This window comes from Actinia tenebrosa, unplaced genomic scaffold (genome assembly GCF_029948245.1).
Source record: "Actinia tenebrosa isolate PJP-AT-01 unplaced genomic scaffold, QUT_ActTen_1.0 PGA_scaffold12__29_contigs__length_12842862, whole genome shotgun sequence".
Lineage (NCBI taxonomy): Eukaryota > Metazoa > Cnidaria > Anthozoa > Actiniaria > Actiniidae > Actinia > Actinia tenebrosa.
In genome coordinates this window covers 11,715,699-11,965,439 of record NW_028292572.1, presented here as the reverse complement: position 1 = coordinate 11,965,439, position 249,741 = coordinate 11,715,699, and the positions used below count along the sequence as shown (strand labels likewise).

Sequence of the window (249,741 nt, the reverse complement as noted above, 5' to 3'; positions counted from 1 at the left end):
AATCTACTCCAGCTACGTAGGGGTTGTTCATCGCCATATATAATAACTCAGACCAACACCCGCGACTGCTAGGCCGGCTTTTAGCAGGTTATGGTCATATTCCTCAGGCGGCATAACCTTCTTTACTGGTTTCTTTGGCGGCACGTACACCTTTTTTAATGGTTTTTCTACCTCTTTTTTTGGTTTCTCTACGAAGTGAGTAATGCCCTTGGTAGTATCAGAGTTCACGTCATTCACCCCAAACTTCATATCCTTAGTAGCTCGCTGCAGCTTGTTGTTATAACCCACAACGGAATTGGTGTTAATAACCAAATTACTTGGCATTAACCAACAACCAGGCGACAAAGCGTAATCCAGCCGCACTTTAGATTGCTGCACCGCTAATTGATATCTTTGAACTGACTTGGATATGTCATTTTCTATTATTGCAGACTCAAATAAAGTTAGGAATTCTTGTTGCGTTTCCTGTGAAGCGCCTTGGGATCCAACAATGGGGTTGCGGGTATTTACCTGCGCTCCCAGGATGCAGTACACGAATGCTTCTATGCTACGGTTAATCCTGGCTAGGTTTCTTAGACCTTTTCCTTTCATTAACACAAACGGATCCCAAGTGCCGGGGTAGTTTGTTTGAATTCTAGTAATTAATGAATTATTACCCTTATCACCACCCATATCGCTAAACTCTAACTCATCACTTGGATATTCCTGATGCCCGTAGTCGGCCGGCTTCTCACCATTGGCACCCCAAACATAAACTATACCCAGCCCATGCGTCTTACCCTCCTTATAACGAAAATCTTTTTGCTGTGGTTTGAACTCATTAATTAACCTTTCCAGGGCTGCGGAGTCGTAGCGGTTATTCATTGGATCAAATGCCTTATCTCCCGGTAGGGGTACGTTAAGCTCCTTCAACACCCTCCTTACCGTAAAGGCAACGTGAAACCGCATAAATGAAATATGAAACATGTCCGCGGCAACACCACAACCTTTAGTGGCAGCCCAAATAGCAAAGTCTAACTGCTGTGGCCAATACCGCATGTTGGGCCCTGCTAACCATTCCCTGGCCTCTTTACCCGACGTATGCTTCAACATCGTATTCTTATAGATATTTCTTAGTATTACGTTAAATGATTGCTTACCCACTAAAATCTCTAAATGCGTTACCAATTTTTCAAAGTTGTTTACACCACCTTCAGCATCGTAAAATGGGTAATCTTCCTTGGCCATTAATAGATTCCTTGGGAAATTAGGTTTCTTTGGGGTAACTTCCTCATGTTTTTCCTTATCTGGGTGTAACTTTTTCAATCCCTCCTCCAAATCCTTATTGGTGTAAACTAAGTCATTAAACTCTTTAAAGTAAATCCCGTCAGGTCTGCTTTCAAACTTCGAGGTTACTGCTTTGGGATACAATTTCTTAAATGCTCTCCAATTCCAGCGGCTGTCGTGATGTGGCTGCTCCTCTATGTTATTTCCAAAAGCGTCGTACATTAGTATATAATGGATGTTATACCATCAGCACCTCCACTTTATCCTGATTTACCTAGGGAGGGACCTAACGAATTAAACGCGGAAAACTTTAGGCTCAATAAAGCAAATTTAATCCTGGCTTACTTGGAAGGGCAAACAAAACACTATGAAAAAGTCCGAAAAAAGTACGTTAGAGCCCGTAGCACGCTACATAAGATTGCGATAACTTCAGGATCCATATCTGTTGTGTTAACGGGCTCTGGCGTTGCTACTTCGCTTACTGGACCGGGAATAATCGTTGGAGTTCCTTTGGCCGGCGTTGGGGCAGCCTGTGGTATCATTTCGGCTGTTGCTACGGGCATTATGAAAAAGCTATCCACGAAAATATCCAAGCATGACACGACAATAGCTCTGTCTAGGGCTAAAGTAAATACTATTACCGACCTTGTCTCAAAGGCTTTGCGTGACAGAAAGATAGACGACGTAGAATTCTCGCTTATCTTAGCCGAAGAGGAAAAGTACGAGAAATTAAAGTCGGACATAAGAAACAAAAAAACGGTCGTAAAAGATCTTTCCGAGGAATCTCGCAAAAAGATCTACCAGGAGGCAAAAGAAGAGCTTCAAAGAAAGCTTGCTCAGTAAACATCTGCTTTGAAAAGAGCGAAACAGGATTCTATTTGCATATTGAACGCCGGCTGTCTGGTTCATATGCAAATTAATTCCTTACATTTCATTTCCCCTCGTCTACTTTTCAAATTTAAAAGTGAAAGTGCTGGTTGCTATGAGGAAGAGGAATGTTGGCGTTGCTATGTGATGTCATCGCCTGGGAATCCATCCCAAGAGGGGGTGGTTGGGGTCGATTTCATGAAATATTTCGTAAATTACGTCAGGGTAATAAGGAATATCCTTATCCAGCCGACAAAACATCCACTCGGCTCTTGCCATATCAGAAACCTCGGGAATAGACTTACCGGTAATTTCAGACAAAAGATAGGGAATAGCTTTGTAATATTTCCCTAGCTTTAATTTTTTCAACGTTTTCCGTAGACTTTGTGGTGTTGGCTCTTCTAAGTGGTCTATGATTTTCTTTCTTACTTCGTTGTCTAAATATACCGGTCGATAACCTTGGATGTGACTCCTCCAGTCCCTAAAGTATTTTATTTTCTTATAAAGTGTTTTCTTACGACCTCCATTAGCGTAATATTGCTCTCTGGTAGCATTTGGTACGGCATTGCGAATATTTTTACCACACTCGTAACACTGTGCTGACGTGTCGTCTTCTATTTGTATTTTCTTACCACAACAAATATACTTATTTGGCTTAGTAGGTACAAACTTGGGTTTCAAGCACTTTACACAGAAATCATAAACAAACTCTTTACAATCTTCGCACTCCATATATAGACTAACATATTTAACTACATAGACACGGGATGCGGGTAATCGCGGTACGAATCGAGGAATTCACTTTAGACGGGTAATCCTCCGGTGGTCGTTGCGCTGGAACCCCCATCCCCTATACTACTTACAGACCTGCAGAAACATTTCCTAGAAGTGCAGGATTCCTTTGCTATAGTCTTGGACGATCTCCAAAAAGCTAGAGAAGAACTCCAAGACGCAAAGGAGGAATTGCTAGCCAAAATGGAACAAAAAGAGGAACCCGAAGAGGATTCCTTCGAAGAAATAGAGGGCGAAGTGGAGGAAGTATCCACAAAAATAGACTGGCAAATAGCTAGCAATGTGCTATTTGCAGTCGTAGGAATAGCTGCCGTCGTTTGGGCACACAGCAAACCACCCAAAGTAGTCTACTACAGACATCCAGCGGAGGATACGAAACCGCAGAGAAATTCTAGGATTCCGGAGATGGAGTAGAGGCGAACACCCTTTGCAGGCCTAGGATTCCGGAGTAGAGACGTGCACCAGTCTGTCTTACTTCTTTGCCTTGGTAGTCTTTCTCTGCCTATCTTGCAGTATAGCGGTGGTGGAGACGTCCAGTCTATTTTCTGCTCCTCCAGAAAGTGTCCCCAAACCGGAGTAGTAGCGTGCTCCACCGTACAGCCCTCCAAAACGCACTCCGAGCATTTTTCGGAAAGGAATAGGATTGTCCTTTCTTTTTTTCTGTACGTGGTTTTGGCGTATTTCCAGCATTGGTATTCTCCTTCCCGCATATGTAGCGCCTGCACGCATTCTTTGTTTGGTGGCGCCGACACTTCCAGTAGCTTTCCTGGATTCCAAGGTATCGAATGGTCTATTTTCCTAGCCAATTCGTAGTACGTATCCAAACCAGGTCCTTCCGGCACGAAGACAGTTGCTACATTGTTTTTCCACTCCACCAATATTTCTTCTCCGGGTATGGCAGTGCGTATGTTGCCGTTGGCTTCGAACTTTCCAGCCGCGCACGCTTCCAATAGGGCTTCCGTGGCCCATGCTACAGAAGTTTCTCTATCCCTTCGCAATACTACGCGGTGCCCTCTTGCCAACCAGTTGGCATCCAAGTCTCTGGGGATCGCATATCCTAGTATCTTGTAGTCTCCTGCAGGTATTTGGTCCATCCTATGCACTTTGGCCCTAGGCGTCTCTGTGCCAAACGGGCTTTCCTCTCCAAAGAATAATCTACACAGATTGTTGGTTCTCCTGGAAATCCTATCCAATAGTTTCCTGTATTTCTCCAATTCTTTCTCTATGGCTTTCCTGTCCTCTTCCTTCTGCCGCAGGATGGACTGCCTTTGCTCCGACAGTTCTGCGTGGTATCTTTTCGTAGCTTCGACCCACTCGTCTCCTTCCAAATCGTCCCGTATGTCTTCCAATCTTTGCTGTCGTTTTCTTTTGGATAGGAAGGATATTCTGCGGGAGGAAGGCACTTCCAAAATGCCGAACGGACTCTTTTCTACTCCGATCCTTTGTGCCTTCTTTGTGCGCCAAACCCACTCCACGTGTTCCGTTGGGGGCAGCATCGTGGCAATGGTGGGGGCATTTGCATGCACTCGAGTGGGAAACTTGGACTCCGCTAGTATGGTTGGGGAGTCCTTCGTGTAGCAGCGCAGTGGAGCTATTTCCACCGGGTCTGTTCCTAGGATATCCACGCGGAATATAGGACATTTTCGGAACCCAAACTCTGCTATCGTTCAAAGTACGCATTGTTCCCACTTTTCGTTGCCTCGAACTCGCACACCGGCTATGCGCCGTGTTCCCAAATTGCAGTACCACGCTAGGAATATTTTTCCCGTCTCTTCGCAGCAAATGCAGCAGCATCTATCCAAGTATTCTGCGAGAGCCAACCACAAATTCTTTGGCGGCTGTACTACGAATATGTCCTGCAAAGGTTCTATGGTCTCCGCTATGGCATTGGTGTGGGATTTGGAGAAGTCTTTGCCGTAGATGGATATTTCCACTCTGCTGCATCCTCTTTTCTGCACGTCTGGGTGCAGGAATGTTCTACGCAGGTGGTCGTTCGGACAATCCACGTACTCTGCTAGCTTTGCTCCTACTGGGTTTTGCACTTCTCCGGCTTCGAAGTTGGATACTATTTTGTTGTATATTTTCGTACGTTTTCCGTCTTCCATCCAAGTGCAAACATGTTCTCCCACAGCATGCGTGTTCTCCAAAATCGTACCGTTGCGCCAACCGCTACTATGCTGCGGCACGTATCCCAACTCCCGCAAACGACGCACCAATGCAGCTCTATCCAAAGTTCCGGAGAAATCCTGTGTGTAGTCCACGGAGTATATTCCATATCCGTGTGCTTGTAGCAGCCTAGCAAACTTGGAAATGTTTTCGTCTACGGCTTCTATGGACAACTCCGAGGTGTCTACTTTGGCTACGAATACCGCGGCGGGTTCTCCATGCAAACTGGACCACTTGGCTGCCATATTGGAGACGCGGTCTACTATGTTTCCCTGCCTGCACGTGTGCACTACGCTGGTTGGTAGGAACACCCCAAATGTCTCCGTGGCTGCAATGGATATCTTGGAGACTATTGCCTTCGCATTCCTACAAAGCAGCTTCTTTCCATACAAATTCTCTTCGGAAACAAAACCATAGACAAACACATCGTCTACGAAAGGAGGCAATCCTTCCAGCGGCTGCAGACTGGTTGGTCCTTCGTTGCCCCGCAAGTAGTCGCACTTGGATATGTCTGGCAGCAGGTTTCCGTCGCAGGCATTGTCCAGCAGCAAATGTGCTAGTAGCCTACTCTTTGCTCGTATACCCATCTCTTGCAATGTAGCCGAAATACTCTTTTGCTCTTCCATCTTCTATATATAGGGGTCGAAGGTTTTGGGCTACTACTATGGATTTTCCAAAAGGTAGCGGTGTCTTGCCGCGCCCTTGCTACGAGGACTCGGTTTGGGGCCCTTGCTACCATGGAGAGGCATTTCGCCTCCACCTACTTCCCTACGGACATTTCTGGTGCTTGCTGCCAGCGCAGTGGACACAAAAAAATACTTTTCCTACGCAAAATGTGCCTACCAGGAATACCCGTGCGGGAGTAGAAAAGGTAGCCGAAAATGGTTGCCGAAACAATGGGTAAAAATATACTCTTCTAAAGTAAATACAATTACCGATCTTGTCTCAAAGGCTTTGCGTGACAGAAAGATAGACGACGTAGAATTCTCGCTTATTCTGGCCGAACAGGAAAAGTACGAGAAATTAAAGTCGGACATAAGGAACAAAAAAACAGTCGTAAAAGATCTTTCCGAGGAATCTCGCAAAAAGATCTACCAGGAGGCAAAAGAGGAGCTTCAAAGAAAGCTCGCTCAGTAAATATTTACTTTGAAAAAAGCGAGACAGGATTTTGTTTACATATTGAACGACAGTCTGGAAATTACGCGTAATATTTATGCTAATTTCTCATCTTATGCCATAAGATTCACTATCTTCTCGGAATCCATCCTAACAGTGGGTGGTTGGGGTCTATTTTGTAAAATATTTCATAGATTACGTCAGGGTAATAAGGAATATCCTTATCCAGCCGACAAAACATCCACTCGGCTTTTGTCATATCAGAAACCTCAGGAATAGACTTACCGGTAATTTCAGACAAAAGATAGGGAATAGCTTTGTAATATTTCCCTAGTCTTAATTTTTTTAGCGTTTTCCGCAGACTTTGCGGGGTTGGCTCTTCTAAGTGGTCTATGATTTTCTCCTTTACTTCGTTGTCTAAATATACCGGTCGTAAACCCTGGATATGACTCATCCAGTCCCTAAAGTATTTTATTCTCTTATAAGGTGTTTTCTTACGACCTCCATTGGCGTAATACTGCTCTCTGGTAGCATTTGGTACGGCATTACGAATATTCTTACCACACTCGTAACACTGCGCTGACGTGTCATCTTCTATTTGCATTTTTTTACCACAACACCAGAAACCCTTGGGCTTGGGTATATTAACTTTGGGTCTTAGACAAATTATACAGAAGTCATAAACAAACTCTTTACATTCATGTATATATAGAGCAAATATCTTCGCAAACACAGCAGCAGTAAGACGCTCCTCGACACGGTCGCCGGATCGCGCAAGGGGGTCCCAAGCCCGGGAAATACCCGTGAAATTCCAGGTGCATTGCCGACGCTCCGCGAGTCCGCCTTACTGCTGCTCTATCAACAATTAATTAATAAACAAAATACACAACATGATAAAGTTACTCGCAAATGATAGAAAGAAAGAATAAAAATAAAACAACAACAACAACAACAAAATAATAAAAAATAGAACGTGATATCTAGAAGCTTAAAATGATTAAAAAGTTCCTCCTCAAAGCTCTGCAACGATGTAATGTCGTGTATTTTCTTTAGAAGAAGATTCCAATCTGCTGCTGCTGAGTATTAATAGTCAGTCAGAGGAATTTTTTGAATTCAATTATTTCCAAATTAAACAGACATTAGTCCTATTGCATATTAATTATATCATTCCAAACTATACTAGACTGATTCCATAAGTCATAGTTTTCCCTCGAAAGAATGCGAATGGGAACGATGCAAATTAATTTTTAATTGAACAGAAAAGAGAATTTGAAAATAATACAATAGCTGCTTATATGCCATTATAGAGTGATGATACAAATTATGATTATAATGCCTGCACTATTTCATACTAAAGATTGACAATCTTATTCTACAAAACTCGTCCAAACGAGAAAAGAAAGAATTGACGCACTCGAGCTACCTGTGTATATTATTTTTGGCGGGAAAATTAAACAAGCACGTGACTAGGCTGAAGAGTTTCTTCAAAGCGAGGGTCTTGTGTCTATCAGTCGCCATGTTTGAAGATCTTAAAAAAAGTTTGGGTTAAAAATACTTGCTTTTTTGCCGTCAGATCGGGATAAGAAGTTAATTAAAAGAGCCAAAATGATGGAGGTAAGGACAAAGATTGTTTGTACTTCAGTTTTAGGTGAAAGTTTATCGAATTCGTCGTTCTAATGCGACACGTGACGAAGAGACTGTCATGATCGAATGTTGAAAATGTTTACAAAACATAATCTTACTCAAAATGTTTTCACTGTAAATTATTATTCTTGTTCATAGACTAGTATGTGGTTTTATTTCTTCTCAGAAGCGTCGTAAGATCAGAATTGCAGATCTTAATCCACATCTGATCTGTAAGCTGTGTAAAGGCTATTTAGTCAACCCTGTGACAATCACTGAATGCATTCACACATGTAAGTTAGACCTCTAGATTTACTCCAAAATCTACCAAATACTATTACGTTAGACCTTCTGTTATCCTACAGTTTATCATGTTAATATATATATAAATGTTGTTTAATGTCATTGGAGCTACTAATCCTGTTTATAAACCTTTTTTCTTGTTATTTACAGTCTGCAAAAGTTGTATTATTCGACATATAAGCTTAGTGAACAGATGTCCAACATGTAACACAGTAATTCACGAGACCCAACCATTATATAACATTAGGTATGTACTATAGTGTAGGTACTTTTTCAAAGGAATATACAGTAGTTGTTATATGACCCCCCCCCCCCCCCCCCTCATAAGCCCTCATTGGTCATCTCACTAGTCCACTAACACAAATATCCTTCCAGTTATAAGCAGGTTATAAGCCTACCTAAGGGTATCTCATGTTTATGCTGTTCAGACACTTGAAAAATAATGAAAAGAAGTAACTGTTTCCTCTTCATTGTTCGAGTTATAAACCACCCCACTCTTCCCAGAATATCAGCTTCCTCCCCCTGGAACTCTGCTTAATAGAGGTACCACTATAAAACCCTCTATTGAGTGACCACCCTCTATAGTACTACTATGAAGCAGACAACAGGCAAGGTCCTGAAGGTGTCTGCTTAATAGAGGTACCACCATACAAACCTCTATTGAGTAAACTCCCTCTATGAAGCAGACACTAGGCAAGGTCCTGAAGGTGTCTGCTTAATAGAGGTGCCTTATGTTAGAAAATTCATAAAAACTGTCATTTTAGGTTAGATAGGACAATGCAAGATATAATAAACAAGGTATTTCCAAGAATTGAGCAAGGTAAAGTATAAGGATTACAGATATTTAGAAGGTTTTCATTTACTCCAGCTAAGACATTATGTGCTAATCTTGCAGATGAACAGAAAAGAGAGAGAAAATTTTACAAATCAAAGGGACTTCCATTTCCACAACCCAGACTTAGAGGTAAAATAAATGTTTTCCCCCTTCATTAATTGGTTACAGTCAAACCAGGTCATGCATTTCTATCAAGAATCAAAGATTCATCTTATTATTGGAAGTTTGATTTCCATATTCGAAGCTTGCATTGATGAAATGAAAGTTGGAAATTTGAATAATGGGCTCGGAATGAAAGTTTATTTAGTTCTTTACAGATTCGTGCAAAGCTGAAATTATTTCTGTTAATTATTATAACATGCAAGTTTCAAAGCAGGATGAAAAACAAACTTCCAATAAACAACTGAATCTTTGAACCTTTATAGCAATGCATGAGCTGGTTTGACTGTAAACATATTCAATTATTTATTCATGTTGTTCCAAAACAAATTTGTACTTGCTTTTTTTCAAATTCCCAATGGGTGGGGAGGGTGTAAGGAAGGTTTACCCATGGATTGAAATTGGGAGGGCCCGTGTAGGGTATGTTGCATAGTTCCAAAAAAATATCTGTACATCCCCCACAGAGAGGATTTGAATTCCCAAGTAATGGGAAGAAGCTAAGGAAGATTTATTTCTCATTTGTAAATATTAATTCTTGTGTTTTCGATTAGTTTCTTCGCCGAGTATTATGAAAGAACGAAAGCCGAAGGTTAAGCGAGTTAAAACACCATCAGTACCAATAGTAAAGCATGCCAAACCCTCATGTAACAAGATGACAGTTGTCAGATGTATACATCATTCTCAGGATCAGATATCAATACGACTAGAGCATATCAGGTAAGAAGAGTATATAAAATACGGTAGAACCTGCCCAGTTGCTATAGTCCAGGCTTTAGTGCTAATTTATATCTCTATTATGAAGCCATCATCTATTGAGCAGCCATTTGTCATAGTCTCAAAGGTTTTTTTTTATTATATCATTCAAATTCATTTGATGTAGTATTGTAATATCTTTCAGCAAACCACAAGAACCAGAAGAACCATCCAATGGAGTTGAGGTAAGAATGAATTACATTATATGCATAAAACATTAATGAAAAGTTTCCAGTAAATTAAGGGAGTTTTGCTGAATAATTTCACTTATTCATTTTATCTTTTTCAATTTGCATCTTACAGCCCTTACCCAAGAAGTTTATTCGTTGTTCAACTCATGTCACAATAGGATTATTACAGAGATTTATTGCCACAAAATTAAACCTGGAATCAGAAAGTATGGTAAGAATGGCATTGTGAATGAACGATGTGTTAGTGCTACAGATCTGCTAATAAGACTGCTTTGTTATCCTCACATTTTTAGTTGGTTTGTAGAATCTACACTTCATACAAACCACTTCTCACAATAGTCCCCTTCACAGACTTGATGCCATCTTGAAAGTTAGCCATGCCTTTGCATCAAAGTGAGACGAAAAGTGAGATCGCAGTGATAGAGATGTGAATAATAGTCCAAGTTTTTAAAAATATGTCTCAATCATTGCATGCTCACCGTCCCTCTCATGTTGATGCAAAGGTACAGCTACCTTTCAAGATGGTGCAGGGCCGACCTGTGAAGGAGACTAACGTGAGCATCACCTTTGAGCATATATATAGAGGGCGTTATATAAAACATACAAGCCATTAATTGCCATAAGAATGGAATAAATCTTTTTATGTTTAATATCTCATTCATTAATCCTTCAGATAGGAATATCACACAATGAAACAGAGATGGACAAGGATTTCACCTTGAAATACATCAGCGATAACTTACTAGAGGAAAAGGTAAGCACACTGCTGATCTCACTAACTAACAGATTGAATTGGAATTTAGCTTGTTAGATTTTGAGGAAGAAATTGAGGAAGGGACTTAAAACAAACTCTATTCACATTTGATACCAAGTTGGGAAATCGAACCAAAGACCCTTGATTCCATATTATGGCAAGCTAATTGTAGCCAAATTCAATACCATCAAATTTATTCAATTCAATCCTAATTTATTCAATTTAGTATCTATGTACTTGCAAATTAAATCTCACAAATGGTGGCTGTCCCATACCCCTCACTCTATTCCGCTGCAATAGAATATATTTTAGGATTAAACTGAATTACGTTAACATTGAATTAAATTTACTTTCAGATTGATTTGAACAAAATGGAATGTATTTTGGATTGAATTGAATGTATGTTAGAGATTGAATTTGCATGTATATAAACATTGAATTTAAAAAATTACGATTGAATTGAATAAATAAGTGTATTTAATTAGGCTACAATCAACTTGCCATATTCCGTACATTAATACACGATTGTAAATGACAACTACAATTTGGATGCCACTTTAAAAACAAACTGTACAGACTAAAACAGGGTTAAGAGTAATAATCATTGGGATAATTAGTGTGCCTTTTGTATTGTTAGGATCGTCTGTTCCCGCTAATGCTTCAATACAAGGCAATGGACCTGAAATGAGCCAACTAGAAATGATTGCTGTTTGACGGTAGCGTTGTTTTAGTTTTACATTTCTTCGAGACACGGATAGACTGGCCTACTCGTTTCGCATCATTCAGTTGGAGTTATTTATTCTCTTTATTTGGCCAGCTGTGAACTGGTACGACAGGTTTGGGATAATAACAAAAGAGACACTATCAAATTCTGCTTTGTTATATTTTTTTTATTGTGTCATTTCACAGCAAACAATTGGTATACCCAATAATTAAAGGATAATTATTACTGATGAAATTATTATTTATTACTGATGAAATTATTATATGATAAATGATCTAGATAGCAGAGATTGAAAATAACAAAGCGTTGCTCATAGTATAACTCTTACTGTGACATTCCAAGCGGTCACACACAAACTGTACTCCGATCGACATCTTACATTAGTTATTCATGAGAATCATATTTAGCGTTCTGTATCTACAAGAAAGCGTTTTGAAGAAAGACACCTTACATTAGTTATTCATGAGAATCATATTTAGCGTTCTGTATCTACAAGAAAACGTTTTGAAGAAAGACAATATTCTTGAATATATTTTGGCAATATACGTATTACTAACAACTTCTCAGTGCTACTATTATCAGTGAAACGAAAGTGCTTGCATTCGATTAAGAATATTGGCTAAAATGAATAGAATATTGTTGTATATGTATATTAGAACGATTAATCGGGTCCTAACAAAGTTAAGTATTATGGTTCTAAATAACTAGAGTATTTCACAGGGGAAGTAGTCAAATCACCTTAGTATACTAAAACATTTTCGTCAACCGGCTGGATAGGCTACTACTGTACACTGACTAACAAAGATAGTATTTACGAGGGTTAGACGTCTGTCTTACATACAGTTTCAAGTTTTAGACACGTCCTAAAGTCCCTTGATTGTTTCCTTTCGTTTTTAGTCTCTCAATAGTTTATAATATACCATACTTTGGTCGTTAAAGAATAGTTTCTCAATACTGTTCGTAGACGATTAAAGGGTTTCCCGGTTTTTCTAGTAGTTTATAAAAGTTTTCCTCGGTCTTTTCCTTTTTCTTGAAAGCACCTTTCGAAAGATAGAGTGTTTTTACTCCAGCATCGCACAACATTGGCAAGCATTCGTTACATGGTATTTTGTTGACAAATGCAGTCGCGCCATCAAGATTTCTTTTATTTCTGCGCATCAAGGCATTCTGTTCAGCGTGAATTACGTGGGGGTACTTACTATCAGGCCTAGTGTTAGGGCTAGTGTCAGGCCTAGTGTTGTCTACAGACTTTCCTAGACGGGGATGGTTACCGTACAGTGCTTTGGAAGGGTAGCCATTCCAGCCGGTTGCGACAATCTCTTTGTCAATGGTGATGACACAGCCAACGCCTCTGTTTGGGTCGTCTGTTCGGTTGGACAGCATTTGAGCAAGGCGTGACAAATGGTTGGCAACTTCGCGATCAAACTCATCTTCGTTCTCGTCTGGGGCTTCTACTTTTTTCCAATACATCTTTTCTTTCTCTCCTGTTTCCAAGATTCCCTGAACATACCATTTGAAAAAAGATTTCATATCTTCGTGTACCTGTTTTTTGATTTCTTGATCGGAGTATTCATTCCAACCAACGATCTTATTGGCATTCTTCAATTCCTTCCATTCCTTCCATTCGTACGCGTCCTCTGGTGCGACGCTTTCGTCGGCCCATTCCACCTTTAATGCGATGCTTTCGCCTTTTTTTAATGTGCGTTTACCATATAGATTTTTCTTTCTCGCAGATTTGAGTTCTTCTAAATCACCCTCGGTGATGTTTGGAACATAGACTTCTCTGCTTACTGGGCTTACTTTAAATAATGCATCAACACTCTGGTTTTCTTTTTCCTCATCTTTCTCAGGCTTCAAAGGCAGGTAGAACACTTTCTTGACGGCTGCTTGAACAAGCATCTTTACGCAGTGAGCGCACGGCTGTCTTGACAAATAAACGTAGCAACCTTCAACTTGATCTGGGTACTTGAGTAGCGCTCTGATCGCACCATGTACAATACCACCATCATTTTCTCTGCTACAATCAACAGAGAGAACTCGATCGTTTGGTTGAACGAACACTGCGCCCACAACTCTTTCTTTATCCGTTGTCGTCATGGCCCATGGAGATTGTTCCATCCACAAGGCCATCAACATGTACAAATCTTCTTTCTTGATCTGGGGTTTGCGTCTTCCATGAGGTTGTTCGTTTGCCATTTTCAGTCTACAGCTTCGCTGAATCAATTCCAGACGGTCTTTGTCCTTACATATACTTGTTATTCGATCGAATATTACTCACTTTACCTTAGACCGACGTGGCATCAATGACTTGCTCATCCAACGTGGGGATTTTCTTTCGATTGCCACGTAATTTCCAAGAAATGTTTCAATGACTGATGTTGTCATGGTTCTGTTTGCACCTGTTATGAAATGCTTCCCAGGATCCTCAGCGGTCTCGTCTTTGTAGCTATCTATACTGATATATGTATGTAAACACAAACGACAACTGTTTCCGTCAATATTCTTGGAAAAGACGGAGAGTTTTTTCATTGTCAGTAGCTTTTTATTAAAGAACGCCATGCCAAGCGGCGAAGGTTTTAATATCTTTAATTCGTAAGTCGAGAGATTCTGTTCATTCTGGGAAAACGTTTGATTGAACAACAACTCGGAACGAATTCTGTGATATCAATCCAGTGAATCTTGCATAAAAACTCCGGAAAGACGACAGGGAATTCCACGTATGAGGATTATCCACAAAGACGAGACCGCTGAGGATCCTGGGAAGCATTTCATAACAGGTGCAAACAGAACCATGACAACATCAGTCATTAATATGCTGTTCAGACACTTAAAAAATAATGAAAATAAGTAACTGTTTTCTCTTCATGGTTCAAACCTCTATTGAGTGAACACCCTCTATGAAGCAGACACCAGGCAAGGTCCTGAAGGTGTCTGCTTAATAGAGGTGAATTCTGTTAGAAAAATTCATAAAAACTGTCATTTTAGGTTAGATAGAACAATGCAAGATATAATAAACAAGGTATTTCCAAGAATTGAGCAAGGTAAAGTATAAGGATTACAGATATTTAGAAGGCTTTCATTTACTCCATCTAAGACATTATGTGCTAATCTTGCAGATGAACAGAAAAGAGAGAGAAAATTTTACAAATCAAAGGGACTTCCGTTTCCACAACCCAGACTTAGAGGTAAAATAAATGCTTGCCCCTTTCATTCATTGGTTACAGTCAAACCAGCTCATGTGTTCCTATCAAGTTTCAAAGATTTATTTTATTATTGGAAGTTTGATTTCCATCTTTCTTTGAAGCTTGCATTAATGAAATGAAAGTTGGAAATTTGAATAATGGGCTCGGAATAAAAGTTTATTTAGTTCTTCACAGATTCGTGCAAAGTTAAAATTATTTCTGTTAATTATTATAACATGCAAGTTTCAAAGCAAGTGTGATCTGTGCGATACAGATTATATTGGCTACACAACACGGCATTTACATCAACGCATGGAAGAACATAAATCTGAGCTATCAGCAATTGGACGCCACATGATAATTGAACAAAGTCTTATAAACCGGACATAAAACAATCTTTTAAGATCCTCAAAAGATGTAAAGGAAAATTTGACTGTTTAATTTACAAGATGCTTTTCATCTGTGACCGCCCTCCAACACTTAACACACAATCTGACTCAATTAGAACAAAAGTCTTTGTTTGACTTTGTTAATTTGTGAATTCGTGACAATACCCATTGTTTGTTAAACATCTGTACATCCCCCACAGAGAGGATTTGAATTCCCAAGTAATGGGAAGAAGCTAAGGAAGATTTATTTCTCATTTGTAAATATTAATTCTTGTGTTTTCGATTAGTTTCTTCGCCGAGTATTATGAAAGAACGAAAGCCGAAGGTTAAGCGAGTTAAAACACCATCAGTACCAATAGTAAAGCATGCCAAACCCTCATGTAACAAGATGACAGTTGTCAGATGTATACATCATTCTCAGGATCAGATATCAATACGACTAGAGCATATCAGGTAAGAAGAGTATATAAAATACGGTAGAACCTGCCCAGTTGCTATAGTCCAGGCTTTAGTGCTAATTTATATCTCTATTATGAAGCCATCATCTATTGAGCAGCCATTTGTCATAGTCTCAAAGGTTTTTTTTTATTATATCATTCAAATTCATTTGATGTAGTATTGTAATATCTTTCAGCAAACCACAAGAACCAGAAGAACCATCCAATGGAGTTGAGGTAAGAATGAATTACATTATATGCATAAAACATTAATGAAAAGTTTCCAGTAAATTAAGGGAGTTTTGCTGAATAATTTCACTTATTCATTTTATCTTTTTCAATTTGCATCTTACAGCCCTTACCCAAGAAGTTTATTCGTTGTTCAACTCATGTCACAATAGGATTATTACAGAGATTTATTGCCACAAAATTAAACCTGGAATCAGAAAGTATGGTAAGAATGGCATTGTGAATGAACGATGTGTTAGTGCTACAGATCTGCTAATAAGACTGCTTTGTTTTCCTCACATTTTTAGTTGGTTTGTAGAATCTACACTTCATACAAACCACTTCTCACAATAGTCCCCTTCACAGACTTGATGCCATCTTGAAAGTTAGCCATGCCTTTGCATCAAAGTGAGACGAAAAGTGAGATCGCAGTGATAGAGATGTGAATAATAGTCCAAGTTTTTAAAAATATGTCTCAATCATTGCATGCTCACCGTCCCTCTCATGTTGATGCAAAGGTACAGCTACCTTTCAAGATGGTGCAGGGCCGACCTGTGAAGGAGACTAACGTGAGCATCACCTTTGAGCATATATATAGAGGGCGTTATATAAAACATACAAGCCATTAATTGCCATAAGAATGGAATAAATCTTTTTATGTTTAATATCTCATTCATTAATCCTTCAGATAGGAATATCACACAATGAAACAGAGATGGACAAGGATTTCACCTTGAAATACATCAGCGATAACTTACTAGAGGAAAAGGTAAGCACACTGCTGATCTCACTAACTAACAGATTGAATTGGAATTTAGCTTGTTAGATTTTGAGGAAGAAATTGAGGAAGGGACTTAAAACAAACTCTATTCACATTTGATACCAAGTTGGGAAATCGAACCAAAGACCCTTGATTCCATATTATGGCAAGCTAATTGTAGCCAAATTCAATACCATCAAATTTATTCAATTCAATCCTAATTTATTCAATTTAGTATCTATGTACTTGCAAATTAAATCTCACAAATGGTGGCTGTCCCATACCCCTCACTCTATTCCGCTGCAATAGAATATATTTTAGGATTAAACTGAATTACGTTAACATTGAATTAAATTTACTTTCAGATTGATTTGAACAAAATGGAATGTATTTTGGATTGAATTGAATGTATGTTAGAGATTGAATTTGCATGTATATAAACATTGAATTTAAAAAATTACGATTGAATTGAATAAATAAGTGTATTTAATTAGGCTACAATCAACTTGCCATATTCCGTACATTAATACACGATTGTAAATGACAACTACAATTTGGATGCCACTTTAAAAACAAACTGTACAGACTAAAACAGGGTTAAGAGTAATAATCATTGGGATAATTAGTGTGCCTTTTGTATTGTTAGGATCGTCTGTTCCCGCTAATGCTTCAATACAAGGCAATGGACCTGAAATGAGCCAACTAGAAATGATTGCTGTTTGACGGTAGCGTTGTTTTAGTTTTACATTTCTTCGAGACACGGATAGACTGGCCTACTCGTTTCGCATCATTCAGTTGGAGTTATTTATTCTCTTTATTTGGCCAGCTGTGAACTGGTACGACAGGTTTGGGATAATAACAAAAGAGACACTATCAAATTCTGCTTTGTTATATATTTTTTATTGTGTCATTTCACAGCAAACAATTGGTATACCCAATAATTAAAGGATAATTATTACTGATGAAATTATTATTTATTACTGATGAAATTATTATATGATAAATGATCTAGATAGCAGAGATTGAAAATAACAAAGCGTTGCTCATAGTATAACTCTTACTGTGACATTCCAAGCGGTCACACACAAACTGTACTCCGATCGACATCTTACATTAGTTATTCATGAGAATCATATTTAGCGTTCTGTATCTACAAGAAAGCGTTTTGAAGAAAGACACCTTACATTAGTTATTCATGAGAATCATATTTAGCGTTCTGTATCTACAAGAAAACGTTTTGAAGAAAGACAATATTCTTGAATATATTTTGGCAATATACGTATTACTAACAACTTCTCAGTGCTACTATTATCAGTGAAACGAAAGTGCTTGCATTCGATTAAGAATATTGGCTAAAATGAATAGAATATTGTTGTATATGTATATTAGAACGATTAATCGGGTCCTAACAAAGTTAAGTATTATGGTTCTAAATAACTAGAGTATTTCACAGGGGAAGTAGTCAAATCACCTTAGTATACTAAAACATTTTCGTCAACCGGCTGGATAGGCTACTACTGTACACTGACTAACAAAGATAGTATTTACGAGGGTTAGACGTCTGTCTTACATACAGTTTCAAGTTTTAGACACGTCCTAAAGTCCCTTGATTGTTTCCTTTCGTTTTTAGTCTCTCAATAGTTTATAATATACCATACTTTGGTCGTTAAAGAATAGTTTCTCAATACTGTTCGTAGACGATTAAAGGGTTTCCCGGTTTTTCTAGTAGTTTATAAAAGTTTTCCTCGGTCTTTTCCTTTTTCTTGAAAGCACCTTTCGAAAGATAGAGTGTTTTTACTCCAGCATCGCACAACATTGGCAAGCATTCGTTACATGGTATTTTGTTGACAAATGCAGTCGCGCCATCAAGATTTCTTTTATTTCTGCGCATCAAGGCATTCTGTTCAGCGTGAATTACGTGGGGGTACTTACTATCAGGCCTAGTGTTAGGGCTAGTGTCAGGCCTAGTGTTGTCTACAGACTTTCCTAGACGGGGATGGTTACCGTACAGTGCTTTGGAAGGGTAGCCATTCCAGCCGGTTGCGACAATCTCTTTGTCAATGGTGATGACACAGCCAACGCCTCTGTTTGGGTCGTCTGTTCGGTTGGACAGCATTTGAGCAAGGCGTGACAAATGGTTGGCAACTTCGCGATCAAACTCATCTTCGTTCTCGTCTGGGGCTTCTACTTTTTTCCAATACATCTTTTCTTTCTCTCCTGTTTCCAAGATTCCCTGAACATACCATTTGAAAAAAGATTTCATATCTTCGTGTACCTGTTTTTTGATTTCTTGATCGGAGTATTCATTCCAACCAACGATCTTATTGGCATTCTTCAATTCCTTCCATTCCTTCCATTCGTACGCGTCCTCTGGTGCGACGCTTTCGTCGGCCCATTCCACCTTTAATGCGATGCTTTCGCCTTTTTTTAATGTGCGTTTACCATATAGATTTTTCTTTCTCGCAGATTTGAGTTCTTCTAAATCACCCTCGGTGATGTTTGGAACATAGACTTCTCTGCTTACTGGGCTTACTTTAAATAATGCATCAACACTCTGGTTTTCTTTTTCCTCATCTTTCTCAGGCTTCAAAGGCAGGTAGAACACTTTCTTGACGGCTGCTTGAACAAGCATCTTTACGCAGTGAGCGCACGGCTGTCTTGACAAATAAACGTAGCAACCTTCAACTTGATCTGGGTACTTGAGTAGCGCTCTGATCGCACCATGTACAATACCACCATCATTTTCTCTGCTACAATCAACAGAGAGAACTCGATCGTTTGGTTGAACGAACACTGCGCCCACAACTCTTTCTTTATCCGTTGTCGTCATGGCCCATGGAGATTGTTCCATCCACAAGGCCATCAACATGTACAAATCTTCTTTCTTGATCTGGGGTTTGCGTCTTCCATGAGGTTGTTCGTTTGCCATTTTCAGTCTACAGCTTCGCTGAATCAATTCCAGACGGTCTTTGTCCTTACATATACTTGTTATTCGATCGAATATTACTCACTTTACCTTAGACCGACGTGGCATCAATGACTTGCTCATCCAACGTGGGGATTTTCTTTCGATTGCCACGTAATTTCCAAGAAATGTTTCAATGACTGATGTTGTCATGGTTCTGTTTGCACCTGTTATGAAATGCTTCCCAGGATCCTCAGCGGTCTCGTCTTTGTAGCTATCTATACTGATATATGTATGTAAACACAAACGACAACTGTTTCCGTCAATATTCTTGGAAAAGACGGAGAGTTTTTTCATTGTCAGTAGCTTTTTATTAAAGAACGCCATGCCAAGCGGCGAAGGTTTTAATATCTTTAATTCGTAAGTCGAGAGATTCTGTTCATTCTGGGAAAACGTTTGATTGAACAACAACTCGGAACGAATTCTGTGATATCAATCCAGTGAATCTTGCATAAAAACTCCGGAAAGACGACAGGGAATTCCACGTATGAGGATTATCCACAAAGACGAGACCGCTGAGGATCCTGGGAAGCATTTCATAACAGGTGCAAACAGAACCATGACAACATCAGTCATTGAAACATTTCTTGGAAATTACATGGCAATTGAAAGAAAATCCCCACGTTGGATGAGCAAGTCATTGATGCCACGTCGGTCTAAGGTAAAGTGAGTAATATTCGATCGAATAACAAGTATATGTAAGGACAAAGACCGTCTGGAATTGATTCAGCGAAGCTGTAGACTGAAAATGGCAAACGAACAACCTCATGGAAGACGCAAACCCCAGATCAAGAAAGAAGATTTGTACATGTTGATGGCCTTGTGGATGGAACAATCTCCATGGGCCATGACGACAACGGATAAAGAAAGAGTTGTGGGCGCAGTGTTCGTTCAACCAAACGATCGAGTTCTCTCTGTTGATTGTAGCAGAGAAAATGATGGTGGTATTGTACATGGTGCGATCAGAGCGCTACTCAAGTACCCAGATCAAGTTGAAGGTTGCTACGTTTATTTGTCAAGACAGCCGTGCGCTCACTGCGTAAAGATGCTTGTTCAAGCAGCCGTCAAGAAAGTGTTCTACCTGCCTTTGAAGCCTGAGAAAGATGAGGAAAAAGAAAACCAGAGTGTTGATGCATTATTTAAAGTAAGCCCAGTAAGCAGAGAAGTCTATGTTCCAAACATCACCGAGGGTGATTTAAGAGAACTCAAATTTGCGAGAGAAAAAAATCTATATGGCACAAGGAATTTAGGAAAAGACGAAAGCATCGCATTAAAGGTGGAATGGGCCGACGAAAGCGTCGCACCAGAGGACGCGTACGAATGGAAGGAATGGAAGGAATTGAAGAATGCCAATAAGATCGTTGGTTGGAATGAATACTCCGATCAAGAAATCAAAAAACAGGTACACGAAGACATGACATTTTTTTTCAAATGGTATGTTCAGGGAATCTTGGAAACAGGAGAGAAAGAAAAGATGTATTGGAAAAAAGTAGAAGCCCCAGACGAGAACGAAGATGAGTTTGATCGCGAAGTTGCCAACCATTTGTCACGCCTTGCTCAAATGCTGTCCAACCGAACAGACGACCCTAATACTGGAGTAGGTTGTGTCATCACCATTGACAAAGAGATTGTTGCTATCGGCTGGAATGGCTACCCTTCTAAAGCACTGTACGGTAACCATCCACGAGGTTCCAAAGAAGATAAAGCGAAAAAGAAGTACCCACATATCATCTACGCACTCGAAAACGCTTTGCTTTTCAGGAATCGTAGAGAGCTCGATGGATGTGTTGTATATCACACCATTGTACCATCAGACGAAGGTATCTCCATGCTGTACCAAGTAGGCGCCAAAGTACTTGTCCTGCCGTCATTTCTCCAAGATGAAGAACTAAAAAAGGAAAAGCCCCTATTTTATGACTGCTTGCAGGAAAAGAAGTTGGGTGTGTACAGTCATATAAGAGGCTAGAAACTTTTACCCAACTTTTACCCCAAAAAATCCAATATCTAATGGACTAGGAGTCCCATCCAGGGTGAGTAGTTGGCACAGAAACTGGACTGAATAAGCACAGTGTTCGATATATCATTGGTTCCCGTCATCTAGATTGGGACACTGAGAAGTTACCTTATTTATTGTAGATTAGACCAATATCTATTTCATTGATAAGATGATATATAGTGAAATGAAATGAGTAGTAAATAAGACAAACTTTTAAAAGTGCAGTGATTTTCTTTGCAATTTGTAGTCTGTAAGATAATAAGAATAACTTCATGAATTATTAATCCAAGCCAAGCGCTTTTATCGAATACCATATTATGATGACAGTATATATCAGTATGTAGAATTGCATGCTTAATTCTGATAGAAATATAGTAGCGACCTCTTGTTAACGTTAAGGATTAGCAATAATTACCGAGGTTTAACAGTCATATATCTTAATGAATTGTAACTGGTTGATTTGATTCATTGCACGATAACAACCATCACTTCCCCGTGCGGGGCTCTTGAGCGAGGTTCGCTCCACACGCACTACCACTACATTCATTATTCACTGTGTCATAGCTATTGAATAAAATAAACAGTAGAACTAAACCGTAGCCATATATACTCACTCTCTTCCTTTCAGAAATCAATGACTCTTGTACTATGTACAAATATTGTAACGATTTTTTCATAAATACAGAGGAACTAAAGACTCATTAATCCTCAAATATTTTAAGAAATATAAACTACAAGTAACTTAAAGTAACGTTCTTTTTCAATTCCCTTCCGTTCTCTTATTCATAATATTTTTCACTTTTCCTTTCGTGGATCTATATACATCGGTACATACATGTATTAAATCAGCATCTCTCTACATCTCTGAGGCTCTACATCTCACAGAGTAAAGGTTCTGCATAACTTAAGGAGCTCTCAGAATATCTTCGAAAACTTAAATCTACTATTATTTATTTAACAAATTAACTGAAATTACTCTCATTCGTTATATATATAACCAAAATCTATCCTGGTTGGAAAGATTTAATCTGGAATTATGATTTCAAAAGATATTTTAGCATTATACTGCATCGTAGGAAGGTAGTTATTAAGTAATTTGTGATGCATTTTCATTTTGTAAGCTTGTTTGTTTTGAACAAAATATGAAGAGAGGCAATAGTTAAAGTGCTTATAAGCCTTTACACAATATTTTCAGAATTGATTCTTTAGATAGTGAATAGTTGATTGTGCAAATAATTCGTCATTTGAATGTCGGGTCTTTAAGATACGAAGGTTTATATTCCCAATATGTTAATGACTATGACGTAACATAAGGGATTTGAGTTATTTTGTGGCAACTTTTAAAATTGAACGCTGGACATTTTTTGAAAGCAAGTTTGTAAGAACCTTTACGTGAGTCACGAGTAAAAGGGTGATGCTTTTAAAATACTGTAATCCAGAACGATTGCAGTGTTGTATATTAAATGATCCCTTATGTTACGTCATAGTCATTAACATTTTGGGAATATAAACCTTCGTATCTTAAAGACCCGACATTCAAATGACGAAATATTTTCACAATCAACTATCCACTATCTAAAGAATCAATTCTGAAAATATTGTGCAAAGGCTTATAAGCACTTTAAGTTAAAGTCTTACTAAAGTACAACATTAAAAGTGTGTATTTAGTAGTAAATAGTGCTAATTAACAATAGAAAACAATAGGATTAGCATAATTTAGCAGTATTTAGTGGTATTTATGTTACACACTTATAGTGTTTGTACTCTAATAACACAAGAAAATACTGTTAACTTTTGCAATTCATTTTCTTTTTATGAAATGATTATCAGAAACATTGAAAAAATTAACTCTTTTCAAAAATTTTATATTTTAGCAACACTTTATTATGAAGCTGGCATCACTAAACACCATAAACTGTGTATCTTTAGTACAACAAATGGATAACCAGACGTTAGGCAATAATGAAATAGAGGACGAATGAATTCTAAATTAAATTTTAGTTATCTGCAAGTATTTTAAAAGAAAGATTCAAGATTCTTTATCATTTTCCTGAGGTTTTTCACCTCTACTTTCAGAAATGGTCATAGGGATTTCCTTCATGACGTTGACGCATGACTGAAGTCTTTTTCGTAGTCTCTCGCACTCCTCGTCACATCGCTTTCTTTTCAATTTCAGGGATTGGACTTCCAGCTTCATTCTGTCTATCTCCTTGAGTTTGGTGTTGATTTGTGCATCGACTTCTATCCAACATATAATAAAAAAAAAGGTTATGATACCAAATGCAGCCAGATTTTAACTGAATAAACAAAATTCCCTAGGAGTGGAGATATTCATAGTTTTCAAAACTGTCCAGTTTCAACCCAGTCATCAAAGGATTGGAAACTCGGCAAAGTCTGACCAAAAACAGACAGATAGATAGAAGATCAAGTCTAAAATTCATGATTGTACCTTTTGCCTGAACTTGTACTTTACGCAGGTTCCCTTCATCTCTAAGCCGTGCCTTGCCAACTAGACTAGACACATCATGAAGTAAGCCTGCTTCACAAAGATGCTTGAGTAGACCAGAACCATCGACCATGTCCACTTAAAATAACCACAATGATATCATTAAACGCTTTATAACAGCTCTTCTCTCTCATTGTTATCTCTCTATATACCACTTATACCAGAATTCTCTTTGAATTCTTTTTTCTTATTTAATGTTTTAACTCGTTTGTGAGTAACGACATAATTAAGTTAATAAGACCAGCAGAAGGAATTAAGAAAAGAATACTAGTTTGTATGTTGATTATAAAATTCATATAAAATGATAATATAAATCTTTTTTTAAAAGAAAATCAATTTTATCAAACCCTGGAACAACCTCTGGGCTGATCTAAGTCAGGGCACGGCTAACTCACAGACTGAACTCTGAAACAACCTCTGGACTGATCTAAAAGATTTTGAAAATTGTTAAATGAATGCTATGCACACAGAATGATAATGCATTTATACTTACGGCCATTAATAAAGTGGCCATCACTACTGCTGCTTGACGCTTGCTCTTCCTGCATCTGCTTAATTTGCTGCAGGAAAAAACAAATATAATGTTCAACAAAATGTCTCCCTTTTCTTGCAATTTCTTTTTTAACCACGCTGGCATGAATGACTTGGGAATAGATATCTTTATTTTAGTATCATTGTTCATGTTTCTTTTCAAGTGTTAAAGAGTGTTGCTCAACAAAATGTCTCCATATCTTTGAAATTTCATTTTTTGGCAAAAATCTGAATGACGTGTTCGTAGACTCATTTGCATAAACCAAAGATGATTGATGGCTCAGAAAAGACCAAAATCAAATCAGGGTTTTGAGATGGCGGGTCGTGATACATCATTTATTGCTGTAACATCTATATTCATCCATCTTTTTAAGTGTTTAACGTTTTCCGCAAAAATCAACACTCCTAAATCCTAATTCAATCTTAGGAGATATTCTCTCATATCTCCTTTCACACTATAATAAATTGGTTATTTTCTTATAACAAGAAATAATACTTAAGGGAATGACAGCCTCTAAAATGGGAAAACAATGGATTAGGTCTATGAAGTTGTTTTTGAATACCTTTTCCACGTCTTGGTCATCCTCTAGTGGCTCTACCTTCACAGACTGTACATGTGCAATGTGAGGGTAGCCACCATCTTCCTCATCACTGATGCCTGGATGCATTGGGCTCTCTATGGACCTGGATATATTACTGAGAGGAGGGGAGGGGGTGGCGAGTGCACTATACGAGTATGAATCTGGGTCTTCAGAGTTGAGACCAGACAATAGCCCATTGTCGCCTGTATCAATTACCTGCAATCAAACCATATCTGATCTTTTAAAAATATGGAACTATAAAATCTTATATTTATATGCTGGTACAGTGAACTCCTTTGAAGGCAGACACTTAGTGTCCGTCTTACAGGGGTGTCTGCGGTGAGGGAGATCCCTGTACCTATATAATTATGCATGCCAATATACCTCTTTACCTTGGGTGTGATGTTTTGCCCATTTCAGGCCATGTGTCATTCCCTAGAGTATCATTTCTTTTTTAGATGCAAATTAAATAAAGAATCCTATTCTTAAAGGAATGACACTTGGTCTGAATAGAGAATACAAATGTCCTGGCTAAAGAGGTCTATTAGGTTTTTGCATAAAGATCAATCTAAGTATACTCAACTCTTGTATCATTGCTTACCACTGGGTTACAATGGACTTTTAGAAAAGAAAAAATTGTGATGCACCACACCAACTGGTTTACTTTGTTCGTTAAAAAAAGGAAATATATTACATAGTAGTGGACTCTAGTTCCATTGTTTTCTCTTGTTTTACTTTGACTGTTACTCACTATTTATATTACATAAAATATGCAAGTTGTTTACCTTGATTAGTTCTTCAACAATGGATTCTGTTCCTCGTGCCAATGCAATATCCAATGATGTCTTTCCCACGTTATTCCTGATACTTCTGTCAGCACCAGCCATTATAAGAGTCCTAATAGCCTGGCAGCAGAACTCAATCTTGTGTCTTTCACCACACGATAAAATGTGCAGTGCTGTATCACCATCATCATTAACAGCATTAAGTATACCTGGACATTGGTCTCCCATCTTCCTGGCTTGTTTAACAATAAGCTCAACACAAGTTTGAAAGAAGTTGGGTTTGTGATCACCGTTTACTAGCATTCCGGCAGCTGTGTGTAATGGTGTTTCGCCATGAGCTTCATCTTTGACATGCAGTGTTTCCTTCAACAGACTGACCATTTTATTGTATTTTGGGGTGAGTTCTTTGACTGTGAATTTTGCTCTTGATTTATACAACCATGCTGTTGCTCTGTGAAGTGCTGTCTCTCCCACACCAGATGATTTAGCAATGGGATTAAAGCCACTTGCCAACATCCACTCCAGTGCGTTGCATTTTCCCAAAGACGCTGCCCAGTGGATCAAAGGAAATCGATTCTCTATTACTGGATCTGGAACATCATCATCCTTATTCCAGCCCTTCTTTATATATTTATCAACACATTCTTTTAAGCTGTCAAGGTTCGATAAAGAACCTAGCATATCTGTACAGTTGACTATAGCTACTAAAAGTTCATGGTGCTCTGGGCAGTCCTTGTTCTTGTCACAAAAGGGAGTACACTTGCGAAGCACCGGTTCTGGTGTCATTGTGGTTCTTGGATATTCTCCATACATGGTTGCAGCAAGCTGTGAAGGCCTGACTGGTGTACAAGTGGCCATTTTCATTAGCTTGTGTTATTTTATACCACCTGAATAATTAAAGGAACATCATAGTTTGATCATTAACACAGGGTTAGCTTCAAACCAGAGATAATTGTATTCATTCTTATTAATCATTTAAATCATTTTTCATCCTTATTGAATCATAGGTGCAATGCAGATGGAGCAATTTTAGAATACCCCGCAAATAATATTCAGTTGTCGGAACTCTTTGTAGAACGACACATACGACAATAGAAGTCATGGTCATTAAGCATGTGCATATGATTTGCGGGGTATTCTTAAGTTGTACTATGCAGATTAAAGGACGCAGCCTTAAAGGATGTGGCACACCTGCCCCTCTGAGTTTTTTTTGGTTTGATTCCTGGATTCAGCATCGCATGTGAGTTTTTACACTAGACAAATTGGTAGAATTACCAGAATTATGCAGAGTAATTTTTACCTAGGGCCTTCTAGATCAAATTAGAATTTAGCTTGTTAGGTCTCTACCCTGTCTGATGGTTTTTCTTCACGTTTTTTGGTTTTCCTCCCTCTTCAGAATTAAGAACCTAACCAGCTAAATACAAATTCAATCTATGAGTTGGCCATGCCATGACAGAGGCATGTTTCTGGATTCTAGAAATGTTAAGCCATTTTCCTCTTCTTTGCTTTGCATTTGTGAGTAACTAAAATAAATCAATGCTAATCCTCAAATCAACTATTTTCAAACGTAACGTATTTTAGTTCCTCTGAGGATAACCATGTTGGTTGAAAGCTAAGGAAAATATGAAATTATTTAAAGGTTGATGAGTCAATTTTAGTTTCACAATATTTTCAAATTGTTACTATGGTTTATTCAAAGTCAAAAATGGTCTACTCCTGCATCAAACAAGAATTCATAATATTATTCTTACAGAGGAAGAAAAAAAACAGAAAGCGTTGTTGTTCATATTTTATTGAAAATCTCAAGTATATAAGAATGATTTGACTAAAAGAATTAAGCCTACACAAAAAAGCCAACCTGTCCTAAGGTCATTGATGCCACAAGTGATGCCATAAAGCACTTTATTCAAAAAGAATAGCTATTAAATGATACGCAAATAAGAATCTTAAAATAGATCATACATATTCCTTCATATTTCCACATATATTATCAATAAAAATATCAATCTTTCCTTTTCTAAATGCTATGATATACACCTACTTGCAATAACGTTGTCATATTAGAAAATTAGTAATTTAGTGAGAAAGGAATACATTAAAAGACAAAAGAAAAACTTCAGCGTCAGTGATCTTCTTTTGTTTTTTAAATAATTCCTATCCCACTAAATCACTAATGTTCTATTTTCGTATGACAACGTTCTTGCAAGTAGGTGTACATTATTAGCCAATATCAAAACCACATCTCTATCAGTTGAATTTACCTTTCATAAATTTTCCGAAGGGTAATTTCATTTTCTAATTACCATTATTCTTATGATTATTATTTTTAAAAAAACAAAAAACAATAGCTATTCATTTCTTGTTTTCATGATAGATATTTGCTTCCATTCGTCTAATGTTGAATTTATTCCACCTTCAAAAAAGTGAAACTGTTTTTCTATTGATCTATGCTAGCAGAATTGGATTGTTGATTCTTCCTCTTGGAAGATATATATATTTTTGGTAAAATATTCAATATTTTCTTATACTGCTAAAGATTAATTTTACTATGAAACGTTTTAAGTTATTTCTAATTGAATATAACTAGTACTGGAAGGACAGTTGCCTCTATATGTATGGCACAAGTTAACCTACTACATACAAGTATATACATGTTATCTGATGTTGAACTACAATGACTTGAAAACAATAGCATCAATCAATCACTTCATTAGAATAACAAAAATATTTAGATTACGAAAATATTACAGAAACAAAAGTTTTTTTGCTGGATGATCGTAATTCGCTTGGTCAAAATTATTAATTTGGTTTGTAAATGTTTACTATAAAATTTTTAAATAAACAAGAAAAAAAAGGAGATGGAGCGAAGCCGGTCTTTGGCTATGATAAAACTGATTTGAATTATCGCAAATAGATAGTAGGGTATTTGGTACGGAGGGATCAGCAAAGGCTATCGTGGGGAAATTATACAACAGGGCAATCAAGAGGCATCCATTACTCTAGAGCTGCTGCTACGCTACTACATGCAATGAATCTAGTGCCTAAAAATAGGAGCTAAAAATAAAAGAAAAATACGTCCACGGCTTCAATACGTTGTGACATTGAAGGATGGAGGGATGGGATACTGAGAAAAATCATGTTAAATCAGTTCACAGATGAGACCATACCACGTAGAACGACAAGCTGTTCAAAGGTCCGCTGCTCAATCCTCGAAGCTTCCTCCTACGGACGCTTCATTCTTTCGAACATATCACGGTAATTTAATTTCTATCCGTTCTTAAATAAAAATAAAAGTGTTTATGTGTATCTGGGGGAGTCATTCGGGTTTGTTTTATACGAATCACGAAGAGATGTAAAGCACGCTTGAACCTTGAAGTGTGTGAGAGAAACGAAGACACTGAAAGGCCTTTGCTGATCACAACAGTTGGCTGTGAGCGTTCGACGGTCTATTTTGTCTTTTAAAACTCGCGGCACTGTACTCATTACAGCAATAAATAATAGAATAATATATCCCTAGCTACTAATTGAGCGGCTACCTATAATGAAGCAAGCTAACGAAGCGAAATACTGTCTTGGATTCGTCTTCTTCGTCATTCTTAGGTAAGCGAAAGTACCAACAGAACGAGCTCCTTCTGTCGGTTCACCGATTCCTCTCTACCGCCGAACCCTTCTCTGGTTACAACTGTCAAACAGTCTAACCCAACAGAATGGTGTAGAACGTTTTATTCATTCTTACCTTGGTTCTTCTGTGTCGAATCCGAACAAATCTGTATCTTTGGATTGAGCGAGTAGGGAAATGTTTGGTTGATGTAGCACAGTGCGGTGGGTAAGGGCGGCTGAATCATTGCTGCGGCCTGTCACTGTAAGTAGCTCGTCACATGTCAGGAAACGCGCCAAACAAAGGCAAACTACTGGTGGCATCACACCAGCCCTGCAACCCGATAAAACCTCTATTGTGTTACTGCGCTTTCATAGGTTCGTCGGAGATTTGATATTGAATAGCCGATGATGAAGGATAGGTGCACTTTAAAGGTGGGCCTATCAGAGCAGCTTGTTTGACAGATGAGTGGTTATTATGAGTGCAGCCGTCTGGTGAGATATGGTCTTGCCGTCAGGCTTTCAATTATTCATCTAGAATAAATGAACCAAACTAGATGAGACCAGTTGGCAAGCGTCGCCGTGGTCACAGCAACTTCTATCTATATTCTTTTCTTTTCCGTTCGTTTCTCCTTGATATCTTTTTTTCCCCCACGCGCGATGGATGTAGTTAGTATTTGCTAAGGAATTGTGATTCGGAAGACTTTAAGAAGTACAGAAGGTTCAAGACATACATGCCAGTCTACCGACAGAAGTGAATATCAAGGCGATGTAGGGGATAAAACAGTCGCTATAGGAGACCGTAATTCCCTTGTGGGGGCAGTTTCTAGTAGAATATTCTTAATTAAAAGCGTTGAAATGAAAGCAGGAGAGTAAGGTGAAAAGTGCCACCTGACTTTGACAAGACGTGAGATTGCATAATCGCAGCTTTAGTCATAATCGGAAAGGAAAATGACTGGCAGGGTTCCGCCATACGGCGCTCTGCCCAAGTAGGAAATACATTACGACACAGGGATCCCACACCAGGAAATCACCACAGAATAGAGCGATGCTGAAAATGTCGTTCTTTTTTCTCTATATTACACCTTATGAAAGAATGACAAAAAATATGATATATGATAATTAATATTTTTACAGTTTTACCGGAAGACTTTCTCTTTTCTTCCTACTGTATATAGATCGATATTGGAGATATTCGAGACTGTAAAGATCTGAGTATAACATCGAGAAAAACAAGGACATTCCCGATTGTCGTTCTATTGTTTTATTTTGTACAAAATGCCTGCTTGTTTATATCGGATATCTTTTTAAAACGGTATTATTTTCGCGGTTTTGTGAAAAGAAAAACAATGCGATACTATTACCTCAGCATGCATCAGCATTTCAAAACGCAAGCTTTCTGACAATGGCAGATCTTAAGCGCTTTAGAGATAAGTTTCTCTTTCAGTTCCTGAACTGGTTCCCTCTAGACTCGTGCTTCCAGCCTTTTGGTACCCGAACGACCAGTACCATGTTTTAGCATTTGAAGTATCTGATGGGGTTGTTATCTAGAAAAGAGACGGGAAGCCGCGAATAAAGAACTACCATTCTTTAAGGTAGCGAATAGAGGGTAGCAAGAAAACTGAAGATTGGTTAGAGACGGTTGAACTGAGAGGAAGAGCTTAATGGTGTCCACTTGGAAGGGCTCTATTGAAATAAATCTTCTACTTGATTAAAATTCAAAAACTGTCTTGTTCGCTTTCTGTTACCAGCGCTACAGGTGCAAATGTTAAGTGATTACGAATGCTTCCGGGACAGGCGGGTAGTTCCCTCGTGTCTGCCGACAGGCGAAGAATAAATAATATCGATATGAAAACGAAAACTACATTCAAAAAATCATCGATATAAAAGCTATAGGGAAGTGCAAGGACATAGAGTAGGGCTTCGTGCTTCTATCTCCCCGAGTCTAGTCGGAGGCTCAAGATATATGAGAGTACACGTAGTTCTTTTATGATAAATTAGATTTTAATGAGATGATTTATGTACAAGACAGAAACAAGCTATAAAATCGAATTCAAACCAAAATAAAAAACACTGCAAAAAATTTCGGTCTTCAATATGGGAACTAAGTCAGACACTACCTATATTTACAGCTAAACTAGCTACTTAGTTGCCGTTAATGGAAGATTTATTTTTGTACGCGTCGCTTCCCTTATTATAAATCATTATCAGCGCTCGACTTGAACAAGAGCAGGGAAAGTGCGCATGCGTAGTCGCTCCACTTCCGCTCTTAGAACTGCTATCTCTGAGGCTTGCGCTTTGGCCAAGTCAACCAGCTTACGGCGCGCAACGATGTCTTGGTAGCGACGCTCTGCGCCGGTGTCGTTTCTTCTCTCAGCTGGGGTAAAAACAAAAAACAAAATAGATGAATGTTAGGTTCGTATGGACGACAAAAAGCGAAAAAGAAGACGAAATGGAGATGGGAAAGAAAGAAATGAAAGGGAAAAGATTGGTGGATGGATAGAATAGAGCTTACCATTCATCTCGTTGACGTTGCGTCGCTCGGCAACAGATAAAGCCAGCTCTTCTAAATCACCGTCTAGTTTAGTATTATCTTTTTCTTTCTTGTGAATGACTCGTTTGATTCCTTTTATCGTTTCTTTACGATCATTCACGTTTCTCTCGTGCATCTAGGATGATAAGAAGAATATAGAAATTGGTGATATATTTGGACGGTAGAAAGATAAGTATCTGCACTGTAAACGACGGAGATGTTTGAATACCTTTTGGAACAACGATAAAGTTTGCTCGAGCGTAGCGATTTCCTTCTGTTGACGGGCTTGATGATCACCCTCGGCCAAGAACTGGAAAGATAATTGATGATTATTATTCTTGCCAAGTGGAGTGAAGTAGATGAGTTGATGGATGGGAAGAAATGGATGGGATAGATAGAATGCATGTATGAGTGCACAGGATGAATGGTTAGATGAATGGGATGGATATCAAATGAGGTGGATTGAATGTATGTTTAATGGGATAGGATGGATGGATGAATAGAATGGATAGGTGGATGGGATGTAACGACAGATGCATAGGATATAGAATGAGATAAGATGAATAGGATAGATGGATGCATAGAATGGATAGGTGAATGGGATGTAACGACAGATGCATAGGATATAGAATGAGATAAGATGAATAGGATAAATGGATGCATAGAATGGATAGGTGGATGGGATGTAAGGACAGATGCATAGGATATAGAATGAGATAGATACCTGTTGGAGGTCCTTGGTTACTCTCAGTAGCTGGATATCTCTAGCTTTGGTCTGCAGATCTTCTGCTTGCATTTGCATCTTCCTATGTTCCCTGTTATCATTGTAACCAATAAGATTACTGTGAGATACTTGGTCTTGATCATCATGATAGCAAAAATCGTACGGGATTTGAACAATCGCAAACAAAAATTTGCGGGGAAGAAAAAATATCACTAAAGTTTAAATGTTAATTCATTACAGGTTTGAGAAGAAACTTGCTTGAAATTAGCCTAACTACCTTTATGAAGGTGTGATCTGGTGAGCATTAGGTGTGAGCATTTGTACTTAAATTTTAAACTCATTATTCGTCACTTTTCTTACCATTCCAGACCATGGATTCCCTTCCTAAATTCTTTACTGTCGTCCATAATGGATACTTTTGCTTTGCCAAGATTCTACATAAACATATCATACAATCAGATCCAAAATACTATTATGCTAATATCATTAATAGATCGGAAAGTAGAATTAAGTTTATCAATCATCAAAGATTCCGAGTTTATATTCTGTTTGTTGAGAGAATGTTCCGCGAGGGGTCGGTAATATGAGAAAACCACCCTTAGATCAGCTCAGTTATAAAACCTTTTGATAGAACAATCGTTTGCTTGCTTATACCCCAAATGCGATGGAAAAAAGAACCTTCATCAGTTTAAGAAAATGATATGAAAATATGTGGCTGTAATCAAACAATAAATAAACGACACGAAGAGATAACTAGCTTAAAACTAGTGTGAGCTGCGTCGGTGTTTCTAACGAAACAGTCATGATAAAAGGGTAAATTATACACCGTGAAAAGATGAAAAAACTTGCTGGCGTTTCGGACGCTAGTCCTTCGTCGGAGTAAAAGAGGAAGAAATAAACGACATGTATTAGTAACATGTCTGAGTAGTATGATAGTACATCTTGACTTACCGTGATCTGCGCATTCAGATCCTCGACTACAGATCGATGAACAAGAATACTGTCGGAATAGTCAGTGATAAACGGTCCAGGGGGGACTTCAACCTGCAGACATACAGACAAACACTTCAGTCATGAAAATATAATACTGATAAACCATGTCTTTATCATTCGGCGCTGTAGCATCATATTATCAAAAGACACCCGGATCTAAAAGAGACATTTAAGGAAGAAAGTTATCAGAATTCCTTTCAGAATTCCCAAGGGCACGGATGCCCTTTACAGAGCAGATGTTGAATGGATGGTTGGCACGGTTACGGTGCGCGAGATGAAATTTCATCCAATGTTAAGGAAATGACCAGATCTGCTCTGATCTCAGGTGATCTTGCTAAATGCTTTATTCACAGTTCTATCTATCTATCACATTACCTGGCCTTGCTTGAGTAAAAGCTGTACTTCCAGATTGATCAAAAACTTGATTTTTTCTTCACGCAGCCTGTTTAAAGTGCATATGACACGAAAAAATTTCAATGTTAAAAATGTGTATTTTATTGGCATTAATGAAAATATCATGGTTAAATTTGTTTCAAAAACGTATTTCTCTAGAAATTCAAGAAAATTTAGCACAAGTTGTGACGTCATTTTGTTTACAAGTCTCCAGATTTAGTTGCAAATACACGAAATATGTTTGAATGTAGAATCTTAATTTCAGGTTGTACACTTTTCAGTTTCCCAACATTTGAAGAGTACTACGTAAGCTATCAAATGAAGTTGAATAAAATATGCCTTTTGTTGTTATTTTATACGAATTACAATTTATATTTAGTACATTACTACTGAATCTAGAGTATGTGTCAACAAAATGACGTCACAAGTTGATATTAATTTTCTCACATATCTCAAGAAATAAGCTTTTGAAACAAATTTCATTACGATATATTTATTATTACTAACAAACTATACATTTTAGACGATGAAATGTTTTCGTGTCATATACACTTTAATAATGACAGTTTTTACATCAGAAAGGAATATAACTTCGAACATTTTAACCAAATATCGCCAAACATTCTTGAACAACAACAACGACGACAACAGCAATAGCAATTTAAAAATTTTATTTACAGCGGGCGGACGTCTCGCCTTCCATATTCTAAAGCGACAAATTAACCCAGGTAAGATACCCAAGTCATTATAGTTACGAGTGACTGTCCTACCTCTGCAGTTCCTGGTACGTGTGCTCCATGTCGTGTTGTACTCTCTCGTCCTCGTCTATTCGTTTTTGAAGATACGAGTTCATCTCTGCCAGCACTAGAGCCTTGGCTTTTACCTAGAAAGATAAGTAAATAAATGATTAGCAATGGGAGGTGTGATATTACTATGAAGCTAATCAAATCCTGGTAGAAACTAGTGGTTTCGTGCGCGTATCGAGAATTCTTGTTATTTTTTTTGCTCTTTTTCAGTTTGGGAAAGGTTTTTTAATAGAGAGTTTTAGATTTACGTTCACGGCAAACGTGAAACGTCAGTTGACCCGTAAAAAATTCTCTTAGGTTACTGAAAAAGAATCGCAAAAAAGTCCAAGTAGTAGAAAACCAAAAGAATATTTGCACTTGGTGAGAAGGTTTGTAAAAGGTAAAGTAAAATACAGGAAAACTATGAAAACGTGGTCACGTTTGCCGTTTGCGGAGAGAAAAAAATGTCAATCTAAAACTCTCTAATATTTCATTTTCTTTATTTCACTACCTGTTGTTCACTCTCAACTTTTTGTCGTCTCGTTTCTATAAACCTCTGCCATACTTCCAGCTCCAAGCCTTCAGGCATGTGTTCTATACTATCTAACTCTTCCATGGCCTTGGCTAAATGCTTGGCTGCAGCGGAATGAGCACGAGAGGAGGAAGGTCTTGGGGCGAAAGGAGAGTCGGTCTTAACGTCAGCTTGAGGATCCGTGACTGCGCGCAGTTGTTTCTGGCCTCTGTAAGAAAATTATTCAAAAATATCATGAGAAAAGTCGTACGTCCAAATTGAGTGGAGGCGACTCTGTTGGGTCAGTTTGCAGCAGGTCGACGGGTTAAGGAAAGGCATTAGTTTATTTTGTCTTGCGCAAGCCTCTAAATTCGTTACGATAATGAATTTTGATATGTTGATATGGCGACGATGATGATTAACATGATGAAGATGATAATAATCAACTTTATGTTAATATGATGATGATGAATGGTGATGATGATCATGATTATCAGGATGATAATATTGATGTTGATATCAATTATGATGATGATAATGATGATGACGATGGTGACTATCAGGATGATAATATTGATGATTCTAGATGATGATGATGATGATGTATAATGATAACGATGACATACCTTGGTCGTCTTTTGAACAACTTGTACAGTTGCTCCACAGTATGTAAGTCCTGATCACCAAACTCCCTCTTGAATGCCTTGTCTAAAGCCTTGTCCTCCATTACAAGGATCTCATACGCCTCACGAAAGTCATCCACTTCTCTCTTGGCTTCAGTCTGACTCGAAGACACTCGAGATTTCTTCTCCTTTTTCTCGTCCATTCGACGAAGGAGCTCTGCTTCTTGGGTGCTGAGTTCATCTTCCGTCAAGATAGAGACTAGAAGACGGAATATCTTCAGTTCTTCCTGTGTGTCGTAAATGATATGATATTAATATATAAAGCTTGTAGCATAAGTTTCTCTCTGACTTTGTGTTTTTCTCATGGGGGTGGGGGTGGGGGTGGGGGGTGGGGTGGGGGGGGGGGCGGAGGGGAGGAATCGTAACCCTATAACCCCCTTAACCCCAGTCACTGGAATACTGACAGCATGCTGCGTCTTACCTGATAGATGACCATTTCTGTTTTGACTTTCTTTTGGAAGAGTAACGATAGCTTTTCGTCAAAAGCAGTCGTCGCTTCAGCGATACTTGACTGGAGTTTTTTCAGTTCTGTTTCGAGGGATTTCTTCCACTTTTCTCGATCTTCTAAATGTTGTTTTTCCATCTTTTCGAAGTCTTTCGCCGCCTTCTGTTCTTCCTCCGTCCACTCTTCTTGTGGCTTACCCGTAACAAAGTCAGGTGGTACCAGATCTTTCTTCAGTTCATCCTCCAGGTTGGCTTCAAGACGACCCTGCATCATCATCATCAGTGCACGTTCACGTGCATTATCTGCTTGTTCAGCTAACCTCCTCTCTGGATCATGACAAGGAAACAAGCAAAATGGAATTTATCTTAAACTTTGGATAGTGACTCGGGAAAAATATGGTGAATTTGTTGCCCTACTGTGGTCGTACCGTAAAAATGAATACGCGATGTGATGGAATGATTCACAAACACAATAGGAAGCCATTTCATCAATGTCATGGCAAGTTGTACCGTGTACGTGCTGTACGACAGTACCGTACATTTCTCACTCATGTTACTGAACCATTGTTATGGAAAACTATTTCAATGTTACGGCATGTCGTACCGTGAACAGTGCTGTAAGTCAATACCGCGCGTTTCTCACTCATACGGTAACCATTCTTATGGGGAGCCTTTTCTATGTTATGGTACATTTGAAACCAAAACCGCAAGATCAGATATTTAATGAAAATAAAATAAAAGGGAAAGCCATTTCAATCCTTATGGTACGTCGTACAATTTCCCAAGGATATTGCTCTGCTAACAATGAATCAATACCTTCTTCCACCTTAGCTTGTTCATCTAATCTTTTCTGTTCTTCAGCAGTGATATACCTCTCGAATGGAACTTCTTGGTCTTTGACATGGAGGAGTCTTTCAGGTAACTCATCGTCTGTCATTGCTGGCTGGAATATCTTATTAAAAAAACAACAACAAGTTACGATACCGTGCCGTGCCGTGCCGGAGCAATCTTATTGAATAAAAAGTAATCTCGCCAGATGTGATTGGTTCAATAGCTTCACTTCAAAATCTTTTCACAAAGAGCACGGGATAAGATGATTGGCTCTTAGTCTACTGGATTAGCAAATCTCAACATGTTTTGTCTGCTATCAGCAAGTAAAGGAAGAAGTCTTACCTTTTCAACAATATCAAGGTCGTGAAGGATCTTCTTGATGCGATCATTCTTTTCCTGGATTTTCTTTATTTCGTTTTCTTTGAACTTGAAAGTCTCTTCGAATTCTTTGTTAAAGTTGATTTTGATGCGATGAATGGCGTCCTAAATGATGTAAAACAATGGGACATATAGATAGGAGTTTTAAAAGTATATTCAAGTAGAGTAGATGCCAAATGAGCGTTTTTAACTCTAAGATCTGACAAGTGATATAATACTATATATGTACCTGTAACATGATAATTTGGTTGTACTTCTGTTGCGCAGTGTGTAACTGGAATTGACTCTGTAGTTGCTCACTACCACCACCATAAGATGCTCCTCTACTGCCTGAGGTAGCTGGGTTAGTGCCTGTACTGTGCCCTTCGTCTTCTATGAAGTTGTCTTCGTCTTCGTAATCTAGGCGGTCCTCTGAAGAAAGAAAGCAAACATGAATGAAGAATCTTACAGCGAAAATCACATGCTGCGTAAGTATATTGAGCATACACTGAAATATTTCAATAAACGTTGCTATCGCCAAAGGCTAAAGGCGATAGGTCATTCCGACATGGAAATGGTTTCGTTGAATACAAAGAACATTAAATCAGTCTCAACACTAAGGTCCACGTTCAAGACGAGAATAAGAAGCAGAAACAAAAGTCATTCCGGCTATTCTTGGATCTAGGAATGACCTATCTCCTATCGCTTTTCTCCTAGTGCCTATCGCTCTACGCCTAGTGCTTATCGTCCTTATAGCCTATTGAGATGACATCGTTTTTTGAAATAGGTGTCTACTCTACATTGATTATATCCACGAATGTAATACGGTCAATATCTACCTGGTACAGGTGTGTTTCTAGATGATGTAGGGCCTGGCTCAAGGTCCTTACTCGCTTCATATTCTGCCTTCTCAATCTTCCTCTGTGTCAAGACGTATTGAAGCTCGTCCAATTCTTCTTTTGATCTTTCTCGCATTGGGTAGTTAGTGACCGATAAAGACATACGGAAAGAATTACATGATCGACCTTTGACAGCCATCGCATCCCAACACTCTCGTTTGATCATCTCCTTCAGGTAGATACGGGCGAGGTTTGCGATCTCGATCTCATCACGCACCTGAAAACACCATTAAAGGAAATGTAATGGAATAGAGGCTTTGCACCATCACGTGACGGCAGCCATGTTACATGAGAAAGAATTCAATTTCCGAAAGTAAAGGGATTTTATTGTTCCGCCATCTAACCACAGGCAGTCCATAGGCAGTGATGGTGTTATGACCCAATTTCTGACGACGAACGATGAATTTAAAAATTATTTTATTCCTTACCGCTGTTCTTATTGCTACGCGCTTATCGAGACAACAAGTAAATGGGCAAAACACTCCCGTTAATCATATAAATCCTTCTCATGTACTACTTTCCAAAGTTTTCAAATACAATATCTGTCGAAGGCTCTTGTCTCTATTAACGCGCAGCAATGAAAACAGTGGTTATTCAAGCGCACCCGTTGAGAGGCAAGCAACTCAGTCAAAGCAACAGGAATGAGAGAAGAGGAAGACAGCCATTAGAGGTTACGAGTAAGTTGATCAATGCTCCAAGTGAAAGTAATCAATTGACAAACCTCTTTTATCTTTTCTTCTCCTTCAGCGATCAGTTTCTGCCGTTCTTCTACATCCATATTAAACTCATGCCGCTCGAGTTTCTCGATGTCTGGTAACTGGCTGTTCACGTCAATCATTTGTAGCACTGTGTTGCGCAATTCGGAGATATCTTTGCGCAGCTTTCGCTTGATGTCTGCGAACTTCTTGTCTTCTTCTCGCTGGGCCTTCAGAGAGAGAAAAAATATAGGCACATGTTGTTAATGGCGCTACAAAGGATAGAGGTCAGGACCACTGGGGGGTTATGGTATCGATGATGATCGCACCCAAGCTATACCATCATGCATCACGGTTCCTTTCCCAGCAAATGTAAACTGCTTGCATTAGGCTTTGACATATCAACTTTTAGATAATCGGAAATTAGAACATGTTTGGCCACCTTTGAGGTACAGTGAACATAGGATAATTACACCCAAACGATACCATCATGCACCACGCTTCTTAGAAGTTTACCTCCTGCAATAGCTTTCTGCAGCCACGTGGAGTCTTCACTCAAAGTTGGCGTAGGTGTAGTGAATATCCCAGCCTTTTCCAGCTTTTTTTGGACTTTTTCAGATCCTTCAGTGTTTTCTTTCTATACTATGACGGAAGCAGACTTGTGGATGTAGTTGGGTCTTTCTGCGGCTGCTGCATCTTCATCTTGTCTTTGGGTTTTCAGAAGAGCTGTTCTTGCTCGTGATACCTGGATCGCTGTCGTGGACTTACTTCTCCTAAACCAAATCAAACCATTTAATTCCATATTGTCTCGTATTCATAACAAGAAGTGCGCTATTTGGCGAGCTATCTTTATAGTTGTGCATGTGATGGGTTTGCAGATTGTTGTAGTTTTATCTACTCTACTAATTTATAAGATTGTCAAATAATCTACTCACCTGTGGCACTAAAGCTCCATTCCCAGCATGATAAAACCCCGTCCCTTCCGGTACTAAGTAGTTTTTGTGAATCTCCTGTGAAACACAAGTGACTGACTCCACCCTTACGGTAATGATGTCCAGGAATCTTTAGCATTCGATCCTGGAAGTAAGAAAATTTGGTGTCACTTCCTTGAAGATGGGTAGGCTAGGGTAGGCAATCAGAAAGGGTACCAGGTTATGTTAAACGGTGACCGCTGCTTTCCACCCTCCCTGCCCACACCATCCATCCATTCATATATTCTCATCCCATCCATCCATTCATCCATCTATTCATTCATCCATCCATCCATCCATCCATCCATCCATCCATCCATCCATCCATCCATCCATCATTCATCCATCCATCCATCCATCCATCCATCCATCCATCCATCCATCCATCCATCCATCCATCCATATATTCTCATCCCATCCAATTACTCACCAAAGCCCCAACAGCTCTGACTAAAATCTGTCCATCTGTTCCCGCACTAGCAATCCAGCGAAGGTGGCAGGATAATGCCAGTTCCCCTCCATTAAGATCGTGTCCCACGTAAGATTCTAAAGGCTCCAGCATAGCGCTTGACTTGTCCTATTTACAAAATTGTAGTTCGAATGTTATTGAGTTACTAAAAAAAAAAGGTTCAAGGTACTTTGAAAGTCTAACGCTTTGAAGCAATGTTATGTAATCAGTAACCCAAGGGAGTATTTTATGCTTCTACTTTATTCTTCACGCCATCCCATGTTGCACTGCATTAAGGAATCATGGCCTTAGGTAATACTACATTTTTGGTCAATTGTTATACCTGCTCTTGAGTCAATGCTAACTTGACTAACTCTTTACGATTATGAGCAACAGCTATTGCCGTCTGTGGTGACGTGACAACAACACTATACACAGGTCCTGTTAGCTTATGCGAAGAGAGCTTCACTGCTTCAGGGCGATACAGAAGTGCTTTGTTGAAAAACGCATCTTTTGGACCTGATAAAGAAAAAATCTCTATCTATTAACAAAAATATAAAAGCAAACATCAGTCAAGGGCAGGGGGAAGCAAGTTAAAGAGGTACTTTACAGCCATTCTCAGTCACACGTGCCCTCTAGCGATTATTTTTGTCGCGACGAAGTAGATTTTGGTGGACGTCAATCAAGGCGTTTCCATGACATTCTATAGGCACGTGCCCTTATAGCTTTGTGTTTTCCAACAATGTTATGGAAACGCCTTGATTGACGTCCACCAAAACTTTTTCGTCGCGACAGAAAAAATCATAAGAGGGTGCGTGTGATTGAGAATGGCTGTAAACAATAAAGAGAACTCACTGCGATAAAGGATGTCCTTGTTAACCTCAAACTCGATCAAGTTATTCCCACATGAATGTGAATCATTGGGGCTGTGAACCACGACGATCTTCCATGGACCTTGACCATCATTTTCTCGTGCGTTGAGACAAGAAATAGATATAACAGTACCAGGGACGTCTGCAATAGGGAATGAAAAAAAACCACTTTAAGTTATAGTTAAATTTGGGTCATTATTTTTTTAGTTTCTTAGTGGTCAGGTGCAACGTTGTCTGCAATACCATGAAACTAGTGTACGTTGCAACCATGTGAAGTTGTATGTGATGTCGCATACGTTGTGTCCAAGCACCCTTAGTGTAGATAGTGATGGTCCTCCACTAACCTGTATGGCCAAGTACTTTAAAGTTGTTGGTAACTCTTGCATCACAAACAAATACATGACCATCATTAGATCCTGTGACAAAGATCTGCCCTTCCATGTCGTATCTATGGTAACCAACAAAAAAGACATCAATCTATTGATACATTTGGTCCTGATAAATATCAACTAAATGACTGAGCTTACTTTAACTGAAGCACAGGTCCTTGATGGAGGTACGAACAGAAAATAATGCGTGGTTGAGATACTGATGTCAGTTCTATAAAGTAAACAGAACCACTGGCTGTGCCGACAGCTACTGTACTGGAAGACGGACAGCATGCTATACAGGTTGCCTGTCCAATCAAGATCAAGGAAATTCAATTAATGATACATTCCTGTATTGTTTGTGGATGACGGAGAAAGTAAAAAGGGAACTTATTGTCTTACATGGCATTCTAGAGGTAACTGACCAGCAAACAGAGAGGTCTGTATATTCCATACTTGGAGAAGACCATTGGACCTGCATGTCTGGGGAAATACAAACAACTGCAATTATGAAAGGGATTCTTTTATAGAAAAATTGAAACAGAATAATCTTAGAGCATTTGACTGTGAAACTGTTTCTACACTTTCTTACTCACCACACAGTACTCCGAGTCACCAAGTAAGCAATCTACACCAACAAATTCCACATTACTGATATCGAACAGCTTGGTAAGAAGGTTGTCATTGGGCTCATACAATTGTATGCATCCCTGCAGAATATTGGAAATATGACATTTGAACAAAATTCATGAGAAATTCAAAATATAGAAATAACCCTTAGTTATTTGTCTAAAAGGTAAAAGTAAAGTTACTATAATTAACCTCATTAGTTCCTTCAGCTACATGGCTGGTAGCCAACAAATGCGCAAACTTACCTTTGTACTGCCGACAGCTAATTCATTGTAGTTAAAAGACCAGGCAAGACTAGTTATTGGCGCTTCTGTATTTGTCTTACTGAGGACTTTGACTTCAGGACCATTAATGTCCAAACATCTCAGAATACCATCCTACAAAAAAAAACAAAACAAAAACAGACAGTTATAATTTAGCCAAAAGATTATTCTAACTCCAGAATGGCAAACAAAGAATCACAGAGAGCAAACAAGTTACTAGTGTTTGTAAGAGGTGTTGTTTACCTGTCCACCAACATACAGCCCAGACTTGTGGAGTGCTAGACAACTGGTAGATCCATAGGTCAAACCATCACCAGATACATTGTTCTCATCCTCTATATAAAATAATTAAATACATTAGATCCCTCAAAAAAATCAACTTTAATAATATTGAATCTACTGCATATTTTGATATCAACATTTATGAGGCTTATTGGGCGCCAACTTTCAAGATATCTGTTATTTTTACCTTGTTGTTCTAAAAGTGTGATATTAATGATCTGCTTTTGAGATTGTGTAAGCGTTCCACATGACATATTTTCGTTCAAGCAACTGACTAAATCATCCTTCAATTCCGACCAAAAAATAAATGTAAAATTCCTTTGTTAAACCATCAATTTCTGGAGTTTTTGAGGCTCCCACTTGTTTTAATGCTTCGAAACATTCTTTGATAGTAATGACTTGGTCACAATTTTTTAAATCTGAATCAGATATTTTCGACACAGAGAAGTTTTTTTAAAATCCTAATAATTCTCATATTTCTCATTTAATATTCCAACCATCAAAACAAAAGATCTCTTTGGTTCCATAGTTACATACTAGTCAATTTGATACATGTACTGTATAGTAGCAACATTGGAGAGCAATCAAAATTGAATTATTTTTCTGAGTCTATAATTTCAAACTAGAGTTATTTTGAATTAATTTACCCTCTTCGGGAAGTGATTCCATAGTGTTTTTGTGCTGCATCAGATGTGATAGAGTATCTGTTCTGCTTCTGTGAGTACCCATCCTTGGTGTTGCAGCCACTTTGATTGTATATACATCAGGATCAACCCTCAGTAACTGTCCACCAGAACATCCACAATAGATCATTCCACTGGGTGTCCAGCAATGACTAACTGGCTCACAGCGTTCTATCTTATCACCTGTTGGGATTCCAGATCACAGGTTTAGTTTAACATGAATCAAGACCATCTTGATGGCCAATGGGGGAGAAGGCACAGGTAGTGTGCTGTGCACTCCTAAGCCTCCTCATCTCACAGCTATAGTCATGAATTCCGCCTCACTCCCTGATTAATCTTACCACCCTATCATGATAGAAAACTTAAGTGAAGAGAGGGCGACACTGATGACAATAATGGTATGGGATAAAAAAGGCATTCTATTGACCTGGTTCATAATCTTTAGCTTCATGACCAACAATGCCAGCAATGGCAGCTTTTGTCAGTCTGAACTCTTCTGTTGTAAAAGCTCTTCCCATTCTACTGATAGAATGCTTCAGGTTTTCAAATTCTCCATCGTCTGGGGTTCCATCTGCAGGAGGCAGCTTGAACTCACTAAAAATATATATGTATAAAAGAAACTAATAAGTGACAGCAAGCTAGAAGTAATTAACAAGCATGTATTGTAATCAATATGATTGTTTGCTTGTCCATCCATCCATCCACTATTATTTATACATTTTTTAACTTATGGAGACATCCCCTTTTTACTAGTCTATAAAAGATGTTTGGTAATTCATTCATTCATTTCCCACTTTATACTCATTAGCTCAATCATTCATTCATTTCATTAGATTATAAGACACCTAAAATTATTATACTTTACACTATGTGTTAAGACATTAAAAAATTTACCTAACCCCTCCTCCCCCCCAAAAAAGAAAGAGGAATTTGACATTCCAGAGGGGTGGGGACAGAGAAAGAACAAAATTGCAGAGTTTGTATAAAGGAAATTGGAATTTCTGGGGATGGGGGGAGGGGGGTGTCTTTATGAAACTTCCTCTGTGGAAGGCATATGAATAATTTCTGGTATTACACTTTCTAGCTTTGTTCTGGTACAAACTATGGACAGTTTACCTTGATGTAAGAGTGTATTTGTCATTCAGTTGCTCAACTTGCCAAATGATCAGCATCTCTTTACCAATTGTACACAATTGTCTCCAATTAACAGGATTAAATGATAGGTTATTGCATGACAGATGGTCTACATTGATTGAGCACAGCTTAAGCCCATTCACCCAATTCCTGTATGAAACACAGTTCAAATAATTAGTGGATAGAGTTAACTCGAGTACAAATATTAAGTCAAAATAAACCTTATTCAACAGCTTACCAGATTGTTAACTGGAAGTCTGGAAGACCAGAAAAACTGGCAAATATAGAACTGTTATTGGCAAAAGCTAATGCTGAGTAGCTAAGCTTTGCACCATCTGAAAAAGAATGCATAAAACAGTATAAACAATGATAGTTAATTTATTGTTATGAAATTATGGATTGATAGTGCAAGTTTTGTACAATAATGTTTAGAAACAAACATATCTATGCAACAAATACAAAGGTATTGGTATTTTAAAATCACAGTGTTTGCTTGTTCAACATGGAAATACCAGGCATTTGAGAGTTAATCCTTATTGTACTGTAAATACTTAAGTACGAAACAACAACAACAACAACAACAACAACAACAACAATTTATCGTACCTAGAATGACAACTACGATAAATATTTACAAAATACAAAACTTCTTTTCTAGATATTGAATTTATCTATACCTACCTTTAAGTATTGCCCGAGGCCTACTGAAATCAGGGAACGTATAAATAAAGATCCTTGGGTTGGCCTTCAATTCTGAGAAAGCATACAGGTTATATGCAGGGTTCGTAGTGAGGACTCCAATCCCATCACCAGGAGTGGGTAAAAATGATCGACTCTTGTCTTTGATGTTAATAAATTTGACATTATTTCCACACACAAAACATAATGTATCTTTATCAACAAAACTTGAGGCTCCACCATCATAACCTTGGGCCCAACTATGAATTATAATAAAAAGAAGATGAGTAAAATATAAAGAAGATGACGTTAAACGTCGTTGAAGTCAAAATTGTAAGATTCAAAACAACGAAGATTTTTTCTGTTTTTCTCCATTAATTCGACCGATTTTACAACATATTGCTAAAGGAGATATCTTTAATGCTAACCTGAGCTCCAAAGTCCCAAACTGATCCATTTAAAAGGAAAAACAAGGGAAAGTCCGAGAACAAATTTGATAAATTTTCACCATCGATGAAGTGATCGTTACTTTGTCGTTGCTATGGCGCCGAGAGACTGCTGATCATAAAAACCGCAGTCAGAATCAGTACTAGTCTCTCGCGGTAAAGAGGCACCACAGGCTTCAGCAGCTAATTAATGCTGATATTTTGCAGCATATCATATATGAATTATTTTATTCATAGTAAATTGTCGTGGGAAAGTGTTGATAAGCAATATATGGTTGTTATCTCTTGATTACTGTGACTGATGTATTTTCCATTTTTGGTTTTCCGGAGGTGATGAAAGTTGTAGTTAGAGTTTTTGTTGTGGTTTAAATCCATGAAAACACAGGAAATATAGCAAAACGTACCTATGATAAGATAAAAGTCATAAAAATGTACAAAACAAAGAAAAACTGGGATAAAGAACTTGAAGTTCATTTTTCTTTTCTTTTCTTTTTTTTAAAAAAAAATACATGTTTTCGATTTATTTTCCTTTTCTCTGGGCAGAAGAGAGAGGTCGCTTTTATATATTTCGTATGATATGAATATTCGAACAAATATATATACATATATATATACGTTGAGATCAGAGTTTTTTCCTTATTATTCAGGCCCGTAGACGGAAGCAGACACATCGACTACGGGACCGGAAGTAACGCAGAGGTGTGTCAGTCAAATCCCTTGGCGTGAGTTATTACAGGACATCACACGGATCATTGACTCCTGATAAACAGGGTCGTACAATGAACACTGGAAGTTAATTCAGGACTCTACCCGCCACTCCAATATCTTGTTACCCTCTAACTTTAAAAATAAGCCGTTTTTATCCCACTTTTGGTAGTACAGAAGGAGGTCGGCAAAAGGTAAAAACGAATTGAAGAAATAGTGATGGAGAAATCAGAAGAGAACTTGTTGAAGGACGCTAAACGACTGCTCGCGGTCAACGCAGGAGAACAGAAAAGATTGGAGAAATTCCACAAGTGCATTGATAAAAGAAAACGAGAAATGGAAAGAGTATTATCTAGAGCACAGAGGGAAGCTATTTTAAGGTTTTATGAGTCCTCTGGCGAAGGTTTACAGGGAATTTTACATGCGGAGAAGAATAAGAAAGTCAAAGGTCATAACCAATTGAGGGCTGTTGTTTCGAGTGATGCTGTTTTACGCAGCCCTGAAGGTCCTGAAGCAAAACTCAGCGAAGAAAAGGAGAAGAAAAAAACGAGAACAAACAAAAAACTATCATTACAAGAAACATCTTCCAAAAGTGTGCTGCCAGAACTGAACTTGTTTAACTTTTCAACGCATACAAACAAGCCCTTTAGACGAACAAGAAGCTGGTCAAGTCCAACACTTGTTTGGCGACCTGAAGATATTGGATTAAATGAAACCAGGAAAGAACAAAGAAAAGGCTTGCATTTTGACAAACAAAAAGGTCGAAGTCCATCTGTAAGTTGCGCAGAGAAGAATCCCATTCAGATCAAATGTGAAGAGGAGAAGGAAGGAGTAGAAACCAAGAAACCTTTATCTGCGATTTTGCCTCCACTCGTCTTGCCTCCTTTACATTTACACCGAAGACCAAGCTCCAAAGAACAAAATAAAGTCAAGAACGATGATTCAAGTGGCGATAAAAGCTTAAAAAAGCAATACGAAGAACTTTCTGACTGTCGGTATTTACGGGTTTATCATCCTTTTATTAAAAATTAAGGAGCAATTATTAATTGAACATTTTTGATAAGCTTTTGTTTTTTTGCGAGTTGCACAATTTCAAATCCTATTATTTCAGTTTGTTGACTTTTAAGTTTTTAGGTATTAGGCTAATCCTCTTCTTATTATGGTTGGCATCAGTTGCTGTTATATGTTAATATCATTGGAATTAAATTTCCGTTGTTGTTTACCTTTTTGGAACCTTGTTCATGTCAAATGTTGTGAATGAAACTAAAAATCTGATAGCTATAATCATGCTTTTTGTTACGTTGAGGTGGTAGAACATACTATGCGGAGATATTTGCATAATGGATAAATGAGGATAAATATACTTATGTTGAAAGATTTCTTTTAACAATTTCTTACGTTGGACATTTTGCCCGACATTTTGTACATTTTAACCTTGCTCTCTTCTGCGTCAAAGCATGGTTATAAATAGATATAAATAATCTATTAAGACGAACAATGAAAGGGAGATTAAGTTGATATCTGAGAATGGAAAAAATAAAGAGAAGAAAGAGAAGAAGAAGAGTAGGAAAAGGCGAGAACGAAGGAAAGGAACTGCCCGGCTACGGACTCTAAATAATTGTTGCGCACGATATACTCGATCGATCGAGGTCGCGTCGACTCAAAATCCCACATGAACAGTAACTGTAATTACAAGAGAGGCATGCAAACAGTTTTCAGTCACGCAAACTAACAGGATAATGAGCAGATTTCACACGACTTATGAAATTAACAGTTATATACTTTATTTTTATCTGGCAACAATGAGTTAAAAAACACTAAGCCAAAAAGAATGAAAGCATATATAGACTAATCATTCTTTACTATAAATACTATTCTAAAGGCGAAGGGTTTTATGAAGTTCAAACATCTCAGATCAAACAGCCTGTATACACTTCCCACGAGGACTTGCCATCTTTCGTGTTTAGCTTTACTAGACTTCCAGTTGCTGGTTTGTTCTTTCCCTCGGACCATTCAAACAAAAGCCTGTTATAAGAACAAAGCAAGATCAATGCATGATATTTGTGTATTTCTAATCAGTAGGCTATTAGTCCCTTTCACAGTTCTTTGCACCCTCTTGAAAGGTAGCTGTGCCTTTGCATTGAAGCAAGACAAACGGTGGGTTTGCAATGATAGAGACCTTTTTGAACACATTGGACAATTCACATGTCTCTATCATTGCAAGCTCACCATTTGTCTCGCTTTGATGCAAAGCCACTGCTACCTTTCAAAATGGTGCAGGGAACTGCGAAGGGGACTATTTACAGACTGATGCAATAAGCCTGAAGAGAGATGACGTTTTACCCCTGACTCTATACCATAATAATTTTTAAAATTCTTAAATGTTACAATTTTTGATTCCTTAGAGAATATAGAAACAATAGTCATAATTAAAGAAAAAAAGCAGTGTGAAAAGGATTATGGTCTAGAGACGGGGGTAAAACATCATCTCACTTCAAGCTTATTGGAATTTAGCTTGTTAGGTTTTCTGGAGGGAGGAGTACCATCAAGAAAGAGATCTAACAAACTCTAATCACATTTTGTGCTGAACTAGCAGAAGTTCCAGAGGTATCTCATTTTGTCTTTTCTTCTATAAGCTTTAATTTATGTACTTTATCTCTCAGTCTCTCCCAAATTATTATAGACACAGGTAGCCAACCAATAGGGAAATTTAAAACAGATTAAGAGATACTCTTTAGGGTAATACTTACTCTGCCACATATTCTAAAGGTGTCCACTGGTTAAAGTCTGCATTGGCCATGTTTTTTCTATTCATTGGAGTATCTAGAGTCATCCTTCAACAACAACATTTTCTTGATTGATTAGTAATGAAATAGAAAAATAGATTAAATTATTGTTTTTGGCCAAATTACCAAGGTAGAGAAATGAGGAGATGTTTACTTACGGCAGAATGGCCAGAGCAGTAGAATCAGGTGGGAGACCACTCCCTTCCATTCCTAGTCCCTTCACCAACTGATGGACAGCAGCCTTAGCCATGCCATATCCCATCATTCCTGACAATCATTCAGAAAATTGTTTCCCTATTAGTTAGTATATAAATAGTTCTTAATTTTGAGCCATTCTTTATCCTTCCATTGAAGGTTATGTGATTGTGATGATAGTAGGAGGTTTCTCATTAGCTTCCAACATCAACACTTCAACATGCAGCTGTCATAGCTTTGCCTTTTGATTCTCCTGGGAATCATTGCCAATCACCAATGAATATAGATAAAATATCCTTGTAAAAGTCATTAATCACAGAACAAGGTATTTTCTTTAATTTTACCTGCAGTTCCCCCAAGTGATGGTTGAGCACCAGTCAAGGACAGTAGGCCTCCACTAAAAAGAAAAAAAAACCTGTCACCTTATGTGGCCATAAAGTACCTACATCCACCACACTTTTTGAATACCAAAATATTTGAATTGCATAATTATTCAACTCTAAATTATAGCTTTTATGATAAAATCGCAGTAACCAGGCACCAAAACTCTATTAGAGCTTTAATAGTTCATTAATCATACTTCTTCAAATGTTTCGCAGCGATGCTTGCAGAAATGAGTGAAGTCCAAACACTCTGCTTGAACATCAAATCAGCATTTTTTACTACAGCTAGAATAAAAGACACAATACTAAATATATTAACTTATAAATTGATGGCGAAAAAACAATATTTTGGTCATACTTAAAATACCTCTTTACCTAGCTTGGGCATAATGGTTTCCCATTTAAGATCAAGTGTCATTCTCTAGATTATTATTTCTTTGTTTTATGTTAGAGCTTGAGAAGATAGATAAATAAGGATACAACTCAAACAAGAATATTTTTCTCAAGAGAATGACATATGGTCTGAAATGGGAAAACTTAAAGAGGTATATTTCCTTGTATAGTTTCATTCCCTTTTGTTATGTTCCAACTATCAAAGTCCAACTTTCTCATACTCTGATTGGGCAAGAGGGTATCACGTGAACATGAACAAGTTTTGATGTTTCCCTGGCAAGGGCTTTCAGCAGACAACAATATGGGAAAGCAGTCTGTTTTGTGGTCCCTTGACAGAGATGTTTCCCTCAGCTTCGCCTGGTGAAGCATTGCCATCTCGGGACCACAAAATAAACTGCTTTCCTAAGGTTCAAGTCAATAAGTGTTAAATATTGTATTTCAAAGTGTAAAACATTACATTCTAATGAGTTTACCTTTGCTTTTAGCATTCCCTCCTGCCCAGCCACCTGCAACACACACTATAGCGTCTAAAGTGTTACCATCTAAAACCTCCTCGACTCTTTTTTGGACCTAAGAAGTTATTAAAGGATGCATATCAACTTTTGAGTTACTGGTATCCATAACAACAAAAAGAAGTCAAATATTCTTTAAATTTATAAGTCCAGAAATCCCCCATGGAGTGGAAGTGGTATTCCAGTGTTCAACATTGGTCTAATTATGGCATGTTGTAAAATTTCAGAAAAAATTCAACTTATCTCAACCACATGGAGGAAGATCAGAATTTCCAATGCATTGGAAAGGTCTGTTACTGTAAGTAAAACATAATGTTGGGATATAGGGTTATAATGTTGGCCAAATTTTCCATGATTAAATAATCGATTATTACCTCCTGATCTTGTTCCACCCAAGACTTTGAACTATCCACAATGACATTGGCGTGGGCCTCTTCATTGGGAAACAAGTCTATTGAGGTGACCCACTGTAGATAGATATATGAGAAAATATCAAGATTAATGAAATAACAAAGTTAAGAGACCAAGAAAGAAATCCTAAAACATGCAATATTCAATTAAACAGTTGATTTTGGTGTCTTCCAGGGCTCCCATTGATAGCAGGCCTTTTATTCGTTCTGAAGGGACTATCCTGGCTTTACTTATTTTTAAATAAAGGTTTTATTCATTAAATTAGTTTACATTGGAAGCTAGAAAATTGACACTGTGATAAACAATTGCTGCACTAATAAAATTAGTAAGCAGATAAAACTGCAACAAGAATTTACAAAAAGTTTTTCTTCACGGTATTATTTTCATAAACAAAAAAAGTAGGAAGGATCTTCAAAAGTTATGAGAACAAACAAAACAGGAGTACATACAGCAAAAAGAATTGCACTCCCCCTCCCCCTCCCCCTTGTTATCCTATGATGGAAAAGAAGCTCTCCAAGTCTTCTTGATCTCCATAAGCAGCTCTTTCATTTATTTGTCATAACATTTTCCCAGATACTTTAGCATAATAAACAAAATTACCCGTTTTAAAAAGAAATTTTAAAATCTGCTTTGAATACTTTGCGAAAAGACAGAAGGAATCAATACTGAAAATGTGTAGATAGTTAAAACCGATATTAAGCAGATCAAATCTCCAACTACTTACCCAGTTTTTGGCCTTAAAGTAAGTCACACAAGAGGCTCCAAGTGCACCTTTTCCGCCATAAATGAGAACCCTTGAGGAAGCTCCTGCTGCCGCCATTTTTGATTAACAACACGTGAAAGAAGCGTTACAAAAATCTACTTAGGGGGTAGGGGTTAGTTTCGTCCTCTAAAAGTAACTAATAAACACACATTTAGAAAGCTTAAAAAGACTAAAAATTTCATTCCTTAGAGTCTTTTTGTACTACATGTTTTTAATGTAAAGGTTTTCTAAATTTTGAAAATAAAAAAGTACAATTGTAAAAGACGTATCCCCTCCCCTGAGAGGAATTGTAGATTGTCCATATGCAAATATCCTTCATTTCCAGACTTCTTGAATGCGTGCGAAAAGTGAATTTAGAGACGAGAGATTGTTTACCTACTTCACAGTGCGAAACCCTTATCAGTTCTACAAGAATGTGCGTCGGCTAACTCCCTAAACACTGCCTGGAGTGTCCAACTACCAAATGAGATAGAAACATTTAACTTTGGTTTAAAAAACTGCGTGGAAATTCTAGTCGTACGAAGCGCCATGTTCAGAATTCGTGTGGAAGTTGGTCTTCTGCTCTTCTTGTTGTTCAGATTCGAAACGGTACTGTCAGGTTGTCCAAAGTTCTGTGACTGTTCAACTTCAAGGAGTGGAAATAAGATAATTGCTAACTGTAAGGACCGTGGTCTTAAGGATATTTTGCCTCCACAGTATCTGGCAAACATATCGACATTGTGAGTACATTAACAAGCTTTTGCTTCTCCCATTGTAGTAGTATGAAAGTTCAGCTTATTTAGACCTTCAAATCACATTCTTTCATACTTAAGTATCCTGATAACTCCTAAGTATTGATTCCTAAACTTTCTCCATGCCTTAGAGAATCGTTTTTATTGCCTAAAGGGGATGAACTTACTGTATTTAGTCAAGCAAATTACATACGCGTTGCTAACTCAAATATGAACAGGGTAATACTTTGGTAGACATTTCGTCAGTAAACTCCCTTATTTTATAAAGTGTGTTGATCTTACGAGATCTTTTCTTAATCCCAACAGAGATCTGTCAGTTAACGAAATCTCATCACTGCCAAATAAAGCCTTTGGAAAACAAAAAACTCTCAAAAAACTGTAAGTAATATTTCTTGAGAACAATATTTAGATTGTATTCACAGGGCTAGCTCGCTATTCAAAAGGGCTTTGATTTTTCTTTTAGAAAGTGTGTGATTTATTTTGATTCTTTGATTTTGAATAATAATCTTTTGTTTAGTAAAATGTTATTTTACTTAAGGTATATTTATTTGAAGTGGCTTGAGCCTTTAAATAACGTACGTTAATAACGTACGTTAATAACGTACGTTAATAACGTACGTTAAATAACTAGTATGATGGAGTATAAGCGCACTTGATGTACAAGTCAAGTCATCATCGCATATCTAAGTGATGAATATTATGTTCAGGCAGGACTCGCTAGTGGACTCCTTCCGTTTTTGGAAACGGAAAATAGCTACACGTTCTTTCATCAGATCGTTGCTCCTTTGTAATGTAGATCAACAATGAAAAATGAAGATTTTTAAAAAGTTATGAGCAACTACTTGGAATGGAATATTTATAAAAATATTAATACTAATTGTGTGTCGTTAATATTTTATCATTTGTATCGAAAAGAGATTTCTCTGTATTTGTCTAAAAGTAAGAACATGCAATAGCAACAACAGCATCATCAACAATAACAACAACAACAACAGCAATGATAATGACGGCAATGAGAGCAACAATGATAATAACAGGAGCAACAACAACAATAAGGTATAACAACAACAACAACAACAACAACAACAATAATAATGACAACAATGACAGCAACAATGATAATAACAGGAGCAGCAACAACAATAAGGTATAACAACAACAACAACAACAACAATAATGACGACAATGACAGCAACAATGATAATAACAGGAGCAGCAACAACAATAAGGTATAACAACAACGACAAAAGCAATAATAATAACAAAGAAAAAAAAACTATAAATATCTTTACAATAAAAATTTTTTTTTTAGAAAAACACAAGTTTACTTGAATTTTTGGTAATCCACACCTTATGGGCATAATTGAACTATTTTCTTTGGATTTATTAATTAAGAGCTCTAATGTTTTCGACACCCTACAGTCCTATTTTCCTGGACAAGTTCATGTACGCATCCTTTGAGCTCATTATTGTTTAGACTTTCCAATAAGGTCAAATCAAAAGTCATCATAGTGCATGAGTTGATCTTGACCAATATTGACCAAAATTCTAATTAACATGATGTATTTGAAATTTATTTATTTTTCTTCGTTCTGCATCACAAGTTCTTCTATCAGCACAGTCTTATACTCTTAAATCTTATAGTCATCGCTCCTTCTCTGTAGCTGCTCCTGAACTCTGGAAATCACTTCCAATATCTCTCCGAAATGCATCAAGTCTGGCCTCATTCAAAACTGAACTTAAAACCTATCTCTTCAAATTAGCATATTCTTTGTAAATAATTTTTATTTTGTCGTTGTCTTTGTCGTTTGTTTACTAGCGCTTAGAACAGATTTGTATTTGCGCTTTATAAATAAATATTATTATTATTATTATTATTATTACTAGCAAAAATGTATGATAAATCCAGATTATACCCTAAGGAGACCATAACTATTTGGTAGTCATAATAAGCTATGTGTATTTTAGTTAGGTAAATGGGGTTGGAATTCCTATAAGCTTATAACAATCTGATAGGTCAATACAGTGTATATTTTTTATTTATTTCTAGCCAAAGGACCACAACTTGATAAAACATATTATTATGTTTATTATGTATGATTAGCTTTAATCAGACTATATGGCTATGATATGTCCATGCAATAGAATAACGAATCAAATCTCTAATTTAATAGATGAAATGAAGTATAGTTTTTGTCATCATCTAAAGGGATAAAGTATTCCAAAGTATTTTTGAAATTAGAGCTGGAAATGGCTTACAGATCATGAGGTTTTCGTGAAGCTCTGAAGACAATAGAGTCACTTAGTCTGCCCTATTTAATAATCTATAAAAACAAACATACATCTTATTTTAATTTTCTTAAGAAAACTAGACAAAACTGTTAGTGTTCTGGAACACTGATTGTGTGATTGCATTTGACTGGTGAAAGAAAATATCACAATCAATATTAAATAGTTGAATGAAAATGAATCACAGTCTAATTATATCTACTTTAAGAAGGGGTAAATTGAAATACTCTTTAGGTACAGTAAGTCATTCAGATGTAATTAATATATACACTAAAAGTGGGCAATCTGACGTAAGGCATCTGGTGTAAGGCCGACACAGATTGGAATTGAATTTTATCAAATGTGTAATTTCATTTTCTACTAAAATATTTGGAGTGAGTTGGATTGAGAAAATTAAATTCAAATGAGCAGGATTCTTTATCTCATTTACAGACTTCTCCTGGGTGACTGTTTTCTATTGGTTTTCCTAATTAAGCATTTATAATTCAATATATTTTATTAAATTGGTATTCATACAATATTTTGTTATAAGAAGTATGAATTAAAGTACTTGTAAAAGTTTCTGAGAAACCAATATTGATGTTTCAAAAATTATAAAACTTGCACTCTTAAAAACTAATAAGATTGCTAAAATCTGTGTTCATTCAACATCAAGAAAATATATACTTTAATATACTTTAGATGAGTAGTGCATTAGTGCACTATGAGCTTTTTAGTGAACATTTTGTCATGAAGGCTCTGTAGTTTAAGAAAGGTGAATAAATTATGCATGAGGTTTTTTACGGTTTGAAGCACGACGTGTTCAAAGCATTTTTGAAGTAATATTTCAAACATGCGAGAGAGTTCTTCCTCCGATTTCCAAACACTGAAAAATGAGTTGAAAAAACGAGGTGCAGCTGTTTGGAAATCGGAGGAAGAACTCTTAAGTGTTTCAAATCACTTTTCAAATTCATGAACATTTCTTGGAGAAAATCAAAGAAAAAGTTTATGAAATTTAATGCAAATGAAGAACACATTTCCAAACCACTGTCACAGTAGTGATTTGCTTTGTTTTCTACTCATTAAATATTCATGAGTTTTAGAAAATGTTTTCAACACATAGTGCTTCAAACCGTAAAAAACCTTATGTATAATCTATATGGAACACGAAAGCTTCAAGACTACCAAATTTAAATATATTCTCCAATCTTTCAGCTTATTAACCCATCATATTTTTGTTGTTGTTCAAATAAAACTATGTGGAAATATGAACATCTCAAAATATACCGATACTGATTATTTAATACTTGGCACGATTAACACTGAATATCACAAGGTCAAGAATACCCTGAGAATACTAAACTACAAGTACTCTTAATTTATTAAGTTTTTAATTATGAACAAAAACTTTTAAAATGTTAATTTTTTGATAAAACATTGGATTGAAAAACAATAATATTAGTTTAGATAATGTAATATTGTTTTTTCCAAATATTATTTTTAAGTAATATATGCAGTATGAGTGGCCGTGTTGTACCAGATATACAACCACGAGCCGAAGGCGAGTGATTGTATATCGGATACAACACAGACACGAATACTGTATATGACTTATCAAACGTCTAGGTTAGTTCCTTTGTGTTTCACTAAAATTTTCAAAGTTAAAGTGAATCTGGCCAAGAAAATCCAACTTAAAGTTTATGCAAATGAACACAGTTTTGTATCAGATTTACAACACTCTTCACGGTTGTGATTTCTGTTGTGTTTTCCTCATGAATTAGCTAAAAACTAGTGTGAGCTGCGTCGGTGTTTCTAATGAAACAGTAATGATGAAAAGGTAAATTATACACCTTGAAAAGATGAAAATACTGACGTTTCGGACGCTAGTATAATTTACCTTTTCATCATTACTGTTTCATGAATTATTAATGAGTTTGATAATAGTATTAACAATATTTTGGTTCTAAATTGTTGGTTTATATTGACCACTTTAAGAGCAATTAGTTGCTTTTGACATGAAATATAATCGGTCCCTCTTTTTTACTTTTCAAATAAATTTGTAAGATACCTTGAGTAGTTAAGGAAACAGGTGTTAGTCGACTTGCAATTTAGGGTCAGTTCATGTCCATGTTTTTAAATAGAGCTAATATAAAAGCATACAATTTTTGCTGGCATATCTATTTCCCTCGGTATCAAAACATGTCAAGTAATAATCTAGCATGTAGTTTTTATCATTCAACAGGCTTTTGTCAAGTAATAAGATATCCACTATTAAAACTGGTGCTTTCTCCGGATTAACAAGACTCTCCAAGCTGTAAGTTTTTCTTATATTGCAAAACATGGGATCCTTCTGCATGTAATGCACACCTATTGTATTCTTTCTTAGCATTGTTCTATCGTATTAATTAGGTTTTCTCCCCGTTTTATTGAATATACATAAATTGTGTAAAAGATGGGTTTTAACTTTTGTGGATGTCACATTTGTGAATATTAATTGGGATGAAACCAGGAGTGTCCATTACCACTAATGCAGCTGTTTGATGTATTGAACATCTTGGACTTCTGCTGTCATAATGTCAAATACATATCTTTTTTTGGCTTAGATAATTACATGATACAGGGTGGGGTCAAGGATGTAGTAGGCGTCAGCCATTTTTTAATCCCACCTAACCCTTAAACCCATTATTTAACTTTGAGCATATGGACAATATTTTCTCATATCAGTCTACATGTTATTCCCTTGATAATTATATTTTTAGCTGTCAACAGGATACATCGATATAGTTGTGACTTAAACAAAGAATCTCATTTTCAATGATGATGTAATGAAGTTTAAAAACGACATTAGTCCATTAGATATATCACTCAACTGGCGTTACTTATTTTATTTTTTAAATAAAAGTTTTATGACTGTAGATATTTTGGTTATTTTGACAGTGATCTGAGCCACAATAAACTGGTTATTCTTAATGGTGAACCTTTTAAAGGTCTGAGGTCTCTGAAAACTCTGTAAGTACCTTGCTTACCATCCTAACCCTTTAAAAGTTTATTTGGATAGTCTGAAACAACCTCTGGGCAGATCAAAGCCAGAGCAAATTAGGTTTTGCTCAGGAAGGAAACTAGAGTGGAGGATAACTCACAAATTAAGGAAGAGAGACTTAACAAAGAGTGTTGTAAAGAGGGGCGGGGTCCTAATCCCATTTCCCAGCCCCATTTTGATCAGATCATATATTCCTAGCCTACGTTTTGCTCAAATGTCAATCCCATTACCATTTTTTGATTGTTTTTTTGTTTGTTTGGTTTGTTTATCCCATTGGACCCAGTGCATAAAATCTCATTTTCCAAGCCCAAAGAAACAAACCCCAGTTCCCATTTTACTCCTTCAAGACCCTCAACAAACTCTGAATCAAACCCAATATTCCTTAGCCATCCCCCTTGTTCCAATCTTGGCCTACCTTCAGGTTCATTCCCATCTTAGTGTGATGATTCTGTATTCTGATTTATTTGTAATATGAGTATACATTTTTACTATGATTGTAGAGATCTTAGTCACAATGAATTGAACTACATCAATGTTACTGTCTTCACTGGTCTCAAGAAGCTGAGACAATTGTAAGTAGACTTCACTTTTAACTAGCCACTATTTTTGATTATATTTTGGAGTATTTTGATATGAATATGTAGCATTTTTAAAAGGTTTACTCTCGTTAGGGGTGAGGTCGAAACAATGGTCCAAAATAGGGACCCGATTTTATGAATTAAGGTGGTGGGTACCGGTACATACGCCCTCCCCCCTCAAAACTCTTCAAATGCTCGATACTGGAGGTCTGTAGTAGCAATTTCTATACGCAAATATGCTATTAAGCATACATTCAGACAGACAGTCCATTCATTTCCGTGATTTGGCTTTTAGTTTTGGAGATATTTGGGGACAAAATCTAAGATTTCACTTCTGGAGGTGGTGGGTACCAGGAAACACCACCCCTCCCCCCTACATCAGGTACCGTGAGAAGACGATTGTTTTGTCCTCATCCCTTAACCTAGGGTGGCATAATGGTAGGGCATTTGCCAAAATTCAAATAAAAATGAAAAAAGGTTTTTGGTATTTTCATTTGAAAAGATTTTCTTTTTATCCAGAATTTTGTCCTCGAACAAATTTATTATTATTCCTGATGCAACCCTCAAGCCTCTGGAATCCCTAAGGAGTGTGTGAGTATACAACACATATTTTCTGACCTTGGACTTTGCATTTTACATTTGAGAGATTGTTTTACATTACATCCAAACATGAAATTGCTGGTTTTCAATCATTCTCAAGGGAGTGAAATAGCAAAAGACATGGTAGCCATGTAGGTTCAATGATATAAAAGAATAATTCGTTGACAATATCATTTGTTAAATTCGACCAAGATGGCGGCTATGACATCATAAGCAAGTGAAGAATACCGAAAATGGGTGACCATAAATTCTATCCATGACGAAATGGAATAGTGGAAACTGGATTGTGGGATCCAGTGTTCCCAATTTTCGGGAATTCAGCACCAACAATTTATAATCCATGTACAAACATGTCCAAAAACTTTGAGGTCATGAAGTGGAATGGTAGGACCAAAAAGACTAGGGAAAGAAAAAAAGATTTTCACAAAGAAAATTGGAAAGAAAATCGTCTGGAGCGATCAGTCTTGCAGTAAATAATCTCTCCTAATTTGTCCACTCGTTTTGGAACTCGAATTTACTTGTGAAGGTATTTTCAAATTAAAATTATCAAATCAAACAAAATAAACTTAGGGGAACACAGAAATAACTGGGAATTTCATTAAAGAACTGCTGGTAAATAAGATGTAAGTTTTTGCCATTTTGGTCGTAATCTCATATTAATCTTTCTCTTGATCCTTCTAAATGCTCCATCCGTTATACCAACACCTGTCGTATCGAGCAATAAAATTCCCTTTACGTCAAAGGATATTCTTTCGAAAATTTTAATTTTAATTTTAATTTAAACTTTAAAATTATTACACAATTAAACAATATGTTTATTGAATTTTACGAAAAGACATTTATTTAGGAAATCCTCATTATTGACATTCGTATTTTCGCCATGTTTTATTCATTTGTTGGTTTTTGTGGTAGCAAAAATATATTTGCTTTAAGATGTTTTTTATATGAAGGAATTAGTCTGTCGTCTCTTCTATCAGTCCACACGTCTTTTAGCTTCATTGTTTTTGACTTCCTAAATTTTGTCCTAAAAAAAAGGTTTTACAGAGTGAAAATTAAAAAAAAACTAGAATATTTTATACAAAAAGATCTTGTAGCTGTGAGCTACATCGCTGTATCAGTTTTCCCGCTCCAACAGTCGAGAAGAGTTTATTGTTTCGTGAGTTAGAAAAGAAGGAAGAACAATATGAGCAAGCAATTCGAGGAAATATCGAAAGAAAGAAAGCTTAAAGCCCTCCAAGAAGGACAGTTTTACTTCTTCGCTAATTTAAAGCGAGTTATCGAAGAATTATTAGAAGTATGTCAATCGCTACGTCGAAATGCAAGCTGCATTCAAGCCTTGATTCAACAAGGAGAGCTCTCTTTACAAAGCATCAATAAACTGGTTGTGACGTGTGATTACTTGGAGGCAAGAATTCAAGATGACATGAACAAACTCGTTCAGTTTATGCGTCATATGATTATAATGTTTGATCAAGTGATGATCGTGATGGAGGACAATGTAAGACAAGAGTTCTTGGCGGTCAAAGAGATGATGAATAAAGTGGTAGAACCTCGGTGTTCTTTGAGCCAAAGTACTATGAGTTTGGTGTGGAGAAAAGCAAAATTAGCAAGAGAACGACAAGGCTCGTTGGATTCCTCCGTTTGATGTCAGTCCGGGTTTAAACGGTCGTGGAAGGGAAGCTATATTGACCAATAAACTAACGAATAAACAGAACACTGCATGTCCAATACCATTAGATACTCTTGAGTACAGAGATATTAGAAAATGATCCAAATTAAAATGAAAAGCAAAATGTCTTCCCGTAATACCGTGTTTCATCTTGCTGTCTTCATTCTGTCTATTGTCGTTCTTTTTCCCTCCACAATTCACACTGAAGTCCATTATAAAATGTTCGTTACGCTTGTTTGTCTCTTTGAGCATCGAATCAAACTTGACTCCCCAAGTATTATACTCTAGTGCTACATCTCGCGTTATTATTTGAATAACTATGTATTGCGCAGCATATGATGAAACACTTATCAAAACTGCAGTCTCTTTAGCTGTCACAGACATGTAGTAACTGTCGCGCCCAAATTTGAGCGCATCGGCTGCCAAGGCACCACAGCTGTTCCCTTCAGGGCGTTCTAGATATCAGTAGATCGCTTGGTCAAGGTTGCGCGCGCTTGCAAACGAGTTGACGAGTCATAAACTAAAATAAAAGAAGCCTTGGAGTATCGCGCAACAAAGAACAATAAAATAGTCACTGACTTTTATTTCAAAACTCGTCATCGTCTTTTTGGTCGGCTACGATTTGATTGAGTGTGTGCAACGTTGAGAAAAGCAATAATCCTTCACAGGGTCTCACTTTGTTCAGCTCTCTCGGTGAATATCGCCTGCTTTCTTTTAAGTGAATTATACTTACAGTTTTCTTATTCCGTACTATCTGTCACTAGGGACGTGTCATCCACTAATCTGCTTTGCGACTGTCATGTTAAATGGCTTCTAAAGCTTAAAAAGAACAAAGTATCCGTCAAAGGAACTTGTGGATATCCAGAACCCCTAAAGTACAACGAGATTGGAGACATCTCTCCGAAGAACCTTCAATGTGGTAAGATATCTAGGCCAGGAAACATCTTTGAATCTTATTGAACCCTGAAACGACCTCTGGGCTGATCTAAGTCAGGGCATGGCTAACTCACAGATTGAACCCTGAAACAACCTCTGGGATGATCTAAGTCAGGGCACAGCTGACTCACAGATTGAACCCTGAAACAACCTCTGGGCTGATCTAAGTCAGGTACATGGCTAACTCACAGATTGAACCCTGAAACAACCTCAGGGCTGATCTAAGTCAGGGCATGGCTAACTCACAGATAGAACCCTGAAACAACCTCTGAGCTGATTTAAGAGGGGGGTCGGCTAATTCACAGATCGAAATCTAGCATGTTAGTTTGTGCAGAGGGAGGAAAACGCGTCTTGGAACGGCTTGAAGAAAACCCTCGAATCAAGGGAGAGACCTAACAAACTCCTAACAAACATTACTCACATGTGATGCTGAGTCTGGATATGAACCAAAGACCCCAGAGGCGAATACACTACCCCATACACCGCCTTTGACTCCCACAGTCCAACTGTTACGAGCTACAACTGATATAATTATTGTTGTTTTTAGATACTCTTCAGTTACCATTTTATTCATTCAAACCAAAAAACGATGAAGTTGGAATAAAAGGAGACTCATTTACCTATACTTGTGGCACGACGTGGATTCCCGGGCTTAAAATCAACTGGTACAAAAACGAGAAGCTCCTTATACCTAACTCACCTGATCTACGCGGAGAGATCGCATTCCAGACTGACTTGAAAGCTGCTCGCATCATCACCATGCTAAACTTTCAAAAGCTAGACGTTGAAGATACTGGTGTTTATAGGTGTGTTATTTCAAGTGACAAGACCTCGAAAGAGGGAAAATCATCGCTTGTTGTCTTACCTGGAGGTTCTAAATATTGCCATGCAGAAATAACTAAGACCAAGAAAGGAACTTTTCATTGGGATAATGTAGCTATGGGAAGTATTGCTCAGCTTCCTTGTCCCGCGGGAACAATGCGGGTGTCCTCGAAGAAAGGATTTGCTTACAGGAAATGCTCGGCGGAGGGGAAATGGATGGATGTAGAGGCAGATGGCTGTGGTTTTGTTGATAGTTTGACTCAAGAGTTGTACGATTTAAAACAGGTATTTTTTTTGCGTTCATACTTTATTTCTCCTTCTCATTCCATCCTTGCTCTTCCCTCGTTCGTCTGTACCTTTACTACCTTTCCTCTTTTCTTCCCTTTTTCTTTTCTCTCTTTCTTTTCCCTCCCTTATCATCCACGTGCCACTCACCTCTTACTCATAATAGCATAGTTCGCGGTTACTAAAAATAGATATAGCAAAGCCTTCTTCCCATTTTGCTCTTCCTCGTTCGTCTGTACCTTTCAGCCTACCATTCCTCTTTTCTTTTCCCTTTGTTCTCCTTCCCTTTGTTCTCCTTCCCTTTGTTCTCCTTCCCTTTGTTCTCCTTCCCTTTGTTCTCCTTCCCTTTGTTCTCCTTCCCTTTGTTCTCCTTCCCATTGTTCTCCTTTCCTTTGTTCTCCTTCCCATTGTTCTCCTTCCCTTTGTTCTCCTTCCCTTTGTTCTCCTTCCCTTTTTTCTTCTTCCCTTTTTTCTCCTTCCCTTTTTTCTCCTTCCCTTTGTTCTCCTTCCCTTTGTTCTCCTTCCCTTTGTTCTCCTTCCCTTTGTTCTCCTTCCCTTTGTTCTCCTGCCCTTTGTTCTCCTTCCCTTTGTTCTCCTTCCCTTTGTTCTCCTTCTCTTTGTTCTCCCCTTTGTTCTCCCCTTTGTTCTCCTTCCCTTTGTTCTCCTTCCCTTTGTTCTCCTTCCCTTTGTTCTCCTTCCCATTGTTTTCCTTCCCTTTGTTCTCCTTCCCTTTGTTCTCCTTCCCTTTGTTCTCCTTCCCTTTGTTCTCCTTCCCTTTGTTTTCCTTCCCTTTGTTCTCCTTCCCTTTGTTCTCCTTCCCATCGTTCTCCTTCCCATTGTTTTCCTTCCCTTTGTTCTCCTTCCCTTTGTTCTCCTTCCCTTTGTTCTCCTTCCCTTTGTTCTCCTTCCCTTTGTTCTCCTTCCCTTTGTTCTCCTTCCCTTTGTTCTTCTTCCCTTTGTTCTCCTTCCCATTGTTCTCCTTCCCTTTGTTCTCCTTCCCTCCCTCTTTACACATCATCCACGTACCACTCACCTCATCTTACTCATAATTTACGCTTTTTAAAATTTCAGTCGCCTTTAAACAGCACAACTGCCATTACCATGTGTAAAGCTCTGCTGAGAATCACCAAGAACACGACGCGCTTCAAGTCAGACGTCGATATCACGTACGCTGCTGAGATCCTTGATCGTATTCGACCTTACATGAGCGGTGGGCAGCAGGTCAGTGTCTTACTTAACTTTCAAATGTTTTATCCAACCCCACAACCTCTGGGCTTACGAAAGTGGCATGGGTGATTCATATAACGAATTAGAATTAAGCGCGTTAGGTTTTGCGGTTGGAGACAAACTGGAGAACCCGGAGAAAAACCCTTGAATCAAGGGAGATAACTAACAAACTCTACTCACATGTAATGTCGAGTCTTGGAATCAAACCCGATACCACAGACGGTTTAGAGGCGAGTTCCCTACCGCTACACCACCTTGATCTTCAAATCAGTCAAAGGCACTGAAATAGTTCAGGGGAATTTTCTGCATATGATGGATTGAGAATGGAATTGTTTGCTTCTTCCACACCCTTCCCTGTCCAAGACTCGCCTCTCTCTTCGTTAATGTATCAGATTTGCATATGTAATTGTGTACGCAGGCGCACTTGTGCTGTCGTGGCCATGCGGTAGACTGCAATATTGTTATGAGTAAAGAGTATTGCGTAAATGTATTGTTCCTTCGTTCTCAAACGCGGGTGTACCTTGTTGGCAGCTCAACACTCTTTACGTCTGCACAGGCTAGAAAAATATTCTCAATGACATGTCATTGCACTTGACTTGTGATAACACTCAGTTGTTTTAAGCTATTCTTATTCTATAGATTGGTCAAACTATGGTCCATATAGTCAGCAATTTGATGAATATCGAGGATTCAATTCTAGCTGAAGCTCAAAAGAAATCCAAGGCTTGTTCAAGGTAAACGCTACAATTCTGATCTTATCAAGAGTCGTAAAAACCTGTTATCTTGTGGTATAACGCCTCTTTTATCAAATTAAAATGGTTTTCGTATGAGGGGTACTGAAGAATAGGAAACGCGTGTGCAGTTTTGAAAGAACGCGGAGGTTGGCAGAACACGAAAGAAGTGTTAAAGCCCCGTTTACACTGGCGATTTTTGCTGCGATTTTTGCTGCGATTTTTGCTGCGATTTTTGCTGCGATTTTTGCTGCGATTTTTGCTGCGATTTTTGCTGCGATTTTTGTGGCAATAAATAAATATGAAAAAGTGAAAATATGAAATATGAAATCTTTTGTCTCATCCTTCAAAAGAGACATTCGTCTAGGAAAATCTTGGTATCCTGAAAAAAGCTTTACTAGTAAATTCTTTACCATTATTTATTATGGACAAAATCGCAAAATCGCTAGTGTAAACTGGGCTTTAGGAGAAGTATATTCTTTACAAAAGTATCACAATCACAATCCACTTAACTCTGGACATTGTTTCTCATGTTTCTCCAGCTTAGTCCTGGTTCTTGAAGAGTTAGCCAATACAGCTCAAGCAAGAACAAAACTTGTCGCTAGTAATATAGGTATCAGCACCGTAAACCTTTATCCAGCAGCTTACAAAGGAAAGACATGCGCAGCATTTCGTAACGATAAAGGACAGCTCAATACCATATCTTGTAGTTTATTCTGGCAAAACGCTTCGACTTTTTCACCCTCTGAGGTAAGTGACGTCATCGCAGGGAGCTAATACTTCATTTTCGAGTATTCTTTTCACAGGGTTAGCCTCGACGTTGTGTAGAATAGTCACGTGTTCCAGTGAAGGTCAATGGAATTTCAAAGTGTTTGTGCATTCTTTAGTTTACCGTCGGTATTTGTGAATATTTAGACACCGAAATGAGGCCAACCCTGGGTAATTGAGTCTGTAATCAATGAACACAGCGGTATTGTACGAATAGCGCAGCGCAACCGTGACGTCATAAAAACGAAGACAAAGGCGAAATTCGGACAAACAAACTTACAAGTAATTACTTTCAGCAGATAATTTTCACAGCCGATCGCAGTTTATCTTAGTTTACATGGGTTATTATTGTAACTTTAAGTAAAAATAATAAAATCGGTTCGTATAATCCTCGTAGCGGTTAAACAGAATGCAATGTTTGTCCGAATCTTTAAGATATTTTTAGAATCATTGCGCTGCGCTATCCGAAAATGGTCTATTGAGATAAAAGTTGCATTTAAAAAAAATATAAATATTTGCAACATGGGATAATTATATAGTCAAGCCGGGCCTCACGAAGAAAAGTTTGCATTGAATTTTTCCTTGATTTTCCATTCGCTTGTATCATAGCATAGTATCGTAGATAACATTTTTCCGTGTTTTTTTTTTTTTTCGTCTAGCAAACCTTGGAAGCTTCAGTACACCTTCCCAAGGACATGTTTGTTGGCCGTCTAGTTCTTCCAACTACTGAGATAAAACTAAACTTTATCGTCTTCAAGAACAGCAAATTATTTCCTCGCATTATAAATGGCTCACTCGTTGACAATCCTAAAGTTGTTACCAGTGTTGTTCAGTTACGCATTGGTAAGTTATTGGAGCAATTTCGTGGGGTGGGGGTGGTTGAGATGCGTGGGGGAGGGGGGTGGAGGGTTTTGGAAAACTTTATTCCCCGTATAAATGTACACTGCCATCACAGTCGTAAACCAAGGAGAGAGAGAGAGAAGAGGCCTCACCCAGTACCTCACTCCTTCCCTTGAGTCTCGGGTAACCAGAGCACAACAGCAAATTGTTTGAAGTATTACTCCTTGAGTCTCCCTAATAGTCGTGCATCGTCAGAAACAATGTAAGAAGTTTACTAAATACAGGTATTTAATTGTACGGCATTCATAGATACACCGCTGATCAACTTGACCCAGCCCATAGCGGTCAAGTACCACATTGATCAGGTATTTTTACTTTGTAAAATTCTTGTATAAGAAAAACTTCAGAGTTGCTAGATATGATGTACTTATAATGGTACTTGTGGTCTGTTTCAGCGAGGTCTTTCATCACCTATCTCAGGATACTGGAAACAAAGCCAACAAGGTAGGGGGAGGGGGTCGGGGAACTCTCACTTAAAGTGCCGGGGGTTAGTATCGGTCAAATTCTCTGTACAATATTTCTGAGAACCACCCTCACTCCGGCCATCCCTACCCATAACTTCCTGATACCAATCCACATTGCATCCCTTTTTTGTGTTCTAACAATGTTCTTGGTTCGTGATTTTTTTTCCAGGAGGTATTGGTGCCTGGCTTGAGAACAAGGACTGTATACTGAGTAAAGAAAGTAACAACACCATAACACATTGTGCACGGCTGGTTGACAAGACCTACTTTGCTATCTTGATGGTAAGATGTCATTAGGAAACCCACACAACCAAAATAAGTTATATACAAAATCTGAATATTTTTACGTGAGACTACATTGTTATGGGGCTGGAAACAGCGGCGAGTCTGGCGTTTTATGTTATTAGGGTTGGAAAGGGGTATAACACGCCAATCAAAATTCCCTAAACCAGGCTTAATGGGCTAATACGCCATATACGGTGTCTAGATTGGACAATTTAACCCATTTTCCGTTTCTGGACCCTTTCTGGACTAATTTGAATATTTGTATGCTTTAGTCTGTCGATAAGAGTGCCGATGCATCTGGACAGAGTCAACGGAATGGCTTTATGCTGGAGCCAATGGTATACGTGGGTGCGGCCGTTTGTGTACTTCTACTGCTGATAACCTTTATAACATATGCGGTATTCAGGTAAATACACGGATATACTCGTGCATATATCCAATATATCACCAGTATATTATACTAGAGTTATTGTCACGCGAATAAAATATATTGATACAAAGGGAATGACGTCATACTGATAATCACGTGACTCTCCCCAGGAAATTGCGTTACAACCGAGATGACGCGGCCATGCTTATGAACCTGTGTCTAGCGTTGTTGGTCGCTGTGGTGGTGTTCGTGGCGGGAATATATCACGTGACCAATACTTTAGTGTGCCGTGCAGTTGGAGTATTACTGCATTATTTTCTCCTTTGTTCTCTGTTTTGGATTGGTTGTGGTGGACTCTGTTTGTGTCGACTTATTCGTACGGCCATCACTCCTGAGGAATTTAACCCTGTTTTGCGCTATTACATGATAAGCTGGGGTAAGTACCAATCACCTTGTGTATCGACCTCTTGGACATTGCTTTTCATTGCACTCACTTTTATTGTTTCAGGCATTCCTCTTATTATCTGTGGAATAACTGTTGCTGGGAATCCTGATAACTACAGCGTTGATAAATAGTAAGTCAATAAGTTTTAGAAATGATGCTCCTCATATGAAATTCCACCAATGAAACACGTAATATCAACCATATAATGACGTCACATCTATCATTGAATTCCGTCGCGTCAAACAGTCAGTGACGTCGTATCAGTTAATTCATCATGTCGGTCATTCAATCACACCATTAACATCACATCGGACGACATAACATCACGTCACGTTACACAACATCACATTACATCACACCACGTCACATCAAATCCACGTCACTTATCATCAATCGGTGCGTAATCTGCTCAAGGAACATCAGACCACGTCACATCAGACCACGTCACATCAAACCCCCGTCACATCTCATCAATCAGTGCGTAACCTGCTTAAGGAACCGTCTCATGATTATAAATAGCAAAGGTCTATTATTAAGTGTTTATATTTTCCTGTTTCAGTTGTTGGCTTAAGCCCAACCCATTCCTGGGTGCCTTTGTTGGCCCAGCTTGTCTAGTTGTCCTTATCGACATCATCATGTTTATACGCCTCAACAATCTCGCACTAAAAACCTATGATTCCCTTGCCTACGAAAAGCATGTCCTCCAGACGGAAGCAGGGGAAGAAACTGCAGTTGCAACACAAGATGAAACCTTACCCGACCAAATAGCATCAAAGTGTGAACTAATCCAACACATGGAAGAAGCTTTACCGCCAAAGGAGGAGATATTCGTGTACCAGAAAGGAAGCCTCTTAGTATTGTTAATGATTCTAGTTAATTTTGCACTGGGATTTCTGCTTGTTCGATTTCAGCATTCGCGGTTCTTGAACATAGCACTAAGTTGTGCCTATGCGGTGGCGAACATCACACTTGGGTTAATAATATTTCTGTTCCATTGCTTTAAAAACAAGAGAGCCAAACAATATTGGATCGACCTTTTAAAGATATGTGTTTGGAAAAAGAAGTACGTTTTAGATCAGGAAGAAGAATCACACCAAGATAAAGTGACAACTACGTTAATTAATGGAGACACCGTGAGAGAAAACGGTGTTCCAGCCCCGATTATTCCTCAAATTAACGGCGCCCCTGCCACACCTGTCGGCTCTGATATCCAATCGAACGTTTCTGTCCCATCGTCTGCGGCTTTGATAATTGATATTCCTATTAACGGCGGCAGGACTGTAGAGAATGGTGGTCGAGCTCCAGTCAATTACCCGGGCTCTCCACCAGGATCAGATAAACATTCCGTTACTACTTCAATGTCAGACAGGCAGTCCTGTGTATCTGCACCGCTTCCTCTAAGTCATGCTCCTCCAAACATTAACCAACATACACCGGGGTATCGAAATAGCTATTGTGTACCGGAAATGGAGAACAAGAAAAAGAAAGGAAAGAAAAAGAAAGAAAGAATACCACTTGCGATACCAGAGAAAATTTTAATAACCAGTTCAAGGGAGTCGAGTATTAAGCTGAAAAATGAAGAAAATGGTTCGAGAAAACAGTCTCAAAATTCGCTTTGCGATCAAGTGAAGAGAAATATAGAGCCGGGAATAACAGTATCAGAGACTGCTCCGTCCGAGCAGTCATCACGAGGGCCTGGGGGCTACTTGGATGCTCCTTTTAACCCCTATTCTTCATGTGCCTCATCGGGTGTGTCAGTACCGGCAGCTTGTGACCTCCAACCCCGACCCCCCATACCTGGAGCACAAGACATGTTACCGCCATGGTCAGGAGGGAGGGGAGAGCCTATTCCTGATCATTACCCGCATCTACCGTACGGTGCTGGGCAATTCAATTACGTTGGAAATATACCCATGCAAGAACCTTATACTCAGAATCCTGAGGAACGTTATGTTACTCTTCCTCAACGACTTAATGGGGCTGTGCGGCAAAGACCATCCGAACATGTCTATGAATCCATCACTGAACCACCTCAAAATGGACCGAATAACACAGGGAACCCACCTCCCTCTCATGAACAGAATGGGCCAAATATACCTGATAATGAAATTCCATACACTGAAAATAATCCTTTACTACTACCCCCACGGGGTGCGCATCTTAATGGACCTTCTAATCATAATCTTCCTCGAAAAAGGCCGCGAAGAAACTCTGATAAATCTAGAACCAGGAGGAGTAGGGAGGGGAATTCACAACCTAAAAGAAGACACACGTCTTCTCTCCCGCCACATCGGACGTCGGCGGCGTCTTTAAAAACTGAACGAGTCAAACCTGAACCAAAAGAATGGGTAGCTGATCCAGTCCCTCGTTTAACTTACGTCCCCGTGCCGCATTTGGGTAACACCACTAATGAGACTCGTAACGAGACTAGTGTGTAGTTTGATATCATAGTAGGTTTTGTATGACTGAAAGATTTGGTATATGTAGGCTATGAAGCGCTGTGTAGTGGCAAGCCGGGCCATACTGAAACGCGATGGCGCTACTTCCAAGAATCCTGGTTAAAAACAGCTCGCGCTCTGATTAGCCATGAAGCACCGTGCCGTGGCAAGCCCGGCCATACTCCTTCGTAATGGCGCTGCCTCCAAGCATCCTGATTTAAAAACGTCGCGCGCTCTGATTGGATCACTAGAGTAACTCATTAGACCCAACTCCGTGCTGTGCAAAAAGGATTTCTACGGTTATGTGGCTGCTTCACGGTTTATAGGCAACGTTTGATATTGTGTTGGTTTTGTATAAGAATAAATAACACTGAAAGTGCACTACAAGCATCTTCAGTTAGTCTGTGTAGGAACTTCCTAAAGATATTTCTCAGTTTATTTTCACTGTTCTTGACGGGTGAACCTAGTTCTAAAACAAGGAAAAGTTAGTATATCAACTACTCGGCTACCAGTTGGCGAAACACTACAAGTATAACTTGTGAAACAAATAATAAACCACCATATGTTTTGAACACTTTTGTATTTTATTATCTGCTAGATATAAAGAACACAAAGAAAGCCTCTCAACGTTCTATATTTTATTCAATAGCTATGAAGTCGTGAATAATGAATGTAGTGGTAGTAAGTGTGGAGCGAACATCGCCCAAGAGCCCCGCACGGGGAAGTGATGGTTGTTATCGTGCAATGAATCAAATCAACCAGTTTCAATTCATTAAGATAAATGACTGTTAAACCTCGGTAATTATTACTAATCCTTAACCCTGTAGAATACCTCTCGTTAACAAGAGGTCGCTAATTGTCCCTTTAAGTAAAAACACACCAAAAGTCATCGAAAGTTCATCGTCTTATTTAAAATATTGGAACACCAAAGAAAAGTAGAGGCAAAACAGGTATCAGGTTTGTGCAAAAAATGAGAAGGAAAACAATTTTTAGAAAAAGAAAAGTTGACTCCTAATTAAACGAGATCCAATAGCGCAGCGCAGCCATGACGTCATAAAAACGAAGACAAAGGCGAAATTCGGACAAACAAACTTACAAGTTTACTTTCAGCAAATAATTTTCACAGCCGATCACAGTTGATCTTAGTTTACATGGGTTATTATTGTAACTTTAAGTAAAAATAATAAAATCGGTTCGTATAATCCTCGTAGCGGTTAAACAGAATGCAATGTTTGTCCGAATCTTTAAGCTATTTTTAGAATCGGCGCGCTGCGCTATTCAAGTACAGATCAGCATGTAAAGACATATTAAGCCTTGTACTTTGGGAGAAGTTACACTTTGATAATTAAAAGGTCTGACATATTTTCTAGTCAGAGTTAATACAGGAAGAGTTCTCTATTAACTATGTTTTTGTTTGACAGAATTACCGGCCTTGTGTTTTTCTGCCCTGCCGCTGTCATTTAAAAGCATCAGGAATAGGAATAGGAAGCCGGAGTAAACGCTCGGGGAGCGTCTAGTTCTTATCTTCCAGACTGCAACGTGCGGAGAAAATCACTGCACTTTTAAAAGTTTTCTTTTTTTTTACTACTGTCTCATTCCAGGTCATCTGATTAAATGAAATAAATATTGATCTAATCTACAATAAATAGGGTAACTTCTGACCCAATAATCCATGTGAGGGAAACCAAGAGAGACTATCAAATCAAACACTGTGCTTATTTCCGTTTCCTCTGCCTACTACTCACCGTGAGTGGGATTGGTAGTCCATCTCTTATTTGATTGAACACAACGTTCATAAAATAAGGGCTTAGAGTTTTTTTTTCTTCTTCATCTCTTAGAATTAACGGCAGGACAAGTACTTTGGCCCCCACTTCGCAGGACCATATGGCATTTTACATGATTGAACACAATCAACTTCTTTTTTTGCAAGCAGTCATAAAATAGGGGCTTTTTCTTCTTTTCATTTTGGAATGACGGAAGGACAAGAACTTTGGCGCCTAGTTGATATAGCTTAGAGATACATTCGTCTGATGGCAAAATGGTGTGATATACAACACATCCATCAAGCTCTCTACGATCTCTGAAAAGCACAGCGTTTTCGAGTGCGTAGATGATATGCGAGTACTTCTTTTTTGCTTGATCTTCTTTGGAACCTCGTGGATGGTTACCGTACAGTGCTTTAGAAGGGAAGCCATTCCAGCCAATAGCGACAATCTCTTCGTCAATGGTGATGACACAGCCTACTCCAGTTTTAGGGTCATCTGTTTGGTTGGACAGCATTTGAGCAAGGCGAGACAAATGGTTGGCAACCTCTTGATTCACAGGCGGTTTTTTGCACGGTCTTTTAGGTTTACTCTGCCCATCTGTGTTGGTCTCGCTTCCTCGTACTTCAAAAGTCATCTGTGTTTTCTCTCCTGTTGCCAAGATTCCCAATTGAAACCAATCAAAAAAAAACCCCATATATTTGTCTACCTGGTCTTTGATTTCTTGTTCGGAGTATTCTTCCCAACCAATCGTAGATACGATATCGTCATTCTTCCATTCCTCCCATTCGACCTTTGGTGCGACGCTTTTGTCTCTTAATTTTCGCGTACCATATGGATTCTTTTTATTCGCAGATTTGAGTTCTTCTAAATCATCATCCGTGATGTTTGGGACATAGACTTCTCTGCTTACTGGGCTTACTTTAAATAATGCATCAACACTCTTGTTTTCTTCTTGCTCATCTTTCTCAGGCTTCAAAGGCAGGTAGAACACTTTCTTAACGGCTGCTTGAACAAGCATCTTGACGCAGTGAGCGCACGGTTGTCTTGACAGATATACGTAGCAACCTTCAGCTTGACCTGGATACTTGAGTAGCGCTCTTATCGCACCATGTACAATACCACCATGATTTCTTCTGCTACAATCAACAGAGAGAACTCGACCGTTTGGTTGAACGAACACTGCGCCCACAATTCTTTCTTTATCCGAGTCCGTTGTCGTCATGGCCCATGGAGATTGTTCCATCCACAAGGCCGTCAACATGTACAAATCTTCTTTCTTGATCTGAAGTTTTCGTTTTCCATACGTGGAATCCCCTAGGCCTGTCGTGTCTCCGGACATTTTCTGCGAGATTCACCGGATTGATATCACAAGATTCGTTCCGAGTTGTTGTTCAATCAAACGTTTTCCCAGAATGAACAGAATCTCTCGACTTACGGATTAAAGATATTAAAACCTTCACAGCATGGCATGGCGTTTCTTTAATAAAGAGCTACTGACAACGAAAACACTCTCGGTCTTTTCCAAGAATATAGATGGGAACAGGTGTCGTGTGTTTTTACATATATCAGTATAGTTAGCCACACAGCCGAGACCGCTGAAGATTAAGGGAAGCATTTCATAACAGGTGCAAACAGAACCATGACAACATCAGTCATTGAAACATTTCTTGGAAATTACGCGGCAATTGAAAGAAAATCCCCACGTGGGATGAGCAAGTCACATGATGCCACGTCAGTCTAAGGTCATATAAGGTAATGAGTAATATTCTAGTTAGCACAATTACCTCGATTTAATGCATGTACATTCCTTCACTGATAATATTAGCACTGAAAAGTTATTAGTAATACATATATTGTCAAAAATATTTCAAAATATAGGATCGTTTTTTTGCAAAACGCTTTCTTGTAGATACAGAACGCTGAATATGATTCTCTTGAGTAACTAGTATACGAGTTTGGGGGTAAAGTCTGCGTGTGCGCGCTTTGAATAGCACAGCAAGAGTTATACTATAAGCAACGCTTTGTTATTTTTTCATTATTGTTTCCAGATTGTTGCGATACAAAATAAGAGGGTAAGTCCATTTATGTCTTGAAGAGATGCAGAATTAAAAACGCTACCGTCGAACAGTAGTCAATTCTAGTTGGCTCATTTCAGGTCCATTGCCTTGTACATTGAAGCATTAACGGGAACAGACGATCCTGTTAACACAATCCTGTCCGCTTAGATACCATTACACGGAATCAAGGGTAGTGTAGCAGTAGACCACTCGCCTCTAACCTCTAGGGTCTAGGGTCTAGTAATACCATGGCACGAGGGAAATTAGTGATTAGATTTCCCCGAATAACGAGGGAAAATTTGTGGAATAAAACAAAAATAGAATCTAAAAACAAGCAGCCTGCGTCAAATCCGGACTTTTTTGTCGCACTTGATGTGACGGATGTCCGGATGTGACGCAGGCTAAAAAAAATTTGTCATTTTCAATTTATCTTATGACTGAGCATGCACAGATTCGAGAACGAGTCCCACATTGAAACTGTGCAGTAATATCATAAATAGGATACGTTGTAATCGATTCAATTGCAGGGGCAATGAGTTGTCCCTGAGGGTGACGAGGCATTGTCTTCTAAATTCCCCTCATGCATAGAACATGAGGGAAATTTAGAAGACAAAGAAGTCCTTTGTATTTTACTAAATTTCCCTACATTTAATGCGACAGGGAAAGTTAGTAAAAGATAAAGAATTTCTTTGTCTTCTAAATTTCCCTCATGTTCTATGCATGCGGGAAATTCGGGTTTGTAAAGCCCTTGGAAGACAAAAGAATCCGAGGTGATCATGGTATTATGGCGGATGTACCTCAAGGTATAAAATCCTTGTCCATCTCTGTTTCATTGTGTGATATTCCTATCTGAAGGATCAATGAATTAATTACCGAACACAATAACAAGATTTTTCCATTCTTCTATGAATATTATTTATGATTAATATATATATGTCATTTACCGGCCAGGAGGTCCGGATAGGGAAAAACTGTGCCCAAGGTCTTGAATATACGGACCGAGGCCGTTTTCAAGACCGATGGCACAGTTTTTTCCTATTCGGACCGACTATAGGACGGTAAATAACTTATTTATTTTTCCCGTATATTTTTTTACTTGTTTTTGTAATCGTTTTGTTTTGTTGTTTAGCTGCGAGCGCGGGCAGATATTTACAAAATACCGCCCTCTCAAACAGCCAATCAGAACGGACGCACGCCAAACACTACAAGGACAAAAAGCTTCCAATAATCCTCAGCGAACTCGGCTTTGTGGCTAACTATACTGATAAATGTAAACACCCACGACACCTGTTCCCGTCAATATTCTTGGAAAAGACAGAGGGTGTTTTCATTGTCAGTAGTTCTTTCTTAAAGAACGCAACGTCTAATCGGTGAAGGTTTTAATATCTTTAATCCGTAAGTCGAGAGATTCTGTTCATTCTCGAGAAACGTTTGAATAAACAACTGGGAACGAATCTTGTGATATCAATCCAGTGAATCTCGAAAATCTTCGGAGATACGACAGGGAATTCCACGTATGGAAGACGAAAACCTCAGATCAAGAAAGAAGATTTGTACATGTTGATGGCCTTGTGGATGGAACAATCTCCATGGGCCATGACGACAACGGATAAAGAAAGAGTTGTGGGCGCAGTGTTCGTTCAACCAAACGGTCGAGTTCTCTCTGTTGATTGTAGCAGAAGTAATGATGATGGTATCGTACATGGTGCGATAAGAGCGCTACTCAAGTACCCAGATCAAGTCGAAGGTTGCTACGTTTATTTGTCAAGACAACCGTGCGCTCACTGCGTAAAGATGCTTGTTCAAGCAGCCGTCAAGAAAGTGTTCTACCTGCCTTTGAAGCCTGAGCGGAAAGATGAGCAAGAAGAAAACAAGAGTGTTGATGCATTATTTAAAGTAAGCCCAGTAAGCAGAGAAGTCTATGTCCCAAACATCACCAAGGGTGATTTAGACGAACTCGCATCAGCAAATAAAAAGAATCTATATGGTAAACGCAAATTAGAAAAAGACGAAAGCGTCGCATTAAAGGTTGAATGGGACGAGGAATGGAAGAAAGAAATCGCAGCTAAGATTGGTTGGGATGAATACTCCGATGCAGAAATCAAAAAACAGGTAGACGTTGAAATGCAAAATTTTTTCGAATGGTTTGATAAGGGAATCCTGGAAACAGGAGAGAAAGAGATGAATTTTAAAGTACGAGGAAGCAAGACCACCCAAGGACCGGATGTGACTCAAAAGGTTGCCAACCATTTGTCACGCCTTGCTCAAATGTTGTCCAACCGAACAGACGACCCAAACAGAGGCGTTGGCTGTGTCATCATCATTGACGAAGAGATTGTCGCAATCGGCTGGAATGGCTTCCCTGCCAAGGCACTGTACGGTAACCATCCCCGTCAAGGAAAGTCTGCAGTCGGAGGGCGTGATAAGTACCCACACATAATTCACGCTGAACAGAATGCCTTGATGCGCAGAAATAGAAGAAAACTTAACGACGCGACTGCATTTGTCAACAAAATACCGTGTAACGAATGTTTGCCAATGTTGTGCGATGCTGGAGTAAAAGCACTCTATCTTTCAAAAGATGCTTTCAAAAAAAAGAATGAAACTACCGAGACAAGCTTCTATGAACTACTAGAGAACCCGGAAAACGATTTAACCGTCTATGAACAAGTACATGACGAAAAAAAACCGATAACTCTAGTCTTATTGGTTTTGTTGTTGTTTTTGTTGTTGTTGTTGTTGTTGTTGTTGTTGTTGTTTTATTTTGTTGGTTTTACTGTTTTTAGTCATTGAATACTTTTCACGCCACAATTCTTTACCAACCAAATTATGGGATACTTTGAACTATAGTCAGACTGAAGGTAAAAGGAAACCACGATAAAAGGGACTTACGACGTGTCCAAACTGCATGCAAGGCAAACGTGTCTAACCCTGGTAAATCTCTGTTAATCAGTGTAAAATATTCAGCAGGTGCAGGTTGACTGAATTTTTTTACTATTCTGAAGTGATGTTAGACTCTTCCCGAGTGAAATAGTCAGAACCCGATGAATCAGGTTAGGGACTTGTTTCAAGACTTATTTTCACTTTTGTCAAAAAACTTTAGATAATAAAAGACAAATATTACATGGTGTCAGAAGTGGACAAGAAATTATGGAGGAATTGAGCTCGGTTACTGGAAGGAACATGGCAGAAAATGACAACTCACACCGGATACCAGGTCCATTGGTTTTGGATGCCCAAGCGGCGGAGAGTTGGATAAAGTTCATCATGCAATTTGACATTTATCTCGTGGCAAAAGGAAAGGATGTAAAACCAGGTAAAGTTAAGGTAAATTTGTTACTTAACTGTGCAGGACCAGAGGCCATTGAGGAGTATAGCAACTTTGAATTTCACGAGGGAGAAGACAAAGAGTGTTATGATGATGTGGCAAGAAATTCAAGGAGCTTTGCTAAGGTGCAAAGAATGTCATTTATGAGCGATCAGTTTTCAATCAGCGCAATCAGAAAGAGGGAGAAGGGTAGACAATTTTGTGAGTGAACTGAAGAGACTGTCCCTAACATGTGAATTTGAACTGGCGCATTTAGAGATTCGTTGATTAGGGATCGTATTGTTGGAGGAGTGCTGTCAATTGAGTTGAGAGGAGAACTTCTGAAAATACCAGACCTTTACTCTCCAGATTGCCCACGACTATTGCAGGACATATGAAGCAGCAAAACTGCAAAAGTTCAAGTTTAGCTCACCGATTACTAGCGCAGGCCAGCCATTAAGTGTTCATTCTGTGAAATAAAAGGAAAGAAACAGTGCCGCCTTTCTAAGTTTTGTGGGTACCAACACCCATTTACCCAACCGAGTCGCTGCCCTGCATTCAAAAAGAAGTGTAACAAGCGTCACAAAGAAGCACATTTTGCAAAAGTTTGCCTAGATAAGGTAAAAAGAAATCCCCAAGCTAAAGGAGAGAAACACGAGTGTTCTAGCCAAAGAAGACCCTGACGAAAACCCTGAAGTTCATTCATATTTCTTTAATGGATCTGCGGAGATTGGAGGGATAGTGCAGCAGTAAAAAGAACAAGAGTATGATCAAGCTCACAATCGCAGGAAAAGAAGTCAGAGTCAAAGCAGATAATGGTGCAGAAGCCACTGTAATCCCATACCATCTGTACAAGACCATTACAAAGGCACCATTACAGAAAATAAAGCAGCCATTAAGAGGCTGGCTTGCAGCCGAGCCTGTACATCCAAAGGGTCGTGTGCGCCTTCCAACTCAGTACAAGTACCGCAAGATGAATTTGTTGTACCTTGTTGTAGATGGAGATTTCACACCATTATTAAGTTGTGATGCTGGCTTAGATTTGGAGGTTGTCAAGTTCATGAATCTAGAACTGATAGACCCACCACAACCTAAAGGGTTTAATTCACAAAAGAACCATGATAGAGAGGAGTTAAAGTTTGTGGCAGATCCAGTGCTGCGTGACTATGTAGACTGTTTTAGCAACAAACCTGGTGCCCTCCCAGATGCAGTACATTTGGAGGTTGACCATACAGTACCTCCAGTGATACATCCCCCAAGAAAAATCCCAGTTGCACTTATGAAACCAGCACAAGAAAAGCTGAAAGAAATGGAAGAGGATGGCATCATCGTGAAAGAAGAGGAACACACACCCTGGATATCATCAATGCTGGTGATGGACAAAAGAAAAGGAAAAGATAGGAACTCACCACCATCAAAGAACAGTGTAAGAATTTGCATTGACCCAAGGGACCTGAACAAGGCCCTGAAACGACCCCACTACCCAATGGTGACGGTAGAAGAAGTAGCCAACCGACTGCCTGCTGCAACAAGCTTCACGACTCTTGATGCATGCAGTGGATATTGGCAGCTTCCCGTTTACGATGAGAGCTCTAACTTGACTTTTAGCACTCCTTGGGAAAGATACCGATTTACAATACTCCCTTTTGGGATACATTCAGCTCCAGAAATTTATCAGAGGTAGATGGAAAGACTCTTCAGTGGAGTCACAGTGGAAATTATAAAAGATGGCTTCCTGATTCACGGTAAGGACAACAGAGATATGGATGAGAAGTTGACAGCTGTTCTGGAAAGGAGCAAGGAAATAGGACTAAAGTTCAACCCTCAGAAAACGAAACTTCGAGTTCCAGAAGTCAACTATGTTGGGCATGTATTCTCATCAGATGGATTGAAACCTGATCCCGAGAAGATAAGAGCTATTGCTGACATGCCACACCCCACAGATAAAGCAAGCATTCTGCGGTTCTTAGAAACAATCAATTACCTAGACAAGTTTATTGAGCACAAGGTTGATCTCCAAGAACCCATCGCCCAACTGACTCAGAAAGATGTAGCATTTGTCTGGAAAAAACCACAACAAGAGGCACTCGACCAACTTAAATCTAGCGCACCTGCACTTGCATACTTTGACAATCAAAAGGAAACCGTGTTAAATGTAGACGCAAGTAGCACAGGACTTGGTACTGTGATCATGCAAGATGGCAAAACAGTTGCGTTTAGTTCAAAGACTTAATTTATCTCCTTGCGAGAGGAGATATGCCAACATAGAGCGAGAGCTCTTAGCAATATCTATAGAAATTAGAAATAAAATTTCACACATACGTTTATGGACGGCGAGTTATCGTGGAAACAGATCATAAGCCACTAGAGGCTATTTTCTAGAAAACACTGAATGAATCGCCTCCAAGACTACAAAGGATGCTGTTGAAACTGACCAAGTACGACCTCGACGTGGGCTATGTCCCTAGAAAGCAACAAGCGCTCTCTGACTGCCTGAGTAGAGCCCCTTTACTTGACACACAGCCAAAAATCAGTGAACATGAAGATGTCATTGGTGTACACCTGATTGAGGATACTGGATTGGAAAACAGCACACAGTACAGAGGTCCAAGGATGTATCAAGCCAGGATGAGACCACAAGAGTTGTGATGTAATATGTTCTAAATGGATGGCCGACAGAGAAAGAGCAGGTGGATGAACTAGCCAGGGAATACTGGGGCTACAAGGAGGAGTTGAGTGTAGAAGACGGACTGCTGTTTAAGTCAGACCGAATGGTTGTTCCAAGAGCACTGGGAGGTGAAGTACTGGAAGACATCCATGGAGCTCACCTGAGGGTGACAAAAAGCCTCAGTTTTGCTAAAGACTATGTCTTCTGGCCGTCAATGACAGCCCACATCAAAGATAAAGTTAACTCATGTGCTATCTGCAATGCATTCCGCAATCAGCAGCAGAGGGAGTCATTGCATCCACACGACATTCCTGGATTGCCCTGGCAAGTAGTTGGAACTGATATAGTCAAGTATGGTGGCTACTCGTATCTGCTAGTCACTGACTTTTATTCAAAGTGTTTTGAAATAAAATCGTTACGTCAGATTACTGCAACTTGTGTAATTAACAACTTAAAGAAAATCTTTGCACGTTTCGGAATCCCAGCTGAAGTAGTCAGTGACAATGGGTCACAATACAGCAACACCGGAAACCTGTTTAACAGTACTCATGAATTCAAACGGTTTGCAGAGGAATGGGGATTCCGACACACGACTAGTTCACCAGAGTATCCACATTCAAATGGAGCTGCAGAGCGAGCTGTGCAGACTGCGAAAAGGATTTTGAAGAAAGCTGAAGCAGATAAAAAGGACCCGTTTGAAGGACTCCTCAAGTACAGAAACACCCCTTTTGACGATATAGGGGTCCCACCTGCTCAGCTCCTGATGAGTCGACGAACTCACACAACACTACCAACTCACAGGCGTCTCTTAGTACCACGAGCTGTAGAACCTGGCCATGTTCAGAAAGCACTTAAGCAGCGCCAGGATGTTTCAAAGGCTAACTATGACAAACGCAGTCGAGACCTACCACCTCTGCAAGCTGGGGAAAAAGTACGGATTCGTCCAAACCAGGCGAAAGAATGGCGTAAAGCAGAAGTTTTGCCGAGATCCTATGTGGTACGAGATGTGCAAGGACACACTTACAGGAGGGATAGAAGGCAAATCATTGCAGTTCCAAATGATCAACACATGATCCCTCAGTTCAAAACAACCTTTACGAGTCCTCGACCTAAAGACCCTCCCACAAAGACACATGACGAGAAAACGCACTCAGTGTTACCGCCACCCATCTCAGAAGGGATCTCAGAAAAACCAAAATCACCAGTACATCATTTGCCGATGGCAACACGATCAGGGCGACCTGTAAAGAAGCCCCAAAGACTAATTAAACAGTGTTGAGGGGGGAGATGTTGTAATAGAGAGTTTAAGATTGACTTTTTTTCTTCTCGCAAACGGCAAACGTGACCATGTTTTCATCGTTTTCTTGCATTTTACTTTACCTCTTGCAAACTTTCTTATCACACACACATATTCTTTTGTTTTTCTACTACTTGGATTTTTTGCGATTCCTTTTCATTTATTTGAAAGAATTTTTCACTGATCAACTGACGTTTCACGTTTGTCGTGAACGTAAACCTAAAACTCCGTATTAAGTGTTATTTAGTTATTTGGGCTCCCTGTGGCCCCTGAAGTATATGTGAGGTCACCCCTCAGACTTTGAGAGCCATTTTGTAAAAATCTCCGTTTTGGACTGTTAGGGACTTACTTCAAGACTTATTTTCACTTTTGTCAAAGAGCTTTAGATAATAAAAGACAAATATTACACAAACCTGTCGTACCAGTGCACAGCTGGCCAAATAAAGAGAATAAATAATTCAAAACTGAGTCATGTAAAACGAATAGGCCAGTCTATCCGTGTCTCGAAGAAATGTAAAACTAAAACAGCAACACCGTTAAACAGCAGTCATTTCTAGTTAGCTCATTTCAGGTCCATTGCCTTGTATTGAAGCATTAACGGGAACAGGCGATCCTAACAATACAAAAGGCACGGAGATTATCCCACTGATCATTACTCTTAACCCTGTTTAGTCTATACAGTTTGTTTTTAAAATGACATCCAAATTGTAGTTCTTGTTCAGTACCAATCGTGTTCTAATATGTTCTGAGTTTTTATCTAAGATTTTGTAAAGGTTCTTAGATACCACTACACGGAATACGGAATACACTTATTTATTCAATTCAATCGTAATTTATTCAATTCAATGTTTATATACATGCAAATTCAATCTCTAACATACATTCAATTCAATCCAAAATACATTATACAAATACATCAGTATAGTTAGCCACAAAGACGGGACCGATGAGGATTATGGGAAGCATTTCATAACAGGTGCAAACAGTCAACATCAGTCATTGAAACATGTCTTGGAAATTACGCCGCAATTGAAAGAAAATCCCCACGTGGGATGAGCAAGTCACATGATGCCACGTCAGTCTAAGGTAAAATGAGTAATATTATTCATAATATTATATGGTAAAATGATGGATATAATCATGCATACTTCAAGGAACACGCGTTTTTTGGCTCTGTCATTTTTTGGCATTTTGTCTCTTTTATCATAACCGTCTGGATGTTCTTCACAATCCAAAATACCAAGAAACAACCGTCAATCAACTTTTTGTTGCTGGTAAAGTGGCATTTCAGATACAGAATGAGGAAAATTGGTATATTCTACGTTTTGGCTCTCCTCGCGACCCAAGAGTTGCAAGGCAGTTTTGCATAAATTACAAGACTAAGGAAAAATGGATCTTTTATCCACCAACACCTTTAAACAATGGTTACGAATATCGAAGTAGTCAAGCGAATTATTCGCTCTCCATCGAATCTTCGAATTCACAGCCCTTCTCGTCGGTAATATATCCAGTAATATCGCTGCAACGTGCTTATTTCTGGAACAGGAAAACTTACTTCTCTTGCATCTCTTGGAGATGGCCTGCTGTTGTCCCCAAAGAAGCCTTTTTATCTAATGCGTTTACCACTCCTGGGTGGACGGCTTGATGCCTAACAGGCCTTGCGACCCAATTGATAAGGCAGCCGGTTAGCACGGGCACTGAAGATGGTCGTCACCAGCATCTTCAGTGGATTTTTACGTCCGCCTTATACAGTTTTATATAGTGAAGACAGACGGGGCCTACGGTTTTAAGTCCTTGTCCGAGAAGACTTGAAGGTCTAACCATTTGCAGATATAATTACAAAGACAGCACCTTCTCCTCAGTTATTTTGAGAGGAAATAAGGCTAGAACCACGACCTTCCGCACAACAGACCGACGCTCTTACCAACTGAGCTAACCGGTTGGCGGTTATATCGCAGGACTTTTTTCCACAGGAAACCCAAACGTACGAACTCTCGCTGTCTATACTATCCTAATTCGTGTGCCTCACGTCAGCTATTATTACGAGGCGGCGACATTTCAACAAATCACGGGCCTGATCAGTCAAACAAGAGTTCAAACCCCAAGAAAGAAACTAAATCCACTCCATGTCGTAACTGCAGTAAACGACCAACCACAAGCGTTTCCTGTGTACCAAATGCTTCGACCTGTACCATGCAAAATGCATTGATATCTCCGTTGATTTAACGAACGTCCGGGTCTGCAAGCCTATGGTATGGATATGTACTCAGTGCCTACTTACTGAGTTGCCCTTCTATCGATGTGAACCAGACGATTTTTTCTCAGATTCTCTAACAGAGGATAACATCCTCTCTGTGCAAGGCTTTCCAGAAAATGAAGTGGATCAGCTTGAAGAATTAAGAAGCAGGCTGAATCAACTGAAGGTTCTACAATTGAACACGCAGAGCATGTTATCTACATTTGATGAATTGCTGGCAACTATCAAAGAGTACCCGCTCGATGTTGTGGCGATGAGTGAAACCTGGCTCAAGAACAACCCGGACCTCATAAATTACGTAACAGTACCCGGATATTCAATCCTGTATCGCATCCGTGATAATCTCCGTGGTGGTGGTGTTGGTGTTTATATAAAAGAATCGCTCCCATTTAAAAGAAGAACCAACATCGAAATCATAGAACCTGAACTGGAACAAATTTGGCTTGAGATCAGTGGTCGTAATAAATACTGCAAACTGTTCCTAGGAGTCATGTACCGTTCTAAGTGCATCCAAGACTATCAGACCTGGCTCAATAAAACTGAAAATCTACTTAGTCAATTAAGCATCAATTCGGATGGTCTCCTGATGATTACTGGTGATCTCAATATTGATTTACTGAAACCGGAACAGCCTATGGTCAAGCAATATACTGACATGCTTGAATCTTTTAACCTACATCAGTTGGTTCAGATTCCTACTCATGTAAGTCACAAGTCGCTGTCCTCCCATGTCCAACAGTAAGCGACCACGATGCTCCTTATGCCTGTGTAAACATACGAGTGCCTCGTTTTCAACCACGTTATAAGATGATTCGTGATGAGAAATTGTTTGACGAAAAGGCATTCGTTGATGACTTCTCCACATTGCCCTTCAACCTGGTCTATAGCACAGATGATATAGATGATAAAATGGACTTTAACTTGTTATTTAAATCATGTTTAGATAAACATGCCCCGCTGCGGAGAATGAAGATCACCAGACCACCAGCACCCTTTGCTCAATTCTGAAGACATACGCAAACTCCAGATCGAAATAAATAAATTGAGACACCTAGCGCACAAAACCCAATTAGATGCCGTATAGCAAGCATTCCGAGACATCAGAAACAGCATAAGAACCAAGATAAAAAAGTTGAAAAGATCCTTTTATCAAAAGGCTTTGTCTTCCAAAAAGCCTAAGGAACTGTGGAACACCATACATCGTATTCTTCATCCAAATCCAAACCAATAAATGTTAATCCTGATATACTGAACGAACATTTTAGTACTACCACGCAGCGTCTTCTTTGAACCACTTCAACATCTCCTCAACGCCTGCAAGAGATGATAGACTCACTGCAGTACCAAACCTAGCTCCAACTCACTGTTTCATATGCGCAAAGTTACCTACAAAGAAGTATTACATCAGCTGAAGTCAATGAGATCTGATAGCTCAACTGGACCAGACCAAATACCTGTAAAGTATATCAAACTAATTGCAGATATAATCGCCTCTCCGCTAACTCATATCCTTAATGAATATATACAGAAAAAACTCTTTTCCTGAGGCCTGGAAAATTGCACGTGTATCTCCAATTCCAAAGAATGACAACCCTAAGGATGGCGATGACTTCCGCCCCATCTCAGTGCTACCGGCTCTATCCAAGATATTTGAAAGACTTGTTCTTTCCCAACTACTGGAATATATAGAACAGCATGATGTACTACAGAGCACAGTTTCTTGCTATCGGAAAGGTCACTCAACAATCACCATCTTTTTACGGATCAAGGATGATACTGTATCATAAAAAGCAGTGAGAAAGGGAGAGATAACTCTAATCGCCTATGCTGACTTCTCCAAGGCTTTTGATACCATGGAATGCTCTACTATCATACAGCGGCTTCATACAATAATTGGTTTCTCTCATGGTGCTCTGAGTTGGATCCTCAGCTATTTTAGTGGCAGAAAGCTGGTTGTTCAAATACATGACAAGCAATCTAATACCCTTGCCGTTCGTTTCGGCGTTCCACAAGGCTCTATTTTAGGGCCTATATTGTTTAATCTCTATATGAATCCTTGATGAAGTCATCCTCATAGTATTCGAGTGGTCTTTATATAAAGATCACGTGTCTTTATATAAAGACACATGTCGTTATATAAAATCACTTGAATACTAATGAAGAGGACTTTATCGGGTATAAAGGTTCATGCACGTGACGTGTATGGTGGCTCCAATTGGATCATAAGCTTATGAATTATTAATGAGTGCTTTAAGTGTATGTACTTGCTTATGTCTTAGTATACGTATGTGTTCGTGGATGTATATTGATATATTTATTATGGTAATATATGTTTTCATGCTTGTCTGTAGATGTATGTATATGTATATCTATGTATACATCTAATTGAAAAAAACGTTGTCGGGTTCAAAAAAAGGTTATATCATCAAATCTTTTTATTTATTTATTTATATTTCTTTCTTTCGACAGTAAACCTATGTCACAATAGTGATTTACAATAGGGAACTGCATTAAGAAATACACGAGTAAAGTCAAAAACGATATGTAAAAAACAAAATAAAGGATATATATATATATATATATAAATACAGTGGAACCCCGTTAATAAGGACACCGTTGGGACGGAGAAAACTGTCCTTATTAACGGGGTGTCCCTATTAACCGAGGTGTCAAAAAAAACAGCTGAAAACACATTTTTGACCGTTCATTTTTACTGTACTGTAAACCTTGAACTACAATGGTCGATATAACAGCCTAAACTGGAACAAAAAGTGCATTACTATACAAGAACTACATTCGCATTTACTGCACTGCATTGTACAATTTCATTTTGAGTGAGTTCTGGAAAATAACAATGCAATGGTATTGCGAGCTTTGTCTATTTCATTATGCTGTAATAGGAAACTATACCGCAATGATCAGTGTGTGGTCCGTTGATATGAAAAAACTGACAATATAATCCGTATTAAGCTCATTATATCAATAAACAAATACAGTAAAGACGTCTTCAAATTTCAAGTGTCCTTAATGCGGGGTTGATTTTGTATGGAAACTGTCATTCAGGTCCTAGAAATGTGTCCTTTGTACTTATTAACGGGTGTCCTTATAAAGCGGGTTAATTTAACAGAAAATGTATGGAGCTTTCGTTGGGACTTTGAAACCTGTCCTTAATAGAGAGGTGTCCTTATTAAGCGGGTGCCTTAGAGCGGGGTTCCACTGTAGATAAAAGAAAATAAATAAATAAATAAATAAAAAGTGAAAATAAAAGTATATGTAAATATATATTTTATATATATATATATATATATATATAATTATAACCTAAATATTATATATAATTAAGCTAAGACCGAAGAGTAGCATGTGAAGACAAACAATTATGCTAATTTCATGCGTATTGCAGTTTTCCCTTCCTGTGCACATTCTATGCATCATGGCTTTGGCATGTTGTTAATCTAGGTCGACCGACTTTGCTCTACTATGCATTTTTACATGTCTATATGCAAATATAATACACATTTCGGAATACCCAAAATCCTTTTCGGTCTTAGCTTCAATGATATGACCTCGTACCAGACTACGTTTTTTCAATTAGGTGTATGTGTACATATGTATATATAATATATTCTGTTAATATATTCTATTAATATATGTGTTTTGTATATATTGAATATAGTATATATTCCTTTATTTAATATATTTTAGCTTTACCTAGGTTTTTTCTATTTGACTACCTCACTATATGTTCAATTTATTATTTTCTTTGTTGAAGATGTAGAGCTACTCTGTAGATATGCATCAATAAATCGTTATTATTCTTATTAATATTATGCACTAGTCAGTTGTTTCCACCACCCCCACCCCCGGGACATGGTGGGGGAATTAGCAAATGATGCATGGCAATCTAAGACAAATCCTCCAGCACCCAGGGCAGAAATAAAATGCAAATCCCCTACCCTCAGAGGTCACGATAATGATTACTTATGGTTATTGATTTGCTATCACTCATTCTTTCAGAAGTTGAGAAAAGAGGGGGAGAGAGAAAATAAAAGAACTTGACATTAGTTTGGAATATCAACTTTAATTTCATCAAACATTAGACTTGAGAGCACAATGGACAAAACCATTGCTCTGTCTTGGGTTCCTCTGTCAATCCAACACACTGAAGATGGAACCATTGTGCCACACACTTAGGACCATCGCATCCAACCATAAGGCCATATTCTCCTTGAGAGCATACACAGTATACATCTGCATCCTCTGAATTTAATAATAGATTAATTCAAGGCATTTAAGTATATTCTAAGATCTAGTGATAGCTTTACCAAATTAATTAACAGTTTCAGCTTACCTTGGCACATTGGACAAACCCATTCCATGGGTGGGGGGTATTTCAAATCAAGACATCCTAGGCAATAAGCATCTGTACATTGTTCAGGGTCAGCTGAACAACATACAGATGCCATACCTTTACATACAATACAGCTCATACCAATATTGTTATCTAAAAATTACAAAAATAATGTCAAGAAATGCTAAAAAAAACATGCTTTTTAACTATGACTTGCAGCAGCAGTAAGGCGGACTCGCGGCCACCCCCCGGAATTACATGGGTATTCCCCGAGCTCACGTACGTGCGTCGGCCGCGGGTATTACCCGTAAGGTCGTTCTGGGTATTACCTGCGTAATTCGATTCGAAAAGCTCTCTACGGGTTTTACTGGTGCCCCACATTACTAAGTTAAAATATTACCCCTAATGGAGGACAAAATATCGTTAAGTATACGATGAGTGGTAAGCTTATTTGTCCAAGATGTAGCAAGAGCTTCACAAAGTGTGGTCTGATTTCCCATCTACGCAGGAAGGATCCCTGTGAAATTGTGACAACTCGTACGACAACGCGTTATAAGAGTGTATTTTTTTCCCTTTTTTCGGCAACCATTTTCGGCTACCTTTTTCCATCCCGCACGGGTATTCCTCGTAGGCACATTTTTGTACAATCGTATTTTTTTGTGCACCCACTGAGCCAGAAAGGGCCCCCAGGAATGTCCGTGGGATAGCAAGGGCTGTGACCGCTACCTTTGCATGGAGAAACACAAGAAAAGGTTGGTGGGCTAAGGGTAACGATTCGTTATGCTTCTACTAGTAGCCAAAAACCTTCGACGCCCTATATATACATGGAAGAGCAAAAGAGTATTTCGGCAACATTGCAGGAGATGGGTATACGTGCGAAGAATAGGGTGCTAGCACATTTGCTGTTGGACAACGCATACGATGGAAATCTACTACCAGACATATCCAAGTGCGACTATTTGCGCGGAAACGAAGGTACTACCAGCCTGCAGCCACTGTCCGGGCTACCACCGTTTGTAGACGATGTGTTTGTATACGGGTTTGTCGCAGAGAACGACATGTATGGACGCATATGCAGAAACGCAAAAACGCTGGTCTCCAAAATATCCACTGCGACCCAGGAAGCCTTTGGTACGTTCCTACATGTCCAAATAGTACACAGCTGCAGGCAAGGAAAAATAGTAGATCGCGTCTCCCACATGGCAGCCAAGTGGTCCAGTTTGCACGGAGAACCCGCAGCGGTTTTCGTAGCCAAAGTAGACACCTCGGAATTGTCCATAGAAACCGTGGAGGAAAAGATACCCAAGTTTGCTACTTTGCTAGATGCGCACGGATATGGTATCTACTCCGTGGACTACACACAGGATTTCTCCGGTACTTTGGATAGAAAAGCTTTGGTGCGCAGATTGCGACAGCTGGGCTACGAAATGCAAGGAGAACTGGGTGGACGCAAAGGGACTATTTTGGACAATACGCATCAAGTAGGTAGCCACGTTTGTACTTGGATGGAAGACGGCAAACGCACGAAAATATACAACAAAATAGTATCGAACTTCGAAGCCGGAGAAGTGCAGAATCCAGTAGGAGCAAAGTTGGCAGAGTACGTGGATTGTCCCAACGACCACCTGCGTAGAACATTCCTGCACCCAGATGTGCAGGCGAGAGGATGCAGTAGAGTGGAAATATCCATCTACGGCAAAGACTTCTCCAAAGAACACACCAATGCCATTTCGGAGACTATATAGCCACTAGCAGACATATTCGTAGTACAACCACCCAAAAACATGTGGTTGGCTCTCGCGAAACACTTGGATAGATGTTTGTGTATTTGCTGCGAGGAAACGAAAGAAATCTTTCTAGCTTGGTACTGCCATGCGGAGACAGGTAGGATAGCCGGCATACGTGTACGGGGCAACGAAAGATGGGAACAGTGCGTACTTTGGACCATAGCAGAGTTCGGTCTGCGCAAATGCCCCATATTCCGCATAGACGTGCGTGGATTGGACCCAGTGGAGATAGCTCCACTTCGTTGCTACACCAAAGATTCCCCCACGGTGTTGGTAGAGTCTAACAAGCCCACCCGCGTGCACAAAGATCCTCCTACAATCGCAGACTTTCTCCCAACTACGGAGCACGTGGAGTGGGTTTGGCGCACCAAGAAGGCACAAAAGATAGGCGTGGAAAAGAGTCCCTTTGGAATACTAGAAGTACCTACGGACCGCAGGATATCCTTTCTGTCCAAAAGAAAACGGCAGCAGCGATTGGAAAACATACGGGACGATTTGGAAGGAGACGAGTGGGTAGAAGCTACGAAAAGATACCACGCAGAACTGTCGGAACAAAGGCAGTCCATCCTGCGGCAAAAGGAAGAAGACAGGAAAGCCATAGAAAAAGAGTTGGAGAAGTACAGGAAAACATTGGATAGAATGTCCAGAAGGACAGACAATCTGCGTAGATTGTTCTTTGGAGAGGAAAGCCCGTTTGGCCCAGAGACGCCTAGGGCCAAAGTGCATAGGATGGAGCAAATACCTGCAGGAGACTACAAGATACTTGGATATGCGATCCCCAGAGACTTGGATGCCAACTGGTTGGCAAGAGGGCACCGCGTAGTATTGCGAAGGGATAGAGAAACTTCTGTAGCATGGGCCACGGAAGCCCTATTGGAAGCGTGCGCGGCTGGAAAGTTCGAAGCCAACGGCAACATACGCACTGCCATACCCGGAGAAGAAATATTGGTGGAGTGGAAAAACAACGTAGCAACTGTCTTCGTACCCGAAGGCCCCGGTTTGGATACGTACTACGAGTTGGCTATGAAAATAGACCCTCCCAAAAATCCAGAAAGACTACTGGAAGTGTCGGCGCCACCAAACAAAGAATGCGTGCAGGCGCTACATTTGCAGGAAGGAGAGTACCAATGCTGGAGATACGCCAAAACCACGTACAGAAAAAAAAGAAAGGACAATCCTATTCCTTTCCGAAAAATGCTCGGAGTGCGTTTTGGAGGGCTGCACGGCAGAACATGCAACCACTCCGGTCTGGGGACACTTTCTGGAGGAGCAGAAAATAGACTGGACGTCTCCACCACCGCTATACTGCAAAATAGGTAGGGAAAAGACTACCAAGGCAAAGAAGAAAGACAGACTGGTGCACGTCTCTACTCCGGAATCCTAGGCCTGCAAAGGGCGTTCGCCTCTACTCCATCTCCGGAATCCTAGAATTTCTCTGCGGTTTCGTATCCTCCGCTGGATGTCTGTAGTAGACAACTTTGGGTGGTTGCATGCGCGCCCAAACAATGGCAGCTATGCCTGCGACTGCAAATAGTACATTGCCGGCTATTTGCCAGTCTATTTTCGTGGATACTTCCTCTACTTCGCCCTCTATTTCTTCCACGTCTATTTTCTCGAACGAATCTTCGGGTTCCTCTTTTTGTTCCATTTTGGCTAGCAATTCCTCCTTTGCGTCTCGGAGTTCTTCTCTAGCTTTTTGGAGATCGTCCAAGACTATAGCAAAGGAATCCTGCACTTCTAGGAAATGTTTCTGCAAATCCGTAGTAGGTGGTTTCTCGGGAATCGCTACCTCCACGCCGTTCTCTCGCTCTATCCTGCGTATCTTTGGTATACCTATGCCGTACTTTTTGGCTACCTTCTGCAGCCCTACGCCATTTCGTCGATCTTCCAACAATCCTGCGATTTCCTCCTCGGATAGTATCTTGGGTGTTGCCATATATATCTACGAATACGGTTCGAACATAGCTAGGTACCTATGGATCCATAGGGGTATTCCGTGGGTCCATAGGTATATAGACATGTATCTCTACATAGCTCTAGGCATAGCCAGCTACATGCTAGGAAAACAAAGGACAACGCAAATACTTTTGGAGATCTTGGAAGGCCTCTACCGAGCGCAAAAGACTTTGCAAGGAATTCGCATACCGGGCTACGTGGCAACTTTGGCGCAACTGCCGCGGCGTAGATAGTAGAAGCATAACGAATCGTTATGTTTATTTTGCCCAACCTTTTCTTGTGCATGCAAAGGTAGCGGTGTCTTGCTACGGCGGGGAAAGTACAAGAGCCTTGTTTCGCAGCCCCAAGACAGTGCTCTTCGCAAATGGGGAGGTGTTTTGGACCACGCACATTCCTGGGGGCCCTTTCTGGCTCAGTGGGTGCACAAAAAAATACGATTGTACAAAAATGTGCCTACGAGGAATACCCGTGCGGGATGGAAAAAGGTAGCCGAAAATGGTTGCCGAAAAAAGGGGAAAAAATACACTCTTATAACGGGTAATACCCGCGGCCGACGCACGTACGTGAGCGCGGGGAATACCCATGTAATTCCGGGGGGTGGCCGCGAGTCCGCCTTACTGCTGCTCTTGCAAACTATGGTAAAAAATACCAAACAGTCATTCCTTTGACTTGATTTCTTTGCTGCAGTCTTTGCCTTACGCTTTTCTATGATATTCCCATAGTGGTCAAGGTGCCATTTTACTTCCTGCACTGGCAACAGTACTTTCTGTGAGAGATCTTCAATATCTATACCTGGAACAAAAATTAATGGGAATTAACAAAGTAATCTAGCTATCCAAGATATATTTTTCATAAAGAGTCATCAGATGCTTTCAGTTTGATCCATTCATGCTGCATCACTGTTTTTTTTGAGATGGCAGTTTGCAGTGACTGGATTTGTTAAAAACAAAAAAAAAAGGAAAACAAAATAAGCACCACAGCAGCAGCAACAACAACAACAACAGATACATTTATATTTCTAGACTGGGAACTTACTTCAAGTTCAGGTCCAACTTTTAAAACACCACACTTCCCAACAACTAGAGTTGCTTGCTTGGTTTTTGACAGAGAAATGCTTTTGACTGAAGAGTTTATGTTTTCTACCTTTTCAAAAATAAATATTTCATGATTTTAAAAAGTGTTTAGCAATGCAAAATTATATGATATCACATCCATGTGGCTATGATGGTGCTATACTGTACATGTGGTAGCATGATTACAACAAAACTTGTCCCAAAAATTAATTATCACCTTGATATTTTTTGCCTTTGCAATCATACCTTTTTACTTTCTTCAGCAAAGTCAACAGATGAAAGATATCTGAAGTTTGGGAAAGAATGTTAATTAAGCTTATGTTCATAAATTATCATCTTCATTATTATTTGTTGTTGCTATAATATTGATATATCTATTAACAATAAATAAATAATTGATAATATTTCCAAATTTGACTGGAACCATGAGACAATAAATAGAAAATTTTCTATCTTTACGCTCTTAAATTATATTCTATGTGTACATACCTCTTTTGCATACTTTAAAATCGCAACTGAGTCGCCTACTGTAGAAATACCGATTTCTTTGAGAATTTCTCTGTTCAAATCACGAACCATCTCTTTTTGCATTCTAAAAGAAATATATCATACGACACATTATTGAGTATTATTATAAAAGAAAGTTTAATTCTTATAAAATACAATGAATATTGGGTTAAAATAAGCTTTCATACAGACCTTTCACGAGCGAACTTTTCTGCATAATCTTCAGCCTCTTAAACGGCACATTTGGCGAAAAAGTTTTTCCAAAATCTTAGCAGATTCTGGAAAAACCAATAAAAAACAGCGCATTTAATTGGAAGTTAAGAATCTAATACGAAATATCCAATCAGTATGAAGAAAAGTACATTTAAATAACAAAAAACATGCAAATATATCATTACCTCGTGGACTTCGTGGTGGTCATCCATGTCCGCCATCTTGAAAGCAGAAACTCGGTTCTAGACTCCCAACTTCAATTTCCACGTGAGGTACGGGGAAGGCGATTGGTATTTCCAAAAAATCCCCCGGGGGGTAGAGAACGGAATTTGCTCAAAGCTACGGTAATTCTCCCTATATTGCCCGACAAAATCCCCACATACCGCGGGGGGTGGTGGTGGAAACAACTGACTAGTGCATTATTCGATCGAATAACAAGTACATATAAGGACAAAGACCGTCTGGAGTTGATTCAGCGAAGCTGTAGACTGAAAATGGCGACCGAACAACCTTCAACCAACAAACAACCAACAAAAACAGACCTATCTTATGGCAACCGAAAACCGCAGATCAAGAAAGAAGATTTGTACATGTTGATGGCCTTGTGGATGGAACAATCTCCATGGGCCATGACGATAACGGATAAAGAAAGAGTTGTGGGCGCAGTGTTCGTTCAACCAAACGATCGAGTTCTTTCTGTTGATTGTAGCAGAAGTAATGATGGTGGTATCGTACATGGTGTGATCAGAGCGCTACTCAAGTACCCAGATCAAGTCGAAGGTTGCTACGTTTATTTGTCAAGACAGCCGTGCGCTCACTGCGTAAAGATGCTTGTTCAAGCAGCCGTCAAGAAAGTGTTCTACCTGCCTTTGAAGCCTGAGAAAGATGAGCAAGAAGAAAACAATAGTGTTGATGCATTATTTAAAGTAAGCCCAGTAAGCAGAGAAGTCTATATTCCAAACATCACCGAGGGTGATTTAAGAGAACTCAAATCGGCGAAAGAAAAAAATCTATATGGCACAAGGAATTTAGCCGAAGACGAAAGCGTCGCATCAAAGGTGGAATGGGACGAGCAATGGAAGGAAGAAATCGTAGCTAAGATTGGTTGAGATGAATACTCCGATACAGAAATCAAAAAACAGGTAGACGATGATATGAAATTTTTTTTCGAATGGTTTGATAAGGGAATCCTGGAAACAGGAGAGAAAGAGATGAATTTTAAAGTACGAGGAAGCAAGACCACCCCAGAACCGGCTGTGACTCAAAAGGTTGTCAACCACTTGTCACGCCTTGCTCAAATGCTGTCCAACCGAACAGACGACCCAAACAGAGGCGTTGGCTGTGTCATCATCATTGACGAAGAGATTGTCGCAATCGGCTGGAATGGCTTCCCTGCCAAGGCACTGTACGGTAACCATCCCCGTCAAGGAAAGTCTGCAGTCGGAGGGCGTGATAAGTACCCACACGTAATTCACGCTGAACAGAATGCCTTGATGCGCAGAAACAGAGGAAATATTGACGGCGCGACTGCATTTGTCAACAAAATACCATGTAGCGAATGCTTGCCAATGTTGCGCTATGTTGAAGTAAAAACACTCTATCTTTCAAAAAAAGCTTTCGACAACGAGGATAATCCGCCGGAGTCCGAGGCCAACTTTTATGAGTGGAAACACAATTTAACCGTCTACAAACAAGATTGAGAAACTATTCTTCAACGAGCAAAGTATGGGATATCATAGACTATAAAGAGAAGAAAGAAATTGATCAAAGGGACTTTAGGACGTGTCCAGACTGCATGCAAGACAAGACAGACGTCTAATCCTCGTAAATATCTCTGTTAATCAGTGTAAAGAAGCTTATCCAACCGGTTGACTGAAATTTTTTAGTATACTAAAGTGATTTTAGTCTGACTACTGTGGAATACTGCAGTTAGTCAGAACCATAGTAACCTTGTCAGAACCCAATGAATCGTTCTAATATACATATACAACAATAGTCTATTTATTTTAGCCAATTTCCTTGATCGAATGCAAGCACTTTCGTTTCACTGATAATAGTAGCACTGAGAAGTTATTAGTAATACGTATATATTGCCAAAATATATTCAAGAATATTGTCTTTCTTCAAAACGTTTTCTTGTAGATAAAGAACGCTAAATATGATTCTCATGAATAACTAATGTAAGATGTCGGAGTACAGTCTGCGTGTGACCGCTTGGAATGTCACAGCAAGAGTTATGCTAGGAGCAACGCTTTGTTATTTTCAATCTCTGCTATCTAGATAATTTATCATATAATAATTTCATCAATAATAATTATCCTTTAATTATTGTGTATACCAATTGTTTGCTAGGAGATGAAACAGTAAAAAGTAACAAAGCAGTATTTGCTAGTGTCTTTTTTGCTTATTGTTCATTTACAAGCTGTATTTGTAGGTCCTCGTGTCCGACTTTTCGACGTTATTGCCGATTCCTATAACCAGCAATCAACAATCCCAAACCTGTTTTATTAGTGCACAGCTGGCCAAATAAAGAGAATAAATAATTCCAACTGAGTGATGCAAAACGAGTAGGGCAGCCTATCCGTGTCTCGAAGAAATGTAAAACTAAAACAACGCTACCGTCAAACAGCGGTCATTTCTAGTTAGCTCATTTCAGGTCCATTGCCTTGTATTGAAGCATTAACGGGAACAGACGATCCTAACAATACAAAAGGCACAGAGATTATCCCAATGATTATTACTCTTAACCCTGTTTAGTCTATACAGTTTGTTTTTAAAATGACATCCAAATTGTAGTTCTTGTTCAGTACCAATCGTGTTCTAATATGTTCTGGGTTTTTATCTAAGATTTTGTAAAGGTTCTTAGATACCACTACACGGAATACGGAATACACTTATTTATTCAATTCAATCGTAATTTATTCAATTCAATGTTTATATACATGCAAATTCAATCTCTAACATACATTCAATTCAATCCAAAATACATTTCACTTTGTTCAAATCAATCTAAAAGTAAATTCAATTCAATGTTCACGTAATCCAATTTAATCCTAAAATACATTCTATCGCAGCGGAATAGAGTGAGGGGTATGGGACAGCCACCATTTGTGAGATTTAATTTGCAAGTACATAGATACTAAATTGAATAAATTAGGATTGATTTGAATAAATTTAATGGCATTGATTTTGGCTACAATTAGCTTGCCATAATATGTATGGAATCAAGGGTCTTTGGTTCGATTTCCCAACTTGGTATCAAATGTGAATAGAGTTTGTTTTAAGTTCCTTCCTCAAAATCTAACAAGCTAAATTCCAATTCAATCTGTTAGTTAGTGAGATCAGCGGTGTGCTTACCCTTTCCTCTAGTAAGTTATCACTGATGTATTTCAAGGTGAAATCCTTGTCCATCTCTGTTTCATTGTGTGATATTCCTATCTGAAGGATTAATGAATGAGATATTGAACATAAGAAGATATATTCCATTCTTATGGCAATTAATGGCTTGTATGTTTTATATAGCGCCCTCTATATATATGCTCAAAGGTGATGCTCACGTTAGTTTCCTTCACAGGTCGGCCCTGCACCATCTTGAAAGGTAGCTGTACCTTTGCATCAACATGAGAGGGACGGTGAGCATGCAATGATTGAGACATATTTTTAAAAACTTGGACTATTATTCACATCTCTATCACTGCGATCTCACTTTTCGTCTCACTTTGATGCAAAGGCATGGCTAACTTTCAAGATGGCATCAAGTCTGTGAAGGGGACTATTGTGAGAAGTGGTTTGTATGAAGTGTAGATTCTACAAACCAACTAAAAATGTGAGGAAAACAAAGCAGTCTTATTAGCAGATCTGTAGCACTAACACATAGTTTATTCACAATGCCATTCTTACCATACTTTCTGATTCCAGGTTTAATTTTGTGGCAATAAATCTCTGTAATAATCCTATTGTGACATGAGTTGAACAACGAATAAACTTCTTGGGTAAGGGCTGTAAGATGCAAATGAAAAAGATAAAATTAACAAGTGAAATTATTCAGCAAAACTCCCTTAATTTACTGGAAACTTTTCATTAATGTTTTATGCATATAATGTAATTCATTCTTACCTCAACTCCATTGGATGGTTCTTCTGGTTCTTGTGGTTTGCTGAAAGATATTACAATACTACATCAAATGAATTTGAATGATATAATAAAAAAAACCCTTTGAGACTATGACAAATGGCTGCTCAATAGATGATGGCTTCATAATAGAGATATAAATTAGCACTAAAGCCTGGACTATAGCAACTGGGCAGGTTCCACCGTATTTTATATACTCTTCTTACCTGATATGCTCTAGTCGTATTGATATCTGATCCTGAGAATGATGTATACGTCTGACAACTGTCATCTTGTTACGTGAGGGTTTGACGGGCTTTACTATTGGTACTGATGGTGTTTTAACTCGCTTAACCTTCGGCTTTCGTTCTTTCATAATACTCGGCGAAGAAACTAATCAAAAAAACACAAGAATTAATAATATTTACAAATGAGAAATAAATGCAAATGTCCTCCTTCGTGGAGGTATCTTCCTTAGCCCCTTCCCCTCTGTGGGGGATGTACAGATATTTTCTGGAACTATGCAACATACCCTACACAGACCCTCCCAATTTCAATCCATGGGTAAACCTTCCTTACACCCTCCCCACCCATTGGGAATTTGAAAAAAAGCAAGTACATATTTGTTTGGAACAACATGAATAATAATTGAATATGTTTACAGTCAAACCAGCTCATGCATTGCTATAAAGGTTCAAAGATTTATTGGAAGTTTGAATTTCATCCTGCTTTGAAACTTACTTATAATGAAAATTAACGCTAAAATCCGATGTTTCGGAGTCATCTTGACTCCATTATCAAGGTTTAATAACCAAAGTTTCATCTCACTATTTAAATGTTTAACAAACAATGGGTATTGTCACGAATTCACAAATTAACAAAGTCAAACAAAGACTTTTGTTCTAATTGAGTCAGATTGTGTGTTAAGTGTTGGAGGGCGGTCACAGATGAAAAGCATCTTGTAAATTAAACAGTCAAATTTTCCTTTACATCTTTTGAGGATCTTAAAAGATTGTTTTATGTCCGGTTTATAAGACTTTGTTCAATTATCATGTGGCGTCCAATTGCTGATAGCTCAGATTTATGTTCTTCCATGCGTTGATGTAAATGCCGTGTTGTGTAGCCAATATAATCTGTATCGCACAGATCACACTTGCTTTGAAACTTGCATGTTATAATAATTAACAGAAATAATTTTAACTTTGCACGAATCTGTGAAGAACTAAATAAACTTTTATTCCGAGCCCATTATTCAAATTTCCAACTTTCATTTCATTAATGCAAGCTTCAAAGAAAGATGGAAATCAAACTTCCAATAATAAAATAAATCTTTGAAACTTGATAGGAACACATGAGCTGGTTTGACTGTAACCAATGAATGAAAGGGGCAAGCATTTATTTTACCTCTAAGTCTGGGTTGTGGAAACGGAAGTCCCTTTGATTTGTAAAATTTTCTCTCTCTTTTCTGTTCATCTGCAAGATTAGCACATAATGTCTTAGATGGAGTAAATGAAAGCCTTCTAAATATCTGTAATCCTTATACTTTACCTTGCTCAATTCTTGGAAATACCTTGTTTATTATATCTTGCATTGTTCTATCTAACCTAAAATGACAGTTTTTATGAATTTTTCTAACAGAATTCACCTCTATTAAGCAGACACCTTCAGGACCTTGCCTGGTGTCTGCTTCATAGAGGGTGTTCACTCAATAGAGGTTTGAACCATGAAGAGAAAACAGTTACTTATTTTCATTATTTTTTAAGTGTCTGAACAGCATATTAACATGAGATCTCCTTAGGTAGGCTCATAACCTGCTTATAACTGGAAGGATATTTGTGTTAGTGGACTAGTGAGATGACCAATGAGGGCTTATGATCGGAGGGCGGGGGGGTCATATAACAACTATTGTATATTCCTTTGAAAAAGTACATACACTATAGTACATACCTAATGTTATATAATGGTTGAGTCTCGTGAATTACTGTGTTACATGTTGGACATCTGTTCACTAAGCTTATATGTCGAATAATACAACTTTTGCAGACTGTAAATAACAAGACAGGGTTAATAAACAGGATTAGTAGCTCCAATGACATTAAACAATATTTATACAGCGTTGATAAATAGTAAGTCAATAAGTTTTAGAAATGATGCTCCTTATGTTATATTCCACCAATGAAACACGTAATATCAACCATATAATGACGTCACATCTATCATTGAATTCCGTCGCGTCAAACAGTCCGTGACGTCGTATCAGTTAATTCATCATGTCGGTCATTCAATCACACCATTAACATCACATCGGACGACATAACATCACGTCACGTTACACAACATCACATTACATCACACCACGTCACATCAAATCCACGTCACTTATCATCAATCGGTGCGTAATCTGCTCAAGGAACATCAGACCACGTCACATCAGACCACGTCACACCAAACCCCCGTCACATCTCATCAATCAGTGCGTAACCTGCTTAAGGAACTGTCTATTATTAAGTGTTTATATTTTCCTGTTTCAGTTGTTGGCTTAAGCCCAACCCATTCCTGGGTGCCTTTGTTGGCCCAGCTTGTCTAGTTGTCCTAATCGACATCATCATGTTTATACGCCTCAACAATCTTGCACTAAAAACCTATGATTCCCTTGCCTACGAAAAGCATGTCCTCCAGACGGAAGCAGGGGAAGAAACTGCAGTTGCAACACAAGATGAAACCTTACCCGACCAAATAGCATCAAAATGTGAACTAATCCAACACATGGAAGAGGCTTTACCGCCAAAGGAGGAGATATTCGTGTACCAGAAAGGAAGTCTCTTAGTATTGTTAATGATTCTAGTTAATTTTGCACTGGGATTTCAGCTTGTTCGATTTCAGCATTCGCGGTTCTTGAACATAGCACTGAGTTGTGCCTATGCGGTGGCGAACATCACACTTGGGTTAATAATATTTCTGTTCCATTGCTTTAAAAACAAGAGAGCCAAACAATATTGGATCGACCTTTTGAAGATATTTGTTTGGAAAAAGAAGTACGTTTTAGATCAGGAAGAAGAATCACACCAAGATAAAGTGACAACTACGTTAATTAATGGAGACACCGTGAGAGAAAACGGTGTTCTAGCCCCGATTATTCCTCAAATTAACGGCGCCCCTGCCACACCTGTCGGCTCTGATATCCAATCGAACGTTTCTGTGCCATCGTCTGCGGCTTTGATTATTGATATTCCTATTAACGGCGGCAGGACTGTAAAGAATGGTGGTCGAGCTCCAGTCAATTACCCGGGCTCTCCACCAGGATCAGATAAACATTCCGTTACTACTTCCATGTCAGACAGGCAGTCCTGTGTATCTGCACCGCTTCCTCTAAGTCATGCTCCTCCAAACATTAACCAACATACACCGGGGTATCGAAATAGCTATTGTGTACCGGAAATGGAGAACAAGAAAAAGAAAGGAAAGAAAAAGAAAGAAAGAATACCACTTGCGATACCAGAGAAAATTTTAATAACCAGTTCAAGGGAGTCGAGTATTAAGCTGAAAAATGAAGAAAATGGTTCGAGAAAACAGTCTCAAAATTCGCTTTGCGATCAAGTGAAGAGAAATATAGAGCCGGGAATAACAGTATCAGAGACTGCTCCGTCCGAGCAGTCATCACGAGGGCCTGGGGGCTACTTGGATGCTCCTTTTAACCCCTATTCTTCATGTGCCTCATCGGGTGTGTCAGTACCGGCAGCTTGTGACCTCCAACCCCGACCCCCCATACCTGGAGCACAAGACATGTTACCGCCATGGTCAGGAGGGAGGGGAGAGCCTATTCCTGATCATTACCCGCATTTACCGTACGGTGCTGGGCAATTCAATTACGTTGGAAATATACCCATGCAAGAACCTTATACTCAGAATCCTGAGGAACGTTATTTTACTCTTCCTCAACGACTTAATGGGGCTGTGCGGCAAAGACCATCCGAACATGTCTATGAATCCATCACTGAACCACCGCAAAATGGACCGAATAACACAGGGAACCCACCTCCCTCTCATGAACAGAATGGGCCAAATAGACCTGATAATGAAATTCCATACACTGAAAATAATCCTTTACTACTACCCCCACGGGGTGCGCATCTTAATGGACCTTCTAATCATAATCTTCCTCGAAAAAGGCCGCGAAGAAACTCTGATAAATCTAGAACTAGGAGGAGTAGGGAGGGGAATTCACAACCTAAAAGAAGACACACGTCTTCTCTCCCGCCACATCGGACGTCGGCGGCGTCTTTAAAAACTGAACGAGTCAAACCTGAACCAAAAGAATGGGTAGCTGATCCAGTCCCTCGTTTAACTTACGTCCCCGTGCCGCATTTGGGTAACACCACTAGTGAGACTCGTAACGAGACTAGTGTGTAGTTTGATATCCTATCATAGTAGGTTTTGTATGACTGAAAGATTTGGTATATGTAGGCTATGAAGCGCTGTGTAGTGGCAAGCCGGGCCATACTGAAACGCGATGGCGCTACGTCCAAGAATCCTGGTTAAAAACAGCTCGCGCTCTGATTAGCCATGAAGCACCGTGCCGTGGCAAGCCCGGCCATACTGCTTCGTGATGGCGCTGCGTCCGAGCATCCGGATTTAAAACAACGCGCGCTCTGATTGGATCACTATAGTAACTCAGTCGACCGAACTCCGTACTGTGCAAATAGGATTTCTACGGTTATGTGACTGCTTCACGGTTTATAGGCAACGTTTGATATTGTGTTGGTTTTGTATAAGAATAAATAACACTGAAAGTGCACTACAAGCATCTTCAATTAGTCTGTGTAGGAACTTCCTAAAGATATTTCTCAGTTTATTTACACTGTTCTTGACTGGTGAACCTAGTTCTAAAACAACGAAAAGTAAGTATATTAACTACTCGGCTACCAGTTGGCGAAACACTACAAGTATAACTTGTGAAACAACTTAATAAACCACCATATGTTTTGAACACTTTTGTATTTTATTATCTGCTAGATATAAAGAACACAAAGAAAGCCTCTCAACGTATCTATATTATATTCCACATTTATTGTGTGAAATCCTAAGATGGAGTCATGACAATAAAGAAGATGTTGCACGGATATTGTATATATTGTATTGTGTAAGGTAAAGCAAGTCATACTCAAGAGAATTTAAAATATTTGAAATAATGGGCAAACGTGAGTACTTCAAAAGGGTGAAAGTAAGTCCGAATAGCTGCATTTTCAGAAAGGGATATTTCCAAAGAAAAGCTGACAAAGATGTTGCAATATTGCAATGTTGATTTGCAATATTTCGGTTTAATATTAAACCATCATCAGACAACTCATTTCAAGACTTACTTTCATCCTTATCTATCTTAAACTTTCTGCTGGTCTCGGTTTGTGAGTACTTCAGTAACGGCGTTTCAAATTTTTTCTGCCTCTAGTATTAATGTCCCATATTTCATGCCTTGTATATCGGTATAATTTTCCCTTGATGTTGAAAGTTCTCTATTGCCTTATCTACACTCTAAATCTTAGCTATGATGGTTAGAAAGCAAAGTTGTGTAGTCCAAGAAAAGAAAGAAAGGAAAGAGGAATAAAATATTCGAAGAGGAATCGTGGTCTCGAATGTAACTATGCTCAGTTGACGTTAACATTTGCTGCACATTAATGTTAAAGCTCACTCCTACCACTATTCCATGCGTACAGTGTGATAATCAAGTTTTCATACTCTTACTTGAGAACTTAAAACACAATCCCGTTGCAATCAGCAAATGCTCGGGGTTTAGAGGCAGGTTTTTCAAGCATGCAACAAGGATTTTCGAGGTGCTTTTGAAAGAAGGTGCAAGCAAACTGTAGTTGAGTTAAGTTTTTGGGACAAGTTGTTTAAGTTAAAAGAAAATTGATATTAAACGTTATAGCACTGAACGCACGTTCTGCCACTACACACCAGAGCTTGTCACTACAGAAATATCAGACATATTATATCACTGCTCAACATCACACAACATAGTTAGTCACCTCAAGCATGTTAAGGCCTGGGATTTTGTTCAAAAGGGCAAAAACTTCTCTTCACCGTAGATTCCTCATTTTTAGATTTAATTGGATGCGATTGCAACAGTTATCTTTATTTGGGGTGCTTAACGTTTTGGATGGATAAATTTGCATAAAAGGTGGTCACGTGACCTTAAAAGAGGGAAAATGCTAAATTAAAAACTAGGTGATGGTTTTAGATTGTTTGTGAGATTTCTTTAGCTTGTTTGAAAGTAGCAACAAAGATACAGATATTCACGTTTGGAATGATCGACCAAAATGTTTACGAAAGGAGAAAAAATGGGCATAAAGGATATTTTGACAGGTCACGTGACCTGTTTTGTCAGATATCTCCTTAACACAAAACTTTAGCCAACCATTCTCAACGTCATTTGAACAACTTTAGGAAAGGAAATAAATTAAGGTTGAAAACGTTCAGCAAAGACTTAAATTGAGCACCTACTAATAAAAGGAATTTGTATGTAAATTTATGTAAATTTCGCGATCACGTGACCTAAATATTTCCCGTTTTTTGGAACCAACTTGTGAAGAACCACGATATAAGAAAGTTTGAGAAAGCTGGTTATACTTTAAGCAGAAACACCAGAGAAATGATTTTTTAATGGTTTGATAGAGAATTGGTTCATAACCCAGGCCTTAACATGCTTGAGTGCGCAAATATCAAAGACATAGTTTGTCACTGCGCAAATATCAAAGACATAGTTTGTCACTGCGCAACATCACGCACGATAGTTTGTCAATGCACAACATCACACAACATAGTTTGTCACTGCGCAACATCACACAACATAGTCACTGCGCAAATATCACAGACATAGTTTGTCACTGCACAACATCGCGCAACATAGTTTGTCACTGCGCAACATCACGCACGATAGTTTGTCACTGTACAACATCACGCAACATCGTTTGTCACTGCGCAACATCACACAACATAGTTTGTACTGAGAAGTGTTTGAGGATGAGATTTGGACCTCTTGGTCGAATTGTGCATACAAGATGTAATGACATAACTCTTCACTATCTCATACTTCATTTTATAATGTAACCCTTTTCATGTTATACAATTTCTAGGTTTGTAATGTATAATCATAACTTAATCACGATATGTCTAATGTCTATTATAGCTTATCTACTTTAAATTTCTATGCTACTAAATGCTGCTAAATTTCTGCAAGGGCTTGAAAACGAAAAGATCTTAATTTATCAACGGACCATTATCCAGACAGGCATATCATGATAGCAGTATCCAGCGATGCATTTTCTTCCCTTGGCTGCATCATTGTCAGAATACAAGTAGTTATTGCTATCAACACCTTTCCACAGGTTCAGCCATTTAGCTGTCCCACCAAATCCTTCCGCAACAAAGCTGCTCGTAAAGTAATGGAATCTTTTGATTGTGTAGAAGCCGGTAGAGGGGTATCGACCCTGCTCTTCGGGAGCATACTTGTAGAACCCTCCAACATCTATGAGATCTTTTGCTGGCTTACCCATCAAGAACGCATCAAATTTTTGCTTTGCACTTGAAGGGCCATCCCCTGCTCGGTTGTAAATGACGTAGACATCACTACGATGGCTGAACCGAAACAATATCTGAAAATAAATAACAACTGAACAAGATGAACTAGACAAGACTGCCGGTTTCCTATGATAAAATCTGAGACAAGTACTATGGAGAACACAGATTTCCCCCCTTTAAAACCTTTGAGGAAAGACAGAAAGCCCAACTATAATAGAGTATAATAGATAATTGTGGACGACTCCCAAAGTAGCATGAGCTTTCGAGTTGGGAGTGGAGTGGAGTGGAGAATTTTTTAGAAAGGTCTAATTACCTCCTTCCAAACGTTTTTTAAAGCTGGATGAATATGACTAGCAGCGTCATCATTATTCGTTTGTGCAGCGCGACCAGAAAATGTTCTCGAAATGGGAACAAAATCTACAGACACCTTAGTACCAACTAGTGTCCAGCCTCCACTCTCCGTGGTCATATCGCAGAGTGCCTGGTACGAGTCTTCAGGGGAACCACCAGTAGGATCAATCCAGTACAGTCCACTGCCGCGACTGTGTCCTGAAAAGTATCAGAAATATTTCTATTATATTATTTCTTTCTTTGGTCGCCATATGTTTGTGGCCTCAAAAACGTTCAATTTTGCATGTTTCGGCAACATATCGGGCATATCTATTGCACAAATATTTATGACTAACTTGCATACAGACTAGGAGCACACGCAAACGTTTTGTCCCGTGTCAAGAGCAACAAAGTCCTTCAGAGTTTATCTGCTCTTACCTGAGTTGAGAATGTCCAAGCAATGTTTCCCTGGATTTTGCATCGATTGACCTTTGCTCTCAGTAACTATAGGCAACCAGGAAACTCCATTACACAGTTGCAAGGCATTCTGGGATGTTTCGTAGCGAACATGCCCGGTCGTGTTACTTGTACAGGCTGCTGAAGAACCACCAAAAGGAATGGGTTGGTTGAGTGGGCGGAAATGGACCTGGAGGCCCGCGCTTTCCTGGATGTCCCTGGAAAACAGTTAAATGTGAAAATTAATGAATTATCAATTATTAAGTTTTCTTCGTGAAATCAAATCAAATCAGAAGTTAAGCAGGTAGAGGGCAAGTCATACATATTTCTGATCCCACAGCCTGAGTCACCACCGCCATCCAGCCGTAGCCGCCCACTCATCCAACCATCAGCATCCACCCAATAAATACCACAACCCACCCACCCAACCATCACCGCCTCTCACCCACCCATCACTATCCCCCATCACTATCACCCATCCAACCATCACCCACCTAACCATCACCACCTTCCACCCACCCAACCATCACCACCTCTCACCCACCCAACCATCACCACAACCCACCCAAACTTCACCACCTTCCACCCACCCAACCATCACTATCACTATCACCCAACCATCAACCACCCACCCAACCATCATCATCACTCACCCCTCCAAACATCACCACAACCCACCCAATCATCATTATCACCCACCCAACCACCATTATCACTCACTCACCCAACCATCACCATCACCATCACCCACCCAACTATCTCTATCACCATCACCATCACCCACCCAACCATCACCACCTTCCACCTACCCAACCATCATCATCACTCACACCCCCCCAAACATCACCACAACCCACCCAATCATCATTATCACCCAACCAACCACCATCATCACTCACTCACCCAACCATCACCATCACCCACCCAACCATCACCCACCCAACCATCACCATCACCCACCCAACCATCACCCACCCAACCATCACCCACCCAACCATCACCCACCCAACCATCACCCACCCAACCATCATCATCACTCACCCCCCCCAAACATCACCACAACCCACCCAATCATCATTATCACCCACCCAACCACCATCATCACTCACTCACCCAACCATCACCATCACCATCACCCACCCAACTATCTCTATCACCATCACCATCACCCACCCAACCATCTCCCACCCGCTATCAAAAGGTAATGAAGTTAGTTGTTGAGTACATACCGGTGCTCCTCTTCTTCCAGGATCACCCTGTCACACGAACAAACAGATACCGTGAAACAAAACAATTATAGACCAGCTCAGCCTTGACCCCTTTAGACCTCTTGGAAATAATTAATGCCGCTTTACACGCGTGACTGCTAAACAAAAGAATCATTCTCAAGGGAATGACATGGAATGGGAACAATGTTACACGCTAAGTGAGAAGGGTCAGTCTATTTATATTACCAATTATATTGCCAACTATCAGGGTATCTTTTGTATCTCTGGAGTTTCTCCAAGCTCAACTTGATATAGATAGCATCAAGACATGTTTTTTCAAAACCCGCTAAGACAATTGACTTGGATGTATTTAATTACAACAAGATATGTTTAACTCTGGATATGCCCTTGCAAGTATTTTAAACTTTAGCAATAAAATATCATATTTCAAATTCACATTCTTCTTTTTTTTGTGTGTGTATATAGTTCATACAGTGCACACAGAACGCGTTATTTTGAGAGCGATTACGCAGGAGTGAAATAACGCCGGCAGAAAAGCCACTCCACGATTTCGAGCGCAAACACGACGTGTAAAACTACGACTGATTTTGAGGCTAACAAAAGGCAATGTAAATTAATATAAAGGTTCAACCTAAATTGAAAATCTATTTTATCAAATCCCTTAAAAAACCTCTGGGCTGACCTAAGTTAGGCGCAAGGCTAACTCGTAGATCGAATTGGAATTTAGTGTGTTTGGTTTCACGGATGAAAGAACATGCCAAAACCTTCGAATCAATGCAGTGACCAAACAAACCCTGCTCACATGATGCCGTGTGCCTATTTCAAGGTTGTCTTTACCTTAATGCCAACATTACCATCCCGCCCGTCACGGCCAGGTGTTCCTGCTACGTGCACGGTACAGCAGCCACATGACGTACTGCCCTTGGTTGGTTGCGGTGGCCATGGTAGGCGCTACAAATTAATGTATCAAAAAAAAAAAGGGGTATCAGAGTGGCTTCAGTATATCCTTGAGAACTAGGGTGAGGTACCTTTAAGACTCAGATATAGTGCATACGATATATCCGTGAAAAAGTTAACTAACAAAATTGTACGAATTAGTGAAAAGTTTTGTAGGTCTACGTTCTACCGAGGTCTACTAAATCTACGTTCTACCGAGGTCTACTAAACTTACTACTTTGTGCAAATTAGTGCAATTTCTTACAAAGTTTTTCACGGATACACGGCCGTATGCACTCTAAGCTGGCTGTTTCGTAAAGAGAAGTTAAGAACATAGAAAGAAGAGTGTTATCCAGTTAGAAGAAAGCGCGAATGATATTTGAAGCACACGCAGAATAAGATCAAACTCTTTCAGTTTTCTTACTTTTGGAGACTGTGACTGTGCACTTCCCAAAAAACCAACGAAGAAAATCAGGAATATGACCCACATTATCTTACTCATCACGAGCGTTTATAACTTCCTCAGCGTTAGCTAGCAAGACGTATGTGACGTGCTTAAGAATTGGAGTTATCTTTTATACCTCTAATGCTATCATATCCCAAATCGAGTTACTACGCATTGGATTGCGGATATCTTCTAGGTTATCAGCTTGTTTTAAATTACGTCTTGACAGCCATTTCAAATTACTTGACTAAATCTTCAGATTTTATCGAAATCTAACTCAAGACTGTTTCAGGTTTGATGGTCTACTGAAAGCCCAAACACCATTAAAACGACGTTCAGGTTTGCACAAAAATATATTACAGGAAAATTTCTCCATCGGTATTCTCTGAGCTGACCACCAGAAACGCAGGCTCGTCGAACGAGATTTTGACACGACTGTGCGTGCGTCTTTAGTGTGACGTCAGCATTTTCAAAGTCTTCTTTACTTCTTCATTTTCTAATAATATCCACTGTTTGCAGATAGCCTTTTCGAAAGTTTAATACCAATATATTGTATATGTGAGATAAGCTGGAGTAGAGTTCCGCATCTTCTAATCAAGCAAGTTAACCTTCAACCTTCAAATGTTATCGAGCACGGCTAACTCACGGATCGAATCAGTGGAAGTTAGCGTACTTTTTGGGAGGGGTAAAAACCGGAGAACCCGGAGAAAACCTTTGAATCAAGGAAGTCCTAACAAGCTCTACTCATATGTAACGAGATAGTATGGGAATCAAACACCAGAGACTCCACCAGAAGTGAGAGACGAATGCGCTACCGCCACTGACCATGCGCATGCACCCTTGATTTCCTAAGCCGATTTTGATCCAGTGAGTTTCTAGCTACGAATCTTTTATAACTTTTTTCGTCTTTCCTAATTTAATAATGTAAGGGAAAAAACTTCTTCAATTTGAAGTTGGGACAACCGAAGAAAGGACAAGCTGTATAGCACTACTATTTTTGTCCAGTCCTGCTAGTCCGGCACATTGAGCATGAACGACTGCTAGCTTTCATGCATGAGCAAAACGACAATAATTAACACTGTCATAGATCCATTAGCTAGATACAAAACTAAGCTGTCATAAATATATCACGATCTGCAAGACCATGGCTAAGTTTGAAAGGTTCGTAGTTTCGTTCTGGGTCCTCACATAATTCTAAACATACACATACGACGTCTCTTTAATCTACGTAGCATTAGCTTTGAGTACTATCAAAACAGAGCACTGATGAAGAGAGGGTGTGAAACGTGCGTCATGGGCTTGTACTAATAGCAGTCGAAGTGCAAGAAGCTACCGACATTTCTAGATAGATACGCCTTACATTGTCTGTAGTCGCCGACGCAAAGTCTTCTTATTTACAAGTTTGCGACCGGCCGGCCTTGGACTACAAAACTAAACAATTATGTCTCCCGAAAGAGTAAACTAGTAACCCTCTCCGCATGCAGCCGCAAACAAACAAGAACTCACTGCTAATTTTGTAGCACTTTTTTACTGATTTGTTTTTTAGCTTATCCAAGATTATAATCTCATTGCACCGAGATATCCTCGCAATGTCATTCATCCAATAAATAATTTCCAAAAAAGAAAGTTTCGACCGCGTGAAAGTATGGACAAAGATTTTTTTAAACGTTTTCAGAAACTTTTTGCGGACTTCATTCATGCTCGAAAAACTTTTATCGAGTATTTTTCGTGGAAGCCTCCACCCAATACTAAAATCACGGCGAGAAATTTGAGCATGAAGTTGAGTCATTCGAGTAATTATTCATGAAAGTGATACCATTCGTAGTACCAAATCTAATTTCATCATAACAAAGCTAACAACACCATAAAGTGAAATCTTTTAAGAGTCTTTAAGATATAATAACAACAAAAGACCTTAAAATCTTCACTTAGTTGAACTTTTTATGTACTTTACACGGAATTTCAAGACAGAATAAACGTCAAGTTTCTGTGCTGATATATTGTTAGCGGTTTGCGGAAATTGTACTTGACTTCAATCATTTGAAAGCACAGATTTTAGATAGAGACAAATTGAAGTTTACAATTGAAAACCAACTGTTTTCGACCTGAAAATGGAGTTTGAAAGAAAACATCAAAGCGTCACAAAATGGTTGTCTCACTTTTATTGTTATAACGGACGCACAAATGTGTGGTCTTTCTGTATTGGCATAAAGGGTTATCGACATCTATTAAATGGTACTTATGGAAGAGATAGAGTTACTCTTTGGGACACGCGCCGGTCCAGTGTGTTTTTCGTAAGGCTGACACTAAAGAGGCGGTAGAATAGGCTCGTGGGTACAATCGATGACTGATAACATTAGAATTTACAGTCTTTAAGACTGCACAGCTTTAACTAGAAGAAAAGAGCCTTTTTTTCTCTCTTAAACATCTGGTCTTGACGTACTGAGACGGTGCCGGAACCTGCTGTAAAGACATTGAGAAAGAACATTCTAAAACTCGAAGACACAGTAGAGAGAAAAAAAAGCGAGTACAACCATTACACGCCGTTTTGGTGGGCCCTGAAACGGGTCATAAAGTCTGAAAGCAATACAAGAACCTATCCTAAGGAATCGTTTGAGAATAGCACTATAGTTTCGTAGTGTATAACCTTTTGAAACAAAGCGAAAGAGAAACTCCAGAGTCATGTTTGACCACAGTCCAGCACTGCCTTCAAATCTTTGGAAATTTTGAAACTTTTATTGGTTTACCTATCTTTAATAATATTAACAAATTACCACCGTCAAATATTAAAGAAGCAAAATTTAGTTCAAATTTATTGGATTTATAAACCGTGTAGGTATGATTTTCTATAATGTGCTTTTAATCGGTTTCGTGCGGCAATTTAATATTCGTATGCAAATGTTTCCTAATTTGTTGAGACGTTGATCAGTCGATATTTGGTTGGCCTTCTAATTTGTGGGTTTAACGCAAAGCATGGCTGTTTTGTTGATGTGGCTTCTTGGAATAAAGATTTTTTTGTGTTGTTAGCATATAACAAACGAAGCATGAGCTTTTGGGAGTGGCCGAAATTCATGAAAACAAACACATTCACGCAAAAAATTCTCTTTACACAATCCGTGAGGCAAAAATTAATTTATTGACTTTTTTAAATGATCTTTTAATAAAATTAAAGCATAGGTGTTTTTTTTAGTTGAATTAGGATTATTTCGTGATTTGTGATGTCAACTCAATATGGTTTTGGCGCGAAATCATCGAGCACGCAAACGTAAGATATTTGTGCAAAACATTTTTTTCGACAGCTTAGAAAATCTTGAAAATTTCACACAAAAAAGCTAACTTTTAAGAAATATTTCTTCAACTGATATTAAGGTTTCAAATAGTTTCTTGATTTTCCGTGCGTTATTAATTTAAAGTAGAAATATGTGTGTATGTGTGTGGTTTTTGTCTTAATTCTCAAACCATTAGAGTGTAATTATTTCAATACGTCGACTTCAAAAGTACATTTCACTCTATTAAGATTAATGCTTTTCTCTTTTTATTATTAGTCTTAAGAGTTTTACCTTTCATTTACGGTCTACAAAGTCGATCAATTATAATTTTACACTTTAAAGAGAATGAAAAACGCGATGAATTTTCGTGGAGTTGAGGTATGGTTTAGTAACCTAGGTTAAAATCTTAATTGCGAATTTGTGTGCGCTATGCGGAAAATTTGTCTCAAGAAAAAAAAAAACGCTTGTCTAATGAATCTTTTTTCTGAATTTTGAATCTCGTTGAAAGACGTTTACCTAAGATACTTCATCAACTCGTTCTGTATGTTTTTTTAGAAAAAGACTTTTGAAAAACAATTAAACATTCGCAAGCTAGTGTAGACACGTGTGAGAACATCAATAGCTTCATGAAACTACAAACCACAAAAATACAAAAATCAATAAACATTGTCCTTAAATAACCGAATAGTCATCTTCCGTTCCGTCAGACTGATGACCACAGCTTCTCAGTTTTCTCCGCCGTCACTTATTTATTTTAATTTAATTTAATTCAACTTTATTAAATTAAGATGATTAATTTTTGACTTCAGACTTGTCTCTTCGTATCTTGAACTAGTTATCTTGGAAAAAATCAACTCGAAAAGTTTGCACTTGATTTAGTTCACAAAATAAGCCGTTTTCACTTGAAGGCTTGTTGGGGATAAGAAAAAGACAAGATACATCGTAATTCTTAACTTCTCCAGTTCTGGGAAGTTTTCCTGGCGTTTATAGGCAGCAAAATTGTAATAAAATTTGTGATAATTTGGCTTGTGTAAAGTAAAGAACACAAAGTAGTACTACAAGCATTATTATCTCGATGTATGACAGATGTTAGAGCGTTTGCTTTCATTCTCAGTGTCAAATGTGTGTAAATTCATTCACTTGTTTTAATATCGAGAGCACTATCTAAACCCTGTCTAGCTTAGGAGAGATTTGTAGCATCGACAAAACCGGGACATGTGTCTCAGTGAACGTTTTGCATTGTAGCTTCTTCTAACTCGTTTTGTGCCTTCGGTGGGGAGTCTTTCACAAGACAAAGCCGCCACGAAAACTTCGGTTACTAAATCCCAATTTACCAAAATTACAAGCTTAGAAATTCAAAGTTTAACTATTTGATTAATTTATATTTCAAACTAAACTATGTTAAGATTAAATTTAGATACCTCTTTTTACAGAAAAAACTGGAAGTTTAAGAGAAGTTTAACATGATGTGGAAAAGAGCTCAACTTGTCTGCCATCATTTCACGTAGCAACCCAAACTTTCGTTTAAAACACGTTTTCATCATCAATTACTATTCATCAAAACAAGTGAATTGAAGTTGTCGGAATGAAAAAAAAGGGTAAAAATAATAATGTTTAAGGAAACCCCGTTGCTGTAGAGCTTAAAAAAGATTAAAAAACAACAATAAAAAGGAAGACATTACACGATTTGTGAATGTCATTTTGAGAGGGAAGCCTTTCGAAGTTTAATTTCTAACAACAAAATGGCCTTTTAAAGCGGTGAAAGTCAGCTCAGAGGGATACAATTGACTTTTTGTAGTACAGAATTCAGAAAGTGAATCGTACAAACAAAACATCCTTTTTACATTTCTCCCAAATGGCCCTAAAACATATTTTCTCAAGTAAAAAAAAATTAGGCTCCGAACCTATGAAAGCCATTCAAGTTGCAGTTAAAATGAAAATTCCATTTTAATTTGAAGTTAAAACTTTTTGATTTGGAATGAATAAGAATTGGACTCCCCACAGACTCTGAAGAGCAAAATTCTTTGATTCATATTTTAGAAGAATACAAGCTTGACTTTGAATCCCTGCTGATTAGAACCTTTAAGACGTAATACAGATTAACATTTAAAAAAAACGAAGAAAATAAGAACTTTTGAAGTTTACTGTTTGGATTAAGCCTTTCAGCTAAAAAGGGAAACCTCATTTGTATTAAATCTAACCAACAATGGAATCAACTTTGCACGAGTTAAGAAAGTTTTTACAACTAAAAGAAGAAAAAAACGCTTGATTATCAATTTTAGTGATGCATAGTTTCTTTTATAGATGAAAAAAAGTACAAAACATTTCTCGCGAAGCGTGTCTTTAAAACAAAATTCGGTATTTTTCAACAAAGACCTTGCTTAAAAGGCATTAGAAAATTCCTATCAAGAGATTTACTTTTTTAATTTGTCTGTAGTGGGTAGAAAATGAATTTGCTTTGACAAGCACCACTGCAGAAATAATAGATTGTTTTGATTGCAGACTTCTAACTATTTAATCAAATTAGCAAAGAATTGTTACCCTCGATATATAAGGAAATTACGAACTTGAGGTTGAAGCTGTTACTAATACTTTGTAAGGGTTATTTTAGCTAAAGAACACGCAGTGCAGAATTTAGGACACAGATTTCGAAATAACAACAAAATATGGCTCGTTTGGCAACAGACTTATAGTAAATACGACATGTTTATTATTGTGGGAAAACGTCTCTAAATGTAGATAAACTGTAAAAAGACTAAGTTGGAGCCAGCTTCATCACTGCAGGTCTAAATAAAATGCAAAAATAAAAAGACACCCATAAAATGGTCAATCAGCAACAGATGGAACAGTGTATTATGTAAGTGGCCAATACCTAGTCTGTTCAACATCGAGCACAAAGCAAGGAAAGAAGGAAAAAAAATCACATTTATAGACCTCAAAAGACTAAACTGAATGTTATATCAACAATATGTTCATCTTGTTTGGGAATTAGAATTGCTTTGTTTGAGGAAAACGGCCAAATTCAGACTCGTTAAGTAAGCTATTACCGGTTGTTAACTTAGTTTATTCCTAATGAATCATGATTTTTTCCTGCATTTCCGAACGATCTGTTTGATTTGACTTAAGGACCTTGAAAAGACACCGTGTACAACGATAATCGAGCACTCTTCACATTACTACGATTGTGGACGCCCCTTCTCGATAGCACTTCTCGATAAGCTTTCAAAACGGTTAGTCACAATAACATTTTCTCTTTACAAGCCAAGGCTATCGGATCCAATAGATTTCTGCTCCCTCAAGGTTTAATAACACCATTCTAAATTTCTTTATCGTAAACTTGAGATTCTGATTATTCTTTTAATAGTCAGTCCATCTGTGAGCGTGCTCTTTTTGTACCATCCTTAAAACCGGCTCTTAAATATACATTAAGCAAATGAAATGGTCTACAGTTAGCTCACGTAGTCAAGGCAACCGTTTGACTAGTTCTTGCATGTTCTGTGTTTTGCTATAGGGATTCATACTGCCAAAAAGGAAAACACGAACAATAGGCAAGACTAAAAGAGCAAAATAATAAGAACAATCTATAATGGTATTGAAATAGGACTTTAAAACTAGCTAATTACTTTTTGGGGTTGCCACTTTAAATTCATAGCAGATGTCTAATCAAGGCCGGTTTATCTACAAAATAGTAGACTATACGGCCAGCTTTAGTTCTTGAAGGCACGAGCCGTTGAGTTAGCGCGGTCACTAAGGATAAAATACAAAGACTAGATAATAGAGAATCGAATCTCAATCAATCCTTCACCTCCGGATATCATTATGACGAATAGCGAAGGGGGTGGAAAGACTATTTATAAGAGGAACCCGACTAGTGAGGTGTGTTCATCTACTCTCTACACGTAGGACTTCAGTGTATGACTAGCCATGAGTGCAGCTCATCATCATCATCATCATCATTCAAGCCTCACAAGGTCACATCGACAACTATTACATGGATATTACGTCCTTCCTTGCTGTACGGCCCAACATTGTGGCTTTCAAGTTCCCAGTGAACCCGTACGACATGTTAGACAACAATCTTTCTCGATCGAATCAATCCTAAATACCACCACATCTGCACCGCCTCTCCCTTCCAGAACCACGAGCTCCTTTTCCATGGATTTCCTCCGAAAGCAAAGCCAAGCAGCTTCTTTGTCAACCAGTTTATCTCCTTTACAAAGATTACAGCCTTACCCTGAATGTTACAGTCGAGCCCTTTCTTCCTCCCTGATGGAGGACAAAGGTAAGAACAGATGATCCCCCTCTTTTTTTATTCTAGAGTTGAGAAAACTTATACCGAAGTTATAAATACACTTTAGTCCGCATAAAATACACTTTCAAAAGAGAGACGGTGTTTGCAATTATCCCCCATTCCCTCTTACATCATTAGGCTCTCAATCGGTAAAGGATTAGCTTACTTTGACTTTCAAAAATAATTTCAAGTTATGATACAAAAAGCAAAAAAAAATTTCTTTTACTTCTAAAAATAATTCAAATTTAGGATAGAAAAAGCAAAGCATTTTTATGAGATTTACACTGTATTGAACTATTGAATTATTGATTGGATTAAAACTAGTATTAGTATAACATTGATTGCACTGTTTTAAAAAATCACACTGTAATGCGAAATTCTGCGTGTAATTGTGAAGTCCCCGATAAATGAAGTGTGATCATGAATCAAAGGATCAAATACTGCCTATAAAGCCTTTATTATACCATAGGTAATTAACTATGATTGTACATACAGAGAGCACGAAAATGTTCTGTTTGAGAGAAAAAAACCAATTGATTTAATAATGTCTCGAATGACCCAAAATAGCCGTGCAGTTTGCCCTTTTTTTTCCAAACAACTTTACGTTTTCTTTAAGGATTGAATGCAAGAGAAAAATCTCTCTTAAAGTGGCTTTAATTAGTAAACTACGAATGTTCATTTAGAGTTGTGTTCGTACAGCAATCATTGGTAATGACCAAATAATGCCGCTAGGCCGACTAGAGCATAATTAGAATTGTCTTTTATAGTGCTTCAGTATTTCAAAAAAAGCTTCTTAGAGGAATTTTTAACAAGATTGATTTTTGTTCATTCTTACTACATGATCGTTTTCAGTTCCTTACTTTCGTTCTCATTTGGTTTTTTCCTCATTATAAAAGAATCGATATTGAAATACCCTATAGATTTTCAGTTTCCATTTTTATTACTTACTATCTTTCTTAAGTTCAAATGGAGATTTTCTTATATAAAAAGACATTTGCATTGGGCTTTATAAAAGGATGTAAAAACAACGTGACAAGTTTACTAAAACTTTTTGTTGTTTTTAGCGTAAAAAAGCAAATTTTTTTTTCCGACCGCACTTTTATTTCCCAAGGTTCCATCTTTTTTGAACATTTTTTTTTTCAATGAACAATCTTGAATGGAAAAAAACAACTATTTTTTTACAATCTTTGTGAATTTATTTAATTTTGATTTGGCGTTTTATTTAAAAAAATCCATTGTTTTGTCTTTTCGTTGCTACTTTGTCTTTCAAGGGATATCTCTGTCCTTTCTTAGAATGCAATTCGCTTTCAATTTTACTCTCGACAATAATCTTATGAATTGAGCCAACTTTTTTAAGATTTAAAGAGAATTAAGGATCTTTACGCGGCGGTTAGTAACTACTCGAATCTTCTTCTCGACAATAGCTATCCGTTATGCACAATCGTTTTGAATAACGATCCACAAAACAGCAATTAGAACAAGACTAAAACAGCCTCTTGTACTTTAGCTGTGTTAACAATAACCCATAGCGTATCAGCAGGTGTATTGTCCATAGTAAGCTGGGATTACTCGAGTTAACAAATCTCAAAATCAAACAGCCCTTACGGATGATCTTAAACAGACAATTAGCAGTCGTGGCAGTCGTAATCTTTGAAAACTAACTGGTTAATGACCAGACGGCGCCAATACTAGGAGAACTCTGACAGGGAATAAATCATGTTGGAGTTTATCTGTCGATTTTCAAGAACACCGACCCTGACTAATTGTCCATTACTTTTTAATGATTCAAGTTTAATGACCACCTCATTTATCGAATATAATCATTGGAAATGGATGCTCATTTGGCCGTAACGACGCTAATTTGAGGCTAAATTTCCGTCGAAAACCCCGCAAATCTCCAAGTTGTTTCAAGAAATAGTAATAGTTTTCTTTGATATCTTCATTCTTATTCATCAAATTTGGTTGTTATTCCGCCTTGCATCTTCGGTAAGAAGTACTTCCTGCGTTACCTTTGCTATATAACTGAGGGCTATAGAGTATCACTTCATCCGCCCTATAAAGTCAACTCTTTTTTGGACGTTATAGCGTGTAATGACTAGATATATAAATTTGTTCAAAATTAGTAAATTAAAATCATCTTTATTACTGTTATTTGCCTTATTTCGAGCTTATTCTTAAGAGACCGGTTATTATTAGCAAACAAAGAGAGAGGCATTAATTTTCATGCGAGACAGAAAGAACGAACACTGTGGCATGGACTGCAGGGATAGAGGGTAGGGAAAGTTTGAATATGGCATGAAAAGCGTACCTCATCAAAAGAATGATTTGAGGCTCAAAATAGACAAACTTTTTTACCCTTGTATTTTACAAAAATTGAATTCTTTGAACTTTATTAACTCATAATGATTTTTTTCTACAGTCGAATGTACGCAGACGACGAAGCGACCATGGAAAGCCGAAAAACCAAAACGAGTCAGAACCATTTTCTCGCCTGACCAGCTTGAACGACTAGAGAAAGAATTCGACAACCAGCAGTACATTGTGGGAACTGAACGCTTCTATCTTGCTTCAGAACTGGGATTAACTGAAACACAGGTCAAAGTTTGGTTCCAAAATAGGAGAATCAAATGGAGGAAGCAAAACTTGGATTTACCGAAAAATGACAAAGACGACGATGATGAAGAAGAAGAAAACTAAATGTACACAGGACAGTTTCAAAGAAAATTTCATGTCTTTTTTCTAGATTTTTTACAATAAGATGTCGGGAACTTTTAGATTTCTATCGGTTTCTACATTAGTGGGATGTCCTTTCACACGGTAAGGAAGTGTGACGTCATCAAAATACGGAACAGTACTTCAATTATAGAGCCTTTAGAAATAGAGAATAGAGCATTTATCTTCTCTGTCCGGCGCCATTAATTCCACTCATATAACATATTTTATGATGATTATATGTAAACTTCCAAATAGATAAGTTGGTGATGTCATTACTCACCATTAGTCACGTGATCCAAGTGGATTTTGTCTTGTATGTGTAACATGTTTTTAACGAAAGGAATGCCCATTTATATCTATTAGAATAATATTGATAAATAAATTAGATAAATACAAATAACAAGATACTAAAATATTATGATATCAAAGACACGATTGATAGTATTGGGTTATCAGTATGATTATCATGATTTATATAATATGATGCGATTATTAATATATTAATAATACATTGATAATATATTAATGATTGAAAGTCTATAAATCGGGGAATTAATCGATAACTTTAGTGAAAATAATTCATGATTGACATTGGTCATAATGTAAATAGCAAAACAGATGATTTATATGATTGTGCAAACGAAGTGTAAAATAGCCATTTATAATCCAAACTAAACATTTTTCAACACAAATAAAGTTTATTAGATAAAGAAATGTGTTAATAATTGAATAATATATCTCGAACTTACCTATTTTTGAGAGAAGGATATATTTTGTAGTGAATTATTTGACCACGTGTGACCTTTACACGCTACCCTATGTTTAGTTTAGTTTTAAATTTTAAGTTTACTAAATGCATCAAATACTAAAAAATACCTGTTTTAACGGCATTAAACCAGATCTTTTGTGTGCTACCGACTAAATTGTCATTTGTTATCGATATTTCGGTGAGCATGTAGTCTTTGAAGGCAGTAAGAAACCTTATCCAACTTCTGCAGTTTACCAAAGCCGCCATGATGTCCTGTTCAATCTTCGCGCTTTTGTATTACGTCGATGCACGTGATGCTGTTCTTTGGGGAAGCAGCAAACGTCATTTCCGGTATTGTTTGGGTAAATCAAAAGTTAATTTCAAAGATCTTAAAAGGACTGAGTCCTTTTAAGACTCATGGTTTATTTATTTCCACAATACAAAAGTTAGGAGAGGTTGATTTGACATGCAGAATTTTCATCAAATGAAAAGCAATAAACTTAAAACCAATATCAGTATCAGTCGATGTACTTCTTCTTGCTTCCCCTTAGAAACAGACAACTTATACTATACACTATGAAAAAACTGAATAAAAATCAGACACATACAAACACGGCGAAATAAAAATGTTCAAAGACCCTAGAACAAGGTTGGGTACCCTGTGTTGAAATAAGAACCACAGGAAACCCAAGATAAAAGTTACCCAGAAATCAGTTCGTCCTTCTTCTCCATTGGACGCCATCTTGGAACGGTGTTTTTCTAGTTTGGCGTAGTATTCAAGGTTTTATTGGTTTCTAGGGATATAAAATGCCCGTTAACGTACATCCAGCTATTAGAGTAAGTAATTTTTAAACGTTTTTTAAGCTTAGAACCTCAGTCCTCGTATGTAACTAGATTCTTTCAGCTAATTTAGCTTCGCTTGCTGCACTAAGTGTAAGCTTATTTGTGAAGGTTATGTCAAAACCCTCTCTTTACCATGGATCATTAAAGCACTGTAGCCCTTTTTTAGGACTGCAGTTCTTTTATGATCCATGCTTTTACTCAACTTTCAATTGATTTTATCGATGCAGTTGACTAATTCAGAGCTTACGTGGACCAATACTGATGCCTGGTTAATTTGTAATTTTTTGTTTTTCTCTTAGTTCTCGAGATATGCTGCTCTTTTTATTGGAGTTGCATATGGATATAGAAGAAATGGTTAGTGGCGCAAAATGACAGAAATGCTATGGTTATTGATAAAAGGCGATTCTACTAAGATGTTACACAATTCAAAACTACAAACACCTTAATGCAACTATCAATGTCTTGCCCCAGTGGGGTTAGGAGTGATACCAGGGGAATTGACCTTATTCGATGCCCCCACCATTGGGAATTTGACTTGGCCGCCATCTTGAAAAAGCCAGAAAATACAATAAACATATGTACTAAGAGTGGAAATATGACTTTCATCACTGTTGTCCAGAATGGGGAATTTGAAATTTTCAAATGTCAAATTCACTTGTGGTCATCCTCCCCCCTCCTCCCAGCCAGGACCTTAACATTGATAGATACATCACTACTGTTGCTATATTATGGCAGAAATAACAATAATCCCCAGAGATAACGTTATTCATACCTTTGGTTACAACCAATAAACAAGCAACCACAAAACGAAAACCCAGTTGTTAAACAAGATGCATTGCAGACGTAAGGCAGAGATTGCTTAAATTATCAAATCACAATTTTTATTCAGAAACAAAGCCCTCTTTTCTGGAGTGTTGTGCTAAAGTGCTTGTTATTAAAATTTAAAAACACACCTTCATGTTGGTTCTTATTCTTTGTAGAATATTTGAAGCCTAAAGCAGCTCACGACAGAGAAGTAGAAGCATTAAGAGCAAAAGAAAAGGCTCTGTTAGAAGAAGCAAAGAAGGCTGCTGCAGCAAAAGGTTTGTCATACAAATATAGATAAACTTTGAACAAATTCTCCTCAAATTACTGACACTATTATATTTGATGAGAGATAAATTATTTCTTATTCCATAAAAAGCCCAGTTCAATATGTTCATGACTTATGCCAAATATAATCCCCCCCCCCCCCCCCCCCCCACCACACACACACACACACAGGCATAGCTCAATATGCCACTTATGCCACTGACCAATCAGCTATTTCAAAGGTTGAAGAGAAAAATGAACCAAATTGCCATTGCAGTGCACTGTGGAGCTGTTTTAGGCAACAAAATTACGCCATCTTGAAAATTTGTCTAAAACAGTCACACAATGCGCTGCCAACTCAACCCAATATTTTTTCCTCAGCCTCAAAATAGCTTTTGCTTGAACAAAAGTTTGTACAATATTTAATTACTTTTATTTTACTTTTTTCTTGTTTCAGAGCCATTGTTTTGAATTATGTGTTGATCGCCAATCATACAGTGAATTTTTGGAGAATATTTAAAGGGAGTGCTTTACTATATGATGTTAACAAAGAACCTGAGAATGTGATATTGTACATGTAATTACATTGAACTCTTTGTCACTATACTTATTAAAAATAATTTTTTAAAAACTTGTTCTTTTCCTTTTTCAAATTTTTTTCATATAGCTTGTATTTAACTTGATTGTGCAAATGAAAGAGCTTGAACTATTTTTTGTTGTTGTGTTGTTGTTGTTGTGCTTAGCTTTAAGTTACTGTACTCATTATAGTGACGTCAGACTAGTGGTGTCGCACTGATGACTGTACTACCCCTCCCCAGCAAGACGAAGGTATGTTCTACACTCAAAAAGCAAGAGAAGCACCTTGCTATGCCTTGTGTTCTTAAGCTTGCCTTTCTCATGCTCTATGCCTGTTTTGCAGCACATGCATGTCTACAAAATTTAATAACGAAGGAATAGAGAACGTGCATGCATGCTGTGTTCAGTTATAAAGTGGGGATCTTCAGAACACAGGACAAGTGTTATAACAAGCATGATGCATAGCTGAGTGCTTCTCAATACTTCTCGAGTGTTCTGACAATCTCCAAGTGCTTTATACACTCCACACAGCACGGCAAGGGAGTTTTTTATTTTGCAATCTACTAGTTCTTATCAGGCTAGTAAGGGTTTGTGCATCTGTTATATACATTGTGTCTGTTGTGATTGGATAGGTGGTTCATGCTGTGATATATTTGTGCTGTGAAATATCCTTTCATTCTTATATTTGCAATACCTCCCTGCATTGAACATTTATAATATCTCAATGTCACACTTTATTTTCTATGATAAATGTATACTATATACAAATTTATGTACATAAAAACACTGAAGGGTGAGCTTGTCAAGAGAAATCTTCCCAACCATACATATGTAAAGCTGCTAGACATTTATCTTTTAGTGATCTTAGCAGCATAATTATTTTCCCTTTCTTTCAGCTTTGTTTCAACTTCAATCTGAACAACAAAAAAAAGAATAATCTAAGTATAATGTGATTTACAATTTGAACTTTCAAAATGCAAATTACCTTGAAATTTTCGAATATGCCGTCAGCTGTCTTTCGAATGATAGTTTTGATGTGTTCTGGTTTGATGGTAGTGAGTATATCTTTAGCAATTTCATCTGTTTTTCCTTTTTCTTTTGAAACTGAAAAACAAAAACAAAAAACCAGAATTATCAAAGCCACATAACCAACGAATCAGAAAGCTGTATATTGCTTGTAATAGCTGCATATTAAGAAATATATTTTTTTCTTACCTTCTTCATTTTCTCCAGCCTTTGAGGAAAAAGAAAAATGCAGTTAATTCATCACCTTCCTTTTTAAATATTGAACACAACAAATGTACCATAAATTTAGCCCTCTCGCAGGCCTCTTTGTTTTGTCTTGGAAAATTCTTAGAATTAGTGGGATACTTGTGTCTAGTTTAGCAAAGCAGGCCACAATGCATAAGCATACCCTATGCAGCTCTTGATTCAAGAATTGCTACCATAAATTATGAAGTTTAATCTTGGTTCACCTCATCATTTGTCTCGGGTTCAGGTGTGGTGGGTGGGGTCATGATGTACTCCCGCCAAAGGTCTTCTGTCATTCCCTCGTCCAGTGGTGGAGGGAAGGGAATATCTGCCATTGGTGGTACTTCTACTTTCACCTATCGTTGAGCAATATATGTTAGCATTGACTGGGAGTTAATCATTTTGTATTGCATTTTTTTGTAAAGGAGGGGACATAAGCAAAGTCCGAATACTGCAAAACTGGCCAAAAAAAAAGGAAAAAACTGCAATACTGCAACGTGTTGCAAAACCGTACAAGAAATAAGGCAATACCGCATCACTGTAAACCCCTACAACCCCCTCACATAGTAAGAATATGTAAAAGAGAAAAGTAAAAATAAAGAGAGGAGTAGAAAGCAAAAGAAAGAGAAGGAAAGAAAATAAAACAAAAAGAGAAAGGAAAGAGATTCTCACCTCGGTAGTTATGACCTCTTCTGAAGGTTCTTGAGTAAACAAAAACTCGTAGAGTTTAAAATGCTGAAACAAACTGAGAAAGAAAGTCAGAGGTAAATTTACATTTTTGCTCAAAAGACACAGGTGTGTGCTGGCACTGTGTTAAAATTATTTTATGAATAAATGAAAGAAAGAAGCATTAACTCGTACCTATCGGTAAAATAATTTGTAATGACTTTGGCTTGGCTGATATCAAAGCATTCAAGTCCTCCACTCTTAGGACAGTTCTCCATTCCGATTCCAACAAGTAGCCTCTTGAACTCTACTAGACTCTCAGCCAGTGACATATGCTTGTCTTGGAATAACAATAATGACAATTTATTATAAAGTAATGTCTGGTTCTGTCTATCCCTCTCCAAGGGGGCAGGAACTAGAGAAATTTATATTCCATACTCCCCTATGGAGGGCAGAAACATAGCAAGGGTGAGGTTAGGGGGCAATCCCTCCCCTACCTGTGGATTTGGCAGGAATTTTTCGCCTCAAAACATGTGTGCTCACCCCTCCAACACTGGTACTCTTGCTAGACCACTGATGAAGGGGGACTGGAATTTCTCAGGGATAATGAATGTTTGGGAGGGAAGATGGAGGGGATAATGGACTTGCCTGGGGATAAAAGGGTGCAGATATTTTGAAGACTATTAGCTTGCAAGATTTTGAAATGAAAATATTGATAATCCCTGACCAGCAAAGCAAAATAGTGATGCAGACCCACTACAAGGCCTTGGCATAAATATGTTCATATTTGCCATTTTTATTGTTGAAGGCTGAAAAGAGAGATAGGGGAGGTTTGTTCACACATTTGAATTATCCCTGGAGATGGACCATGCTTACCTTTTATATTTTCTACTAATATTTTTAAAAGCGTGAAGAATGCAGAAGTCTGCTGGTTGTTGAAATTTTCTTCTTTTGTAAACCTAAGAAGTCTTTGTTAAGGAATGCAACAGCTATGCTGACTGGTTAGAAGAATTACTTAACTCAGTTTATAAAATGCATGCACTTTTGGGCAGAAGAGGAATAATTAACTAAAGTTAGTGTGGAGTGACCTCCAGAAGAAACCATGACTTATCTCCAGTTATAACATACTGATCAGCACAAAAATACAGTGTTAATAAAAAACAAGGATACCAAAATCCAGCCACATAATAATCTAGAACACAAGCTTCAGGAAGAGAAATGTGGTAGTTGGTGAGGTTCAGAATCTCGGCAAGTTTTCTGAAATGACAACAGAAGTGTTAAAAAGCTGCTGGCCCAGTATTATATTACCCAGGGAAGGAGGTGGCGTGGAAGGGGGGGGGGGGGGGGGGGGGGTTAAGGTTCTTTGTCATCAAATTTAGTCAAATTTGGAAAGGCTGGGACAAAGGAACTAGTTTCTAGGTAAATTTGTAGATCTAAGTTTATAAATGAAAGTTCTGATAATTCAATTATTTGTCTTGAAAACGTAGCAAAAGGTGGTGTTAATCAATAACTTCATTATTTAATACTCACGCTTCGAGCTCACGGGGTGTGAGTTCTTTTAGAGCGTTTGTTTGATCCTCTGAAATAACTTTATAAGCCAATGACTCTTTTACTTCTTCCTACAAGACACAAACTGAATTTTGATCCTTCTACAAATACATTATGAGGGATTCTTTTACGAAGACAATTCCTCAATAAAGACCCATTATGATAGATAATTAAAGTGCTAATAACCATCGACAGCTTTTCATTTTGATCTTACAATAAATCGTGCTTCAAAATTTTCGAATGAAAGCTTAAAAGAACCATTTTTTTAAAGCAAATTCGACTTTTTTGAAGGTTCAAAAAATGCAGAACAGCTCTGACTAATTGCTAGATAAGTAAAAACAATAAACTAACTTCTTGGGGATTTCCTCCTTTTCCCCTATCTGCTTTGTTGGCCGACTTTTTTCTCTCTGAAGACTTAGTCCTTATCGCTGATCGACTTTTCTTTGCGTCCGCCATCTTGTTTTTTGCAAAACTCTTCGTTTTCGATTATCTTGTTGCTATGCAACTAAAACCACAGGGAGACCAGCTAAACAAAAGCCTCGTTTTTAAAATTATTGAAATTTTTACACAGGTAGCCCAAGCTTGGTTTCTGTGGTGTCCTGTTATAAGGAAATGTATGGGGATTCAACAAAAATTTCAATAAAATCATCAAAACGTGAAATAAAGCCTCGAAATTTTACCCTATCATTGAGAAATAGCACTTCTTTCGCTCTGCGTGGTTATTTTTTGAATTTAGCCCGTTTTAAGGATTTTTTCTCCCACCAGTAAGAAATAAGAGAAGGTTGGAAACTCGGGATCCAAAAGCGAGCCATCACGAGTCTTTGAAACCTCGTACGTCTTCGAATTTTCTTTCCAGCGCCAAATTTTAGTCATGACCCTTCTCTCACATCCCTATAGAACCGAGAAAGTGGCATTTGAGATTAGTCTTCGCGTCTTTAAGCCATGAAATTTGCCTGTATTCACATACTACCTCGCTTGTTCTGACCCGTACTTGGAGCTCACTGTACACCAGTTCAACGGATTTCTTTCGGCAACCGACCCGAGGTCACGCCGGAAGTCTTCGTATCGTAAATGCGGATTGGATTTGGATATAGTCTTTCTTCGAAATTATAAGTTAAATACTTTTGTATCTTTGGCCGTTAAAAAATACACTCACCATAATTTCGAAGAAAGACTATAATCCAAATCCAATCCGCATTTACGATACGAAGACTTCCGGCGTGACCTCGGGTCGGTTGCCGAAAGAAATCCGTTGAACTGGTGTACAGTGAGCTCCAAGTACGGGTCAGAACAAGCGAGGTAGTATGTGAATACAGGCAAATTTCATGGCTTAAAGACGCGAAGACTAATCTCAAATGCCACTTTCTCGGTTCTATAGGGATGTGAGAGAAGGGTCATGACTAAAATTTGGCGCTGGAAAGAAAATTCGAAGACGTACGAGGTTTCAAAGACTCGTGATGGCTCGCTTTTGGATCCCGAGTTTCCAACCTTCTCTTATTTCTTACTGGTGGGAGAAAAAATCCTTAAAACGGGCTAAATTCAAAAAATAACCACGCAGAGCGAAAGAAGTGCTATTTCTCAATGATAGGGTAAAATTTCGAGGCTTTATTTCACGTTTTGATGATTTTATTGAAATTTTTGTTGAATCCCCATACATTTCCTTATAACAGGACACCACAGAAACCAAGCTTGGGCTACCTGTGAATGTACACCTAAACAATTTTGAAGGCGTATTTCCCGGGTTGCCTTTGGTATGCTGCGCTATTGTTTTATTCACTCAGAAAAGCACATATTACACCTTTGTTGTTTCTCTAATGATGAGTCTCTGAAGAATAGGGTAATCAAAATATTTCATTTTACGAATTCTTTATCAGCTACCTTTTGTTCTGCCTCATTGTAATAGCCAGTTTTGAGGGCGATAAACAAATTGGGCCGAGGATCCAAAACAACGAAAGTTTTCTGGCTTTTATTTATTTCCTTTAAAAACGAAGACCTTGTCAGTCCACGTACACGTATCCGTTTTTGCATGAAAAATAAACGCAAACTTTTTAATCCGTTTCTAAATATTTTTCCGTCCACACGTACCTTTTTCAGATCGTTTTTACTCTTCCACACGTATCCGCAATACTATAACGTCAGCGTCCTCCGTCGACCTCCGTCCACATGAATACGGATAAACAGCGTTTTAAAAAATTTCCATTCTGGAGACCGTTTCTAAAAAGTTCCGTTTTCGGAGACCGTATTTGCCAGATACGTGTGGACGGAAGAGTGCCAATTGCGCTAAGAAAAAATTGCGTTTTCATGCAAAAACGGATACGTATGGACGGGGTCAAAAGCAAAAAGACAAAATAGCCGCTGACCTAAAGTAAGCCCTAATTCTCCTGTTTCCAGTACTCGAAGTCTTTCCAGATTGAAAAAAAAACTGAATTGCCTTTGATTATTGTTCTACACTTTAATAACTTACTAGGGAGAGAAAATAAAATGTCCGTTTTACAAAAAAAAGGCCAGGCGTTCAAGTTTCAAATATAGTTGTTCTACTAATGCGGATCACTTGATAACGTCATCACAAAAGTTCATTTAACTTTATATTTTGAATTTTATTTTCATTGGTGGCTTATCACCAAGTATGCCGTGCAGAGGATGAACGTTAACAGCGATAAACACGATTGTTAGATCCGTGTAACGAGCACGAAAGGCAAGTGTTACTTTTCAGTGGCAGTAAATAAAGACCGACTGACTTAAATATGCATAAAAGAAAGCGCAACGACAAAATTTAATCTAAAATTCTAACATACCACGACTTTTAGAGCCTTTAAAGATTGTTTCTTGAGGGTAGAAGCCTTCTTGGACCTTCTTGAAGCCCTAAACTCCATCACTTCTCTTTGTCACTACTAAATTGACTAAAAACTTCGTTTCAGAAAATCTAATGAGTTGGTTTATCTTTAGAAGTAGGTTATTTCTGGTATTGTTAAGGGATTAAAATATCTCACAAGTGAAGACGTCGCTACTGAATCTTAGTACGCTCTGTAAACAACAGTAGATATTAGGTTTTCACTTGGTAAACAATACTTCGTTAGAAGATTATAGCTTTTATCTTGTAAGCCGTTTCTTCAAACTATTTTATGATTTAAAGCAATAACTTTTCGAGATTATCTCACTGTGAGCTTGCCAGGTAGTCGGCGATTCCGCTGCGAAATGGGGGGAATTTCGCGGGCAAAACCAAGCCATTCCGATCGACAGCGACAATTGCCAACTGATTCCCACTTACGGTAAATCAATCAAAATAAGGACAAACATGTAAACTATGATTGCATAGCAACAAGGGAACTGAATCTATTTTCTTTGATAAAAAGATAAGCGTATTTTTTTAACGCGACTTGAGTTCTGCCCATTGAGAAGCCACTTCAATTTACACCGATATTCAATGTTTCGAATTATGTATGTACTCATTCATTCGACTGCTTTCAAATAAAATAAATTCATAAAATATGGGTCAATGAGTTTTAGTTCCTAGTTTTGCCTTACTAGAAAATTTAAACCCTTTAAATATGATTTTGGATATCATATGGGAAAAACGAAAACATTTTAGCTTCAAAAAAATTATAATACCTTTTGTAGTACGTCGTCTTCCATTTGCTTTTCCACGTCGTCTTTTTCGATTTTCTTTGTAAGTTTTTTCCTAACCATTACCTTGGTTTTGACCACTCTTGGAAATTCTGACTTTCGCATCTTTGAAGCCAATGAAAAAATATCGAGAAAATTGAAAATGTGTTTTTAAAACCTCGCATTAATTTTACTTAAAGGAAACCAAATAAAGGTACTGTTTTAAAACGAGTACATCTTAGACTAACTGTCGAAGCCGCATTTGCAGTTCTTGCATTAATGACCATATAGATTTATTTAGGATTCAGAACACCTTTTGTAATGATTTATAGCAAGACAGGTGATCGTTAAGTACAAAGAATTATAAGAAGTAAGAATCAAAAGAAGTTGTTAACGAGGTTAGATAATTTTAGAGCAAAATATCAGCTACGAAAAAAGCTGTAACAGTCATATTATTCCTGGATCGTTTTACGGATGGCTCAGAAAAACGAGAATTTTGAAATATTAGGAATAAAATTAAATGGGTTCTAAATAAAATGAAATCCTTTGATATATTTAATTTGAATTCGAGCCGGAATAATCAAACTAGATTAATTAACTACTACTGTACTCAGTACATACAAGTACTTGCTGTCAAATACACCAATAGCTCTCAGAAGTCACACGTTTTTCCCTTTATCTCTCCTCTTTTCGTTTTTTTTTTTTTTTTTTTTTTAATGTTCAAATTTCTTTGCGTTGTTCAACTCCATTAAATTCGTTTTTCACTTAAAACTAGAGGAATAATATAAAAACAATTGAAAGAAGCTATAGTAATACCGAATGAGCCTTGTCCTCAACTTCCGACACGGCGTTGTTATCCACTTCACTTAATTTTCTCCAAGCCTCAGAATTGACCAATCAGCAAATAAGTGCCATTTTTTCCTTTCTTTGGGGCAGGCGCATGCGCAACTATCCAGATCAAATTTACTATCCGTGGCGTAGTTTAACTAAACGCATCCCAAAAGAAAAGGAGAGACTATGCGTTCAAAGCCATCAGCGTCACAATTAAGATTTTTGAGTATGTTGGTCATAGCAAGGGGTTAATCATCTACGGTCTAGGGGCCGACTAACCTCTCCCTTAGGCTTCGGCCGAGCTTCCCGAGTCAGTCTGTAATTCTCCGGATAGCGGTGTCGGGGTCGAAATCTCCGGCGTAGCCGTAAATGCTTCGCGCTGCCATACGACGGTTCAGCACTCGATGTCTAGAAGTATGGTCCTTATTTCAATAAATCAAAAAGTAAAAATCCCACGATCATGTTTCTATAGCATGTGACAGTCTATTCTCGATGGAATGGTACATTGTCACGCATAATATACGCGTTTATTTATCGTAATTTTTTTAACCATTAGATTATTGAGAAGGGTCGGGTTGGACTTGCGTAAATACCCCAAAAATATCGAAGCACTTCACTTACGAAACATATATATATATACTTGTGTGTGTGTAGTCGATCGCCAGTAGAACAGTGCTCGATACTTTATGTAGAGCGAAATATTCAAACATTAAAATCTTCTGACGAGTGAGTGCGACTCACGAAACAGTTCTGTAGAGAACGAATTATGGTCGTGTGATTTCTTCACTTCACACGTATATACATATATATGTGTAAAAATAAATAGTGTGTTTATTATGACAACTGAGAATGACTAGATAGAAAATCAGTTTATTGGTAATTTCATTTCATTACATTTTCACAAATCGCTCCGTTACTCAATATTCAAATCTACCTCATAAACAGCAAAAATATTCTATAAAATACATAAAACTGAATATTTCAAAAATAGAGATATAAAACCCCTACTGTTCAATGCTAAACTAATCTACGACCATTCCATATGTCATTAATGTATAACTTCTGTCTGAACCTGTCTCATCCTCCAGTAAAGAGGAAAACGACAAGAAAAGTCTTTTCATGCAAATTTAGATAGCTTATATTTATGTCTAACAACGTAAAACACTAAACAAAAGTAGAAACAGAAATTGCTAAAAACAAAAAAGCATGCAAGACAGAAAATAAATAAAGTTTAACGAATGGATCTGAAATCGGGTTAATTGTGAACAGAATATGTTGACGGGACAATCTACGCTCAACAAATAAAACAAAATTGCCCCCTTCTTAAAAATGACGTCATGATATCAAAATTACATGACCTCAATCACGTCATCATTTCAAAATGACGTCATTCGCAAGGAGTCAGTCTTAAAGCGATTTTTTGCGTGTGCAGCAGGGCCCAGACAACCTGGGTCTTGACACGCTTTCTTGAGTATTGGTTCAACAACACTAAACCGATCTAATCTAAAACAGGTTCAACTGTAGATCCTATTCGAAATTCCTATTTTGGAATAACAATACAACCTAGAATAGAACAAGGCGTTATGCATGGTCATTACACATAGTTAGGGTTCCTGTGGTATCTTGAAGAAATTTTTCACGGAGGTTTTTAATGTTGGTTGAATCAAAATTGTGGTTAGGATTTTATTTCGCCACAGGAAGCCAATCTATTTACCAGCACAAAACTACACCCTAAATACAAAGAATACAGAAACATAAGGTTCCTTATTATATAGCATGATACAGACCCAACTGAATGATGGGTTTACTTCAAAGCCTTATAAAGGCATATCTTATAAATTTTATGTTTTCTTTAAAATCATAAATCTTTAATAATAATGATATTGTGATACATGCTAATTTTGATGATTTTTTCCCACAGAAAACCCCTAGCAGTAAATGCTCAATATTACGATCACATTATTCAATCCAAACAACATCTATTTATCTCACTACAAGAACTAACACATACATAAAATGAAAAATTCCTTCCTTACAAAAGATATATTCACTTTAAAAAAATAAAGAAAGTGTGTTGTGCATTCAGGATAGCATCATCGGAATTATCTTGCTCTCATGGCTGATAAAACTACAATATTTCTTTCTATTTAGCTCTATCCTTCTATCCTATTAGGAAGCACCAAAAGCATTCATTCTTACATCACTTCCTGCATGCTTTATTACTGAACAGAGCACAGAAAAGCTGTTATATTTAACTAAGATTATATAAAATAGAAAAGTAAATATGATTGTGTTTTGTCTTGTTGATACGATCACATGCATTCAACCACATTGCACAATCAAACAATAGTCTCCTATTGTTGACCATCCAAAATGGCTGACATGACTATCAGCTTTCTTTCTCCTACTTAACAAACTACATGAGTATATCTATATCATTAGAGTAAGTACAAGTATTGCTATAAGCAATGACTCACAATTTAATATAAACAAAGAATATTTTAAAACATTAATATTCAATTAAGTAATGTTAACAAATATAATGAATAATAATAATAATAATATAATAGATTATTAACTTTGGTATTGATGCTGTTGTGAGGTAGATTTAAATAATGACCCACTACATTGGGGTACAAATAATGCACTCTGGTATGGATACCCAAGATACAATAGGCCTTTTTTGAAGTTTGTTAAACAAGATGCATTCTGGTCTAGATTGGGTAAATCTTCGTATAACAAAAGATGTTTGAACCCAATCTAGCCCACCATCTCAAAATGGTTAATGGCAAGTACAAAGTGGATTGTTGAATACCTTAATTGGATGATTCATGATGCTCGATCCCAAGCATTTAAATTAATTTATGGTTTCCATTCCAGAGTATATTGTATTTGACCCAACATTGTCTACATGTCTACAGACTCTTAGGACTTTAATAACAATGATTATACTATAGTAAATAAATACATATATAGATATCTATGTTATAAAAAAATTGTAAATTTATCTTCCTAGTTCAATATTATTCAAGAATAATGCTACCTATTGAGAGGAAAATTTCATAAAGGTATCGTATTCATAAGCTACAGGTATAGAGAATACTGGTTAGTAGCAAATCAATCACTAAAGTCAGATGGGGGTTACCCTCAAAGAATAGTCAGGTGGCTGTTAAATAAGGGTTGGGTACTGAGCAGTAGGTGTTTGCAAGGTTTAAACAATGGTTAACATGTTGAGTCAATAACTTATGCTAGTCAGCAAGTATAATCAAATTTGTGACCAGTCTACTTAGTGTCACAGCTCAAAAGTTGTTGTGCTACAACTTTACAAAGATGCTAGTCAAAGCATGGATACACGGTCCCATGCAACAAGATTATTACAGCACAGAGCTCAAAGCTGTCACCACCTATAATGTACTCTAATTAGTTATTCCAAAGTTAAGGAATAACTGGGTCACGTTGGCATTGCAGTGCATTGTGGGACTGTTTTAGGGGATGAAATGGACAACATCTTGGATTTGCAACACATGCATACATGCCAATGCACACAGTATGGGGAATAAAGGCACCGCTGTGCACCGCTGATTAGATTACATGTACATACAGTGTTAGTATAGGGTGCAACCTACTGATTGTTACTATATTATTGCTATTAAAACTATATTACAAATATATATTCATCATTAAACCATTAATAATCAAATTGATGCACACACACTCACACAGATGCCAAGGAATCAAACACACAGGAATGCATTTGTCCATGCTCCTGTAACCTAACCAACTCCAGATGTCTGGTATTTTGGCTTCAGACAATAAAATGTACAAAGTCATTCTGATCTCAAATAATAATTATTCCCATTACTCAACAACCATTTTCCCATAGGTAATAGAGCACAAACACTATACAGTAAGTGTGTAACATAAATACCACTAAATACTGCTAAATTATGCTAATCCTATTGTTTTCTATTGCTTAATTAGCACTATTTACTATTAAACAGTGCAAAGTGTTGCACACTTTTAGTGTTTGTACTCTAGCCTTTCGATTTGTGGGAATATTTATCTCTCATGATTAGAAGGCAAACAGCCTGTTGCAAATTTGGTGGTCATTGGATGGTTCATGGTTGCAAATTGACAGAGTCCAAACACCAGACATCTTTAGTCAGTTAGGTCGCAGAAACTTGAAACAGGCTGAAAGTCAACAAGTTAGCAAACTACACAAAGTGATCCACAAGAATCATTGGATTCATTAAATTCATTAAAAGAAAGCAGTTATATAGTTTGGAAAAATAAATAAAATTGAAAGAAAAAAAAAAGAAGAGAAATTTCCTTGTATTTTAACTCTTCTCATTTTTTGATCCTTTATATAAGTAACTGTGCCTCTTGTAAACAACTTATGATGATGTGTATGTGTGGTGAAACTAGGTAAATGTAAATAAACTGACATTATTGAAAAACAATTTCAAGGTAAGCGATAAGAAAGAAAAAACTACAGAAAGTTCTTAATGACATAGTGAATTTTTCTGCGACAAACGGGACATTTTTTCTTAGCTGCCTTTAGCTTTTCAGCACATGTGATACAACAAACCTGATGACCAGAACGACCATGTATAATGCTGGCATTCCTTGGTGCAGTTGTACAAATCACACACAGCGGTTGTTCTGTAGCATTTTTTTCGGTAGAGGACATGGAGGGCACAGCGACAGGAGGCAAATCAGAAGAAAGCAAAGAAGTTGTAGCTCCAGGTATTACCAGATTAGAATACGTACTAAAAGCAGAGGAAGAATCTCCTTTCTTAGCACCAAGACATATAGCATTAGAATCTAAATGTTCTTGTTGATCCAACTTTTCATGTTGGTTATTTATCACACTGACAGAGATTGTCTTCTCTGTGTCTGTCTCACAAGAGGACACACAGACACCACTGTCACAAGAAGTCTGTGTAGTACTAGAACAACTGCTTGAAGAGCGAGAAAGAGAAACTTGCATCTTTTTGTCAGCTAGAAAAGTTAATGATTCAGTAGCAGAACTTGGCGAAGCAGAGAGATGAGATTGTTTTTCAGCATTGATGACAGAGTCGATTTGAACACATGGGAAATCTGTTTTACACCGCTGAAGACTTGGAATAACAGGAATTACTGGAATACTGATATTATTGGATGCAACAGGAGCTGAGACAGTCCTAAAATAAGAGGTAAGTATATGAGATAGCATACTTTGCTTCCTTGATCCACAGCTCTACATTTTGAGAGATCTTTTTTGATAAATTGATGAAGAGTGGCTCTTTTCATTCACTAAGTTGAATGCAAATTTATAGTTGTGGTTACGTTATTTGAACAAAATTATGTCAAATAGAAAATGAGGGATAGTGGTCTCTAAAATAATTAAGGAATAAAAAATGCCAAAAGCAAAAAAATCACACAAAGCAAGTGATATTTATCTCAAGAAATACAAAATGCAAACATAAATTTTATATATTACCTAACGAACTGTTGCAGTGCAAAGCTTCTTTCTTTCCAACACTTATAGCATTTGGTTGTCATTGGATGGTTCATGGTCCAACACTCCAAACATTCCCATGAGTCTTCACTGTCACTATTTTCCTCATTATCAAATTCATCCCCACCATCGGCACCAGGGTCCTCGTCACTGTCATCTGATGATATTATTATTGCAGGTTCTAAAATTGAAACATTTTGTTAATTCAGTATGCTATTAATTCAAATTTGTAACCTGACTTAGATCAGCCAAGGGGTTGGGGTTCAAAACATTGGAGACTGACTGACATTATATTTTCTAACCTTCATCTGAATCATCTTCATCTTTTTCTTCGTCACTTGTTTCTGGAGGTTCATACTCCACAGAAAATGTGTCCAAGTCTGTTATGTCTGAAAATATTGATCAAACTTGCTCTCAACTATATTTAGCTATGCTGCCATGCCCTGACTGAGATCAGCCCAGAGGTTGTTTCAGGGTTCAATCTGTGAGTTAGCCATGCCCTGACTTAGATCATCCCAGAGGTTGTTTCAGGGTTCAATCTGTGAGTTAGCCATGCCCTGACTTAGATCAGCCCAGAGGTTGTTTCAGGGTTCAATCTGTGAGTCAGCCATGCCCTGACTTAGAACAGCCCAGAGGTTGTTTCAGGGTTCAATCCGTGAGTCAGCCATGCCCTGACTTAGAACAGCTCAGAGGTTGTTTCAGGGTTCAATCTGTGAGTTAGCCATGCCCTGACTTTGATCAGACCAGAGGTTGTTTCAGGGTTCAATCTGTAAGTTAGCCATGCCCTGACTTAAGATCAGCCCAGAGGTTGTTTCAGGGTTCAATCTGTGAGTTAGCCATGCCCTGACTTAGATCAGCCCAGAGGTTGTTTCAGGGTTCAATCTGTGAGTTAGCCATGCCTTGACTTAGATCAGCCCAGAGGTTGTTTCAGGGTTCAATCTGTGAGTTAGCCATGCCCTGACTTAGATCTGCCCAGAGGTTGTTTCAGGGCTCGATCTGCAAGTTAGCCGTGTCCTGACTAAGATCAGCCCAGAGGTCGTTTCAGGGTTCAATCTGTGAGTCAGCCATGCCTTGACTTTGGTTGACCAAGAGGTTGTTTTAGGATATCAATAAAATGAGACAAAGGAAGGGAATCACTTTGAAAGTTCAAACCAAAATAACACTTACCATTTGTAAAAACAATCTCATCTTCTGAATCACTGACCACAGCAGTGGCTGGGGTTTCATATCCAGGCTTCCTGGAGTAAGAACTTCTCCTGGATCCATCAGAATAGTCATCGTTACTTTCAAAGCTACCTTTTCTGATAAACCCAATACCAAATGGTACATTAAGGGGGCTTCCAGCACCACTACTACTGCTCACATCTAGAAAGTACATTAATAAAATGTGTGAGCAAAACAAAACACTGGGCTCGGTTTCGTATGTGAGTAGAGTTTCTAGTTTGTTCACTCCTGTGCTTGGAGGGTTTTTCTCTGGGTTCTCAGTTTTTCCTCGCTCCGCAAAAATCAACTTATAAATTCAAATTTGATCATGAAACAAGGGCCACAGGTTTGTCAGCAACTAGTGCTTCCCTTGTAAAAAAAGGACAGTTTTTTTCTTGTTAAATTCACCAAAGATTGGGGCTTTGAAAACCAGTAATAGATACAATAGTTTGAAAAGAGATTGAACTTGATTCTTTTATTGAACTTGATTCTTTTATTCATCAAGTTCAACCTCAACTTGAAACCATTGTTTCATGACCAGTCAAGCGAATTTGGGATAGGTCTATTGAAGGGTTTGGTCAGATAGTGTGATGGCCTCATGCGCAGGAACATTTTATGGTTAACTTAAAACACAATAACTTATGGTTAGATCCACATGTTAGATTTTACACAGCATTTACCTATACCATCAATATCATTACTATGTCCCTGTCTCGCGTTTTGCATTTGGTTTTAAGACATCAAAGAAGCTGCATTCGTTATGTTTGATGCCATCAATTTCATTACTATGTCCCTGTCTCACGTTTTGCATTTGGTTTTCAGACATCAAAGAAGCTGCATTCGGTATGTTTGATACTTATGATTGATGAAAGAAGCTTAGAAGCATAGCAGCTTAGAAGTCTAGACTTGTGTCTGGTGAAGAGGTGTAACTATGAAATCAGTGGTAAATGAGTGATACCTGTTAAATTTGCTCTTTTCCGTTTGTTATTTTGCTCTTTGGTGTTTTCAAGTGATATTATTCCTAAAACAAAACAAATTTTTTAAACAATTAGCTGTTTCATTTTTTCAAGTAGCCAAAAACTAATTACTGATAGAAGAATATAGATTATCAAATCATCTCTAAAATATCACTGGTATAACATATTACCTAGTTCTCCATCTGAAGTATCACTCACTGATTCTAGATTATGATGTAGCAATTCACTGGAAAGAAAAGACATTTTTGCAAACATCAATCAAAGCGTTTCCACTTTCAACAAATGCAAAGCTTTCATGAACATGTGCCTGTGAAATGTCATGGCTGTGCCTTAATTGACGTTCATATGTAAACATTTACTTATACATGTAATTGTAAAGGTAAGTTGTACAATCCTGTGGATGTTATTTAGAACAAGATGCTCTTGGAGCGTGCACTGGGTTGCCTAATGTGCGAGTATGCTGGAGCTCATTTAACACCTAATCTTTTTTATGTACTGCTATTTGGGAGGAGGGGGTACTTTGGAACATTTTAGGTGTATATATTTTTAAACCTTCCATTAACTAACTAACTAACCTTGGGTTACTAATACCACTAAGTTTTAATATACTCTCATACTTGAATTACACAAGAATCTTGAACTGACTTTGACCTGACTAAGACTCATCACGACTGATGACATAAATATATTTATTTCAGGAACTCTAAATTCATTAAGAAAATGTGTTTAAATGGGGTTTTTTTCCCGCTAAGTGTTTTGAAGTTCTTGATCTCTCCATTATGGAATATATTCTTCAAATATAGTTTTTTTAAATATCCAAACCAGTGAAGTGGAATGAAACTCAGTTAATAAAAGGATTCAAAACTTAACGAAAAGTAAGGCCAAAGATACCAGCTCTATTACCGCATAGTATGTAACGATATATTCATGTCATGCCTTAACTAAAAACTAAAAGCTGTATTTTCATTTAGGCTCTACTAATCCAAGCACTTGAAGCCAGAATACTGCCAACTGAGTAGCTGTATCAATAAAAATAAATATCTGAATCACGATCCTAGAAATCTTCTTTTACTGCTCAATTGTATTACTTCTAAAGCCCAGAATTACATCTTCAGCTGCTAAGCCAATCTATGAGCCCAGAATCTACGAACACGTCATTCAAATCCAAATATGGGTACTCTTGCATAAGAATGCACATTTCGAGAAAAGGAGACTAAAAAAAAACTAAAGGTATTTTATGATTGTGCTGCCACAGGCAACCCAGTAATAACTGTTACTGTATATACGTATATAAGATAGGGTTGGTGAAAACTAGTCACAGTACTGTCAACTCCTGAATGAATAGGAAAATACTGAAAGTTTGAAGAAAATAAAATAAAATAAAATAATTACAATAAAGAGCTTACCAAACATTCTCTGTGAAAAATTCCTTGCATCCAAAAACCTTTTCTAAAATGTCATCATCCTCGCATTTGATTTTCATTGGGTTGTTAGGGTCAACAAGCTTTTTATCATTGATATATTCCTTCAAATGTTCTATTACCTATAGATAAAGACAAACTAAGATTACGAGCAATCATTTCAAGGTAGTGTGAATTTCTCGCTCTGGATATATTTTCTTTAAAATGTCACTGGATTCAGACTCCAAATTTCAAAGGCTTGACTGCAAAGCTAAGACTACGATTTGATTGTCTTCAAGATCAGGTTATTCAATACTGATAGCTTTGCGGTTAAGGGCTGAAATTCGGAGTCAGAACCTGTGACATTTTAGAGAAAGTCTTTTGATTGATGTCCAACCAAAACTCAATTTTTTGTTAGTTTGAAGGTCAAGTTGGTCGCGTGTGACTGGGAATCACAGTCATGCAATCCCTGGGAGGGAATATCATGAATTTCTAAAAAATATCCTTACTTAACCAACCAAGAGGGTTCAGAATTACTACATTCTAAATGGGCATACTTTCTCAATCATAATTATAAAAAGTTATCATAATTTTGAAATGGCATGGATGTTTTCTTGAACTGCAAAATGACTTGCGCAAGTATTGTTAACGATATAAAGACATGCACCTTATAAGTACTTATGCATTATAAAAAGACAAAACCATTTTCAAATATTGACAACCATTTTTGATGTGCATGTGTTTGCTATGGAAATTTTTATCACATGAATTAGTCAGATTAAAAAAAACCTAAAAAAACTGGGTTGTTGTTCTGGAGAAGTAGGAAATTAGTCTTTAATATAAAATATTTCATATAAAATAAAATACATCCTGCTACTTGATGCTTGTTCTGACATGAAGCACATGTATTTGAATATTTGATAGTTATCTTAAGTGTTGCGAGAATTATCGTCACCACCTAATGGCTGAGCTCTAGTCATTTTAGAATCATGTTATAACAGATCTCTCTTTTGCACAAGCAAGTTTTCAAACATGCATGACTTGCATTGTAATGTCAACAGGGACTTGTACTTCATGTTCAGTGACCTATTACATTTGAAGTAGATTAAAAACATTAATCCATAGCTTTAGTAAGGTTATTGAGGGATAAACGGCAATAGTAATACATGATATTAAATGCAAAGAGATATATGATGAATTTATCCACATGACCTTAAAGGGGAATAAAACACTATGAAGAGACCTGTACTCAAGTGATGTTAGTCTGGGTATCGCAAAAATGAATGTCAAAATAAATGATACTAGACAAGTAGTCCTCATAGTCTGAATAAACATGATAACTGCAAAATAACATGAGTTAAAAATACAAATATATTGGAATAAAAATATAAACTAATGCAGACTCAATATCTTAGTTCAGAAATTTAATTCATAGAAATATCTTGAAATATCAGCTAAGTACAAAATTATGCATTTTCAACAAATTATAATCTTTTTTGGGACTGGAGTCAATATCTGTAGTAACGAGGTTTTTGGTCTGTTCATGCAACAGATAAATTAATTTCCAGGATACTGGTATTGGATATAATGTAAATAGCAATGTGTGGCATATATAATACCAAACTAATTTTTGCCTAATGTACATATATATTCATGGCATCAATTGGTTATCTTTAATCTCTGTAAAGATCTACGAAAATTTGAAAATATTTTTCACAAAATAATTTTGTATGGAATAAAGATTATGACTGACATTACGAAGGGTAAGAATATAATGATAAGATATGCAACTGGAATAACATTTGCATCGAGATATGCAAGCAAAAACAAACCACTCCCTAATAGTATGGAAGAGTAAAGCCAAGGCCATTAAAGGCTATTCACAGTGCTTGACTAATATTCTGTGGGATATCAAAATAAGTAGGCAATATGCCTGGGCGTGCAAGCATACAAGTCTAAACATGCTCAGATTTAGACAGTCATGTTTGAACTCTTCTGATCACCTGAATCAACCTATCACAGCCTCTTCCTTGTACAAAAACCCTTTCTAAGCAACATTTGATGTATCTTACACAACGATTTACAACTAAAATATTCACAAATAGAAGTGCCTTAAATACGTTCTTACTCCAACAAAAAAGATTAGCTTACTCAAGCGTAGAGAACTTCAATCACCGAACGATTTTGATCATGAAAAACTCAGCCACTATGGAAGAATTCAAGATCAGGCTTGGGTCAAAACGATCTCAAACTCTAAATGAATATTTTCGTACTTTTTTGCATATTTGACGAAAAGAATTAAACCTTTTTTCATGACTATTTTGCTTTGATTCATGATAATTTAATAGAATAGGCAATAACATGGTTGAGTTATCATGATATCGAACGATGTAGAGGGTTCTTGGATGTCTTTTTTTGTAATCTTACAAAACAAATTGTAGAATCTTTTGTCGTAATATGATAGAGGCGTCGAGAGATAGGCCATGTTGGAGGGACTGAAATTCGAATCTGTTTTGCAGCACTCGTGGGAAAATGACCTCTAATGTTGTTTGAAAAAACTAACAATGGACACAGTAGCTTGGGGGTGATAAGACAGCGTAAGAGCCATAAACAATGAAAAGAAAATATAGAAAAAGAAAACAGCAATCTTGCAGTTCAACTGGTTGACACATGCAAGTAGAATCGAAAGGGAATCGAAGCTAACAGGAACTTAATGTCAATATTAAATTAAAAGAAAGAAAAAATGTATTAAAAAACAAATAATCGTTAATAATAGATCTTTCTTCTTTTTTTTCTTTAAACAAGATATGACAGAAAGATATTTTTAAGTTAAGGGTTTTATAAGGTTTAATTTACCTCATATTTTGTGTAAACTGGGGCAGTTGCTCCGACTTTTTCTAACAAAACCTTTAACTCAGGACGAGGACGAACCTAGAAAACAATTTTGTTAATAAATATAAATAAAAATAACCTCATAAATAACCAGCAAACCAAATTTATTAACTTAACTAGACCCTTTTTAAATAAACAAAAAATATCTACTAAGTTAAATAGTTGACAACAGGCCTTTATTAGCAACCAGAGAAGTAAAAATAATTTCAAAAACAGCTATAGTTCAAGAAGTATTTGAAAAAGCGCAGTATTGAGCTGAGGTTAGCATTTTGGAGCTGGTTTGAAAGGTTCAACCGGCGTTGCTGTAATATTATCGGTTGTTATACAGCCATCTTGGTAATTTTATCTCATTGAGATTTAACTTCGCGTCCTTGTGAACTGTCTTTACACTTACCAGACCAGTTGCGTATCTCTTTGGTTTTTCAACGATATTGCAAGCCCCTTCTTTGAATTCCATATTCCTTCTTGCCCATATTCAACCCTGACTTTGGCACATGTTTCTAGCCCTTCACCGTTCCTCTGGTTTTCCCTAAAAACAACAAGAACCGCAAGTCAGCCATAGTATTGAGTTCAAAACAATAAGGAGAAAATAACTCATGATCAACTAACATGTCAAAAAAAATCACCTTTAATACAAATTCAAATTCTTTATTTCTTAACCTTAGGCCTCAAAATTTATGCAAATATACTTATTTTAATATGAGAATAATTATTAGGGCAAATCATTGGAAATAAGTAGAATAAATAAATAAAATTTGTGATGGATAGAAAGATAAATTCTCTTTAGTTAGTACAGCTTTCATTCAGACTTGTCCGTACACGTTCAGAGATCACGAAAGGCTGCTTCTGATTGGCTGTTTTCCACCTGGTACATGTCAAGAATGTTTGAGAAGGTTACGTTATTTCCCGCGCATTTTGCTGAATTAGCAGGACCTCATGCAGTCAATGAACCCCTCTTGTGTGCATAAAGATTGACCTTAAAATATCAAAATATTCCCGCCAATATATACTGTACCCCTCAATTCTAGACCTATCCACTTTTTAAATAATAGTATATCCTATTATGTATTTTTTAAGTCAAAAGTTTTAAAATCTATATCTTGAGCGTGTATAGCTACACAAATATGTGTAACATAATGGGTTTGGGTTGACTTATGTAAGCCCAAGTAATCCGATAGCTCTATTGAAAAAGACTGTTTACTATCAAAGAAAATAAGATGGGGTCGGTAACCTCAAGGATAGTATTTCAACAGGCTCTTGTCTTGGCACATGTGTTGATTAGAGAAGTGTGTCTATGCACGTGGAAAGGTTATTCTTTTATTTAATCGCGTGGGCTACTGGTCACATTTCCAAAAGGTCAAATAAAAGCAATATATAAGAAAGATGTTTCTAAAGTCTGGCTTGAATGTGACGAGTCTCATCTCCGCGTTTTGGCTCAATCATATTAGAAGGGACTGAGGTGCCTTTTGTTACTCGCTAGCCTGCGTCTAGGCCCTAGGGGAGGGGGAGGGGGAGCCGAGCCACGCAGGCTAGCCTTGCCTAATTTCGCAGCCAACCTTTTCGTGCCTTTCAAGTCCTTATCTTTTTTGCATTATTATTTACTATTTAGTCAGTGTACTTATTATTTACGTCTAAACCTCTTTCTTTTGTTGTACAACATATTGAAAAATACAGACCAAAACTAGCTCTTCACATCGATCCCTTTTCAAAGAGTACAGTTCAGTCATGTCTCGCAGCTCGCAAGAGATCATTGCAAAATATTAGAGAAGCGTAGTACTTATTTTTGTGTGTGTTCAATATTAATTTCTCTTCCTTTTCCCTCCCTTTCTTCTTAGTATACGATGCCATTCCTCGCTTTAAAGCAAACTATTTCTTAAAAATAAAATACTGTGTTTTTCTAATCGATATTGCTTTCACTTTCGTCTCTTTTTCTCTTAGTTTGGATTTTCCTCTTTACAAAACAACCAAGGTCCAACTAACCTGGGAATCTCGGGCCTAAGGCCCAACCGACCAAACACTCAAAAAAGCCTTTTCTTGGCGGTTTTCCTGTGGTACATAATTACGTAAGAGACTGGATCTAAGTCGTAGAGTGAGAGTATCACAACAGAAGAGTAGTGAGAAAAACCAAGAAAACAGAGGGAAAATCACAGAGAAAAAAATAGAAAAGTATTTTTTTCTCTTCACAAAAGGTAAATTAATCTATATGAGTCAAGTTAAACTAATTTGAATGCATTTACTTTGGTCAAAAAAAAAAAAAAAAACAATCCAGGAGAAAAGTGAAGTCAACGAAAATTCATAAATATTTCTATTTTTCTATTCGACCAATAAAAACTGTCAAATATTTTAGTACGGGTGATTTTTTTATTGATTGTTGTTTACTAACGTCGTTGTTTGAACTGATAACTTTTTACTTGTACTGGTTTAGATGCTTTCCAGGGTTTTATCGACAGCACCTCTGAGGTCCACCGTTAGCTGGAGTACCACCTGTCTTCCTGGTTTAACGTCACTAAAACCATTCAATCAAAGAACTTTGAAGTTATATAGACTTTCCAGACTCCACACTTCAGGTTTTGATGATGCTGGCAGAAGTATTTCAGCAGCCTACCAATCTCATAAAAAATTTGGTTTTACTATCAGAGAGAATGTCAAAGGGATAGATAAACCCAATCCTATTGTAGTAATTCTTGGGTGGAATAATTCTCAACACAAGTATCTAGCAAAATACAGTGAAATGTTTGAGAAGAGAGGATATGATACATTGTGTTCTACTGCAAATCCATTCAACACATTTTTTAGGAGTGGATCAAAGGTGAAGGAAATTGCACATCGAATCTTGGACGTGCTTCTTGAAATGAACTGTTCAAGTCGACCTGTTTTCCTTTATGCATTCAGTAATGGAGGCGGTGCAGTGTTTTTTCAACTGACAGAAGCTTTGTCAACTCCAGAGAGCAAGTACTTTGACAAGATTAAAGTAGCTGGGTCTATATTTGATAGCTTTCCAGTGGTTCCTGAAATGAAAAGTGTAAAAATAGTCCAAAAGACTATCACTGGATATATAGGAAACCCAATTGTAAGGTGGCTTGTGTGGTATGGTTTAGGAATATCTATACCTCTTATGATTCTCATAGACCCTAACATTAAGAGATACATGCATAGCATAACCAATTCACCAATTAATTGTGATCAACTTGTTTTGTTTTCTAAAACCGATCCGTTTGCACCTTCTGAAGATATTGAACATTTTATTAATGAAAGGAGAAAGAGGGGAGTTCATGTTGTAGCTAAATGTTGGGAAAAATCCCACCATGTCAATCATTATAGAGAACACCCTAATGAATATACAAGAATTGTTTATGACTTTATTGATAATTGTCTAAAGAAAATGTAAAGTACATTTTAGTTAAGTAACTTATAATTCCAACATTTTATTGACGTAAGACTGCAATAATTGTTCATTGCTAGTTCATGCCTCTTGTGATGCTGCCCCCAACAGGGCCTCAATATTTAAAAACATACTTAAACGAGCGACAGAATTTTACCCCTGGGTTTCCAAGGATGCATGTCATGTATCTTTTATTAGCTGATTGTTGCTAATAAACTTGCCCTTCATTGGGACATTAAACCACTTTGTCATGTGTCATTACTTTTTATCCAACATGGTTGTTTTTGACAGAACTGTCTCACAACAGTAGTTTCGAGTTGAGGTTATGGTGGACCTTCCAAGATCATTATTACAGATAAACTATTTTTCCTTTTATTTTCGGTGTTAATGACCAATCTCATATTGACCAATTAAAAGAAAGAGTACTTATGGATGAAAAAGTGAATGTACAAAAAATGAGTAGAACTGTCTCAAGATGTTTATATTATTTTTGATTAACTCCTCGTTAAGCATTTCATTAATCCCATTTTGACTTTCTTGGTGGAGCAGTAGAAGGAGAAGATTTCTTGTTATCTCCAGATGATATGCTCATGAAACCCAAGTACATCACACAACCAAAGAGAGCAGCTATTCCAAACGACATCACCGCTTTATTCTAAAACAATCATGCATTTTAAGCTGTATTTTTAGTAAATATCAATGAATTATAATATAATACAATTATTTCTTACCGGTTTGATGAACAGTTCTGGATTTATTAGCCTAAAAGCAAAGGTTGACTGTCTTGGACGAGGACCCTTCGGTTGTCCACTGTCTGCCATGTTGTTTCTTCACGGTCACCCTGTGGAACCAAAGGTAGCCCAATATGTTTTTTGCTCGAAGAATTCCACAGGAATCCCAAACATCAAAGAATAATCGCATGTCAGCAGGGACTTCCCAGGTTAAATAAATGTAGTTAAATATCGTGTTTGACGTAATTCTCTGGAACTAAGTTAAATATTTCCGTTTAATGACATGTTAATTTTGAATGAGACTACAAAATTCCCTCTCGCTTAAACGAGGCATTTTTCCCGTTCTGACTAATATGTGTTCTATGTTGCAAAATTAAAAAGACCAGAAAGAAAGAAAGAAAGAAAGAAAGAAAGAAAGGAACGAAGGAAGGAGGGAAGACAGACAGACAGAAATAAATAAATAAATAAATAAAGACAAAAAGAAAAAAAGAAAGAAAGACAAAAAGAAAGAAAGAAAGAAAGAAAGAAAGAAAGAAAGAAAGAAAGGGAAAGAAAGAATGACGTTAAATGGTTTGCCAGGTTTCCAAAAAAAAAAAAAAAAAAAAAAAAAACCAGAAACGTAAACAGACACACCTTTTGATTAAAAAATAAAATTCAGACTTCAATATGCGGGTGTGCTGTCGTACATCCGCAGCACTGAGTAGTGTGACATTTGGTTAAGGAAATGGTGCGGGTCCTATCGTGATGGACGATGTCAACTGTAACGGACGGGAAAGTGCTTTGGAAGGTTGTCAACTCATAGGGTGGGGTAGCCATGGCTTTCTTTAAAGTATGTGGTGCGCCGTCAACTAGTATTGTCTACTGCGTCTTCAGCACAAGGCAACGCAAGATTTAATTTGGACAAGATTGGGGTTCATGGATGGGAAAGATCTTTGGCACAGTTGATATTTCCCGGTGGATGAGATTGTCATAACTATAAACATGGTGAAGGTTCTGGCGTGGTTTGCGTTAGCGCCCAAAACCGTGATCCATGAGACTCATCGGTTTAAAATGCTTAATGCTTCATTCATCTAGTTGATACCAAGCAATATAATACTATCTGATTGAAAGCACAAGACGGGCTGTGTTTGCTTGTCATTGTAGGGTGGTAATGAGATTCATTCAGCTAATTGATATCAAGAAATAGTCGGAATACTCCGCTTTGATTGACAGCACATGACGGACAGTGTTTAATTGCCTGTTGCTGTAGGGTGGGAATGAGATTTATATAACATCAGAAAAAATCTGTTAACATTTGGATCGTGGGGGGGGGGGGGGGGCTCATTTTCTAGTATTTCCAAAATACATTAAACGTTGTCCGTTCACATTAACAAATTCTTTTGCAATGTTAATGTTACCGCGATGCTAGCTCGTCTCGATTTTTAATTGGTTAATATTTGAATGGCTTCCCTTAATGATTGTTAATGCATTTTGGTCGATTTTCAAACATTGTCAATGAATGTTTCATGCGCAGTGCTTTCCCCTCTCTCCCGTCCCCTACTCTTTTCCATTGTCAATGAATGTTTGATGCGCAGTGCCTTCCCCTCTCTCCCGTCCCCTACTCTTTTTCATTGTCAATGAATGTTTGATGCGCAGTGCTTTCCCTTCTCTCCCGTCCCCTACTCTTTTTCATTGTCAATGAATGTTTGATGCGCAGTGCTTTCCCCTCTCTCCCGTCCCCTACTCTATTCCATTGTCAATGAATGTTTGATGCGCAGTGCTTTCCCCTCTCTCCCGTCCCCTACTCTTTTCCATTTTCAATGAATGTTTGATGCGCAGTGCTTTCCCCTCTCTCCCGTCCCCTACTCTTTTCCATTTTCAATGAATGTTTGATGCGCAGTGCTTTCCCCTCTCTCCCGTCCCCTACTTTTTCATTGTCAATGAATGTTTGATGCGCAGTGCTTTCAAAGTCTGTCTTTCCTGTGGATGAGTTGATTTCACTGACAATGTCTTAAATGAAATATCCAATGAACAGAACCCTAAATAGAAGTTATTCACACTTCAGTCCGGTTGACGTCTCTGTCGTAAAGTCCCTAATGATTGATGCGCAGCGCCAGCTCAACTGTCACAGGTGTAATCCCACTGAGCAACAAATTGTGTCTTTAACTGTTTTTACGCTTTGCTAAATGAAATTTAATTGCCCTTTTTGTGTGGTTTGGATGAGCCATTATGTCGGACTACAAGCTGTGTGTGCAGCGTAGTGGATCTCTGTATACTTAACCACATGCTGTGTGACCACAAATATTATTTGTTAGTTTTTTGACCACTATTTATAGCCTGTTTCTATTGATAACACATTTTGTACCTTCACGGTTAACTGAGCCCAGTCAGATAGCCTTGACAACGAACTAAAAAACCTTGATCCGGAATATAAATCAAGCAAGGGCTGCAGAGTAAACAGTTTTATCTCGTCCTATGAGGTCAACCATGGTTAAGTATTCCATTCTCTTGCATAGTGAATGATGGCATGGAGCTTAGATGATCAAGCAGCAAGATATTGTCGACAAGCCACCTTCCTAAATAACACCTTAAATTAAAAAATCCAGATATGACTAAGAAATAGTCATTGACAGCTTTTACTTAACTAATAAAGTTTGCAAGTTTTAACAATGCCTTTCTAATCTCTGCATGCTCAAATACGTGCGCCATACTGACCATACAGGAACACAATTTCCTTTTTTATATATTTTCCGTTTATTTATTGGATTAGTCTAAATAAATAAAGTTTTCAAACTGGTTGCACCATGCCTGACTAATGTTCTTCTTCTCGATCGAGTCTTGAAAGCAACTTTTCCAGCAATAGAAACACCGATGAAGTAAACAGAGGTAGAAAAGCTGGAAAAAGAAACTAAATAGTAAAGCGTTTGAACTCGGCAGCAAGAAGCAAGAAAGACAAATTTTAAAAACGTCTAAAAAATAGATTTAACCAGAATATCATAGCAGTTTGTTCCAGAGAATCAAATAAAAATCCAGCTACAGTGTGAAACGGTTAAAGCCATGTGCGGACATGCAGGTGGTCGGTAGGAACCATAGATAAGTAAGGTGCAAGCATGGGTGTAGCACGCTAGTTGCATAGCTCGTATTGTGACATGTGCTTCAGGTGTTACAAGAAAAGCTTTTCTTGTATGTACTTCTGATTAAAAATAAAATAATAATAATAACAAAATCAAAATATCCTATCACTCCGCTGATTACCTATTTTATACTCTTTAAGGGTTTATGAAACCTTAACATATAGATTCTCACCTTGTCTTATCACTATTCCTAGTTATATACACAGCAAGCCTAAAGGAGACAAATTAAAACAATGGGATAAAACTCCCTTTTGGATTGTTTTATTTCAAATTTTGAGGAACATAAAAAATTACAGATAATGCAAACAAACAATGTCGTTACTTTTTAAATGCTTTATTAAAATTCCTACAGTAAAAAAAAAAAAAAAAAAAAAAAAAAAAAAAATTGTTCAAGATGATCAGGTATAGGACAAGTGGGTCCTATCATAACTCTACGTTACGCATTACATATTTTAGCCGGAACATTGTATTTTGATTCTAACTATGTTAAAACGTAAGCTTTGAAGAGAAAAATATGGATGAGATGATATCAGCCAGTAAAAGAAATGAAAATAGTTTAAGGTAAAATATAATAAATCGTTAAACTTTAATGAGGAGTTCGTCAGTTTTTTTGGGCCATATTTATTTTCGGGTAGCTAGTTCGTTAACCTGTATTGATAGAAGATATCGATGTAGCTCGAGGTAGATTGTGGAATTTCTAAAAACGTAGTTTAATGAATTCATATCCCATGGACTTTTTTTTGTTGCCTTGTTTCTACGCTAAATCGATGTTAATTCCATGCAATAAGAGCCCTACGACACAACTTTGGTTTTGCCTTGGGCAGTTTCATTTGAATTTCCTTTGCCATCAAAACCTTTTAACCTAAACCTTTTATAGATAGCCTAAAACAACCTTTGGGCTGATCTAAGTAGGGCATAGCTAACTCACAGATTGAACCCTGAAACAACCTCTGGGCTGATCTAAGTCAGGGCATAGCTAACTAACAGATCACGCCCTGAAACAACCTCTGGACTGATCTACGAAGTCAGGGCATGGCTAACTCACAGATAGAACCCTGGAACAACCTCTGGGCTGATCTAAGTCAGGGCATGGCTAACTCACAGATGAAATCCTGAAACAACCTCTGGGCTGATCTAAGTCATAGCACGGATAACCCACAGATCGAAAGTGCAATTTAGCGTGTGGGGTCTTGCGGAGGGAGAACTAACAGACTCTACCGACATGTGGTGTTGAGTCCAGGAATCGAATCAAAAGATAGATCTAATTTAGTCATGACGTGTCAATTAGTTGTTGTTTTTTTTTGTTTTTTTTGTTTTTTGTTTTTTTTTTTGTTTTTTTGCTATTACAAACCTTTTACTTAAGTCATGGTGAAAAGGAAAATATTAGTAATTGGAAGCAGGATAAAGAAAGCAATAGTATTAGTGTCTAATGCAATTAGTATCAACTTTAAACTGAGTCTTAAGAGAGAGATATCCTAACACCCGGTTTACCTAGGAGCTATTTACATCCTTGGGCGGAAAATGGATCAATTCAGGAGAAAAGGTGGGAAAAGAGAGAGAGAGAGAGAGAAAGAGATAAAGGAAGGGAAGGTAGAGAACAATTCGAAGCGCTCTAAGATATAAGGGATGAACAATTTTTTTCATTGCTTAAAAAAAAAATTAAAGAAATAAAGAAATTAAAATAATAAACTCATGCATCATTATCTACCTGATTGTAGTTCAAAGCTCACTGAAAACAATTCAAGAAAAAACTGAATATAAAGTCAAGAAAAGGAAACTACACAAGAAAGGAATATTTAAGTTTTCAAAACATTTGTATTGTTATCGTACTTTATACTGTAATGTTTATCTATGTGGTCTATATTGAAGATATAGAATTCTTGAATAATTTATGTTGCTATTGTTACAGGTCGTTTCATTATTAATGCTGCTCAAAAAAGGTCAAGCATTAAAGCCAAGAGTATTCTATCTAATACTTACAGTAAATACTTAGGAAACAATTGGCTATAATAAAGGAAATTGTGAGTTTATATTAGTAAACGTTTTTAAGTGATACGATATAAAAAAGATGTTTGTTTGAACTCGTATCCTTGGGAGAAAATTCATTAATGCCATTGAAAGCAATAAATATTTTAAAAATGCCATGTTGTTGTTGTTAGTAAATGGAAACTGTAATGTGTTTTTGCTTTAGACTCCAAAATATTTACAGTTTTGTGTGATTCGTAAGATAAATGACTAAAGAAAAATAAAACTATTGAATTTGTAGTACAAAGAAAAATGTTTGCATCGCCAATGATAGAGAAGTTGTAATGCATTTTTTTTTTTCTTTTTTTGTGTGTTTTTTTCATTATTTCTTTTTTGATAACCTCTATCGAGAAATCTATTATTGAAAGTAAGTTGGAAGGCAAAAAAAAAAAAAAAAAAAAACTAAAAAAACCAAAATAGCCGTAAAATATACGTCAGTTTGTTTCTTCATAAACAAAAGATAGGAGTTAGACAGTTCTATTTTTCTTAACAGAAATCACTCTAAAAACCACGAGACTTGATTTGATAAGTTTTAGTGACGAAAAGATTGAACCCTTATCTTCACTTTCTAAGACGGAATCAATCGATTTACATTGGACATGGTTCATAATACGTCCTTTTCTGCTAGTGCAGGCTTAGAAGACTTGCTACTATACTAGCATCAAAAATACGAAGGCGTTGTCATGCAAACATAGTTAATTCCTATATACGTGTTTCCGTCTATTAACTACAGATGCAAAGTAAGGGTTTATGGAACCAGTAATTTTGCAAAGTCCATCATAGTGAGCTATTAAAAAGCAAGTGGCTTACTCAACTAGTCACTAATATCATGAAAAACACATTAAAAAACAATCTCCAGATTTACTAATCCCGTTAAATCCATGTCACAGGTCTCGATATCCGTGCAAATTGACGCGATACGCACACCACTTGGAGAGAACAATGACCGAGTCTTGAAGATATGTTATTTTAAAGAACCTTTGTCTATGCATGAATCATTTCAAATGGACTCTAAACGTTTGGAAGACTATAGGCTTTATTGCACTGATACACTGAATAAGTTATGGTACTCAGTAAAAGCATAACCGACAATTGTTCTAAAATTTAAAAAGTCCTTTTGAAATGATAAGTGAATAAGAAGAAAACTAAACTAAACGTCAATAATGTTATAATGTTAATATATTTTCTAAATGGTGTTTGAGTTTCAATCTTATTTACTTGTTGCATTCCAACGCAGTCCCATGGCAAGTTATTATCAGTTTTTGAAAGGATAGATGAAAAAAAGTCATCCAAATTTTATTGCACCCTGAAACAACCTCTAAGTCAGTGCATGGCTAAATCACAGGTCGAACCCTGAAACAACATCTGGGCTGATCTAAGTCAGGGCATGGCTAAATCACAGATTGAACCCTGAAACAACCTCTGGGCTGATCCAACTCAGGGCATGGCGGCTTACTCACAGATCTGATCGGAATATAGGTGGTTAGGGTTTTGTGAAGGAAGGGGGAGTCCGAAAAAAATGAAGGCTAGCATGAATGGGTACGAATCTGCATGTGACAATTACTAGAGGACTATTGCCAATACTCGTCCAATATCATGTAAGATGCATATTCGATATTATAACTATTATAGCTTTGAGAACTATAGATTAATTCACTTTACCACCCGACATATAATATCGCAACTCTCTATAGTCAATTAGTTTTCTAGTTAGTTATTTTGTTCAAAAAGTGTGACCGATTTGTTTTTTTCATATCAATGTCAATGTACTCAGTACCGGCACCATTCCTTTACACATCAACTGTGATAAATGACAAAAAACGACTATGAAACATATATTTCTTAAAACAGTAGTCTCGATTTGCGATAAGAAAATTTAAAATAACTCGAAAAAAATTGGGGGTCAAGTTTTAAGAAAATATCAATTGGCCGAATTGGCTTCAATAAGAAGGGGAAAAAATCCTGCATGGTCCGTGACAAAAGAATAAAAACATGTTTTAACATGAGATTAAAAAGCTTTTAGCGTAATTATAAAGGTATCATTAATAAATCCTATTATAAGAACAATAGGTTTGTACTAAAGTAACAGCCTCAAATTTGAGAAACTTGTTTTTTACGAGGCTAAGAAACACAAATTTGTTTGCCCTGTTTTATAGCAAAGAAACATTATACTACGCAGTAATTTAAGGTTTTCCATCTACTTCTCACAAGATAGCACCGTGGCACATTAACTGCATCTTATTTACGAGAATATCGAACGCAGGTTTGTTTGCTAGTCTCTACATGATAAATATGTTCTATTATGAAAAAACTTATACGCTGCTGTAATTCATGATTATCTATCGAATATTTATAGACAAGAGATGTGTCTTTCAAATACGCTTTTTTGTTGAGATCGTCTTTTCAAAGTCTCGTGGTATTGCTAATGGATTATGTTGAAACATCGTGGTTCCATCACGTGATAGAGCACACTGCTTGTTAGTAACCAATTACATCTCATCTTATCACAGCCATGTTTTATCTATTTACTTATATCTTTAGATATTTATTAATTCAAAGGTTTTATTCTTGAAAAAACTTATTCTCATTGTGAACTCGGCCTAAATAGACGTAAGTTCCTAACAGTTGAATTCATCCGGGCGTTGGAGCTAAAATAAAAAAAGATTGGAAAGCCAAAACTAAAAAAAAAAAAAAAAAAAAAAAAAAAACTATAAAAAATAAAATAAAACAGGCTATTTTAATGAAAAAAAAATTGATAGAATTTCTTGCTACTGTGGCTGTATCTGCTCTATTTTCGTCTTACCTTATCTGTTGTTTAATGCATTTTCTCACTTGGACCTTTTATTGTCGTTGTGATTGCAGGTTTAGTGAACAAGTCGGTCAGATGAAAGGGAATATCTTCAGCTGGATATGAAACTTGTCAATTTAGTTTATTTGTGCTTGGAACACTGTCACCTTGCTCTAGAATAACGCAGTTCTTAGTCCAAAACAAGAAAAAGTTGAATGAATTGGACTTTATTTGCGGGATGGTCCCATATATTCTATTCATAGGAATGCTGCCGGGATATTTTATGTTCATGGATTCATTTTCATATGGACTATATTTCCAAGCCTTCAGTCATATCTTAAAGAATATTTGTAAAGATATTCATAAGGTATTGTGATCAATGGCATTATCTCTTCCAAAAAAAATGGTTTTATAAAGTACTTCGCGTAATGCTGTTCTTGAAAGAGTTTCACTTTTACAGATTTTTAAAAGCTTTAAAAGAATCCACGTTGTTTTTTATATTCTTCTGATATTCGTTTTACACTCAAATGTAACATTCCTGTTCAAATTGACAAGGATAACATGTCAAAATGACAAGAAAACTAAGTAAACCATTTCTCCCGGGATTGAAGGGATTAGACAATGCTTTAGTTGACGATATTAAACAACGACTGGATCAACTATAGAAGAACTTGGAATAACAATTAAGTACCAGTACAATGAAAAATACTGACAAACACAGCCCTTATACTGACCATCTTTTATCAATTTTTATGGAAGAGAACGAAGTTATTGGCGAATTACCTAAACTAGTCATGAAATAGCGAGTCTGACGGTATTTGTTTTTCGTAATCAAATCTGAACTGTTTGGGGGTGTTCTTTGTGGGTTGGTAAATTAATATAGAGTGTAAATAATATTTCTTCGAACTATTTAAAAAAAAAACATTTTCTCGGGTTTTTGGGGGATGTTTACAAATGCAACTCCCTCAAGCGGCAAGCAAAGAAAACGGATCCTAAAAGTTTCGGTGAATAATTTAAGTGTAAGAGGTTTTATGAACAATGATAATATTGTCATCAAACGGGTTGGTATTATAAGGAAATTTAAAAAGTGCGTTAATTCTCTAACCACACCCACAGTTTAACTTATTTGTTTTACAATCAACACGCGGGTTGGCGCAGGGAATGAACCGCTTAAGGGGCGCACGCGGTTTCGTCTTATCTGAAGTATTTCAGTCCATTCATTGGAGACTATAATGTTATTCGAGGTATTTCCATTCCAATATTGAAGGGTTAAGTCTGATAAAGGTTTTTAAAGACCCCAATTAGATTCATTCAAGGTAGCAGCACCTTTATGGCGAATAAAAAAATTTATTTATAGTTTATCTAATTATTTTCTATTTTTTTAATTCTCCCTCATTTTGGAGACGGAAGGGAACTGAGGTGGATACGCCTTAAATTCGTCGATTTTTTATCAGTATATCTGTGTGGGAAAATATTTGGGGATGACATTGAGAAAAAAATAGAACGAACATTTTTCTCTCTAATGAGTCTTCCTATTCTTACAGTTCAGGACACCCGGTAAAGGAATCTTATTACTCGTGATAGTTATAATGAGAAATATCAAATGATTCCGCATCTGTTTGATGGAGCTTAATGTTAAGACCAATGTGAACACTCAAACATCGAGACAACAATACTTGATGGAATCATTCTCCAACGATGAATAGGCTGTTAGAGTATTGTTTCCTCATGAAACATAAAATAATAAAATCATTGTTGAAAGTGTTAGTAAAAGAAAATAGAAAAGTTTTGAAATTAGTAGGGTGATTAACAGACAAGAGAGATAAGAAAAAGCTGGTCGAGTTGCTTGAGGGGTTGTGTTAAAACCGACCTTGCAGATGTGAACACAAAAACAAAGAAACAAGACTTCATTTAGTCTGCTGAATGACAAGATGTGCCTTGTTGATAACACGGGCAAGACAAGATATTAAAAAACACTGCCGGTTATCGCTGGGAAGCCATGATAAATGTGAGAAACGTGTGATAGCTTCCTCACGAAAGCAACACGTAAGTGAGTAAAGAATTATATCAAGAAAAATTGTCGTAACGATAGGAGAGAATGTATTATCAAGGAGAAGTCTGCCTTGCCAAAAAATCCACCATTAAACCATTTAACATCAGGAATCGTATGACAAATAATATTATAATGCTGAAAAGAATCTTTATATAAACCAAGATCGAAGAGAACTCGTCAGGATTCATGAGGATAAATACGAGCGTTTCAATCCTTATGTTTTCTGAATACTTTTTGAAAACATTTTTCCACTGCCGGACTCGAACGGCAGATGTTGGATTAAACACAGGTGTTATGAAGTGCTACATACGTACTAGACAAAAAGGGTTATTTAAGCGAGATAGCTGGAGATATCTGTTAAGCTATCTTTATGCCTAATTTCGTTGGCGTCTGATAACACAAGAGTGCTTCATTTACTGACTCTAGCTCGTCTAGATAGACCCTTTTAGATATATCAATCTTAATATCTAGACCAGTGATAAAATTAATATTTTGATGGTATCACAAGGTGGATACTCTCAGACCGGTAATGCCGGTTAATTTGATTGAATTCCGTAGCATCAGATTAACATGCATAGACCTGATACCGTGTCAGAATCATATGTATTAGAAGGTCATTTACAAGGAGTTCTACTTAAGGTAGCTCATCAGTTAGATTAACTTTATAAAATTATCCCCCCATCGAAACATTATTATGAGCGGATTTTACAGACTAATTTGTCAGCAAATTTGGCATAAATTACCATAGTTCGCGACGCTTTAAAAGCACCGCACTGAATCTAAGTCGCTCTACAAATTGTTTTCGACGCTTTCTAAACACAACGGCGTCTACGGAGATCCTCATTATAATATTTTGAATTTTTTGACATATTACTAATTTGTATCTGGTCGAATATTTACGAGCGTGTGTATATGAGTTGGCAATGGCTTTGTTGGGTTAACCGCCAAAACAGAATGCTTACCCACAATGCCTCGGGAATCGCCGCGTGTCGATTTCACAACCTGCGGAAAAATTCAAAGAAAAAATTTTTCTCTTTTTTTTAAAGTAAATTTTAAATACTTGTGCGGGAATAAGTGGGCTTGGATAGGTAAGGTGTTCAATGCTCGACTGGCTGGTGTCCTTCATGAGAAATGTCAAAGCATGTCACAATTGTGGACACTAAGACAGACCAAACGTAAGGAACAGTACAAACATCTTGGTTTTCAAAGCAGGTTTTCGAATCGATTGTAAATCAGTACTCATGTTTCTGTGTTTGACAATACGATATTTAAGAGAACGGTTTCTTTGGAAAGAGTTAAGATATTGGCCCATTCAACTTGGACATTAAATGTATTAGTGAATTGATTTTCGATAAAAGGTGTTAAGCTATTGTACAAATATATGGGAGAATACCTAATGTTTCCTTATAAAACAGCGAAGAATCTAGCCTGTTTTATAGTTGATGGCCCAAGGTCACATCCTTGCTCTAGTAAGCAGCCCTTTACATAAGAATAGAATCACCAAGAGAAAAGAATATCAGGACAAAAGCATTTAGTCAGGACGTCCCTGCATGGCACGCCTTCTCACAAATGAATCAACTTAGAAATTACAACCTTTACATAAATAAAGATACTCCTAGATAAGAAAGTATCCGAGCAAAAACATTTCTGGACGTCACTTATGTTCACAAATTTTAACTTCTAAATTCCAATTTGATCATGGAACGAGGTACGGCCGCACATGTTCGTTAGCGACTAGTCATTAAGTTCTACACTCGCAAAACAAGGATTACTTTTTTCCCCGCGCAATAACATTCGCAGAATATATTTAAAGAAGCTTAAATTTACGACGACGCCGCTTCCAAGTTTTCTATTTCGTCAGTTGAAAAAATCTGAACCCCTTCCATTGACAATGGTTTGGTTCAACGCTATCGAAAAACATTAACCCGTCTCTTTCTTTGTTTCTTTCTGACTTTATTCTTAGTTGGCTGTTATCTTGGTATCGAGCGTGACAGCGAATGTTTAAATGGCGTGCAGTTGTTTATAGCAGAGAAATTGCGATAGCGACACATGAAATTAAAAGGCAGTTCACAATGAATTATTTTTACGGGTTGTCTTTGGAAGTAGCCGATCATCGCAGCATGGTGCTACCACGCCTTGTTAATTACTACGACATGCATTGCTTATGCACCGGCAACCTATTGCATAAACAGGCCAAGAGTAAAAAAAATACCTGCATTTTGTGTCTTAGAAGCACGAGGTCTTAGAAATCATTGAGTACCTTGATACTTGAGACTTTGGCGCTTGATACTAGTACATTTAACAGCCACTTCAATCATCATCCATTCCTATATCTTGTATCCCATGGTTTCTGTTGAACTGAATAGTTCTTGACTTGGAACCCATCAAGGTCTTGCTATAAGAAAAAAATATACCAAACATATAAGCTGAAATCCGAACACTTTAGAAAAGAAAGATTTTCTTTAGCAGTGTTCATATAGAGTGGTTTTCAAAAACCCGTGAAATACACTTAAGCGTATTACGCTTTAATACACTTTATTGTCCACATTTTCTTTTGATTTTCTTTGTGTTTTCGGTGTATTACAAGTTATTACACCTTAGTTATTACACTTTGTTTCACGGGTTTTTGAAAATCACTCTACAAAACTGATTCACAATTATGTACCCTAACATCAGTCCATGACCAAAACCAAGATGGCTTATCCCATGGAATCCTACTGTGAACAGTTGAAAACCCGTTTAGAGTTCAAAAAGCGGAACTAAACTAAAAATGAGCACTAACTGACTAATTCACTGTGTTTTGAATTGTTTACTCGGTTAGATCTAGATGCTAACATGATCAACCAATTTGTTTGACATGTAAAGTTTTAATGGGCTTACATTTCGTACTGTGTTTGTCGCCCGTCGGTTGGCGAATTGTTCGCCCACCACGCGTCCTTTCCAGACGTTTCTAGAACATCTTTGAAAACACAATTTTTCTTTTTGCATTCGTTTTGACCTTTAGTACTGGAAAAGAATTTTTGTTCGACAAAATGAACTTCAGTTGAGAACTTACGTTAAGGCGGAAGTATCGGAAGCATTTGAGAAGGCCGTTATACTGATTTGTGAAGGCCGTTATATGTGAATTAGGCCATTATATGTTTAGGACGAAGAAGGAAATGTCGGGGGATTCTGACGTCATGGCCGATTCTATCCAAGATGACAGAAGACCTTGTTTTCAGTGCTATATATCTTTTGTTTTATTCAGTTCCATTCCCGGTTTTTGAAACTGCGTATTTTACTCTTCCTTATTTTTAGAAGAATATTCATGCGTTCATCGTCACAGCCGATCGGACTTTTTATCGCCCATTTTGGATCACTACTTATTTGCTCTACGAGACAAAGAGTTCACGGTCACGGTACGAGACTAAGAACACGGTTGCTGAAAGAGAAATCTCTTTGTCGTTGAACATTCAGCATCCACTGTTTTAATTTCCTCAAGGCGATGTTTTTAACATGCTCAAAGCCGAAATCATGGCACTAGATTGGTTCAGTTGTGTTAACATGTGGACGAGGTAGCTTCGAAAACGCTCCTCACATGAACAACTGGAACAAGGGGATTTTAAAGAAGAAAAGTTATCTTTTCAACAAAATTTCTAAATAGGCACAATGTGAACGGGTTCTGAGTAATTGGAAGATATTCTGGTACTTATCAAGCTAGCTCAACGTTTGTAACTAGAAGCAGATGGTTCAATGATTTTCATTGCTTATCGTAAGGAACTTTCTTTAACTGACAAGCATGTGGTGTACTGGTATCAACTTATAAATTTAAATTGGTTTAATTCAATAAATGCCCCAGGCCAAAGCTAAAAGCATGACAGACAGCGTACTCAGTACCAGTCCAGACAGAAGTTAGCTTTTCTTTACTAGATTGACCTGTTACGATGAGAAAACCCCTTTGGCAAGCTAACTTGAGATATGATTGCAATACCAGTCATTATTGGATTCATGAAGGTACCTTATCTAGAAAGAGACATGAATATTGACATGAAACACTCATTGTTCATTAATTATTGACGGTGCTAATCGTTTTTACGACACCTATTACAATATTGTTTAGGTAATAAAGGTTGTTTACTTGCCTCATTAGCTTTCAAAGCAGTGCACTCATCCCCTTTGGACCTAAAGACCAAGATTTATTCTTGATCATTCCTTGAATTTTAAACTCCCTCGTAAGGAAAAATACCTGATTGTGTACACGTATGTATAGTTATGTTTGTAAGCGTTCAGGACTTGTCACCACGTGGGGCCCCTAAGGCTACTATCCCTTCATTTTGGTACTCAAACCTAAAAACCCTTACACAAACTAACGAGATAAACGAATAGTGATGAACGAAAAGAAAAGAGCGGCTAAAGAATTAGGTTAAGAAGCAATTTTTTATAGGTTGTTCTTTATGCGCCTTATGAACAATGTTAAGCCAAACAAAGCAACACTTAAGTTATTTTCCGTTTTTCTATTTATTATATTGTAAACAGCTTATCTTCACTTAATAGTAAAGCTTATTTATTAAAATATAAAGGTGATACAAGATTGGCAAAAGAACAAAAGCTTTTAGAGGATTTGGAATGATAAGAGATCAGAGTCCGAGCTTATTTTTTGCAACCATTGTTGAACTGACAAAGAGAACAATAAAGATTTGTATTGAAAATTTGAACAAATAAACAGTTATGGAGAAATCAAAGGGTTCCGGCAAAAAAGATGTGAACACATACAAAATATCAAGATGTAAGGATAAATAAAATCTGCTGGGAAATGACAATAAGTTAACAGGGTTTCTAGTATAGCATCTCTTTCTTCTTGACTTGACATTTGAATTGTACTTGTCTTAACGTCGTCGAGTCTTCCTCGGTTGCTGAGGAGTTGTGAGCAAAATTAACCCGTACGGCACGGGGGTCCCTTTAAGTGCTTTGTCTGAATAGCGTTCCAACACGCTACTGTCGGTCGTCTATTTCATTTTCTAACAAATCCCTCGCAGGTGACTACCGTCATCTATGATAATCATTTGCATTAGCGATTCATAGCACAGGTCCTTGGCTTGTCACTTCGTATCAATAGTATCCTGTGAATAGTCTGGTGTAGAATATAACACTCATTGCTCTTAACAGTCCAAAAGAGATTCAATGGCTATTGAATCCTGTGTTGTCGGTTAGAAAACAAAACAAAGCGTCAACAAAACCTCATGTGGCGTGCTTTACACATTTATCTGACATAAACAAAGGATTATAAAAACTAAATGAACAACAGAAGGGGTGTAAGGGTTTTTCCTGTGAAGGAGGAGAAGACCGATCGTTTTTTTATTGGATCATTTTATCACATAGCAGAATTTTTATCGAGACATTTGTGCGGTTCAAATATTCTTGCTATTATTTGCGAGTACTTGTTGGTCGACTTGTTGCTTGAGTCTTCGTTGTTGGTCCACGTTTTGCGGAGTTCTGTAAAACACCAGTTGCTACACGCTTGGAATTAGAATTTTTACGCATATTATTGATTATTTAAAAAAAGGTTTCGGAGTTTTTTGAAGTTTACTATATCAAGGAGTAAATGGCGCTTATTTATTTATTTATTTTTTGTACTTCTCCCGAATTTAAAAAAATTAAATCTAATTTCAAAATGCACTTGTCTAACCTGATATTCCAGAAAAGCCAGAACTATTTAGTTCTTTGAGTTTAAATATCTCTACCACGGTCAGAAAGTTTCAGGGTTCCATGGACTATGGCTTGTTTTTATATCTAAAAACTACAGCAGACGAAAGACTTAAAAACTATCTGATAAACAGAAGAAAAGGACGTGTATGAAAAGGACGTTGTTGTTAAGGACGAGATAGTAGTGATGGAATGTTGGAGACGTTCATGTGATTGGCTTTTTGTATATCACAAAAAAAACACTTACAATTGTTGTTCTCGTGGATCTTCTTTTTATTGTTCGTAGTTCAGTTTTGCCTGGAAGATCCTCCTAACCAAATAAAGTTAAATATTGCCTCGTAAAACTGATGAACTTTACTAAAACCAAACACAAATACTTTAAAAGAACCATCTTAATGTTACGTTCTTTTGTATTTATTCCTATTCATTTTCTAACAGTAATAAGAATAAAGCATCTAGGAAACAAATGTGCCAATATGCAAATAATTAAGACTGAAAAAATATTTAGAAGAAGATTTGTCATTTTTCGGCTAATATGTCACGGTAGATTTAATTACTCAAACTGTCTTAAAAGAATCAAATGTATAACAATTCGAAAATAATAAACGACGCTTTGGAAACTGAGATAGTTTTACTTGACAGGTTTTGGCAATGGTTACATTTAAAAGGATACATTTGAATGATTTTTTTATTCGATTAAATGTATCCTTACAGCATTTGTCAATCAAATGAGCGTCTATGTATCTGATATAGATCTTTATCATATGCGTGTGTGTAGACCCATATATACACAGCAAAATGTACAATGGAAATAATCGACAAAGCAAGAACATCAACTTGTGACTCTAATAACATGTACGCAGCCAAATGTCAGTATATAATGCAATACAACCATATACGAGATAACTTGCTAGCTGTGCATCTGTCATCAATGCAACACTCTGTAACTAATCTATCCGATGATACTTGAACGTTTTACATTTAAGAAGTGATTATGTGATTCAAGATACATCTTGTTAAACGGCTCTGAACTTTACTGTAACGTACCGATTCTGGCAATTAAGGCCATCCTAGTGATGAAGCTCTTTTTCTTGATATAGACTAATAGGGTTCAGTTACTTAGGGTTATGAAAAATGGTACGAGGTACCCGTAACGAACACTAGTTGAAAGAGAATCCGATGGTAATGAGAAGGGAGTGACAAAAGTGCCCCTGTATAGTAGGCACCAAATGAATGCCTTTGTGACAATAAACTGATTCACTCCGAATTAACAATGTTAGAAGCAGATGAAAAAATGATGGTCAAAAATATGGGAGGAATTCTATGGAACTTTTGAAATGTGTTTGTAATTGCCGAGCTGACATATTTAAGGACCAATTTGCCAAATCTTGACAGCAATTTGTCGAAGTATTTATTCATGGCAACAGGCGGGCGATTGAAGCTTAAGCGGAGACTAAAGACTCACGATCTAGAAGCTGCTAAGCACGGATATATATTGTTGGGGGAAAACAGGAGTGGATAACTAGAATTGAACTGGGAAGAAGACAATAGAAAATGAAGCTACAAGGTAGAAGCCCTTCGATATCATTCTTTCTTTTAGAAATTTCAAGCATTTTGTACGGCAGTTCAAAGAACGGTTCAAATAATCTTATATTTCTCAGTTTGAAATATTTGCTGGAATAAAAGAATTAAATGTTGTAAGAAATTCTCGTGATAAATACTAAATGTTCACGGCAAATAAACCTTGATTTTCCTTCATTTTTTTACTCATGAATAAATAATTTGACTACAACTATTAACAAAATGATATGAAGAATTTTTCTCGCTAAATACCTAAAGGATTCCATATCTTCTATATAATTTAAATCTCATTCAATGACGTCCTTTAATCTGTCGTAAGATAAAGAAATAAAAATGAGATCTTTTCATTTCGTGTTTTTTTTGAAATTTGTCATTTATTGTCAAAGCACCAGTTATAATTACCACTGATTTTGTTATTGGCGTCTTTTAGAAAATCCAATTATCTGCAATTAAACTTGAAAAAGAATTACACTATTAAAGAACTTAAGTTATTAAAATAAAGGTGTAAAGATTTGAATAAGTACTAACTTAATTAGAGGTAACAGAGGAGAAAAAATGAGTGTATGAAGTATACGATGTTAACTGACTTCGGAGAAAGCCATGCTTAGAGGGTTAACAAGTTGTACAAACGGATCTTTCATTTGCGAACGCTTAATTCTTTTCTTTGCTGGTCTTGACGCTGTTATTTCATCACTTTGAAAGAAAAAAAAAGTTTTCTAATCTTATCTTAGTTTCTTTAGGAAGATAAGAAAGATAAAAAGTGGTCAACTGTGAAGCTCTTCATATCCGCAATTCCTCCTAAATAAGCCTTGAATCGACAGGCAGTTTTATCTTTATATTAATAGTGCCCTCTAGAGGAATCTAGAACCGCTACAGGAACAAGCTTTAACGAGCTTGTCATCAGAATATTCTGATACACCCACTTTAGTTTAATGGGGTTTCCCTAGGTCAAGTATAGGAAATTATTTCTGGAGGATTATCCTTGAGAGGCAGCACGATACTGACCTACTCTGGTGGATTTTATTGCTTTTATTGATAAAAAGTGCAAATTCTGTTCTACTTTACCTATAAGACGCTCGAGAGAGCTATAATCTATTAGTAACGTCATTGAGAGCCAGACGAGGTTTTTTAATTTGATAAAAAAAGATAAGTCAGGGATAGTAATAGAATATGGTGCTTAACTTGTGATAACCACAACGAATCTCAACCACCTACTGTTCTGGGACTGAATCCCCAATATCAATGAGGGACAACAGTTCTTGATATATGCCACAATGATACACGATAGGAAACAACCTGATGTGTTGAGACAAAGGAAGACATTTGTATCATCAAAGTTATTAGAGCATTTAAATGGAATTGAAAGCAATAATCAAAACCTAGCTTCTTTACTTGTGGTAAAAGACTTGCTTTATGCCGCCCTTTTTTGTATCGATTTTTTATTCTCCACACCTAGCACTAACAGTACAAAAACTACTTCTATTACTTTTATTCTTTAGTAAGATGGAAATAAGACATTGGTGTAGAGCTATAGCTTAGTGGTGGCTTAAGAAACATTGGCTGTCATCCATCGCTAGATGTCGCCTTGAAATTGGTTTTTTTATATTCTTTTAGCAAATTGTGTATTAATGATCGCAGTATAAACACGCATTCCATGAGCACCTGCTGTGCGATAATCGGTGCTTAATTTGCCAACGATAAATGCACTATTTAAAGAACGATTGTACGTTAAGACAAGACCAAGCAACACCCAAAGATTGTTACTGTCACTAATTAAATTTCCCCTCATCTCATCTTGTTCTAACCTTGATTTTGAATTGGGAACATACTTGTAGATGGGAGTTAACCCATTGAAAAAAAAAACACTGAAGAGATTCCATAAAATATTAATAAATTATGAATTATTATGAGCGGAGAATTTGCCACGAGCGGGCTCCTGATGATACAAATACAAATAATAACGGGAACTTCAACGTAGCCTTACATAATAGTTCTTTTCTCCCTAGAAAATGAGACGCACATGTAATATATTAAAGGTTTTACTTAATAAAAACAGGTATTTCGGTTTCTACCAGCTGTTACAAAAGGTCGTCGAGCGATGTTTTTTCCGTTTTCATTATACGACGCATCGTTTAATCTTTATAAACTTTTATCAACAAACGCAGGCTTGGTTCTTATAGATTTGTGAAGTGGAATGTCTCACTGAAAAAGATGACCGAAATCAGACTGACATTAAGTGGGCTGAGATTAGAGAGTTAAGGAAGGAAGGATGAAAAGAAATTCCAATATGTAAAAGGGAGTGGGAACTACAGCATTCGTTCTAGTTGTCGTAATCTCCGTAATGCTCAGTGCACTAAGCTTTCCAAACACAATAGCACTTGATTGAGCAACTCGTGTATCAATACCTAACAACTTTGTCAAAGGACAACTTCAAAGAAACAAGAGAAATAAAGGGCAAGTTAGTTCCAGTTTGTTGTAGGGGACAGATGATTTCGGGGAGTTCGGTTCTCGTGAAGAAATGACAACGTTTTCATGCACTAGCTACCTGTTGTTCATTGAAGTCACTTAGACAAGCTGTTGGCAATTGAGGAATTAATACAAAGATTTCCACCGACATACCATGCCGGCCCGTAAAGAGTTAAGTGTATCAATTAACCTTCGTTACTGGTAGAAATGAAGTCATAAAACAAACAGGTGATCCCTAACACTTTGAATATCGTTGGAGGCGGGGATCTAACAAAGGAATGCCAAAACACCCACTGACTTAAAACACCATGTTTTTTTATACCTTTAAATTGAAAAATAAAGTACAAATGCATTGAGCAAGCATTGTAAAAGAACAATGTATTTTATCATTTACTGACACTATCAATAGTCTCTTTGGTGATTCCTTCGCAAATAAGATTCTATAAAAATTTCACTTTTGAGTGACTACTTTTCCATAAACTTATATTCTAAAAATTTCCTGTCCTAAACCAAACCTCACCGATACTAAATGCATCTCAGTTTTTACCACCATAATAACGTTATTTAATTCCATGGTTTCCGAATTAAAAAAAACAAGATTTATCAAAGGATTTCCTTAAGAACTCTAGTGTTTTCATTTCCGTCTACACAAACTGAAGCTTTGTCCTCAATTCTTCTATAAATAAAAATGCTATAGAGTTACATATATACAATCCTCCTAGTTAATCGTCCATGTAGCGTAAACTCAATTATAAAACACTTTAAGGCGCCAATTGGTGCTATGCAAAAGCGTAATTAATTTACTGATTGATGTTGTGGTTGATAAAATTTGTTTCTACGCTTGCATTTACTGATGTTGAAATAAAGTGTTCGTTTTGACGACATTAATGACTCAGTGCAAATGTTCTCAGGAAGGTACGAAGAGGTTGTCAAAGTCAAACTAGTCAATAAAGCCATCAAAGTCTTTCTTTAAATTTTTATTTTCTGTGTTTTAATCGTATAGAATGTGACAGTTGAGAAAGAAAATAGCACAAAAAATTAAGAACATAAGTAAATTCGAGTCTCGTGCAAGGAAGCCATGTATCGAAGTTATGTACAATTAGAATATTCTGCTATATTACAATATACTGCCCTTCTAAAGGACATGATAGACATTTTGTTCAATCCATCAGAGGGAAAAACTGGATGGATACATTTTAATTTAAATAAAAGAGCGTTTTTCATTGTCCTCCATCTCACCTTCAAGTCGATGGGATATATAGTTTGACGAACATAGATTGTATTAGTGGGGCATATAGTTGTTATATCCAGGGGGAATCCCGTAAGGTGTTCGGTAAAAAAATCCCATCGCCGATTGACTGTAGTTGTTTGATGGTAGAGTTAGATGCGAATAAGGCTGGAACGCGAAAGTACCATTGCATGATGAATCACAACACATGGAGACATTACCCATTGTAGAGGTAAAGCCAGGAGATATGTAAGGCTTAGTTGCAAGCTTTAGTTTCTCGAGTTCAGCTTCGTGAAGTCTTTTTGCTTTTGCTCTTCGGTTTTGAAACCAAATTTTCACTTGTGTTTCGGTCAAATTTAATGATGCAGAAAACTCGGCCCTTTCCGCGATAGACAGGTACTGTTTCTGGCGGAACTTTCTTTCCAGAGCAAGAAGTTGTGAAGTTGTGAAAGGCGTACGAGGTTTGCGATTTGCTTTATGCTTGCGAAGCTGACATTTGGACGGGCTAAGCCTTGAACGTATTCCTATACAAATAAACAACATATCAAGGTTAAGTGCTTTCCGCTTTACACACGAAAAAATCAGGTATTTGAACCGTATTGTCTCGTCTTTCTCTAAAGGAATGGCTCATGCTGTTCAAGTCTCGACAGTTTATACAGGATTATGAAGCTAAAGACAATTAAAGCAATTATCCTTAAAATGTTTTCTGACGAATTTAAAAGAGAGAGGTTTAATAGAAAGGGTAAACTTACTTGGTGGAGGGTCGTAGCGAGTTGAATGCATCCATGGATAATCTGATGAGCTGTCTTCTTCTTCCCCTGCACATCTCTTGTCTGGAGAAGACACGTCAACTTTGCTGTCGTTTTCCTCGTCTCTTGAATGTTGTTTATTCAAAATTCTCTCAACTGAAAAGTTACTTTGACTTCCTAAATTGGTGTCGTTAATGATATTGCTTGTTTTGTGTACTGGTTTCGATATCAGTGCCTCGACGGTAAATGAACTACTTCGAGATGAAGTGGGGCCCATGGATGAAGGCTTGTTCTGTTCAGTTTCCATAACGCGAAGCTTTGCACTGAGATATCTGTCAGCTCTACTCCGCTTGCTCCCTAGTCGCCGTGTTATTCAAAGTGAAGTGTAACCTTGTTGTACAATACTAGAACACTACTATGTCTCTCTGGCTTTATTCCACTGAATTGGCGAAGACCTGCTGCGAATAGTCATTTCACCAGCCGATGTCCGCGTATATTAGACCCAGCCTAATAGGGCACAAGATAATTGTCTCATTATCAAGCAAATTTGTTGTTGATAAATGTCAGCCAACCACAGCGGCGGTAAGATGTCATCTTTAAAAGATCCGATAACTACTAAATTGCAGCCATTGGTTCAGATTAAAACCAATTTACGGGTTGGTAGTTCTTTTGTTTCTGTCGGCGTGGTGGCTTTAGCAATCCTACTAATACACAAGTGCCTCAGGGGTTCAAGGTAAGGATCTTAGTCAAAGAGTCGGAATCAGCTCTCATTTCCCCTTTACTCAAATACACCCCATGCTCGTAACATAGTCCTTTCCGATCACATAGCTCATGGCACTGAACCCACTTGGATAATAATTAGGGTTAATAAGACTTCTAAACGAAAGAAAGTAAAGCTGTTTTGCTGCTGCGGAAATTTCATTTCCATATAAAAGAAATGACGTGCAAGAACAACCTTAAAAAAACACGTACAGATATAAATAATGAGCTTTGAAAAAGATCAGATTGACTCCCAACACAACAGACTGAAATATACCCCTGAAGCGATTGTTTGTTCATACTCTCAATTTCACAATGGAGAGCACTTTGTATATTGTTTTTACTAATGCTTAAAACAAATAGGTGTGATCAGCAGGGGGCTCTCACTGATAGTATCCGATGCTTTTGGGCAAAACATATTTTATGGAAATCAATTAGCTCCATTTTAATATACAATTTAAGTTGAATCCCTATTAAGAAGTCGTTTTGAAAGTCAATTCCATCTGTGTACTTAACCGGTAATTGGAGGGTAATTGAAGTGAGTGATTTAGTCGAGCGAGCAAGCAACAAGGACATGGCAATCAAGACTACAGCACGTTTAATACAAGGCAACATTTCACTAAAACACTTATAAATCCTGTGTTTATGCCAAAGTGTTAGTCGATTAGTATAATTAAGATAGTGTTTGCTTCCTTGGATCTATATTAATGATATGAAGTCAGCCTGTTTGGATGACAGCTTATGGCAATAATAACATTAGCTATTTGTTTTGCTGATTTCTTTTGGGTTTTTTTGGCGCGACTGATCAAGAGATGACCCTTGGTAACTACGAATGTTTTATCTTGATTAAACTCGAACTCAAGAGTCTGTGCTCCGAAATGGCACGCAAAGAAATTCTTTCTGGTAATGGCCTGAGTGATAAACCTAATTACGACCATACAATTTGAATGTAAGAGATTACTAATTTGGATAGCATAGGATATCTTTAAGCTCCTCATGATACGGACATAAGTAGAGTTATTAGCAAGAGACGCCGTTTGTCTGAGTACGAAATAAGGAATCGGAATAAAAGTTTGTTAAATTTGATCAAGTCATTAAGGAACATTATTGTGCTTTAAGAAGCTTCATTAAAGCTGATTAAATTCTAAATTTTACAATATGTACTGGACTAATATTGAGCTTACAATTTGATACAATTAGTCGCTTTGGCCAGAGGGTTAAATTTTTGGGAGTAATACTAGAAGTATATCGGCTCTCGTGTGCTATGGGCTTTGAACCAAAAGAATGAGGCTATCGACAGGTTCATCACGGAGTTCTCTTTTATCATGAACGTGTACTCTCCATCTTCTAATAGAGCGATAACAAAACCATCTTTGAATACCTGAAGATAACTAGAATCTACCCAACAAAGTCATGTTCAAACTGCAACCTGAATGAGGCCAATTTAATCATGACTTAAGTCATTCGCCTGGTTGATGAGATTTAACCGAAAAATACTTTATTAGATCATCAAATATAGATGACATCCTATCGCCATTTGGTCTTTTCCATCATCGAAATCGTTTTAAGAATTATTCAATTCGAATTTCTTCTTCAACAGGGCAGGGAAAGGTTCTTCCAGATGCTTAAGATCTGAATTGAGGGCCAAGAAAGAAAGAAAGGAGGTTTTTAGACGCGAGATAACGAGTGAAAAGATCGTTCTCTCGGCAGCTTGTGAGATAACACAGAAGTGATTAGAACATCAGAGATAACAAGTCAATTATACGCGCTCACGAAAACTAAAATACAGAATTTTTTAAATAGAAACCAGTTGTTCTTTTTAATTTTTTTATCTTAACAGCCATTCCTTAATCTTCGTGAACCAGTACATTATGATAATTGTTTTTGTATATCATGAATTAAATAACGAAAAAATGATCTTTTAAATGTACTTTTAAATTACAGTCAGTATTATAGCCAGTTTATTCGTTAATGCAAGTGTGCGTTCTTTTTCTTCTTGCATTTTACACTGCACAAAATGAATCTATTTAAAACTTGAACGCTCGACCAGAGGGGCAAAGCGAAAACACAAACCAGACATCTTAGATATTATCGATTTTAAAAGGCTTCATTACAACTTGAAGTTTCTGTAATTCAATTATATGAGAACAGCAACACCAAAGAAGATAATATATTCTTACTTTATTATCCAAATAGAAGTTAATGGCTTTCAAAAGATTACTTTATTGAATTGAATTGCACCGACTTTTCTTGGAATTCACTCTTAATTACTCTAAGTGGCCGTGGAACCAAAATGATAAAGGATTGAATAAAGGAGGATTGCATGTTGCGAAAAGGCGTAAAATAGGAGATATTTATGGAGATATTTATGGAGATATTTATGGAATTGTTGACCATGTTTACAGGAAAATCAATATATATGATCAACCCATGTTGTTAAAGCAGGCTAGTCATTCAAAAGTTCATCATTAAAGCTCTCTGAATCGCCCAGGGTAAGAAGACAAAGAAAGTAATCAAAACAGATAGTGAGAGTGTTTTGGCTTTCTTCGTCACCATACCCTTCAGACCCTAGCAAAACAATTACTAGAAGCACAAATCAAAAATGGAAGTTTACGGTAGTGACATTGCTTTAAGCAATCAAAATGACTCTATTAGACCACCACATAATGTTCAAAAAGGAAGTAGATATGAATGTTTTTCAAAATAAATCAAGCTCAAGGAAGTACAACATTATCAAAATGAAACTTAGAAGCCAAAAATATATGTACATACACATCGATCAAATCCTCTAAAAAAACTGATGCACGTTTTTGCGTGTTTTTAGCCGTTGAAACGTTCTTGACATGCTTTCAGTTCTTACTGAGAGATGAAATCTAAAATGATTTGTGATTTGTACGAGCGCGTTTTTCAACCCATCGGAAATGATTGAAAGAGACGACATGGTCTGAATGGAGCCTTAGTGGCGTTTATGACAGGAAAGTCTTACAGAATAATCAGCATTAAATACTCAACGATTAAAGAAATTTCTGTAATAAACTTTTAGGCTCCTGTACTGATGACATAGACGACATAGAAAATCTACAAAGAAATTCTACTGAAAAAAAAAAAAACGCTAAAAAAACACTTAAAAAATATATTTATGAAATGTAAATCGACACTGAACCCATTGTATTGTTCTATATTTGCTCAAAGGGTATTTGAGGGTCGCTTAAATCATTCAAAAAAACTCTGTTGAGAAAAAATTCTACTAAGGAAAGCAGGGGGAAAAAGCAACAAAAACAAAAAAAAATCCTTAGAAATTGTAATGTAAACCGACAACCCATTGTATTGTTCTATATTTGTTCGAAAGGGTCTTTAAGAGTCGCCTAAATCATTCAAAAAAACTCTGTTGATTAATTGAGATAAATTGCATCTACTTCAAACACTTGTGAAGCCACTTCTTTAGAGAAATTTAAAACGTACAAAAGGTCTTGAATTATGCTGTATTTGATGATGGTATCCATTAATTAAAGGTTTAAGAATGAAGACTAAAAAGAAAAGTCGTTTTAGCAGTGTATTTGATAGATATCGAAAAAATTAATTTTTTAAATCTTGTTAAAATCTTTTGTACACATCATTTTAAAATAGTCCGTTTTGATTTGAGGCACAGGTTGCACCTATTCAATTAATATGAGCCCCAACAAGTCGAAAATATCTTACGTTCAACAGTACAACACCTTCTTAATTCCTTCACGCCTATTGAATACTGTTGAATAATCAAAATTGACTTAACATTAAGTACATCTAGTTGTATCATCTTTAACATAGATGCTAGATTGTTTGACAGGTTGCTAGTTCTCATGTTTATTTTAGATATGGATGTAAAACCAGTACTTTTCAGCTATCAAAATCAATAAATTTACTGTCAAATCTATCACTGTTTTATGGCGAATAACACAGTCCTTACTCGACTTAGCTCTAGGTTCTTTGCAATCAAACATTTCAAGCATTATAATTACGCACCACTCAACAATGCAACTTTTTTTGGTTGAGATTCTAGGCTCACTTGTTATATTGGTTCTGTTGACGAGAGGAAAGCAAAAGAAAGGCGTTTGACCCCAAAACTAAGTGTCAAATGCTGCTCAAGATATTGGAACATGTTTAGTCTTTCGTCGTATTTCTACTTCACAAAAGCCGCGAGTACAATTAACCGTATATTTTAGTCGTTTCAGTTGCACGCTTTCTACTGATCTGATAACTTCAAAACATTCGCTAAATCCATTGACTAAAATGTTGACACCGCTGTGAAAAAATACATGAAGCTCATCCGACCGCATTCAATGAGCCAAACCCACAGGGCTCAATTAAGACAAGAAAATAATCAATATTTATTAAACTACATCCCGACACAGTCAACAGCCACCTTCAACTGGCTTGAACCATGACCACTTTAAAACAATTAGTGAAACACTGATCAATTATGATTTTAAAAAGTTTGGAAAGTTCGAGTAGGTAGTCTGGACGTGGGTGTAGTGAAGATTTCGAAGAGCGAAACTGTAACAATTGCAGCGATCTAGTCATGATAAAGTACTTGAAATAAGTAGCAGTAATTAAGACTCTTGTTTTAAGAGCGAAGTTTCAGAATAAACCGTAAGGTACCAGCTTGTTCCGGCCACAACGTATTACAGTCACAGCAGGCAGGGTACTCATCATATCATAGACACCCTGCACGATATCAGTTCAACCAAGACGGTTAGTTCCTTATTAATCAAGGTTTTCAAATGATTGTGATATAAAGATGTCTTCCGGCCGCCGCTGAAACGGAGTTTCTTTTCGACTAACTCTCTTTTTGACCACCTTTTTTAAGCGACAAAAATCTTGCTCTTTATTTAAGAAAAATCGAAAACAATTACACTGGTTGGTTTAACACTAAAAAATAATCTTAAGAAATATAAAGATTCTTTAACAAGAGACAACCAAAAATTTCTGATCAAACACATCTTGACAACGATCACTTTTTTTGAGCGAAATAAGTATATGGTCCAAAGAAATCTTGTTCCTTTATTCAAGAAATTTTAAAAACACTCATACTTTAGTTGATTCTAACGATAAAAAATATTAAGAGATAACTAGCTAAAAAGTAGTGTGAGCTGCGTCGGTGTTTCTAATGAAACAGTAATGATAAAAGGGTTGGCTAGCGTCCGAAACGTCAGTAAGTTTTTTCATCTTTTCACGGTGTATAATCTACCCTTTTATCATTACCGATAAAAAATGCTGTTATATAAAAATGCCTTAACAAAAGACAATTGAACATCTCTGATCGACGACCACCTTTTGAAAGCGATCCGTAGAAGAAATACAGGTGCGTTTAGGTGGTTCCCTTAGTGGTCAGCGGTAAAACGAATTATCACTGTCAAACAGCCGATCAAGAAGGGTTTTTTTTAAATTCTTCTGAAAGATTTGAAATTTTAATCCTCGATGGAAAATAACGCTTTGAAAAATCGCTTCATAATACAACTTTAGCTGCATTTGTGTTTGCTATATCGTGTTTAGGTTACGTATATATGTATATATATATAAGGCGTGTGCCGGTCACCCTTCTAAGAACGACCACCAATCTCTATTCGACCGACTTTTTATGAGGACCTGAAGCCGTAGTTTATTATCAGCAAAGAAGAATGTCTTCGCTTTTTTTTTACCAAAGACAGTCAATATTAAGTACTTAACATGTCTTCATTGTATCAGTGCTGTATTTCACCTTGTACTTCAAGTGTGGATGTAATCGTTGTGTTGTGTAATTGTATTTGAGATCAGAGCAGGCTACGCAATATCTTCATGGCACATTTAAATTAACCTAATTTCCTCGGACTTTAGTGGAATTTTAAGAATGTTTCCATATATTCGATTCTCCAAGCACTTCTTGGACCTTGATAACATTTCAAGAAATCTGATGATTTCTAAAAATAGAAAATTTACCAAAAACATCAAAATATGGTATAAATATTTAAAAAAGCTAGTTGAGTTGTGATTGGTTAAAAATGCGAAACATTGGAGTGAATGCCTGATATATCGGAGGACGTAGTTGAACGCGGGGTCAAAAAATTTGAACGATTTGGAATCTGAAAATTTTTTGAAAGCAATATTAACCAGCCCTGTGGGTTTATATTTTGTAAAATGAAAACTATATAAACGCCGCCGAGCTGAGAGTGACATCGCGTCTTTCATATTCCTTTATTGTTTATTCTATTGATATATAAATATATCTTGTATGTCAAATTCACAACGTTTTTAAAAGATATGAGTTACAAAACGGTCTGCATGAATCTGAAATAAAATATGCCTCATGAATTTAAATTATCTATTTTTAGCTTTTGTGTTGCTGTATATAGCAACGTTATATATGTGCTATAGGTTGTGATGTGCATGATTTGCTGTTGTCGAACCTTGGAACAACCTCTGGACTGATCTAAGTCAGAGCACGGCTATCTCATAGATTATAGCCTGAAACAACTTCTAGGCTGATCTATAAGTCAGGGCACGGCTAACTCACAGATAGAACCCTGAAACAACCTCTGGGCTGATCAAAGTCAGGGCATGGCTAACTCACAGATCGAATTGGAATTTAACCTAGTAGGTTTTACGAAGAGGCATCAAAAGGCAGTTTCGTTTTCAGTAAGTGCTAAATACTCCTTTTCTGTGGGAATTTCCATGCACCATTTCTTATCCGTTTTTTTAAATACACATTATCATTATCATCTAAAAAAAGCCACTCAAAAATGTTTATAAAACGCATCACTTCAGTTGATACACTTTATTAAATATTGTGTTGAAATATCATGGTTATGACCACCGAGGTGAACTAGGGGCTCTTTATCACTACCAATTATCGTTAAAGTGCGATCCGCGAATCATAATGTCTCGTTTGCCGACTAGCGTTTCGAAGGCAAAACATACCTTGAGGTAATTTTTTAAAGTCATGAGTTAAAGACTTCAATCCTCTAAAATCTCCTCAAGTTTTTTTATTTTATTTTTTAATTAACGGCCGTCGAATAGTAGTAAGTCCCTTTTGAGTACCCAGATAATAAGCACTTTATATGAAAAATGGAATAATAAATTTCGAAAGCACAGTGTAGAAACTTGCGAATGACTAATTTTTATGAGTCAGAGTGGAAGACGATACGGTAAATTTTCTAGCCGTTCTACGCGTTGTGATTGGATGAAATACTGAGAGACAATGGGAAGCCCTCTCAATGTTACGGCATGTCGTATACCGTATACGTGCTGTAAGTCAGTACCGTCTAATAATCATTTACACGTCACACGAGTCAAATTTTCGCGCAACGTTCGTTCGAAAATCGACATGCTACACCCGCGACGGTGTATCGCGAAAATCGTCGTTGCGAATCGTCCCGTGTAACATCAGCTTTATGGGAAGCCATCTCAATGTTACGGCATGTTGTACCGTGTATACGTGCTATAACAAGTCAGTATTCCACCGTTTTAATCATTCGATACGGAAAGCTTTGCTTGGTATAGAGTTCAGTATCTCTGAGATGTATCGCCGAGACGCCAATTGTCATTATTGTAACAGACTGTAGTAAATTATTAAGATCATTGTGAACCAAGAATGATTGTTAGGAATTAATCAAGGTAATTGCTTCGAACATCATGTTTCATCAATAAAGACATGGTATATTAAAGTTCACTTAAGTCATTATTCAGATAGTGATCAACACAATTGGTTAATCGTTTATGTCTTTTGAATGGAAACCACAGATAGATAGAACAAAATGAATCAATAGTTTTATCATCGAAAATCTAAACCTTCAAGAGCAGCTAGTTCATGAGATTAAATAATAATAACACTGCAATCAGACTACTGACTATTCCAAAAAAAGTTAAAAATTGATATTTTTCAGTCCAATGCCAAATGTTTCAACATGTTCTTAAATTATTCTGCGCAAATCATATGAAAAACAGTATATATAGTGTATATAGACTAGAATCTACATTCTGCTGGTCTCTGAACTTTTGCATGTGTGTATACTATAGAACAAATCATGGCTCAGAAAGTCACGTGACTGGCCACTTTGAACCACTCCGTGTGAAAAACAGTTAACGAATTATATTCCAAAAACCGTAAAACTAAGAAAATACATTGACATTGAGGAGGCATCTGGTATTTGGTTCACGAAGCAGCTTTAGGTATCTTTAAAAGCCGAGTTTATTTTCATATTTAAGGAATATAAAACGCGCGCGCATGTCTCTGTACTGTGATATTAAGCACGCTGGGAGCTGTAGAGCAAAAGAAAAGCAAGCTTAGGAACACAAGGCGTATCGAGTGTTTCTCTTGCTTCTTGAGTGCTCTACAGCGTCGAGAGTGTTTTACATCACAATACAAAGACATAAACAGACGTTTTATATTGCTTTTATGAAATATTTTATTTTTGAATATTTTTTGCACGAGCGTGTCTCTGTCCTCTTATATAAACGCGATAGTCAGCCAATCAGCGCGCGCGTTGTATTTCAAATATTTCATATCCTCATTGATAACCTTGCAATATTTTTTGATATATTTATAAATATTTTTTCGATAACAGACAAAGATAGTAAAGAAGAATGGGAACCCTGCTGAGAAACCATCAAATCTTGTTTTTAATTTAATTTAAGTTAACTTATCCTTGAAATGAAGTTATCAGGAAAATAATACGCTGTTGGTTAATAAATTGAAGGGATCTTATCGAGATAGGCCATTGATCGAGATTAATATGATGGCTGTTTTGAGGGCCACAAGTTTATTAGTGTAGTACACTATTTAGTGCCACCCTCATTAAATAAAGTTGTTATTATTATTATTATTATGAATGATAACGAGCGATTATTTGAACGTCATTTTTCAGCAAAACCACAAACATCTTAAGCTCAAAAATATTTACTGAAGAGAATTTTACTTTTTAGCGTTCATAATTATTTATTAGAGAGTTTTAGATTGACTTTATTTCCTCCCCCCAAACGGCAAACGTGACCACGTTTTCATAGTTTTCTTGTATTTTACTTTACCTTTTACAAACCTTCTCACCAAGCGCAAATACTCTTTTGTTTTTCTACTACTTGGACTTTTTTGCGATTCTTTTTCAGTAATTGAAAAGAATTTTTTACTGGTCAACTGACGTTTCACGTTTGCCGTGAACGTAAATCTAAAACTCTCTATTATAGGACATCGTGGTGTGTAGTGGCATAAAATCCTAAACCCCGACATAGTTGTATATTTAAAAAAATGGTTCATTGTATAGAACCGGGGTTCAAGGCAGCCACAGTGTAGGGCAGGAACAATGCAATATTTTAGCATGACAAGAAATTTCATTTCCCAAAGGAGAACATTCCTATCGTTTTGCGCTACAACAAGCCTGTCATTAAACCGCTCCTCTTTTCTTCAATTCGTTCAACATAAGCTAAGTATAAGTACATGGTGAAGTAAAGCTCGATGCAAAGGAATTTGATGAGTGACATTAAATTTCCCTCTTATGATATACAGTGTTTAGTTAACTTTAACACCCAATGGTCCTTACTCAGCTGTAATATGTCAAGCCACAATTTGATATCAGCAAGGATATTAGACCATTATGACCATTATCTTATACATGAAGGATGCCTGACCACCAGGTGTTTTCAAATCCTCCACCTCTTCAATTAAACGCTCTTTATCTTTGAAGGTTGAAGTTTCAATTGTGAGTGCATACAACTGAGCATGATTAAGCCCATGCCCGTAGGGTATAAGTTGCCTTGCATGTGCTACATGTTATCAGGATAGAAACCTACACACGTAAGGTTGAGGTTTAAAGCGAAGATAGTATGACTCATTCACACGGTCATTTTCATTTTATCAAGAAGCAAGATATCAGCCGATCGAGCTAGAAGGTGATAAAGCGCTGCGTCTAAATATTGAATGCTAATAAAAATTATATTTGTCATCGTTGGCAGGCAGTAACTGTGATAGGAACGTTGTACGACAATCAGGTCGGACGGGAGCGAGTGTGTATGAATAATTCACTTGGTAAAAATTATTTTAGCAAAATTTTTGTATCTTTGGACTTGAAGAGTTAGCGATAACTAAGAATAAAATTCTTATGTGTATGTTAAATGGGTTGCGTATCGCAATAGGACACTTATCAGGGCGTGGTTTAAGTTTAACGCAGGACTGACAGACAAGTTGTATCTGTTTACTCTCATATACCTATTAAGAACGCTTTAGTTATCATCGATAAAACAAATAAAGATCTAGTTACTATCAGTTGAGAGCAGCAGTAAGGGGGACTCGCGGAGGGGGTACCGGGAGCCCGGGGTAATACCCGCGCCAAGTAGCATAGGGCTCCAGCGGGAATTACCCGTGTTCCGTTATATGTTACGCGGTGATTTCCTTACTGCTGCTGTGTTAACATATTTGTTTTATATACGATGCATGAATGTAAAGAATTTTGCCTTAATTTATGTGTGGGGCCGTAAACGTAGTCTAAAATATTTCTTAGATATAGATGGACGCAATTAGGAGTATTAGGAATAAGACTGTGCGCAAGCTGCGTACTCGGGTGTTGAATAATTTGGACGCCGACTTCGCCTTCACGACATTTATGGAGGGAGATACGGACGAAACGATGACTGAGGAGAGAGCTGAGAGGATAATTAATTTAATGCCCGAGGGTAACTACCGCTTGGAATTGACGTTCATAAAGTATTTGGATGGTGAATGGATAATAGAGAAGGGCCGCAATCCTATAAGGGCGTCTGGTAAGCGAAATTTGTTTGTCTTGAACGAGCAAACTCGTCCTGGAGCGCTCGTGGGAGTGGATATGCTGTTCTACGAAGTTGCCTATCCGGTTACCGTTGTTATTTATGGTGCGTGAGATTAGGGAACCAGACGTAAGCAAATTACAGCCGATGCGTCATCCTGGTAACTGCGTAGGGAAACTGGTAAGAGAATTCTTTGAAGATTCCTCTCGTGACGGTAAACTTACTCTAAAGAGAAGAGAAGCCATTAGGAAATGGGAAAGAGCTACTCATAAGGCCGGAGCGACAACAGATAACGTCAAGAAGTTGGAAGTCCTCTTAGAAAGGCGCATACAGGTGAAAGACATTACGGACGGGTTCATCTATCCGGGGACGCACAAATACGGAGGCCGGGGGGCTCCCATCGTCATATATCAACACAACGGACATGCTTGGAGAGAATTGAGGTTCCCCAGAAAGAAGGAGACAAAGATCTACGAAGAGTCGCCGCTAGCAGAATTAGTCCATGAAAATTCCGTATGGTTGATGGATTCGGAAGGAAGTCAATTTATGACGCAGGACGGAATCCTTTACCGGCCAGAAGTGGAGCAGCAACGTATCCATAGCGCCTGCGAAATCTTAGGAGAAGACTTCTCAGATGAGGTACTCAGCAGTCGCAGCCTGGACTTCCTAGCCGCAAAGAAAAGGAATGGTTGGAAGCCTACCCCTAAGGAGTTCGCAGACATAGCCAAGGCCTGCGTAGAGCATGGTCATGGAGGTTTGTGGAACATGGAGTATGACGAAGATGAGTACGTGTCGCTGGATATGAAACATTGTTACCCAGCATCTTTCAAAGGCTTAGAAGATTGTAAGAAGTATTATGAGAGTTATGGGCATCCAGACAGCCAATTCTTCCGCGTTTCCCTAGACGGTCATTACGACGCCCGAGCTACGGGGTTCGTTAGGCTAACTACGTGGAAACTAGCGAAAGGCCTGCACCCAATAATCTACGCGTGGTATGGTAAGCACCTGCAGGAAAAGGAATGGATACTGATACCGCTGCTGAAGTTTCTGGAGGAGAATGAGATACTCGAATACACGGCACATGAGGCTATCCTATGTCACTCATCCTTCACTAAATGGTTACCAGAACACAACCCTACTGCAAGGATAGTCATAGGTAAGTTCACGCAGGGTGCGAGGGAGGGCGAAAAGCACATGCAACGTCGTTTAATTACGGACAAAGGCGAGCTGAGCTTCCTCGTTAAGCGTGCGCACGAGCAGGGAACGATGGTATCTGTGGAAAAGTGGGACTACTTCGTAGAAGGTGAGGGAGAAAAGAAATGGAATGCTCTGTGTTACTACCAGGATTACAGACCGCAGTATTACCACCTACGTGCCAGCATGCTTGCCTACGCGCACATCAACCTCCTCGCGATGTTCCTACGGTTCGACAAAGAAGACGTACCACGGGTAGCTACCGACTCCCTGTATGTGAAACCTAGCGTGTTAGAGCGCATGAAAGAGTTCTACACTGCCGATGAACTCGCAGAAAGTGGTCAATGGCGCGTCAAAGATGAGGAGATAAGGTCTTGGAGGGCACGCGTGGAATATCACGGAGAACACACCCGTGGTTCCACTGCGCCGACGGAAGAACCACTGCCCTCAGTTGCCGACCCCATTACATACAAGCGCTTCTCTTACCTCTACGGTACGGGCGGCAGCGGTAAGACGACGCGTGTGTTAGAACTCTTTCCTAAGATAAAGGTGCTAACGCCAACGCACCGCTTGGAAAGGGAACTCCGCGAAATGGGCCACGACGCGCAGACTTACCACAGCTTCTTTCGCTGGAATGGCCAAAAGTGGGTGCCGGAAGCGATACGCGACATACTTCCGGTGATACTTTGGGACGAAATCTGTACCGTGCCCTTAGAAATCCTGCAGGAGTTCGTAGACTTCCTCCGCGGAAAATGCCAAGTAATATTTGCCGGGGATCCATGTCAGCCACCTCCTATAGCCGGAGAAATGCCCCATGAATGGTTAAAAGAAATGGTAGACCACTCCGAAGAAATTAACGCAGACTACCGTAGCAAGGATGAAGTGAGGAAATTAAAGGCAGAATTAAGGGGCCTTAGCGACGCCGAACAATCTAAGGTGTTACGTAAGAGGGTACGAGCAAAGTCTTACGAAGACTTCCTGTATTCTTGGCATCCTAAAGATCTGGTGCTAAGTAGTAAGCGCGCAGCACAATCTCGCATTCAGAAAGACTTACTCAAAATGCACCAGGAGCGGCTCCCTAGTCATTTGGTACCCGTTTGTTATAAACCCCACGACACCCGCATGCAGCGCCGCGACGTTTGCGTACCCGGTACCGACATCCAACTGCAAAATGCGGTAACGCACGATAAAGCCTGGGTACCCGTAGAAAAGGTGGAAAAAATAACCTCCCATCCAGACTGGCGCTTGGGCTATTGTATGACAGTCCACAGCGCGCAAGGGCTTACCATAAAAGAAACCTTATGGATCATAGACCAGCGGCTGTGTTGGAGCAACCTTATCTACACCGCCGTAAGCCGTGTGGAGTACGCCAAACAGTTAAAAAGAGCCTGGGGGCCGCAACTGCGTTACGACCGCACCCCAGAAGACATAGCAAAGGAGAACATTGCTAAGAAACTCCTTCGCTACAAGCGGCACGACGAGGAGAAGGGTCATGTCTTTGACCTATGCGTGGACGACGTCTATAAGAAAGGGGCGCGGTGTGCTAAATGTAACATACCTCTACTATGGAGGTTTGACCCAAATGACGATCAGCAGTTCTCCGTGGATCGTATCAACAACAAGCGCGGCCATTGCAGAGGCAACGTAAGGCTGACATGCCTAGAGTGTAATCGTGCGCGCGGAGCAGCACTACTCTGAGTCTTTTGGGACTATGAGCAGCTCTTCCTTGACGAATCCGCGACTTGGGCCATTTAGGTAATACAACACGGGCTGCCCTTCCTTGGTGACAGACTTCGAAATCTCATACGTTTCCAGGGACCAGTTAGGATCCGTGGCTCTCTTACTGCCGCCTTCGAGTTCCCCCGGCTGATAGAGGTATCTGACCACTATGTTGCGGGGGAGCTTTTTTTCCTTCAGTCCGACCGCCCTCGAACTTCTGACGTAGGACTTGTGTTCCACGTGTTTCTTTTTTATAGCATCCTTGGGTTTCATCCCCGTAGCCCTGGCCTCCTCGTTGTTCAAAGCCGCGACGACCTGGGGGAGTCTCTGGGTCCATTCCCTGTTGCGTTTGGAGGGATCTTCCAGCTCTTTCCAATACTGGTATCCAAATAGACGCTCGGCCAGGGTCTTATTGAATCTTTCAACGATGCTCTGACCCCTGTGGTACTCAGCTTCGGCTCTCCTAATCTTAGTGTCGTGGTCTTTCAGGGTCTTAGTAACCACGCCCATGAACTCTGTCCCCGCATCCACTTGCAGCAGCTTGGGCCATTTCAAGACGCGCTTATAAATCCTACCTAGGGCTTCTGCGACTTCCCCAGAATCCTTACTGGTTATGGGTTCGGTATCCTTGTATCTGCTTGCGATATCAACTACGGTCAAAGCGTACCTATAGGTCTTCTTTCTCACCTTGTCGTGCGGTAAGAAAAGCAAATCCGCCTGATGAACTTCGTTAGGGGTATTTACGGTAAAGCTGGGCCTAGGAATGTACTTGGGCACGGGAAGATAAACCTGCCAGAGGGTTTGTTTTTTTAACCAGTTCTTAGCCGTTTCTTCTGATACCCTGGCCGCGGCCGCAAGTTTCTTGATAGCTGACGCTCCTCTCCAATAGCCTTCGGGCCCATAGTAAATCCTTTTGAGTTTGTCCTCAGTTCGACCCATTATATGAATAGAATCGCGCTTCGCTTGATTCAAGCGAAGGATAAAACGAGATTGATATTGCGTCCGTTGAAATCCACCGTCTTTCCGTCCACTTTAATGGTAACGTTGATACTTTCTACCAAATTAGACAAATCATAGCTCAAAGAAATGGGAGTGTATTCTACCAGGTCAAATGGATTACCTTTGGGTAGAAACTTGGACATAAGAGAAGACTTTTTTCCATTGTCGTAACTATGGACCAAATCGCAATAGACTTCGTAAGAGGATGCGACTTTCCATTTCACGGGTATGGCCGTGTTGGTAATTGCCTTGCCTGAGACACCTAGTAAAGACCCCAATGCATCAGCTTTTCCCAGGGTTACCGAGAAATTGTTAGGAAGATTATGTTTGAAGGTCATTTCGTGTGGTAATCCCGTGGTGAGAGTATAACCGTACTTTGCTAATTCTTTTGCCAGTGTGATTGGGGTGTAATGTCCATTGGGTAGCATTACGCCTTGATAATTGTTAGACCCCGTATGCTCGGTAACCATGCCATTAATTAAATTATACCAAGAATTGTACAAAGAGCAACTTATGAGCCGAACCTTATAGGCTTTAATGGGGGGATTTAAATAAGTGGTAAAGTTATTCTTGTCGCTTTCCAAAAAGACTATCATTATATTAGATACGCCAAAGCTACGCCTCCCGCCAGCCCTGCGCCTCCTATAAATACCAACTCATTGTCTTTTTGTTTCTTAGAAGGCTGGTAGTACAATTCTTAAACTGAGGCTTTCTCATTCTAAAGTCGGGGTGTGCTTGCGCATAAAGTTTAAAGGCGTAGTCTGTGTTTTCGAAGTTCTTGTCTGCTTGCATCTTGTCTTGGTAGTTCTTGTCCAACCAATCCCTGTAAGCTTGTCTTTTTTCATTCCAAGCTGCCACGTCCCTTTGATATTTCTCCAGCGCTAAGTCGTGTCTCTTCCTCTCAGCGGCGCCGCTATGATCACCTCTAACTAATCTATCCAAGTACTGACCGCCATAATTAGCTCCAGTGAATGCTAAAGCTGCAATAACTCCGCCTGCGATTAAACTAGCCATTTATACATTAGGGATGTACTTTTCCTTCCGTAGGTAATCCTTTACCATGATAGCCCCGCCAACGGCAGCGGTCATCTTAGCAAAGTTAGCGAAGCTCTTGCTCGGGTCTTCAGTAAAGTCTTCTTTGAGCACTTTCTTACCTACCCAACCAATACCCGCAACAATAGAAGTAATAATAGCTGCTTCTTCAACAGTTTTCAATAACGCGGTTGACATTATATTACAGAGCGAGAAGGTTATTCCATCACGGGTATTTTGCTTCTAGGCTCCTGCGTCACATGCACGGGTTCTACTTTTGGCTTCGTAGCCCGCCATTGTAAGTAGAGACTGCCTGCTGCTATAGCAACTCCTAATGCGCCGATGACGTACCCAGGATTAATAAAGGATCCCTCTTCTTTTTCTTCCGCCTTTTCTTCTCTTTTGGCTTTGTTCTTCCTGTTCATCTCCGCGAGCTTCTTCCCCGCCGCGACTCTACCTGGAGATTTAGCCTTGGTGATCTTTTGCTCGGGTTGCTCTACCTTCGACTCTGGTTCACTCATTTATACTAAGGACTTGAAGGACTTGGCAAGTACTTGGGAATGACTTAAGGACGACTTGGAAATAACCTGGGCGCGAGCTGACCAAGTACTTAGGAATGACTTGACTAGGTACTTATGGTGACCTGTGGATGACTTAACTAGGTACTTGACTAGGTTCCTCGGCAAGTGCTGCCCTTCCAACTTCTCTGTCCTTCCAAGACGTCGTAAGTTCCTTCAAGTCAACGTGCTGAGCTACGTGCAAAGCCGCAGAGGCGACTGCCATTAACTTACCGCACTTCAAAGACAACCACCCACAGGTTATCTTAAGTTCTTGAGCGATGACATAGTCATCTCTTATGTCCTTCCGTAGTTGTTCCACGTCGTCTATGGGCAGCGCAAGTCCGAGGAGCTTGGTGGCAAGTCGGATAGCGGAGTCTGCGACGGCGTCCGTGGTCTTACTCGAAAGGGCAGCCTCGTACCTCTTATGGAACTTTTTAACCTCCTCTTCTGACAACTTATTAACTTGCTCATGGGTAAGTTCCTTACCTATCATTTCTTTGCACTTCCCAGAAGACACGAGGATGTTAAGTTGTTCCTTAAGGTTACTTTCATCTAGCTGTGTGGGGACGTCATCTAAGAGCTGCTCAATCTCCATATACATTAGGAATCATAGATTCCAACCGCGTACGGAAACCTCAAAGAGAAGATCATCTTGGAATGTTGGTGCGTCTTCAAATGCCGCATGTATTCGTGTAACTGTTCCTTGGATATCTCGCCACCGTAGTCGCTTAAAATGGTTTCCAGATCAGACTTGCTCGGAGTATAAAATACTACGAGAGATCCTATGTTTTCCCTAAAGGGCTTAGAGACACTGGTAAGCTGCTGCGAGAGCAACCAAACGCTAATATTGTCATGTCTGCCGCTAAAGGCGAGTTTAACGAGCTCTGATGTGCGTCTTTTTACGTCGTCCCCGCAGGCAATGTCATCCAGTATGAGGAGTGTCTGAGTATTCTTGGGGAATTGTCTATGCCAAAACTTAAGATGTCCAGATAACTCGTTAGGGTCTAAGATATCCACAAAGAAGTCGTCATCTTTCGCGCCCACGCCCGTCCAGGTGCGGTTATTTACGTAGGTGGGGCAAAGTAGCACGATATAGTCAAATCGGTATCTAAAGGGTCCTAATAGCTGCTCTACCACAAACTGGGTCTTTCCGCAGCCGGTGGGTCCTACTATCAGAGCGTTACAAGGCATGTGATCTGGGTTCATATATTTTAGGAAATCACGGGGATTTCCACTAGAAGCAAATTTATTTGCTGTAATATATGGACCCCACGGATGCAGTCAAAATGATAGTTAACAGGCTGGAAGACAAAACTGACACGATAGAAATGCAAAGGAAGGAAATCGACCGCCTACATGAACGCGTAAAGGAGTTATACGACGAAATGTGTGGTTTGAAGCGCGCAGAACGGTTTGGCGCTTTGATAACTATGGCGACCTGGGCTAAGGACACCGTAAAGGATTTCATGGCGTATCCCATATGAAGTTTATTAAATTCTTATTATATATATGCAGTGCGAACTGTGTTACAAGGAATTTAGTAGCAAACAAATGTTAAGGTATCACGTCGAAAAGAAGGTCTGCATGAAACCCCGAGAAAGGCGGTGTGAGGTTTGTGATCGGTCGTTTAGCAGCAAACAGATGCTCAGGTATCACGTGGATAACGAGGTTTGTCTAAAGAAGATCTGCAAACGCTGTGAGGAGGATAAAGATGAAACTTGGCATCGTCTGCGTTGCTCCGCGCAATATCAATTAGAAGGGGTAGCATGTGAAATCCACTGCAACGTAGCGGCGCGTTGTTGTCCGGAGGAAACCATCCTGGAATTAACGCGTCGAAAGAAGAAGATCGACATGCACTTTGCCATGTTTGACCGCGTGGAGGGTGTGCCCTGGGAAGATAGGGAGTATTGGGAGGCGGACTGCGATCAATGCGGGTGTAAAAGGAATGGCCAACACATTTGGCAGTGCCTATACGCGCAAACGGAACCAATTACCTTCAAAGAGCACATGGAACGCGTCAAGGAATGGCACGATGAAGCCATAAAGGAGTAAGACCTTAAGGATGGATTATCAGATTTCCCTCAAAGGAGGGGATCGATAATTATTAAGTTTTTATTAAATGGGTCGGAAACCCTTTTAAAGGGGGTCTGATAATTATTAAGTTTTTATTAAGTCGGCCTGGAAACCCTCAAAGAAGGGGAGCCATTATTATTTATTTATTATTATTTATTGATGGGTTATTATTGGGATATTACGATATCATTATTCACCTTTAATCCAATGATACGTTGAACCTAATGGGTACGCGGGCATTATTAAATTATTATTATCCTATTAATATTGTCCCAATAACCCCCGAATAAAAGATGAATATCGTAATAAGAATGGCCTAATAATAACCCGTTAATAAATAATAATTAATAAATAATTAATAAGGCCTTCCTAAAAGGGTTTTGGGGCCATTTAATAAAAACTTAATAATTATCGATCCCCTCCTTTGAGGGTTTTGGGGCCATTTAATAAAAAGTCAATAATTATCAATCCCCTCCTTTGAGGGTTTTGGGGCCATTTAATAAAAACTTAATAATTGTCGATCCCCTTTTCGAAGACCCCTTGAATATATGGACTGCATTACTTGCGAAATATCAGGAGATTGTATCATCGCCCCAGAAGTACAGGAGGTCATTAAAGAAATCGTCAAAGAACGCGCAGACCAGCCCAAAAAAAAAGTCACCCTCTCCTTTGAAGAAAGGTACAACTGCCGCCGCTCCTACTTAGGCGACAACCATTGGTGCCGTGCCGATCCGAAAGCGCTGCGGACGGTTGCCGACGCACTTAACCACAGAGAGGAGATTGGGTAACCCTCCTTTCTATATCGAAGACCCACCTACCCTGTTGCTTACCATGCGAACGCAGGTGGGTAAATTCTTCGCCTTGAATTACGTACCTAACTCTGTCGGGCGCCCATAAGGAATATTCCTTACCTGCTTCGTCTTTCAATACCAGCCGTAAGCGGTTGATATCCTCAAAGACGACGTAATTTTTTATTTCATATGCTTTGCCTTCCGTAAGTTCCCTCCAATGCGTTTGCACGATCATATATCCTATGAAATATCCTTAAGTGCGTATCTAAAGTCTCCGTAGACTTGAAGCGCTTGCAGCACCATCTGCATGGAATGCGCAGCCCTTGTGCGTAATCCGCAATGGTGCGGCAGACGACGTCGTAGTCGTTGCTGATTAACACCTTATAGCCGTTCTCCTCATATCGTCGTAAGAGCGAATGTTGATCTGCGGATAATACCCCGTTGCCTTTTGGTGTCTTTAGCTCCAAGCAGAGACCTCGGTAGCGTATGTGTGCATTCAGTATTAACAGATCGGGTTGATCTCTTTGGTACCCTTTCTGCCAACACTTTACACGCCTGCCATCCGAGTCCTGCAGTTCGCCTAGGCCAGGGGTCACGAGCATTTGGGGGTAAAACCTGCGGATATAATTGACGACTTTCTTATGTAGATCGAATTCGTCTTCTATCTTAAACACCAACTTATTTGAGCCATTGAAGCGCTTGTTTATTTCATACTTGCCAGTCTTACGCAGCGCGGGTAGGACTTCCTCAAAGACCCAATCTTGGAACTTTACGGCTTTTGGCAGCCTGGAGCTGAATATCAATTGATACAGACCAGGCTCGGAGATAAACACGGAATGCGGGTGAATAGTAGAAGGGGAACGACTTGGGACCCCTTGCATGTCGACCCATCTTTTCTGGTATATTTCTCAGAAACGTGGTCTCTAATGGCCTTTTTGGTGTTCTCATAACCCAACGCCAACGCCACTTCCTTCGCCTTAAAGTACAGTTTGTCGCCTTTTACTATGCATTGCAGTTCGGTGTTGTTGTTTTCGAATACGCGTAGCATCGTATATCCTATGAATATTTTAATGTCGGCAAACAAGTTTGCCTCTAGAGGTAAGCCTGAGATCGTACCGATTTTCACTAGGATGACAAATCAATATGCAACGCTTTTCAATTGGTTCATTTCTACGCTCAGTTGCGCGTCCGACACGACGAAGATATATCCATTTATCTTATCGCCGTCGCTCGCGGAGGCATTCTTTGTGCGTTTGATCTCCAAAGTAATGCCGTCTTGAGTGTTTACCAGCCGCAAACCCTGACCGTGCATAGATTCATCGTTGGTGGTGCGCATGTCGATCCACAGCGCGTACTTATCCTTAAAGAATTCCTCAGGACTGATTTGGTCGCCAAACTTGCGCATTGCCTCCCTGTATATGTCTGCAGGCTTTATCCCCTGGGAGTAGACCTTGTTAGGAACTCCGTTAATGCTTACCCCCACGTTAGTGATGTTGGGGTTGTGAAAGGCTTCGGAGTTGCGCTTACCAGCCTCGTAGGGTTTGGCAAACACCAACATCAACCCCGTGAGACTTCTTCGGGAAATGTTAATGCTTTCATTGATTATCTCGTCCGTCTTATCCAGGAAGTTGATTGGCTTGTACATTACCACGTGGTCGTAAAGGAATGCCTTCCCTGCACTATATTCCATGCCGGCGCTACGGGCCAGCTCTTCGCTGTATACCGTTTCGTACTGCAACTCTAAGTTGGTAACAGAATAAGGATGAATACTTCCGGTAAGTGCTGTCCCAGATGCGTCCATCTCTAGGATATTAGTAGTGTCTGCTAAGGTTACTTCAAACTGTAACTCGAATAGCTGCCTGGGGTAGTACGCACCATGGTTCGTAATCACCTCGAAGTCCAGTGGTATGACATACTTAATACCATAAGCCGTCTTTATTCGCTTTGCGTCTGCTACTGCCGTTTCCCCGCTGGAGTCGGTGGGCTGCGTCTTAGTATCGCTGCGGACCTTACGAAGAATAACACTACCAATTCCTTGTTCTATCCTTTGCGCGCGGTCGAAGGCCGTCAGCCACAAATCTTTGTACGTGGTATACAGATCGTACCTGTTCAGATCCAGCAGGGTCTCCCCGGCGAACATGACCCTCATCTTAGAGACTATGTTACGGCCTAGGTCATTTACTGCGTAAGTTTCTATTTTCGTGCTTGGCTGTATTGCTAGGTCAAACCTTAAAGCCAAGGTGCCAGGAACCAATACTAGGTTATCCGTTAGACGGGGTACGCCTACGTACAAGGTTTCTCCTGGTTTGGCGCTGCTGGGGGTAAAGGTAACCCGGTGAAAGGTGCGTTCTGCCTTTAGTCTGCCAACCTGCTTAGGTAATACGTTGGGGTTTAACTTTGAGCTTATCATATATAATGGAAGTAGAAGGAACGGATTTTGACCCCCTTACCGAAGAAGGTCAGGTGGACATTAACGATGAAGATTTCGATGCATGGACTAAAGGAGCAGCAGTAAGGGGGACTCGCGACCACCCCCCGGAATTACATGGGTATTCCCCGCGCTCACGTAAAGGCGGCCGCCGCGGGTATTACCCGTAAGGTCGTTCTGGGTATTGCCTGCGTAATTCGATTTGAAAAGCTCTCTACGGGTTTTACTGGTGCCCCGCATTACTAAGTTAAAATAGTGTCGCAAACCAAGGTTAAAATATTTCCTAGATATAGATGGACGCCATCAAAAGCATTCGAAACAAAACTGTGCGCAAACTGCGAACTCAGGTATTGGATCGTTTGGACGCCGACTTCGCCTTCACGACATTCACAGAAGGAGACACAGAAGAAATCATGGACGAAGAAAGAGCCGAAAAGATAATAGACCTGATGCCTGAAGGTAATTACCGTTTACAGTTAACGTTCATAAAGTATTACGACGGCGAATGGATGATAGAAAGAGGTCGTAATCCTATTCGGGCGTCCGGTAAGCGGAGCTTGTTTGTCCTAAACAAAAATACCAGGCCCGGAGCGCTGGTAGGCATCGACATGTTGTTCTACGAAGTTGCTTACCCTGTTACAGTAGTAATCTACGGTGCGTATGAGATTAAAGAGCCGGACGTCAAGAAGTTGAAGCCAATGCGACATCCCGGCAACTGCGTAGGAAAGTTAGTCAGGGAATTCTTTGAGGATTCTTCCAGAGGTGGTAAGCTTACCCCAAAGAGGAAAGAAGCTATCAGAAAATGGGAAGATGCTACTCGTAGGGCCGGAGCAACGATAGACAACATCAAAAAGCTAGAAGTCCTTTTAGAAAGGCGAATACATGTGAAAGATATCACAGACGGGTACATTTATCCTGGGACGCATAAATACGGCGGCAGAGGCGCGCCTATAGTCATCTACCAGCATAACGGACACGCTCGGCGAGAACTTCGGTTCCCTAAGAAGAAAGAGACTAAGGTCTACGAGAATTCTCCATTGGTGGAGTTAATCCATGAGAATTCTATTTGGCTGATGGATTCAGAAGGAAGTCAGTTTATGACGCAAGATGGTACTCTTTACCGCCCCGAAATCGAACATCTACGCATCCAGAGCGCCTGCGAAACCCTTGGGGAAGACTTCTCAGACGAGGTCCTCAGCTCTCGTAGCTTGGACTTCTTAGCGGCCAAAAAGAGAAATGGATGGAAACCTACCCCAAAAGAGTTCAAAGATATCTCCAAAGCGTGCGTAGAACACGGTCATGGAGGTCTTTGGAACATGGAGTACGACGAAGACGAATACGTCTCCTTAGACATGAAGCACTGCTATCCTGCGTCATTTAAAGGCCTGGGAGATTGTAAGGAATATTACGACCGCTACGGCCATCCAGATTCACAGTTCTTTCGTGTGTCCTTAGACGGCAGCTACGACGCGCCAGCTACGGGGTTCGTAAGGCTGACCAGTTGGAAGTTAGCAAAGGGCTTGCACCCCATAATTTACGCTTGGTATGGTAAGCATTTGCAGGAGAAGGAATGGATACCCGTACCATTGTTAAAGTTCCTCGAAGAGCGCCAATTGCTAAAATACACCGCGCATGAAGCCATACTTTGCCACAGTAGCTTCACGAAGTGGTTGCCGGAGCACAACCCAACCGCAAGAATCGTCATAGGAAAGTTCACGCAGGGTGCTAAGGAGGGTGAAAAACATATGCAGCGACGCCTAATAACGGACGAAGGCGAACTAAGCTTCCTCATCAAGCGCGCCCACGACCAAGGAACGATGGTGTCCGTGGAGAAATGGGATTATTTCATAGAAGCCGAGCAGAGAGAACGTAAGTGGAATGCTTTGTGTTACTACCAGGACCATCGACCGCAGTATTACCATCTGCGTGCCAGCATGCTCGCATATGCGCACATTAACCTTCTCGCAATGCTGTTAAGATTTGACAAAGAAGACATCCCGCGCGTAGCTACGGATTCCTTGTACGTGAAACCGCACGTATTGGAAAAGATGAAGGAATTCTACACTGCCGATGAACTCGCAGAAAGTGGCCAATGGCGCGTTAAAGATGAGGAGATAAGAGCCTGGAGAGGCCGTGTAGAATATCACGGCGAGCACACCCAGGGCACCGTAACGCCGACGGAAGAGCCACTGCCCTCAGTTGCGGACCCTATTTCCTACCAACGCTTCTCTTACCTCTATGGTACCGGCGGCAGTGGTAAGACGACGCGTGTGTTAGAACTCTTTCCGGCCTTAAAAGTGCTAACGCCAACGCACCGTTTGGAACGAGAACTCTGCGAAATGGGCCACGACGCACAAACGTACCACAGCTTCTTTCGTTGGAATGGCCAAAAGTGGGTACCGGAAGCTATCCACGACATACCACCGGTGATACTTTGGGATGAGATTTGCACCGTGCCTTTGGAAATCCTGCAGGAGTTCGTAGAGTTCCTTCGCGGGAAATGTCAAGTAATATTCGCCGGAGATCCCTGCCAGCCTCCTCCAATAGCCGGAGAGATGCCCCACGAATGGCTAAAGGGGTTCGTAGACTACTCTGAAGAAATCAACACAGATTACCGCAGTAAGGATCAAGTAAGATACCTGAAAGCGGAATTGAGAGGCCTCAGTGACGCCGACCAATGCAAAACACTGCGCAAACGCGTACGAGCGAAGAAATACGAGGACTTTCTATACGCCTGGCACCCTAAGGATCTGGTGCTAAGTAGTAAGCGCGCAGCACAGTCTCGCATACAAAAGGATTTGCTAAATATACACCGAGAGCGCTTCCCTACGCATCCCGTACCTGTTTGCTACAAACCCCACGACACCCGCATGCAAAAAAGAGACGTCTGGGTACCTGGTACCGACATCCAACTGCAGAACGCAGTAACGCATGATAAATCCTGGGTGCCCATAGAAAAGGTGGAAAGAATTACCTCCCATCCAGACTGGCGCTTGGGTTATTGCATGACAGTCCATAGTGCGCAGGGCCTTACCATAAAAGAAACCTTATGGATCATAGACCAGCGGCTGTGTTGGAGCAACCTTATCTACACCGCCGTAAGCCGCGTAGAATATGCCAAACAGTTAAAAATAGCCTGGGGGCCGCAACTGCGTTACGACCGCACCCCAGAAGACATAGCAAAGGAGAACATTGCCAAGAAACTCCTTCGCTACAAAAGACACGACGAAGAGAAGGGTCATGTCTTTGACTTATGCGTGGACGACGTCTATAAGAAAGGGGCAAGGTGTGCCAAATGTAACATACCACTACTATGGAGGTTTGACCCGAATGACGATCAACAGTTCTCCGTGGATCGCATAAATAATAAACGCGGGCATTGTAGAGGCAACGTAAGACTGACATGCCTAGAGTGCAATCGGGCGCGTGGAGCAGCACTACTCTGAGTCTTTGGGGACTATGAGCAGTTCTTCCTTGACAAATCCACGACTTGGGCCATCTAGGTAATACAACACGGGTTGCCCTTCCTTGGTGACGGACTTCGAAATCTCATACGTTTCCAGGGACCAGTTAGGATCCGTGGCTCTCTTACTGCCACCTTCGAGTTCCCCCGGCTGATAGAGGTATCTGACCACTATGTTGCGGGGTAGCTTTTTTTCCTTCAGTCCGACCGCCCTTGAACTTCTGACGTAGGACTTGTGTTCCACGTGTTTCTTTTTTATGGCATCCTTGGGTTTCATTCCCGTAGCCCTGGCCGCCTCGTTGTTCAAAGCCGCGACGACCTGGGGGAGCCTCTGGGTCCATTCCCTGTTGCGTTTGGAGGGATCTTCCAGCTCTTTCCAATACTGGTACCCAAAGAGACGCTCGGCCAGGGTCTTATTGAATCTTTCGACGATGCTCTGACCCCTGTGGTACTCTGCCTCGGCTCTCCTAATTTTAGTGCTGTGGTCTTTCAGGGTCTTAGTAACCACGCCCATGAACTCTGTCCCCGCATCCACTTGCAGCAGCTTAGGCCATTTCAAAACGCGCTTATAAATCCTACCTAGGGCTTCTGCGACTTCCCCAGAATCCTTGCTGGTTATGGGTTCGGCGTCCTTGTAGCTGCTTGCGATATCAACTACGGTCAAAGCGTATCTATAGGTCTTTCTTCTCACCTTGTCATGCGGTAAGAAAAGCAAATCCGCCTGATGAACCTCGTTGGGGTCATTTACGGCGAAGCTGGGCCTGGGAATGTACTTAGGCACGGGAAGATAAACCTGCCAGAGGGTTTGTTTTCTTAGCCAGTTCTTAGCCGTTTCTTCTGATACCCTGGCCGCGGTCGCGAGTTTCTTGATAGCTGACGCTCCTCTCCAATAGTCTTCAGGCCCATAGTAAATCCTTTTAAGTTTGTCCTCTACGCGGCCCATTATATGAATTCCAGGACGAGATTGATCTTACGTCCGTTAAAATCCACCGTCTTTCCGTCCACTTTGATGGTGATGTTTATGCTTTCTACCAAATTAGACAAATCATAGCACAAAGAAATGGGAGTGTATTCTACTGGGTCAAATGGATTACCCTTGGGTAGAAACTTGGACATAAGAGAAGACTTTTCTCCATTGTTGTAACTATGGACCAAGTCGCAATAGACTTCGTAAGAGGATGCGACTTTCCATTTCACGGGTATGGCCGTGTCGGTAATTGTTTTGCCCGAGGCACATAATAATGACCCCAATGGGTCAAGCTTTCCAAAAGTTACTGAATAGTTTGGCATATTGTGTTTGAGGGTCATTTCGTGCGGCAACACCGTGGTGAGAGTATAACCGTGTTTTGCTAATTCCTTGGCCAGTGTGATTGGTGTGTAATGTCCATCGGGCAGCAATACGGCTTGATAGTTAGATCCTCCTGTATGCTCAGTGACTATGCCCCTAATCAGGTTATGCCAAGAATTGTACAAAGAGCAACTTATGAGCCGAACCTTATGGGCTTTGATGGGAGGATTCAAGTAAGTGGTAAAGTCATTCTTGTCGCTTTCCAAAAAGACGATCATATATTACAGGGGACAAGTCCCCTTCTAGTGATCTGAGCGCAGCTCAGAGCAGATACGCCAAAGCTACGCCTCCTGCCAGCCCTGCAACTCCTACAAATACCAGCTCATTGTCTTTTTGTTTCTTAGAAGGCTGGTAGTAATTCTTGAACTGAGGCCTTTTCAACCCCGTTAATGCCGCGGGGTGTGCTTGCGCATAAAGTTTGAAGGCGTAGTCCGTGTTTTCGAAGTTCTTATCCGCCTGCATCTTGTCTTGGTAGTTCTTATCCAACCAATCCCTGTAAGCTTGTCTTTTTTCATTCCAAGCCGCCACGTCTCGCTGATATTTCTCCAGCGCTAAGTCGTGCCTCTTCCTTTCGGCGGCCAAATCTCCGCTTTTGTCGCCTCTAACTAATCTATCCAAATATTGACCGCCATAATTAGCTCCAGTGAATGCTAAAGCTGCAATGACTCCACCTGCGACCACGCTAGCCATTTATATGTTAGGCAGGTACTTTTCCTTCCGTAGGTAATCCTTTACCATGATAGCCCCGCCTACGGCAGCGGTCATCTTAGCAAAATTAGCGAAGCTCTTGCTTGGGTCTTCAGTAAAGTCTTCTTTGAGCACTTTCTTACCTACCCAACCAATACCCGCAACGATGGAAGTAATAATAGCTGCTTCTTCAACAGTTTTCAACAACGCGGTCGACATTATATTACAAAGCGAGAAGGTTATTACTCCATTTCAGGGATCTTACTTTTTCTAACAGCCGGCTCCACAGGTGCGTGCACGGGCGCGTGATATGTTGGTGGTTCTACCTTTTTCGCTGCCCGCCATTGTAAGTAAAGGCTGCCTGCAGCTATGATGACTCCTAACGCGCCGATGACGTACCCAGGATTAATAAAGGATTCCTCTTCTCTTTCCTCCACCTTTTCTTCTTTTTTGGCTTTGTTCTTCCTATTCATCTCCGCGAGCTTCTTTCCCGCGGCAACTCTGCCTGGGGATTTAGCCTTGGTGATTCGTTGCTCCTCTTGGGGCTGCTCTACCTTCAACTCTGGTTCCATTTATATCTAAGGACTTGAAGGACTTGATAAGTAACTTAAGGTAACCTGAGCAAGGACTTGAGAAGGACTTGATAAGTAACTTAATAGGACTTGACTAAGTACTTGAGGCGACCTGGGTAATTCCTGAGGACGACTTGACTAAGTGATCAGGTACCTCAGCAAGTGCCGCCTCGAAGACCTTTTCGACTTCTCTGTCCTTCTTGAAGTCTTTCCAAGATGTCGTAAGTTCCTTCAAGTCGACGTGCTGAGCTACGTGAAGTGCCGCAGAGGCGACTGCCATTAACTTACCGCACTTCAAAGACAACCACCCACAGGTTATCTTAAGTTCTTGGGCGATGACATAGTCCTCGCTTATGTCCTTCCGCAGTTGCTCCACGTCGTCTATGGGCAGCGCAAGTCCAAGTAATTTAGTCGCAAGTCGGATAGCGGAGTCTGCTACGGCGTCCGTGGTCTTACTTGCAAGGGCAGCCTCATACCTCTTATGGAACTTTTTAACTTCCTCTTCTGACAACTTATTAACCTGCTCATGGGTAAGTTCCTTACCTATCATTTCTTTACACTTCCCAGATGACACAAGGATGTTAAGTTGTTCCTTGAGGTTACTTTCGTCTAACTGTGTGGGACTTCATCTAAGAGCTGCTCAATATCCATATACATTAGGAATCATAGATTCCAACCTCGTACGGAAACCTCAAAGAGAAGATCATCTTGGAATGTTGGTGCGTTTTTAGGTGCCGCATGTATTCGTGTAACTGTTCCTTGGATATCTCACCGCCGTAGTCGCTTAAGATGGTTTCCAGATCAGACTTGCTGGGCGTGTAGAAGACGACAAGCGATCCTATGTTTTCCCTGAAGGGCTTAGAGACGCTGGTAAGCTGCTGCGAGAGCAACCAAACGCTGATATTGTCGTGTCTGCCGCTGAAGGCGAGCTTCACTAATTCGGAGGTGCGCTTTTTTACGTCGTCCCCGCAGGCAATGTCATCCAGTATGAGTAAAGTCTGTGTATCTTTAGGGAATTGTTTGTGCCAAAACTTAAGGTGGCTGGATAACTCGTTGGGGTCTAAGATATCTACGAAGAAGTCGTCGTCTTTCACTCCTATGCCCGTCCAGGTGCGGTTATTCAAGTAGGTGGGGCAAAGCAGTACGATGTAGTCGAAACGGTATCTAAAGGGTCCTAATAGCTGCTCTACCACGAACTGCGTTTTGCCGCAGCCGGTGGGTCCTACTATCAGAGCGTTACAAGGCATGTGATTTGGGTTCATTTATATCCCTTCTTTCGAAGGGAACTTGTTCCCTGATATATATGGAGCCAGTGGAAGCAGTGCAAAGAATTGTCGCCGACGCAAAAGATAAAAGAGACACCATAGAAATGCAAAGGGAGGAGATAGACCGGTTAAAAGAGCGCGTGCAGGAGTTGTACGATGAAATGTGCGGTCTGAAGCGTGCAGAACGGTTTGGCGCGCTGATAACGATGGCGGGCTGGGCAAAAGAGTCCGTTAAGGACTTCATGCGATATCCCCTGTAGAATGTTGACGTTTAGGTTAAATCTTTGTTAAGGATGCCTGGAAACTATTTAAAAAGTGTCTTAGAATGTTGACGTTTAGGTTAAATCTTTGTTAATGATGCCTGGAAACTATTTCAAAGAGTGTCTCAGAATGTTGACGTTTAGGTTAAATCTTTGTTAAGGATGCCTGGAAACTATTTCAAAGAGTGTCTCAGAATGTTGACGTTTAGGTTAAATCTTTGTTAAGGATGTTAAATGGAGGCTAAGATATTGTTAAGTATATATGGACTGCTTGTTGTGTAAGAAGGTGTTCAGCACCAAACAAAGACTTCAATACCACGTTCGTCGCGGCGTTTGTACAAAGAAACCCCTTAGCCGCGCTTGTAAGGATTGCGGTAAGGAATTCAGCACCGTTCAAAAGATGCAACAACATCAGGATAAACGCATTTGTGGGCTTTGTAAGGACTGTAATAAGGAATTCCACAACCCCTTCGAAATGCAGCAGCATCTGAAAAGGGGCGTCTGTAATCGAACCAGACAGTGTAGTTTCTGTAATAAGATACTTAGTAGTCGTCAACGTTTACAGACGCACCGGAGAACGCATGAAGTGAATTATAGGTTTCTCTCCCGCGCTTACGACTTGGAAGGCGTGGATTGCTACCAATGTGCGGATTTGATGTGTCGCTGCCCGCATAAAGAGGATTACTTAAGGAATCGCATAGATTACCATAAGAAGATAGTCCGTACTTTCCCCTCTTTTGAACGCGCCGAAGGCGTTCCGTGGACTAAAAGGGAGTATTGGAGGCAGGAGTGCGATCGTTGTGGTTGTGTTAGAGAAGAGGAACATATCTTCAACTGTCTTAACAAAGATTTAACCTTATTGTCAACATTCTAAGACACTTTTGAAATAGTTTCTGGGGTGTCTTAACAAAGATTTAACCTTATTGTCAACATTCTAAGACACTTTTGAAATAGTTTCTGGGGTGTCTTAACAAAGATTTAACCTTATTGTCAACATTCTAAGACACTTTTGAAATAGTTTCTGGGGTGTCTTAACAAAGATTTAACCTAAACGTCAACATTCTGGGACACTTTTCAAATATATGATACGCAATAGCATTTCTTGGGGCCTTTAATAATAAAGCAGGGTTTGCGCAAAGAGTCTCAAATCCCATTCTTATTTTTCTTGTTGTTTGTTAAGTATCATCAACATTTAACAAAACAACAATAAAAATAAGGACCCCTTTTAAAGGTATATGCTAGCCTACGCAGCCGCATTCTTTGGAGGATTCCTAATCACCCTTTCAATATATGGACTGTATTACGTGCGAACTACCAAGCGACTGCATAATCCCTGAAACCCCCGCAATTCGTGAGGAGAAAAAATACACCTGCCTTCATTGTGGCAAGGTATTCCCCGAAGGATCCTTTGTGGGGCATTGGTGCTCCGCGGATCCTAAAGCGCAGCGGACTTTAGCAGACGCACTAGTAAGCTAATTATGCAGAGGACTCTCGGGCTCATACTTGACTACGTCAAATACCCACCTGCCATCCTTTTTACCATGACATGGGTAACGTCCTGCCCTTCGATGGCGTACCTTATCCTATCGGGCGCCCAAAGGGTGTATGTTCTTTTTTTATTCTTTAAGACCAAACGCAGGCGGTCCAAGTCTTCAAAGACCACGTAATTCTTTATCTCGTAAATCTCCCCCACGGTTAAATCCCTCCAGTGTGTTTGTATGAACTTTAACTCGTTAAATTTATCCTTATCCATTATACCTATGGAATATTCTCAAATGCGTTGCCAGAGTCTGCGCGCTCTTAAAGCGCTTGCAGCACCCGCGGCAGGGCAGGCGAATTCCTCGTGCATACTCCGCGATCTCCCTGCAAATGACGTCGTAGTCGCTGCTAATCATTACCTTATAGCCGTTTTCTTCGTACCTTCGTAAGAGGCGGCGTTGATCCTCAGATAATACCCCGTCGCCTTTTGGGGTCTTCAGCTCTACGCAGAAGCCACGGTAACGTAGGTGTGCATTCAGGATGAGCAGGTCGGGTTGACCGCGTTGATATCCTTTCTGCCAGCACTTTATACGTTTGCCGTCCGAATCCTGCAGTTCGCCTAGACCAGGGGTCACGAGCATTTGGGGGTAAAACCTGCGGATGTAGTCCACCACCTTTTTATGTAGGTCAAACTCATTTTCTATTTTGAATACCAACTTGTTTGGACCGTCGAAGCGCTTGTCTATCGCATATTTACCCGTCTTACGCAGCGCGGGTAGGACTTCCTCAAAGACCCAATCGCGGAACTTTATAGCCTTGGGTAGTTTGGAGCTAAATATCAGTTCGTACAAACCAGGTTCGGATATAAACACGGAATGTGGTTGCGTAGTAGGGGAGCGGTGATTTGAAGCCCCTTGTAGATCAACCCATCTTTTCTGGTATTTCTCAGATACGTGAGCTCTAATTGCATCTCTAGGGCGCTCATAGCCCAACGCCAAAGCCACCTCCTTTCCCCTGAAGTACAGTTTGTCGCCTTGCACTATGCATTGCAGTTTGGTTTCGTTGTTTTGAAATACGCGCAACATGGTATATTAGACAAATATTTTAATAAGCAACGCTCTTTAACTGATTCATTTCTACGCTCAGTTGCGCGTCTGAGACTACGAAAACGTAGCAGTTTATTTTGTCGCCGTCGCCCGCACTGGCGTTCTTGGTGCGCTTGATCTCCAATGTTATACCATCCTGGGTGTTTACTAGACGTAAACCCTGACCATGTAGGTCTTCGTCGTTAATGGTGCGCATGTCAATCCATAACGCATATTTGTCCTTAAAGAATTCCTCAGGGCTAATTTGGTCGCCAAACTTGCGCATTGCCTCCCTGTACACGTCTGCGGGCTTTATCCCCTGGGAGTAAACCTTGTTTGGGACTCCGTTGATATTCACGCCGACGTTAGTAATGTTGGGGTTATGAAAGGCCTCGCTGTCGCGCTTGCCGGCCTCGTAGGGTTTGGCAAACACCAGCATCAACCCCGTGAGACTTCTTCGTGGGAGGTTAATGCTTTGGTTGATAACCTCATCCGTCTTATCCAGGAAGCTGAACGTCTTATACATCACTACGTGGTCGTAAAGGAATGCCTTTCCGGCGCTATATTCCATGCCAGCGCTACGGGCCAGCTCTTCGCTGTACACGGTCTCATACTGCAGCTCTAAGTTGGTAATAGAGTATGGGGTTGTTGTGGTAAGTGCAGTGCTTAGCCCACCAATAATGTTATTAGCATCTGCTAAAGTTACTTCAAACTGTAGCTCGGATAACTGTCTTGGGTAATACACACCGTGATTCGTAATCACTTCAAAGTCCAGTGGTATGACATACTTGCTACCATAGGCGGTCTTTATTCGCTTTGCGTCTGCCACTGCGGTTTCTCCGCTGCCGTCAGTAGGTTGCGTTTTCGTAGGTGTGCGGACCTTACGCAGAATGACACTACCAATTCCTTGTTCTATCCTTTGCGCGCGGTCAAAGGCTGTCAACCATAAGTCTTTGTACGTGGTATACAGATCGTACCTATTTAAGTCCAGCAAGGATTCCCCGGCGAACTTTACGCGCATCTTAGAAACAATGTTGCGACCCACGTTGTTAACGATAATCCTTTCGTCTGTGGGGCTTGACTGTACCGCTAGGTCAAACCTCAAAGCCAAGGTGCCAGGAACTAAGACTAGGTTATCTGTTAGGCGGGGCACGCCTACGTACAGGGTTTCCCCTGGCTTAGCGCTGCTGGGGGTAAAGGTGACCCGGTGAAAGGTGCGTTCTGCTTTCAGTCCGCCAACCTGCTTAGGTAATACGTTGGGATTTAACTTTGAGCTTATCATATATAATGGAAGTAGAAGGAACGGATTTTGACCCCCTTACCGAAGAAGGTCAAGTCGACATTAACGACGACGAATTCGACGCATGGACTAAAGGCGCGGATACCGACCCCCTGGCTTACGACGCAGCCCTAGAAAACAAGTATGGTAGCAGATGGGAACGCGCCAAAGCCACCTTAAGAGACATGTGGTCATCTAAAAAGCCTAACGAACCCATCCCCGAGTACTTGGAGCTTCAAAACGTGGAGCAGCCAGAGGCAACCGCGCGGGAGACCGTAGAGTGGGCAAAGCAGGAGCTAGAGCTGCGCTACACCCACCTTGATGCTGACGAGGTAAGGCTCACAGAACGCGGAAACAAAGTCCTAATAAGCGTCCAAGACCTGAGATTTCCCGACAAAGACCGCTGGACGAAACCGCAACCCCTCTTTGATGAGAATGGTGACGTTAGGGGCGACGTCTTAAGATTAAAAGGCTTTCAGCAGGCTACTAGAAGCATGCTAGAAAGGTTGAGAGCCCTAACCGAAAGGGTTGAAATTGAAAAGCGTGCCGAGGAGCTGCAAAGGGAGTTAGAAAAAAGAGACGCAGAGTACGCAAAGCAAGGTCAACTACTCGCTGATGCTGAAAAGAAGTCCGCCCATCAAGATGAAAGAATGAAAGAAATGAGAAACCAGTTGGATAAAACCCTGCGCGAAAGAGATAAAGCACAAAGGGACTTAGAAGAAGCTCAAAGCTCTGGCACCTCAACGGAAGCGCTGCGGGAAACGCTGGAAGAAAGGGAGGAAGAATACATGAAGCAAAACCAGCGGCTCGCCGACGCACATAGGAGGGAAGTCGAATACAAAAACCAAGAAATAAGTGAGCTGGTAGAACAAAGAACCAAAATTCGTCGCGAAAGAAACCAAACCCAAAGGGCTCTTAACCTTGCCCTGCAGGAGTTGGACTTAACAAGAGACGACGCTAAGGACCTACAAACTACCATAGCTGGCTCTTTGGTGGAAAGGCGGCGGTTGGTTGCCGAAATTAACACCAAGGAAGAACAAATCCGGCAAAGAGATCAGGCTATTGAAGACCTGGAGGGGCAAATAGAGCGGCAGCAAGAAGTAATCGAGGACCAAACTCGTACCGAGGAAGAAAGGGAAGCAGCTCAAAGGGAAGTGGAGGCCCTCGAGGTACGCCTTGCGGAATTGCGGGCTCAAAAGGACAACCTGGAAAAGGAGCTGGGGCTTACCACCAAGGAAAAGGTAAAAAGAGCTCTGGTGAAGTATGGTATTCCGCTGGCATTTGCGGTTGCTATTAGCACCGTAGTAGGAGTTATCCTATCCACGCTTAAGGCTACAGGCGCGGGCGTAAAGAAATTAGGCAGTGGGCTGACGGACTTGGGAAAAAAGATGGCAGCCGGTCTTCCTGGGCTGCTGGGTTCGGTTGTTTCCTTGGCACTTAGGGCCGGCGGAGAACTGCTAAAGTTTGTGGGGAATAACATTTGGATCTTGGTCGTCGCTATTGGGGTGGTACTCCTGAAGAAGATGAAGGGTTAATCTTATCCTCGTGTATTATGTCGGGCTTATCGTCGTCAGGCATCCGAGGCATCCTCGATTGGGGATAAGTAAAGATAGTATTCGCGCCGCCCTGATAATGCGGAACTAGCGGCAGCACGCTCATGGTGCTAATGGGCTTATGATTCCAAATTTCATCGGGGTTGTTAACTAGTCGATTTACGTAAACTACGCTGGTGCTAAGCCTGCTATTTGGAAGAAGTTGTAGCTTAACATGCTTACAATTAACCACCATCTGAAACGTTAACACGTAAAACGCCTCAGCACTATATATGTATGGCTGCGCCGAAAAATGAGTAGGCTTTCGATTATTAGTCGACGTTCTAAAGGGTGTTAAAGGCTCGTTATTCTCATCTATTAACCTAAGCCCCATGCTAGATTGATACGCTGGGGAAAAGTTAATACTACAAACAATTAATGCAAGGCCTCCAACCTCAACCCACATTCCAATATCAATCCAGGTGCGATCAGCATACCGACCATCCTCTAAGTGATAAACGTAATTGGTTTCCCTCTGATGTGGATTCATATATTTAAAGGCTAAGCACCGTAAAAGTGCTTATGGTCGCGTGGTTATAATCCGTATCTCTTTGATTTTCTATGCTATTCACGCAAACGCTCCCTGAGTCATCTACGCGTATTTGTAGCTTTACCTTCCCATGGCAATCGGCGACCATATGAAAAGTCCAAGTCGTAAGATTCTCGGCGCTATTCGCTGGCGGTTCTACGGGAAAATGCGTAGGCTCCCTGTTATTCGTTTTCGCACGCATGGGCTGCAGTACGCCGTTGTCATCCAGGAACCTAAAGCCGACGTTGGCATGGCTGCTCGTGCCAATGCAAATACTACAAAGGATTAACTTCTTTCCTGAGTAGTTCAAATTCACGGACATGCCCGTGACATCAACCCAAGACGCCTGGGTGTATTTTTTCTCGCCTGTGTAAGTCGTATAGACACAATCTACTCCAGCTACGTAGGGGTTGTTCATCGCCATATATAATAGCTCAGACCAATGCTTGCAGCTGCTAAGCCGGCCTTTAGTAAGTTATGGTCATATTCCTCAGGTATCGCAGGCAAAACCTTCTTCTTTACGTTCTTTGGTGCGGGCTTTTCTACGTGCTCCTTCTTAGGCTTCTCCACGAAATGGGGGATGCTTCTAAGAGTGTCAGAGTTCACGTCGTTCACCCCAAACTTCATGTCCTTGGTAGCTCGCTGCAGCTTATTGTTGTAACCCACGACGGAATTGGCGTTGATGACCAAATTACTTGGCATTAACCAACAACCAGGACTCAAGGCGTAATCCAGCCGCACTTTAGATTGCTGCACTGCAAGTTGATATCTCTGCACCGACTTAGAGATCTCATTCTCGATAACAGCGCTTTCGAAGAGGACAAGGAATACTTGTTGCGTTTCCTGCGACGCACCACTGGCATCTACGATGGGGCTGCGAGTGCTAACCTGGGCCCCTAGAATGCAGTAGACAAAGGCTTCAATGCTGCGGTTAATCCTTGCTAGGTTTTTCAGTCCAATGGCCTTTGCGGCAAAGAAAGGCGCCCAAGGATACTTTTCTTTGCTTTCTATGTAGTAAATTAAATTACCCTTCGTTCCGCTGCCTCCTAAGTCCGAGAATTCGTAAGAGCTAGGATACCCCATGCCCGGCGTTTCTATGCTGGCACCAACATACGAAGCATAGGTGTAAGTCTCTCCTAAACCATGGGCGGTACCCTCTTTGTTACGAAAATCGGGGTTGGTAAGCTTAAACTCATTCCTTAATCGCTCCCATGCAACTTTGTCATACTTGTTATCCTTCGGGTTAAAGATAGCGTCACTAGGAAGCGGCGCTCCTAACTCAAACAATATCCTGCGAATAGTAAAGGCAACGTGGAATCTTAGGAAAGGAATATGGAACATATCCGCGGCTATACCACATCCTTTAGTAGCAGCCCAGACAGCAAAGTTCAACTGCTGCGGCCAATACCGCATGTTGGGACCTGATAACCATTCTCTGGATTCTTTCCCCGAGTTATGTTTCATGGCAGTTTCTCTAAAGATGTCTCTGACTTTTGTCTTGAAAGTCGTAGGGCCCACGGGGATTTCTAAGGAGGTAACCATCTTAGCAAAGTCTTCCGCATCTTTGTTGTCGTAAAATGGGTAATTCTGGGTGGTCACTAATAGATTCTCTGGGAAGTTTGACTCCTTTTCTACCGTCTTAGGATGCTCGGCGGTCGCCTTTGGCTCCAAGTCCGCATTACTGTACATTCTGGAGCCTTTAAAGTAAATCCCATCGGGTCTACGCTCAAACTTACTAGGGTCTGCATGTGGAAACATCTTCCTAAAGGCCCTCCAGTTGGCATAATCCCGGTTGTCGTGATGTGGCTGCTCCTCAATATCATTCCCAAAAGCGTCGTACATTAGTATATATAATGGATGTTATACCATCAGCACCTAAGTTGTACCCAGATGTTCCCTATACTACACCTAACGAACTAAACGCCGAAAACTTCAGGCTTAATAAAGCGAACTTAATCCTGGCTTACTTGGAAGGGCAGGCAAAACACTATGAAAAAGTTAGGAAGAAATACGTCAGAGCCCGGAGTACGCTACATAAGATTGCGATAACTTCAGGATCCATATCTGTTGTGTTAACGGGCTCCGGCGTTGCTACTTCGCTTACTGGGCCGGGAATAATTGTTGGAGTTCCTTTGGCCGGCGTTGGGGCAGCCTGTGGTATTATTTCTGCTGTTGCTACGGGTATTATGAAACAGTTGTCAAGCAAAATATCCAAGCATGACACGACAATAGCTCTATCAAGGGCTAAAGTAAATACAATTACCGATTTTGTCTCAAAGGCTTTGCGTGACAGAAAGATAGACGACGTAGAATTCTCGCTTATTCTGGCCGAAGAAGACAAATACGAGAAATTAAAGTCGGATATAAGGAATAAAAAAACAGTCGTAAAAGATCTTTCCGAGGAATCTCGCAAAAAGATTTACCAAGAAGCGAAAGAAGAGCTTCAAAGAAAGCTTGCTCAGTAAACATCTGCTTTGAAAAAAGCGTGACAGGATTCTATTTACATATCGAACGCCGGCTGTCTGGTTCATATGCAAATTAAATATAATAATTTTCACATACATAAGCGTCCAGATGTGTCTGGCGTTCGCTTGTGATCGTGGACTTTGGAGCTGGGGAGGCCTAAAGTCCCGAGTTCGAGCCTCGCTGTAGACGCATTTGGACCGGTTGCTGTGAGTGAAAAAAAAAGCCTCCCCCACTCACAGCAACCGTGGGGGGAGGGGTGGAAAGTGCGATTCAACCCCGCGATGGGGGGTTTCGCGATTGGAAAAGTCAGGGGGTGTCTCGGGACGCCGTCCGGAGTTCACCCTCTGGTGGGTCGTAAGAAAGATATATGTGTATGTACTAGAGGGCCTCTGGCGCGGGATGAAATAAGCCCCGTAAGCCCAAAATGCAAAAAACCCCACTGGGGATAGCTTGGTGTTCTGCGCGATGCATTCCCCAGTGGGGTTTCTGGCAACGCCAGTTTTGCATTTTTATTTTCTCGGAATCCATCCTAACAGGGGGTGGTTGGGGTCTATTTTGTAAAATATTTCGTAAATTACGTCAGGGTAATAAGGAATATCCTTATTCAGCCGACAAAACATCCACTCGGCTTTTGTGATATCAGAAACCTCAGGAATAGACTTACCGGTAATTTCAGACAAAAGATAGGGAATAGCTTTGTAATATTTCCCTAGTTTTAATTTTTTCAGCGTTTTCCGTAGACTTTGCGGGGTTGGCTCTTCTAAGTGGTCTATGATTTTCTTCCTTACTTCGTTGTTTAAATATACCGGTCGATAACCTTGGATATGACTCATCCAGTCTCTGAAGTATTTTATTCTCTTATAAGGTGTTTTCTTACGACCTCCATTGGCGTAATACTGCTCTCTGGTAGCATTTGGTACGGCATTGCGAATATTTTTACCACACTCGTAACACTGTGCTGACGTGTCGTCTTCTATTTGCATTTTTTTACCACAACAAATATACTTATTTGGCTTAGTAGGTACAAACTTGGGTTTCAAGCACTTTACACAGAAATCATAAGCGAACTCTTTACATTCATGCATATATAAAACAAATATTTTAACTTAGTAATGCGGGGCACCAGTAAAACCCGTAGAGAGCTTTTCAAATCGAATTACGCAGGCAATACCCAGAACGACCTTACGGGTAATACCCGCGGCGGCCGCCTTTACGTGAGCGCGGGGAATACCCATGTAATTCCGGGGGGTGGTCGCGAGTCCCCCTTACTGCTGCTAAAGGCGCGGAGACCGACCCCTTAATCTACGACGCAGCTTTACATAACAAATATGGTAGTAGGTGGAAAGCATTCAAAACGGCCTTGAATCGCATGTGGCAATCAAAGAACCGCGGCAAGCCCGTCCCCGAGTACTTAGAACTTCAAAACATAGACGAGCAGGGGGAAACCGTAGAGTGGGCAACGCAAGAGCTACGGATGCGTTATCCCAATTTCGAGGCCGACGACATAAAGCTCACAGAACGCGGAAACAAAGTTCTCATAAGCGTTCAAGACATGAGATATCCCGACGCTAACCGTTGGACCAAACCACAAGTCCTCTTTGATGATAGTGGCTCAGTTAAGGTTAACGTAGCAAGATTAAGGGGCTTCCAAGTGGCTACCCGGAGTGCGTTAGAAAGGTTGGAAACCCTGAATGAAAGGGTCGCACTAGAAAAACGCGCCGAGGGGCTACAAGAAACCTTGGAAGAAAAGGAAGCAGAATACAATAGAAAAGTCCAAGTACTTGCCGATGCCCAAAAGAGAGAACTTGACGACAAAAATCAGCTAATAGTAGAGATGAGAGAACAAAGAGACAAAGCCCTACGCGATAGAGACCAAGCTCAAAAGGCCTTCAAACTTGCCCTGCAAGACCTGAATATAAGCAAGGAAGAAGCTAAAAACTTGCATATTACCATAGCCGGCTCTTTGGAGGAACGACGGCAGTTGGTTGCCGAAATCAACACCAAAGAAGGGCAAATCAGACAAATGCGCCAGGCCATTGGAGACCTAGAAAAAAACATAGCCGAGAAGCGAGAAATAATCAACGACCTAACCAAGCCCGAAGAAGAAAGGGAAGCCGCCCAGACCGCCATAGAGGACTTACTAGAGCGCAAAGCTGAATTAGAAGCCAAAGTCCAATCCTTAGAACGAAAATTGGGCCCTACCACCAAGGAAAAGGTAAAAAGAGCCCTTTTGAAGCATGGCGTCCAGCTGGCATTCGCGGTCGCTATTAGCACCGTAGTAGGCGTGATCCTATCCGCGCTTAAGGCTACGGGCGCAGGCATAAAGGGGTTAGGTAAGGGCTTGACGAACTTAGGGAAAAAGATGGCAGCCGCCCTTCCTGGGCTGCTTGGTAGCGTGATTGGCCTGGCACTTAGGGCCGGCGGAGAACTGTTAAAGTTCGTAGGCAACAACATTTGGATATTAGTCGTAGCTATTGGAGTGGTCCTCCTGAAGAAGATGAAGGGTTAATCTTATCCTCGTGTATTACTGGTGGCTTATCGTTGTTGGAGCCCCCTCCAAAAAGCGGAGAAGACTTGGGATAAGTAAAGACGGTGTTAGCGCCGCCTTGATAATGCGGCATTAGCGGCAGCACGCTCATGGTGCTAATGGGCTTATGATTCCAGGCCGCATTTTTGTTATAGGAGCCCTGGCCATTTATTCGTACGCGGCTGTTGGCGCCACTTGACTTGCTGGAACGAACTTGAAGCTTTGCATATTGGCAATTGGCTATCATATGAAAAGTTACTGGCGTCAAATCTTCTCCACCCGGCGGAGGATCCATCGAAAAATGAACCGGATGCCTCTTATTATTTCTCGTTCTATGAGGCAGCAATGGTCGGTCGTTCTCATCAACAATCCTAAACCCGACATTACACGCATACCACCCCGCAATGCTAATGGTGCACATGATTAATCCTAGGCCTCCAACCTCCACCCATAATCCGGTGCCGTGCCAATTATCATCATTTACGTCATCCTTCTCCTCCAAATAATGAAGAAACCAATCCTCCTTTGCGTGTGGGTTGGACATTAACGTGGTCATTGTATACAGTAAGTCTCACAAACTTAATACCGTAAGCGTGCTAATGGTCATATGGTTATAAGGCTGATTTCTCTGATCCTCTATGCTATTTACTGTGACCTCCCCCGTATCATCTACTCTCATTTGCAGCTTTACCTTGCCGTGGCAATCGGCGACCATGTGGAAAGTCCAAACCGATAAGTTTTCATAGCTGTCGGTGTTTGGCTCTACGGAGAAATGCGCTGGTTCCCTGTTGTTCGTTTTCGTACGCATAGGCTGTAGTACGCCGTTATCGTCTAGAAACCTGAAGCCCACGTTGGCGTGGCTGCTCGTACCAATGCAAATGCTGCATATTATCAGCTTCTTTCCCGAGTAGTTCAAATCCACGGACATCCCAGTGACATCAACCCAAGATGCTTGGGTGTATTTTTTCTCGCCTGTGTAAGTCGTATAGACACAATCTACTCCAGCTACGTAGGGGTTGTTCATCGCCATATATAATAGCTCAGACCAATGCTTGCGGTGGCTAGGCCCGCTTTTAGCAGGTTATGGTCATATTCCTCAGGTATGGTTGGAAACGCGGGAACATGCTTCTTAACTACGGGTAGCTTCGTTTCGTGTTCCTTCTTTGGTTTCTCTACGAAGTGAGGAATGCCCTTGGTCATGTCAAAGTTCACGTCATTCACCCCAAACTTCATATCCTTAGTAGTTCGTTGAAGTTTGTTGTTGTAACCCACAACGGAATTAGCGTTGATAACCAAATTACTTGGCATTAACCAACAACCAGGACTCAAGGCATAATCTAGCCGCACTTTAGATTGCTGCACCGCTAATTGATATCTCTGCACTGACTTGGATATGTCATTTTCTATTATTGCGGACTCAAACAGGGTTAGAAATTCTTGTTGCGTTTCCCGCGAAGCACCTTGGGAACCAACGATGGGGCTGCGGGTATTTACCTGCGTTCCCAGGGTGCAGTAGACGAATGCTTCAATGCTGCGGTTGATCCTGGCTAGGTTTCTTAGGCCTTTTCCTTTTAATAATACAAACGGATCCCAAGGACTGGGGTAAATTGTTTCAATCCTATCGATCAGCGTAACGTCATTCTTGCGACCACCCAAGTCGTAAAACTTTAGGACCCCGGGGTATTTTTGATGATACATGTCGGCCGGACGCACGCCGTCAACATGCCAAGCATAAATGATGCCCAAGCCATGCGTGGCGCCCTCCCGATAACGAAAGTCTCTTTGCTGCGGCTTAAACTCATTCATTAGCCTTTCTAGGGCAGCGGAATCGTAGTGGTTATTCATTCGATTGAATGGCTTTTCCCCCGGTAATGGTACATCAAGCTCCTTCAATATGCGCCGCATAGTAAAGGCAACGTGGAACCTTAGAAAGGCAATGTCAAACATATCCGCGGCAACCCCGCAGCCCTTTGTAGCCGCCCAGACGGCAAAGTTTAACTGCTGCGGCCAGTACTTAAAGTTAGGCCCCTTTAACCATTCGTGGGCTTCTTTTCCTGAAGTGTGCGTAAGGTTAAAATCCTTAAAGATATCCCTTATTACTACGTCAAAGGTTTGCTTACCCACTGGAATCTTTAAATGCGTTACTATTTTATCAAAGTCGTTTACGCCACCTTCAGCATCGTAAAATGGGTAATCCTGGTTGGTTATTAATAGATTCTTTGGGAAATTAGACTGCTTTTCCTTACGTACAGGATTACGTACGGGCTCATGCACGGGCTTACGTACGGGCTCATGCACAGGCGCAGAACGCGCCTTGCGATGTTCGAACATTTTTCCAAGCTGTTTCCGACTTAAATAATCCGTATGATCCTCAAAATCATTTCCAAAAGCGTCGTACATTAGTATATATAATGGATGTTATACCATCAGCACCTAAGTTGTACCCAGATGTTCCTAACGAACTAAACGCTGAAAACTTTCGTCTGAATAAAGCAAATTTAATCCTGGCTTACTTGGAAGGACAAGCAAAACACTACGAAAAAGTTAGGAAGAAATACGTTAGAGCCCGGAGTACGCTACATAAGATTGCGATAACTTCAGGATCCATATCCGTAGTGTTAACGGGCTCCGGCGTTGCTACTTCGCTTACTGGACCGGGAATAATCGTTGGAGTTCCTTTGGCCGGCGTTGGGGCAGCCTGTGGTATTATTTCGGCTGTTGCTACGGGCATTATGAAACAGTTGTCAAGCAAAATATCCAAGCATGACACGACAATAGCTCTGTCAAGGGCTAAAGTAAATACTATTACCGATCTTGTCTCAAAGGCTTTGCGTGACCGTAAAATTGACGACGTAGAATTCTCGCTTATCTTAGCCGAAGAGGAAAAGTACGAGAAATTAAAGACGGACATCAGGAACAAAAAAACAGTCGTAAAAGATCTTTCCGAGGAATCTCGCAAAAAGATCTTCCAGGAGGCAAAAGAAGAGCTTCAAAGAAAGCTCGCTCAGTAAATATTTGCTTTGAAAAAAGCGAGACAGGGTTTCGTTTACATATCGAACGCCGTTCATATGCAAATTAATTTCACAAATGTGAAACGTTTTCACAAATGTGAAAGAAAATTGTGAAGGTTTTGATTGGCTGAAAACATGTGACGTAATCAACGTTTTATGCCATAAGATTCACTATCTTCTTGGAATCCATCCTAACAGGGGGTGGTTGGGGTCTATTTCATGGAATATTTCGTAGATTACGTCAGGGTAATAAGGAATGTCCTTATCCAGACGACAAAACATCCACTCGGCTCTTGTCATATCAGAAACCTCAGGAATAGGGTCACCGGTAATTTCAGACAAAAGATAGGGAATAGCTTCGTAATATTTCCCTAGCTTTAATTTTTTCAATGTCTTCCGTAGACTTTGTGGGGTTGGCTCTTCTAAGTGGTCTATGATTTTCTCCTTTACTTCGTTGTCTAAATATACCGGTCGAAGACCTTGGATATGACTCATCCAGTCCCTAAAGTATTTGATCCTCTTGTATGGGGTCTTCTTACGGCCTCCATTGGCGTAATATTGCTCTTTGGTAGCATTTGGTACGGCATTACGAACATTCTTACCACACTCGTAACACTGTGCTGACGTGTCATCTTCTATTTGCATTTTCTTACCACAACAAATATACTTATTTGGTTTAGTGGGTTTAAACTTAGGTTTCAGGCACTTTATACAGAAGTCGTAGATAAACTCTTTACATTCGTGCATCGTATATAAAACAAATATGTTAACACAGCAGCAGTAAGGAAATCACCGCGTAACATATAACGGAACACGGGTCATTCCCGCTGGAGCCCTATGCTACTTGGCGCGGGTATTACCCCGGGCTCCCGGTACCCCCTCCGCGAGTCCCCCTTACTGCTGCTGTTGAGAATTCAAAATATTGTTTGTTTTTTTTTTTGTTTTTGTAAAAAATATATTTGGTCTCCTTCAGGGTTTCACGCGCTGTGCGCAGATTATGTTAGGGAAGGGTCGAGAAAAGGGCTGGGAAGGATTTTAGCGCGCAGAGGCTTCTGGTTATTTTTATCAGTTTGGGACGCTTTCTACGTAACGTCCCAGATACCTTTGCACGCGCGCTCTTCAGAAAGTGAGCGATACCAATCACGTGACATACTTTTAACTGGACGTAAAAAGGGGACTTTTTTACTTTGCGCTTTTGTTATGCCATAGGCCTTTTAAAAGTTCGTTAAACATGATGCATTGTGGTCTAGCTTGAGTACAGTAATGCACCAGATAAGGCACGATGAAAACGAGTTGTTTTTACCGACGGGATAGACCACAACGCACCATGTTTTTATCCTAGAAAAGTTCTAAAGTTTATAAATAGGAATACGTGGTACTGGATCTCGGAACTTTTGAATCCAGGACCCACAGTTTACAAATTTGTAACCTGGATCTATACCCTTTCCACAAATGTTATCCCTGGAGAGTCTAGAGCCCGCAATTCCTTAAAATTGTAATGGTAGTACAGCTTAACGGTTAGCTAAAGACATATTTAAGTTCATCTGCATGCATTTTTAAAAGTAGTTCCTCTTTTAATATTAATATCTTATCTATTTTATATCTATTTCTTTTTGTATTCATTTTATTTTATATTTTATTTCATGTAATTAATTTTATCACAGGTATCCCATAGTCCTCCAATGACTCCATAGTCTTCTCATCCATCAAGAGCATACGCACACTTTATTCTATGCGCACATGAACATAGATGCTTGACCACCAAACGCACGACACTTGGTGGAGTAACGCAATCCCTAAAGTAAAAAAAAACCAAAGTTGTTGACGCCGCATTTGTTATATAGTTTTGCCTGATATTGTACCGAGCGATATGATGTTTGGGCTTTGCTTGTATATCAAATCTCTTCTCAATAACTGCCCATTGAGTATTGGCCACCTTCCTTCCTACTGCCCCGGTTCTATTATGCTTGCGGTTAATTGTGTCTTAAAAGCCAATGTAAAAAAAACCCAAGTCTTTGTGTTATCTGTGCAGTTACAGGCTTATTCGTGTACGTTCTTGTAAACTGCGCAAAAGAGAAAAAACGGAAAGAAAATTATATGGAAACACATCCTTGAAAGTGGCATATTGAGCAAGGCACGACCCGCTTTTTGTTCAAACATTCTCGATAGATACTTGTGTTGCTACACGATTCACATACAGAAAAAAACTCTTTTTTGTCTTTAACCGGGATAGTTAAAAATGTCGCGAAAGGAACATTACAAAATGGATACTTAAAACCAAGGAATTAGTATACCAGAATTGAGAAAATCTATGGCATCTCTGAATTCTGAGAAGCACGACGAGTTCATAAACATTTGATAATTAAGACATTTAAGTCCGGTCCATCCCCCAGGAAGATTAAACAAGAATTACACTTAAAATGCAGTTCCTATTGCACTTCAAACACTTTTGAGACTATAATCATAAATGACGATAGCTCTGTATTGTTTGAGCTCTCCCGCGGCCGCCATTATCAAGCAATATACCCTCGACATTGGGTATCGTATACTAGAGTCATTATTGACTACCACTATTGGTGTATTGGTTTGTTTCCTTCCTGACCAATGGTTAGTCATTCACCACACGGTTGATTCTCTTGTATAGTGTTTTTTTAACATATAACGGAAGTCAGTACTGGTGACTGTCTGAAACCGCATTGATCGTTTGGTACGATTTTTTTAAATATTTCTATCAAATCGAACTTAATAGTGTGGAAATATAACCTTGGCTACAATGGAATAAATAATGATTAAAAAGGTATCGATGTTTGGTTAATACGCGTCATAAAAACAAAGTTATATAACAGCAATTATAGAGGAATTGGGTGTGTCATTCATCATGAACTTGAAGAATGTACTATCCTATGTCATGAGTAGGAGAGGTCGTACGAAGAGTACCTAAAATCATGTAATGAATATTTTCATGGTAGGATAGCACAGGAAACGATGGACAAGAAATGAGTTATTTTGCTCCTTTAAATTAACTCTTCAGATCTTGTCTACTCTATCCACTCTAGCATGTTCTATAATCATTATGCTTCAGACACAATTCACCTTTTTGTGGATTTTTTATTACACGTTAGATTGTACCACGACGTACTTAAATGTTACTAAACGCATCTCTCCAAGTCTTTCCGCCATTAACGTCACAAACAAGCAAGCGTGGAAATCAACCCTTGACAAGTACATAGTCATGAATAACAAAGCGCTAATAAAACAAGCCGGCCTCTGAAGCCGTTGACTTATCTTTCAGATCTGTTTACCTCTTTCAACGTGTAATTTGGGTGTGTCATTAAAACGGAGGTAATTAGATCGACGGTGAAGGCAAATGCTTTCATCAATAAAATTACCTCCCGTCTTTTTTGACTGTTAGCTACGCGTAAAGCAATAACACTCAAGCCCCCAGGAAACGTTACATAAGAACTAACCAACATTTAGCTACCGTTTACTCTTGAAACACTTATAATTTGTCTACACTAACAATCATAAATCAGCATTGGTCCCTTTTTTACATGCTACGAGATATTGTACTCCGGATGTTAACCACCATTATTGCTTTGTACCAGAGGTCTTCCTAAGTACTCCTAATTACTAGTGGGGTGCATGTTAATGGTCCTTGATGTCCTTACCGAGTGTGTCTATTAAGATAATACTAATTCAACCCGATGAAGACAAAGTTTCCGTCGTAGAACATAAGTGCATATTGACGTTTTTTCTTTTGATATTCGTTGTATTTTTGTACGAGACATCGCGAAGAACTTAATCGACTCTTGACGAAACTTCTTGTACATCGTGCTTCATGCTTTACTTAGAACCAGCGTTCGATATATATTCCCAAAAACGTTCCCTTGGAAATCATATTATTTTCTAACATCCTAATAAAAGCCTGTAATAACTTTCTTTCTCTAAGGTAATTAATATTTTTTTACTAATATTTTTAGTGTTTTGTTATTCGTTGCGGTTGTTGGACACACGTTTTCTAGCGCACGTAAACCCATTTCAAACACAAATTTATAATTAATAATACATGGAATGTTTTTCGTGACTTTAGTAAAACGTTCTAATGTCATTAAACTTGAAGTAGGTTTTCTGGTTGTTGAGAGGGTAAACCAGACACGCAGACGGGGTTTTTTGATCAAAGTTGTTAGCCTACCAGTTATGTATTCTCCTCTAATTGGAGAGCTCACACAGTTACAGAGTACACTACCGAGGGTTCATTAGCTCGAGTTAACAGGTTTATCACCAAGGTTTAAAATTTATCACGAAAGAGTAGGAAATAGGAGTTATTTATTGGGTAAGGTGTGGCCTTGATGAGGTAATTTAAAATATACATCGTAAATCTAATTATTTAATCACCCATATAACAAGTCAAAAATGAATTCCTTAGGAGCTCAGGTATTCCAGTCCCCGACTCTTACGATCCTTCATCTTCCAATATAAACGCCGAAAACAAAATTTACAGCTAACTTATCTATCGTAAGTAACGGTAGTTATGCCCTTAATTACTCCAAGGGACAATTCAAGAGAATTATATCCTCAAGAATGTCTTCAAATGCTTCGTAATTACCTAGGAATCTTCACAAGGAGTACATAGGTGTCTGTTTTTAACGCTGATAAACACGGTCACCATGCAAGTGGTTTTATAAATATTTAAAACTTGGTATGTTCATTGACTGGTGCATGTTCTGGATGAATTAACGGACATGACTTCCAAAAAATCAACGCGGGCTAGACAGATTTGATCAGGCGCAACATCTTGTATATTTATAACTTTTCTAGATAGTTGTCATTAAAAGAAGAACGTGCATGCCTACATGCCTACACGCCTACATACACACACACATATATACATATATTTCAGATATCTAATGAGAATTTAATAATTATTTTTATATATAAATCTTGTAATATAGCAGGTGTTAACTTGGCACCCATCCTAAATGCTGTAAATATTAATCAAGCAATACCGGAAGACGAATAAATTGACTCAGTCAATTCAAACCACATTCTTATAGATTTTCCAAAAAGTAGAGAACGTTTGAATATGTAATTAACAACATTATTATTAACTTTTTGTTAAACAGCCCTTATACGCTTGCGAATCCATGTAGGACCAATACATACACACACATATACATATAGTTTTGATGATAGGCGATTAATATATGAGCCTCTTAAGATAATCATTGACTAACCATGTTGGCTTAACATCTAGTTTTATTGAACCGGTCAGAAAGTTTGCTAGTGCTAAAAGAAAGCTGGCTAAAACAAGCTTGGAAATTTAACGAGATTAAACGTGTCCTTAAAAATATTAGAATCGCGGCAATTATATCACGCAGGCGCAAGAGTTTCTGATTTAAGAAAGAAGTGCTCGTGCAAGTTTTTTCGTGTTTTTTAAGCAAAGAGTATAACGCCTCCCACCTAGTTACCGTCAGCTACCATTATTTTTTTTTAACACTGAACAAAAAAGACTGCATTTTCTATCCAAAGAATATATTTTATTTATTTATTTTTTTTTTGTTAGAAATATTTACGAGTGGGAGTACTTATAATGAGGAAGTTAGAGTTAGGTGGATTGAAATAATCTTTTCCTAATGAGTAGTGCAATTCATTTTTAGCTTGAAATGAAGTATATGGGTTTTATACGTTTGTTCATTGAGAAGATTATGAACTGAGCATTCGTCATAATTTAAATATAGTTTTCGTCGTAAGAATAACGAATCAAAACAAGCTGGGGTTTTTTTCGTGTTTTTAACGCGTGGATTTGCGAGAGTTCGCGAAGAATGACATGAAGTGATTCGTGTTCATTGCCTCAGGCAACCTGCTCTCTACAAAGTGCAAAGCAAATGAACCGTGTTTTTAGCTTAAGCATTATGTAAAGTCATCGATCATTCTATGGTCTAACGCACACTTTGATCCATAGGTCTAACACACAACCCGCACCATGCCAATAGCATCAATATCAATGAAAACATGGGCAAAGCTTTTGAGATGTTTGTAATCAAAATTATCATAGTTTGGTATAAAAGTGCTTCAACGTGTAAGATCTCAAAGCTTCTGGACAAAACCATTTAGCATCGATTAAAGTCTTAACTGGGATTAGCACGTCTTTTAGAAGGATTAACATGAGCACCTATAAACAATGTCCGTCTCTCAGACCTCTTCACGAAATAGTATCAACAACAGTTCATAAGTATTAAGCGATCACCACAACTCTTTTAAAACTACATATCAGGGTATCATCAGAGTAAATTTCGCTCTCCTAAAAGTTTTCAAAAAACACCATTATAGTCTAGTCAATACAAGAGAACAAACAGGTATTTCTTTGTGTTGATAAATTTGAATATAAAATGGTATTAAAAAAGGTGGGATTTTAGTTGCACGTTTCTTTGACACTCTTGCTCAATCCCTGCAGCTTTTTGACAGCCACTTTTCTTTTTACTGGTAGGACGTACTTAACTATTGTTTAAAGGGGCCTTTTAGTGAAGTTAGTGTAAAAACAAAGACAAGAAATGACAGGTACTATTCTTGTCTGGTTTTGCATTATTCAAAGCATATTACTTCTCATTCACAGCATCTCTCTGTCAAATTCGTTCCATCTTGGCGGGAGAACTTGATGAGTAAAGCGTGGTAGCAACTCATCCAGACACTGGATGCCAGTGTTAAAAAAACTCGTCTTTTTCATAATTAGATCAAAAAAGACAAAACAAAACTTGTGAGTTAACTAAGTTTAACTTTGTGGGGGGTTGTAAAAGTGTCCCAAGAATAGACAGCTCGCCTTTTTGTTTTATACGAAGTTGTTCAAACTAATTACCCTACTTTTTGCCATCCATGATATGCCGCTAGTATATTTTTATAGTAAATGTCCTAGAACTGACCACGTTTGATTAACCCTAGCCTTGTAAGCATGCGGTTAGCTTGTTTAAGATCAGTGGTGTCATATGGAAGGATACACTCAAGAAGAAAAGGGCTATTGGGGTATCCTTTACAGTCAACACTCAATATGTCTGATATTACAAGCACTTCATCGAGTATCAAGGAACCATTTAAACACGATTTGTTCGATTATGGCCAATTCTGCTGAAAAGGAGTTTATGTTGGAGTAGGTTACCCCGTCAGTATGTTAACAATTAACAAACACCACATTCTCATCAATGAACATATTATTGTTTTTTATTTTTATTTGCTGTAAGGTGATGCCTGGGGTTAATGTTTTTCATTGTGCTAATCGGAGACACCATGTCGGCACTTGGAAACTTCTTAAAAACAATACCAAACAGCTTAATACTCAAGACAAGTGGATTATAATACGAGTGTGCACTTAATGCCGAGTATTTGTACCTCATGCATGCGTTATGTAATGCAACTAACTTCAGTTACTATATCTGCATATACTGCACGCTAAACATCTCTAGAAATTATCCTGTGAGGGAATTTTAGCTGGCGAGGTCGTGACGTCAAGGGTGCTGCGTCATGATTACAAGCAAGCTCGTCATGCAAGACTCAAAATACGCAAGTTGAAGGGATACCGGAAATCCTGGCTGGAGCCGAACGTCAAGGTCAGCAATATATAAAAAAAAGGACTTTATTAACTTATTGATGACACGAAATAAGAAAATGCGGAGCTAAATTCCGAAGCATGATAATCTGGTACACGTTAATTAACCTATATATATCTACATGCTTGTACTGTTGGAATGTCATCTATTTTTACTCATTGTTGGTAGTAATCTTATTAGTGAACTTCTCTATGTAAACCCCTCTTACTTTCTCTTAATACAAGATATTAACCTCACATTAGGAATATAAAAAGTAGGATGACAAATCTAATACCGAACATTGATATATGAATCAGGGCCCGGTTCTGACGAAGGGTGGATAGCGCTATCCGGCGGATTAATCCTTATCCAGTGGATAAGTCGATGCTGGAATCCAATAAGTTTATCCACTGGATAAGATTTATCCGTCGGATAGCGCAGTCCAGGCTTCGTACAACCGGGCCCAGTAGGTGCTTGGAAGAAACAGGGCAAGCAGAAAACCTGATACTCAGTAGAAAAACTAGGGTGCGTCATAGCGTACTGACCAGCAGCCCTTAGAGAGCATTATTTTCAAATGGTAGCAGTAACAGTAAAAGCAGCAGTACTGAGTAGCAGCAGGAGTAGCAGCAGTAATAATAATAATAATAATTTTTTTTTTTTAATTTTTAACATCTAATAATTTTTTAATAATAATAATTGATAATAAGAAATAAATATTTGCAAGATCATAATTTGTTAAGACTAATCGAAGTGTAGATTATTTGTAAAAATTTCAAATATTGATACTAAATAGATAATATTCTTAAAATAATAATAATAAATTTATTTACATTGTGCAAATTTACATGTTACATAATATGATCAAATGCGCAGCAGCAGCAGCAGCAGCAGCAGCAGCAAGAGCAGCCGCAGCAATATCAGTGTTGGATAGTTATTTAGTAATGATAGCAGATCTAGCATAAAGAATCCTTAAATCTGCAACATGCAATATCATTAGTGATAATCAGCAATATTAGTAATGCGATAGTAGTATCAAAACACAGCAGCGATACTAGTGGTCTACAGCAACCAGAAGGGTGCATGCAGGCATTCAGGTCTAGCAGAACTGATAGTAAAGAAGCCGCATACATTTGCATTAAAAACCAACTCCTTGAAAAATATATAAGAATGCCCGCCTTACACAGCTAGATATTTATCAATTAAAAGAATCCTTCCCTTTTAATCAGTAAGCGAATTGTAAATCTATTTATTTTCTATTATGACAGGTTTCTAGAGAAAAGTAACAATAAATCTATTGTCGTTCAAGTTAAAACACGGTAGCAATTTAATATATCACCTAGTCATGAATAAACTACTTAAATAGCACTTTCATAAATGGGGCATTGGAGTAAAGTATCCCAACAAAAACATTGAATTTGTCTTCAATAAAACCAACCCCGATTTTAGCCCCAGGTGTCCTCTAATGTGGCCAGGTAAAAACATATTAATCTCGATCATGTCTTGTAAACCTTTCGAACGAGCCATTTATCAATCTGTAGCTTGTAAAAAGAGGTGTGTTTGGATCATTTGATTGTGAATGTCAAGGCGATGCTTCAAGGCATATACCATTTTGTATAATAAATTGTACTTTAAGGTAGCTTTTAGCGTTTTAAAAGACAAGCCGGCTCTTCCTAGTACAAAAGAATGTTTTCAAGGCTATGGGTTCGTTTTCAATCCTTGCCTGGCAACTACCACCATGTTTCTTTGAAGTAACGTTATTTTACCAAGTATATTTTTAGGGCAATTAAACTCATATCCTTTTTCAACCCAAGGCTCTAAGAAAGAGTGGCTTTTACTGATTCTACACAGAAATTGTGGATAGCTTTTTAGATACACTGCACTTAAAGGATTTAGTATAAAATTGAAGTTGTTTTTAAGGTTCAATTAAAAATTCCACGCCTTATCACTTAACAAAACCGCAAAACGTTCCCTGAAGCAAAACTAAAGAAACATTTTGTTACATACATTGTTTTCTTTACTTAGTCTTAAAAGCTTTGGTCAACACAGTTTAAAGTGGCTTTGTAATAATTTAATATCTGGTTTGTCAGAGGTTTTTGCGCGATAGAAGTAAATGATAAGTGATCATTTAGAGTCAGGAAGGATCAAGCGAACAAAGACCTACATTATATATATCGGCCTGTAAATACGGCTTTTGCCATTAGTCTAATAAGACAGCTCATTTATTTTCTCCAGCCGTTTTCAAAGACATTTTGCCAATTCAACTACTTACATTGAGTTCATGCCCATGAGTTTGGCTCTCAGCAACCCACTCAACTACTTACTCGAAAAGTCATTCATATACTCACACGAAACCTCACCAAACTGTCTCGCATTGTCAGCAACACATACAGTCGTTATAGAAATCAAGTGGCCAGTAGATTTTAGCATTGTGAAAACTTCACAGTCAAAGGCAAAGTTGACGGGCCCTATTCATATCACGATAATAGTTTTCTCTTATGATAACTCCGAGAATTCATTCACTGCGATAATCTTTAAGACATCGATCAGGCTTCCATAAAAATTGCTCGGATCTTGACCACTAAAAAGAGATTTATCTTTCCCGGGAAAGGAAGAGATGCATAATCTTTGCGAGTAATTTCCTATTTTAAAACATTAGACTGTGTGCTATTTAAACTCCTTATCTATTTAACAAGCGACTAATATTTTACCAATGCTTAATATAAAGAGACAGGTTTGATCAGCCTCGTGAAAGGCCTCCCACATTGTCTCCTGGTAAATAAACCATCATGTATTTTTCAATTTTCAGATGCTCTGATTCTGCCCAAATCCTCCTTACACTTGTCACATAGCAAATATTCCCCCCGTCTTATCCCGATTAGGTAATGTGGTTTTTAGGGATTATGGTTGTCAAGCCCTATTATGATCAGAAATTATTCTAAATTTTCACAAAGTACACAGAACTAACAATGATTAAAATAATTTTTCCCTAGAGATGTTTTTAGAAGTTGTCTTTGATAATTAGCAGATTAATCAAGACAAATTGAATAAGTACAAACTTACGTTACAAAATAATCCGCCCTTGGCCTTGGAGGCCTGGAGGTCTGAAAAGGAAAAGTGAATGGCGACTTGTCAACGTCCGAGAAAGAAAAAAAGAAAAAAAATCCTAAAAACGCGGTTTAAAACTTGTCCTCCTAGAATTCATGAGCTTCATTGCCAACAGAAACCCTAGAAAATACCACAAGTCTTTATTACTTGATGGGTATACTTTTTTTTTTTTTTTTCCTTCAGGACTTAACAGAACAAGGGCAAGATCAGTGAGTACTCCTAAAACCAAGTACGAGTAACAAAACCAGACAAGGTTTCTCGTGGAGGCACTTCAGAAGAAGAATCAGGGCAAGAGGTGCTCGAGGAGATGATTTCTAATGTCGGTTTGATTATCTTGCTTGGAATAAAAACCAAGATAGAAAGTAAAGTATATATTCATGTTAAAGATCATTTGACGATCAAGGGTAATAAAATAGGGGTCTCCCCGCGAAAGGTGCAGCAGCTTCAATCATACAAGGAATATTTTTGTGATAAGGATACTGAACATTTTAGACCTCAAACACTTGAGCCCAAGTTTCTGTTTATTAGATATGGTAGTACACTGATGAAGTCCTCCAGAAAAACTGTGTGTAACTAAATTAGACAAGGAGTCCTTTCATGAACGTACTTAGGGAGAAGTAGAGGGCAAGAGTGTACTTAGAGGCTGTTAGGTTGTTTTACTTGAGAGGGATGTCTGTGTAAAGTCATTTCTTGACTGTCTGCATGGACTTGATCAATCTGACAATCAGTTTAGAGGGCATTTTTGCGCGTTCAACTCGACACTGAGCAACTCGACTAAAGTATTTTGAATGTTAGGATCGGTGAGATCTGAGGACTGATTGCTAATAGAATTTGTTCGTTATATTTTGGCAATTCCATTCACCGAAGGAGGTCTAGATCTGGTCGGATGGAAGCCGACGCGCGAAGGAGTGGTAAAAATTTGAGGTACACCGCCGTCAAGAAGGATGTACGTTTGAATGACCCTAGACTGGTTCTTTACAGGTACTATTCATCCACTTGAGTCACGAGTCACAAAATAACACTATTTTGGTATATACTGTACACTCCGAACCTTGTAATACCTCCACGGTCGAAATGAACCCAATATTTTTCATTATCGATCACCCTGTCACTGAGGTCGAGCAATGAAAAAAGGCATTTTTTTCTTGCACGTTTGTCGAGAGTATTAAAATTTAAAAAAAATTGTATTCGCTTCATAGGGTAAAAATACACGGGTTAAGTTAAGTTAAAACTGACACATATAATGAGCTATAGCCATCGTTAACTTCATAGGAAATCGATGAAGTGTCAATCTAGAAGAGCAAGCGCTCAGCGGAGGTGAACCGCGCCATTGCTAACAACGTAGACTGATCTGTTTTAACTCATTTCTTGTAATCATAATACGACAAACATTTGCTTGCTAGCGGATTAAAATACTAAAATTAAATAGGGTTTTGAGAACAATAGTAAAGTCTAGAGGTGAACAAGTTAGTGGGATTCTATTCAAGTTTGGCATTTTTATCAGGGTAAAATGCTGCCCATTTTTGGATACGCTTGATGCAGAGTATCGAAAACAACAGATGCTGTAGGTAGATATCCTACAATGAAACTAAGATGTTAAGCGATTTTGAATAATACAGAATGCAGCGCTGAAATAAACGCTTGATTGAAAAAAAACTGTCATCCATTTGATGTCATACACATCCATCTACACTAACTTTCCACATCTACAGCGAGTCGTAAATACATTGTTCCATAATTACAGAGATATCGATATCGAAATAGAACATCCCCTAAAAGAGGTTCAGGTGTTTTTGATGGGAAATTGAGCCATTTCCCAAAGGTCTGAAGCTCCGATATTAGCCAAGTCCCAAAGTCATCCGATTGTTTACTCACAGTCTATTTTGTCTTCATTATAATGGCAAGAAAATGAAACGATGAAGCTATAGTTTGTTAAGCACTTTTCGGTGGGTATTTTATCTCATCAGATATCCTGACTACGTGGAGTAAGGTTTCCTTAAGACAACAAACCATATTGGAAATGACCAAACCTGATATGCCTACCAAAGACGAGAAATAGAATAGCAAGTCTATTTCTCCGGATTACGTTTCCGGATTAAGGTTCATTTTGTCTCTATTTCTCGACGGATCGAATCTTGCCTTTGAAAACTGTAATCAGTAAGGCACGGATATCAGTTTGGGTATAGTCAATTCTTATTCGTTTATGAATGTCCTGTGAAAGTTGATCCACGCGTGGAGTGGTTTAAGATGCATTTGTAAAAGAGAAATAAGGCTGTTAAGAACAAGATTTAGCTTTTGAACATCCGATGGATTTCGTGATCGAGTTAGGAAGTCTAAAAGCTTCATTTGCATCATAAAAAACAACGTTCATTGTCAGTCACAGAAACCCAAACTAAGAACTCTAGTCAAAGATAAAAATGAAAAAAAATTGGTTGTATAAAGGTAGTTAAGTATGTAGATGGTATATTTATAATACAGTAATACGAATCATTACAAAAAAAACAAAAAAAAAAACCGACAAAAACGAATCATTAACACGACCACTCGGTCAACCAAGTCGTACATTAAAACCCCATCGTTGTGTTTTACACCTCTAAACTATTCAAATTTGCTCATATTCACACATTTTTTCTTAGAGGGAGCGAAAAATACTATGACAATGGAATGGGACAAGGAACATTTTCCTTCTGGAGCCTTCAGGCCAAAAACAGTGAACCAGCTGTGTAGTGTTGCAATCGCCTTCGCTGTGCTACCACACATTTTCTCGTTAAATTTCTTTGGAAAATGTTCTTTAAAATCCTTCAATAAAATAAAAGATTATAAATAATAACCCTAATTTAAAATTCTTTCATGGACGAAATAAGGTAGAGCTATTGTTCAATTCAGACTTGAAGTCAATGGTTTTCCTTTCACTAAAGACAAAAAAAACACATCAATTAGGCACTTGTTTCATTTAAATTATATAACGACAAAGTTCCTCCACTTTTGCCAAACAAGAACAAGGAATTTGTTCACCTGGTTTCGCATTTTTAGACGCAAATTTGAATTTTTTGAGAGCCAACTCCTAGGCCTTTTCATCATTGTTGAGCGATCTTGGACTCTTGGCGGATACTGGAAATGGACTGGACATAGAAATATGGTTTACTGCCGCAGTAACCTACAGCGGCTGTAGACCAAGTTGAACACCATTAAAAATCTTATTAAAAAGAAAATAAACTAGCCCATGAAGGGGGTCCGTCAAAAGCCATGATAACTAAAAGCATGCAGAACTCACTAAAGTCAAGGTTGAGCATTTGATAAAAGAGAGTGAGTGCATTTAGAATGACTGGCAGTCCAAAAAACTATATTATTCGTCTTAACACTAACAATATATAGAAAAGCCTCTTTAAGAGAAGTCAATGATTGCTTAGGGCTTCCACTGTTTTTCCTGTCCCTATTCTATTATTTCAGTTCTTTAACGTCCAGGAAAGTCCTTTAGCTACCACTAGGCACTTTAAAAGCATTAATACCTATTAACCTATTGGGGATAGTATTAATCATACTTATCATTTCTGATAATTTTTTACTTGCTCTGAGGTATTAACCAACGATTCTCGACCCATAATTCATTTATGTTCTAAACATCAAATCTCGAATAAATATAGATACCTGCCCAACTAAAGCAACATAAAGACTCAAAGCTTCGATTCATAAATTGAACGTATCAAACTACATTATAATAATCCTATTGACTAAGTGACTCCATTAAGGCTAATCTACTCATACTAAAAGATTCTTGGACTACTTGGGAACAACAGTCAATCGTTTCCAAGTCCACTTGTTTTCTTGCTGTGATTGTATATTTGTATATATATAGCCCTACCCTCAGTAACGATTAGACCTTATATCTGTATACATCTGTATGCATATGGTCAAGTAAAATATCTCAACAAATCAGTTGTTTCTCCTTAAGCAGAACGGGACATTTCGATCGTAAAACTTATATAAAATGAATTTCAATTGGTAAGATTTCTTCCGATTCGAATATATATATATATATATATTCATATGTGTATGTGTAGAAGAAGGCCGTTAAGGACCGTGTGTTATAATAAGAGTAGGCGGGTTTTCTTGAACCTTTTTTGGTCGTTCTAGTGGAGGGGCTTCAGTTTTAATAGAATGCACAGTGGAAGCCATCGAAAGCTCTCACCCTAATGTCTTGACGTCCAGCAAATTCCTTTCAAACTTGAGTTCAACAAACTCTTGGAGAGCATAAAGGTTTATTCTAAATAACTGCTTTGAACAATGCTTAAGGACCTTCAAATTGATTCAACCACATTGAGCACATGGAGATTTAAGTTTAAAGGACTTGGGTTCTGCACTATACCGTTAAAAAGCAAGTCCTCCAAAGCGGTGCTTCTGTAGTACCTTGCGGGATGTCTTTGGAGAATAAAGGGTATTTAGAAATTTGGTGCAATGTTTTTATAGAATTAACACTGAAAGGACCGCTGGAAAAATCTGTTTTTAGTGTTTGGAAAATCAACAGATACTCAAGATGTCTGGTTTTAGCAGTTTTACGGGGGATCTTGAACTAAACTCAATAATGTGAAAACTTGTGAAGAGGAAGAAGAAAACTAGAATCCTAAGAATCTTATAGGCTAATACTGAACTGAAAGTGGATTTCTTCAAATTTCGCCTCAAATTTAAAATTTGGTCAACCAAATAAATAATAAATAAAAAAGGATTCACTTTACCATAGCATGAAGAACGTTTATTACTATTACAAATATTTTCTGACTTCCGGCCCGTGTGAGACTGACCCGAGAAAAATACTTGAAAATTTTAAGATAGAAAAAATCCGATGAGAGCAAAACTACAAGAGATTCAATGGCAACGAAAATATTTATGCTTTCAAATTCTAATGCGTAAATTTTGCACTTGAAATTCTTAATATCGATATTAAACATAGACAAGAAAAAATTCGAGAGATACAGGGATATATATAAAGAGGTAAAAAGAAGTCTTGACAAAAAATCATAATTCAAGGCCTACGTCTGAGTACTTTTTAGAGGTGTCTCTTTTCAAAAGAGCTTTTTTCTTTTTTTTTTTTTTGCTATAAACTTGAAAAATCATGAAGTTCGTTTCGTATGAAACTAGGAGAAGCTAGAAACATTATCAGTATGGTTGGAATAACATGTTAATTTGATTATTGCTTCTATCCGAATTTTTGGGTCGCAGGCCTTAAATTAATTATCTTTATTGCAAGCTTTGGGGAATCAAGGGTGGGATGGCGGTATTACGCTAGATTCTGATCACATTGGGGTGTCAGGTTCAATTAGGTCTCTTCCTTGATTCAAGGGTTTTTCTGCGGGTTCTCTGATTCTCCTCCCGCCGCAAAAGCGAAACATAAGGTTGTTTCAGGGTTCGATAACATTGATGTTTGGCTTTATAGTTTGACGGGTTAAGACTGATGTTTGATATTGCTCAAAGTGATTAACTCAATCGAAACATATAGTATATATATCAAGTATATACTTCTTAATTTTTAAAAGAAAATTTGTTCAGTTTTTAGTCTTATCTCCCGTATGAATGACTTTAATAAACTTTACTGATACAACACATTATGTTAACTTAATTATGACTGCCTTTACTGATTTGAACGAGAACACTGTCACAACAGAAAGAAAGTCGAGTAGATCGACACATATTTAATTCGTTTACGCCGTAAGTATGAGATATCTCAAAGAATATCGAAGCTTAGGAAATAGAGAACAAAAATAAAGCAATGGTGAACTAGACGCTCAGTGGCAACAATCATGACAGCAAAATTATCTCGATGAAGCTTGTCGGGAAAATGTTTGAAGGGAAGTGACAATAAAAGTTTGGTAAACGTGATCCATACCCCATGCGACTACACCATGCACCGTAGACGGTAATCGAGCAAGATTTCTTCAACATTAGTTTCCCTGAATAGGATTTTGTAAAGTACTAAGTGGTGCTTGGTTTAAGACACTCTTTAATACTCCCTAATACTATAATAAAGAAAAATACAGGTCAATCACCATTAAACCTGTAAATCCCCTTGGTAGTGTAGTATTAAAGCTGAAATAGACAACAGGGACAATGAAAAAAAAAAACACATTTTATTGATCAATAAAGAGATATATTTTACAATGACTGATATATGTATGTCTAACCCGGCAAGACCGACTCTCATCAATATGCAGTATTCAAAGTATTCGTAAATTCAAGACGGTACGGAACTAAATAAAGGAAGTTAAGCTCGTGTTTGCTTAACTCCTTAAAAGATTACCGTCGTTGCCGAAGAGTCCTAAAGAAGTTCAAATCAAAGTTATTGTCCTTGTATTCGTTCAATATTCACTAAGTCAAACACGTTCAATTGCAGTTTACAAAATCTCGACTTACGCCTTTTTTATCTCTTTTTTCAAGGAAAGGACCTTCGGTTTTGATCTTTTTGAAGCACAAGGCTAGCGCTCTTAAGCAAACAATTCAAGTGAGAAAAGAGGTGGTATTTGTGTAGAAACAACAAAATGTCAATAAATTTCACAACTGACATGGAACACAGTTAATCAAGTCAATCTTTATGTAAGCGCTTTAAGACCTTGAGAGGGAAAGTCGCCTACTTTGTATTTGGTTTATTGTTTTATGTAATCTATTAACACACTGGAAAATACAGAAACACACTCACACAATGATTGAAAAGCAAGCTTAACGACCGGTTTTACAAAACAGTGCTTGTTATCAATTGAGGTGTTTGTCGGGGAAATCAGTAGAAAAGAAAAATAAATGTCATAACATCAAAAATATGTGCGCTTCCAAAACAAACGATTAAAGAAATTGCTGCTCTTCGCCTTAGATTTTACTATTAAGAAAGAATTTGTCTAAATGAAGATTTAAAAGTGCCACTTCCTTGACTTTTATCTCTTTAATGACGCTCAGAATTGAAGAACTTGGTCCTACAAGTTTTATAAGAGGATTTGCTCGACTCTCGACTTTATGGAAGTGGAGAGCAAAGGAAAACAAAGAATGTTTCACTTTATGGTTAAAAGCACAATAAAAGGCAGTCATCGTTTTAAGGCTTTAAAAGTGAGTTTAAACCCAAGAAAACTGAATGGATTAATTTTAATGTCTTAATTTTTGGGAGACTCAGTTTAAGTAAGCCTATTTTTTGGTTTACAGCTGCAAATCCAACTTTTAGTTTATTTAAAGATTCAAATGACAAGTCCCAAGAACTCTGAAAATTCTGCTCATTATTTTGATTCTGTTTTGACTAATGAGAAAATTTTTCCCCTAAATGGGACTTATTGGAATCAATATTCAAGATAAGTCTTATTGAATTTTTCCTTGATATATTCAAAGCTCACAAACAAATTACCATCAAGATGCAGCAGAAAAATTTACTTAGGAAATTAAGCGTTCCAAAAAGCATTTACTTTTCTAGTTGAATGAAAACGAAAAATGGAAAAATAAGAGGAAATGAGAGAATAAATGGAACATACAAGTGAGATTAACAGAAGGAGTTCATTTATGTTGGAAATAAATAAGTAATAACGTAAAAAAAATATGAAGTATTTTCATGAAATCATTAGCACTATTGTATTTTACTAAAAAACAACAACCAGAGCCGGAAAACTGACTACGGCAATTAAGAAAACTCAACAAGACGTCCCGATGCAATCTTACGAAGTTATATGTATGGAAAACCGGAAAACACAAAAATAAATTTAAGAGGCTTATTACGATGCATTCAACATGACAACTATACTGCTAGAGGCAAATCCATATATTACGACTTCATTAAATTGTCTAAATATATCCTCTTTACTAATCAAGAAAAAAGCTGAGATTCATTCAATGTTATCACATGAAAAAAAGATTAACGCTTAATGTTCTATCTTCAAAGTTTATGCAGAAAAAATTGTTTTAAAATCAAATTGGAAAACACTGAGAAGATGAAGTACTTCGTTAAAGTTTTTTAAATAGATTTTATTCAAAATTTGAAAAGTTCGGAATTTTGTCACGACCCCAAAACGCGCAATTATTATAAATAAAGAATTTCGACGAAGACCTGACACGCAAAGACGACGAAAGTGTAAGCTAAGTTGGCAAAGTATTATGTAGTTGGTGCATTGGAGAGTTTTTCTGGTTTAAGGTTACCATGTTTCGGGTCAGAGACACACATACCTGTTAGTGAAAAAAATAATTCCCTAAAGAATGCATAGTCTAGGCTGATCAGGTTCTGGAAAGTTTTACTGTTTTGAAAGGTGTTATCACTGGAGACACAAAGCAATTGAATGTTCGACTAACGACGAGGGAGATTGAGATATTGAACAGTAAATGACCTCTAAGGGGCGCAAGAAAGGCTTGAGAAAAAACAGAGATCTTTTTGAATCTACCCAAACAGTCACGAAATCAGCCTCCTTAAAAATAAGAACAACAACAAGTGATTGCAGCTATAGTTATTGTTTACCAAAAGTGAGGGAGGGCGGAGAAACATTAAATCTATGGCAATGAACGGAAGATGTTGTTTTTTGGCGCTAAATAGCCTAGTTAAGAAGACGATGCTTCGTTTGAGTCCCAAGATAAAAACGCAATTGAAAAATCTTCCATTCGATTAGCTACATAAAATAGCATCTCGCAAGCAATGACAATGAACCTCGCAGACTCTCTCATTATGCAAACGAGAGTTATAAACAGCAGATAAGAACGACAGAAAAACCGTCTTATGTTTAATCTGAAAATCATACGTCTTGTGCTATCTTTAAGGATCAATACTGGGTACTAACTCCCAAGTATGTATATTAGGTAGCCGAGATAAAGCGAGCCACATCGAGTCAATGATTAGCAAAGGAAGACAGTGGGGTGATTTAAGAGGTCATTATACCATCATCTTTTTCTTATAATTTAGGTACATTCGTTTTCGTTACACTTGAGAACGACGATAACACACATTTGCTTTGCCGTATCTCGCGCGGATCAATCACAGAATCAAAAAAATGCATCGACAAAACCTATAACTTATATTATACTCTAAATCGCTTATCGGTATTAGATGAGGTAGATTTCTTTTCTCAAGGAATATAGGCGGTAATTATTATCTAAAGGTCTAGCGCTTTACCAAAACACTGAATTACAGAAATCTTTTTCCTTGCCAGACAGACAAGATAACAAAGAATAAATGATCACAATTTACTTCCAAGCATCATCCCTTGTAATATTAATTGGAGCCTCAAGCAACTCCTCTATTAAATATTTCCTATTATTTCAGAAAGTGCTGTGTTTGTTTAAACCTAAAGGAACTATTTACTGAATTCTGTGTTCAATAAATTACTAAAGTCAAACAATAAACTAGGTTTGTAAAGTGTATAGAAAAACTAGATGGTTTGAAATTATTGAAAAACTAATTTCTATTTTAATGATTTACGAGGTAAGAGTAATTTTGAGCTACTAATTTTGAATTTTCGAGAAAGATTTACTTAAATATGGTCATATGGTTGATTGTCTTGAAAGAGTCTTTTGTGTCTCTTAACCACAAATCCTTCAGGGCATTTCTGCTATAGCAAAAGAAATACTTTTGGGTTTAAAGAACGAAGAACGAAAAAAGGAAAGAAACAAGTATTTTTTTTTTGTAAAAATACAATCGTCCAGCTTTAGCTCTAGCTAAAAATTTGGAACACAAATGAAGATGATCTCGATCGATTCTGAAACAGTTTTTCCAAAGGTTGTGAAAGAACTTGAAAACTGTTTTTCAGATCTAAGCTTATTCAGATTGTACGATTGTTTTAGAAGTGAGAACTAAACCAAGTCATGCAATGACAATTTGGGGTCCATCGAGCTAAACATCTCTAAATCAACCGAACAATACACTAGGTTATTTTGTGCAGCAAAGATATCAGTGATGACTAAGAAAACGATATTGATGTAGTAGGCTGGAAGATAATATCAAGAAATAAAATCCGGAAAATACTGCAATGATAACATAAATGATTTTGTTCAAAAAATCTCGCAGTTTAATAAAAAACCGTTTTTGTTTGTTTGTTTTTTTTTTTTTTTGCTTTTTGAAAAGATTTGTTAAGCAAGTCAGAATTCTAGATTTGAAGTTATTCAAAAAGTCATAATAAATCGTTTAAAACACTGCCTATTAGTAAAAAATTGTTTTGGGAATTTTTATGAGAAAGGATGGTTAACAAGTCATTTTAAAAAAGTCTGAAAATAAATTGTCAGCTAATACCTAAAACAAGAAATATTTGGAAATGTCGAGAGCTGAGAATTATGATCTACAAACACTGATGCTGTCAACGAGATCCATTCTGGTTCGTTTCATATGAATAAATATTTAGCAAAAATCACGCATCACGAAAATAAAGCATGAGGAAAATTCCTACTCGACACCAATTGATTAAAATCTCTTTTATAAAAAAGCTTTTAAGAAAAGTTGAGTTTAGACAGCGACTTGAACACTTTTAATTCAATAAGTGTGCAACACCCAATAGGTTCTGTGATAATTTTTCACCATGATTTTCGTTTTAGGTCAGTGCGTGTAAAAGCCTCGTACAAAGATAGAAAAAACATCGAGAGAAAGACAAAAGCATTGCTATAAAAACCCTCGATATTGGCCATTCATTTTGTCCTGTCATAGACACATGTAAGGTATATCATTAAGGTGGATCTGAGATCCCAAACATTAGTAAAAATAACTGAAATTGCTCGATAGAGATAAAAACAAGTTACTATACATTCGATAAATGTTCAAATTTTAGTTAAATAAATAATTTTGGTTTTAGCAAGATGTACAGGTCCTAAGAACATGTCCTGGATTATATAGACACGCGAAAAACATTTTGTTATCTGCAGACAAGAAGCATCTTTTCTAGAAATCCATTCTCAGCATCGTGTAATTTATGACCCTTTCGACCTCGTCTTTAGAAAAGATGAAGTTTATCAGCGAACGGAACCACATTTCACAACATTACTCCTTAAAATGAGTTCTTCTTAGCATCTTCTTTTGCTAATGATAATCGTTCAAAAATTAGTCGCTAAGATCAAACAATTCTACTGATAACATTTCAAAATACAAGGTAATTCTTTGACTAACTGATTTACTTTATATCTAAGTCTTGAAGCCATTAATAACTAGACTGCTAGATAGAATTGAGGAGCGTATGGAGTTCTAATAAATGACTACTTAGGAAACATGAAAAGCCTGTGAGAGGTTGGGGCTTTTGGGGTAGATTTAAGTGTAACATTTTCGTCGCTTCTGCGACTCTCTTTGACTACAACACCTATCTTAAGTCTTCCTTTGTTTTTACTTAGAATAGAAGTCTTTCCAAAATGCTATCTCTAGTAGAGATTTGGCATTGTAAAGACAAGCTAATACTTTTTTTACAACACATATTGATCGTATTATTTGTATGCTAGACTTGAATGGTTTTAATTGGCTTGCCGTGTTCAAAAGCTAAACTAAAAATACTAAATACTAAGAACACAAACAAATATTCGCTTTACGCATTACTGCATGCTTGGATCGATGTTGGTAAATTTGGGTAATTAACGATCAACATGTCTAAAAAAAAGTCAGAAAAGTAAATAAAAAGGTCAGTTATCGAAACACGATATATCTTAAAGACTCGGTATAGAAAAGCTTTAATCCATTTTGCTATCAGTGTACAAAGGACGAATAAGACAATGATCGAAAGGCCCCGAGCATTAGACTGTAATGAACTCCATCTCACTGAGCTAAACAATATTAGACGATTATTGTATTTGTATTACTAACAACTAGCGAGGTTTTCCTGTCACAGAGGGAAAGACGTCCGCCCACAGTTAGTAAATACAGAGTTAAACAAAGACTCTTACGATGTCTTCGTAGTGGCCAAACACATGTTCACAGAGTTGAAAGGAATATTTACAAAGAAAAAAACGAAATAAAGAAAGTAAGAATCTGATGCTAGGACTAATAGATATTGCTTACCAAAAAGAAAATAAGAAAAAAACAACCTGGTTTTGGCAGCTTGTATTTCGGTCACATGAAGATAAATTTCTTTGGCGGCCGTTGTGTTACCAACATGGGTTCAAATACTAAGAGATTTTTATTCCTCGACTCACGCTATATCTGCTACAGAGCGTGAAAACTAACATGAATGGTGCACTTTACTTGGCTATTTATCAAAAATATACTCCCCAAAGTTGTACAAAAAATAATTCTCACTAGAGTTAAGCATGCGATACCTAAGACTGTTCTATCTATACCTTAAAAAGCCGGCTCTATTGTAAATATATCATGCATCTTAGCCTTACTTTGCCTTTTACAAAACAGTCTACAGTGAGAAGAATAGAATTAGGTGAGATAGTTCCACCCCTTACACACAAACACAGCTTGCTCCGTGTAAACAGCCATTACCTGAAGCCTCGTTAATCACCGTCGTTGTACATATTAAGCCGAGACGGCGTCAACGTTTTATCACAACTAATGATGCATTTTTAATGTCAGCTCACCTATGACAGTTCCCTTTCCGCTGGCTGTTTTCGCTTCACGATTTTCGATACGAAGAACAATCGACTTTCAAAAGAATTTGGAGGCCAACATTTCGTGTAGAATTTATTCTCTTCTGAGTTCCTAATGAAAATCGGAGAGAAACGTTAATAAGAGTCGGCTTCGCATTCGAAGGTGGCAATTCTACATTGTTGTCAATGCGGATATAGTACATATAATATCCAGCGTATTTCCATTGCGTTATGGCGACTGTTGAGCGAACCCCCTACACTGAGCTAACTCAGAATTGAAATGAACTTTTTCCTAATTTCCAAAGCCTCATAAAGCTTAATTTAAGGAATCATTCATATCTTGCTGAGAACATGGTCCTTCTGAAAGAAATGGTGTGTGAATACTTTCTGAAGAGGCCCTTGACGCTTGACTAAGTTGAGACGACTTTTGTTTTGCCCATTTTCTTGGGGTCTGGAGTAGTGGGCCTGACAGAGCGAGCAATGGACCCTTGGGCTATATTCGAGAGCTTATTCAGTTATCGGCTTGTGGAGTTCAAATCCACGTGAAAACAAAAGATCGTTTTGGCACCTATTTCACTACTTAAAGCAAAAATTATTATAGAAAAAGTGATCTTGTTCAAAATCCAAAGTTCCTTACCTTGTCAACGAGTGCAGGTAATACGGAAAAGGAGTCATTAGTAAAGTAAACAGATATTAAGCAAGAGTAAACACGAGCGCCATGATAGCGCACTTAATGCAATTACATACGACTGTTTCAGTCGAACATGACAAGAATAATTCGGAAGGTGTACCTGTAGGGTTTGTTCTCCACCCCCTTTCAAGGCTTTATAAACTCACTTCAACCTGATACTATCAAGATAACGCTCGCCTTTTAACAAAGTAAGCAAACTGTCAACTATTAAACCTAGTCATTGGGTCAGTACAGATGCAACATTTGTCTTGACCTCATTGGACTCTGAAGCTTAGGTATTCCTAGTGTTTTGATGTGGCAGTATGGAGGGTTCAGCACGCAGATCGACTAGCCATGATTCTTAGTGAAAGTCGTGCATTTTGCCCCCTCGTTTCGTTTCTGTCAGCAAGAAACGCTGCTAGACTTGTAGTTTACAGCTAAATACATAGACTCAACTCTGCTAAGAGCGTCCTTAAACCTGGAACGCCCATCCAAATTAGCTAACAATGACTCGATAATGCGCAGTCACCTTTTCTGATGACATTATCGCTAAAAAAGAGGTACAAGTCTAATGCTTAGTGAAAACTAATTGCACACGATGAGATGAAAACGATACGGCACCCAAGGCAAATTCACGGGAAAACCACAGCGGTCAAAAGATCCCGCCATTTTGACATGATTTTTGAAACATAGATGCGTGTTGGTTCAGCAAATCCTATAATGAACTGTCAAAATATGACAGTAAATGTGAGAATGAAAGTTACGCACTACACCACATCCTGAGATATAAATAGCAGTCAAGGGAAAAGTGGTATTTTATTCGTATTAATCCCAACTACTAAACCAGTTCAATATACTTTCAAGTTCTAGCTATTATACCAAGCTAGCAGTTCAATTAAGACGAACCACAGAGCAAAGCGTGGAGAAAAGGTTCGCTCGTGTTCAATGCATCGTAAATCAATGAACCAAGGGGCTCTCCATTGAGGAGGACGCGTGTGTAATGTCACTGTGACAGCATCATCGTATAAACGATTACAATCATCCAAACGATAGTTTGTTGCACCTTATTCTAGAAAGGCACCCCAAAAATGCTCTCCCAAACGAATTTCTATGGAGACTAGTGTAGGACCAAGGGTAAGATAGGAGATTAAAGGTGAACCAATCGGGCAGTTACATCTACTGACATCACGTCTCAATATTGCTTTCCTTGAAGTAAAATAAAAATAAATTACGGCTGATGACATATACTGAGCAAACACATTAATGGGGGCTTTTGTCTGGACGCTTTCAAACAGCTGAATTAAGCCATGCTTTCTCACAGGAACACTCGATTGCCTCTAATCACTCATTGCCATTCATCTCAAGAACACTGATGGGCTGTTTTAACTGAAGGGATAATTTTCTAGTAGGCGGACGCGTTGCGTAGGAAAAGCAAGATGATGTTACAAGGCTCCTTCCACTTTTTTGTCCACGTTTATCTCGGGGCCGGTAACATGAATATTTCTGGGGAATTCGTACCATATGTGATCATATTAGTTACACAAATAAAGCAGCAAGTGACGGGTCCGTAGTCAAAACCGAGAAGTTTTGAGGTGATTGCTTAAGAAAACAATATCTAAAACATCGAGCCTCTTAAAAACAACTTAGCATTTTGCACCTCTTTCTCAGCCGTTAATTGCTGTAGCAAACACAGGCGTCACCTACTTAAATCTCATCGATTAAAAAGTTAAATTTAGAATCAATTCGGGTGGACATTTTTTTCGGCGTTCTGTCCAGAAGGAGAAGGAAAAGATAGAGACTCCGGGGAGCAAGTTGCCAAATACAGAGGAATTAAAAACAGGAAATCAGCTCCTGTCACGCTTATCGCTCCAAAAATTCAAAGATTTTCAAGTATTTATTTTAGCAGGCTCTGCAAATATATTCCAAAGTTTGGGCAGCCCAAACTTGCTGTTAAGAATGACAAAACACATAAGTAATGCTGTGCCCCTAAACAATTAACCTGATGGGATTTTAAATTGAGCTTCTTGAAAGCGAGCAAATATTTTCCGAAGGGTCTTTTACTTGAATAGAGTATTATTAAATATTAAAAGTTTTTTCTTCACCAGTTGAATACATTAGTGGTACTAATACCAACGTTTGACTTGACTTCATCACTTTAGTCAGCGATGTCTTCGGGCTAGTAAAGATTTTACCAAGATCTTAAAGTGTTACCAGCGAAAAGCATTAATGGAGACAATATAATTGTGTAATGAAATCTCAATTAATATATCTTTTTCAAGCAATTAATACACCATAGACCGAGCAAAATACAATACCAATATTCTATTCTTCGAGTTCTCACAATTTACTCAGCCTTTATCGCTGGTCAAAAAGTGAACAAATGTTGACTCCTGCCTAGTCTCCATCACCTGTTCTCTTGAGAAAACATTTCTCGAAACATATTTTTCTTTTATGCAACAACAAAGGATCCAATTGACTTGGACACCATTAGTAGTATCTGAGTCATCTATAGAATGTGTCTCGAAGGCGACAAGTTGGCGGATTCCTGTCTAAAACAAACCACACTTTCTGACGATATTGTTTCACTGGGGCTTCTTATTATCGTTTTACTGCGATTCCGAGATAATATTATGATTTGGTTAGCTTTGTTTACTAACTTTCTGTCGATTTGGGTCCTAGCTACTCACAAGGGAAAAGCCCAATGACCACAAAGACGGTCAATAGAATTATTCACAAAGCTACTTTACTTGGGCTTCTTATCAAAGTATCTACAACCATTTATTAGAGGCAATCAAGGGGTGTTAAATGTCCCAATAAATTTCCACACTTTACCAATAGCACCAACTGAAGTCTGTGGTGAGAACGCATGCGCAGTGTACTTGAGAGAGCATAAACAAAGGCGTGCATATTCGCGACCACAAGTTATGCCCCTAGAACACGATACACGAAAGCACCATCCTTTGAGATTTTGACTGAGTAAAGAGTGTGCCTGCTTTATAACAGATACAAGCTCAGCTAATCCACGCGACTTATCATATTTGCAGGAAATCCCTTCAATTGCTCCCACAAAGGTGACTTCTATATTTCTTCATCTTACTTAGGTTACATTTTGAAATTATCCACTCCTCACTCGACTGACCCTTATTTGACGCTCCTCTGACTTGTCTAGAATATACACAGTTGTGTAGCGAAAAGAAAAAAAAAACTACAAGTAAAACAATAACATAATGAACCCGAATATTTGCTCAGTAAAGTACACTTTTAGATGCGTTTAAGAGAAGATGTCACTCACTAATGTTCGTAAATGATAATAGTGACTCGTATAGTGTCCCATTTAACAGGCTGAACAAATGGCAACACTTTGTATCAGAAAGTGCCTTTGACAGCCACAGCCAATTTGAAAATTTGTAAGAAATGCCAATCCTGTCATCGCGTGTCTTGACGTACCAATCAGAAGGCGTTGCGTTACGTCAAAATAAGAAAGCAAGACAGAATCTAATTGGTATTGATTGACATCCCCTAGAGTTACTTATCTAGTGGTGTGGGCCATAAACATCAGTCTGCTCATTTCCTCGTAGCATTTAGTTCATTTAGGTGACTTTCAAAAGTCAAATCTAACCGCAAGGTTAAAGAAACTTAAATACAAACGGTAAGGGGAAGCTAGTGGCAGCCATGTTGCATCAAGCGAACCCCACTGCTCCATATACCGTGAGAAATCTTCTGGGTTCAAGCGAATATTATACGGCGAGTTACAAAGAAGCAGGTCAAAACGAGTGCATTTCACAAATGACTTCGCTTCATAGCTTGCCCAATAAGAGCGGATCCACAAACACAGGACCATTTTCACACGATAGTCCGACTCCAAACTATCTCTACGGAGAAACCACAAGGCCGATGTACATGAAGAGCGACGTGAATCAACCGAACTCTATCACTACGACGAGTCAGATTCATGAAGGCCCTCCACAAGGTATATAGACCGACAAGTATCTGAAATCACTCTGTGTATTTTAGCTGTTACAAGTCATGTTTGATTTTCCTATTTCAAATACTAGGGTTCACAATTATAATCAAATCTCTGAACGCAAAGTAGGGGGAGGGAAATTGTTTCAAGTGCCCAAGAGAGCAGCATCATTGAAAGGTTAAGCCATTGCTAAGGTCCGTTATAGGTACTTCGTGCAAGGGAAGATTGATCGTAGTAAGACTAAGCTTTCTTGACTACTTAAACCCAGTAGAAAAGTGCTCGCTTCAACCGCCCGCGTGTTCACGCGAACTAACAGAGCAGAAAGCTTTCCAAATGCACGTCAGTCACATTTGGAAAAATATTTACAATCTGCAATCTTTGGGGCGTGGAAGTGTTTCACTACGCTAATTACTGAGGGAGCCCCTTAGGGTAAAACGCTTTATAGTAGTGTCGTTGTTGATACTTAATGTTTTGTGCTGACACACGAATCTTCTTGTTACTCCGCAGTGTCAATGGATTCAGAGTTAAACACAAAACCATCAAGCCAGGAGATAAGCCAGGACCTTCAAGTTTCCCAACCACCGTCTAACAATGTAGACATCCAACAACTTTCAGGCACGAATTCCATGTCGAGTGAAGTAGGCAGCAAACCGAAACGAATCCGAAGAAAACCACGAGTACTTTTCTCCCAAGCACAAGTATACGAGTTAGAGAGGCGCTTCAAACAACAAAAATACCTTTCAGCTCCAGAGAGAGAGCATCTCGCTAGTATGCTTAAGTTAACACCGAATCAAGTCAAGATATGGTTTCAGAATAAGCGCTATAAATGCAAGAAACAGGCCCTAGAAAACAAAGCCCGCGCTGCAGGCATGGAGTCATGGTATGGTTTACCTCCTGAGCCCAGAAGAGTAGCTGTTCCAGTATTAGTAAGGGACGGAGAACCGTGTGTCAGAGACCAAGTTCCCGCGTACGGATATAATATGAACATGAACATGAACATGAACTTCCCGCCTCACTACATGAATATGTATCCACCACAAAATAATCCTCTCACGAATAGAACATGGTGACGCTAAGACAATGGACTTCAGCTGGCTGAGCACGGCATAGCTAAAGCCTTAAACCAAAGCTCAAAATAATATCCAACACACTATGTATTTAATTTTTTGCTATTCCAAGTGTAAAATAGTCAAAACAAGTTACGAAACAATACCGAGAACTGACTTACGAGACATATAGTTTGATATACCATAAGATAAAATATGCCTGTATTGTATATAAATTGATGTGAACTCAACGAAAAAATTAAGAACTATTAATATCAATTTAATGTGGATTTTTTCTTGACGTACAATTGCTGTATTTATGCGCTCTGAACCATCGTGTATAGAGATTAATCAGACATGAAAGATGTAGTAGCCTAGGTTAACATTATATGTTTACTCTCTCAACAAGTCAGATTAAGCACCGTGTGCTTCAAAGATTATGTCTATTCTCAAAAGTTGCTTTCGATAAGGATTTGATGTTTCACCGAAACAATCACCCATTCTTCTCTTCGCAAATATGACTTTTGTCGAAAAATATAATAAAAATATTTAAGAAAAAGAATAGCAGTGGTGCGAGGTAAGTCTCTTAGCGTATTATAAGGGGGTTTCGTGGCTCAAGTTTTATGACACAGGCGCTTAAATCTCGTATTGTTTGAAACAAACTGGCCAAGATAGACCAAGAAGTGTGGGAGATAAGCGCAATAATGGGAGCATTTAAGAATGAAAAAGTGTTATAGCACAAAGCTGCGGCAACTTCGACGCTTATCCACAAACCTAAAATTTTCTTTCCTTTGAAAAAGATAATACTAATTAGCGAGGAAAGTGGCGAGGACTTCAGCCGGAATAATTACGCTCTAACAAAAGCTTAAAATTAATGATGACATTCATTGGTGGTTGATTTGCGTTTTTGGGTATACATTTAGAATAGATTTAGCACAAGGAGCACCGGTAACCACGAAAAATATAGTCAGTCCATTAAAGAAATTTCCGTGTCAAGAAAAGGCTCAATATTGCAACACCTTACAAGTACTTTCATTACGGTTCACAATTCTCAAACATTAGTTGATGAGAACGATCTGTCTCCTTGTGATTTTAGAAAGCCTTTCTTTGTTCACACACATTTATCGATAAAAGGCTAGAAAAGAATATTGTCACTCTCACAAGTATGACCATTGTTCAGGGTTGTACTTTTGACTTTCTCATTTTATATTCTGTTTTAGCCTAGTATTAAGACTGACTGAGAAAAATGGGATAAAATTTCAAGGTGAAATCTGGAAAAATGAGGAAAGCATAATGTGTTAATGGAAATAAATATTCATTATATTTGTTTCAGTTTCATTTTTGTCCTCAGCATATCTTTCTTTCACAAATGTGAATTCTTTTTTTTTTCTCGTTTGTTATTTTCTTATCTTTATGATTATCATGATTCAATTCCTTCATGTTTTCCTTTGTCTGACTTAAAATGTTTGGTTAGTGTCCTCATTCAAATACTAAGCAATTGACAAATTAACTTTAAAATCAAAAAACAAACTTAAGAACATCATGTACCTATGAGTGTGAAAAACCTTTAAAAATGAATAAAAATGATCACTAAAACCCTACAAGCAAACATATAATTCATTCCTGTCCAGTGGACGAATAACTTGAGTGTTTGTCTAGATTTTCCATTTCCCATTTCTCATTCATTTTTTTTTTCACTTTATCTTTAAAAGGGATAAAAGAAAAATGAGTTTAATGGGATATTTTTCAATCCACTCAAGCATATTCATAGCCGGCAAAAAAGGGTGGGAGCAAAAGGAGGGAAAAGAAAACACAAACCCCTTCTTATACGAACTTATTTAATCGCATTAGGCAACTGAAATCCTTCTCAAGTCACTTGGACATACGTTACATATTAATGGGTTTTGATAGGAATCCTTGAAAGCAATCCATACTCAGAGTAAAACCCTTTTAATGCCCAATATTGTCATTTGGATTGCTGCAGCTTCATCTTCAAATGGTTGCTTTAAGCTTCCGATGAGAGGTAAAATGAGATCAGAATAAAATCTGCTTGAGTCTCTCATTGTATGAAAATGTCTTAAAGTGCAAGTAAACGTTGACAACAATGAGTTCGCACCAGATGGCGCGTTCTCTATTCTTTAGTTGTCAATCACTGCAATCATTAAGCGACATTACGTGACAATAGCAAAATAATAAACGAATTAACGCGCTTGCAGAGAGGCCTATGTGATTGGCGTTACTCGAGAAGTCATTATCCAGTGAATGGCCCTCCAAAACTTTAGAGTCTCAAAACAAGCTTTCATTGCCACCCATCTCGATATTTCCCACGCGAGTTGTCATTGTAGCTTTAAGCGACCTCTCCGCGTTAGAGCAACTTAAAACAAAACCTAGCAACGGATATTCCAGTAAATAATACGCCACACCATCGTTGATAGGTGTTGATGGTGTTGGATCCATGGTGTTATGTGTAACGACCATTTAATCTGTATCGCCAACTTTAAATCTAGAGGTTTGTGCACTATCCCGAAGTGGGACAACTAGTTCATGAATAACCTAACGTCAATCGTCCAACTTAAGTGTATCTTTCAGTAAGAATAAACAAGGACTGTTTTGAGAAGCACCTAGTCATTTGCACCCAATCGGAATCGAGTTTTAATGTACTAGGTCTTTGTCCCTATGAGGCCTAAATCTTTGCGTAATTGAGAGCCCCGTGTGTTTGCTAATTGCATTGTGTCAACGCTCTCTACAACAACGACAACAAACTACGTAAATGAACCAATCAGCCAATAGGAGAGCGTTATTAGCTTGATTCCCTCATCAACAGCTACTAAGTGATACGTGAACTTCGACCAATAGGCGATTAATGTTCAATTTTGATTTCTTATCAATGAGTAATGATATTGGGAAAATTCCTCTAGGCCCAAAGTGCTATTTCAGTGTGGGACGGTGTTCGGGTTTTACGGGTGGTGCCATACTCACAGGCAAAAGAACTACCAGAAGTTGATACTTCCTCGAGGTTTTTTGGGAAAACAGCACTGCACTGGACAATATCTAAAGAGCAGCCATGGAGGACGGCAGTGCTAACAAACCAAACGTTACACCATTTTCGATAACTGACATACTGAACCGCCAGGACATCCAAGGTATAAATAATAACAGCTCAAGTCTCTGGGAGCGAAGAGTAGGTCTAGATCATCACCAATTGCCAAGCTTTATGCCATCATCACCATACTTGCATGGTCATTATAGTTTCCAGCCATTTGTTCCGTGTGCGAATTACACAGCATATCCTACACAACCAGTGGCAAGTTCATCGAAAAATACCACGCAGTCAAAAGGAAGTAACGACGAAGAAAGTACGGCCGAACGATGCGAAGCTGCGAAGGATCAAAGTGAGTACACATTTGATTACACTCTTAGAAAAGGCTTAGCTTTTCTCGGTTTAGATTCATTATCGCTAGTAGTTTCCCGAAACAGACCGCCTTCTATAATCTGATTCAAGCTTTTTGTTCTTTAACGCAGACTCTCCTGAAAGAGAAAGCAACGACACCTCAACCTCGAATCAACAACAGCAGACCAAACCGCGCAAGAAGAGATCACGAGCGGCATTTTCTAATCAGCAAGTCTTCGAGTTAGAAAGAAGATTTGGTCATCAAAAGTATCTATCAGGCCCGGAAAGAGCTGACCTCGCAACAGCTTTAAAACTAACAGAAACTCAAGTAAAAATCTGGTTTCAGAACCGAAGGTACAAGACGAAGCGCCGACAACTCGCGTTGGAGATTTGTCCCCCAAGCGCAGCTAAAAAAGTTGCAGTAAGAGTACTCGTGCGCGATGATCAAAAACAGTACGACGATTTGCCGCTTCCTACATTACCTACATTACCTATTCCTTCATATATGCCGAGTTTTTCTGCTGCATATGGACTGTGCTGTATAGATCCTACAGTTCAACCACACTTTCTATAGCAGAGCTTCATATATTCGTTCTGTTCTTTCACGTCAACACATTTTGATTGAAAGAAACAGATTTAGAAGATATTACTGCCTAATATACGCACTGTAAGGCGCAGGAAAGATCTATGGGAAATATTCAAGTGTTGTATTCCTCAGATGAACACTCGAATCAGTCCAGTTTTGAGATAACTTTCAATTTCTCTTCGCCACGGAAATGTATAACACTCATGACAAGAGCATATTAATGTGGAGTGGATGGTTCTCCACAAGTTTACTTACTTCATCAATTTCGATTGCTAGAGTATTAGATCTTTAATTAACTCTAATCCAAGATTAGAAGTCGACAGAACCTTTGTAGTGTAGTTAGGATTTAACTCTAGGTGGTTGAGTTTAGTTCAATCGTTTGGATTAGTATATAGGATGATGAGATACCTGAAGTAGTCTGTACAATAAACGATCATAGATCACGGTTGTTGCTAGGTAAAGTAGTTCATAAATGTTATCCCTCTCTGCTAATTGAGTGTCGGCATCTTATCTCAAGTTTTCTCATTTGGCTAGATGACAGTTTTATTCTCAAACATCATCGCAGGAAATTATTTATAAAAGTATTTTAGAGAGGGTAAGGTTAGGGTCCTAAGAAAGAATCCGATTTATGTCTTAAGGGGGAAGAGACTGATTAGAGCTCAAGAACTTAGCTGTCTCTCAATATGTACATTATGAAGTACAAAAATTCGTGTTGATTATTTGAGTTTCTTTTCGAAGTACAGTAAATCAAAGTAGTGAAAGAAATCACTATATGATTGTGCATGTCATTATGACTAGTTGGATCACAATAAAGCAAAGCATCACTAGATTTTCTTGTTGTTTATAGATTTGTCATTGTCCTATAAAAGCTTTGGTGCATCGATATAAAGGAATTCGTAGATGGATTTGATCAAAACACCAACCATAGAGTATATGTTCTACAGGGTCTCAAACATTGTTGATACCATCTTTGGAAGTATCATCCAAACTCCCCCTTGAAGGCCGATTATCCCACAGCATTTAATTACACTTCATCGTTCAAGTCTACAAAGCCTCTCATTAGACCTCATTACAAGAGCTTTTATTCAGGGGCTTAATGTGATTGTAAAACACTTCGTAAATACTCATTTAAGTGCCCCTCCTCCGACACGTCTTCTAACGCCACCAAAGGCCACTTTCAATACAAATCAGATTTACGCAACGATGTTTATTCGGTGGAAATACGGGGTAAAAAAAAATTGTCTGAGAAAGACGGGGAAGAGGTTACCTTTGACTCGGTCATTCCAAAAACGCAAGCATTAGCTTGGAGTCGAAGAGCACGTTTACCGACGGAAGTGTGACACCAAAGACAATAGCATGTGTTTTAACGATTAGTAGCATATGGGTGTTCAAAATACACCAGGCTGTGGCTCTGAATAAACTTAATGGAAGTTTAATTTCAATGAATAACTGGACAAATTTTGAATGTTACAATTCTTCTTCTGAATGCCATGGTTTCCTGTTTGCCTACTCTTGCTATGAATGGATCATCGTTTAGACATGCTTTAATGGCCATTATACCATCAACCCGTCATACTGTACAGAGTGTTCTATTTAGGGGTCCCAGCAAATGTGCAAATCAATTACCGGACACAGCGGATTTTTGCCCTAATACTTATTATCGCATCGAGATGGACAACGAAATATACTGTTATCTCTAAAAAAGCATAATTAAAAGGCATTATACCCAGAACCAGCCAAACTCACTACCAATGCATTCAATACATCTCAATTGAAATCTAATGGCGGCTGTACTCTAAGACAACAAACTTAATGCCCCTTAAACCACACACGTAAAATAGCCTCTCCAATTTCAGCTATCACAAGATAATGTGCTGTCAAGAACTGAACATCAAAGAAAACAAAGCGGACAAACAAAAACATTTTAGCCTGGAAAGCAGCCTCCTGTTATCTGACTTTGCCCGAAGCTGCATGTCGAGTTCCAAATCTTGCCCCTCTCAAATTGGGGAATCTTTTTTACTCAGTTATAAAGTGCTCGAAAGCTCACTTCGAGTAATGATTGAAGCGCGTGACCCACTTAAGGGGTTGAAAGAATTCCCTAATTTAATTTACCTAACAATTCCGTTCGTGCGACCCTCTTTATTACAAAGTGAAACCCATATATTCCAAAAGGGTAGATTTTCGAGATGTGTCATCTCTAAGTATTTCGCAATTAACATGGGAAACTACATGTGGGGTCTGTGGTTTGAGGGTAAAGAAAATGATAGACTGAGTAGCGTTGGGCACTCTTTAAACAAACCTCGACAGTGGAATGACAAGTCCTAATTCTAAATCTAAACCTGGAACTAAACATGACAACAGAACAACGATACCGCGCTAATCTATGCTCGCTTTCCCAAAACCCTTCAATGGAATCGATCAAACTACAGGATCTTCAATCACTCAACCGAAGAGCTGTTAGTCAGGATAACCATGAAGTAGGGAAATATTGAGTTTCCTGTCGAGAGATTTGATGGCTGTTCAACAACAAAAGACCCTTAGGAAACGGGACAACTGAATACACCGAATCTCAAATGAACATTCATGATCTCAATAGCAAGCCATTAACGCGAATGTTTGATTGTGAAAAAGGTGTGAAAATGGTGGGACTCTTTTATTTCGATTAGCTTCGCTTAATTTTACGACCCACTAATTAATCTGTTCAACAATACCCCATATAACAGGACGCTTTATCCTATTTTCAGGTCAACTTCAACCGCAATCGTATTATCCTGGTAATGAAAACTGATGGTTAAAGGACGCATCTATCTTAGATCCAATTTCAAGATAGTCAAGCGAAAATTAGTCGAATGTTTGATATCTCCGTATCGAACAAAGCTGTTTCCGCAGCAGTTAGGCCGATCAGTAACATAGGCAAGGACACACATGCACTTAGAGGGATTTAACCGGAACCCCAAGTAAGTGGGAGGTCGTATTAAAACGTCTGCTCCTAAATGAGGTTGGACAAAAAGACATTACAACTGGGTAATACTAAGAATTCATTGCAAATGAAGGAAGCAGTTGATTTTGGATTAGGTTGTTAATTGAATATCCTGAAAGGTGTAAGACTACTGCAAGTAGTAACGAGAGACCACGTTTACATTATCTTAATAAAGTTTTTTTTATTATTTTGTTAGTGAGGAAATTGTATACCAAATGTGCTAGCCACTGTTCTATGACAAGAAGGGTCTGAATTTCGAAGTTTCTATATTTTTTTCTCGTTTCTTTTCATTCTCTTTCATTTCAACTCACTCAAAAGAAACCTCTCGTGTTATATCTGGTTGACATGTTAGTTTAGTTTGTCAAGACTGATCTAAACAGTTTTCTCGTTAAAGAATAGGGAAATTCTCGCTCCTGAAAAATAACCAAGCTCAATGGAAATTATAGATAAAGTAAAAACAAAACCGAGCTATCTTCAAGTAATTTAAACTTGAGAAAATGCTAATTCAAAAGGAACAAAAAACACTGATCAGTATCTTGTGATTGAAATCGGGCTTTTCCGCGAACGAGGAACGAACTTGCGCAAGATGAAACCAACGGTTCAGTAAAACAACTGGACTCCTAATGCGAGTCTAATAACAAATAACATGGCTAGACTGAAAACAAGATCTCAATATTTACGATTCTTCTTTAAAGAATAACACAGGTCTTAGCGAACTCTTGATCTAATTTTAATGAGTAGATGTCCGTATTTTCCTACATGGTCCTTCAAAAGATGGCCTTACTTGGATCAGTGTCATTGAAGATAATCATCTCAACATCTGCTGTTTCGAAGGTCTTTGTACCAGCAGCACTCAGTACATCCGAGAATAATTTCATAGAGATCTTTGTAAAAAAAAAAAATAGATAAAAACTATAATAGTGATCCAAAACCTATTTTGAAAACCTAGATTCGAAATCATATAAAAAGTATTTTAAAATGAAATCAAGTTTGAAGTTGAAAAACTAATATTTGTTAAAATAATTCGAGAGGAAAAAGACCATTATTTAATGCTAATTCGTAGAAGCAATAACTGCAGTCGATATTGACTTATTTTCTTTGTGATTTTGGATATTTGCATTTATTTTGAACATTCTGCGACAGCTTTCAAGCTACGCATCCAAGCAACCCTGACTTAGATAATCAATGATGGCAATAAAAACTGACTTTGTAAATGAATCTAGAAGATAGATAATCCAGAGCGGAAATCTCACACTATTTGATATTTTGATGGCTTTAATCTTTTACACAACATTACTAAAACCATTGGCTTATCGCAAAACACCACATAATCTTTACATTTGTCTATTAACTCTCCAAACTTCGTAGGTTCAAGGTGAAGTCTATTATTATACAGAAGCATTTCCCCCCCTATGATCTTGATGTGAAAGTAATAGATATCTAGAGAGATACGTCGGTTATTGGAATTAATACATACGTAAATATAATCATACAATTCTTTGAAAACGAAAAAAAACTACTTGTTTTAATAGTCAAAATTAATTTTCAAGTATCGAGTATCTTTCGTTGAGCAAACACACTTTTGAATTTCAAACTATAGAATCCTAAGCTGTTATCTTATGTTGTGCGTTTAAAGTAAGAGAAATAGTGTATATTTGAATGTTGGACCTGGAGGTTAAGGTCTATATGATAGGTGT

General features: G+C 38.6%; 23 protein-coding genes, 3 long non-coding RNA genes and 2 pseudogenes across 32 annotated transcripts; 15 read left to right on the top strand and 13 right to left on the bottom strand.

Moving 5' to 3' along the window:
- Positions 1 to 7,704: 7,704 nt before the first annotated feature.
- Positions 7,705 to 17,423, top strand: LOC116297226 (uncharacterized). Its single transcript, XM_089028008.1, has 17 exons — positions 7,705 to 7,821; positions 8,018 to 8,123; positions 8,284 to 8,380; positions 8,898 to 8,953; positions 9,029 to 9,097; positions 9,679 to 9,844; positions 10,026 to 10,065; positions 10,184 to 10,282; positions 10,745 to 10,825; positions 11,182 to 11,203; positions 14,435 to 14,590; positions 14,666 to 14,734; positions 15,408 to 15,573; positions 15,755 to 15,794; positions 15,913 to 16,011; positions 16,474 to 16,554; positions 17,192 to 17,423. The coding sequence occupies exons 1-17, from the start codon at positions 7,813 to 7,815 to the stop codon at positions 17,240 to 17,242; spliced, it is 1,407 nt and encodes a 468-aa protein (XP_088884134.1). The 5' UTR covers positions 7,705 to 7,812; the 3' UTR covers positions 17,243 to 17,423.
- A 74-nt stretch (positions 17,424 to 17,497) lies between these two features.
- Positions 17,498 to 19,616, bottom strand: LOC116295196 (dCTP deaminase-like). The gene has a single exon (XM_031702952.2). The coding sequence runs from the start codon at positions 19,472 to 19,474 to the stop codon at positions 18,227 to 18,229; it is 1,248 nt and encodes a 415-aa protein (XP_031558812.2). The 5' UTR covers positions 19,475 to 19,616; the 3' UTR covers positions 17,498 to 18,226.
- A 642-nt stretch (positions 19,617 to 20,258) lies between these two features.
- LOC116299601 (dCTP deaminase-like) lies at positions 20,259 to 21,476 on the top strand. The gene has a single exon (XM_031708276.2). It carries the CDS (start codon positions 20,259 to 20,261, stop codon positions 21,474 to 21,476), a length of 1,218 nt encoding a protein of 405 aa, XP_031564136.2.
- A 1,891-nt stretch (positions 21,477 to 23,367) lies between these two features.
- On the bottom strand, positions 23,368 to 29,887 carry LOC116299609 (uncharacterized). The gene is made up of 6 exons (XM_031708284.2): positions 29,646 to 29,887; positions 25,910 to 26,796; positions 25,107 to 25,340; positions 24,506 to 24,572; positions 23,956 to 24,090; positions 23,368 to 23,747 (listed from the first exon to the last, which is right to left on the bottom strand). The coding sequence occupies exons 2-6, from the start codon at positions 26,771 to 26,773 to the stop codon at positions 23,536 to 23,538; spliced, it is 1,512 nt and encodes a 503-aa protein (XP_031564144.1). The 5' UTR covers positions 26,774 to 26,796; positions 29,646 to 29,887; the 3' UTR covers positions 23,368 to 23,535.
- A 1,592-nt stretch (positions 29,888 to 31,479) lies between these two features.
- On the bottom strand, positions 31,480 to 46,223 carry LOC116299607 (cilia- and flagella-associated protein 43). The gene is given in 33 exon segments (XM_089028302.1): positions 31,480 to 31,883; positions 32,022 to 32,175; positions 32,269 to 32,349; positions 32,764 to 32,854; positions 33,124 to 33,197; positions 33,715 to 33,807; positions 34,132 to 34,198; positions 34,920 to 35,032; positions 35,446 to 35,674; positions 36,072 to 36,355; positions 36,550 to 36,899; positions 37,389 to 37,524; positions 37,746 to 37,886; positions 38,011 to 38,192; positions 38,600 to 38,876; positions 39,381 to 39,586; positions 39,874 to 40,124; positions 40,286 to 40,431; positions 40,756 to 40,902; positions 41,117 to 41,292; positions 41,629 to 41,787; positions 41,990 to 42,093; positions 42,173 to 42,321; positions 42,416 to 42,496; positions 42,610 to 42,723; positions 42,889 to 43,020; positions 43,150 to 43,241; positions 43,836 to 44,054; positions 44,299 to 44,465; positions 44,988 to 45,155; positions 45,244 to 45,340; positions 45,687 to 45,943; positions 46,112 to 46,223. Coding segments are annotated over 33 exon segments (5,136 nt in total). The 5' UTR covers positions 46,141 to 46,223; the 3' UTR covers positions 31,480 to 31,713.
- A 2,370-nt stretch (positions 46,224 to 48,593) lies between these two features.
- LOC116299613 (dihydropteridine reductase) lies at positions 48,594 to 52,340 on the bottom strand. Its single transcript, XM_031708288.2, has 8 exons — positions 52,239 to 52,340; positions 51,478 to 51,570; positions 51,065 to 51,161; positions 50,396 to 50,483; positions 50,160 to 50,212; positions 49,779 to 49,887; positions 49,585 to 49,668; positions 48,594 to 48,859 (listed from the first exon to the last, which is right to left on the bottom strand). Exons 1-8 carry the CDS (start codon positions 52,332 to 52,334, stop codon positions 48,745 to 48,747), a joined length of 735 nt encoding a protein of 244 aa, XP_031564148.1. The 5' UTR covers positions 52,335 to 52,340; the 3' UTR covers positions 48,594 to 48,744.
- A 279-nt stretch (positions 52,341 to 52,619) lies between these two features.
- On the top strand, positions 52,620 to 71,406 carry LOC116299599 (adhesion G protein-coupled receptor A3). The gene is made up of 19 exons (XM_031708274.2): positions 52,620 to 52,996; positions 53,315 to 53,386; positions 57,519 to 57,590; positions 58,214 to 58,285; positions 58,817 to 58,888; positions 59,414 to 59,485; positions 61,928 to 62,082; positions 62,647 to 63,206; positions 64,278 to 64,427; positions 65,073 to 65,167; positions 65,707 to 65,914; positions 66,592 to 66,775; positions 67,082 to 67,137; positions 67,228 to 67,276; positions 67,466 to 67,578; positions 67,854 to 67,987; positions 68,122 to 68,387; positions 68,460 to 68,526; positions 68,956 to 71,406. The coding sequence occupies exons 1-19, from the start codon at positions 52,806 to 52,808 to the stop codon at positions 70,832 to 70,834; spliced, it is 4,467 nt and encodes a 1,488-aa protein (XP_031564134.2). The 5' UTR covers positions 52,620 to 52,805; the 3' UTR covers positions 70,835 to 71,406.
- LOC116299600 (uncharacterized) lies at positions 60,457 to 61,402 on the top strand. Its single transcript, XM_031708275.2, has one exon. The coding sequence runs from the start codon at positions 60,678 to 60,680 to the stop codon at positions 61,137 to 61,139; it is 462 nt and encodes a 153-aa protein (XP_031564135.2). The 5' UTR covers positions 60,457 to 60,677; the 3' UTR covers positions 61,140 to 61,402.
- Positions 71,407 to 71,459: 53 nt separating the features above from the next.
- LOC148912262 (dCTP deaminase-like) lies at positions 71,460 to 74,156 on the bottom strand. The gene has a single exon (XM_089028219.1). The coding sequence runs from the start codon at positions 73,937 to 73,939 to the stop codon at positions 72,662 to 72,664; it is 1,278 nt and encodes a 425-aa protein (XP_088884345.1). The 5' UTR covers positions 73,940 to 74,156; the 3' UTR covers positions 71,460 to 72,661.
- A 2,097-nt stretch (positions 74,157 to 76,253) lies between these two features.
- Positions 76,254 to 77,642, top strand: LOC116299602 (dCTP deaminase-like). The gene is made up of 2 exons (XM_089028007.1): positions 76,254 to 77,327; positions 77,628 to 77,642. The coding sequence occupies exons 1-2, from the start codon at positions 76,254 to 76,256 to the stop codon at positions 77,640 to 77,642; spliced, it is 1,089 nt and encodes a 362-aa protein (XP_088884133.1).
- Positions 77,643 to 77,807: 165 nt separating this feature from the next.
- Positions 77,808 to 78,647, top strand: LOC148912261 (uncharacterized; annotated as a pseudogene).
- Positions 78,648 to 80,382: 1,735 nt separating this feature from the next.
- LOC116299603 (uncharacterized protein K02A2.6) lies at positions 80,383 to 82,393 on the top strand. Its single transcript, XM_031708278.2, is given in 2 exon segments — positions 80,383 to 80,556; positions 80,559 to 82,393. Coding segments are annotated over 2 exon segments (1,527 nt in total). The 3' UTR covers positions 81,912 to 82,393.
- A 5,854-nt stretch (positions 82,394 to 88,247) lies between these two features.
- LOC116299608 (uncharacterized) lies at positions 88,248 to 94,387 on the bottom strand. Of its 2 annotated transcripts, XM_089028223.1 has the most exons (6): positions 94,053 to 94,387; positions 93,843 to 93,945; positions 93,600 to 93,639; positions 93,316 to 93,423; positions 92,930 to 93,072; positions 88,573 to 88,690 (listed from the first exon to the last, which is right to left on the bottom strand). In XM_089028223.1, the coding sequence occupies exons 2-5, from the start codon at positions 93,851 to 93,853 to the stop codon at positions 93,067 to 93,069; spliced, it is 165 nt and encodes a 54-aa protein (XP_088884349.1). In that variant the 5' UTR covers positions 93,854 to 93,945; positions 94,053 to 94,387; the 3' UTR covers positions 88,573 to 88,690; positions 92,930 to 93,066. The 2 variants fall into 2 exon arrangements, with proteins under 2 accessions (XP_088884348.1, XP_088884349.1); XM_089028222.1 differs by lacking the exons at positions 93,316 to 93,423; positions 93,600 to 93,639; positions 93,843 to 93,945; positions 94,053 to 94,387 and adding an exon at positions 88,248 to 88,446 and having other exon boundaries at positions 88,538 to 88,690; positions 92,930 to 93,066.
- Positions 94,388 to 95,995, top strand: LOC116299614 (dCTP deaminase-like; annotated as a pseudogene).
- Positions 95,996 to 96,372: 377 nt separating this feature from the next.
- On the bottom strand, positions 96,373 to 100,243 carry LOC116299615 (polycomb group RING finger protein 3-like). The gene is made up of 8 exons (XM_089028221.1): positions 100,131 to 100,243; positions 99,732 to 99,787; positions 99,588 to 99,656; positions 98,411 to 98,576; positions 98,190 to 98,229; positions 97,974 to 98,072; positions 97,431 to 97,511; positions 96,373 to 96,771 (listed from the first exon to the last, which is right to left on the bottom strand). The coding sequence occupies exons 2-8, from the start codon at positions 99,772 to 99,774 to the stop codon at positions 96,721 to 96,723; spliced, it is 549 nt and encodes a 182-aa protein (XP_088884347.1). The 5' UTR covers positions 99,775 to 99,787; positions 100,131 to 100,243; the 3' UTR covers positions 96,373 to 96,720.
- Positions 100,244 to 105,260: 5,017 nt separating this feature from the next.
- On the bottom strand, positions 105,261 to 109,283 carry LOC116299610 (uncharacterized). The gene is made up of 6 exons (XM_031708285.2): positions 109,134 to 109,283; positions 108,611 to 108,724; positions 107,774 to 107,800; positions 106,527 to 106,762; positions 106,072 to 106,307; positions 105,261 to 105,832 (listed from the first exon to the last, which is right to left on the bottom strand). The coding sequence occupies exons 2-6, from the start codon at positions 108,628 to 108,630 to the stop codon at positions 105,446 to 105,448; spliced, it is 906 nt and encodes a 301-aa protein (XP_031564145.2). The 5' UTR covers positions 108,631 to 108,724; positions 109,134 to 109,283; the 3' UTR covers positions 105,261 to 105,445.
- Positions 109,284 to 114,891: 5,608 nt separating this feature from the next.
- LOC116299611 (uncharacterized) lies at positions 114,892 to 120,110 on the top strand. 2 transcript variants are annotated; one of them, XM_031708286.2, is made up of 3 exons: positions 114,892 to 115,653; positions 116,327 to 116,705; positions 119,134 to 120,110. In XM_031708286.2, exons 2-3 carry the CDS (start codon positions 116,348 to 116,350, stop codon positions 119,409 to 119,411), a joined length of 636 nt encoding a protein of 211 aa, XP_031564146.1. In that variant the 5' UTR covers positions 114,892 to 115,653; positions 116,327 to 116,347; the 3' UTR covers positions 119,412 to 120,110. The 2 variants fall into 2 exon arrangements, with proteins under 2 accessions (XP_031564146.1, XP_088884346.1); XM_089028220.1 differs by having other exon boundaries at positions 114,892 to 116,705.
- A 780-nt stretch (positions 120,111 to 120,890) lies between these two features.
- On the top strand, positions 120,891 to 122,722 carry LOC116299617 (ATP synthase F(0) complex subunit e, mitochondrial-like). Its single transcript, XM_089028546.1, has 4 exons — positions 120,891 to 121,014; positions 121,320 to 121,374; positions 122,001 to 122,102; positions 122,549 to 122,722. The coding sequence occupies exons 1-4, from the start codon at positions 120,985 to 120,987 to the stop codon at positions 122,560 to 122,562; spliced, it is 201 nt and encodes a 66-aa protein (XP_088884672.1). The 5' UTR covers positions 120,891 to 120,984; the 3' UTR covers positions 122,563 to 122,722.
- Positions 122,723 to 123,388: 666 nt separating this feature from the next.
- LOC116299616 (ciliary-associated calcium-binding coiled-coil protein 1) lies at positions 123,389 to 129,876 on the bottom strand. Of its 3 annotated transcripts, none has more exons than XM_031708291.2 (10): positions 129,742 to 129,876; positions 126,115 to 126,203; positions 125,755 to 125,841; positions 125,461 to 125,543; positions 124,780 to 124,924; positions 124,591 to 124,663; positions 124,143 to 124,274; positions 123,883 to 123,901; positions 123,653 to 123,771; positions 123,389 to 123,581 (listed from the first exon to the last, which is right to left on the bottom strand). In XM_031708291.2, exons 1-10 carry the CDS (start codon positions 129,859 to 129,861, stop codon positions 123,516 to 123,518), a joined length of 933 nt encoding a protein of 310 aa, XP_031564151.1. In that variant the 5' UTR covers positions 129,862 to 129,876; the 3' UTR covers positions 123,389 to 123,515. The 3 variants fall into 3 exon arrangements, with proteins under 3 accessions (XP_031564151.1, XP_031564153.1, XP_031564152.1); XM_031708293.1 differs by lacking the exon at positions 129,742 to 129,876 and adding an exon at positions 128,928 to 129,068; XM_031708292.1 differs by lacking the exon at positions 129,742 to 129,876 and adding an exon at positions 126,484 to 126,599.
- Positions 129,877 to 131,420: 1,544 nt separating this feature from the next.
- LOC116299605 (E3 ubiquitin-protein ligase Mdm2) lies at positions 131,421 to 143,090 on the bottom strand. 2 transcript variants are annotated; one of them, XM_031708279.2, is made up of 9 exons: positions 142,933 to 143,090; positions 142,503 to 142,577; positions 139,653 to 139,789; positions 138,417 to 138,472; positions 138,228 to 138,290; positions 137,234 to 137,431; positions 136,369 to 136,455; positions 136,049 to 136,247; positions 131,421 to 135,749 (listed from the first exon to the last, which is right to left on the bottom strand). In XM_031708279.2, the coding sequence occupies exons 1-9, from the start codon at positions 142,993 to 142,995 to the stop codon at positions 135,056 to 135,058; spliced, it is 1,572 nt and encodes a 523-aa protein (XP_031564139.1). In that variant the 5' UTR covers positions 142,996 to 143,090; the 3' UTR covers positions 131,421 to 135,055. The 2 variants fall into 2 exon arrangements, with proteins under 2 accessions (XP_031564139.1, XP_031564140.1); XM_031708280.2 differs by lacking the exon at positions 139,653 to 139,789 and having other exon boundaries at positions 142,933 to 142,950.
- Positions 143,091 to 144,549: 1,459 nt separating this feature from the next.
- Positions 144,550 to 146,166, top strand: LOC116299606 (transmembrane protein 53-A-like). The gene is made up of 2 exons (XM_031708281.2): positions 144,550 to 144,727; positions 144,964 to 146,166. Exon 2 carries the CDS (start codon positions 144,964 to 144,966, stop codon positions 145,924 to 145,926), a length of 963 nt encoding a protein of 320 aa, XP_031564141.1. The 5' UTR covers positions 144,550 to 144,727; the 3' UTR covers positions 145,927 to 146,166.
- LOC148912260 (small integral membrane protein 8-like) lies at positions 145,878 to 158,972 on the bottom strand. Its single transcript, XM_089028564.1, has 4 exons — positions 158,891 to 158,972; positions 157,593 to 157,632; positions 146,652 to 146,761; positions 145,878 to 146,575 (listed from the first exon to the last, which is right to left on the bottom strand). The coding sequence occupies exons 3-4, from the start codon at positions 146,739 to 146,741 to the stop codon at positions 146,438 to 146,440; spliced, it is 228 nt and encodes a 75-aa protein (XP_088884690.1). The 5' UTR covers positions 146,742 to 146,761; positions 157,593 to 157,632; positions 158,891 to 158,972; the 3' UTR covers positions 145,878 to 146,437.
- Positions 158,973 to 167,321: 8,349 nt separating this feature from the next.
- LOC116299618 (uncharacterized) lies at positions 167,322 to 168,894 on the bottom strand. Its single transcript, XM_031708295.2, has 2 exons — positions 168,340 to 168,894; positions 167,322 to 168,111 (listed from the first exon to the last, which is right to left on the bottom strand). Exons 1-2 carry the CDS (start codon positions 168,641 to 168,643, stop codon positions 167,642 to 167,644), a joined length of 774 nt encoding a protein of 257 aa, XP_031564155.1. The 5' UTR covers positions 168,644 to 168,894; the 3' UTR covers positions 167,322 to 167,641.
- A 19-nt stretch (positions 168,895 to 168,913) lies between these two features.
- On the top strand, positions 168,914 to 225,733 carry LOC116287088 (uncharacterized). Of its 2 annotated transcripts, XR_016119464.1 has the most exons (3): positions 168,914 to 169,069; positions 223,087 to 223,884; positions 225,540 to 225,733. It is a non-coding gene; the product is annotated as an uncharacterized LOC116287088 (long non-coding RNA). The 2 variants fall into 2 exon arrangements; XR_016119463.1 differs by lacking the exons at positions 223,087 to 223,884; positions 225,540 to 225,733 and adding an exon at positions 170,696 to 170,905.
- Positions 212,906 to 236,192, bottom strand: LOC116287086 (uncharacterized). Its single transcript, XR_004196028.2, has 3 exons — positions 236,045 to 236,192; positions 235,399 to 235,519; positions 212,906 to 214,017 (listed from the first exon to the last, which is right to left on the bottom strand). It is a non-coding gene; the product is annotated as an uncharacterized LOC116287086 (long non-coding RNA).
- Positions 236,193 to 239,440: 3,248 nt separating this feature from the next.
- LOC116287084 (uncharacterized) lies at positions 239,441 to 241,649 on the top strand. The gene is made up of 2 exons (XM_031693692.2): positions 239,441 to 240,047; positions 240,549 to 241,649. The coding sequence occupies exons 1-2, from the start codon at positions 239,750 to 239,752 to the stop codon at positions 241,109 to 241,111; spliced, it is 861 nt and encodes a 286-aa protein (XP_031549552.1). The 5' UTR covers positions 239,441 to 239,749; the 3' UTR covers positions 241,112 to 241,649.
- Positions 241,650 to 243,974: 2,325 nt separating this feature from the next.
- LOC116287085 (uncharacterized) lies at positions 243,975 to 245,893 on the top strand. Its single transcript, XM_031693693.1, has 2 exons — positions 243,975 to 244,479; positions 244,610 to 245,893. Exons 1-2 carry the CDS (start codon positions 244,152 to 244,154, stop codon positions 245,050 to 245,052), a joined length of 771 nt encoding a protein of 256 aa, XP_031549553.1. The 5' UTR covers positions 243,975 to 244,151; the 3' UTR covers positions 245,053 to 245,893.
- Positions 245,894 to 247,193: 1,300 nt separating this feature from the next.
- On the top strand, positions 247,194 to 248,231 carry LOC116287087 (uncharacterized). The gene is made up of 2 exons (XR_004196031.2): positions 247,194 to 247,695; positions 247,809 to 248,231. It is a non-coding gene; the product is annotated as an uncharacterized LOC116287087 (long non-coding RNA).
- The last annotated feature ends 1,510 nt before the right edge of the window (positions 248,232 to 249,741 follow it).

Bases quoted from the DNA above. Each gene is read 5' to 3' on its own strand.
- LOC116297226 (XM_089028008.1), top strand. The intron at 8,381-8,897 runs GTATGTACTATA...CTGTCATTTTAG, and splicing joins CAACCATTATATAACATTAG to GTTAGATAGGACAATGCAAG. The intron at 10,066-10,183 runs GTAAGAATGAAT...TGCATCTTACAG, and splicing joins AACCATCCAATGGAGTTGAG to CCCTTACCCAAGAAGTTTAT.
- LOC116295196 (XM_031702952.2), bottom strand. From the start codon at position 19,474: ATGGCAAACGAACAACCTCATGGAAGACGCAAACCCCAGATCAAGAAA.
- LOC116299601 (XM_031708276.2), top strand. From the start codon at position 20,259: ATGGCAAACGAACAACCTCATGGAAGACGCAAACCCCAGATCAAGAAA.
- LOC116299609 (XM_031708284.2), bottom strand. From the start codon at position 26,773: ATGAAAATGGCCACTTGTACACCAGTCAGGCCTTCACAGCTTGCTGCA. The intron at 25,341-25,909 runs GTAAACAACTTG...GTTTGATTGCAG, and splicing joins TTGTTGAAGAACTAATCAAG to GTAATTGATACAGGCGACAA. The intron at 24,573-25,106 runs GTATTCAAAAAC...TTTTTCCTGCAG, and splicing joins ATGACCAAGACGTGGAAAAG to CAAATTAAGCAGATGCAGGA.
- LOC116299613 (XM_031708288.2), bottom strand. From the start codon at position 52,334: ATGGCGGCAGCAGGAGCTTCCTCAAGGGTTCTCATTTATGGCGGAAAA. The intron at 50,213-50,395 runs GTATGATTAATG...TTTTCTTTTTAG, and splicing joins GCTGCGAAACATTTGAAGAA to TGGAGGCCTACTGTCCTTGA. The intron at 48,860-49,584 runs GTAAGTATTACC...TTCTTATAACAG, and splicing joins CCTTTAGAATATGTGGCAGA to GCTTTTGTTTGAATGGTCCG.
- LOC116299599 (XM_031708274.2), top strand. From the start codon at position 52,806: ATGTTCAGAATTCGTGTGGAAGTTGGTCTTCTGCTCTTCTTGTTGTTC. The intron at 59,486-61,927 runs GTGAGTATACAA...ATCTGTCACTAG, and splicing joins CTGGAATCCCTAAGGAGTGT to GGACGTGTCATCCACTAATC. The intron at 65,915-66,591 runs GTAAGTGACGTC...TTTTTCGTCTAG, and splicing joins CGACTTTTTCACCCTCTGAG to CAAACCTTGGAAGCTTCAGT.
- LOC116299600 (XM_031708275.2), top strand. From the start codon at position 60,678: ATGAGCAAGCAATTCGAGGAAATATCGAAAGAAAGAAAGCTTAAAGCC.
- LOC148912262 (XM_089028219.1), bottom strand. From the start codon at position 73,939: ATGTCCGGAGACACGACAGGCCTAGGGGATTCCACGTATGGAAAACGA.
- LOC116299602 (XM_089028007.1), top strand. From the start codon at position 76,254: ATGACGACAACGGATAAAGAAAGAGTTGTGGGCGCAGTGTTCGTTCAA.
- LOC116299608 (XM_089028222.1), bottom strand. From the start codon at position 88,676: ATGAGCTGTATTGTATGTAAAGGTATGGCATCTGTATGTTGTTCAGCT. The intron at 88,447-88,537 runs GTAAGCTGAAAC...TATTAAATTCAG, and splicing joins GGTTTGTCCAATGTGCCAAG to AGGATGCAGATGTATACTGT.
- LOC116299615 (XM_089028221.1), bottom strand. From the start codon at position 99,774: ATGCAAGATATAATAAACAAGGTATTTCCAAGAATTGAGCAAG. The intron at 99,657-99,731 runs GTAAAGTATAAG...CTAATCTTGCAG, and splicing joins ATTTCCAAGAATTGAGCAAG to ATGAACAGAAAAGAGAGAGA. The intron at 96,772-97,430 runs GTAAGCACACCG...TTGTATTGTTAG, and splicing joins ATAACTTACTAGAGGAAAGG to GATCGTCTGTTCCCGTTAAT.
- LOC116299610 (XM_031708285.2), bottom strand. From the start codon at position 108,630: ATGGTAATGTTGGCATTAAG. The intron at 107,801-108,610 runs GTAAAGACAACC...TTCGTGTGACAG, and splicing joins ATGGTAATGTTGGCATTAAG to GGTGATCCTGGAAGAAGAGG. The intron at 105,833-106,071 runs GTAATTAGACCT...ATTTATTTTCAG, and splicing joins TAAAAAACGTTTGGAAGGAG to ATATTGTTTCGGTTCAGCCA.
- LOC116299611 (XM_031708286.2), top strand. From the start codon at position 116,348: ATGAGTGCAGCTCATCATCATCATCATCATCATTCAAGCCTCACAAGG. The intron at 116,706-119,133 runs GTAAGAACAGAT...TTTTTTCTACAG, and splicing joins CTCCCTGATGGAGGACAAAG to TCGAATGTACGCAGACGACG.
- LOC116299617 (XM_089028546.1), top strand. From the start codon at position 120,985: ATGCCCGTTAACGTACATCCAGCTATTAGA. The intron at 121,015-121,319 runs GTAAGTAATTTT...TTTTTCTCTTAG, and splicing joins ACGTACATCCAGCTATTAGA to TTCTCGAGATATGCTGCTCT. The intron at 121,375-122,000 runs GTTAGTGGCGCA...TATTCTTTGTAG, and splicing joins ATATGGATATAGAAGAAATG to AATATTTGAAGCCTAAAGCA.
- LOC116299616 (XM_031708291.2), bottom strand. From the start codon at position 129,861: ATGCGAAAGTCAGAATTTCCAAGAGTGGTCAAAACCAAGGTAATGGTT. The intron at 126,204-129,741 runs GTATTATAATTT...TGTGTCTTGTAG, and splicing joins AAGACGACGTACTACAAAAG to GAAGAAGTAAAAGAGTCATT. The intron at 125,544-125,754 runs GTATCCTTGTTT...AAGACTTCTTAG, and splicing joins TATTATGTGGCTGGATTTTG to GTTTACAAAAGAAGAAAATT.
- LOC116299605 (XM_031708279.2), bottom strand. From the start codon at position 142,995: ATGGAATTCAAAGAAGGGGCTTGCAATATCGTTGAAAAACCAAAGAGA. The intron at 138,291-138,416 runs GTAATATGTTAT...GTTTTGTTTTAG, and splicing joins TACTTCAGATGGAGAACTAG to GAATAATATCACTTGAAAAC. The intron at 137,432-138,227 runs GTATCACTCATT...TGTACTTTCTAG, and splicing joins GAAAAGAGCAAATTTAACAG to ATGTGAGCAGTAGTAGTGGT.
- LOC116299606 (XM_031708281.2), top strand. From the start codon at position 144,964: ATGCTTTCCAGGGTTTTATCGACAGCACCTCTGAGGTCCACCGTTAGC.
- LOC148912260 (XM_089028564.1), bottom strand. From the start codon at position 146,741: ATGGCAGACAGTGGACAACCGAAGGGTCCTCGTCCAAGACAGTCAACC. The intron at 146,576-146,651 runs GTAAGAAATAAT...TGATTGTTTTAG, and splicing joins CAGAACTGTTCATCAAACCG to AATAAAGCGGTGATGTCGTT.
- LOC116299618 (XM_031708295.2), bottom strand. From the start codon at position 168,643: ATGGAAACTGAACAGAACAAGCCTTCATCCATGGGCCCCACTTCATCT. The intron at 168,112-168,339 runs GTAAGTTTACCC...TTATTTGTATAG, and splicing joins TCGCTACGACCCTCCACCAA to GAATACGTTCAAGGCTTAGC.
- LOC116287084 (XM_031693692.2), top strand. From the start codon at position 239,750: ATGTTGCATCAAGCGAACCCCACTGCTCCATATACCGTGAGAAATCTT. The intron at 240,048-240,548 runs GTATATAGACCG...GTTACTCCGCAG, and splicing joins TCATGAAGGCCCTCCACAAG to TGTCAATGGATTCAGAGTTA.
- LOC116287085 (XM_031693693.1), top strand. From the start codon at position 244,152: ATGGAGGACGGCAGTGCTAACAAACCAAACGTTACACCATTTTCGATA. The intron at 244,480-244,609 runs GTGAGTACACAT...TCTTTAACGCAG, and splicing joins CGAAGCTGCGAAGGATCAAA to ACTCTCCTGAAAGAGAAAGC.